At 41.0% G+C, this 258,666-nt stretch overlaps 2 protein-coding genes, 1 non-coding gene and 1 pseudogene across 4 annotated transcripts; 3 read left to right on the top strand and 1 right to left on the bottom strand.

The window, feature by feature from the left end:
- Positions 1–36,511: 36,511 nt before the first annotated feature.
- On the bottom strand, positions 36,512–153,327 carry SLC16A2 (solute carrier family 16 member 2). 2 transcript variants are annotated; one of them, XM_061178002.1, is made up of 6 exons: positions 152,722–153,327; positions 49,895–50,039; positions 46,209–46,659; positions 44,751–44,894; positions 40,665–40,893; positions 36,512–39,060 (listed from the first exon to the last, which is right to left on the bottom strand). In XM_061178002.1, exons 1-6 carry the CDS (start codon positions 153,161–153,163, stop codon positions 38,840–38,842), a joined length of 1,632 nt encoding a protein of 543 aa, XP_061033985.1. In that variant the 5' UTR covers positions 153,164–153,327; the 3' UTR covers positions 36,512–38,839. The 2 variants fall into 2 exon arrangements, with proteins under 2 accessions (XP_061033985.1, XP_061033984.1); XM_061178001.1 differs by having other exon boundaries at positions 46,209–46,377; positions 152,722–153,248.
- LOC133082290 (V-type proton ATPase subunit G 1-like) lies at positions 91,782–92,160 on the top strand. The gene has a single exon (XM_061178833.1). The coding sequence runs from the start codon at positions 91,800–91,802 to the stop codon at positions 92,154–92,156; it is 357 nt and encodes a 118-aa protein (XP_061034816.1). The 5' UTR covers positions 91,782–91,799; the 3' UTR covers positions 92,157–92,160.
- An 83,834-nt stretch (positions 153,328–237,161) lies between the features above and the next one.
- Positions 237,162–237,233, top strand: TRNAD-AUC (transfer RNA aspartic acid (anticodon AUC)). The gene has a single exon. It is a non-coding gene; the product is annotated as a tRNA-Asp (tRNA).
- Positions 237,234–245,294: 8,061 nt separating this feature from the next.
- Positions 245,295–245,790, top strand: LOC133082486 (N-alpha-acetyltransferase 50-like; annotated as a pseudogene).
- The last annotated feature ends 12,876 nt before the right edge of the window (positions 245,791–258,666 follow it).

Genomic DNA, 258,666 nt, shown 5'->3' with positions numbered 1-258,666 from the left:
GTAAAAAACACACCAAACAAAGTACAAAGCTGCTTTTGTAAGTGTGTAGATGTAAGAGCAGAACATATCTATGATATTTAATGTATGTGAACAGCTACTGTGACATGCAAAGGAAAGGACAGAGTGCAGAATTGAACTGCATTGAAGATCAGTGGAAATTGTTTATTTTAACTTGGATTTAGGCAGGAAATGAAAGACAGGAGGAGTAAAGAAAACTGCTTGGAAGAACTTAAACTTTTCATGAAGACAGTAGTCATACAGATGTGAGTGAACTGGTTTCTTATGGTGAGATCCTGGACACAGTATTCTACTTGAGCAGATGACGCAAATTTGGCAGAGCTTTGGTTTAAGGAAAACAAACCACTAGCCCTTAGCACAAGTTACACTGATGTTTTTTACAAGACTGCTCCTCAAAAAAAAAAAAACCCAAAAAGCAAAAGATGGAGGAAAGAGACTATAAACCACTTTTAGCATAGGAATTGAAGTTGGTGCAGATGTATGTACTAATAGGAAAGTCTCAAATTTGCATTGTTTTCGAGATTTGTCATTCAAGGTACCGGTGCCCACTTGTTTAATGTTTTGTTACTATCTCTCTAACACAGACCTAACATCTCACATTTAAAGACAAGGTGAAGAATTAAGGGATTTTTATTCTTTGTGGAAAGTGAGTCGTGTTGGGTTATTTGAAATTGAAGTTTTAAATGTGCTGCCCATATTTGAAGTTGAGAATGCTGACTCACAAATCTATGGGATATGCACTTTATGTTGTTTCCTTAGTAAACTTTGTGAAGAACCCCAGTACTCTTGCCAACTTTCTCTTGAGGCTCGTTGGGGTTAGGATTAGTCTGACTGTGGAGGACTGTCTTTGTTTTTCTGGGAAAAGCTAATGGGCCCAAAGAGGGATTGAACACATCCTTGGCCTTTAACAAAGTGAGCTAATTACCCAGGCCTAGTCAGATACTCTACAAAATAAACAAGTCTGCTTTAGAAATTATCTGGCCACCTTAACTGTTATCAACTCAGCTGTAAAGATTATTTCAAAGCTCATTCTTTCATATTTTCCTCTGGCTTTCAATCCTACCTAAGTATCAAGGAAATTGTAAATATGGTAGTTGTTTACTAAGGATATGTACTGCTCTTGCAAGGAAATAATGTCCAAACAAAGCTTCACTTATTTTTTTTAATATAAGCAGATTTCACTGTTTATGGCGCTTATGTAATACATTTTATCTTTTTAAAAAAATTGTCCATGTAAAAGTCAGGATTCCTTTATATTTGTGAGCCATGTCTCCTTTCCTAAGGGTGTATTCTTTGGTTTTCAGATCTGCAGGGTATTCCTGATTGGCTAAAAACAAACCCAGTTTCCTCTTGGTATAAAATGTCCCATTCTTATATAGAGGTGTTCATTTTAAATAGTTTAAAAACAACTGCATCACATTCTAAGCATAAAAGAAAGTTATTAACAGGTACCTTCCTAACCTCCCAAGATGTATTTTACTCATTTGTGAAGTATTAAAGAGGTAACTCATGCAGAATGCTGGTTATGAATGTAGATATTGAAGCTATTCATAAACACTGGAAATAGAATTTTAAGTTTTTAGCCTTCAGTAGGATGCACATATTGGACATGTGCATGTGGAAACCTTTTTCAGTAGCACTCATTAATTTCCATTGGATTGTGTAGAATGGATGCAAATATTTTAGTGGAATTTGCTACTTGATTTTTTTTTTTGCAAGGTCCATGACCAATATGTACTTACTAGTATGGACATTGAAGACAAGGTCATTTGTAGGTGTCAGATGTACATTGGAGAACAAAAATCTTTTTTCCCCACCAGCATCCAAACACCTGTTCTCTTGAGGAAGCATTTTCTTGCAAAAGACTTTACATTTCATTTTGTATCTTTGCACTTTTTCTTTATTACAGGAAGGTTCTGTCTTGAGGACCTAGTTTGAACTTCATGCAGTAATAGGAACAAGAAAATCAATGTTGGGATTACATTGTTCAAGGCATAGGGAAAAGTACTAAAAATGGAATTTCCTTGAATATTTCAGATTATTTTTTAAAATTCACTTACTAGTCTGAAACATTTGAGGTGTTATGTTTAACTCCAAGCAGTTGACATGATTGAGATTTATTAGTACTAAAAACAAAATTGAACAAGTTAGCTTTAAAGTTTGCAGACTTTATCTGTAGCAACACTAGAAGATGAGCCATATTCTTAATTTGGAATATTTGCTCTAAAAAGAACACATTAGTTATACCTCAGTGGTGTTGATGGAGGTGGGGATTGAGAAAAGTGTTCACATTAGTGTTGGAGTATAGGTAATCAGTTGTACAGTTAACAACGACAAAAAACGTTTAGCACCAGGATTTTATATATATATGTATGTGTGTGTATATATATATATATGTATAAAATCTCTAAAAACATGATTGTTGGAGTTCATCCAAACTTTAAGATTAGGAAACTATTATCTATAAGTGTTACCTCAAGTAATTTTTTTTCCCTGGGAAAACATGTTCATTCCGTGCCAAGTATTCTCTCCTAGTGTCCGTGTCTCAAATTATATTTATGAAGGGTTATCACTTAATATACTTTGTATTTAATCACCTGCTTCCCAGATGTCCACGACATAAAATGGGTCAAGCATCAACCATAACTTTTGGCAGTTCGCAAAATAACCCATGTGATAAGGAGGTGAATGGCCATTTTTACAGCTTGCTAGAATACAGTGGCACCTTGTGGTGGTTGTTGATACTTTTAAAGATGGAGGATATTTTTATTCCTCCCTTTACTCCACCCCATTTCTTTGTTGTTTTGTGAATGAAAAATACTTGTAATCTGCCTTATTTGAGTTTTTAAGTTTTACCTTACTGGCTTCCCTGTCAAATGTATTACCAATATTAAATACATAGAAGCCACGTTTGCAGGGCACTTTTATTGTCTTATAAGACTATGCTGATTGCTACTTTCTAAAGTATTCTGTACCTTAGTAATGCAAGAGACTGATAAGGCACATGTTAAAGTGTCAGGCGTTTTTTTCCCCTTAGTATAATTCTTCAGTATGTGTAATATTCAGTAACAGTGTTGTAATTCATTGAATTGACGAGTAAATTGTGCGCTTTTGAAAAAACATTTGAAAATGTAAGTCAACTTATAACATGCTTCATTTGGAAAATTAAAGTGCAAGGTCCAAGTAACTAGTATTTCAGTTATTTTTAAATCAGATTTTTAATAAGCAACTAAGAAATAGCTGTGAGTTACGTACCTGCCCTTTACAATTTTTAGCATTCTGAAATGAGTTCTTAACTGGAACATTTCTAAAATACTAATATTCCCAACAAGTAAGCAATCTCACTTGATTTAAGTAACTCCATTTTGTATCTAAAATACAGTGTAGAATTGAGCTGTTACTGAGCTGTTGGACTCTCAAGGAATAACAAGTTTGTATCAGTTTTACGATGATTTTCATGTCTACATAGGTATTTTAATTCAAATTTGAAGAAAATAGGCACACCCTTCACTCAGAGATACTTATTTTTGATTAGGATTTGTTTACTAAAGACCCCCAAGCTGCTTTATAGTTACTTAGATTGAGTGATAAAGACATGCAGTGAAAGTGAACCCCATCATACCACTGTGCCTAGTTATTTCAGGGTTCCTCTATCAGTTCCTCATCTTGCAGATTTATCCTAATACCAAGGTATGGCTGAACCAGCTGTCCAGCCTTAACTCTTTTGAGTGCCCCTTTGCTAACGTTCTTTTAACTGAGTGATTTGTGTTTTAACTGTCCAATGTTTGGATTTTACCTCTTGATGGCTCCATTTGTCCCTGGTGCTGCTTTTAAAGATGTAGGGCCATGTGATCAGGTATCAAGTTGAGTAGGTACGCAATTGGCCTGGTTATTTATCTGTGCCTGTTTTATCTTCTCCCAGGAAGAGCTGCTTTGGTATAGATGTTTACTTAGATTCAGATAAAGAACTGGGCAGCAATTTTGGAAAGCTTTCTGAAGCCTATAAGAACCTGAGGGGATTTGGAGGGGGAACAGTAACAAAGGCTGCCTTTATGTCTTTGAACATGAAGCACATAAATGTATGTTCTGTAAAGACTAAAGTGATTGTTATACCAGGGCTTCCTGACCTCTGGGAGAGACTTTCAAAAAAGCAGAAAGGAGCACAAAGTGAAGTGAATTTGGTTGGTTTGCTTTATCTGGTTTCTCATTTTCTTTCAATTTAAACCTGAACATAACACCCTTCTCCAATATCTATCCAGCAGACTCCTGGTTGGGAAGCCCTGTGTTAAATTTTGAGAATGTACCCAGTTTCCTTTTTTTTTTTTTTTTTTTTTTGTACAGTGCTTTACATCTGCTAAAAGTTAACTTGTTTAATGCAAAACAAGACCTTGAAAGGTCAGTCATACTAAAGCTGGTTTGATTATTAATAGTTATCTTTTAGGAAGAAGCTTTTTCCCTATGTAAGATGTCATACTGCAGATTTAAAATATAGACTATCAATAAAATGCATGAAGTGATCATTTGTGCTTGATCATCTCTCCTTGGGTTTTTCTTTTAAAAGGGGAATCTGATAAAGGTTCTGTTGCTTCACACCAATGTCAGATGTGGTTTTTAGAATCAAGTAGAATTACAGTGCAACCTTGATTTTGATTCCCCTCACTGCATGTGGGCAGGTACTGGTTTATGGAATATAACTTCCGTATCATGTAATTTAATGGCTTAATCGTTCAGTGGTAAAATAAAAGATTAAACTCTATTCCTATATAAGAATCCGGGAAAGATTTATATAAATGACATTTTAAGTAGGTGCATCTTTGCTGTTTCTTGTATTCTCCCCATTGCCCTGACCACTCCCTTGCTTGATCTCTGTAAATACAAAAACTTGTCTAGGTGTGCATGTGTGCTCACACAGCTTTTGTCTTCCATCCCTACTTCCAGTCTCTTAAACGTGTTGCCTAAACCACTAAGAGTCTTTGTTTCTAAGTAGGTCATCACTTTCTGATACCTGGATGTGACTTCCCCTTGGTACTGGTATTCATTTAGCTGATGGTGAATTTTATTATCATTTCATTTCCTCTAGTGCCTACAGAGCCCTATCATTGGCATAGGAACACAGTTCCTCGGGATTTTTGGTGTGGTCAGCTCTTCTTTTCCCCATGACCTTCCCAGGGTTTTACTTTTAGTGTCGTTCATGATTCTATTCTTTGAAACTCAAGAACGCCAACACCACTGAATAGTTCACATTCTAGACAACAAAGTAAGCCAATACACAGGCACCATGTTGAGGGAAATTTAGAAAAGGACCATTACCTAGAACAATTCGGTAAATCAGAGTGGATTATAGCTATACTCTTAATGGTCGTTTAAAAAACAGGAAATGAAAGCTAGGGTCCAGTTTCTTTGAATTCAGGCAATATTTAAATTTAAGACCTTGCAAATGGATTACTAATGGCTATATTAAAAACAGCTAATTTTTTTCTGGTTGCTGTCAGGTGTTTTATTAAGTACTATAAGTTAATCCTCAGTTATTCTGAGGTTTATTATTACCACCCTGTTTTATAAATGTTGTGACTGAGATACTGGCATTTGGTATTTTGCCCAAGGTCACATAATGAGTGGCAGAGTATTTCCAAGTCTGATCTCTGATTCCAGAGCTTATTTTCATTGTGCTCTTAATCCTGCTCCCATAACATGGGCCCTAATTTGTTTTTTTAAATATTTATCTCAAGTCCTAGAGTAATTAATTACTTATGCGGTATGGTTTCTTAGAATAAACATTGGTTTTGGGTAGTTTGCCAAGGAAAACTCAAAGGGCAAGTCTGAGAAGGATGAAAGATCATATATTGTAAATTCTGTAAGTCACTTTGGGCATTACTAAATACATCTTAGCGTTATGTGTATCAAGGTGTTTCACTTCCAAAAATTTGGAAGGAGGCTGGAATGTGTTGTAGAAATCTTTAATGTTAATGGTCATCTCAGCCTCATTAAATGTGCTCTTGGCCCCAGTTATGACTTGATTTGAAATATGAAATGACTAGAAAAAAATTGTAGCTTTTTTTCTTAGAATGCCAGCCAGTTTTATTGGCATCCAAGTTAATGCCCTTTAAAGTTGCCTTGGGCAACCATAGGCATTCCAAGAATGTCATGCTTGCTCAGAAGATACTTGGAACTTGTGAGCAACTGAGAGAAGCAGCCCTCTTCAGTTTGTTCATGTTGTCATCCTTGAGATGAGTCTTGACTGTTTCAAAGAATTATCTTTTTCTCAGTGGATGGAGATTGCCACCCTTAAGCATATTCAGAAAAACACTGTGTGTTCTGAAAGCAATCACAAACAAGGCAGTTCAAGTAATAGATTTAGGAAAAGTAAATGGCTGCCTAGGTGAGTGCTTTAAAAAGATTATCACGCCTCATTCAACATTTAAACACAGGGAGAAATAGAATCCCTACTCACAAGGAGCAGGCGTTTCAGTGGGGAGACATGTAAAGTATCACAAAAACCTTAAAAGATACACATAGTGTAATTATCCATCCCCATGCAAATGATATTTGAGGGGAGCAGTGAGGAGTAACGGAGTGAACAAGGGCTCATCTGAATTTAGAGTTTGTTTCCTCAGCTAATAAGAGGTAAATATGTATTGTGCTTGCACTATGTACTAGGCATTGTGGTGGTCCGAGGTTTCTCTTCCCCTTGTTTTTGGCAGGATGGGGACCCGAAGCCTCTGAAAATATTGCTGAATTTCTCAGTGTACAGTGTTGCTGACTGTGATGTACCTACTTTTAAAAAAATTCACAATTTCCCCTATCTGTACCAGATGTTCTAGAATAGTGCTGTCCAGTGGGAATATAATGCAAGTCACGTGTAATTTAAAAATCTCTAGCAGCTACATTACAAAAGGAATAAAGATAAGAGTTGCCATTAATATGTTTATTTAACCCAATAAAGTAAAAATCTTTTAACGTGATCAATATAAAAATTATTAGAGATATTTACATTGGTTTTTTCATATTGAGTCTTCAAAATCTATTTTACACGTATACTATGTCTCATTTTGGACACCAAATGCTCAGTAGCAACAAGTGGCTAGTGGCTACCATATTGAACAGTACAGTTCTAGAACAATATGGGAGAGAGTGATTAAAGTGGGTGGGATGCAAATGGTGATATGTTTTAAAAGTTCACCTGTAGATATGCACACCTTATCTGCTCACACTGCCCTAGAACTAAATAGGCATCATGCTTTTACTTGCGTGTCAAAGCTGTGGCTTAGAGTGTCTATCCAAGCTTACAAAACTACCATCTTTCTCCTCCCCTTTTGAGGTTAAAAGAATACACTCCCTACCAAAGCTTGAAGTCTAACCATTAACAATAGCAAAAGACCTTACTTAGCTGGTTGAGGGCTCTTATGATTAAAGGTTAGGGAAGCCCATCACAACTCCAGCATTATGTAGCAGCTAATAAATAGCAGTTGTTACATTTACTTATTGCAGGAACAAGCACCCAAAGTTTAATGTGGATTCTCTTAGTTCAGTTATGTTAAAATAATACAAATAATTTCCAAGCAGTCGCTATATAATCTGAAATTGCTGCGTTTGAATACTCCTGGCATAGGTTAGAAACTGCTAACCTGGATTTACAATCTGTTTCTACTTTGTAGTGATAATATATATGTTTAAATGAGTTTCTTGGAATGGAAGGGGGAAGTTAACATGAGAATAGAGGCTACCAGATCAAACTTCAGCGTCAGTGAAAGTATTTCCCAACACCAAGTCTCTCTGATGCCATTGCTGAAAGTTTGTTTTGTTTTGTTTGGCAACATGAAGTGAAATATTAACTCCTGTGAAGAAAGAGCTTTTGGAGTTGAGGTTTTAGAAAAAGCTGATTCATTTGGCTTGGCTTTACTTATATTTTCTGTGTGACTATAATGTAATATTTTCTGTGGCCTTTTTATTTAAGAATCTGAAAACCCACTTAGTAGTACAGGATGGATGTTGGTTTCTAGCATGGGTGACAAACCTATCTCTAGCACGTGAATCAGACTGCTTACTTGGAAGAAGCCAGAGGAGCACATCACCCAGCTTCTTTCAGAATCTTGGGTGTAGCCCCTCTAAATTAAAGGTGAAAATTACAGAAGAGTCATTCTGTTTTGTCTTGGCCCTGCCCTTTCCTGGGAGAAGGAAAAGAATGGAACAGTGTCTGAGGCTCTGTTAACACGAAGATACAGGATTGTTCCTAAGGAGAGACCAACTTGGCAGCTAAGCCCAAATTCTGCCCTATTGCTCAAATTAAAAAGAACACTTCCCTAATAATACTATCTTCTCTGGCATCCAAGGTAATCCCTTTTCTCCACATGTGGGGACCAGTAACATCTACATTTTTAAATAGGAAAATCATTCACCCTAATCTACTGAATAGAAATATTTTCCAAACTTCATTTTAGTGATGTTATCTAACAGCCCTTGTACAGATATGGGCACTGACTGGGCCCTTTCTCCGTTATTTATTTTTTTAAGTCTGGAGTCAAAATCACTTGGGGAAAAAAAAAGCTGGAGAAGCCATTCTTTGTTTTTTTTTTTTTTTAACATCTTTATTGGAGTATAATTGCTTTACAATGGCGTGTTAGTTTCTGCTTTATAACAAAGTGAATCAGCTATACGTATACATATATCCCCATATCCCCTCCCTCTTGCCTCTCCCTCCCACCCTCCCTATCCCACCCCTCTAGGTGGACACAAAGCACAGAGCTGATCTGCCTGTGCTACGCGTCTGCTTCCCACTAGCTAGCTATTTTACATTTGGTAGTGTATATATGTCCATGCCACTCTCTCACTTCATCCCAGCTTACCCTTCCCCCTCCCCGTGTCCTCAAGTCCATTCTCTACGTCTGTGTCTTTATTCCTGTCCTGCCCCTAGGTTCTTCACAACCATTTTTTTTTTAAGATTCCATATATATGTGTTAGCATACGGTATTCTTTTATAACATCTTTACTGGAGTATAATTGCTTTACAATGGTGTGTTAGTTTCTGCTTTATAACAAAGTGAATCAGTTATACATACACATATGTTCCCATATCTCTTCCCTCTTGCATCTCCCTCCCTCCCACCTTCCCCATCCCACCCCTCCAGGTGGTCACAAAGCACCAAGCTGATCTCCCTGTGCTATGCGGTTGCTTCCCACTAGCTATCTATTTTACGTTTGGTAGTGTATATATGTCCATGCCACTCTCTCACTTTGTCCCAGCTTACCCTTCCCCCTCCCCGTGTCCTCAAGTCCATTCTCTACGTCTGCGTCTTTATTCCTGTCCTGCCCCTAAGTTCTTCATAACCATTTTTTTTCTTTTTTAGATTCCATATCTATGTGTTAGCATATGGTATTTGTTTTTCTCTTTCTGACTTACTTCACTCTGTGTGACAGACTCTAGGTCCATCCACCACACTACAAATAACTCAATTTCGTTTCTTTTTATGGCTGAGTAATATTCCATTGTATATATGTGCCACATCTTCTTTATCCATTCATCTGTCAGCGGACACTTAGGTTGCTTCCATGTCCTGGCTATTGTAAATAGAGCTGCAATGAACATTGTGGTACATGTCTCTTTTTTTTAAATTTTTTTTTATTTTTGGCTTCATTGGGTCTTCGTTGCTGTGCGTGGCTTTCTCTAGTTGCGGCGAGTGGGCGCTACTCTTCGTTGCGGTGCGCGGGCTTCTCTTGTTGCGGTGGCTTCTCTTGTTGTGGTGGCTTCTCTTGTTGTGGTGGCTTCTCTTGTTACGGAGCACGGGCTCTAGGCATGCGGGCTTCAGTAGTTGTGGCTCGCGGGCTCTAGAGCACAGGCTCAGTAGTTGTGGCACACGGGCTTAGTTGCTCTGTGGCATGTGGGATCTTCCTGGACCAGGGCTCGAACCCGGGTCCCCTGCATTGGCAGGCGGATTCTTAACCACTGCGCCACCAGGGAAGTCCCTATGTCTCTCTTTTTTTTTTTTGTCTCTTTTTGAAGTATGGTTTTCTCAGGGTATATGCCCAGTAGTGGGATTGCTGGGTCGTATGGTAGTTCTATTTTTAGTTTTTTAAGGAACCTCCATACTGTTCTCCATAGTGGCTGTATCAATTTACATTCCCACCAGCAGTGCAAGAGGGTTCCCTTTTCTCCACACCCTCTCCAGCATTTATTGTTTCTAGATTTTTTGATGATGGCCATTCTGACCGGTGTGAGGTGATACGACATTGTATCACATTGTTTTGATTTGCATTTCTCTAATGATAAGTGATGTTGAGCATCCTTTCATGTGTTTGTTGGCAATCTGTATATCTTCTTTGGAGAAATGTCTATTTAGGTCTTCTGCCCATTTTTGGATTGGGTTGTTTGTTTTTCTGATATTGAGCTGCATGAGCTGCTTGTGTATTTTGGAGATTAATTCTTTGTCAGTTGCTTCATTTGCAAATATTTTCTCCCATTCTGAGGGTTGTCTTTTGGTCTTGTTTATGGTTTCCTTTGCTGTGCAAAAGCTTTTACATTTCATTAGGTCCCATTTGTTTATTTTTGTTTTTATTTCCATTTCTCTAGGAGGTGGATCAAAAAGGATCTCACTGTGATTTATGCCATAGAGTGTTCTGCCTATGTTTTCCTCTAAGAGTTTTATAGTGTCTGGCCTTACATTTAGGTCTGTAATCCATTTTGAGTTTATTTTTGTGTATGGTGTTAGGGAGTGTTCTAATTTCATTCTTTTACATGTAGCTGTCCAGTTTTCCCAGCACCGCTTACTGAAGAGGCTGTCATTTGCAGAAGCCATTCTTGTTCTTTCCCCCACCCCACCCCAAAGTGTTCCCTTCAGTTCACGCTATTGGTACATTTGATTTTGAATTCCTTATAAGTTAACTGTCCAGCATATATTAACTATGCCTGGCTTAGGCCTTATTTTCTGTTTAAAATGCCAGTTTATAAATCAGCCTAGAAACTCGTGTGGGCAAGATTCCTAACCCTGACATCTTTGTAGATGACGGAAATAGCTACTTACAACTGTTTCAGAGAGGTACTGTGGGACCCACTTGAAAGCACGCTGTGATTTACAGCATCCACCCTCCAATCACCAGTACTGTATACACACTTTGATTGCACTGAAAGGTTAATGTGAACTGTCAGCATGGCCCTGAAAGGAAGAGGGAAGGAGAGATGGCTATGGATTGATGAATAGACCAATAGGTGTCTTGAATATCTATCTGTTTATGGGTCACTGGACTAGGCTTTTTTTCCCCCACGTTTTTCCTCTTATTTGATACTCATAACAATTGGGGGGCAACTGGATATTTGCATTTTATCCCTGAAATAAAATCAGAGGTTAAATGATATGCTCCAGGTCCCACTGCTAGTACTGGTCATCAAAAATTTTTTTTATTGGAATCTATGTCCCAAGTACCATTCCAGGTGTAGAGGATACAATGGTGAACAAGACAAAGGCCCTTGCCTTCATGGAGCTTACATTCTAGTAGGGAGAGGCAGATACATTTGTAAATATAAATGAAGACAGTGACTAAATGCTGGGGAAAAAAAATAAAATGGTGTGATGTGATTGTGACTGAGATGGAATAGGGTGGTTGTAGAAGACCTTTCAGAGGAGGTGACACAAGCTGAGAACTGAATGAAGAGGAAGCAGAACACTCCAGTCCCAGAAAATGAGCTCTGCTCATTATTTAGAGGGAGGAAAAGGAGCAATGTTGGAGGGGGGAAGCTGTAAGAGATAAGTAAGGGCCAGTTCATGAGGGTTTTATAGCCCAGGGAAGGGAGATAGGATTTTATTCCGAGATGAGAAGCTGTTGGGGTCTTGATCATGGGAGTGAAGTGCTCTGACTTTAACTCCTAAGTGGCAAAATCGAAGACAGACCTGACTCTAGGGTGGCTGCTGCAAGTTCCATGATACCACAGAAGACTCTCTCTTCCCTGCCCCTCTCCTTCCAAGTGTAAGTGCTGGGAAGCTGAGTCCACAGTACCCTGGAGATGACTCTGCAGTGCTCTAATCTTTTCACTTATCTTTCCTTGTTTTCCTAACAATTTGGCTCTTTGTGTTATTTTATTCTAATCTGATTTGAATGACCCTTTTCTGCCATCACTGAGAAATCCTCAGGTAATGGAACCCAATGCCACAAATGAAGTGGAACAAGCTCTTCTCACTGAAAACTGCCAGCATTGCTCTGTTTTTCGTTGCTAATACCTGTAGGGGGCAGTGTTGTCCATAAAATGAACCAAAGAGACAACTGGGTTAATTTTTTAAAGAGCTGACTGTTCAGATCCTTTTCATCGGATGCCTCTTGGTGACTTCTTTACTTGTCAGTGATTTTACTGATGTGTAGGCTAAATTCAGCAAACTCAGATGAATCTAGGAAAGTTAACATACATTTATGGATTAGCTATTATGCCCTGGCATTTTATGATTGACAGTCACCCAGTTCAGCTGCCTGCATCTAGGCAGGTCTACATTCAAACCATCCCAAGAGCTGAAAGACTGGAGACTCTGGATTGAAAGATTCCACTTATTGATTGGATATAGGGCCCTAACCTAACCATGGGAAAAGGGGTCCCAACCTCAGTGTCCAAGTTACTAGTTCATCTTCTGGGTTTCAGATATAGAAGCAAAGGGCCAAAGGAAATAGGGTCAAAGGAAAGGCAGTTCTGGGCTACCGCATGGGAATCAGGCCAAGCTACATGGAAACTGGCTCCTTTTCTGCTTGTTATGGTGGCATACATTGCTTCCCTAGTCTAGTAGGTCCTACTACCTCATCTCTCTGACATGCCACCACTAACTGTTGGGATGGGTCTAATGGTGACTTCGTAGCCACAATCCCCCTGGACCCAGCCAAGTCCAGAGATGTTCAGGGCTGTAGGTGAGTGCACATGGAGCCTGGCTCATTTGCAGAAGTATCTCCTCAGGCTAAGCAACAAGTTTTGGGAAAAGGCCCTAGTTCAATTGCTGATTCTAACCTTGCCCTAAGTTGATGAGACAAAGTGTCCTGCAAATAGCATATTTGATGTGGACCCTAGTCCTGTGCAAGAAAGACACTTGCCTAGGAAGATTACCTCCTGACAGCTTTTCCCCCACTGAAACTTCCCTCTGTCTTTGTTCCTTCAGAAGAATCTATTCACCTGGAGATCCACCTGAATAATTAGAACTATGTCTGGATAAGGACACACAGCCCTAGGAACTTTAAGAGGCAGTATAAGGATAAATATATTCATGCATGAAAACAGGCAATATGTGTTCAGGACCTTACCAGTAATGAGCAGCAATGATCCTATTGAGCAAATGGCCCATGGGAGAGGTGATTTGGGGACCTAAAGGTGCAGTGAAAAGAATACAGGTTTAAGAGCCAGTTAGATTCATATGCCTCTTACAAGCTGTGTGGTTTTAGATGACACATCTTCTCTGAGTCTCAATTTTCCTTTCTGCAAAGCGGGACTAATGATGCCTACTTTGTTGGGAAGCTTAGCGACCACGTAGGGAAATTCCCTAGCACTTTAATGGGAGGGACATTCTATTGAGATATTAATAAGATAGGAAAGCAGCATTTCCTAGCGTGGGAGAGGTGGCTGAGCCAACCTCCAATGGCTGTGAAATCTGTACATCTAATTTTTAAAATTAATTAATTAATTTTTGGCTGTGTTGGGTCTTTGTTGCTGCACGCAGGCTTTCTCTAGTTGCGGCAAGTGGGGGCTACTCTTCGTTGCGCTGTGCGGGCTTCTCATTGCGGTGGCTTCTCTTGTTGCAGAGCACGGGCTCTAGGTGCGCAGGCTTCAGTAGTTGTGGCACACGGGCTCGGTAGTTGTGGCTTGCAGGCTCTAGAGCACAGGCTCAGTAGTTGCTCTGTGGCATGTGGGATCTTCCCGGACCAGGGCTCGAACCCGTGTCCCCTGCAATGGCAGGCAGATTCTTAACCACTGCACCACCAGGGAAGTCCCTGTACGTCTAATTTTGAGACGTTTAAAAAGCATTGAGCTTGTGGTCTGGGAAACCAGCTTCAGTAAAGAGGAATGCATCTTCCCAATGTTCTTTGGATGCTCAAAGAAGTCTATTAGGTGTATGAAGGAGACAGGCAGGGGACAGACACAGTTTTTCTAGAATAAGATGGGACCTGTCCATTGTGAGACAGCAGGAAAAAAACAAAAAAACCCAAAAAGCCCATGTAATAGGCACCTGCTTTACCAGGTAAACTAGGATTACACCTAATTGCCTGTGAAGCAACAAATCAATGGCTAAAGATTTGTTGCTATGGCAACTTTTTTGTTGTTGTTGCTTATTCAGCATCTAGCCGCTATTTAGAGGCTACAGCAGGGCCTGGATAGGCAAGTAATTAGATATACCAGGTGCAAAACAAATGAAAAAAAAAACCCCACAATCTAAAAACCAACCCTCCAGGGAACTCCCTGGTGGTCCAGTGGTTAAGACTCTGCACTTTCACTGCCAAGGGCATGGGTTCAATCCCTGGTCAGGGAACCAAGATTCTGCAAGCCGTGCAGAGCAGCCAAAACAAAAACAAAAACAAAACCAGAAAAACCCCAAAATCTGCTGGTCAAATAGGATAAGTGGCAAAACTTGCATGCTTCTTTTAAAACTTGCATGTGGCTCAACAAAGATTCCACACATGCTGAGTGACGCTAAAAAAAGAAATCTTTGCTACAGTTGAAAAAGGTTGAAAAAGAAAAGAAATGTGGAAAGTGTGGATTGCTAAGGGCCCAGCAAAAGCTTTTGTCAGAAACCAGTGACTCCCAAAATCTTACCTAGAATTTCTTCTGTTTCCCCTTCTCCTATAATTTAGGGGTCCTCTTCACTAGGAGCAGCAGCCCTCAGGTATCTTTTAGCAACATTTTAGACACTGTATTTAGCAGCTTTATGTTTGTAATCAGCATCCCCAGGTCTGAGATGAACTGCGATTTTCCTTTGTTCTTCTAAAAGGAGTGAAGGTGCTTCTAGGTCAGAGACAGCCAGCAAAAAAACAAAAACAAAAAAACAACAAACAACAAAAAACAAAACAAAACAAAAACAAAAAAGTGCTGAAACAATTCATCCAGAGGGAACCCCTCCTCGCATTACCGCCCCATCACACAAAGGCCTGCTACGTTTCCTCAACATGCTTGGGACAGTTCAAGGCTTCAACCATCAGAGACCATAGCTCAAAGAAAAAAGCACTGTTAGACCCTTTGTTCTTCTCTAGTTAACACTGTTTGACTTTACTCACCCCCGTGGTATTTTTCCTTTATGTAAGAAATGTTTATCTTATTACAGAAGAAATTTCCCCATGGTTTTAACTATTCTCCATACCCTGATGACTCATCAACCTATATCTCTAAGGTCTGATCTCTCCTTAGAAATTTAGACACTCTTTCCCCCCTCCCCCCACCCCAGTTGTTTGTGGGGCATCTCAATCTGAATATTTTATAGGTCCTTGTTTTACGTGGAATATCCTCCTTTATTTCTTTAGGTGGTACCATATAGTGATCGACAGTGGATTTGAACTGCTAGGCCCAGTTAATAAGTGGGCCATTTCTCAACAGAGGAGATCGTAAAATAGGCAAGAAGCTTCTAAGAAATCTTGAACATGACTGAGCCGGATCTTAAGGCTTAGTGTGAAGAGTTAGGAGTAAGGGTTAAAAAATCCACCTTAGCAATAAATATTTAAGTGTATGGCTGCTAAAAAAGGTTAACCATCTAGAGGGGGGAAAGCCAGTAAGGAGGAAGACTCTTAAGGGAAATCTGACCCGCAAGAAAAACTAGAACTTTGATATAAGAGAATGCAATGGAACTGTGGGCAAGTCAACATTGGAAAGTACACTGGTGAAAGTTGAGTTTTGAGAGTCCCAAAGAAAGATAGATCTCAGGACAGTAATAAAGGTTGCAAGGTCTCAGTGCTGCACCAACTAATTGTGAAACATTGGGCAGTCACCTGCCCTTTTGGCATCTCAGTTTCCCTATTTGTAAAATAAGGGATTTGGATAAGTTTTTTCCAGCTAACTCAAGTTTTAAATTTTTTATTTTTGAAATAATTATAAATTCACAAGAAATTGGAATGATAGTAGAGAGAGGTAATATATGCCTTTCACCCAGTTTCCCTCATTAACTACATCTTAGGTAACTGTAGCACAAAACCAGGTATCAAAACCAGGAAATTGATACTGGTACAATGTGCATGTGTAATTTTAAACCATTTTATCACATATGTAGATTCGTATAACCAACACAACTATCAAGATATAGAACTATTCTATCACCCCAAAGATCTCCCTTGTACTACCAATTTATATTCAGAATCACACCTGCTTCCCACCACCACCTTTAAACCCCTGGCAATCACTAATCTCTTCTCCATCTCTATAATTTTGTCATTCCAAGAACGTTATATAAATGGAATCATACAGCATGTGACCTTTTAATTGGCTTTTTGTCATTCACCATAATACCCTTGAGATCCATCCAAGTTGTTGCATGTATCAGTAATTTGTTCCTTTTTATTACTGAGTAGTATTTCATTGTGTAGATGTACTACCCTTTAACTACTCATCTATTTTAGGACATTTTGGTTGTGTCCAGATTTTGGCTATTACAAATAATACTATGAACAATTGTGTAGAGGTTTTATGTGGACCTTTATAAGTCTTATGTGGGAACTTTATAAGTTTTCATTTCTCAGGAGTGCAATTGCTGAGTCTCATGGTAAATGTATAATTAGCTTTTTAAGAAAGTGCCAACTTATTTTCTAGAGTGGCTGTAACATTTTACATTCCCACAGCAATATGAGAGATTCAGTTTCTCCACATCCTAGCCAGCATTTGGTATTGTCACCATTTATTATTTTAGCTGTTCTAATAAATATATAATGGTATCTCATCATAATCTTAGTTTGTATTTCCCTAATGCAAGAAATGTTAAACATCTTTTCATGTGACTATTTACCAAACATATATCCACTTTGGTAAAATGTCTCTTCATATCTTTTGCCTATTTTCTAACAGAATTGTTTGTGGGTTTTTATTCTGTTGAGTTTTGTTTATATATTCTGGATATGCATTCATCCAATGATGGACACTTAGGTTGCTTCCATGTCCTGGCTATTGTAAATAGAGCTGCAATGAACATTTTGGAGCATGACTCTTTTTGAATTATGGTTTTCTCAGGGTCTATGCCCAGTAGTGGGATTGCTGGGTCGTATGGTAGTTCTATTTTTAGTTTTTTAAGGAACCTCCATACTGTTCTCCATAGTGGCTGTATCAATTTACATTCCCACCAACAGTGCAAGAGTGTTCCCTTTTCTCCACACCCTCTCCAGCATTTATTGTTTCTAGATTTTTTGATGATGGCCATTCTGACCGGTGTGAGATGATATCTCATTGTAGGTTTGATTTGTATTTCTCTAATGATTAATGATGTTGAGCATTCTTTCATGTGTTTGTTGGCAATCTGTATATCTTCTTTGGAGAAATGTCTATTTAGGTCTTCTGCCCATTTTTGGATTGGGTTATTTGTTTTTTTGATATTGAGCTGCATGAGTTGCTTGTATGTTTTGGAGATTAATCCTTTGTCCGTTGCTTCATTTGCAAATATTTTCTCCCATTCTGAAGGTTGTCTTTTCATCTTGTTTATGGTTTCCTTTGCTGTGCAAAAACTTTTAAGTTTCATTAGGTCCCATTTGTTTATTTTTGGTTTTATTTCCATTTCTCTAGGAGCTGGGTCAAAAAGGATCTTGCTGTGATTTATGTCATAGAGTGTTCTGCCTATGTTTTCCACTACGAGTTTGATGGTGTCTGGCCTTACATTTAGGTCTTTAATCCATTTTGAGTTTATTTTTGTGTATGGTGTTAGGGAGTGTTCTAATTTCATTCTTTTACATGTAGCTGTCCAGTTTTCCCAGCACCACTTATTGAAGAGTCTGTTTTTTCTCCACTGTATATGCTTGCCTCCTTTATCAAAGATAAGGTGACCATATGTGCATGGGTTTATCTCTGGGCTTTCTATCCTGTTCCATTGATCTATATTTCTGTTTTTGTGCCAGTACCATACTGTCTTGATTACTGTAGCTTTGTAGTATAGTTCATGACCATTTTTTGTTTGTTTTTTAAATTCCATATATATGTGTTAGCATATGGTATTTGTTTTTCTTTTTCTGACTTACTGCACTCTGTATGACAGACTCTAGGTCCATCCACCACACTACAAATAACTCAATTTCGTTTCCTTTTATGGCTGAGTAATATTCCATTGTATATATGTGCCACATCTTCTTTATCCATTCATCTGTCGATGGACACTTAGGTTGCTTCCATGTCCTGGCTATTGTAAATAGAGCTGAAATGAACATTGTGGTACATGACTCTTTTTGAATTATGGTTTTCTCAGGGTATATGCCCAGCAGTGGGATTGCTGGGTTGTATGGTCATGCTTTTGCACAGCAAAGAAAACCATAAACAAGATGAAAAGACAACCCTCAGAATGGATTGTACTTTTGATGTCATGTCTAAAACACTCCTCTCCAAGCCCTAGGTCCTGAAGATTTTCTCCTATGTTTTCTTCTAAAAGTGTTATAGTTTTGCATTTTACATTTAAATCTATGATCCATTTGAGTTTATGTTTGTATAAAGCATGATATTTAGTAGGTTGAGATTCTTTTTGCCTATGGATATCCAATTGCTCTGGCATCATTTGTTAAAAAGATTATAAATTCCTTTTTTGTCAAAAATCAGTTGATCATACTTGTGTGGGGCTATGTCAAGGTTTTCTATTCTGTTGCATTGTTTTATTAGGTTGGCCAAAAATTTCGTTCTTTTATTCATATAAGATCTTATCCGAACGAACTTTTTGGCCAACCCAATATATATCTAGCCCTCTACCAATACCACACAGTCGTGATTACTATAGCCATATAATAAGTCTTGAAATCAGATGGAGTGATTCTTCTCACTTTATTATTGCTTTTCAAAGAAGTTATTCTAATTCCTTTATCTTTCCATATAAATTTAAAAATAATCTTGTCCATTTTTACAAAAAAAATCTTGCTAGGATTTTGAAAGGAATTGAGTTAAAACTATCAGTTTGGGGAAAATAGACATCTTTACTATGTTGAGTCTTCCAATCCATGAACAGAGTATGCCTTTTGATTTATTTAGCTCTTCTTTGACTTCTTTCATCAGCATTTTGAAATTTTCAGCATACAGATCCAGTACATGTTTTGTTAAGTGTATACCTAAGTATTTCATTTTCTCTGTAATGATTGTAAATATTACTGTGCTTTCAACTTCAGTGTCTGCATGTTCATTGATAGTATATAGAAATGTGATTGATTTTTGTATGTTGATCTTGTCTACTGTGATGTTGCTAAACTTATTAGTTCTGTAAGGTTTTTGTAGATTCCTTGGGATTTTCTATATAGACAATCTTGTTATCTGCAAATACAGTTTTATTTCTTCCTTTCCAATCTGTATACATTTTAGGTATTTTTCCTTGTCTTATTGCAGTGGCTAGAATTTCCAGTACTGTGAAATAACAGTGGTGAGAACGGGCATCTTTGTCTTGTTCCTGGTATTAGCAAGAAAGCATAGAATATTTCCTAATAAGTATGATGTTGGCTGTAGATACTTTTCATTAAATTGAAGTAGTTCCCTTCCATTCTCAACTTTCTGAGAGCTCATAATTATAAATTAGTGCTGTATTTTGTCAAATGCTTTTTCTGCACCAATTGATAGTATCATATGATTTTTCATCTTTAATTTATTGATATGGTACATTATATTGATTGAATTTCAAATATGGAAACAGCATTATATACATGGAATAAATCCCATTTAGGTGTGGTGCACAATTCTTTATATTATTGGATTTGGCTTGATAATATTTTGTGGAGGAATTTTGCATCTATATTCATAAGGGATATTGGTGTATTGTTTTCATTTTTTTGTATTGTCTGGTTTTAATATCAGGGTAATGCTGGCCTCATAAAATCAGTTGGGAAGTGTTTTTTTTTTTTTAATTTTTATTTATTTATTTATTTATGGCTGCATTGGGTCTTCGTTGCTGCACACGGGCTTTCTCTAGTTGCGGCGAGCAGGGGCTATTTTTCGTTGTGGTGCACAGGCTTCTCATTAGGTGGCATCTCTTGTTGTGGGGCATGGGCTCTAGGTGCATGGGCTTCAGTAGTTGTGGCTCGTGGGCTCTAGAGTGCAGGCTCAGTAGTTGTGGTGCACGGGCTTAGTTGCTCTGTGGCATGTGGGACCTTCCTGGCCCAGGGCTCGAACCCTTGTCCCCTGCATTGGCAGACAGATTCTTAACCACTGTGCCACCAGGGAAGCCCGGGAAGTGTTTTTTTGTCTTAAGTTTTCTAGAATAGAATGTGTAAAATTGCTGTTAATTCTTCTTCGGATGTTTGGTAAAATTTTCCAATGAATCCATATAGGCTTTTCTTTTAGAGGAGATTTTAAATTACAAATTCTATTTCTTTAATGGTTATAGGATTATTCAGGTAATCTATTTCCTTTTGGTTGAGTTCTTGTGGGGTTTGAGGAGTTTGTCCAATTCTTCTAGTTATTGAAGTTATAAGTGGAAAGTTGTTCATAGTATTCTCTTATTATCTTTTTAATAGCTGCAGGATCTGTAATATAATCCTGTTTCATTTCAGATATTGGTGATTTGGATCTTCTCTCTGTATTCACTCTTACTAGAGGTTTATAAATATTATTGATTTTATCAAAGAGCTAAATTTTGTTTTATTGATTTTCTCTATTGCTTTCCTATTTTCAATTTTATTGATTTCTGCCTTTTATTTCCTTCCTTCTTCTTGCTTTGAGTTTATTTTGCACTTCTTTTTCTAGTTTCTTGAGGTAGGAACTTAGATTATTGATTTGAAACCATTCCTAATTTATAAGATAAGCAATCAGTGCTATAAACTTCCCTCTCAGTACTGCTTTAGCTCTGTCCCATGTATTTTGATATGTTGTATTTTAATTTTCATTCAGTTGTCTATATTTTTAAAAATTTCCTTTGAGAGTTCCTCTTTGATCTATGCATTGTTAAGAAGTATATTGCTTAATTTCTACTTGTTTAGAGATTTTCCTGTTGTCTTTCTGATTTTGATTTCTACTTTGATTCCATTATACTGAGAAAACATATTATGTATGATTTCAATTATTTTAAATTTGTTGAAGTTGGTTTTAGGCTCGGGATATGGTCTATTTTGGTATACGTTGCATGGGTGCTTGAAAAGAATGTGTATTCTGCTGTTGTGAGGCAGAGTGCTTCTTTTTTTAAATTAAATACATTGTTTATTTAGTTATCTATTTTATACATATTAGTGTATATTTGTCAATCCCAGTCTCCCAATTCATCCCACCACCCCCTCCCCCGCTTCCCCCCTTGGTGTCCATATGTTTGTTCTCTACATCTATGTCTCTATTTCAGGCAGAGTGCTTCTTAAATTTGATTAGATCTCCCTGGTTGATAGTGTTTTTAGTTCTTCTATGTCCATACTGATTTTTCTGTCTAGTTTTTCTATCAATTTTTGAGACACAGTGTAGGAGTTTCCAACTATATTATCTATTTCCCTTTTATTTTCTCAGTTTTTGCTTCAACTGTTTTGTAACACTGTTTAGGATTGCTATATCTTCTTGGTAGTCTAACCCTTTTATCACTATGTTTTGTCTTTTTCTCTTTTGGTAATTTTATTTGCTCTGACATCTACTGGCATACCTTTTCCCATCCTTTTACTTTCAACCTACCTATCATTATGTAATTGAGGTGAATTTCCTGCATACAACATATAGTTGTGTCATTTAAAAAATCCACTCTGGGGTTTTCAAGATGGTGGAGGAGTAGGAGGACATGGAGTTCATCTCTCTCCACAAATGCATCTACAGATGGAACAATTCTCACAGAACACCAGCTGAACACTAGCAGAAGACCTTGGACACCAGAAAGGACAATAAAGGACCTTGCATAACCAGGTAGGACAAAAGAAAGAAGGGAGAAAGAAGAGGAGAGGAAGTGGGATGGGACGTGCGCCCCTGGGGGTGAACTGAAGCAGAGGAGAGGGTCCTGCATCTGGGGAAACCCCTCTCTGATGGGGAACTCGGTTGGGACAGAAAGGAAGCATCTGAGGCTGTCAGAGGAGGGTGAAACAGCTGGTCTGTGGCAGACAGGACAGAGTGAGAACTACAGAGATGGTCCGTGCCACGTCCCTGTGTGCCCCGGACTGGGACATGTGTCCACCGGTGCACACGGGGGCTGGGAGCTGGAATGTGGGGATTGGAGAGCAAAACCCAGGGGGAGGACTGCTGTTGGCTATGAGGAGACAGCTTGAGGGGACAGGAGGGAGGAAATCCAAAACTGGGAATGCCTGTGGAGGAAACCCGGACTGCCATGGAAGCAAGGCGCCACTGTTAAGTGATGCGCAGAGGGTGGAGCCACCATTGCAGCCTCTCTCTCCCCATGTGCTGGCCCCTGCCCGCCCCCCCAGCACTAGGAAAGGGCTCTGCCAGGGCTGGCCCTCATGCACCTGCCTCCAGGCACTAGAAAAGGCTCCCACTAGGGCTGATTCTCTCTCGCCCATGGCTGCCGGCTTCCCTGTGCACCTGTTGCCACTGGGGCTCCTGTGACCCAGGCAGCTGTGCCACATCCGCGGCCTGTTCTCACCGAGGCAGACCCGAGTGCTCTAGGGCAGCCTTGGGAGCAGACTCCTGTGGGTGGCCCACACCCAGAGGTGGGGCTAAAATCACAGCTGAGCCCCAGGGGAGGGACAACTAAGGAAGAGGAACAAAAATCTTTCTGTCACCCGCACAAGCCACAGATTAAATCCCCATAATAATTGGCTTGGTAGACCCTGCGTCTGTGGAATATCTGAATGGACAACGAGTGTTCCCACAAATGAAACCAGTCTAACTCTGACAGCTGTGGACTCTGGGGGCAAGAACACATGGGAGCTGGGCCAGATCAGAATCTGTGCTGTCCCCAAAGTGCCCACAGCAGGTCCAGAGACCAACCTAGAGGCATTGGAGGGCCTCCTGGGGAGGTGGAGGTGGGCTGTGGCTCACAGCAGGGACAAGGACACTGACAGCTGAGACCCCATGAAAATGTTATTATTACTATTATTTTCCTTATGTTTTGATTAGTTCTGTTGTTTGGTTTTTTAAATTATTATTATTATTTATTTTTATTTATTTTGGGGGGGTTTGGTTTGTTTTTTTCCTTTTTCTTTTTAATTTTTAAAATTCTTTTTAATATATTTTTTATTTTTTATATTTCTATTTTTACTTTGCTTCTTCATTGTTCTGTGTTTTTTCCTTTTTTAAATCGTTTTTGTCTGTTTGTTTACTTTTCTTTGCTTTATTCTTCAGTTTGCATTCTGCTTTGTTTTGGTTTGTGTTTTTGTTAGTTTTGTTTTTAATTGTTTGATTTCGTTTTTGGGTTCTTTTGTTTGGTTGTTCTCCTGTTTTCTTTGTTTTTGTTGTGTGTGTGTGTGTGTTTGTTTTTGTTTGATTTTGCTTTTACCGTTAGTCTGGTTTTTTTTTATTTTATTGCTGTTGTTGCTGTTTGTTTGATTTGGTCTTTGCTATTTGTCTTGGGTTTTGTTTCTCTTTTTATTTTTGTTTGTTTTCTTCCCCCACTTCTTTTCCCTTTATTGCCATGACATGCGGCTTGCAGGGGTTGGGCCTGAGCCTCCAGGGTGGACGCACTGAGTCCAGGATGCTGGACCACCAGAGAATTCCTGGCCTCGGGGAATATTAATCAGCGAGAGCTCTCCCGGAGCTCTCCATCTCAAATCCAAGACCAGCTACACCCAGCTGCCTGCAGGCTCCAGTGCTGAATGCCTCATGCCAGACAACAAGCAAGACAGGAACACAAACCCACCCATCAACAGACAGGCTGCCTAAAGTTGTACTAAGCTCACAGACATCCCAAAACACACCACCTGAAACGGCCCTGCCCATCAGAGGGACAAGACCCAGCTCCACCCACCAGAATGCAGGCACCAGTCCCTCCCACCAGGAAGCCTACACAAGCCACTGGACCAACCTCACCCACCGGGGGCAGACACAACCAAGAGGAACTATGACCCTGCAGCCTGTGGAAAAGAGACCTCAAACACAGTAAGTTAGACAACATGAGAAGATGGAGAAATATGTTGCAGTTGAAGGAGCAAGGTAAAAACTCACAAGATCAAATAAATGGAGAGGAAATAGGCAGTCTACCTAAAAAAGAATTCAGAGTAATTATAGGAAAGATGATCCAAGATCTCGGAAATAGAATGGAGGCACTGATCAAGAAAATACAAGAAATGTTTAACAAGGACTTGGAAGAACTAAAGAACAAACAAACAGTGATGAACAACACAATAACTGAAATGAAAAATACACTAGAAGGAATCAATAGCAGAATAACTGAAGCAGAAGAATGGATAAGTGACCTGGAAGATAGAATGGTGGAATTCACTGCTGTGGAGCAGAATAAAGAAAAAAGAATGAAAAGAAATGAAAATAGTCTCAGAGACCTCTGAGACAACATTAAATGCATCAACATACGAATTATAGGGGTCCTAGAAGAAGAAAAGAAAGAGAAAGGGTCTGAGAATATATTTGAAGAAATTATAGTCGAAAATTTCCCTAACATGGGAAAAGAAATAGTCAAACAAGTCCAGGAAGCATAGAGAGTCCCATACAGGATAAACCCAAGGAGAAACACAGTGAGACACATATTAATCAAACAAACAACAATTAAATACAAAGAAAAAATATTAAAAGCAGCAAGGGAAAAGCAACAAATAACATACAAGGGAATCCCCATAACATTATCAGCTGATTTTTCAGCAGAAATTCTGCAGGCCAGAAGGGAGTGGGAAAATATATTTAAAATGATGAAAAGGAAAAACCTACAACCAAGATTACTCTACCAAGCAAGGATCTCATTCAGATTCAACAGAGAAATGAAAAGCTTTAGAGACAAGCAAAAGCTAAGAGAATTCAGCACCACCAAACCAGCTTTGCCACAAATGCTAAAGGAACTTCTCTAGGCAGGAAACACAAGAAAAGAAAAAGACCTTCAAGAACAAACCCAAAACAATTAGGAAAATGGTAATAGGAACATACATATCGATAATAACCTTAAATGTAAATAGATTAAATGCTCCAACAAAAAGACTCAGACTGGATGAATGGATACAAAAACAAGACCCATATATATGCTGTCGACAAGAAACCCACTTCAGACCTAGGGACACATACAGACTGAAAGTGAGGGGATGGAAAAAGAGATTCCATGCAAATGGAAATCAAAAGAAAGCTGGAGTAGCAATACTCATATCAGACAAAATAGACTTTAAAATAAAGACAGTTACAAGAGACAAGGAAGGACACTACCTAATGATCAAGGGATCAATCCAAGAAGAAGAAATAACAATAATAAATATTTATGCACACAGTATAGGAGCACTTCAGTATTTAAGGCAAATGCCAACAGACATAAAAGGGGAAATTGACAGTAACACAATAACAGTGGGGGACTTAAATACTCCACTTACACCAATGGATAGATCATCCAGACAGAAAATTAATAAGGAAACAAAAGTCTTAAATGACACATTAGACGAGATAGACTTAATTGATATCTATAGGACATTCCATCCCAAAGCAGAAGAATACACTTTCTTCTCAGGTGCACACAGAACATTCTCCAGGATAGATCACATCTTGGGTCACAAATCAAGCCTCAGTAAATTTAAGAAAGTTGAAATTGTATTGAGCATCTTTTCCAACTACAATGCTATGCGATTAGAAATCATTTACAGGGAAAAAAAAACCTGTAAAAACAAAAACACATGGAGGCTAAACAATATGCTACTAAATAACCAAGAGATCACTGAAAATATCAAAGAGGAAATTGAAAAATACCTAGAAACAAATGACAATGAAAACAGGACAACCCGAAACCTATGGGATGCAGCAAAAACAGTTCTAAAAGGGAAGTTTATAGCAATACAATCTTACGTCAAGAAACAAGAAAAATCTCAAATAAACAGCTTAACTTTACACCTAAAGCAACTAGAGAAAGAAGAACAAACAAAACCCAAAGTTATTAGAAGGAAAGAAATCATAAAGATCAGAGCAGAAATAAATGAAATAGAGATGAAGAAAACAATTCAAAAGATCAATGACACTAAAAGTTGGTTCTCTGAGAAGATAAATAAAATTGATAAACCTTTAGCCAGACTCATCAAGAAAAAAAGGGAGAGGATTCAAATCAATAAAATTAGAAAGGAAAAAGAAGTTTCAACTGACACCACAGAAATACAAAGGATCATAAGAGACTCTTACAGGCAACTATACGCCAATAAAATGGACAACCTGGGAGAAATGGAGAAATTCTTAGAAAAGTACAACCTTCCAATACTGAACCAGGAAGAAATAGAAAATATGAACAGACCAATCACAAGTACTGAAGTTGAAAGTGTGATTAAAACTCTTCCAGCAAACAAAAGTCCAGGACCAGATGGCTTCACCAGCGAATTTTATCAAACGTTTAGAGAAGAGCTAACACCTACCCTTCTCAAGCTCTTCCAAAAAATTGCAGAGAGAGAAACACTCCCAAACTCATTCTACAAGGCCACCATCACCCTGATACCAAAACCAGACAAAGATATTGCAAAAAAGAAAATTACAGGCCAATTTCACTGATGAACGTAGACGCAAAAATCCTCAACGTAACACTACCTAACAGAATCCAACAACACATTAAAAGGATCATACACCATGATCAAGTGGGATTTATCCCAGGGATGCAAGAAATTTTCAATATTTGCAAATCAATCAGTGTGATACACCACATCAACAAATTGAAGAACAAAAACCATATGATCATCTCAATAGATGCAGAAAAAGCTTTTGACAAAATTCAACACCCATTCATGATAAAAAAAAAAAAAAAACCTCTCCAGAAAGTGGGCATAGAGGGAACCTACTTCAACATAATAAAGGCCATATATGACAAACCCACAGCAAACATCATTCTCAATGGTGAAAAACTGAAAGCATTTCCTCTAAGATCTGGAACAAGACAAGGGTGCCCACTCTCGCCACTCTTATTCAACATAGTTTTGGAAGTCCTAGCCATGGCAATCAGAGAAGGAAAAGAAATAAAAGCAATCCAAATTGGAAAAGAAAAAGTAAAACTGTCACTGTTTGCAGATGGCATGACACTCTACATAGAAAATGCTAAAGATGCCACCAGAAAACTGCTAGAGCTTATCAATGAATTTAGTAGAGTTGCAGGATACAAAATTAATGCACAGAAATCTCTTGCATTCCTATACACTAACAATAAAAGACCAGAAAGAGAAATTAAAGAAACAATCCCATTCACCATTGCAACAAAAAGAATAAAATACCTAGGAATAAATCTGCCTAAGGAGAAAAAGTCCTGTATGCAGAAAACTATAAGACACTGTTGAAGGAAATCAAAGATGACACAAACAGATGGAGAGATATACCATTTTCCTGGATTGGAAAAATCAATATTTTGAAAATGACTATACTACTCAAAGCAAGCTACAGATTCAATGCAATCCCTATCAAATTACCAGTAGCATTTTTCACAGATCTAGAACAAAAAATTATACAATTTGTATAGAAACTCAAAAGACCATGAATAGCCAAAGTGATCTTGAGAAAGAAAAATGGAGCTGGAGGAATCAGGCTCCCTGACTTCACACTATACTACAAAGCTACAGTCATCAAACCAGTATGGTACTGGTACAAAAACAGAAATATAGATCAATGGAACAGGATAGAAAGCCCCGTGATAAACCCACTCACCTCTGGTCACCTAATCTATGACACAGGAGGCAAAAATATGCAATGGACAAAAGACAGCTTATTTAATAAGTGGTGCTGGGAAAAGTGGACAACTACATGTAAAAGAATGAAATTAGAACACTCCCTAACACCATACACAAAAATAAACTCAAAATGGATTAAAGACCTAAATGTAAGTCCAGACACAATAAAACTCTTAGAGGAAAACATAGGCAGAACACTCTTTGACATAAATTGCAGCAAGATCTTTTTTGACCTACCTCCTAGAGTAATGAGAATAAAAACAAAAGTAAACAAATGGCGCCTAATTAAACTTAAAAGCTTTTGCACAGCAAATGAAACCATAAACAAGACGAAAAGACAACCCTCAGAATGGGAGAAAATATTTGTAAACAAAGCAACTGACAAAGGATTAATCTCCAAAATACACAAGCAGCTCATGCAGCTCAATTGCAAATAAAAACAAACAACCCAATCCAAAAATGGGCCAAAGGCCTAAATAGACATTTTTCCAAAGAGATATACAGATGGCCAAGAGGCTCATGAAAAGATGTTCAACATCACTAATTATTAGAGAAATGCAAATCAAAACTACAATGAGGTATCACCTCACACCAGTCAGAATGGCCATCATCAAAAAATCTACAAACAATAAATGCTAGAGAGTGTATGGAGAAAAGGGAGCCTTCTTGCACTGTTGGTGGGAATGTAAATTGATACAACCACTATGGAGAACAGTATGGAGGTTCCTTAAAAAACTAAAATTAGAACTGCCATATGACCTGGCAATCTCACTACTGGGCATATACCCAACGAAAACCTTAATTCAAAAAGATACATTCACCCCAATGTTCATTGCAGCGCTATTTACAATAGCCAGGACATGGAAGCAACCTAAATGTCCAACAAGAGAGCAATGGATAAAGAAGATATGGTACATATATACAATGGAATATTACTCAGCCATAAAATGGAAAAAAATTGAGTCATTTGTAGAGACGTGCATCGACCTATAAAGTGTCATACAGAGTGAAGTAAGTCAGAAAGAGAAAAACAAATATCGTATATTAACGCATATATATGGAATCTAAAAAAATGGTATAGTTGATCTTATTTGCAGAACAGAAGTAGAGACACTTATGTAGAAAACCAACGTATGGATTCCAAGGGGGAAGCAGGGGTGGGATGAATTGGGAGATGGGGATTGACATATATACACTATTGATACTATGTATAAAATAGATAACTAATGAGAACTTACTGTATAACACAGGGAACTCTACTCAGTGCTCTACGGTGACCTAAATGGGAAGGAAGTCCAAAAAAGTGGGGGTATATGTATACGTATAGCTGATGCACGTTGCTGTACAGTAGAAATTAACACAACATTGCAAAGCAACTATACTCCAATAAAAATAAATTTTAAAAGGAATGTAGGATTAAGTAGATGACCCGAAAAGTTTAAGTATTTAGGGTTAATTATTAGGTTTATTAAATAACCATATTTCTTTCAAAAAAAAGTCCACTCTGCAAATCTCTATAGTTGATGTATTTACACCATTTATACTTAATGTAATTATTGATATATTATGGCCTAGTTCTGACATTTATTGTTTGTTTTCTGTTTGTTCCCTCTGTCTTTCATTTATGAATTTTATTCCTGCCTTCCTGTGGGTTAGAATTTTATTTGATTTTCGAGGGTATCTATTTGCACAGCTTCTTTAGTGGTTGATCTAAGTATTACATTATATGTACATAACTTATCACAGTCTATCGGAGTTGGTATTTTACCAGTTTTAATGAATTGTAGAAACCTTACCTCCTTTTTTGTCTTTTCACCATCCCCCATTTATAGTACTGTCTTAGTTTCTCTACATACATTGAGAGCTACATCAGATATTGTTATAGTTTTTGCTTCAATTGTTAAACATAATTTAGAAAGCTCAAGATGATAAGAAAAACCTGTTGTATTTTTGCTCTTTTCATTGTACTTTCTTCCTTCCTGACATTTCAAGATTTCTTCTTTTGTCACTTCTTTTCTGTTGGAAGAGCTTCCTTTAGCCATTCTTTTAGGGTAATTCTGCTGGCAACAAATTTTCTTAGTTTTCTGTCATCTGAGAATGTCTTGATTTCCTCTTGATTTCCTCTTAATTCCTCAAGGATTTTTTGCTGGCTATACAATTCTGGGTTGATAGTTCTTTTCTTTTAGTACTTGAAAAACTTACGACTTCTTCTAGCTCCCGTCCATGGTTTCTGATGAGAAATCTACTGTCGTTCTAATTGTTTTTTCTCCTATAATTAAGGTGTCATTTTTCTCTCACTGCTTTCAAGATCTTTGTTTGTTTGTGTTTAGTTTTCACATTTGACATGATGTGTTTTTGCATAGATTTCTTTGAGTTCCTCCTGTTTGGGTTTTGCTCAGTTTTTTGAACATACAAGAATATGTCTTTTACCCAGTTTGGGGAGTTTTCTGCCATTAAATAATGACTTTGAATACTTTTTCAGCCCAACTTACTTTCTCCTCTCTTTCTGGGACTCTGATGACATGAATATTAGATCTTTGTTGTCGTTTCAGCAGGCCTCCTCTAACAGTGTGCCAGTGAGAGAAAGTGTGCACTACCTCATTACTGTCAAGTCGAGGTAGAAGTCCGGGTTTCCTACTGGTCCTTCATTGACACCCAGGGGTTGAGGGGCTCCTCATTACTGCTTTGCAGGGGTTGGAGTTCAGGCACCCACTAGGCTTCCTCTGATACCCACAGGGATGCAAGGGACTGGGACGCCTCATTACTATTTCCTACATTTTTCTGCATGGCTGGGATGAAACTCTGGGCTCCATATTTGGCTTTCTGTGACACCACCATGGCGATGGCGGGGAAAGGTGCTTTGTTATAGCATGATGAAGGTGGAATCTAGGCTCTCCACTTTACCTTTGCTGGTTGGGGTGGGGATGGGGCCACAATTTGTCCATGGTGTTTGACTGGAGTAGAACTGTAATGTGTAAAAGTTTTCTGTCTTTCTAGACTGTCCCTTTCCTGATTCTTTGGCTAGAGAGAAAAAAAATTTCCTTGGGCTTTTTATGTCAGTGCCCATTGCCATTTCTGGGTTTCTGGCTTCTCCATCACCAAGTCTGGGATATGTAAGGCAAAAAGGAAACCTACAGCACTCACCTCAAGTGAATCACTCCTCAGGTTCTGCCTCAGGTCTTCACTCCTACCTGGTCTGCCTTCTTCTCTCCAACTTTCAGAGTCATCTTAGGTTTGTTTTATATATAATATTCAGCATTAAACTGTTCTTCATTGGAGGAATAAGGAAAACCAGTCCCAGAAATTTTAGCGGTCTTTTTTTTTTTTTTTTTTTAGAAATAGGTAATTCTAGGAACTGCTTTTCTTTAAGTGGATTTTTTTTAAATTTATTTTTGACTGTGTTGGGTCCTCGTTTCTGTGCGAGGGCCCTCTCCAGCTGTGGCAAGTGGGGGCCGCTCTTCATCGCGGTGCACGGGCCCCTCACCACCGCAGCCTCTCCTGTTGCGGAGCACAGGCTCCAGACGCGCAGTCTCAGCAATCGTGGCTCACGGGCCCAGTCGCTCCGCGGTACGCGGGATCTTCCCAGACCAGGGCTCGAACCCGTGTCCCCTGCATTGGCAGGCAGACTCCCAACCACTGCGCCACCAGGGAAGCCCCTAGCGGTCTTTGAGGTACCTCTGTGAATCCCCCAAAGAGTCACAGAGTACAGTATGAAAATTACTGGATCTGAAGCTCTCCACCATTTCACCTCTGACCTCCTTTGGGTCTTTGATTTCCTCCTGGTAGAGAACAGCCCTTAACTGTGTTGACCAAGGATTGTGAAGAAAGTACTTAGTTAACCAGAAAAACAGAATTAAGGTAAGTTTCTTTGTAGCTCCTGTGCTCTATCATTATAACGTTTAAAGTGCTCCTGAAGTTCACTAGTTACAACTATGTACACAGCTACTGAACTGGAACTAGCTTTGCCTAGATCTTGACGTTCCTTGAAACTTGCCTCTTCCTGCTTTCCGGGCCCAGCCATTGTGGTTGACAGGTGAGTCCTAACCTTGGAGGGACCTGGCTTGGATGCTTGAAGCTATTTACCCTGAAGGAAAGGCTTAGGCTAGGATTTATTGGGATCTGGGAATTTAGAGCCCACCAAAAAATGTGGTACTGAAGGGTGGGGGCTGCTAGATGACAACAAGCTCCCCTGCAGATACAGGGAATCTCTCAGCTGGGGGCAGGGGACATGAGGAGGAGGGTAATGGCCACAGTTGCTGAGAGGCATATACAGGACAAGTCCACCTCAGTGAGGTGTGTGGTCAGGGGTTTAGGCATGTTCTCCACTTTTCCTTTCCCCGAGTGCTATCTTGGGAGCTCTCCTACCCTTAATTGCATGATATTTGCTACTCCCCCCTCCCCACCGAATCCCCTCTCTGTAGCTTGGCAAAGTGCTAGAAGTCTAGACGAGAGGGAGCCTCTGAGCTAGCTGTGTTGACCACTTAGACACACGAATCCTTTCCCAAGAAAGCAAGGCCTCCCAGGAACTGTTCCTCACCTCCTCTCCCCTCATAACTAGACCAGACAAAGGGTCCTTTGGGGGGTCTATGGGCAGTTAGCAAGGCCCTGGAAATTAGCTCTCAGTGATGATAGTTTTATTGAATAATAAGAGAAGGACTGAGGGAGTAAGGCACAGGGGAGCACAGTTTGGAGTTTTATACCCATTTTGAGGCAGAGAGGAACCCAGAAGACAGTGTTGTACACCCCCAGGGAAAGGCGGATCAGAGACTCCTAATTCCTCTTCCACATTCCCCTCCCTGTCCCATTCCCTCCAAGAGAGAGGCTGGGGTGGGAGGGTAGGGGGTGCACAAGGACTCTGGCTCAGCTTTTGCTCCTTTCCATGCCTCCATCTTGGTGCTGTGGTGCCACTCACTACCCAGAGCCTTCCTTGGCTGGGCCTGGGGAACCGCAGGTATTATCTCCAGGAGGAGCAAGCAGGCTTTCTGAGAAGTCAAGGGAATAGAGAGATTCGCTTACTTCCCTACTTTCTGTGAGGTGGGGTGGAAACAGCCTTGGAGAAGGAGTTTGAAAACTGGCATTCAGTTCCCCTCTGGGGCTTACTTTCCCTATCTGTAAAACAGGCACAGGAGCAGCTGCCTTCCAGGGTTGGGGAGAGGGTCAAGCATGATGAGAGATATGTGAGCACCTATGAACTGTAAATTGAGCGCCCCCCTGCCCCACAGATGAAGGCACCCTGTTATTATTGAAGGGGGCCTCTGTGTCCAAATATGCTGGGGGAAGGCCCTTGTGTTCTTGGAGCTGAAGGATGACAGGAGTGTGTCTGTGCACGTGTATGGGGGAGGGGAGGCAAATGAGGAGGCAAGGTAGCTGGAAGGTCTTGGACTGACAGGAGGAAACTCTGGCCTTTGCAGGCTTTAAGGCAGAAGGATCTGCAAGGCTGGGATCCTCAGAAGACTCCACCTTGTGGGAGGAAGGATGTATGTGGATGTGTGTGGGAGGGCAGTGGAGGTGGTTACCCTGGCCCCCTCCTACACCACCACTTAGGCAAGTGGCTGAAGGAAGCAGGTTGATGGAGAGTAGGGTGGAAGAGTGTTCGGTGGGGAGCAAATTGAGGAGGGCAGGTCTTAGAGTTAATCTGGTCCATTCCTGGGGCTCTGTCCAGGTTTGGAGGAGGGTTCTCAAGCCTAGGAAATCCCACTAGTTCACCTCTGTGAACCTAGGGCAGCTGGTGGGGGCTCACCTTCACCTTGGGTGGGATCTGGGGACCTTGTAGTGGGAGAGCAGGCCTGAGCTGAGAGCTCCCACCAGCAAGCATGGTTGCCCCTGGGAGTTCTGCGACAGATCCTATGGGGACAGCCAGCCCGGGGTTGGAGGATGGAGAGGAGGGTGAGGAGGATGGCTGCTCAGGACCAGAGCGGAGCGTTTCCTGGAGGCGGTTCTCGCTCCTAACCCCCTCATCCTGGCAGGCCTCCTGCCTGAAATCACTTAGGTCCTTGCTAGTTGCAGGTCGGCCCCGCCCTCTGGACCTCGGGGACAGATCTGGTAGGGGGCCGCCGGTGGGAGGGGGTTGTTGGACTGCGCAGCCCGAATCACCTCCAGGGCTCTGGACCCAACGCTCGATGGGGGCGGCGATGCCGCAATCCCTGGTGGCGGTGGCCCGGGCAGGGTAGTGGGGGTGGGGGATCGAGGAGGAGCTGAGCTCAGGACACGCGCAGCTCCTGTCTATCCATCTGGCTCCCCAGACAGTTGGCAGGGCCCGAAGCTGGGCCCTCCCGCCTTCCTTCCCACCCCCTTCCCCTGGGAGGGAAAGTTTGCTTGTCCTGGGTGGGCCTGATTCCCGTTCGAGTAGCAGGGGCAGATGAGTCTCAGTTGGCGCGTCTCCAGGGTTCTTCCCCCTCCCAGGCGGGGAAATGGATGGAGAGCCACGGAGGGGCAGGAACCGCCCACCACTCTGCTTAAAGTGACCGGAAGCCAGCGGCAGGACCAGGAGAGCAGCCAGGGCCACTGGGGCCCCCCAGACCCATCTCCATACCCAGGCATTCCCCAAGTGTGGGGTGGGCATGGGGATAGAGTGGGAAACGGTACCGGTTAGCACCCACATCCCCGCATCCCAGGGCCCAGTAGTTGCGAGGGCTGTGTAGGGTGGGTGTGTGGTGGGAAAGGAGGGTAGCTGTAGCCCCGCCCCTTTCTAGTTCCCCATCCCTGGGGGCGGGTAGAGCAGGGTGAAGGAGGAGGCCCTGGGCCGGGGGCGCTGTACAGGTGCTGTTACTCCCCATGTTGACTGGCCCAGCAGGAGGGCCCATGGGTTACCTTCCCTCCCCCTAACTGGACACGGGTTGACACTTGTTAGCCGTGAGCAATGGGCTAATTTTATCTCGCTCCAGCTCAGCAGGAAACCAACGCTGAAGAGCGCGTAGTTCTTCCGGGAGGCTGTGGCCGGGGGGAGGCCAGTCTCAGGGCGATGGGGAGGGGGGAAATGCTGAGGCCTCCATCCCGGAAGGGGCGTGGTGGCCCCTGTCCTGCCCCAAAGGCTCTGAGGTCCGTAAGCTCCGGGCCGCTGGGGTCCAGAAGAAGAAAAGGTATCTTGGAAAGAAGACAGTTCAGATTCCTTCTTGTGTTTCTTCTCTTTGTTTTCTCCACCTCTGTTCCTTTCATTTCTGAAATCCCTGGGTTCTAGCAAAGTGCCTGACACAAAGCAGGTCCCTAGAAGATATTGCTGAAATGACTTGAAAACCAGGCATGGAACTTTGTTTCTGGTGACCACTAGAGAGAGCTGAAAGGCAGGATTTGAAAGGCCTTCTAAAGTAAAGCCTCCTCAACCCCTGCAGGAGTTGCATATCTAATCCCTTTCCTTGTGCCTCTGGAGTCTCCTTTACATTTCAGCTTATTCGAATTCAGAACTTGCTTCAAAGGCTCTGGTTCTAACCAGCACCCACCCTATCTAAGCACCAGCTGTCAGATACCAGGGATTTACTGGGGGCACCTGTAATTCCTGTCAGCTGGCCTGCTCTGCTGCTGTGAAGTGGCAGGGAACTGCTGGCTGCCTCTTCAGACATGAAAAGGCCCTGGGGGAGAGCATATGCTCATAAAAATTATGGGATTCCACAGCTTTGAAATCTAATGATCCTGAGTGATCAAACACAGACTAGGGCCTTGGGGCTACTGGGGGAGTGACTGAGGGGGCAGCAGACCTTGGGTGGGAGAGCCTGGGGCCAGGCAGCAGGACAGAGTAATTAGTCTCAGTGGAAAGAGATGAGGAGGCTGGCAGCTTGAGGATGTCTGCACTGAGTCAGGGGAGAAACAACAATAGCCAAGAGCTGGGTGGTAAACCACCCTCTTGCAAAGGAAACCAGTCCCCTCCACCCCTCTCCTGTTCAGTGTATGGCCATAGGGAGATGGACTTTATTTGTACCTTTTGGGTTGCTGAGGGTGGAAGGGCAGTAGGTGGGACCAGCTCTCCATGGCCAAGGCCACATGAAGGTCTGGAGTGCTTGGGAAGAGAGAACCCCAGAAGTATGTGTTGGTTGGGAGTGAGAGTAATTGTGAAAAGATGGGCTATGCTAAAAGTCAGACGTGGCTCAGATTTCTTTTTGCTTGGAGCTGGTTCTGCTAACACCCTTTTGGAAATGGGTTCACTATACAGTTGTTGAATAAAGTGGGCAAGTCATTTTCCCCTGCTTGTGTTGGTTTCTTGATCTGCAAAATGAGGAGTTTGGACTGGACTGGAAGTCGACCTGAGTTCAAGGTTTCAGCCTGCTCTGTCACTGACAAACTGTGTGAGCCTGCTGCAGTGCCTTATATACAGGCCTCAGTGTCCTCACTTAAATTCAATGCAGAGTATGGACAAGGGAGACTCTAAGGTTACTCCCAGCTTTGTCATTGTTATAGGTCTCTCTTCTGTATCACCCTCAATTCCAGGCTGCTGCCTGGCTATATAACCCAGCTATACTAGCCCATTCAAGTTCCTCCATCAATTACAAGGGAGAAGAAAAGGAGTACAGACCCTGGCAGAAATTTGATTTGAAATGAGATTTCAGTTCTGAAAGTAAACTTCCTGCCGTTAACCAGGTTAAGACTATTTCACCCGTGTAGGCAACATAACACACCAAAGCTGGATTTTTAGATCTGTTTATTTTGTTCCAAACCTTCTGAGGATTTAAATGTCCCAGATCTCAAGCTCCCAAATTTTGTTCGTTCTCCTTGATTTAACTGTGGTGCATAAGAGGCTGCATCTTACCCTAAATATTAATACTGTGCTGCTTTCGCCAACCAACATTCTCTCCAAAAGTGCACAAGCACGCACATGCACGCGTACATGTGTGGAAGAAGTAAACTGACACCCTGCCACGTTATGTGACACCTGATAGGGCAGATTTGGGACCTGTGAATGTCTTTCCTTCATCTGGAGAGAAGTGGGTAGCACCCTGATTCTTAAGAGCTATCCACACCATGAGCAACAAAGGAGGCCCTGCAGAACTGCCCTCAGGTGATTTGGTGGGAGTGGGCAGGGAGCAATGGAAGCAGGGGCTTTGTTGCTCCAACATTTTCAATGGCCTCTTCTGGGACTTAAAGAGCTCCTGGGGCCCAGCTCCTCCTGTTCCACTGCTGTTTGGGATAACAGGATCGTAATTAGGCAGGCCCCTTCCTATTCACAGAGCCAAGAACCAATGGGTTTTCCTTCGGGGAACTGATAAGAGCTGGACTGGGACCAAGGGAGGGGGCTCCAGACTTTGGCCTTGAATGAAGCCATCAGAGGCGAACCATGCCCCAGCTGCCTGTTTGTAACGGAAAAACTCATGGGTGGGGACCACCGTCTTCTTTGGAGCTCCTCAGGGGCGATCTCATCCTCCTGGCCCTGGGATGGCCCTGGCTCGGGGTGGCAAGTCACTGTTAGCTCTAGGTGACAGCCAGGGATGCCTGGCAAGAAGATGATGAAAGGTTAGGGTAATAGGAACACAGCAGAAAAATACCCAGCATAGGGAGAAATACAAAGAGGCTGAGTGAGGAGAGAGGCTGAGCTCCTAATAAGGTGAGTTGTGATGGCTGGACACAGCCTGGCTGGAAATGCTCTTCAGCAAGAGTGCTTCCCAGAGCTTAGGCATAGGGAAACATCTGGTACCTACTTCAGAGGGATGAAGATGGTCCAGAGTCTACCTTTCCTGGCACCTTTAATGCCCACTAAGTAGAGTGGTCCAGGATGCCCAGCATGGGGGACACATTGGGTAGTAAAGGCTAGGATGGCTTCCTCTTCCTAGAAGTTTTCCAACCCTATGTGCAGCTGCTGCCTCTACCTTTGGGGGATCCAGGTTGGGAATGGGATTTTCCCTCAAACAGTTCCTTTTCTGGCCTGGCCCAGGTGGAAATGTTGACCCGTCATGAATAATAAGAGATGGAGTTGGTCCTTCCCCAGGTCCATAACTATTGCTCCTCCCCCCACCACGCCATTCCCCCTGTCATCAGTCTTCCTCTGCCTGCTGAGATGAAAGGAATTTCTTCACATTTTGACAGGTGGATATAAGGATGGGGAGCTGGGACAGCCTGCAGGTTAATGCATTGTCCTGGAAAATCTGTAAAAAATCAGTGAGTGGAATTTTACGGTGTTTAAGGTCCCTTTCCTATGTGATATTCTATTATTCCAGTATAGGATTATAGCAGCTTGAGCCAAAAAATGAGATGTGGCTCAGCCTGAGATGAGTGGAATTGATGCTAATGTTAGGGGCGGGCTGGGCCAAGGTGAGGCTGATTGGCCCAAGCTCTGGGTCCCTCCTTTCTTCAAGCACCCACGAGTCTATGACAGTCATAAAAAGAAATAGAGGGGGATGAGAAGGGAGAAGAGGCAGTAGAGGAAAAAAAAGGAGGAAGGAAAGAAGAAAGCAGACTGTTAACCAACCATATGATGGGGAGACTCTCTGTACACTTGTAAAATGATGTCACCCACACCTCTTGGGAAGCCATAGCCCTCAGAGACTCTGAGGCTAAACAAAGCTCCTTGTCTCATTTTACCTCTATGCCCTTTCCCTCGCACCCCCCAATGGTTCCTAAGGACAGATGGCAAGGAACTCCTCAGCACACAGAGGCTTGGATCTTCCCACCAGGCTCCTGGGGACACAGTAGCACCTTTGGCAGTTGCTTTTAGTGGGTGACTAACAAGCTGGGCCAGGAGTTCCCATCCTCCTCCCCCAAGAGTTAGAAAGTATATGGAGAGGGTCCAAAGGCGAGGGGGTGATCCCAAGCTTTCCTAGATCCTGGGAGGAGAGGACCCTGGCAAGTTTAAAGGCATTCACAGGGAGAATTTGGTTAATGAGTTTGGAACACCTGGAGCTTTGGCTCCAGGGGTATGGTCAGGTGGCTGAAATGCTGCATGTGCAGGTTTGGGAACAAGTGTGCTGGTGGCAAAAATGTAAATGCTGAGCAGGGCAGGGTGAAGGGAAAGGTTTGGGGAGGAGCACACAATGGCAAATAAGAGGCATTAGATTGGTTCCTCAGGGGTGGGGGAGCCTGGCAGCAGCTCTCCATTGGGGTCTGGGTCAGGGGTCAACATCTTATCCTTGCTGGAATCCCTTTGCTCTTTCTTGAACATCCTTTGATGCATCAGAGGGACGAACAAGAGGATTACAGCCCCGACGATGGGGGGCACACCGGCAAAGTAGAAGGCCACATGATAGTCCCCAAAACAGTTGCGGAGGAGGCCTGAAAAGTCAACAGAGACAAGTCAAGCCCAGCTTTGCCCTCCTGTACAAAGGTGCTCTCTGCCTCTTCTAGGGGCCATCACAATGCCTATCCAGAGACTCTTGGCCTGTACTGCCTTGACCCGAGAGCCCCCTCAGTTTAAACACTCCTAGATGGAAGAAACAAAACCTCTATTACAAAGACAGGCTGCTCCTCCCTGAGGCACTGGGGTTGCAGGCTCTTGAGGTTATGAAAGAAGCAAATGAAGCTTCTCAATTTCTCCATTTCTGACTTTCATGAAGCTACAGCTAACTTCGAGTCACTCCAAGGTATGGAGTTAGGAGGGAAGCTACTCTAAAAGAACTCCACAGAAGATGGCCAAGACTTGTTTTGGTTCACAATGATATACCCTTCCACCCCCAGCTTGGGCTAGAGTGTTCTTGTGGAACAATTCAGCCAAGTTCCTATTTTCCCTTTCTTTGAAGTGCCCATTTGCCCTAAGAGGAGGCTGTATGTGTATCCTTCCTTCCAGTTACAGATATGGTTGGCCCCTCTGGGTTCCTCTAGGTTGCCAATATGGTAAATGTGTTTGGCATGGGATACAGGGCCTTCCCTGCTCACCTCCAGAAGCTAATGTGGGACACCTCATAGGGAGGATGAGCCCAGAAACACTACCGAAGAAAGGCAAGTAGGCCCTGGGGCTGCTTAGGAGGTAAGCAAAATGGAAAGAGATATGGATTCTGGGATCCACCTTTGGGATCAGGAGTTGGGTAGAGGCTCCCCTCCCCCAGTGGACAGTGTGGCTGTTGAACAAGGGCCTGAGTAGAAGGTTTTGTCACTGTAACACAGCATGACCAGTGCCCTCACAACACCTTGCACAGAATTGGTATTCAAGGAATACTTGTTGAGCTAACCCAGTTGGCCAGCCTAGGAGACTCTAGCCCATGAATCAATATTTGCAATAAATCCTAAAGAAAGGAAATGATGTTCTCTTCTTATTAGTTTTCCTTGTTTCCTAAGTTCTCTGGGGTACCAACAATGTCCTTCTTGGAAGTGGAGAGAGAAATTGGGAGTGCTGAAAGATGGCAAGCCAACACTTTGCCTGTTGCCTGCTAGAAGTGAGCCTCATTGGTCCAGTCCTGGGTTGTGTTCTTAATCAAATCTTTTCTACAGGCTCAATTCAGAAGCTGGTAGAGGAGGAGGGGATATCTCTAAGTCTTAATAAAACCAGGGCCCACTTTCTCTTCTCTTCCTGCTCAACTACCTTCCAAATAATTACTTGCCTGTAAAGAGAGAGAGAGAAGATTCTGGATCAATAGAATGGTCAGGAAGGCCAAACCCATTTCTCTCTCTACCATCCCAGAATCAGCCATGCTGTCTACAATAAAACCCCACAGCAACAGATATACAGCCATGAAAAGCCCATCCCCCCAAATGAATCCATGCACATGTACTGTCCTTAGTCTCTTTCACCAATAGTGGTAAGGGGTTTCATGCACTCTGACGAGGCTGCTTAAATAGAAAAGAAGGAGAAAAGGGACTTTAAGCAGAGGTGCTTAGGAGATCTAGGTCCCAAGGAAGACAGGACTCCCCCACTCATGCCCTCCCTGCAATATTAACCTCACCTGCAATGGGGGGTCCGGCAATCATCGGCAGGGCCATCATGCCCAGGAGGTAGCCAATGGCCTGTGAGGCCTGCATTGGGCCCACCAGCTCAAATGCGATGGGGGCCATGATGGTGATGAAGAAGCCATCACACAGGCCCAGGAAGAGGCAGACAACGATGAGGCCCCCGAAGCCCCGGCAGAGGGGAATCATCATGGACATCAGGCCCAGGAGCAGGAAGGAGATGACCTAAAGGAGCAACAGCCTGAGGTCATGTTGTGCTTGCCGGCCAAGACCACATAGTAAATCACATCTCCCTTCTCAAGGCCTCGTTTCTACCGTCTGTAAAATGGGACAAGGGGATATCAACAGAGAGCCCAGTGGACTAGTTACTTAGGCCCCTTCTAAGTCCTGCTTAGAAGGACTTAGGATTTAAAGTTTTTAAGAGAGCCCCTGTTTAACTTTGATTCTGTCAAGACTTTTAAAAGAGGACGCATTCATTGCTCCTGTCCTCAAGAAGTTGTCTTTTAATTGGACTCTGAGATAAAGGGAATTGCTGTTGCTGCTTTCTGATCCTGTGTTTGTCTGCCCCAGGCAACAGGGTCTGGGATCAGACCATGCTGGTATTTTCAGATCCATGTTAGATATGGGAAGAGGAAGGGGAGGAAGTGAGGATGACTTGAATAATTGAATAATGATTAGATGGGGGCATGAATGGAAGGCACAGCTTCCTGAAATGGGGAAGGAGCCAGTCCCCATTTTTGTGGGAGACTGCTTTTAGAAAACACCTTGGTATGAAGGAGGCCATTGGGAGGTTCACCCAGGTTCCTTAGGCTTTAGGACATGGGACACACCACCCATCTCAGACACTCAGACGTTATGGCTCTGGGGGTTTCTGGGCTTGTCTGGGCACCCCGCGAAGGTAACAAAGGGGGCTCTAAGGAGAACCAAGACACTAGGAAGAGGTCTAGGGAGCCTGAAGCCAGTCCAGGGGGCACTGACTAGCCACTGGGCTTTCTTTGGGCTGAGCAAAATGACTCTGAAGTAAAGAAGCTGCCTTTCCAGAGGCTGGTTTTTCCCTCTCAATAGAGATAAGGGCCACTGGAAACACAGCTAGCCTTTTGATGAAGGTCATCTGCAACCTGTGTCCATGAGCCAGACTGAAGACCTGGGCTCCACCCACTGTAGCCAGCAGAGCCAGGTTGTCCCAGGGTCAGGGCTAAGGCCTGATTTGTTAACCAAGGCCTTGACAGGATCCAGGATTTTCTAATAGTTCACACAGGCAGGCTGACTTACCCAGGAAGTGTTAGTCACCACATGGTAAGGGTACGTCACCACATCAACACATGGAAGGCAGGTAGGAGGGTCAAGGCTGTTTCAAGCACTAAAGATTTTCTGTGTTGTTGCTGCCAGTGGGTTTGTTAGGCTAATTGGTTGGATTTTGGAGAGGATAAGAAATGTCCTGGTCATGCCATCTGAGGAAATCTCTTTGTTGAAGGACTTTTGAACTTTGCCCAAGATGTTTTGGGATAGCTAGGCAGAATCTAGGAATAAGAACCCAGATATCCCAGTTTCTCCTCTAGGAGATTCATGTACAACTGTAAGATAAAACCAGACCCACCTATCAACCAAGTCATAATGGTATGGCAATTAAGGAGTTAATACCGTTATATAATACAAAGGACCCCATTAACTGATTTCAATTGGCTGTAATTACTACCTACTGTATCTAGCTGCCTCTTAACATCCTCCATGAGGCCTTGCCAAGGTTCGGAAATTAAAAATCCCTCTTGGAACTGAGAATCAGGCCTCAAGAATTGGCCCAAAGTGAGGTTGTCCTGCAGGTTGTCACCATTTCCTTACCAACAGACTGTCCAGGGGCTTGACACCAGACACATGTGCCTGTCTTTGTCAGTAGTAGGAACCACAAAGTCTAGTGGATGGCTCTTCAGAACCTGAAGCTGTGTACACTCCTTTTCTCTCCCAGACCAGTACTCCTGCATCTGACCCGGGGAGAAAGGGAGGCAAATTCTCGTGATGGAGTATCTTGAGTAGCTCAAGAGAGAGAAGTTCATTCATTGTTTTGTGTTCTCAGCCTGAGACACTTACCAGCACAATGAGTTTGAACAAATCACTTTCCCTCTCTGGGCCTCAGTTCCTCAGTTTGTAAAATGGAGAATTTGGACTACAAGTTGATGAAGATATGTTTCAGCTAAAAAGTTCCAAGATTATTTTATATTGTTCTAAGTGGTAAAACTGGGTCAAGTAAGAGTGGAAAAGGGGAGAGATTGTTGGGTGGGTAGGGGAAATGGTCAGCAGAAGCACTGGGCCATAAGCCTAGTTCTCCTTCTGACTAGCTAATGCCTCTGCCTCTCTTGGAACTCCCTCTACACAATACAAAGCAAAAACTGCTTGGGCCCTACCTCTCTCCTAGGGACTGCAGTGAGAAATGAGCTATATGGCTAGGCAAGGGCTGCTGCCTTTCCTCAAGATAAAGCCCTGGCCCAATACTAGCTTACCCTGATCTCCAGCACTCTTTGGCATCTTGGAGTTGCTGATATTGACAGGGAAGACCCACAGGGGTGCCATGTGGAAGAGGCTGGGAAAGCCACACACAGTCCTATGCAAAAAGCCACCCAGGTAAGGTCTTGCTGATATTGGCACAGGAATTTAAAATTTTATAATTGGTTTATCTCAATCACAGCCTTTTGGTTTGACCTTGGTCTAGTCACTTATCATGTCTAGGACTTGGTTCTGCCATCCATCACTTAGTGTAAAGTGGAATATGAGAAGAGTGCTACATACGAGTTCAGCTCTGCCATGACTGTCTGAGTCTTTCCCTCAGTTTCTCCATCAGTGTAATGAGAGGTTGGACTGGATGGACCATAATGGCACCCTGAGCTCTGACAAAGCAGATTCACTAGCTCTTGCAAATCTAACACAAAGTTAAACACAACAGGAAACCTTAATCATATCCTCATCCAAGACATACGACGGTATTTAGGAAAACACTTGGAACTATCAGAAGACAGAGAAATCCCTGCTGTGTGTATAGTCAGGGCCCCTTGGAAGTTCTTTTAGGACTTCTCCAGGATAGTCAGAACTCAACCACCTTCCTGATGGACTATTTGTGACCCACATGTTTTCTGGGGCTGCTGTTACCCCTTCACAGGGTTCCACACTTGGGCACCTTCTGGTAAACCCAGCTGCTGTAGCAAAAAGCATGAGCCAGGTCCGAAAGACAATATTGTTGCCCAGTAGACAAAGACAGACAGCTTGAGCAGTAGTCTGTATTCAAGCCAGACCAGAGCCCAGGTCACACAAAAAGTGGCCTCTTGAGCATCCACATGGGTACTGCCCACAATATGAGGCTACCTGTGTCACTGTGAGAAGGATTAAAACTTTGCATGGCTATAACACTTTTTATTTCTCAAAGCCTGGTCACACCTGTATTCCTTTTGATCCTCACCTGCAAGGTGAGATAGGAAAGGCAAGGATTATTCTCATTGCATGAAAGAGGAAAGTGAGGTGTAGAGAGGGCAAGTGAGGTCTGGCCTTTTCTGGCAATTTTTTTGTGTCCATCAAGAGGATGGCATTTGAGAGCCAGTGTTTGGTACCAAGTAGCTCTGGAGGTATAAGAAGTGATGGGTCTGGGCCTAGAGGAGAGAGACACTGGGCCACAGAGTACTGCAGATGCTCAAGACCCTCCAAGAGAGTATAAGGTAGCAATGAGTTCAGTCTTCAATGGGGGCAGCATCTAACTCCTGGCTTCAGTTTCCCTCTTTCAGATGGGAGAGCCTTTATTAATAAACATTTTCTTTGAAAGTGTTCTTAGAGGTTCCATCTACACTGACAGCTTTCACTACATCCTCACTCCATTTTGATGAAGGAGGCAGAACAAGGATGATGACCTTCACTTGAAAGCAAGGGAAACGGAGGCTTAGAGAATTTGATTGACTTTCCCATGTCACACAGCAAGCTGGTGTCAGAGCTGGGGCCCAGGCCACAGCAGTTATACATCCTACCACTGTATCCCAAAGGCTGGAGATAACCTAGCATCTGTGGCAGGCTGTTCTCCCCACAGTAGACAGGGTGGTCACACTCACCTGCAAGTAGATCTTCTTAAGTCCAGGAATGGAGTCACTGACACGGCCTGACACAAGGCGCCCAAGGCCTGAGGTAGCTCCAATACACACCAAGAGCACCCAGGTCTGCTTGATTTCCAAGAATTCCTCTTCCACATACTTCATCTGAAAAGCATAGCACCAGGCCCCCGGGATAAGAGGAAGAAGAAGAGATGGCTGGTTAATTGTTGGCATACCCAGAACCCTCTACTGCTTACTTCCCTGGACCATGGCAAGAGTTCCTTCTCCTGCAGCAACCTCCCTTATAGCCTTAGCTCCAGAACAAGCTCTCTGGCTGTTTCTAACAGCTTAAAAGGCTGCATATCCCCTGGCTCTCTGGATTCTCGGTTTCTGAGCAACAGCTGAGGGCAGTGGGTGTCTCTAAGCCCCTTCCAAGCCCTGGCAGGACAGAATACAGCCTTAACAACTGAAAAAAGTCCAAGGGTTCCCCTATTATCTCCTCATTCCCTGACCCAGAACTGACAGCCTGGGGTAACAGCAGGTCACCAAGGGAGAAGGATCCACTAACTTCCAGGTAATATTCCAAAAGTGTGCTTTAAGAAACACAAGGTCTGTGGAAGATAACAGCTGGACTACAACCAACAAATCTGTGGCCATGTAAGTTGGGTGTATGGTGGTTAAACAAAGCTGAATTGATTTCTTTACAGGAGGATTTTTGGTACCTTTAAAATATTGCTACACATTATGAAGCTAGAGAAATCTAGTATATGTTATTTCTTAAACAAAATTACTTGACCCCAAAGACTAGCATTCCATAAGACACACTCTTAGAAAACTCTATCATTGAGGGACTTCCCTGGTGGTCAGTGGTTAAGACTCCGTGCTCCCAAGGCAGGGGGCCTGGTGATCCCTGGCCGGGGAACTAAGATCCTACATATCACAACTAAGCTGGCATGCTGCAACTACTGAGCCCACGTGCTCTAGAGCCTGCATGCTGCAACTAGAGAGCCCAAGCACTGCAACCACTGAGCCCACATGCTGCAACTACTGAGCCCATGCGCCGCAACTAGAGAAGCCCACACGCCGCAACGAAGAGACCAGGCACTGCAACGAAGACCCAGCACTGCTAAATAAATTTAAAAAAAAAGAAAGAAAAGAAAACCCTATCATTGGGTCATCTGGGGCAGCCTCCTGTATCCCGGTGATGCTTATCTTCTCCTGAAAATCCATCTAGATTTATCAGTGGGGGAAACCATAGGCATAGTCCTCCCCTTGAGGAACTTCCCCCATTTCCCATTGAGGTCTTCCCTCAGCCTGTGCTCTTTCCTACTCTGGGTCTCTCCAACCACTGTTTTGTCTTTCTCCAAAGGTTCCAGGTCTGCCCTTTCAATGTCTTCTGCTCCTACCCTCTGGACTTCAGGCAGGTTAAGGGCAACTTCTTGGGGTCAGGTAGGGTGGACCCACCCTGGTATTCCTCACCAAGTGTACATAGGGAACGAAGTAGCCAAGGGCAGCAGCAGCGATCCCGAAGGCCCAGATGCGGTAGGTACGTTGGCGGAACACTCGCATGTTGAAGTACTTCCTGAGCTGAGCCAGAAAGCGTTGGCACAGGGTGTGGACACCTCTCTTGCTTGGGGTGTCCTGCGAGCTGGGCAGGAGGGGTCGGTAGGTGAGTGAAAGCAGCGTAAGAATAAACATAAAGGTACTCAGCACCTGGAAGGTTTGGGCGAGCTTGATCTTAGCCCCCAGCGTTTTGATGAGGAGGGGGAAGGATATGGAGAAGATGCTACTCCCAGCAGACACCACACCATTGGCCAGACCCAGACGGCGTTGGAAGTAATGGCCCAGGATGACGAGAGATGGCTGAAAGGCGAAGGAACAGCCACAACCAAAGAGAATCCCGTAGGTGAAGTAACGCAGGCTTAGTGAGCTGTGGGAGAGACACCAAGAGCTATCCTCAGAAGCCTGACCAGCAATCCACCTGCCCTTCCCCCCTCACCCTCCTGAGATCTGCATAAACCCACCCTTAACCCACGGCCCCATTTACTACTGACCCTCAGAACAGACAAGGAATAGGACCTTCTGATCCCCATTTTGTAGATGGGGAGACAGAGGCTCAGAGAAGTAAAGTAATTTACCCAAGGTAGCATAACTGGGGATCAGCAAAGCTTGGACTTGAATCTAAGTCTGTGTGACTCTAGTTTGAATCATAGTACTCCATCAGAGAGTACTGTTCAAAAGAAAGCCAAAACTAGCCTATGCAAAGTCTGGATGAGGGGCTACAAAGAGTAAGTCAGTGCCTTAGAAAGAATAGTTACACCTATTGCTCACCTAGACACCATGGTTGGGCTGGTAACCAAAGTTTTATCCCAAGTAACAAGAAAGTTCTGCAAGGAGCCAAGATTCTACAACGTTGAGACCCTCCATAAGACTCTTCAGTGTCTTTCTTCATGCTCAGGGCCCTTAATATTTCACAGAATGGTTGGTGGTGTTCTGAGAGACACCCCCTCCCCAACCATGCCCACGGTTTGGATGTCCCAAGACCCTTTACTCCAGGCCCCAGATAATTTCCATGGGGATCCTAAGGTAAGGAGTTTCTATAACTTCCAAAGCCTGGCTCCTGTTGCTGGACATGATATGGACTAGCTTCCCAGAGTAGCTTGGCTGCCTGATGGGAACTGGAAACTCAAAGAAGTTGTGAGCCTGGCCAAGTAAGAGAGGCTCTGGCTTAAAACCCTTAGGCCCTGCTTTGACTATAAACTTCTATAACAGAAGGCAAAGTATCAGAAGGGAAAAGGCCATGGGAAGGTCAGCTTGGCTGGCCATTTGCCCTCAGATGATACTGGCACAAACTAGTGAAAAACTTTGTTTTCTTTTTGATGCCTCCACATATTTTGCAATATTTCTTATCTGACCACGTAATAACCTAATACTTTCCACGGTCGGGCAGTTCCTCTCCATAGATAGATCCAGTCCTCATACTAAAGGACTGGACCTATGCTGCAGAGATGAAGTGGTGCTAGTACTCATGATTCCAAGACAGCTATCATCATCATTTCTTTCTATCTGCTTGCATTCATTGGATATGAGCAAGGGCTTTGGTTTCAAAAGGCTTGCCTCTACTTAGAACACATAGCTAAGCCAACTGCTCCTCTTCTGTCAGATTCCTTGGGGCTTCCTCCCATTAGAATCTAAGTACCATTTGGGATTGATCTGGGCTGGGGGCCTTGTCTAAGGGAGAGGAGTTATGAAGGTCTGAGGGAGACCCTCAGGGAGGGGGCCAGTGGGAGCAAAGCATGGGATTCAGTTCAGGGAGCTGTGTGGTGGATCTATTTCTAGCTGGGCCCAAAGGCAGGAGGCCCCTGAGCAGGCTTGCCAAGGCCTCCCCACCCCTGCCTGAACTTTGCCCCACCTCACACCATCCAAAGGAACTCAGAGCCCTGATTCAAGCAACAGGAAAGATGACTTGGAGTTCTAGCCACAAGCAGAACCATTTTTCCACTGGATATGAAGCCATCCAGAAAGTTTCTTGGCTTTGAAGATGTTCTTACAGAAAGGGCAAAGGGGGTGGGGGAGGAGCTTAGGGGCTGGAGAACAGAACGCCTACTCCAATGTGCCTAAAGAAGAATGCCAGGAGAAAGCACATCTGAGCTCCTTCCCCTCCTGTAACTGAGCTCATGTGGATTGGAAGGAAAATGGGATCCGTATGTTGCTAATTTGTTTACACTTTGCTCTGCTTGGCCTTAAAAAACAGGCCTCTGCTGTGTAGCTCTGAGACTTGAGCTGCTTCTGAGGCCTAGCTCCTTCCCACAAGGAGCCAGACACGAGCTTGCTGAGGGCAAATGAGGCTGACCACCAGAGGGATCCTGAAAGGGTTTGGAGCTGCTGCCCTGGGAGGACTGAGCAGATTACAGACAGGATATGGTTTTCCCTGCCTCTGTCCCAGTTGGATGGGACCAAGCCAAGAAACCATTGCAGGCCAGATCCAAGCTCTGCTGGAGGGTGGGCTGGGCAGCCGGAGATGCTCAAGTCATAAAGAAAGCTGGCTCAACCTCACAAGGCCCAGTTGTAGCAGAACACAGTTATCATTCTCTGCTGTGAGTGGAACCTTAGGCCTGGAGAGCATAACCATGGTCCTTCTCTGGGGAGCCAAGCTCAGAAAGCAAGTCTCTGATAAGCTAGCCATGTCTCCAGGCTGGCATTCTCCTACACCAGCCCAGGCAGATTGGAAGTAGGAGGTACCATAACTCCCAAAGTGTCTTTGGCAGAAAGTCATTGGAGTTCTTTAGGAATCCCATATTCCTCAGGCTGTGGTGGAGGGTTTTTACTTCTCTCCTCCCCTACAGACATGCTTCTGGAGAGCTGGCAGAAAGAAAGCAGAAAATGAACTTGTAGCCTGCTCCTTGACCGACACTACCAGTTTCTGCCAGTGGGACCTATGGGACCAGAGTTTGAGTTTACCTAGCTTAGGCCTAGTTGGGTAGCTGGGTGCTGGGTCTGTATGTCAGTGAGGGAGGCTGCTAAACATCCCTTCTCACACCCAAGACATGAATCTTTATCTGTTCCAAATCATCCATACATTGCTATCCAGAAATGGAAAAGGACCAGAAATGCTGAACAGCCTTGGGCTCAGCTGACCTCTTTTTCAGCATAAGATTACCTTAGGAATCCTGTAATGGTAGGTGTTCACATGGGCTTACTCCAGAAGTTCATTTCCAGGAGGGCAGTTGAGGTCATGAGATGTGTGGCATATTGAAGGGAAATAGAATGGCAGAGCTGGAAGACACCTGAAAAGACCTGATCTAATCTCCTCATGTTACAGTATAAAAATTGAGGCTCAAAGAGGGGAATGGTACTCATGAATTGTTCCATTGCCATTCAGTGGCCAAAACTTGACTTGGGCCCAGCAGTATGAATGCCCAAGCTTAGGTTCCTCCCACCACTTTGGAACTCTTGGGTCCTCTTTGGGTATATTCCCTACCAATGTGTCCTGGGGGCCCTACCAAGATGAGTCCCATTGGACAATAATTCTTGGGAACAGGGTCTTGAGGACCCTACATGGAAAGGGCCACAGGGGATTCTGCAATGAGAAGAGTGTCTAGTTGAGGCCCAGAAAGAAGCCAACCCTCAGCCTTGGGCAAATGGTCAGCAACTCCTAGCCTTACCTGGTGAAGGAGCTGGTATGGAGGCCAATGAAAGCGACGGCAGCCCCTGCAGTTGCTGTGATTCGGCAGCCCAATCGATCAGTGAATATACTCACAATGGGAGAACAGAAGAAGATCATGCCCATTGAGAGGGCTCCTACCCATGCTGCAGAGAAAAGAAGCACAAAGACACCTTAGTTTAATGTGTTACCTGGTGGTGCGGCTGGTATCTCAGATCTTCTCTGGCCTTTCACTGGGGGCATTGCCTTGGTCTGCACTGCCAGCTTGCTAGTCCCTGATGGCCAGTGAGGTTAGGCAATTTTCAAAGTGCCTGTAACAAAGCAATGTGAGAACCAGGAGTCTAGTTCATAAGCATACCCAGAACTTCAAAGCTGGGGCAGGGAGCCTTTAGAGATCAAGTCTGTGATGGAGACTTCTAGCTAGCTACCACACAGCTACACTACATTTCTTAGCCTGTTCAGCTGTTTGGCTTGACCATGTGACTGAATTCTGACCAATAGCATGTGGGTAAAAAAGACAAATACCACTTCCAGACCTGGACCATAAAAAGACTACCATGATGTTTCTGCTTACTTGGGAGCTATAACGGCAGAGTGACCTTGGAAGCCATGTTTTTTTTTTTTTTTTTAATTACGAATCATTCTGTTGTTGTTGTTGTTTTTTTTTTAAACTTTGGGTTTATTATTTATTTATTTATTTATGGCTGTGTTGGGTCTTTGTTTCTGTGCGAGGGCTTTCTCTAGTTGCTGCAAGTGGGGGCCACTCTTCATCGCGGTGCGCAGGCCTCTCATTATCGCGGCCTCTCTTGTTGCGGAGCACAGGCTCCAGATGCGCAGGCTCAGTAATTGTGGCTCACGTGCCCAGTTGCTCCGCGGCATGTGGGATCTTCCCAGACCAGGGATCGAACCCGTGTCCCCTGCATTGGCAGGCAGACTCTCAACCACTGCGCCACCAGGGAAGCCCCGGAAGCCATGTATTAAGACTGGCAGAACTGCCATCAGTTCTGTCTGGGTCTCTGAATGGAGTGAAGTTCCCCCTCTCTCTCCAATCTGGAACCCCTGCCCTGAATGTTACATAAGAAGTAAAGAAACGTCTTGTCCTTTAAGCTACTGAATTTTCTAGGGCTATTTGTTATAGCAGTTAAACAAACACAAACTAAAACAAAGAGATTCCTCTACAACCGTTTTACTGATAAAGAAACAGGTCCAGAAATGTGAAGGGACTTGCCAAAGATCACACAGCAAGTTAAGTGGCAGAGCTGGGACTCAACCCTAACTCTCCTTATTTCTAGTCCAATGTTCATTGTATTATATCTCTTACTGGGATGAATGAAGCTTCCCATCATTGGAGGTGTGCAAGCAGAGGTAGATATAAAACAGGGGATTCAAGCACTGTGGTCAGATTTGGACTAGCCAACAATTCAAGCTTCCTTCCAGGGATGCTAAGCCACATTTATAGCCTTAGGCATTGGGCTACTTGGCTTTAGTGCCAAGGAACATGAGAATTAATTAAGCCTTCAGGAGCTTAGGTAAGACTTCTCTTGGTCATTGGAACAGTCCTGTGAAGATGCTAAGACTAAGGAGTAGGGAAGGCCACAGACAAAGGGCTCCTGGAATTGTACAGGAACACAGGGCAGGTTCAGGAGACACCCAAAGATTTATAAGGACACTATGCAAGAGGGTCATGTAACTCTCATGCGGAAATCCTTCATAAGAACCCATGTTTGGCAAATCCCTGACTCCAAACTCAAATAAGAAGAGTTTATTCTGTTTATAAAGGCTCTTAAGTGTCTGTAACAATCCTCAACAGGGAGGAAGAAATTTGCCCTTTTACTTGGATTCTTCCCGCCCATTTCCCCTTGCTCAGCCCTCGGAAAGAAAGCCCAAGCTTTTTTTGTTTGAAGGCTGTATCAAGTTTCATCGTGGGCCTCTGTTTTCTAGGCTAAACAATTCTTAGTTTCGTTAATATTTCTTCTTAGCTTTAATTTCTAAATCTGTATTACTTTGAGAGCTCTCCTCTTAACACGTTCCTTGTCTTCATCATCATCATCAGAAAGTATTCATTGAGTGTCACCTGAACAGGATGCCAGGCCAGCTTCTGGCTCTCTTCAATTGTGGAGCCCCAAATGGGCCAGAGGAGTGCAGTCTGAGGTTAGACTAGTCCACTGTCTGAGTCTCTTTCCTCAGTGCCTAATAGGTTGCTCAGATCTCTACTGGCAATCTTTGCTTTGCTGTGGGTGCCATCTTGAGTCTTAGCTGGCTGGCTCCAACAGTACTGGCCTGAGACCACAGGAGACCCGAACTCTCATCACAATTTTACCTTATACCTTTCAATTTCACGTCTTATCAGCTATGGGGCCTTGAGCAAATCACACAGCACTTCTCTAATCCTCTGACTTCTCATCTGTAAAATGGGGATTAAAATTCTCCATGTGCCTTCCCCAAAGTTTTTTTTAACCTAAAGATTATCAGATGTGATCATATGTATGACAGCTTTATAAATACCAATAGTCACACCGTACATAAAAATTAATACAAATGGATCATAGACTCAAATGTAAAACTTAAAACTTCTAGAAGAAAGTATAGGAGAAAATCTTTTTGACCTTTAGTTAGGCAAAGATTTCACAGATAATTACCAAAAGTGTGATCCATTAAAAAATTGATACATTAGACTTCATCAAAGTATAAAACTTCTGTTCTTTGAAAAATACTGTTATGAAAATGAAAGGGCAAACCACAGATTGGGAAAAGTATTTACAATACACACATTGATAAAAGACTGGTATCCAGAGTACAAGTGTGAGTTGACTCTCACAACTCAATAAGACAGCAAACAGTCCAATTTAAAATACGGGCAAAAGATTTGAACAGACATTTTACACACAAACACAGGACGTGAATGGCAATTGAGCACATGATAAGATGCTCAATATCATTAATCATTCAAGAAATCCTTATTAAAACCACAACGAGATACCCCTATACAACCACTAAAAAGGCTTTTTTTTTTTTTTAAATGACTATACCTAGCACTGGTGAGGATATAGAGGAACTGGAAATCTCATACACTGTTGATAGGAATGCAAAATGGTATACCTGCTTTGGAAAACAGTTTGGCAGCTTCTTAAAAGTTAAACATACAGGGGGACTTCCCTGGTGCTCCAGTGGTAAAGAATTCACCTTACAATGCAGGAGACGCAGGTTCTATCCCTGGTTAGGGCACTAAGATCCCACATGCCGAGGAGCAACTAAGCCTGCATGCCACAACTACTGAGCTCACACGCCTCAACTAGAGCCCGTGTGCCGCAAACTACAGAGCCCACATACTCTGGAACCCGTGCGCCACAACTACAGAGCCCATGCACCCTGGAGCCTGTGTGCCACAACTAGAGAAGAGAAAACCCGCACGCCACAACTAGAGAGAAACCCGCACGCCACAATGAAGAGCCCGCCTGCCTCAACGAAGATCCCACGTGCCACAACTAAGACCCAATGCAGCCAAAAATAAATTTTAAAAAAAAGTTAAACATACAATTACCATATGACCCTAAAATCATTCTCCTGGGTATTTACCCAAGATAAATGAAAAATTATATTCATACAAAAACCTGTACCTAGATGTTTTTGCAGATTTTTCATAACTGCCAAAACGTGGCAATAACTCAAATTGTACTTCAACTAGTGAATGGATAAATACGTGGATATACATTAAGACAATGGGATACAACTTTGCAATAAATAGGAATGAACTATTGATACAGGCAACAACTTGGACAATTCTCAGAGGCATTGTGCTAAGTGAAAAGAAGCCAGACACAAATGATCCCATTTATATGTAATTCTGAAAAGGCAAAACTGTGGGGTCAAACAGATCAGTGCATGCCAGGAGGAAGGGTGAGGGGAAATGACTCATTGTAGATGAGCATGAGGGAACTTTTTGGAGTAATGAAATGTTATATATTTTGACTGTAAGTGGTAATATTCTTTTGTCAAAATTCATAGAACTGAGCATATAAAAAGGGTGAATATTACCATATGTAAATTATACCTCAATAAATCTGTTATAAAAAAAGAAGAGGGGGCAGGGAGGCAGGAAGTGCCAGTGGGAGATCTCATTTATGATGTATGTATTTCTATTCTGGCTGGATTTTCAAAAAAATTAGTTCAAGCGTATTATCAAAAATGAAAAAAAAATTCAGTAAATTATCTTACTGTCATTTTATCAACTACAACTCACCATTATTTGGCCCTTCTGAATTTCTAAAATACAATGAAAGCTGATGATTGGGCTTGAAAGTATCTTTTGCACAGTCAAAGAAAATTTAAATTATATTGGATATAGCTTTTTATGTTAATGACATGTATTCATCATTATGGTATCATACAGAATATTTTCACTGCCTTAAAAATACCATGCTCCACCTATTCATTCCTCCTCCCCTCCCAACCTCTGGCAACCACTGATCTTTTTACTGTCTCCATAGTTTTGCCTTTTCCACAATGTTATATAGTTGGAATCATACAGTATGTAGTCTTTTCAGATTGGCTTCTTTCACTTAGTAATATGCATTTAAGCTTCCCCCATGTATTTTCATGACTTGAAAGCTCTTTTTTTTTCAGCACTGAATAATATTCCATTGTCTGAATGTACCACAGTTTATTTACTAACTCACCTACTGAAGGACATCTTGTTTGCTTCCACATTTTGGTAATTATGAATAAAGCTGCTATAAATATCTGTGTGCAAATTTTTGTGTGGACGTAAGTTCTTGATTCATTTGGTTAAACACTAAGGAGAATGATTGCTAAATTGTACGTTTAGTTTTGTAAGAAATTGCCAAACTTTCTTCCAAAGTGGCTGTGCCATTTTGCATTCCCAACAGTAATGAGTGAGAGTTCTTGTTGCTCTACGTCCTTGCCAGCATTTGGTGGTGTCGGTGTTCCAGATTTTGGTCATTCTAATAAGTATGTAGTGATATCTCACTGTTGTTTCATTTGTATTTCCCTGATGGCATATGGTGTTGTGTATCTTTCCATATGCTTATTTGTCATCTATATATTTTCTTTGATGAGGTGTCTGTTAAGGTCTTTGGCCCATTTTTCAACTGGGTTGTTCATTTTTTCATTGTTGAGTTGAAGGAATTCTTTGTACATTTTGGATAACAGTCCTTTATCAGATATGTCTTTTGTGAATATTTTCTCCCAGTCTGTGGCTTATCTTCTCATTCTCTTGATATTGTCTTCTGCAGAGCAGAAGTTTTTAATTTTAATGAAATCCAACTTATCAATTATTTCTTTCTTGGATCGTGACTTTGGTCTTGTATCTAAAAAGTCATAATCATACCCAAGTTTTCCTAAGTTATTTTCTAGGAGTTTTAAAGTTTTGTGTTTTATATTTAGGTCTGTGATCCATTCTGAGTTAATTTTTGATAAGGATGTAAGGTCTGTGTCTAGATTCATTTTTTTGCGTGTGGATGTCCAGTTGTTCCAGCACCATTTGTTGAAAAGATTATCTTTGCTCCATTGTATGGTCTTTGCTTCTTGTCAAAGATCAGTTGGCTATATTTATGTGGATCTATTTCTGGGCTTTCTATTCTGTTCCATTGATCTATTTGTCTATTATTTCACCAATACCACACTGTCTTGAATATTGTACCTTCATAGTAAGTCTTGAGGTCAAGTAGTGACAGTTCTCCAACTTTGTTCATCTCTTCCAATACTGTGTTGGCTATTTGGGGTCTTTTGCTTCTCCATGTAAACTTTAGAATCAGTTTATCGATATCCACAAAATAAATTGCTGAGATTTTGATTGGGATTGCATTGAATCTATACATCAAGTTGGGAAGAACTGACATCCTGACAATATTGAGTCTTCCTGTGCATGAACATAGAATATCTCCATTTATTTAGTTCTTTGAATTTTAGTTCATCAAAATTTTGTAGTTTTCCTCATATAAATTTGTACATATTTTGTTAGGTTTATACATAAGTATTTCATTTTTGGGGGTGCTAATGTAAATGGCATTCATTTTTAAAATTTCAAATTCCTCTTGTTCATTGCTGGTTTATAGGAAAGCGATTCACTTTTGTATATTAACCTTGTATTCTGAAACTTTGCTGTAATTGCTTTTAAGTTCCAGAGTTTTTTGTCGTTTTTTTCAGATTGTCTACATAGATGATCATGTCATCTGTGAACAAAGACAGTTTTATGTCTTCCTTCCCAGCCTGTATACTTGTTATTTCTTTTTCTTGTATTATTATATTAGCTAGAACTTCCACTACAATGTTGAAAAGGAGTGGTGAGAAGGGACAGCCTTGTCTTGAACTTGATCTTAGTGGGAAAGCTGCAATTTTCTCACCATTTAGTATGATATTATCAGTAGTTTTTAAAATATAGATTTTAAAAAATTAATCTGAGTTTTTTTCAACTTTTGAAACAATTATAGATTCACAGGAAATAGCCAAGATAATCCAGAGAAATCCCATGAACACTTCACCCAGTTTCCCCCAATGGTTACATCGTATATAACTATACTATAATATCAAAACCAGGAAATTGATGTTGGTACAATATGTGTGTATAGTTCTATATCATTTTATCACATGTGTAGATTTGTGTAACCACCACTGCAATCAAGATACAGGACTATTCCATCACCATAAAGATCTCCCTTGTGCTACTCTTTCATAGTCACACCCAGTCCACTCCCCCACCATCCCTAACTCTTGGCAACCACTAATTTGTTTTCCATCTCTATAATATTATTTTAAGAAAGTTATAGAAATTGAGTCATATAGTGTGTGACTTTTTGAAATTGGGTTTTTCTCACCCAGCATAATTCCCTGGAGATATATATTTGAAGTAAGTTTCTTGTAGACAGCTTATAGTTGGGGTATTTTTTTTTCCCTGCCAATCTCTGTCTTTTAATTGATGTATTTAGATCATTTGCAAGGAAGTAATCATTGACATGTTAGGGTCATTTTATTTTTGTTTCCTGTTTGTTCCCTCTGTTTTTCCTTCCTCTACTTTCTTTTTCTCTGCTTGCCTGTAGGCTCCCTTAACAATTTTTAGAATTCCACTTTGATTTATTTATAGTGCTTTGAGTGTATCCCTTTGTAAACCTTTTTTAGTGGTTGCTCTAGCTATTACATCATAGTTTACTGATGTTGACATTTCACTAGTTTGAGTGGAGTGTAAAAACCTAAACTCCCTCATGTCCTTTCACTATCCTCCATTTATAATTTTCTTAAATATTTCCTCTATATACATTGAAACCACATCAGGAATCATTATAATTTTTGCTTCAACTGTTAAACATAATTTAGAAAATCCAAGAGGAGAAGGAAACTATCGTATTTACCCATAATTTTACTCTTTTCATTGTTCTTCCTTCTTGATGATCCAATATTCCTTCTTCTATTGTTTCCTTTTTGTTTAGAGAATTCCTTTGGCCATTCTTTTAGGGTAGGTCTGCTGGTGACAAATTCTCCTATTTTTCCTTCATTTGAAAATGCCTTGATTTCCCCCTTCATTCCTGAAGGATAGTTTCACCGGATATGCAATTCTGGATTGACAGTTTATTCTTTCAGCACTTGAAGAATGTTTTGCCACTTCTTCCTTCTACCCTCTGTGGTTTTTGATGAGAAATCCACTATCATTTGAATGTTTTTCCCCTTAATTAAGGCGTCATTTCTCTCTCATTTTTTTCAAGATGTGTGTGTGTGTGTGTGTGTGTGTGTGTGTGTGTGTTTATATTTCAGAAGTTTGTGATGTGTTTTGGCATAGATTTCTTTGAGTTCACCCTCTTTGGGGTTCACTCAGCTTCTTAATACTGTAGATTTTTCTTTTGCCAAATTTGGGAATTTTTCAACCGTTATTTCTCTGAGTAATTTTTCAGCCCCACCTTCTTTCTCTTCCCCATTCAGGACTCCTCTGATGACAGGAATATTACATCTTTTGTTATAGCACCACAGTTCTCTGAGGCTCTGTTCATTTTTTAAAAATTTATTTTCCCCCTGTTGTTCAGATTGTATAATTTCTATTGTTCTGTCTTCAAGCTTACTACTTCTTTCCTTTGCCCTCTCCATTATTTAATGGAACGCATCCAGTGAGGTTTTTAAAATTATTATTATTTCAGTTGTGGTATTTTTTTAGTTCTAAAATTTCCATTGTTTCTTCTTTGTATTTTCTATTTATTTGCTGAGACTCTATTTTTTCATTTGTCTCAAGTATGATTGTAATTGCTCATTGAAGCGTTTTTATAGTGGCTGCTTTAAAATCTTTGTCAAATAATTTCAATATCTGGGTCATCTTGGTGTTTTCTCATTGAAAACAACACGTAGTCTTTTCTCGTTGAAGTTGAGATTTTCCTAGTCTTTGGTGTGACAAGTGGTTTTTCTATTTTACCTGGGACATTTTGGATATTATGTTATGAGACTCTGTATCTTATTTAAATCTTGTGTTTTAGTAGGCCTACTATGACACTGTGCCAGCAAGGTACCACCACATTTTTTCTAGATGGGGTGGAAGAGATGGGGATGGAAGTCCAGGTTCCCTGCTTAGCCTCCATGGACACCCTGGGGAGGATGGGTGCCTTGTTATGCTGAGCAGGGGTTGGTGTTCAAGATCCCCACTGGTCTTCCTCTGATACTTAACTGGTTGGGAGAGGTAAGAGTCTCTCATTACTATTCTCCATGTTGCTTCAACTGATACTGTACTGAATGATGCTAAAAGTCCTAGCTTCCTACTTGGCCTTCACTGACACCACCTTGGCACCTCTTCAGGAATGGGAGGAGAGCCGGAAGCTACAGACTGGCAAGGGTGAGCGTCCAGGTTCCCTGTATGGTCTCCACTGAAACAACGGATGAAGAATAGGCCTTGTTACAACTGAGAGGATGACATTCCTGGCTCCCTACTCAGTTTTCTCTAATGCCACCTTGGAATGGTAGGCGGACAGATTGGGGCACCTTGTTATAACTGGGTGAGTATATAAGTCAAGGTTCCTTATTAGGCCTTTGTTGGTAAAGGTCAGAAGGTATGCATTTTTCCCCATGGTGTTTGGCTGGAGTCGAGTGGTTATTTTCTAAAAGTTTTCTGTCTTGCTAGGCTCCTCCTTTCTTGGTCTTTTGGTTAGAGAAATCAGGCTTTTCTCAATGCTCATTTTATTTGTTTCTGTTGGCATTTCTGGGTTGCAAGCTTCTTCAGCTCCAGGTGTAAGATATATGAGGCAAAAAGAAAACCCAGTAATTCACCACTGTGTTGTTCCTTGAGTCCTGAGATACCTAGTCCATCAACTTTCTTCTCTCTACCATTTAGTCTTCTTATATTTGCTTTATATAATGGCCAGTGTTTTTAGCCATACTTCATGGGAGGAATAGGGAAAAGTACCTTGATATAGTTTTTGACACTAAATGTACATTTTTAAAAAATGAAGCCATCCATATATGATATTCATTTATTTAACAGTTATTTAACATCCTTTCTGGCCCAAATACACAGCTATCCCACAGGTACTGAGGATGCTAAATGAGTGACATATGGTCTTTGCCTTCAAGGATCTCACAGTAGAATAAGGAACACTTTTTTTAACAGGGCAGTAAAATGTATAAATCCCATGGTTCAAGACCACAGTAAAATTTTCTATTTAAAGATTTTCAGAGAGGTCAGACATTCCAAGGGAATGAAAATTTGCTACGTTAAGGAAAAGAAAGGTAATTTAATAGCTAGATCAATGACTGAAGAAGAATAGAACGATTGTTAGCAGGAAAGGTTATCAGAGGAAATTTTGTAAGAGAAAAATAATCAGCTATAACTATATTTAAAAAAAAGAACCAATAGTGATAATAATAATAATAATGATAATTATAACCATGTTGATGGTAAAATGAGTGTTGTTGGTTATCCTTTATCTTTCTTGCACTCAATTTCCTTTTTTGGAAAATACAAGGCATGGGTAGAGGTTTTCTAGAACTCTTGACAGTCCTTGGACTCAAAGCTGGGGAGTTTTTGTTGTTCCCCATATTACCCTTGCTCTCATATGAGGAAGACAAAGTGATTTTTTTAAAATTCCCTACTGCTGATGACAAAGTGATTTTGATGAAACAGCTGAATGTGGGAGAGGTCAAAGGGTGAAAAGTAGACTTTAACAGGAGGTATAGAGGGCCATCTTTATAAACAGACTTGGCAAAATCAGAGATGGCACCCCACAACTTTCCATCAGGCAGAGAGCATTATTTTCAATGCACAACTGTGCTAAGTGCCAAGCAAGTGTCTAATTTCTGACTAATAAACTTTCTGTCCAGCAGAGCCCTAGGACTTTAAGGATTAACTATGTATAAACCTACCATCCACAACTTTCACCCAATGATTCCCAGAATTCTCTTTAGCCTCAACCACTACCCTCAGGTGAGTTAAGTACTCGCAAAGAGTTGGCCCCCAAAGACCTGTGCCTGAAGTGAACACAATGTCTATATTCACTGGACACCACCTCCTTTCCTCCTCTAAGCACCCATAGCCAGCTGGGCTTCTGTTGAGCCTGAGCAGTGCGAAAGCAGAACCCCAGCCTTTCCAGCTCCATCCTGGACCTATTGGCCCTCAAATTTCCTTATATTCAAAGTCTTTTCACTCAAGTGCCCAATTAGTGCCCTGGCTCCTTACCCAGGCTCACAGTCTAATGTCTTTGAAGTACAGGGAGTCTGCTCAGAAAAGAACTCAAATGAGAGACCAGATTCCCCATTCCTTGGTTTCCAAAAGCCAACTTCTCTGAGCTCTCCCTCTGAGTTGGAAAGCGGGGAGAGAGTACTCTAAGAGCCAAACTCTCTAAATAAAATTATAGGCTTTCACAAATTCCTGTTGTTGTGGGGAACTAACAAAAGCTCAAATGAGGGAACGATGGAGCAAAGCCAAAGAAAGGGCAAAGCTGGGGAAGGGTAAAGGAGAGAGAGAGGTGAAAGGGGGTGATATGAGGGCAGAGATGTCTCTATTCAGGAGCCGCTGCTTCATGACAAGGTGAACAGTATGATGAAAGACTAGCAAATAGGATTAGGAGCCATGTTCTGAAGCTTGCTATGCAACGCTAAGTGGAGGAAATGTCACTATTAACTGGAGTCCCTGTTGCCAGAAATATTCCCGTTTCTGCCCCATCTCCACCCTTCTTCAGAGTCCCCAGAACACAGTAAAGAGACTAAACCTAGATGGGATAAGTGAGCATGGTCAGAATGGCATAGGTAGGGCATGGGGACCATGTGGGGTTGGTGGCAGGTAGCTCAGGACTGTGCTGATGGTATGCTGGCACATCTAGCCAGTTGATCAGCACACATTAGTAAGATGACTGAAAGCATTGGTGGAATACATTTAAAAGGAGGCAAGTAAAAGCACTTCAGGGGTCAGCTGGGGCACTCCAGAGAAGAAAAATGCAACACTCTGGTCTTCCTTGGGGACTGAGATGGCAGGAGCCCTGCCTTTCATTCTCTCTGTGGCTGACTGGAGAGTGGCCTCCAGCTGAGCTTCATTTATTAACTATTTCTCTAGCCTTGTGCTAGGAGTTAAGTGCTAGGTAGTTATTTTTCTGGTGAATAAATGTAACAATCTTGTTCAGGGAAGCTGATTCCAAAACTTTTTTTATGGTTTGATAAACATTATGTTGAGAAGCTCTTTCTTCCAGCTCTCAGCCTATCAAAGTCCATTTACTTTGGTAGCTACTCACCATCCACTGTGTCTAGAACGCTACTCCAGATCTGTAGCAAGCCTTTATTTTAAAATTCCAAAAGTGTTTTCATATTTGTCCTGGCAGTGTTTTATTTTTTCTCTTCATTAGAATGTGGTGGTGTTTTTCTGGGTTGGCACAGAAATACTGGAAAACATTCTTTTCCAAGCATTCAACATCTAAACAAACCCCATTTTTAACCTTCTACACTTTGTCTCAAAACATGCCAACTTTAATGGGCTACCTACTTTTGAGTGTCAAAACTTGTAAAGTCAAATAATCACTGAAAACGTAAGTTGTCTTATTAACCCCCCTTATTACTTTATTTGACCTCATTCTCTGTGCTGCTATTGTTTATTTACTTCCATTTTTTGGAGTCGGAAGATCTAGACATCCAGTTCCTAATTTTACAGATAGTCAGACTGAGGCCCAGAGAGACTCACTTAGAAGTATCCATGTCAAGTCTGAAAATGCAGTCCTTCTAACTCCTGCCTCAGTCCTTCAGGGATGATGGGCTTTACTTAATGTCTTATGGCCACTGATTTGGCAATCACTGGTTTAGGACAATGGTCAGTTATCTATTCTAATGGCTAAGGTATATTAGAGGTGGTTCATGAACCCAAACCATCAGTGCTTTGGAAGAACTACGAATTGAAACAGTTTCCTCAGTTTTCTCTGAGGGGGCTGGCTAGCACCTAGAGACTCTGATTGTAAGACATTCACCTGATAGAGAGTATGGAAAAGAGGCAGGAGGCAGAGACAGAAAAGAAATAAGGAGACAGAAAGGGAGATGCATATATCTAAAATAGAAAGATTCATGATGAGCATCTTATTAGAACTGCAAAGTGTTAAAAATGAAAGGGTTCTCAAGAATCATAGAGGGGGTAACCAAGATGGCTTCACTGGTGAATTACAAACATTTAAGGAAGAAATAATAACAAGGTTACACAAACTGTTGCAAAAAATAAAATAGGAGGCAATACTTTCCAACTCATTCTATGAGTCCAGTGTTACCTTAATACCATAACCACCATAAAGACAGCACAAGAAAAGAAAATTACAAATGAATGTCCCTCATAAACACAGTTGCAAAACGCTTAACAACATTTTAGCAAATTGAATCAAACAATATGTAAAAAGGATAAAACATCACGACCAAGTAATATTTATCCCAGAAATACAAGGTTAGTCCAACATCCAAAAATCAACCAATGCAGTATGTGATTATTAACGACTACAAAATTTTAAAATCCCATATAATTATCTCAGTAGATACAGAAAAACACTTGACAAAATTCAATATCCATTCAAGATAAAAACTCTCAGAAAACCAGTAATAGGTGGGGACTTTCTCAACCTGATAAAGGGCAGCTAGTGAAAACCTATAGCTAACATCATACTTAATAATGAAAGACTAAAATCTTTCATCCTAAGGTTAAGAACAAGGCAAGGATGTCTGTACTTGCTATTTCTATTTAATATTGCATTGGAGGTTCTCACCAGTGCAATAAGACAAGAAGAAGAAATAGAAGACATACAGATTATAAATAAGAGTTACTTATAGTTTTACAACGATCTCTGTTTACAGACAACATGATTGTCTATCTAGAAAACACTAAAGACTACAAAAAAGCAACTAGAAGTAATAAGTGAGTTAAATAAGCTCACAAGGTACAAATCAACATACAAAAACCAATTGTATTTCTATATATTAGCAATGAATAATTAAAAACTGAGATAAAAATACCATTTACAATACCATCCGAAATTTGAAATACTTATGGATAAATTTGACGAAAATATGTACAAGATCTCTACATTGAAAATTACAAAATGTTGATGAGATAAATTAAAGAAGACCTAAATAAATGAAGGATATATCTTGTTCACAGGTCAGAAGACTCAATATTGTTAACATATCAATTCTCCCCCAAGTTGTTTTATACATACAATGCAATCCCAATCAAAACCCCAGCAAGGTTTTTTTTTGATAAAATTTGGCAAACTGATTCTCAAATTTATGTGTAAATGTAAAGGATATAGAATGGCAAAAATAATTTTTACATTGAAGAACAAAGTTGGAAGACTTATAATGACTTGATTTTAAGACTTACTATAAAATTACAGCAATCAAGACATTACGGTATTGGGGCTTCCCTGGTGGTGCAGAGGTTAAGAATCCGCCTGCCAATGCAGGGGACACAGGTTCGATCCCTGGTCCGGGAAGATCCCACATGACACAGAGCAACTAAGCCCGTGTGCCACAACTACTGAGCCTGTGTGCCACAACTACTGAGCCCACGTGCCACAACTACTGAAGCCCGTGCGCCTAGAGCCCATGCTCAGCAACAAGAGAAGACACCGCAATGAGAAGCCTGCACACCACAATGAAGAGTAGCCCCCACTTGCCACAACTAGAGAAAGCCTGCACTCAGCAATGAAGACCCGACGCAGCCAAAAATAAAATAAATAAAATAAACAACAACGAAAAAAGATATTATGGCATTGGCATAAGGTAGACATATAGATCAATGGAACATAACATAGTCCAGAAATGGGCCCACACATATATGGCTAGTTGATTTTCAATTAAAAAATGTTAAAAAAAATTCAATAGGGAAGGATAATATTTTTCAATAAATGGTGCCGGGTCAACTGGATAGCCACATAGAAAAGAATGAAGTTGAACTAATATCTCACACCATACTCAAAAATTAACTCAAAATGGATGGTAGACCTAAATGTAAGAGCTAAAACTATAAAACTTCTAGAAAACATAGGATAAAATCATAGTGAACTTGGATTAGGCAAAGATTTCTTAAATAGAGCACAAAGAGCACAAAGTATAAAAATACATAAAATTAACTTCATCAAAATTTTAAAATTTATTCTTCAAATATACTTTTAAGAGAATTAAAAGACAAGCTACAGACTGGGAGAAAGTATTTGCCAATTATATATCTGATAAAGGAGGACTCATATCCAGAGTGTTTAAGAATAATTTCTTATTTACAAAAACAAGAAAATAAAGAACCCAACTGAAAACAGGCAAAAGATTTAAACTGACACTTTACCAAAGAAGATATATGAGTGGTAACCAAATACATGAAAGAATACTCAACATCATTAGCCATTAGGGAAATGCAAGTTAAAACCTAATGAGATGCCAATACACACCCATGAAAACATCTATTATTTTTAAAACTGACCATACCAAGTGTTAGTGAGGATTTGGAACAACTGAAACGCTGAGTTGCAGTTGCATAGTTGCTGGGACTGTAAAATGGTGTAATCACTTTGGAAAACAGTTTGGAAGTTCCTCAACTGGTTACATATAAAGTTACAATGACCCAGCAACCCCCCAAAATGAAAGCATATGTCCACATCAAGACCTGTACATGAATATTTATAGCAACTATATTTGTAATAGTAAAAAACTAGAAACAACCCATGTCCATCAATATGTAAATGGATAAACACATTGTGGTATATCCATACCAAGAAATGGTACTCAGCAATAAAAAGGAATGAACTATTGATATATGCAACAACTTGGATGAATCTCAAAACAATTGCAGTAAGTAAAAGAAGTCAAATTTTTAAAATACCTACTTTTTATTCCATTTATGTAAAAAGTCTAGAAAATACAAACTAATCTGTAGTGACAGAAAGAAGAGCAATGGTTGCCTGTGGATAGGAAGAGGACTTCGGAGGATGATAGATATGCTCATTATCCTGAATATGGTAATGGCTTCATGATGTATACATACATATATCAAAACTTCTCATACTGTGCATTTTAAATATGAGCTTTTTTATTGTATGTCAATTATAGCTCAATAAAGCTGTTTAAAAATAAAGTAACATCTTCCTACTTTTAAAAAGAGCTGTATATTTTCACAATTGAAAAATTAGAAAAACAAAGAAGCAAGGCAAAAAAAAAATCTCCACAATTCCAATCACTTGGAGACAAGTATTTTTACCTTGATATGTATCCCTCCAGATTTTTCTATACATTTATATCTATATAGTTTTTTCAAAGACAGTATATATAGTATACATCACTTATAAGCTGCTTTTAAAATTTTCTCATGTTTTAGAGACCTTTCCATGTTAATAAAATTCAACACCATCTCCCCAAAAGAAATATTGGAAGAACGGAAAGGAGGTAAGAAGGGAGGAGAACGAACAATTGATACATGTAACAACATGGATGAATTTCAAAATAATTATGTTGAGTGAAAGAAGCCAGAGCCTACCAAAAAATACATACCCTATGACTCCAGCTATGTAAAACTCAATAAAAATACAGACTAATCTATAGTGAGAGAAAGCATATTAGTGGTTGCCTGGGAGTGGGGAGGGGCCAGAAGTGGGCTGGGAGAGAAGAATTATAAAGAGACATGAGAAACCTTTTGGAGGTGATGGACATGTCCATTACTTTGATCATAGTGATGGTTTCATGAGTGTGCACATATGTCAAAACTTGTCAAATTGTATACTTGAAATATATGCAGTTTATTGTATGTTAATTCTTCCTCAATAAAGCTTTAAAAAACCATAGATGGGGAAATCGAGGCTCAGAGAGGACACAAACTACTCAAGGAGACACAGTAGGTCCACTGCTGAGCCAGAACTAAAACCTCATCTTTGGACTCCTAATCTAGTGCTCCTTCCACTGTACCACAATGCCTGACAGGCCTCTAGTGATCTGCCCAACCACCAGGGAAGAGCAGCAGGGTCAGATGGCTGATTTTCTAAGCTCTGCTTTCAGCAGAACAAGAACAAAAAACAAATGCTGAAATGATGAGCCCCTTTCTGCCCTGAGACTGAAACTAGATAGGGCTCTGCCCTCAGCTTTGAGAACACTCCTGAGCTAAGGAGGTAGCCAGTTTGGGTAGTTCCTTCAAGTAGGCAGGTGACAGCTCTGTCTCCAGAAATAGCTCTCTCCACACTTGCAGTCCAGCAATTAGGAAGGAAACCTTGGACGGTCAGCCCGAGACAGATGACAAGGTAATCAATCCAGGGAAGACTGGCTGCCAGGATCAATAGGGCTTTGATCCTCAGAGCTGAGATAAACACTAATGTTAGCTACACAGTTAGGGACCTCCTGCTATGGCTTCAGGATGTATCAAAGCCAGAGGAAATCTCACTTCTGAGATTAGGCCATGTTCCTGCCTCTGAGCAGGAATCTGCTGACAATCCCTAGCACCACTGGATTCCTTATTAGAGCAGAGGGATGGAGGTAGGGAAAAGATGGCAGAGGGAAGGACTGGGAAAACATGGGCAGAACCCATTTTTTCAATGTAAAATGCTTTTTCCAGGGATACTGACCCTTTCTATTAAGTGTTTTATGAGAGAGATGGGGAAAATGAGGAAAAGAACAGAGGAAGAAAATCAAATCCCTGCAGACCACAGAATATTACAGTGGTTGGCAACCTGCTTCCCAACAGAGAAATTTCCTTGAGCCTCAGCTTGGCTATCTTGGAACCAGGCTGTTGGGACCTGTACCACTACAAGGAAGGTTCTGGGATGGATTAGTCTTTCTATAATGTAATGTATAGGTTAAGAGCACAGTCTCTGAAGTCAGACAGACATGGGTTTAAGAAAAGATCTACTTACCTGCTGTTTGACTTTGAGCAAATTACTTCATATCTCTAAGCCTCAGTTTCCTCATCTGAAAAATGGATATTATAAAAGTGCCACTAAATGTTTGTTTTGTGAAGATTAAGTGAGGTAATATAAGAGACTTGGCATGTAGAAATTAAATAATGTCCTGGAGAGAGCAGATGAAGACAGTCACTTCTCTCAAGCTGCTACTGAAGGGAATCCCACACCCAGACACATACACCCCTCCTTTAACTAGCCCAGGTTTGTTGGATGGTCATTATGTAACTGTGTCTTTGTGTGCAGAAGTCAATGATTGTTCAGAGCAGTAAGTCTTCATGGCACCCCATGGGTTCCAGCACACCCCCAAACGTGAAAAGCAGCAACAGCAGCAACTAAGATCCAGACCCTCAGCAGAGCAAATGCAAAGTGCAGTCTGGGCGGGCTGGGCACAGGCTACTTATCTGAGAGGTGACTCTGCAGTAAGGGTGGGAGTGGAAGTTGGCAGAGGGATGGAGGTCAAGATTTCAAATCTCTTCTTCCAATTCAATCTGCCAGGAGGAGTAAATCATCATGATGCCAAGGATAGGTAGGTGGACAGGGAAGGAAATAGCCACTCATGCCAGCACTGAGCAAGTCAGAGATCATAGACTCAAGATAAACCTCTTGGCAGCAAGGGGGAAGGTCCCAACACCTTTATGTTTTAATTTCAATACCATCTCACTTTTGAAAAGTCCTTTTATCTTCCAAATGCTTTTCCAGCACTTATCTCATTACATCCTCATGGCAACTGTATAATAACCTAACATAGATAGGCCAGCAAATGTCCTCCTGCAAGTCTTCCTTTTCTTCATAGTAGTAGTAGTAATAGCTGAGACTTGTATAGTACTTACTATGTGGCAGGCACTATGTTAAATTCCTTATGCATATTAGCTATGTCATCTCATTTAATCCTCATAACAACCTCATAAAGTAAATACTGTTAGTGCCCCCACTTACTTTCCGTCAAGTAAGTAAACAGACCAAGAGGGATTTGGTGACTAGACTAGGGCACATGGCTAGTAAGCAGTAGAGCTGAGACACCAACCCAGGTCTGTCTGATTTTAAAGCCCTTGCTCTTAGCTACTATGCTAAGGTATATAACCCTATTTTGCAAAGGAAGAAAATGGAGCCAGAGAGCTTGAGTGGCTTGCCCATGGACACAAAGCAAGCTAGTACCAGAAGGAGGCCTAACTTTGGGCCTTCTGACCCTCAGCCTAGTGTTCACTCCCTTATTCACTTCCCAGCCATTGGTACTACACTCCAGGCGCCCTGTGGTCAACATGCACTTGGAATGCCAGAGATCAGGTAAACATGCCATCTACCAACAAGGTCAGAGTTTAATCTTTCATTATTTTATGATACCTGCTCTATAGATGAAGTAACCAAGGTGCAAAGGAGGCAAACAGCTTACCCCAGATTTTCCACTGTACCAGGAGCAGAGAAATTCCTCGAAGTTCTTAACTTTCAAGTCTGGGCTTGTTTCACTCGAATACCTATGTGTGTGCCCACAAGGCAGCAAAGAAAGCAGTGTGGATCAAAAGACAATCAGATAAAAGAAACCCAGTATACTCCCTGTCTCCTTTTAATTGGATCTGTGGAGCCCTCAGGGCTGGGACAAAGAGAGCTGACACAGAAGTGAGGTGGCTGAAGAGAATGTCAGGGGTCTGCAGGGATAGGACAAGAGAGGTTTGAAAAATCATATAATTTGGGTAGAGGTAGAGGGTAATGTTAGGGTCTTGAAGCCTTGGAGTATCTTTTTGTAGAGGCTCTGTGGTATCCCTTAAGAGCGTATGGAGAAGGCAGGAACACAGGCAGAGCTGTAAACACATTTCTATCCTGGTCTTCAGCCATGAAACCAACACTGACTAAGAACCTGCCAGGATTTTGGCCTGGTACCAGAGACTGAGGTGGCTATGGTGCATTGCAAGCCAAAGGTCTAGCCAGTCCAAGCAGGAAGCTAACACACATGTAAAGGGAACTTGTCCAGTGATCCCAAATGCCAGCATGGGGACCATACTTGTCTGGCTGCATCTGCACTACCTAGGTAATTCAAGGGCATTGTCAAGTTTGGGAAGCTCTGTATTGGCTCAACTAGTATTTTTCAGTGTCAGTGACCATTGTGGGGAGTGGTCAGAAGGACCATTTGGTTGGAGCTCTCATTCAGAAAAGGTCTCCAATGTAGACCTTATTAATCTTGTAATTATCTTGTGAATGACATATACATATATATATTTTAACATCTTTATTGGAGTATAATTGCTTTACAATGGTGTGTTAGTTTCTGCTGTATAACAAAGTGAATCAGCTATACATATACATATATTCCCATATCTCCTCCCTCTTGCATCTCCCTCCCACCCTCTTGTGAATGACATATATTGATTACCTTGTATTTATGTGATGTGTGTTAAAAGCATATTTTGGCAATTCCTTGTTTAAAAGTACCCAGAGAGCCTCACAAAATGGATGTGTCTTGAGCCTTTCCCCTGCTCTGCATGTGGAGAGCTGTGAATGACAGGGTCAGGAAAAGGACCTGGATCTTTACATACTGGAGACCCCACACACGGTTCAAGTAGAATGTTAAAAAGATAACTGTGGTCATTGTGTCCGTAAGGGTGTGGAGGCAGGATTGGAAACCACCACTGAGGAGGCCAGTGTCAGAATTTTTTAGGGATGGTAAGAAGGAGCCTGGACTGGAGACCTGCCAATGAGAACAGGCTTAAGACTGAACCACATAAACAAGAGTTTGGAAGAACAATTTTTAGTGTTCATCTAAACCCACCTCCTCACTTTATGCATGGACAAACTGTGGCCCAGAGAGATTAACGTATCACCCAAAGTCACTAATTTGTTAGAGCCTAAAGTAACATGTTACATATTTCTAGTACACAAATACTTAAGATATTAAAAAGGGACAAGACTCTTTCTGGAGAGGAGGGAGGAGCGAGCTGAGGAGGACTCCAAGGTTTCAAGTATGTACCTGCATCCCAGATAGTGCCTGAACCCAGGACCCTCCCACCCTGTGGAAGATGAACAGGATTTCAGGGAACACTTCAAAGAAAGTGACTGAGGGCCTACCTCCAGGGGCTCTTTCCATTCAGTGGGCTAGGGCTTGGTCCAGTCTCTGGGTAAGGATCCCCATTTGATGGGTTTTGGTGGAGCATCAGGTATCAGTAAAAGCCCGGCTACCCAGCTCCCATTGCAGCCTGTTCTACTCTTCTATGTGGGTGGCATTCCCCAAGGGCCAGGGTGGGGGCAGGGTGAACAAGCTAGCAAACACCAAGGTGAAGAGGAGCAGGAGCTATTTGTTAAGACATGTGCTCTTTGGAGGGGGTGGCCTCCATGCCAAGAGAAACTCCTTCAGAAATAAATACGGCACATAAAAGACTAATTATGGGTTTGGTCTTTGGGGTTTAGTAGGAGAGAACTGGCTCTCTTCAGGATAAAGTTTTGCAGTCTGCAGTGCCAGTCTGCAGCAGGGGAACATGAAAGGGCAGGGTGGGAAAGGGTGTCTCCAGTACCCCTCAGCAGGCTCCTCTGGCTAGGAAGTGATGTTTACCTAGGGGGAGACAGTTTTACAAAGTTGGTTTTACTAGGAACTGAAACAAAAGGGAGCCAGAGCAGAGATGGAGCCCACCAGAAATGGCAGCAGCTGCATTGGGTTCTTCCCTCTTGTGCTACTTGCCCAAGGGGCTTCAACTATACCCTCTCCAATCTTCCTCCTCAACTGGCTTATGCTGTTATCATCAGTTGCCATGAAAAAGGCTCTTCACCACCAAGCCTGGAGATAATAGCCCTCTATCCCCTCCCACCCCAAGTTGCTTGCTTTCTGTCTTGTCTGCCCAGCCAGGTAAATACTGTGTCCAACATGGCACAAGTGGAAGCCAGGCAGCTGTTCTGTACACAGCCCAGGCCACGCTGGTGAGAGACACTAAAGAATACTTTGACAATTGAATGCCCAGCTCTAGCTTCATCCTTTACCTTCTATATAACTTCAGACAATTAACTTAACCCCTTCAAATTAATTTTCCTACTCTGTAACATGAGGGTAATAGTAGTCATATTATAAGTTATTATAAGGACTATATAAAATAATGCATATGACTCTAACCCTGTCTCCTGTAATGAACATAGAAGAAAATTTATTTAAGGGAGAGCAGAATTGCATCCTTTCTCTTTAGATGTAAAGCACCTTGAAAAGCTGTTGCAAGGCCTCTGGACCCAACAGGACCCTATAACTCTTACCTGAATTGGATTGAGCTGAAATAAAGAGGTAAAATCCTAAATCATCCATTGAAATCTTCTTGAAAGGGTTCCTGGACACAAGATGGCAGAGTAGAAGGACATGAGCTCACCTTTTCTTATGGAAACACCAAAATCACAACTAACACTGAACAACCATCAACAATAAATGCTGGAACCTACCAAATAAGATACCCTATATCGAAAGACAAAGAAGAAGCCACAAAGGGATGGTAGGAGGGGCACAATCGTAATAAAATCAAATCCCATACACACTGGGTGGGCGAGTCACAAAAAGGAAAATAATTATACCACAGAACTTCTCCCACAGGAGTGAAAGTTCTGAACCCATGTCAGGCTCCCCAGTCTGAGGGTCTGGCAATGGGAGGAGGAGACCCCAGACAATCTAGCTTTGAAGTCCAGTGGGGTTTGATCGTGGGAATTCCAAAAGACTGGAGGAAACAGAAACTCCACTCTCGGAGGTCACACACAGGGTCCCATGCACAGCAGGACACAGGGGAAAAAAGCAGTGACCTCATAAGAGACTGGGCCAGACTTACATGCTAGTATTGGAGGGTAACCTGCGGAGGCAAGGGGCAGCTGTGGCTCACTGTGGGGACAAGGACACTGGTGACTGTAGTTCTGGGGAGTACTCACTGGCATAAGCCCCCTTGGAGGTTGCCATTTTCTGACCAAGACATGGCCCCACACAACAGCCTATAGGCTCCAGTGCTGGGATGCCTCAGGTAAAAAAACCAACAGGGCAGGAACACAGCTCCACGCATCAGCAGACGGGCTGCTTAAAGTCTTCCTGAGCACACATCTGTCCAATAAACACACCCCCTAACACGGCTCTGCCCACCAGAGGGACAAGACCCAGCTCCACCCACCAGAGGGCAGGCACCATTCCCTCCCACCAGGAAGCCTACACAAGCCCCTGGTGCAACCTCACCCACCAGGGTGCAGGAACCAGAAGCAAGAGGAACTACAATCCTGCAGCCTGTAGAAAGAGGACCACAAACATAGAAAGTCAGACAAAATGAGATGACAAAGAAATATGTTGCAGGTAAAGGAACAAGATAAAAACCCACAAGAAAAACTAAATGAATAGGAGATAGGCAATCTACCTGAAAAACAATTCAGAGTAATGAATCCTATGCATCCTATGGGATGCAGCGAAAGCAGTTCTAAGAGGGAAGTTTATAGCAATACAATCTCACCTCAAGAAATAAGAAAACCCGTAGGAACCAAGATGGCGGAGTAGAAGGACGTGCTCTCACTCCCTCTTGTGAAAACACCAGAATCACAACTAGCTGCACAATCATCGACAGCAAGACACTGGAACTCACCAAAAAAAAAAAAATACCCCACATCCAAAGGTAAAGGAGAAGCCACAATGAGACGGTAGGAGGGGCGCAATCACAGTAAAATCAAATCCCATAACTGCTGGGTGGGTGACTCACAGAATGGAGAACACTTATACCACAGAAGTCTACCCACTGGAGTGAAGGTTCTGAGCCCCACGTCAGGCTTCCCAACCTGGGGGTCCGGCAACAGGAGGAGGAATTCCTAGAGAATCAGACTTTGAAGCCTAGTGGGATTTGATTGCAAGACTTTGACAGGACTGGGGGAAACAGAGACTCCACTCTTGGAGGGCACACACAAAGTAGTGTGCGCATCGGGACCCAGGGGAAGGAGCAGTGACCCCAGGGGAGACTGAACCAGACCTACCTGCTAGTGTTAGAGGGTCTCCTGCAGAGGCGGGGGGGGGGGTGACTGTGGCTCACCATGGGGACAAGGACACTGGCAGCAGAAGTTCTGGGAAGAACTCCTTGGCGTGAGCCCTTCCAGAGTCTGCCATTAGCCCCACCAAAGAGCCCAGGTAGGCTCCAGTGTTGGGTTGCTTCAGGCCAAACGACCAACAGGGAGGGAACCCAGCCCCACCTATCGGCAGTAAAGCAGATTAAAGTTATACTGAGCTCTGCCCACCAGAGCAACACCCAGCTCTACCCACCACCAGTCCCTCCCATCAGGAAATTTACACAACCCTCTTAGATAGCCTCATCCACCAGAGGGCAGACAGTAGAAGCAAGAAGAACTAGAATCCTGCAGCCTGTGGAACAAAAACCACATTCACAGAAAGATAGACAAGATGAAAAGGAAGAGGGTTATGTACCAGACGAAGGAACAAGATAAAACCCCAGAAAAACAACTAAATGAAGTGGAGATAGGCAACCTTCCAGAAAAAGAATTCAGAAAAATGATAGTGAAGATGATCCAGGACCTTGGAAAAACAATGGAGGCAAAGATTGAGAAGATGCAAGAAATCTTTAACAACGACCTAGAAGAATTAAAGAACAAACAGAGATGAACAATACAATAACTGAAATGAAAACTACACTAGAAGGAATCAGTAGCAGAATAACTGAGCCAGAAGAACGGATAAGTGACCTGGAAGACATAATGGTGGAATTCACTGCTGCAGAACAGAATAAAGAAAAAAAAAGAATGAAAAGAAATGAAGACAGCCTAAGAGACCTCTGGGACAACATTAAATGCAACAACATTTGCATTATAGGGGTCCCAGAAGGAGAAGAGAGAGAGAAAGGACCAGAGAAAATATTTGAAGAGATTATAGTCGAAAACTTCCCTAACATGGGAAAGGAAATAGCCACCCAAGTCCAGGAAGCGCAGAGAGTCCCATACAGGACAAACCCAAGGAGAAACACACCGAGACACATAGTAATCAAATTGGCAAAAATTAAAGACAAAGAAAAATTATTGAAAGCAGCAAGGGAAAAACGACAAATAACATACAAGGGAACTCCCATAAGGTTAACAGCTGATTTCTCAGCAGAAACTCTACAAGCCAGAAGGGAATGGCATGATATACTTAAAGTGATGAAAGGGAAGAACCTACAACCAAGATTACTCTACCTGGCAAGGATCTCATTCAGATTCGATGGAGAAATCAAAAGCTTTACAGACAAGCAAAAGCTAAGAGAATTCAACACCACCAAAACAGCTCTACAACAAATGCTAAAGGAACTTCTCTAAGTGGGAAACACAAGAGAAGAAAAGGACCTACAAAAACAAACCCAAAACAATTAAGAAAATGGTCATAGGAACATACATATAGATAATTACCTTAAATGTGAATGGATTAAATGCTCCAACCAAAAGACACAGGCTTGCTGAATGGATACAAAAACAAGACCCATATATATGCTGTCTACAAGAGACCCACTTTAGACCTAGGGACACATACAGACTGAAAGTGAGGGGATGGAAAAAGATATTCCATGCAAATGGAAATCAAAAGAAAGCTGGAGTAGCAATACTCATATCAGATAAAATAGACTTTAAAATACAGAATGTTACAAGAGAAAAGGAAGGAAACTACATAATGATCAAGGGATCAATCCAAGAAAAAGATATAACAATTATAAATTATATGCACCCAAAATAGGAGCACCTCAATACATAAGGCAACTGCTAACAGCTATGAAAGAGGAAATCGACAGTAACAGAGTGGAGGAATCTAACACCTCACTTACACCAATGTACAGATCATCCAAAATGAAAATAAATAAAGAAACAGAAGCTTTAAATGAAACAACAGACCAGATATATTTAATTGATATTTATAGGACAGTCCAACCAAAAACAGCAGATTACACTTTCTTCTCAAGTGCGCACGGAAAATTCTCCAGGATAGATTACATCTTGGGTCACAAATCAAGCCTCAGTAAATTTAAGAAAATTGAAATCATATCAAGCATCTTTTCTGACCACAATGTTATGAGATTAGAAATGAATTACAGGGAAAAAAATGTAAAAAACACAAACACATGGAGGCCAAACAATACGTTACAAAATAACCAAGGGGTCACTGAAGAAATCAAAGAGGAAATCAAAAAATACCTAGAGACAAATGACAATGAAAACATGATGATCCAAAGCCTATGGGATGCAGCAAAAGCAGTTCTAAGAGGGAAGTTTATAGCTATACAAGCCTACCTCAAGAAATAAGAAAAATCTCAAATAAACAATCTAACCTTACGCCTAAAGGAACTAGAGAAAGAAGGAAAAACAAGACCGAAAGTTAACAGAAGGAAAGAAATCATAAAGATCAGAGCAGAAATAAATGAAACAGAAACAAAGAAAACAATAGCAAAGATCAATAAAACTAAAAGCTGGTTCTTTGCGAAGATAAACAAAATTGATAAACCATTAGCCAGACTCATCAAGAAAAAGAGGGAGAGGACTCAAATCAATAAAATTAGAAATGAAAAAGGAGAAGTTACAACAGAAACCGCAGAAATACAAAGCATCCTAAGAGACTACTACAAGAAACTCTATGCCAATAAAATGGAAAACGTGGAAGAAATGGACAAATTCTTAGAAAGGTATAACCTTCCAAGACTGAACCAGGAAGCAATAGAAAATATGAACAGACCAATCACAAGTAATGAAATAGAAACTGTGATTAAAGGTCTTCCAACAAACAAAAGTCCAGGACCAGATGGCTTCACAGGTGAATTCTATCAAACGTTTAGAGAAGAGCTAACACCCATCCTTCTCAAACTCTTCCAAAAACTTGCAGAGGAAGGAACACTCCCAAACTCATTCTATGAGGCCACCATCACCCTGATACCAAAACCAGACAAAGATACTACAAAAAAAGAAAATTACAGACCAATATCACTGATGAATATAGAAGCAAAAATCCTCAACAAAATACTAGCAAACAGAATCCAACAACACATTAAAAGGATCATACACCATGTCAAGTGGGATTTATCCCAGGGATGCAAGGATTCTTCAATATACGCCAACCAATCAATGTGATACACCATATTAACAAATTGAAGAATAAAAACCATATGATCATCTCAATAGATGCAGAAAAAGCTTTTGACAAAATTCAACACCCATTTATGATAAAAACTCTCCAGAAAGTGGGCATAGAGGGAACCTACCTCAACATAGTAAAGGCCATATACGACAAACCCACAGCAAACATCATTCTCAATGGTGAAAAACTGAAAGCATTTCCTCTAAGATCAGGAACGAGACAAGGATGTCCACTGTCACCACTATTATTCAACATAGTTTTGGAAGTCCTACCCATGGCAATCAGAGAAGAAAAAGAAATAAAAGGAATACAAATTGGAAAAGAAGAAGTAAATCTGTCACTGTTTGCAGATGTCATGATACTATACATAGAAAACCCTAAAAATGCCACCAGAAAACTGCTAGAGCTAATCAATGAATTTGGTAAAGTTGCAGGATACAAAATTAATGCACAGAAATCTCTTGCATTCCTATACACTAATGATGAAAAATCTGAAAGAGAAATTAAGGAAACACTTCCATTTACCATTGCAACAAAAAGAATAAAATACCTAGGAAGAAACCTACCTAGGGAGACAAAAGACCTGTATGCAGAAAACTATAAGACACTGATGAAAGAAATTAAAGATGATACCAACAGATGGAGAGATATACCATGTTTTTGGATTGGAAGAATCAATATTGTGAAAATGACTATACTACCCAAAGCAATCTACAGATTCAATGCAATCCCTATCAAATTACCAATGGCATTTTTTACAGAACTAGAACAAAAAATCTTAAAATTTGTATGGAGACACAAAAGACCCCAAATAGCCAAAGCAGTCTCGAGGGAAAAAAACGGAGCTGGAGGAAACAGACTCCCTGACTTCAGACTATACTACAAAGCTACAGTAATCCAAACAATATGGTACTGGCACAAAAACAGAAACATAGATCAAAGGAACAAGATAGAAAGCCCAGAGATAAACCCATGCACCTATGGTCACCTAATCTATGACAAAGGAGGCAAGGATATACAATGGAGAAAAGACAGTCTCTTCAATAAGTGGTGCTGGGAAAACTGGACAGCTACATGTCAAAGAATGAAATTAGAACACTCCCTAACACCATACACAAAAATAAACTCAAAATGGCTTAGAGACCTAAATGTAAGACAGGACACTATAAAACTCTTAGAGGAAAACATAGGAAGAACACTCTTTGACATAAATCACAGAAAGATCTTTTTGACCCACCTCCTAGAGTAATGGAAATAAAAACAAAAATAAACAAATGGGACCTAATGAAAGTTAAAAGCTTTTGCACAGCAAAGGAAACCATAAACAAGAAGAAAAGACAACCCTCAGAATGGGAGAAAATATTTGCAAACGAATCAACAGACAAAGGATTAATCTCCAAAATATATAAACAGTTCATGCAGCTCATTATTAAAGAAACAAACAACCCAATCCAAAAATGGGCAGAAGACCTAAATAGACATTTCTCCAAAGAAGACCTACAGATGGCCAAGAAGCACATGAAAAGCTGCTCAACATCACTAATATTAGAGAAATGCAAATCAAAACTACAGTGAGGTATCACCTCACACCAGTTAGAATGGGCATCATCAGAAAATCTACAAACAACAAATGCTGGAGCGGGTGTGGAGAAAAGGGAACCCTTTTGCACTGTTGGTGGGAATGTAAATTGATACAGCCACTATGGAGAACAGTATGGAGGTGCCTTAAAAAACTAAAAATAGAATTACCATATGACCCAGCAATCCCACTACTGGGTATATACCCAGAGAAAACCACAATTCAAAAAGACACATTCACCCCAATGTTCATTGCAGCACTATTTACAATAGCCAGGTCATGGAAGCAACCTAAATGCCCATCGACAGACGAATGGATAAAGAATTTGTGGTACATATATACAATGGAATATTACTCAGCTATCAAAAGGAACGAAATTGAGTTATTTGTTGAGACGTGGATGGATCTAGAGACTGTCATACAGAGTGAAGTATGTCAGAAAGAGAAAAACAAATATCGTATATTAACGCATGTATGTGGAACCTAGAAAAATGATACAGATGAACCGGTTTGCAGGGCAGAAGTTGAGACACAGATGTAGAGAACAAACGTATGTACACCAAGGGGGAAGCCGCGGGGGGGTGGGGATGGTGGTGTGATGAATTCAGCAATTGGGATTGACATGTATACACTGATGTGTATAAAATTGATGACTAATAAGAACCTGCTGTATAAAAAAAAATAAAATTTAAAAATAAAAAAAAAACCTCAAATAAACAACCTAACCTTACACCTAAAGCAACTAGATAAAGAAGAACAAAGAAAACCCCAAGTTATTAGAAGGAAAGAAACCATAAAGATCAGAGCAGAAATAAATGAAATAGAAATGAAGAAAAAAATTCAAAAGATCAATGAAACAAAAAGCTGGTTTTTTGAGAAGATAAACAAAATTGATAAACCATTAGCCAGACTCATCCAGAAAAAAAAGGGAGAGGATTCAAATCAATAAAATTAGAAATGAAAAAGGAAAACTTACAACTGATACCGCAGAAATACAAAGCATCCTAAGAGACTACTACAAGCAACTATGTGCCAAAAAAATGGACAACCTGGAAGAAATGGACAAATTCTTAGAAAGGTACAACCTTCCAAGACTGAACAAGGGAGTAATAGAAAACATGAATAGACCAATCACAAGTAATGAAATTGAAACTGTGATTAAAAACCTTCCAACAGACGAAAATCCAGGAGCAGATGGCTTCACAGGCAAATTCTATCAAACATTTAGAGAAGTGCTAACACCCATCCTTCTCAAAATCTTCCAAAAAATTGCAGAGGGAGGAACACTCCCAAACTCATTCTACGAGGCCACCATCACCCTGATACCAAAACCAGACAAAGACATCACAAAAAAAGAAAACTACAGGCCAATTTCACTGATGAACATAGATGCAAAAATCCTCAACATAATGCTAGCAAACAGAATCCAACAACACATTAAAAGGATCATACACCATGGTCAAGTGGGATTTATCCCAGGGATGCAAGGATTCTTCAATATACGCAAATCAATCAATGTGATACACCATATTAACAAACTGAAGAATAATACTATATGATCATATCAACAGATGCAGAAAAACCTTTCGAAAAAGTTTGACACCCATTTATGATAAAAATAACTCTCCAGAAAGTGGTCATAGAGGGAACCTACCTCAACATAATAAAGGCCACATATGACAAACCCACACCAAATATCATTTTCAATGGTGAAAAACTGAAAGCATTTCTCTAAGATGAGAAATAAGACAAGGATGTCCACTCTTGCCACTTTTATTCAACACAAATTTGGAAGTCCTAGCCACGGCAATCAGAGAAGAAAAAGAAATAAAAGGAATCCGAACTGGAAAAGAAAAAGTAAAACTGTCACTGTTTGCAGATGACATGATACTATACATAGAAAATCCTAAAGATGTCACCAGAAAACTACTAGAGTTCTTCAAAGAATTTAGTAAAGTTGCAGGATACAAATTTAATGCACAGAAATCTCTTGCATTCCTATACACTAACAATGAAAGATCAGAAAGAGAAATTAAGAAAACAATCTCAGACTTCCCTGGTGGCACAGTGGTTAAGAATCCGCCTGCCAGTGCAGGGGACATGGGTTCAAGACCTGGTCCCGGAAGATCCCACATGCCGTGCAGCAACTGAGCCTGTGCACCACAACTACTGAGCCTGCACTCTAGAGTCCGTGAGCCACAACTATTGAGCCCGCATGCTGCAACTACTGAAGCTCGTGCACCTAGAGTCTGTGCTCCACAACAAGAGAAGCCACTGTAATGAGAAACCCACGCACCGCAATGAAGAGTAGTCCCCATCGCCGCAACTAGAGGAAGCCCGCGTGCAGCAACGAAAACCCAATGCAGCCAAAAATAAATAAATATTTTTAAAAAAGAAAACAATCTCATTTACCATCACATCAAAAAGAATAAAATACCTAGGAATAAACCTACCTAAGGAGGCAAAAGACCTGTCTGTACTCTGAAAAATATAAGACTCTGATGAAAGAAATCGAAGATGACACAAACAGATGGAAAGTTATACCATGTTCTTGGGTTGGAAGAAACAATACTGTCAAAATGACTATACTACCCATGGCAATCTACAGACTCAATGCAATCCCTATCAAATTACCAATGGCATTTTTCACAGAACTACAACAAAAAAATCTTAAGATTTGTATGGAGACACAAAAGGTCCCAAACAGCCAAAGCAATCTTGAGAAAGAAAAAGGGAGCTAGGAGAATCAGGCTCTCTGACATCAGACTATCCTACAAAGCTACAGTCATCAAAACAGTATGGTACTGGTACAAAAACAGAAATATAGAACAATGGAACAGGATAGAAAGCCCAGAAATAAACCCATGCACCTATGGTCAGTTAATATATGACAAAGGAGGCAAGACTATACAATGGAGAACAGACATCTCTTCAATAAATGCTGCTGTGAAAGCTGGACAACTACATGTAAAAAAATGAAATTAGAACATTCTTTAATATCATCCACAAAAATAAGCTCAAAATGGATTAAAAACCTAAATGTAAGACTGAATACTATAAAACTTTTAGAGGAAAACATAGGCAGAACACTCTTTGACATAAATCACAGCAATATCTTCTTCAATCCATCTCCTAGACTACTGGAAATAAAAACAAAAATAAACAAATGGGACCTAATTAAACTTAAAAGCTTTAGCATAGCAAAGGAAACCATAAGCAAAACAAAAAGACAACCCACAGAATGGGAGAAAATATTTGCAAACAATGTGACTGAAAAGGGATTAGACTCCAAAATTTACAAACAGCTCATGTGGCTCAATATTGAAAAAACAAACAACCCAATCAAAAAATGGGCAGAAGACCTAAATACATATTTCTCCAAAGAAGACATACAGATGGCCAAGAGGCCCATGAAGAGATGATCAACATCACTAATTATTAGAGAACTGCAAATCAAAACTACAATGAGATCTCACCTCACACCAGTCAGAATGGCCATCATGAAAAAGTCTACAAACAATAGATGCTGGAGAGGGTGTGGAGTAAAGGCGACCCTTCTACACTGTTGGTGGGAATGTAAATTGGTGCAGCCACTATGGAGAACGGTATGCAGGTTACTAAAAAAACTAAAAATAGAGCTACCATATGATCCAGCAATCCCACTCCTGGGCATATATCTGGAGAAAACCATACTTTGAAAGATACATGGACCACAATGTTCACTGCAGCACTATTTACAATAGCCAAGACATGGAAGCAATCTAAATGGCCATCAACAGAGGAATGGATAAAGAAGATGTGGTATTTACATATATACAATGGAATATTACTCAGCCATAAAAAAGAAGGAAATAATGTCAGTTGCAGCAACATGGATGGACCTGGAGATTGTCATACTAAGTGAAGTAAGTCAGCCAGAGAAAGACAAATATCATATGATATCACATATATGCAGAATCTTAAAAAATGATACAAATGATCTTACTTACAAAACAGAAACAGACTCACAGACATAGAGAATGCACTTATGGTTACCAGGGGGGAAGGTTGGGGTGGAGGAATAGATTGGGAATTTGGGATTGACTAGTACACACGGCTAAAAAAAAAAAAATAGAAAAAAAATTTCAAATTCAAATTTAAAAAACAAAATAAAATAATGCATATGAATTAAAATGAATGGTATGTAAAGAAGGGGAGCACTTAATTTATCATGCAAATCATGCCAATTTTGAGAGGAAATTTTAATTTCAATAATTAGAATGTGACAACATACATAAACTGGGACATCCAGTTATTCTATTTATAAAGGTTGCCTATTATTAAGAAAGCTGACTTTCATTTCTGCAAATGATCGCTGTGGAACATTGAGCAAATGACCTTCTTTATCTGGAACTCAGACTGTTTATACGCGAAATAGAGTAAACAGGGTACAGTGGTAGTCTCAGAATTACACTGACGTTTATAATTGTTTCTTTGAGATCAATCAGGATTGTGCATTTTACTCCAGAATCTTTAAAATTTAAAGCACTGCTTTAAATTACTAATGACTGAGTGAAATAGAGATTTTCAGCTTTCTGATCACTGTAATAAGTGCAAGAGCCCTGTGTTCTCTGGGTCTCAGTCCCCAGCTCTGAGAAAGAAGGGGCTGGACGCCACCACACCTGTGCTTCCTCTCTCATCCGAAGTCTGACAAGGGTGGGTATGGCATGGGGGCGAGAAAGGAAGTGTGGCCCCCAAAGGACTGGCCCCCAATCCCACTGGGATCACTGTTTTTCATGGGCACAGGCCCCACCCCCCAGGGCCAGTGGCAAAGAGAGACCATATGGACAGAGTCTGTGGGTGGGGGCCCCAGGGACCAGCGGGCCCTTCCCTTTCTGTTCCAAGGACACATACAGCTTCTCAATACGTCAGTACTTATGAAACAGCCTGGAAACCAGAAGTCTCAGAAACCAAACAACAGGAGTGACCAGGCGGGTAAAATAAGGCATTTCCTTATTTTTTCCCTGAAACTTTCACTTAAACATCTCTGTGTGTCACTGAGCTCAGCAAGTAAAGAATCCACAGGACATTTTCCCATGCTTTCCCCCCTTCTTTCCTGTGTCACTCCTCCACCCCCACCCCCACATACATAGGAGAAGAGTAGCAGGGATGGAGAAAAGGGGCAGCCTTGCTCCCTGCCCTTTATGTTAATTGTCAAGGTCAATGGAAGCTAAATCACAAACACAGGTTTGAAGAAGGCAATATCTTGGCCCTCTGCATGAGTGGGGAAAAAAGAAAACTGTTTCTCAGAACAATGGAACTGTTGCCGTTTTTGGAGGCCTCACAACCCACACTTTGCATCACAAGAGCCAGCAAGAGAAAGGGCACGCGGTTCATATTCAACTTCTGCTCAGAAGAGCCACTGAAGACTCAACAGTGAGCTCTGGGGTCCCAAACCACTACTTTGGGAACCCCTGGTGTGATGGAGGGGAGCCTCACCTCTCCTCCAAGCCCCAGAAGTTGCCCAGTTATCAGTGACGTGACAAAAAGTTCCGGAAGGTCATCCGCACCCTTGACCATGTCTGCCTGGCCTGAAGAGGGGAGACCGATGGCTCCCCAAGGATACCTTCCCAACCAGCTAGAACCGACTCCTCCAGAAATGGGCACGGACAGCCAGGAAAGTGCCTGCAGCACAGGATGGTTCCTGAGCCCCTGAGATGGGCTCCGCTGGGTTCCCACAGCCCCTGGCCTCCTTTAGCCTGGGGGTAGCTCCCTGGGTTGCACTCACCTCTCGAGCACTTGCCTGCCTAGCTAGGCTGCAAGCTCTGAGAGGGTAGGGACCACATCTCACTTGTTCACTGTTCGGTTCCCAGTCACTTGGTCACTATTTGTTGAGTAAAAGAAGTAGCTAGGATACTCAGTGGCTCGTGGTGGGTGGTCAAGTTAAGAGTCCCAGCTGAGGCACTTGGTAGTCAGACGTGCTTGTGACCTTTCTCCCTGTGGCGTGCATGCATGTGTGCATGTGTGCCTGTACGTGTGTGCATGTGTGTGCGTGTGGCCTGTATCTGCCCAGGAGAACCCAGGAGCTCCCTGAGGGTGGGTTTCATAAACTGGTTTTAGTTCATGCCACAACTCTGCTCCTTAGGGGGCTGGCTCTCCACTTCACCATCACCTGCCCTGCCCAGGCAAGATCCCTCCTGAGGAGGTTTCCAGCTCTTTCCTACCCCAAGCTCCTCCCTGTCCCAGCTCTGTGTAACCTTGGACGAGTCCCTGTTTCCTTGTCTGGAAAGTGAGGGTGTTGGGCTACATGGAGGGCAAGGGGCCAATCGGTGCCACAATTGCTCATCTCCATGATGTCTGAACGCTGCTGCCTCCTGAACGCCTCGGGGATTGGGAGCAGGGACTTGAGGGCTCTAGAGCCCACTCTGCCACCATTGTGACTTGAGTTGTGGTGATGAAAATGGCTGCCACCCACCCAGGTACTTCTGGGTCAGCCAAGAAGCTTAGACAGACCCAGGCCTCGGCCAGAGGAAATGAGGCTCAGAGACAGTGGGACACAGGCAGGAAGGAAGACCCTCCTGACTGTAAAGGTAAATAAAACCAGCAATCATTTACCAAGGAATGTTGTGGGTCTCCCTTTCCTGGAGATCACAGAAACGTGGAAGCTAACGGGCCCCTGGAGATCGACTGGTGCAGCCCCCTCATTGTATAGATGAGGAAACCGAGACCTACAGGGAGGAAGTAGCCCGCCCAGGGTCACAGAGCAGCGTAATGAAAGAGCAGAGACCCAGACCTGCCACCAGGGCTCTCGGGCCAGAGCTGATTCCATTACTCCAAGCTGAGAGGCCTCCTTCAACCACAGGGCAGCCCAGGCGATTCTCTGCAGTGTCTTTGCTGCACGGATGAAGACTCCCTGAGGCTCTCAGAGGGTAAATGAGCTATGGGAGGGAGGGCTGAGGCCAGAGGCCAGAGGCCCCTGTCCTCCGGATGCCCAAGCCCAGGCTGCTCCCTGGGCAATCCCTCGCCTTCTCTGGGGGCAAGAGAGAACCCCATCACGCTGGAGTGTCTGATGGCTCTTCCTGCCTGGGGTCTGGGATCTCTCCTCAAAGCCTTGCCCGTACATTGAGCCCACTCACCCTCTGGAAGGCCCCTCACTCGGGCAGTCAGTCAGTTAGTCAGCTGCCCTTTGGGGAGTACCTTCCAAGTGACTCTGGGTGAGGCTCAGCTGGGGCAGGTCACAGATATCCAGATACAAGGTCCCCGCGCTTGGGGTGCTTCTGGGTGAGGGAGAGACTGAGGTACATGCACCCAAGGGCAGACACTTGGGAATAGAGAGAAATGGGCCAGGGTGGTCAGAGGAGGTGGGAACGCGTGGGTGGGTCTTTGACAGAGGCTAGGTAGGACCTGGACTGGGAGGCGGGGACAGGGTGGAGGCCTTCCCTGCCTCCTTCCTAAAGCCTTCCCCCGCCTTTCTGGAGGCAGGACAGGTGGAGGTGGCAGAGTGTGTTTACTAGGAGTTTAGGCTCCTGACATGAGTTCCTGGCCTGGCCCCGTGCCTCAGTAGCTGGGTGACCTTGAGCTCTTCATTTCATTGCTCTGAATCTCAGTCTCCTCATCTCAAGATTTGGGAATTAACAATGCTTCACATAACTCAAGGCAGGGCTCACAGGAGGCCTCAGGAAGAGCCCGGGGGTTAGTGGTTTGCAGGGTAATTTCGATTTCTTGGGATTTCAGTATACTGTAGGGACACACTTGGGACCCAGAGCTGGTATAAAGAATATTTTAGCTGAAGACATTTGAGCTTTGATAGACAACAGGGAAAAAAAGCCTTTTTTGTAGCTTCCCTTATCTGACTAAAAACAGCAACTTCTAGGAAATGAGGCTGCCAAAAATTCCTTCTCAGGGCGGATCTACTCCCGGAAGGTAGACTGTGAATAAAGTCTACGCCAAATCTTTTCCCCAAGTGAGTTTGTGGCCCTGAAAAGATAGAAAGGCCACTCGCACCTGTATAGACAAACATTACAGCCTCTCTCATCAAGTGTTGGTTCTCCTGAAAATCTGTGTATCTTTCCAAACAGTCATTTATACTCCTGGCAAGTGCCTTTCTCCCCCACTTCATCTATTAAGATGGTATATAAGCCCCAAATTCCAACCACTCCTTTGAGTCACCATCACTGAGTTCTTCTGTGTATATGGAAGTTGCACGTGTAAATACACTCTGTTTCTTTCTCCCGTTAGTCTGTCTTTTCATTTTCAGTTTCATTCGCAGGCCCTAGGTACTGAACCTAAGAGAGTAGGAGAAAAGTTTTTTCTCCCCCAAAGTGTTCAGAAAGGGGAACCTCTACATTACCGTGTGGCCTTTATTTAGACCTTGACTCAAATAAACCGTGAAATCAGAACAAAAAACAAAAAACAATCAGCACTTCATGATATTGATGAGGCGTTTGAAGTTTGAACACTGCCTGGATGTTTGATGAGATTACGGAATTACTGATGATTACTTTAGGTGTTCTAATGACACTGTAGTTCTGTTAAAAAGAGAGTTCTCATGTTTCAAAGCTAGATACGGAAATGCAGTTAACAATGATGTGATATCTGGCCAGGGGTTGATAATTGTTGATGCTGGGTGATGTCCACAGGAGCCTCATTATGCTATTCTCCTTGTATATAGGCTTGAAATTTTCCACAACAAAAAGTTTTTAATATGAAATAGAAAAGGGTGGATCAAGGAGATGTTTACCCAAATGTGGCTTAGCTGTCTGCCTTTGGAAGACTTTTCATTATAGAGAACAACAATCGCAAATTTAAGAAAAGCCTGGTATCTGTTTTGTGAGCAACAGCGACATATGACTAGAGACAGTGATTTCGCCCCCTCATTTCAGCCCCCTCATTAGGCAGCATCTGTGCTGCTCCTCTCAGCCTGTGGCAGCCCAGTTTGGTTGCCAGGCAATGGAAGCCAGAAGCCAGAAGCCCTTTACTTGGGAGGGAGAAAGGGGGAAAGGGAGGGAGAGAAGCCAGGAGGGGGGAGGGCAGAAAGAAGCTGCCCAGAGGAAGGCTTGTCCCTGCCTAGCGGCCTGGCCCAGGGGGATAGATGGGGTGGCGGGGTCCCTTGTTGGACGCTGGTTTCCTACAGCCCCCACTTTCCATGGGTTATTCCTAGGGGGCAGCCTCATTGTCAGAGCTTGAGGCCCCACAGAAGGAGTGGGGCGGGGGTGCACACATGTGCACCTCCCTCCTGCGAAGACCAGTGAGGTCTGCGATTAAGTAAGACACCAACTAGCACCCACTCAGAGTCAGAATTTCGGACAGGCCTCCCCTGGGGGACGCTCCCGAGCTCTTATTGAGTTAAAAACAATTCTGGGAAAGCAGCTCGTCAAATGGAAATTCTCCACTGGTGATCACCCTTTGCTGGGGCCATTCCAGAAGGCAGGAGGGCAGGAGGGCAGGAGGCTTCCCCCTCGGGGTGGAGAGTTCTGTCCTCGCCGTCTTTTGGGGAGGGAAGGCGGAAGCCTCTGGTGCTGCGCAGCGGCCTGGCAGTCTCACGGCCGCTGACTGTGTTGGGGAGCCCTGTGTTCTGGCGTTGGTTCGGACCCAGCTCTCATTGGAAGGCTGTGTGGGCCTGAGCCCACGTCTGACTCTCAATTTCCTGACCTCTAGAAGCGCGGGGAGTGTGGTACCTTGCCTCCCTTCAGGCTCAGATGGGCTGGGGTTACAGTGCACACCCCACCCCCCGACCCTGGGCAGGAATTGCTCTCATCCAGGGTAAAAGGAGCCTGGCCCACTCTGAGGCAGGAGGTAGATGGGCCCCAGGCTGAGCAGCCGGAGTTGGTCCCCTGTGGACAGATACTCCAAGAGGAAGGGGAGGAGGAGCTGAGCCCTGCCCAGGTAAACAGAGACAGAGACCACATATTTCTCGTTCTCGAGGTCAAGGAGACCTTCCCGACTATACATGTGCAGAAAGGCTCCTTGGAGGCCAAAAAGGGAGTGATGTCAACCTACCCATAGGCCTCTTCACTAGAATCCATCTTGGCTAAGAGATGTGTGTGCACGCATGGGAGGACCCTGAGATAAACCAAATACGGACTCAGAACCAGGCAAAGCAAGATGATTGGCCAAAGGAAACCCGGAAGAAATGCCCCATATAAGTGATTCAAACTACCACGAGGGCGTGGCTCTCTCTGAGCCCACCCGTGTGTGCCTATTCACACGTACTCTTCTTCCTCCTAATAAACACTTGTTTCACTACTTTCTGTCTCTCGGTGGAAATTCATTTCTACACAGCTGATGGGCCAGGGCCTTGTTACTGGCCACTGGTCCCTGGTGGTCTAGTGGCTAGGATTCAGCGCTCTCACTGCTGCGGCCCGACTTCAGTCTCTGGCTGGGAACCGAAACCCTGCTTCAAGCCTCTGCAGGCCGAGGCCACCCGAGCGAGATCAACTCTACTCCCACCCACCAGGCCAGACCGGAAGAACCAACATAGCCAGCGACCTCTGAGAGACAGAGTGAGGGCCCTTCCTAGAGCCACCCTGCTATGATCATGAACTACCTCCTGCTGGCCTGGGAGGTGGGATTCAGAGAAGCTCTAGGCAGGCAGGATAGGGGGTGAGGTCAGGCAGCTGCCCTAGAGATCAGCCTTTCAAGACCCAGCATCTGAGAGAGGAAGGCTGGCTGTACTCAATGAGAAAAAAACATCAGGGAGGCAGTAGTCAGGAGCTGAGCAGGAGCAGGGCCCAGACAGCCCCCTTTCTCTGCAGCATCTTTGTGGCTCCTGGTTGTTAGGAGCAGGCTCTTCCGTTGCTAAGCGACTGGAGCCTGGTGGATTAAAACCAATTTCCTGAGCTCACTGAAAGGGGGAGGGAGAGAAGGTACAATGCAGATGCCCTGGGGAAGCTCATCCCTGCCTCCAACCTTTGTCGGTGCATGCGGTGCAAGCGGGTGGAGGTGAAGGGAAGGTGAGGTGCAGCTGGGAGCTGATCTCTAGGGAGAAGGTTGGGGGTGGGGTGGCTGGGGGAGGGCTATGCACCAGATATCCATTATAAAGACCAAAAGACCAGAGTGAAACTGGCAATTAAGATGCCAATTAGAGCACTAATGAATGCTAATGCTGCTCCTTTTTGAAACCCCAGAAAAGGCCTGCAGTCCCTGGGGTGTTTCTGAGCCACCTGACCAGGACAGACAGGATTGGGCAAGGTTTGTCCTCCAAAGATGGGATGATCAGAGCATTTTAGGGTCCACGGGCCCCCAACAGTCCTGGGGTCCTACCTCTTGTTGAATGACAGAGGCCCCTCGACACGCTGCCCTCTGCTTAGAAAATAACCCCCAGATGACAGGGAGCTCACTTCCTCCTGCAACAGCCCTTTCTGAATCTTTTCCATAGAGAGTGCTTTGCCCCACACGGCCCAAGTCTGTCTTCCTGTGGCTCTTTCCCGCAGGAGCCGAGGGAGTCATCCCAATCTGCCCTGCTGTAGGGACATGTAGCCTCTCTCTTCTGTGAGGCCCACCTCCTACCTCTTGCCACTACTCAAGGGACAGAACGGGTGGGGCCTCACCATGACTTGGTGCCCTCTGATCCCCCACCCCCAGCCTGGTCTTTAGCCTCCTTAAGGAAGAAGCCACTAGGATGGACAAATTTACAAAGAGGTCCTGGATCCAATTCCTGCCCCAGAGTCCAGGCTTCTCCCACTACCCTGCTCAGATGAGATCTTGGGTCAGAAAGAAGAGTCTATGTCTGTGTTGGGGAGTGTGGTGGGGTGTTTACAAACTTAACAGAGAGGGTTCCAGTTCTGGAATGGGGATGTGATAAGCCTTGTGGACCCATTTTCTAGTGAAAAAACCATAATTGGTATAATCTCTTAAATTTATTAAGAAGTTGTTCTAATGTCATATAGCAAATGGAGCAGCATTTATTCAAAATACTCTAATAAATCTTGGTAAGAACAGCAAGAGTCCATGGCATTTGAGCCATGACTTGCTCCCATCTCTGCCCTCTCTTGCTCAGTGTAATATAAGCTGTATTCTAGGTGAGTGTGGCCAATAATAGGGGGCTCTGTCTTCCTCCAGGTCCCAGTACTGGGCTACAGTTTGATTCCTGGACGGATAGGATACAGGCATCTCTCATCCTTCCTTCAGCTCTGTGTTGCAAAAGCTTTGTTCCAGACAGGCAGGGCCAAGAGGACTGATGAGCCTTTCTACCACCCAGCTCCTACTGGTATGGTGAGAGCTCTACTCAGACATGGCACGTAGAATATTGTCTCTGATAACCTCTGCCCTAATTCACTCATAGGGTAGAGGTTACACGTTAGGAAAGACAAGTCAAAAAAAGCAGTAGCTACCGTCTTGCCTAGCACCCTGCTCATAGAGTTGGGGTGTCACTCTGGGAGATGTGGGATGCTCTCCCCACCTCCAGCTCAAGTACAGTGAAGCAGAAGTTTCCATCCAGAGGAAAGACAGACTTTTAAAATGTGAGAGCCCCTTTAGCTCTCCCTAATGGGACTAACTTTATGTGGAAAAGAGAGTGGAGAAGTTCTTACCAAAGGGTATTATCAGAAACAATGAAGTTCTTGATGTTGAGCAATTAAGAGGGGGCTTGGAGCTTCAGAATTTTAGTAGCAACTGTAAAATGTTAGACCAGTTAGAAGTTTAACAGAGAGAACCAGGGAAAGAACTAAGAAGAACTATTCTAGGGTCTGAGCAAGCCTCAAGGACTGATAACACCCTGCCCCTGCAATGGAGCAGCAACTTTAATTGGATCAGATTATGGAATAATTTATGCCCACAGGCATGATTTAAAAAAAAATAGTGGAATTAAGAAGAAATTAGTAGAGGCTAATAGCTGGGTGTGATACCACTAGAGATAGATCAGTTAGAAGCTAAATGGGAGTCTCAATGAAAGAAACAGAGATTCCATTTGAAAGCACAGTAATCACTGGTAGTAGTGATGCTGTGTACATATCCATGCCTGCGACTTTTGAGGAGGTGGTATACTGCAGGAAATAGACCTCACAAACCTAGTCCAGAAAAGCCAGTAACAGTAGCTCGAGTTGTTACGGTATATTTTTCAACAAAAAAATTATGAAACATGCAAGAAACAGGAAAGTGTAACCCATAAACAGGAAAAAAATCAGGCACTAGAAGCTGTCTTGAGGGGGCCAAATGGTGGACTTAGAAGACAAAGCAGCTATTATAAATATTTGCAAAGAACTGAATGAAATCATGTTTAAAGAATTAAAAGAATGCATGATGACAATTTCTAATCACAAAGAGAATATCAATAAAGAGACAGAAAATTTTTAAAAGAACCAAATGGAAATTCTGGAGTTGAAAAGTACTGTAAGTGAAATGAAAAATTCAACAAGGAGCTCAACAGTAGATTTAAGGTGGCAGAAGAAAAAAATCAGCAGACTTGAAGGTAGATCAATACATATTATGCAAATTGAAAAACATTGAGAACATAGAATTAAGAAAAATGAACAGAGCCTCAGAGAAATGTGGGGCACCAATAAGCCCACCAATATACATGCAGTGAGATTCCAGAAAGAAAGAATACTCAAAAATAATGGAAACTCCTCAAATTTGAAGAAAACATTAATCTACACATATAAGAAGCTCTACAAATAACAAGAGGCTAAACACAAGGAGAGACATCCCAGAGACGCCATAATCAAAATGTTGAAAGCCAAAAACAAAGGGAAATCTTGAAAGTAGCAAGAGAAAAATGACTCATCATGGACAAGAGAAACTCCATAAGATTAATGGCTGACTTCTACCAAATAGAATAGAGGTCAGAAGGCAGTGGGATGACATATTCAAAGTGATGAAAGGAAAAAACTGTCAATCAAAAATATTTGCTATGGAGGCCTGTCTGTGGCGTCTCGGAGACGCCACCGCAGCCATGGCCAGTCAGTCGCAGGGCATCCAGCAGCTGCTCCAGGCCGAGAAGCAGGTCGCCGAGAAGGTGTCCGAGGCCCGCAAGCGAAAGAACCGGAGGCTGAAGCAGGCCAAAGAAGAAGCCCAGGCTGAAATTGAACAGTACCGCCTGCAGAGGGAGAAGGAGTTCAAGGCCAAGGAAGCTGCGGCTCTGGGATCCCACGGCAGTTGCAGCACTGAAGTGGAGAAGGACACCCAGGAGAAGACGACCATCCTTCAGACCTACTTCCGGCAGAACAGGGATGAAGTCCTGGATAACCTCTTGGCCTTTGCCTGTGACATCCGGCCAGAAATCCATGAGAATTACCGCATAAACGGATAGGGGAAGAGCAAAAGCGCTGTGCTGTGGATTGGCATTTTAGATGCCTTCATAGAATATGAGGCTTTAGCAAGGCTTGGGTTATATTCTTGTGAAAAGGCATTAACTTATTTCTGTATATTATATAATAGGTCCCTTCACTTTTTGCAGAATAGCAGTCGTAGCTTCTTTGTACAAACTTATAGCCTATCCAAAGATTTTATCTTTTTACCTCATATTTCTTAGAAACTTAATGTGTATATGTTGTCTGTTTTCCTATGCCTTTTCGCTCAAGTGGCATATTATGAACACTGACTTTTTCTTTCTTAGATATAGTTTTTTTTTTAAATTTTAAGTCATAGCTTTATGTTGCAACTCTACTTGTTCAAAAGTTAGATCATGAAGGTTCCTTCCTATGACCTTAGATATAGTTTAAAAAAAAAACAATTTTCTTAAGAAAGAAAGGGATTAAATATTTTTTTTTCCCTAAATCTTTCTTGAAGGTCAGGGGCTTTATCTATGAAAAAGTAGTAAATAGTTACTTGTAACCTATGTGAACAGCCAGCCTTAAAATAGTCCTTTCCGGCTAAGAGTTAGAACAATGGGTACTAGTATTGGGCTGCTTTTGGTTTCTCTTATTTAAAATTACTAGATGATAGAATTCAAGAACTTGTTACATGTCACTACTTGGTGTACTGATAGTGTACTAATAATCATTTAAAAGTCAAAAAAAAAATTTGCTATGGAATGTCCAAAATAGGCAAATCCATAGAGACGGAAAGTAGACTATTGGTCACCAGGGGCTGGGGAATGGGGAGGTTGAGAAGAGATAGCTACTAGGAAGAATCTTCCTGGGGTGATGAAAACGTTCAGAAATTAGAGAGTGGTATTGGTTGGAAAAAATTGGAAATATACTAAAAACACCAAATTGTACACTTTAAAAGGGCAAATGTTATGGTATGTGAATTTTATCTCAACAAAAAATTTTAAAAAGTAAAGATCTCAAATCATGAACCGAACTTTCCAGCTAAAGAAACTAGAAAAAGAAGAGCCAACTAAACCCATAGCATGCAGAAGGAAGGCAAAAATTAAGACTAGAACAGAAATAAATAAAATAGAGAATAAAAAGTGGAGAAAATCAATAAAACCACAAGTTGGTTCTTTGCAAATATCCACAAAATTGGCAAACCTTTAACCAGATGGACCAAGACAGTAAAAGAGAGAAGACTCAAATTAGTAAAATTAAGTACAAAGAGGGGATATCACTACAACCTTACAGAAATAAAGGAGCATAAGTGAATACTGTGAACAGTTATATGATATAGAGAAATTCATACAAAACCTCTACTCATAGGGTAGAGGTTACATGTTAGGAAAGACAAGTCAAAAAAAGCAGATAACAGATGATATAGACAAATTCATACATTACATAACAGATGATATAGACAAATTCATACAAAACCACAAACTACCAAAATTGATGCAAGAAGAAACAGAAAACCTGAATAGAGATATAACAAAAGATTGAATAAGTAATTGAAATACTTCTCCCATCCTCAAAAATAAAAAACCTAAGCCAAATGCTTTTACTAGTGAATGGTACCAAACATTAGAGAATTAATACCAAACTTCACAAACTCTCCACAAATAGGGGGAAACATTTCTCAACTCATGAGGCCAGTATTACCCTGATACCAAAGCTAGCCAAAGACATCACAAGAGAAGAAAACTACAGACCAATATCTCTTATGAATATTGATGTAAAAATCCTCAACAAAACACTAGCAAATTGATTACAGTAATATATAAAAAAAGATTATACATCATGACCAAGTGAAGTTTATCTCAGGAATGCAAGATTGACTTAAAATCTGCAAATCAACCAATGTAATACACTGTATCAATAAAATGAAAGAAAAAAACACATGATTATCTCAAGAGATGCAGAAAAGGCATTTGAAAAATCACAACATTCCTTCAAGATAAAACATTCAACAAATGAGGAATAGAAGGGAACTTCCTTGACCTGATAAAGGTGATTTATGAAAAACCCAAGGGCAATATCATACATATTGGTGAAAGACTGATTACTTTCCCCCTAAGATCAGAAACAAGACAAGGATGTCTGCTGTCATCATGTCTGTTCAACATTGAACTCAAGGTTTCAGCTAGGCCAATTAGGCTAGAAAAATAAATAAAAGGCATCCAGATTGAAAAGGAAAAAATAAAACTATCTCTGTTTGCAGATAACATGATCTTGTATATAGAAAATCTTGAGGAATCTACCAAAAAAAAGAAAAAACTATTCAAACAAATAACCTAGCTCAGCAAGGTTGCAGGATACAAGATCAATATACAAAGATCAGTAGTACTTCTGTACAATAACAAACAATTTGAAAATGAAATTAAGAAAAAATTCCATTAACAATAGCATCAAAACATAAATTACTTAGAAATAAATTTAACAAAAGAAGTATAAAACTTACACTCTGAAAACTATAAAATATTGTTGAAAGAAATTAAAGAAAACCTAAATAAATGAAAATACATCCCATCTTCATAGGTAAAAAGATTTAATATTGTTAAGATGGCAATCTCTCCAAGTTGATCTACGGGTTCCATATCAAAATCCCAGCTGCATTGTTTTTTGCAAAGATTGACAGGTTGACCCTAAAATTTGCATGGAAATACAAGAGACCCAGATAGCCAAAAGAAACTTGAAAAATAAAAAGTTGAGGACCCACACTTTCTGATTTAAAATTTGCTACAAATCTACAATAATCAAGGCAGTGTAGTACTGGCATAAGGATAGATACATCTATTAATGGAATAAAATGGAAAGTCCAGAAAAATTACATTTATTGTGAATTTACTGCTTGCAAGAGTGCCAAAATAATTCAGTGTAGAAAAAGTAGTCTGTTCAATGAAAGATGATGAGTCAATTAGATATTCACATGCAAAAGAATGAAGTAAGATCCCTGCATCACACCATATAAAAAATTACCTCAAAATGAAGCATAGTCTTAAATGTAAGAAATAAAACTATAAAACTCTTAAAAGAAAGCATAGAAGTAAATCTTCATGACCTTAGATTAGGCAATGGTTTCTTAGATATAACAACAAAAGCACAAGCAACAAAAGAAAACTGTAGATAAACTGGACTTCATGAAAATTAAGAACATTTTTTGGGTTATATACCCAAAATAATTGAAAACAGGGACTTAAACAGATATTTGTATACTCATGTTCATAGCAGCATTGTTCACAATAGCCAAAATGTGGAAACACCCAAATGTCCATTAATGGATGAATGGATAAACAAAATGTTGTATATACAAACAATGGAATATTATTCAACATTAAAAAGAAAAGAAATTCTGACACATGCTACAATATGGATGAAACTTGAAGACATTATGCTAAGTGAAACAAACCAGTTACAAAAGGACAAATATTGTATGATTTCACTTATAATGAAGTACATAGAGTAATCAAATGGATAGACACAGAAAGTAGAATGTTGGTTGCCAAGGGGTCAGAGGAGGAGAAAATGGGGAGTTATTATTTAAAGGGTATAGAGTTTCAGTTTGGGAAGATAAAAAATGTTCTGGATATGGGTGGTGGTGGTGCTTGCACAACAATGTGAATGTACTTAATACCACTGAAACATATGCTTAAAAATGGTAAATTTTGTTATGTATATTTTAGCACAATAAAATATTTAAAACTTTTGTGCTTCAAAGGACACCAGCAAGAAAGTGAAAAGACACCAACACAATAGGATAAAATATTTGCATATCATTTATCTGAAAAGTGCTGAGTATCCAGAATATATAAAGAACACTTACAATTCAACAATAAAAAGACAACTCCATTTTTTTTTTTTTTTTGCCACACCATGCGTGGCATGTGGTATCTTAGTTCCCCAACCAGGGATCGAACCCACACTCCCTGCATTGGAAGCGTGGAGTCTTAACCACTGGACCACCAGGGAAGTCCCAACGACTCCATTTTAAATAGGCAAAGATTTTATGGTCTGGCATGTAAGGAGCTTGGAAGTCATCACTCCATCCTAACAACAAATAAAAAGCTGAACAAACTAAAAAATCAACAACTCTTCTCAGATTCATTAGAGAAGTGAGGTCACAGGGCAAATTACTATATTAAAAATTATAGAGACAGACAGCTGAATACAGAGAATCACAACTTACTAGAGCAGAAACCCATGAGCAGAAAATTCCATGAAACAAGCATCAGGGTAAGAAAACCTAAACTGTAACTGACAAATTGCTGGAGGCTCAGTGTGGACAAGTGTGAAACTTAAAAACTCCAGGGGAGCCTGTCATGGTGGGGGTTGGGGGGCAACCCTTTTGTGAATTTTACCTCAGGAGCTCTACCAGGTTCTCACAGTGAAGACTGGAGAAAAATTCTTCCATGCTTCTAGCAAGGGGAGGGGGAAATGTAACTATTTTGAAATATATCAGAGCATTCTGTTCTTAACAAGGTCTGTCCACAAGAGAAACTATTTTACCAGAGCCTAAACTGTTGAGGTTTTATCAGAGTCTAACTGACCTGGGGGAAGAGAAATACCCAATCAGCCCCTTTTAGCCATCCTGTCCCACCTAAAGGGGAAAAAGAACTGAGACATACTTTTGAAGTTCACAGCCCAGAAGCACAGGCTCACTAAGAGACTGAGACCTAATGATAGGACTATAAAATACTTTCTCTCCCTCCCCACCACACCATATGACCACATCACTAAAGGCCTATTTACCAGAGTTCATTTTACCTAGTACATCATGTCTGACTTTCAACAAAAAATTACAAGGCATACTAAAAAGCTAAAAACAGAGTTTAAAGAGACAGAGTGAGCATCAGAACCAGACAAGATATGGCTGGGTTGTTGGAATTATCAGACCAAGAATTTTAAAAAACTATGATTAATAATATGGTAAGGGCTCTAATGGACAAAGCAGACAACATACAAGAACAGATGGACAATGTAAGCAGAGAGAAGGAAATTCTAAGAAAGAATCAGAAAGAAATGCTAGAGGTAAAAAAACAATGTAACTGAAATGAAGAATGCCTTTAATAGGCTCATTAGTAGATTGGACATGGTTGAGGAAAGTCAGTGAGACTGAGGATGTGTCAATAGAAACTTCCAAAATGGAAAAGCAAAGAAAAAGAGACTGGAAAAAATGGAACAGAATATCCAAGAACTGAGGGAAAACTACAAAAGATGTAACATACGCACAATGGGAGTACCAGAAGGAGACAAAAGAGAGAAAGGAACAGAAAAAAATATTTGAAGCAATAAGGACTGAGAATTTCCCCAATTAATGTCAGACACAAAATCACAGATCCAGGAAACTCAGAGAACACCAAGCAGAATAAACGTCCCAAAACAACACCTAGGCATATTATATTCAAACTGCAGAAAATCAAAGATAAAGAAAAAAAAATCTTGAAAGAAATTATCTTACCTAAAGAAAAGATAAGAATTACATCTGACTTCTCCTCAGAAGTCATGTAAGCAAGAAGAGAGTGGGGTGAAATATTTAAAATGTTGAGAGAAAAATAGCACCAACCTGGAATTCTGTACCATGGGAAATTAACCTCCACAAGTAAAGGAGAAATACTTTCTCAGAAAAATAACAATTGAGGGAATTTGTTGCCGTGAACCTGCCATGCAAAAAAATGTTAGAAGAAGTTCTTCAGCGAGAAGGAAAATAGTGGGTGGGCCAAAAGGTTCATTCGGTTTTTTCCTTAAGATGGCTCTAGTAGCACCTAGCTGTCTTTCGGCTCTGTGCTTTGTGACCAGCTAGAAGGGTGGGCTAGGGAGGGTGGGAGGGAGGGAGACGCAAGAGGGAAGAGATATGGGGATATATGTATATGTATAACTGATTCACTTTGCTATAAAGCAGAAAGTAACACACCATTGTAAAGCAATTATACTCCAATAAAGATGTTAAAAAAATAAATAAATTTTAAAAATATATAAAAAAATAAACAAAATTGGTGAATTTTTGTGTAGCCATTTTAATATTGAAGACGGAAGAAAAAAAGCAACATTTTCAGCATATTATGCTTTATTATTTCAAGAAAGGTAAAAACGCAACTGAAACACACAAAAAGATTTGTGCAGTGTACGGAGAAGGTGCTGTGACTGATCGAACGTGTCAAAAGCGGTTTGCGAAGTTTCGTGCTGGAGATTTCTTGCTGGATGATCCTCCATGGTCGGGTAGACCAGTTGAAGTTGATAGCGATCAAACCGAAACAATAATTGAGAACAATCAACGTTATACCATGCAGGAGCTAGCCGACATACTCAAAATATCCAAATCAAGCACTGAATATCATTTGCATCAGCTTGGGTATGTTCATTACTTTGATGTCTGGGTTCCACATAAGTTAAGCGAAAAAAACCTTCTTGACCATATTTCTGCATGCAATTCTCTACTGAAACTTAATGAAAATGTTCCATTTTTAAAACCAATTGTGACGGGCGATGAAAAGTAGATACTATACAACAATGTGGAATGGAAGAGATCGCTGGGCAAGTGAGATGAACCACCACCAACCACACCAAAGGCCAGTCTTCATCCAAAGAAGGTGATGTTGTGTATATGGTGGGATTGGAAGGGAGTCCTCTATTATGAGCTCCTTCCGGAAAACTAAATGATTAATTCCAACAAGTACTGCTCCCAATTAGACCAACTGAAAGTGGCACTCGACAAAAAGCGTCCAGAATTAGTCAACAGAAAATGCATAATCTTCTATTAGGATAACGCAAGACCGCATGTTTCTTTGATGACCAGGCAAAAACTGTTACAGCTTGGCTGGGAAGTTCTGATTCATCCGCCATATTCACCAGACATTGCACCTTCGCATTTCCATTTATTTCAGTCTTTACAAAATTCTCTTAATGGAAAAAATTTCAATTCCCTGGAAGACTGTAAAAGGCACCTGGAACAGTTCTTTGCTCAAAAAGATAAAAAGTTTGGGGAACATGGAATTATGAAGTTGCCTGAAAAATGGCAGAAGGTAGTGGAACAAAAGGGTGAATACACTGTTCAATAAAGTTCTTGGTGAAAATGAAAAATGTGTCTTCTATTTTTACTTAAAAACCGAAGGCACTTTTTGGCCCACCCAACAATATAGGTCAGAACTTTTGATCTACATAAAGAAAGGAAGAGCATTGGAGAACAGATGAGCGAAAGTAAAATAAAAACTTTATTTTTCTTATTTTTAATTGATCTAACAGATCAATTTTTTGCTCAAAATAATAATAGCAACAGCGTTCAATTATGTATACTTACATATAAGTGAAATAAATGACAGCAATGATAGAAGGGACAGCAAGGAAGAATTAGGATTATTTTGTTTTTATAAGATACTTACACTACTCATGAGGCAGTATAGTGTTATATAAAAGTGGACTTGGATTAGTTGGTGATGACTTTTTAGATATGATCCATAAAAGAAAGAATTGATAAACTGTACTTCATTAAAATATAAAACTTTTGCTCTGCAAAAGACACTGTCAAGAAATGAGAAAATAAGCCACAGACTGGGAGAAAATATCTGCAGAGGATATATCTGATAAAGGACTGTTTGTTATCCAAAATATACAAAGAACTCAAAATTCAACAATAAGAAAACGAACAACCCGATTTAAAAATGCGCAAAACATCTGAACAGACACCTCACTAAAGAAGATATATAGAGGGCAAATAAGCATATGAAAAGACGTTCCACATCATGTGTCATTAGGGAATTGCAAATGAAAACAACGAGATCCACTACATACCTATAAGAATGGACAAAATCCAAAACACTGACAACACAAAATGCTGGCCAAAATGTGCAGCAACAGAAACTGTTATTCATTGCTGGTGAGAATGCAAAATGGTACAGCCACTTTGGAAGACAGTTTGGCAGTTTCCTACAAAACTAAACATACTCTTACCATATGATCCAGCAATTGTGCTCTTTGGTATTTAAGGAAATGAATCAAAAAACCTATGTCCACACAAAAATTTGCACATGATTATTTATATCAGCTTTATTCATAACTGCCTAAACTTGGAAACAATCAGATGTCCTTCAGCAGGTGAATGGATAAATAAACTGTGGTTCATCCAGAAAATGGAATATTATTCAGTGCTAAAAAGAAATGAAGTATCAAGACATGAAAAGACATGGAGGAAATTTAAATGCATGTTACTAAGTGAAAGAAGCCAATCTGAAAAGGCTACATACCATATAATTTCAACTATATGACAGCCTGAAAAAGGCAAAACTATGGAGACAGTAAAAGAATCAGTGGTTGCCAGGGGTTCAGGGGGAAGGAGAGAGGAATAGGTAGAGCATAGAGGATTTTTATGGCTGTGAAACTATTCTGTATGATACTGAATTGTGGAGTTCGACATTTGTCAGAGTTCATAGAATGTACTGATATGAAGTGTGAACACAATGTAAACTATGGACTTCGGGCACTGATGATGTACCAATGTAGGTTCACTCATTGTAATAAATGTATCACTCTGGTTTGGGATGTTAATAGTAGGGGAGGCTCTGTGTGTGTTGGGGCAGGGGGTATATGAGAAATCTCTGTACCTTCCACTCAATTTTGCTGTGAGCCTAAAACTGCTCTAAAAAATACAGCCTTTTAAAAAATCAGGCAAAAAAAATATTTAGATAGACATTTCTCCAAAGAAGAAATATGAATGGCCAATAAGCATATGATAACATGCCCAACATCATTACAGAACTGTAAATCAAAAGAAAAAAAGAGATACCACTTGATACTCACTAGGATGGTTACAATAATAATAATTAAAAAGGAAAATAAATGTTGGTAAGGATGTGGAGAAATTGAAATCGTCATTCACTGCTGGTGGGGATGGGAAATGATTCAGTTGCTTTGGAAAATATTTTGGCAGTTCCTTAAAATGTTAAACATAGAGTTATCATATAATCCAATAATTCTACTCAGGTATATATCCAAGACAAATGAAAATATATGTCTACAAAAAAAAACTTGGACACAAATGTTCATAGCAGCATTATTTATAATAGCCAAAAAATGGAAACAACCCAACTGTGCATGAATTGATGAATGGATAAACAAAATGTGATATATCCATACAATAGAATATTATTCAGCCATAAAAATGAATAAATTAATGATACATGCCACAACATAAGAGAACCCTGAAAACATTATGCTAGGTGAAAGAAGCCAGTCAAAAAGACCACATATTGTATAATTCCATTTATATGAAATGTCCAGAACATGCAAAGACATGTGGACAGAAAGTAGATTAGTGTTTGCTGAGATGATTGTATGGCATATGAATTTTGTCTCGATAAAGATGTTATTTAAAAAAAAAAAAAAGCTTAATAGAACAGCAAGTGATCTTTGAGTTGAGTCCTGAAGGATAATCAAATAATTACAAATGGTTTGGAGGCTTGAAATACGAATGATACAGCGTGAATGGAGAAGGTATGTGTGGGTGGTTTAGGTAGGTGCTGGGCGGAAAAACATGAGCCTGGGAAAGCAGCCTGGGAACTTGAATGGCATGCTCAGGAGTCTGGATCGAATCTCACCAAGTCAATGGAGATTCATGAGTTGTTTCTGGGCTGGGAACTGACAAGGTCAGATTTTCATTTTTATGGAGCATGTCCTGACAACGGTCAGTCTGTAGAATATATGGGAGAAGGCAAGAATACCAGTTAGGCTTTTGTAAACTGTGTAGTCTGCAAAGGCTGTCACTGGGGGCTTTCTCAATTGTCTTCTCTGAGCTGCCTCTCTCAGGGCCTGCCCTGATCCTTGTTCCCACAGGGTCTCGCCTATACTAAGATTTTATTTTTGGAAAATTAAATATGCACAATTTTCAAGCTCCAAAAGAATTACTCAGAGGTGGCATCTCTGTTTCTGAGAGACACTTTGGTGCCAGTGCCAGGAGCCTACCAGGTCAAAAGCAAACCAACCCTAGAGGTGTCCACAAAGTCCAGAGTATGGGTCTTGATCTGCTTTCTGCATGCCCTCCACACACTTAACTTAGGATATTCTCTGTTTTAGAAGCTTCCCTTCAACCCATAGCCCTAGACTTCAGTTCTCAGCTCTACCACTAATCTGCTGTGAGGCCTAAGTCAAGTCCCTTACTCTTCTAGATCTTTGTTTCTCTGCCTATATCATGAAGGATTCTGAAAACATTTGCTCTAAGGGTCCTTATCACTTTCCAGCTGAGCTTTCTTTAAATAGAGCTAAGGCTGAGTGGGCAGAGGAGGAACAGAAACAGAGACAGGAAAATAGAGAAGAGGGGTAAGCCCTTAGACCTCTCTCTCTGGCTGAGAGCTACCTGGGTATATGGTGATCTGGTTCAGCCTGGGAAGTGTGGGGACTGTCCCTAAGCCAAACATGCTCCCCTCAACCTGGCATCTGCCCTTTGGGAGTGTTCCACTTTCAAATTCAAAATGTACTTCATATTTTCCAATGCTCTCTGTGTCTCCAAATCTCAGGAGAACATATTGTTTTGGGTAAGATAGGAACCTATAAGAAGCATACCCTTCGTTAACAATCTGAACAGTCCACTGAACAATGGCAAGCAGACCAAAAGAAACTTGGAGATCAGGCTTGGCTTAACTGTGGTGAGGATCCTTGCCCTCGTCCCTCTAGCCTGTCTGGGTTTCTGCCCATACTTCACAGAGGCCTTATAACTGAGGAGAAACAACCCAGAGAAGAAGGCCTACCACTCTACAAAGCAGCCACAGTTTGAAAGGCTAGTATGGCAGTGTCACAGAAACTGGGGAGCCAGGTTTGAAGGCAGCAAGTTGAGAGCAGGGACTCATTCCCTGGGGCACCTAAAGGGCTGATGGGAGCTTAGTGACCGTCTGTTCCAGCAGCTTTTAACTGAAAATGGTAGAAGGTAGTAAAGAGGGAATGGAGGGAAGGAGAGAAGTCTTTGAATGAATCTGAAACCCTCAAAGAAATTCTAGGTTGACCCAGGATAAGGTGACATACAGCACATGCTCACTGAAGTGTGAAGTTTCTTTCTTTCTGGCTATAACAGTCATTATCTTTACTGCTCAGAAGTTCTGATTGGCAGTTATGACTTAGGCTAATAAGATGAGGAAATAAATTATAACATAATCAATATATTTATTAGTAAAAAAAAAGAAATCTCGCAAAATACATGGCCCAGGAGGGGAAATATTTTTAAGGGTGAAAAATTTGGGAACTGCTAATGGAATCCAAATATTTAATTTTACTCATGAGGAAACTGGGACCCAAGGAAGAGAAGTAACTTGTCTGAAGTCACATAGTGAGTGGACCTGTCAGTTATGGAGCACAGATCTCTTAACTACCAGCCAGAACCCTGTTTCCTCTACTCCACTCCAGGACTGCCTGTTCCTCCACAATAAAGCAGGTGCTCAGGAAAGGTTTGTGGAATTGAATAAAACCCATCCGTTTTGCCAGGAAAAATGTCTGGCTAGATTGGTTCCATGGTCATAAAGTGATCTGGGTTGGCAGAATTGGGCCAAGAAACTAGAACCCAGGCTAAAATGAATAACACCTCTCTAAGGCCACATCACTAAGTATTGGGTACCGTTGCAAAGCCATGGACTTCTGAACCATGCTAGATTTATGGCAACCCTAACTTAGATCAGGACATCATGGTCTCAATCCAAACCACAAGTTCCAGAACTCTCAGACCCCTCCTACCAGGTGAGTGTTTTATTGTGTCCCCAATGTCACTGAACTGGTGCTCAGAGTGGCTGTGACTGGGTTGGAGCTTGGTAAAGTAACTCAGGGAAAGGCAACTTTGTTTTCACCAGGCACAATGGGTCAATTTCTTTGTGTCGAGGAGAGGCACAGAGAGTCCTAGAAGAAGCATGGGTCTGCAGCAGATCCCAGATAAAATATATTCAGGTGAGAGGAATGGTGAGTAGGGAGTCAGAGAAGTGGATGGAAAATGCTGTCGCCTGAGCAGCTGTTTGGCATTTGTAGCTTTTTAGGAGCCAGGTCTAGAAGAAGCTCATAAAGACAATGAAAGTAAAAAATTCACACCAGCCCCAAGCACCATGGCTTTGAAGCATTGGTGAGAGAGTACGGAGTCTGAATCCACCGCCCATCCGGACTCCTGGAACCCTGGGGCCTTGGATGGAGCCTGTATCCTTCTTCCTAGGCTTCCCCCAATGGCGTTGCCTGCTGGGTTTGCAGTTCTCCGGGTTCCCTTCTCATTTCTCCTTGGAGGTGGTATTGACCAGCCCTCTCCCACCAGATAAGGACATCGTGTTCTTCCTGATCTGGGAGAGCAAAGCAGTCCACATTCCCTGGGGTCTGGGAGGGCCGGAGAGGGAAGTTCTAATGTTTGTAAGCAGATCCGTCAGTCTCCTGGGCAGCCCCAGGGGCTCCTGGTCTAGATATCCTCCACCACCTCCCTTTTAGTCCCCTCCTCATCTTTTTCCCCTCGCACAGCTTCTGGACTGCTTTGTTCACTGCCCAGAAACTTGCAGCTAGCCAAGAACAATGCATCCCACCTCCCTGGAATTGTCTCTTCAGTATGGGGGTTGGCTGAGGAAGAAAACTGCAGTGTGCTCCTCACTAGGCCTCTCTCCAACTCTCTCCAGCCCTTTCCTGCCTGCCAGTGGGGACTGTTCTGGTGAACAAACACTGTCTCCAATCTACAGGATGGGCTGAGCACTACCTCCAGCCTCCCTGGCAGCCTAGCATAGCAAAAAAATACTATTTAAGCTGGTCTGAGTGGCCTCAAGGCCCAGGGGAAGAATCTGAAGAGTGAGCAAGGGCAGCAAGAACCTGGAGGGCTGCAGTAACTGATGAGTCAGTGCTTTCTAAGGGGTTCTGCTCCTGCCTTTCTCTGTAGTAATTCATTCTCAGGGACACATGCAGGGACTCCAGAGTCCAGGGCAAAGTTTTTGTGCTTGGATTCCCCATTCTAGGCTGCCCCTTCTCACACTGTGACAAAATCTTCTCAAGCCACACTCTCGCCTGGACTGACAATCATTCTTGGTTTCCAAATAGTCCCATGAGGCCATTTTAAATTTTGTTAAGGAAATATCAACTAAAATAAAATAAGAATGAAATAAAAGTATGGCCATTTCCTTGGGGAGTCCTGGAGGGAAGACATGAGATAGATATTATATCCCATGCACAGATGCATGGATGCACATGCAATCTCTCTCTGAACCCCTTTCCTGAAACAACAGCTGTTCGCTGGCCATGGGCCAGCCCAAACCTGAAGGCCAGATCCCTCCATGTTGCCATAGTCTCTGGCTCAATGGCAGAGCAATAGGTCTGAAACTGACAATCTTAGGATTGTGTTCCCTGTCCCACTCATGGACTTGTAGTCTCTCCTATCTGAAGACCCTAGCCTTTATCTAGGCCAGTGGCTTTAAAAAGAAATTAATTCTGTCCTTTTTTGGTATTATATTTATTGGTTTGTTTTAGTAAATATATAATATTTACAAGGGCTTTGGCTCTTATTTCCCCACCAAGACAACTTTTTATACAAAACACCTTAAGTTTTTCAGCTGAAATTCTTCCTACATGGGTTTTCAGAAACCCATTCCTCACACTTGGGGAAGTGCTACTGCAGGGTCAACAATGTGTAATAACATCAAAAGGATGTAAAATATCAACAACAACAAAAACTGCCAAAAATAGCATTGAGAACAAAAGAGAAACACAAATGCAACATTCACCAAGTCAGTTTCTGCTAAACACATTTTGAAAATGGAAGTCATCAGTTGAATTAAAAAGCACTTGTAAATGACTCACACATAAATGTTCATAACAGCTTTATTTTTAATAGTCCAAGACTGGAAACAACCAAAATATCTATCAACAAGTGAATGGATAACTGTGTTATATCCATACAGTGGAATACTACTTAGCAATAAAAAGGAACAAAATGGTGATACACACATTATTTTGAATCTCAAAATAATTATGCTGAGTGAAAGAATTTCTAAGACAGAGCACATACTGTATGAGTCCATTTACACAAAATTCTAAAAAATGCCAACTAATGTATAGTGACAGAAAACACACCAGTGGTTGCCTGGGGATGGTGGTGGAAGGAAAGATATACTGTGCAAGGGCATGAAGAAACTTTTGGGGGTGATATGTTCATTATCTAGATTACTGCAATGATTTCATGGGTGCATACATTTGCCAAAATTTACCAAATTATAAAATTTAAATGTATGCAGTTTGTTGTATATCAATTATACTTTCATAACCTGTAAAAAAAAAGTAATTAGATATAGAGTAAAAAAGTTAATTGTAGCAGACGCTGTTGGGCTCACTCAATATCTATTTCAATTCTCTATTTCTGTCACCATTACAGAAGCTACAAAAGCTAAAAGCTTACTTTTCCAGACTCCCAGCTAAAAGTTAGAAAGTTTAAAATCTTTCTAAATCCATGGAATCTCTTTTCCTTTAAGTTTAAAATCTTTCTAAATCCATGGAATCTCTTTTCCTTTCCAATTGCAATCTTACACTGAAGCACATTGTGTAAATCATATAAAAGCAGGGCTGCACTAGTGTGATGAGAGTTCTTGTCGGGATAGTGAAAACTCCACTCAATTTTTTCTCATTTGCTTTCTCCTCATCAATCCTCTCCCTCTGCTGTAGTCCCTGAGGGGTTCTGAATAATCTCTGGAGTCGTACAGATCTCGTCTTTCCCAGGCTAGCTACTATCTCACTATCTGTCCTAAAAGAGATGGAGTCCAGTCTCCTCATTTGATAGGTGGAGAAATTGAGCCACAAAGAGGTGAAGGGACCTGCACATGATCTCACAAGACAGAAGCAGAAGTTGCTGGCCCAAATGTTTTGGGAGTCCCAGGCCAGATCCCCGTGTTGAGCCTGTGGGCTTTTATTTTGATGGGATTTTCTCTTTAGTTTCTTCATAGGTGTCTTGAACCCCTAATGAATTCCTGCTACACTAGTCCTAAGCACAACTATTTCTCTGCCCCCTGCTCAGTCCTATTTCTCTTTGGTCATGGTCTTCCAGACCTGTGAACCCTCCCCCTCCTTTCTAGAGAAGCCCATTCTCCATGGATCTGCAGCAGGCTTGACAGCAAAGTTGTGACATGCTGGGACAAGAACACTAAACTGGGACCAAAATCTCTGGGTGAAACACTAGCAGTCAGAAGTCTCCCCAGGAAACAAGTACCTCAGTACAAGTACCACTTTAAATGAAGAGAACCTCAAGCCCCAAAGGAGCCTGGGAACCAGAAAACACAAACAACCTTGATTCCCAATCGTTCTCTGGATGCCTGCGAGGGGCTCCACCCAAACTCAGAGGGGCAGCTCCGGACCCTCTTCAAAGACACTGGGTCAACAGAGGTGGGGTTTCCGCCACTAGGGAGAAGAAGAGACAGGAAGAGGGAGTCCAGAGAGAAGGGCAGCTATGAAACAAGCTGGCCTGGCCTGGGCTGAAGGGCTCAGAAAGACACACTCCACTGAGGGTAGGAGAGTGAGGGCCACTGCAGGGCACAGGGTTAGATTTAGAGAAATCGGGAGCTTGGAGCCTTTGCTGCTGGCCTCTCCATATGGGGCCGGAGATGGGATTAAGGCTGAATCTCTCCTAGGAGGAGTTGGAAGTGATTAAGTTTCAAATCTCTGGGGTGGTTTCCGGCAACATAAAGCTAAGAGCTAGAATGTCTTTCAACTTTGTAATTTCTTTAATTTGGTAGTGATACCAGAGCTGCAGACCCTCTGTTCCATATATTTGTGTCTGTCTTTTAGTGGCAGATCCAACCCAGGCCAAGGAGCAAGGTAAAGAAGATTGTAACTCCGAAAAGAGCATTCATTCTTACAAAAGTAGGTCACCATGTGTGTTGCCTAGCACTGCGTGTGAGGGAACCGCCAAGCGAAGCTGGAAACAAGCTGCATGGAGGGGATGTCTCTGTCTTTGTCTCTGTCTCTCTCTTTCTGTCTCTCTCTCACATACACACACACACTGCACACACTCCTTTTCCAACACATTGCTGTCCTTTAGAAGAACTTGAACACCACGATTTGGTTAAGAAAAGACTGAGAAAACAGAGAAAAAGTGGTAGTCACAAAAAATAAGAGCTGAGGTCCAGAAAGGGAAGGTCATAGAGAGTGTAAGGACTTGTTCAAGGTGACATGGTTTGTTAGTGGCAAACCTGGAGATAGATTTCCCTGACTCCCAATCCAAAATGGAGATCAAGATGAAATGAATGCTTCTTAGGCAATACTATAGCTAGACTAAAGAAAGAGCTTCCTATGAAATCTTGCCATTTGTGACAACATGGATGGACCTTGAGGGCATTCCACTAAGTGAAATAAGTCAGATGGAAAAACATAAATACTGTATGATCTCATTTATATGTGGAATATAAAAACAAAACAAAAACAAAAACCCAACCAAACAAAAAATCCCAGAGCTCATGGATATAGAGAACAGATTGGTGGTTGGCTGAGGGTTGAGGTGGGTGAAGGGGGTCAAAAGGTACAAATTTCCAATTATAAAATGAATAAGTCATGGGGATGTAATGTACAGCATGGTAACAATAGTTAATAATACTGTATTGCATACTTGAAAGCAGCTAGGAGAGTGAATCTTGAAATTTCTCATCATAAAAAAAAATTGTAACGTTTGGTGATGGATGTTAACTGGACTTATTGTGGTGATCATTTTGCAATATATACAAATATCGAATCATTACACTGTACACCTGAAACTAATTTAATGTTATATCAATTATACCTCAATAAAAAAGAAACATCTTCCTCCATAAGAAGTCATATAAGACACTGAGTTAGAACACTGAAAAAAAAAGAAAAGAAACTTATTCATACAAGATTCTGATTTAGAGTAAAGCAAGACAATAAATTTGGATCACTCACAAAGTCTTTCTAAACCCTAGGGATTTCCCCACAATGTTTAGAAACTTGATGACTGTTTTCTAAGGGTGGTTCACGGCTTCTCATCACATATAACCCTGGGTATAGATCCAGACTCCAGGCCAATCCATTTGATTTCACATTGCTCAGAACTTGTGTTAGTCTGGGGCTTCCAAGAATCGGACAATAAAATGGAAGTAAATGTTCGAGGATTTACTAAGGGAAATGAGAGCATGGGGAGGGGGGCCTGGGAAGGCTAGGAGAGCCATGAGACTGCAGTGTAAGCCTGGCCCTGAACAAAAGAGAGAGGAAGAGAAGGTTGGGTAGAGGTGTCCCAGTCTGCCCTACACTCTAAGGAAGGTTTGGCAAAGCCATCAGAGATTCATGTGACCAATTTCAGTAGGCAGTCAGAGGAGTTCTGTGCCTCCCAGGAATAGGCCTACTACCTTAGTATCTCTGCCATGTAGCAGGTGTCTCAGTGCAAATGCTGGGATGAATTTCAGAGCACAGCAGCCAAGGCCCTTGGTCGCTTAAGCTCCTTGTAGTTAGAGGTCATCAAGGCACATTCTCTTGAGTACCATAGAACTCCACCTTTACCTTCTACTGTACCCCTTCTTTGCCCAGATGCATCTGCTTTCCCCAGACCCACAGGCCCAGCTGGAACCTTGAGTCTCTAGAGAGAAGGAACAGAAGAGAACAGACACCAGAGAGCCTCTACCTGAAGCACTGAAGTCAGACCCACCTTGAGCCGTGGTTCTTTTCTTCCATAGCTCTGCCTTCTGTCATGAGCTAACATGTTCATACCACCCATGCTAGTTGTCGATCGAAGCCATTCAATTCCAGCAGCCTTTCCAAGTACCCTGAATGTACAGACTGTTTCTTGCTCCAGGCACATTCTTATCCTTCCTTTCTCTAGCCTCCTAATCACCTGGGTCTGGAGAACACAAAGCAAAGAATGGCCAAGGAGGTGGGGTGAGAGTTGGAGAGAGTGTCACATACAACTGTTTTCTTCCAACAGTGGGTGTGACTATTAGGACCAGGCCAATATTTTGTTGACCTCCCTCCAATATACCTAACCTGCATTACTCTATACGTCTGTACTGATAGGTATTAGAATACTTGCTTAGTGGATGAGAAAACTGAGGATACAGGTAAGCCACTTGCCTACAGTCACACAACTCTAAGTGGCCAAGGCACTAAACTTACAATGAACCAAAACCTTGGGGGAAGGGGACCCAAACGTTGCCATTCAGTGAGTTTTTCCTCTTTCAGAACCCCAGGGATTGGCAGGGGTACAGTTGTCTCTGCAAGCTGCCTCCACTGGAGGCCATCACTAATCTACATTTCTTTCTGGTAGCTGTCATGTCTTCAACTCAGCTCCAGGCACTGGGGTGGCCACTGCCTCAGTGTCTATTTCCCAGGATACCTCTCAGCTTCTGGCCTTGATAGGAGGCAGGAAAAGCCCTGGATTAAGATCAGGGTCAGGGCTCAGTTACAGATAGAGGCCAGAGCAGATGTCTGGAACTGGCTTGAGGGGATCCAGGCAAGGTTCTGGTTAGACAGGGATTGGAGCTTAGCTGGGCTTTCTAGGCACTCCAGTCCATGCACCACTTAATGAAGTGAACAGGATAAGCTATTCTCCCACAACACTGGCCCAGAGGGATTTCTTTATTGCTGTAGCTTTGATTTTACATTTAAAAAGTCCACAGAACACCAGTCCAGGAGATTTACCAATCACATTCTTGGGCACTAAGCCATAGGTGGTAGGAGGTAGAAGAAGGAGCAGAAATCTGACCAAAGGAGGACATCAAAAGACAACAACATAGCAAAGTGCCTATGTTGCCAAAAAATTATTGATAATCCCTTCCAGCCTGATTATTTAAAGATAGGTGTATATAGTATGTTGAAGAGGATGTTCTGTTTATTCAGTATTACTAATGTTTTGTTTACTAGAATATTTTAATAAATCTTACTTTTCTAAAAAATAAGAAAGCCTATTTGGTGGTGTGGGAAAAGATACACATATCTACCCCCTCATCCCTGGGCAAGTCAAGCTTACACACAACTATGGGCCCAGAGCCAGCAAGACAGCAGGCAGAGATGAACAGGCATCAGGAGTCCCAGTGACCAGTGTCTCTCTTCTCCCTCCTCTGTGCTAACTCTTCCTAAGGATCTGGTGCATAGGAAGCACGCTCTATGTGTGAGAACTGTAAGTATTGATAGATGGGGTGGAAGCTGAAGGATATTCTAGATAGCATGAGTCCCTTGGAGGGAGCCAGAGAAGAAACATGCCTTGTGTGGGAGGCTTCCAAGAAAAGTCAGAAACTGGGTCAAATTGTTTGTGGGCTTCTCACTGGAGGCAGACAGTCTCTTCATAAGCCTTTGTGATAGGTAAAGAAAGAGTAAGAAGGCTGGAACTAAAATAGTTCTGATCTAGCACAAGGGGAAAGGTGATGACAAAAGGGTCAGTGGGGCTCAGGACAGTATCACTGATCCTGAAACTCAGACTTTCAGACTTCTAGGTCCTCCACATACCAGGGTTCAGGGTCCTGTTGAGGTGCAGGGTGACCCAGAGTCAATTGAGCAGAGGCTGGGAAGCCTGATTTGTTGGGAGTCTGTCCTTCAAGTCTCACAGATGTAAGGTTCGTTTTCTGTAGAGCAAGTTCTTAAAAAAATCTTGACTGTACATTAGAATCATCTAGAGAGCTTTTTAAAATGCCGCCCCAGCCGCCAGAGATGCTGATTCAATTGGTCTGGGGTAGGGCCAGCCCATCAGCATTTTTTAAAGCTCCCCAAGGGATTTTGATGGGCTGCTTGGGTTGAGAACCACTGCTCTGGAAGAAGCCCATAGTCTCAGTCTGATGCCAGCTTAGGTAACAGGTCAAGTGACTGGGAGTTGGTGGAGGTAGAGAGAGAGGAAGTAGCAAGAGATGGATGCTATGGAAAGCACACACTGGCCTATGTGAGCCAGGAGATCTAGGTCAAGGCCCTGTTTCTGCCACTGCTTTACTGTGTGTCCCTGGTCAAGTCCATGTCTTTCTCTGTGCTCCCATATTTCCACCAGTATAAAAAAAGAGTTGGATTTCTAAGTGTCCTTCCAACTTCTCCAACATTCTAGGAATTTACCAGGCAGGAGAAGGGAGTGGGGGATGCTTTGCTGCTGCTGTGTGGTCAAGGCTTGGCCCGCAGGGGATGCAAAAAAGCACTGCTAATCCAGCCCACTGGGAAGGGCTGGTCTCAGGGACCTGCCTATCCAGAGCTCAAATTGGAAGGCATACAAACTGTACTCAGGTCCTCCTCAATTGTGAACCCACTAGGTAGAGGCAGTGCCTAAGTGCAGGCTCCCGTTGATAGCATCACATACAAGTTTATTAATATTATTTGCAGTAGTAGTAGTAGTGATAATGATCTTAATTTGACATCTAGATTTCCCATCTCATAATAATGACAGCTCAAGTGTGTCTGCAGTAACATCCTAAGGAGCTTAAACCACTTCAACTGCATTCTCTTCTTCATTCTTATTATCTCCCCACTGGGAAGACAAAGGCCCAGGGAACCGAGGTAGAAATGTACGTGGTAATTCATATTTCAAGTCACTGTTTTCCAAGCTTGAGCCTGGCCAAGATTCTCAGCCCACACATTGGACTCTAAGAATGGCTTGCTGCCCAGTTGGGAAGGGAGCAAAGTGTCTTCTTCCACCTGCAATCTGTACCTCCTTTCCCAGCCAGTGTCCTCATACCTCCTGGCAGTTTCTTCATCCATTTTCCACCTCTCCCCCATAGCCCTACTCATGAACCATAACTACAGAACACAATCCATTCAATAACAATTTCACCATGCAACAACCACAACTCACAAGTAGGTCAATTACATAGACTGAAACTTTCTTGGGAAAGAGATCTTGCTTCCTCTTTCTCCTCAGTCCCCTACAGCTTAACACAGAACTGAGCAGTTCAGTGCATATCTTTCACAAGAGGCCAGTTGGCTCATCTGATAAAGTTGCCAGGGCTAATCAATCAAGGATTGTAAGAGCCCAGTGCAGTAGCCAGATATTCATGGATTTTGTGAGTAGATATTTTGGAATACAGATCCAGAGCCTTGGCTTGCCACTGCAGGCTCTCCTTGTTCCTCTCCCACACAGTACACTCCAACCCGTGCCATAGAACTACTCCTGTCTGCTCCCCACATGGCTGCCATGACCTGGTGTCTCCTCTTCAGGTTCATTCTCCTCCTGATCCAGGTCTTCTCTACCAGCAGTATAATGTAGGAGGAGCAACACTCCACCTCCTCCACTACCCCCCACCCCACTTGGGCCCCCTCTGCCTGGAATGGCCTGACAGACTCTTATCAAGGCCAATACTACCCCATCCCTTCCTCATTGCTTCCTCATCACCACCAGCAAGCCTTCCCTACTCCCCCAGCCAGAAGAACTTTTAAATTCCCTGAGGCCTTTTGCTCCCCTCTCTCATGGCCCTTAGCATTTTCTATTCTACTTTTATAATTAATCCCCCAATAACCCTAAGACAGCTCATTTGCTGTAGGACCTTCAACAAGTCACTTAACCTCTCAAGCTTTAGTTACTCACCTGTAAAATGGAGATGACAATTCTCGCTCTAACCTCCTCCCAGATCACAAAATAACATCTGTGAAAGCATATAGTACATAATCATAATGATAGTTAATAAATATTTATTAACTAATATTTACTAACTAATATTTATTAACTTTCATTATATGTTCCAGACACTGTTCTAAGTACTTCATATAGATTAATTCACTTAAACCACCAAGCAACCCTATGCAAAGCATACATTTATTATCCTGATTTTGAGGAAACTGAGATACATAGAGAGATTAAGTAATTTGCACAAGGATATACAACTAGTAAATTGTAAAACTGGATTTGAACCTAAGCAGTCTAGTTTTTGAGTGCTCACTTGTATGACTTAGTAATACAACTCCAGTGCAGGCAACAAGATATTAATTTACATATACACACACAAATGCATACATACATATATATTCTTATATAATAAGTGTGATGCAATAGACAGGAAATGCAATAGAAATTTAGAAATTCAGAGGATAGATCGATGTGATTTAAAGCTGTTGAATAAAGTGTCATGGAAGATATAGTGACTTAAGCTAGGTCATGAAAGATGAATTGGAGCAAGGAGGGTATCAGAAGATGAGGGTTTAGTGTAGTCAAAAACCCAGAGTCAGAAGTATGTTTGAGGTACAGGGAGGAAAACAGTGAGGACACCAAGTTGGCTGGAGTTGGGGCATCATGGTAGCCAGACAGAGAAAGGATAGATGAACAGTAAAAGGAATGGTCTGGAAAAAAATAAACATGACCTGCTGAGCAAGAGCTATGTGGGGTTTAAATGTAATTCTCTCCAGGCCAAAGAAACCAAATTTATATGCATGAAGATGGTCAGGGATGAGATATGTAAGTGGATTCAAAAAAAGTGAGTCAAGGTGAAAGGTATACTGTAACAGAGATAAATGACAGTTAATATACTTGGAGTAAGAAGAAACCTGCACAATTATAGAATGAAGGAGCTATGGCTTAGTAGAAACATATGTGAGAGATACCTAGGAGTTTTAGACAACAATAAGTTTAATAGGTATCAAAGTTGTGATGTGCTGCCTTATTGGAAATCTTGAACTGAGTTGTCCAAAATGTACTGATCAGAACAAAGGAGGAGATATTTGTGATTTCTTCTGCTCTGAGCAGACTATGCCTGGAGGGATGCTGTGATTCCAGGGCCCCACACTCAAAGACCAACTGGAATGTGTCTAGAGGAGAGTAGAGTGAGGACAATTGAAATTATACCATATGAGCATCAATGAAAGAAGACCTGTATATATTTATATGTGCAAAATATATATGTATTACACATACCTATATATGTATATGTCACATTTGTGTCATGATGTAAAATGTATATATATATATAACTAATCTATATTTTAAAATATACATATGATATTTACATATACCTTAAACAAATTTCATAAAACAGTAATTACTCCTACTCTGTGTGACAAACTGACATTTTCTAATGCACTGTATTTTTTTAAAATGCAGAATGTGAAATTACTAAATTAATTTCATGACCCACTAATGGGGTGTAATGCACACTTTGAAAAACACTGTAGTAGATAAATCTAGAGGTCTCCACATGCTCTAGGAGACCCTTCTGTATTGCTCATTGCTTGCTCCCTAGTCCAAAATGGTACCTGAATTATGGGCATGTCCCTGCTCTTCTTTCCTAGAGCAGGAGCTATAAGACTGCCCCCAGCGGGACAAAAGAGAAGGCCTGCCCACTCCAGGCTAGTTCTCAAATCCACTCTGCTGAGAGTAGTGGTGGTAATGCTTCAGGGAATAGAGCTGACTGGCAGTTGGAAAGGTGGTGGGAACTGGCTGGCCCAGCTTCAATGTATGTCCAGTGTGGGGGGTGCCTAGGGGGCTTGCCAACTCCATTCTGGTCATTTTACCATGATCCAAGGGGGTCAAGGACCAACCTGCTGCTAGTCATTTAGCTCAAATTGTGCTCTAACAGTGGACAAAGACATTGACTTTTCCCTTCTTCAAATAGAGGGCCTCCTTTGGCCCTTTTCCCAACTATGGGCTCCTCCAAGCCCCTTACTAATGGTAATGCATCCCTCCTCTTTCTGACAGAGCATGACATACTTGAATCCAGGCTCATTCTCTCCTATTTATAACACCAGGGAGGCTCAAGTACACCAAAAGCATTTGATCAGTGTGGCACATTTAACTGTCACATTCTCCATTTGTCCCATGACAGGTGCGGGACCCCAAGGGGGATGACATTTCAATGCAAATAGGCATATCACTATGAGAAATTCCCCCTCATACACATTCACACACTTCCTTTATAATCCCTTCTTGAGCTACTGGGCCCTGAGGATCCAGAGTTCTCCTTGCCTCATAGCTTATCCTCCCACCACTAACCATTTACTTTCCATGTCAATTTATAGCCAAGCCTACCAAAGTCTAGCCATGTGACATGGTCATTTGTTCCTTGCCTGGAAGAAAACATTGAAAATAAGAGGTGTCATTGGCAAAGTGCATTGCAAGTCTGAATAATCTCATAGAGTCATAGAATGAAAAGCAGAACTGGAAGTTACCTCAGATATTATGCAGCCTAAATCTGATCTTTGATCATGGAGCCTAACTGTATATACGAGGGAAGGTGGGAGGTATGGGTGCTCAACTTTTCAATTTATTGATTACACTTTTTAGGCTGCATACATTCTTTGTCCAGTGAACATGCTTTGCTTTTCCTCAGAAAACTGCCTCTACCTCCCCTCTGAAACTCACCATATACCCACATACCCACTGCCTAACCCCAACTCCAACCTGACTCATCACACTCAAAGCACATGCACAAAACAAACTGCATTTCTACTGGTTACATATTTGGAATCAGAATCATAGATGTCAGGGATTGGAAGGTTTCTTAAAGGTTATCCTTAATAAACAGCATCTTTAAAGTGCATGTGCTTCATCCACAGAGCTATATGGAAACCCAATCCAGAGGGACAAGAAAGGAAAGACTAACTAAGAGAGATTCTACCTTTTCCAGTTTTCTGCCTGGTTTCCTTTAATCCCAGGCAGGGATTTTTTTTTTTTTTTTTTTTATGGCTGTGTTGGGTCTTCATTTCTGTGCGAGGGCTTTCTCCAGTTGCGGCAAGTGGGGGCCACTCTTCATCGCGGTGCGTGGGCCTCTCACTATCGCGGCCTCTCTTGTTGCGGAGCACAGGCTCCAGACGCGCAGGTTCAGCAATTGTGGCTCACAGGCCTAGTCGCTCCGCGGCATGTGGGATCTTCCCAGACCAGGGCTCGAACCCGTGTCCCCTGCATTGGCAGGCAGATTCTCAACCACTGCGCCACCAGGGAAGCCCCAGGCAGGGATATATTTTATGGCTGTATATATTTTATGGCTGAATGAGACTTTCAAAACCAAGACAAGGATTTGTTCTGTCATGACCAAGACTCCCAGGTCTTCAGGAAACCTGTCCACCCCAACCATCACTAGAGCCCAGGGGATACCATTTGTGCAACTTACTTCTCGTGGGCCATCAAAGACAGTGTAGAAGGGGCAAAAAGTGGGGGACCTTGAATGTTGTGACTTTCACTCATAGAAGTAAGATCTAATCAGTAATCCCTATTGTCAGGGAGGGAGGCAGTGCCTTCTCTGAAATTGGCTTGGTCCAAAATCCAGAGTTTAGTTTGGCTCATCAGCATGAGCCAAATACTCTCTGATAACTAGATGGAGGTTTCTTTCACTTCTTGGAGCGGGGGGGAGGGGGGGTGCTGTGGGGGGGGGAGGGGGGAGGGGCATTTGGTATTAGAGTTCAGATCACAGAGTCTTAAACTGCCAGAAATGGAAGATTCCCTAAGGAAACATTGAGTTCAGCATCCAATTCTATAGAGGGAGAGACTTAAGACCCAGAGAGAGGAAGGAATATGCCCAAGGTTAAAAGATGGGTTAGCGGCTGATCCAGGTCTCCTGACTCAGCTAGCACTATTTCCTTTGGTTTTTCGGTCTGTTTAGTCTTCATTTGTTCAGTCATTATTCATTCAACAAATATTTATTTAGTATCTATTATATGCCAGGCAGGCCTTGTGTTAGACCCTGAGGCATGCAATGAGACGTCCATAATTTCTCAATAGGAAGGGCATAAGGAAAGCAATTTGGCTGGAAGGAGGTGACTAAAGGACTTGTCTTGATGCTTGCTTGCATAGCAAGTGCATGAGTTTTACTTAGATTATCGATTTATTAATTATGGCTTTGGGAGATGCTAAAGTTTCCCAAGGTAGCCCTTGTTACTGTAACTTGTGGTAAAGGAAGTGTGGGCCTTCCTGGTAGACCATAGTGCCCTGTTCCAAGACAAAGACCATCCTATTATCCCTAGAGGATTAAGGCGGAGGGTGGGGAGGAGGAGGAGGGAGGGAGGGTTATTGGGAGGAGAAGGGTTAGGCAGAGGAGAAATCCCCAGAGTAAAACTGCCAAAAAGAAGAGTTCCCCACAACAGGATGAATCAAGGCCTTTCCAGTCAGAGAAACCACAAGCTGCTGGCACTGAGCCGGTGCCAGCAGGTGACCTAGTGAGAGGGGTGTATGGCTAAGGGAGTCAATGTGCTAAAAAAGCCCCCTAAATGTAGATTAGGCAAAAGAGAGCCAGGGAGGGGATCCTGAAAAGCAAAGTTAGCTATATCCTCAGGCTATCACATCCAGTGGGAAAAGCAGTTTTCTGTTGCACCTGGCTGCCTTCAAGAAGCTGAAATATCCAGAGTGCAGTGGAGCCAGGCTGCACTGAGATATCGCCCAGCTGAGGCCCACTGAAGCCAGCACAGTAGGGCATGAACATGTTATGCAAATTGCTCTGGAGGTTAGATCTTGAACCTGGGGTAATAACACATCTTCTCCAAGAATGAACTCAAAATGTGGGATGAATAGGGCACCATGGGGTCAGGGAATGGGCATCACCCATTAGGTGCCCTCTCCCTTGACCCTACAGCTTGGCTCTTAAGTTAGCAGCATTCAATCAAAAGTGAAAGGCTCTGAGTCCAACCTCCTCATTGTGTGGTTGGGGAAACAGGCTTAGAGGGGTGAGGGCCTACTCCCCAGTCATATCAAGTGAACATAGCAGTGGTGAGGCTAGAACCCAGGTCTAATGACAGTCAGTTCTCCTTCTACCATACTCCCCTACCTAGCTTGACACTGAGCTCATCTCAGTGAACAAAAATGAGAACTACAAGTCAGCCCTGCCTTGCCCGCCACCAGCCATCTTTCCATTCTACTTCTTACCCTGGCCCTGAAGAACAGCAGGCCAAAGCTGTGGGTAGCCCTGAAGACTTAGAAAGGGTGAAACACAGTGCTGTGAGAGTGATAAGCACAGCTTAAGATGTGGACATGAAGGAACACCTCCCAGGGTTTGCCTCAATGCTGGGTAATTGACATTTGAGGCATTTTTCAAAGCATGCCATTACCCTTGCACTTAAGGCTGCCGCTGGCGATAGTGTGATGGGAATAAGGCCAAAATTCCCCGAGATAAACAAACAGATACTTAGCTCCAGCCCGAGCTTTAGGTAACCTGCTGCCACTAGACATTCCGGCTCCCTCAGCACAAGAACTGGGCTCCCAGCTCCCACACAGCTCTGGACAGATCTCTGGCAGCACACACACTTGAAACTTTGCAGCCATCCCTGCTTTCTGAAGGAAGGGGTCACTGTGGCTCTTGCCCCAACCTTTTATCCCTGGAAAAATGAAGGTGCAGAGGCTAAGAATGTGCAGCAATTTGAGAGTCTGGCTTCAAGGATAAAACTCAAGGACTTGGAGCCTCAGAGATGGATCTGACTTGGCCCCAGAGTCAAAGTATGCATAATTCCGGAGACACAGAAAGATAAGTAATGGCAGGATGCAGAAGAGTAATATGTGTGTTCTATACAAAGAGGGGATGGTAAGAACCAAGGCAGAAGGGCTCTGCCCTTATTTTCCTGTCTGGCCACTTTGCTGCAAGCCACTGACCCTCTGAGCCTCAATTTCAGCATCTAAAATCAAAATCAAAGGATTCAACCAAGCAATTCCCAAACCTGGCCTATTATCAGAATCACCTGATGAGATTATTTAAAATACAATACAGGCTTTGGGGCCCCACCTCAGAAACTCTGATTCAGTAGATTTATCATGGGCCCCAGAGAAGCTGTATTTTTAACCCATTACCTAGATAATTTTGATGGTCAGCCAGGGTTAGGAACCACTGGACTAGATGACTGCTGTGGATCTTCTAGCCCCGACCTTCTATGAATCTAAGTTAAGTTTGGACCAAGTACTTTATCATGATTATCAGTGTCACCATCCAAAAAACCTTTATCATGCAACTACCTTCACATGACTCAGGTCTGGGCATTTCACATGGGGAGTTTGTGGGCCTCTCTGAAAACTCACAAAGATTGAAATTGACCACGTGTTCAGACCTAAAGGACATACCTATGGTCTCTTGAACATTGAAACTTTTATTTGAATAACTAAGTCAATAACTTAATAACCTTATTTAGGATGAGAAGGGCAAAAGCTTATTGAGGGGTGGCAAAGGGAGAGGTATTCAATTACATGTTGGGGCAGGACCGGGTGGGGAGGAATGCATTCTCTACTGCAGTTAGGTAACTCTGTCATTCTGTCATCCTCATCTTCTTCCGGGCCCCAGGCCAAAATCTGAACTTCAGACACTAAGAAAATAGACAGAGACCTTCATCTCTCTGGCATGACTGGAGGCAGGAGGCTGAATCCAAGGCATTAGGGAGAACTGTATCTGTAACAATGTCTTAGAATTCTCAAAGTTGAGAGGTTCTTTCTTCTAGATTAATTTTTTCTGCTGCAGGTTTACCTCACCAGTAATCTGGTCTTTGTATGAGAGGTAGGCAAGCTTAAAATACCAATCCCTAGATAATTATAAGTCAGAATCCACTTGAACCTGGGATGCAATCTGCTTGCTCCATCCAAAGGTGTCACTGAGCTGACAAGAGAGAAGCCTGTCCCCCCTGCCAACTTTTCTCACAAAGGGGAAAGAAAGCAGAAAATTGACTTAGGTTGAGTCTGGAAACTGGGGGTGGGGAGGCCAGGCTGCCCAAGGAAGGACAGGGAAGATGCCTAGGAAATTTACCCTGTCCAGCTGCCCCTGGAGTGCAGACAAGGCAAACCATCTTTGGGAATTCCAGACTCGGCCAGAGGATGGGTGAGAGTGTACATCTACTCTGGAATTGAGAAACCTGATTGGTCCCAGGGGAAGAAGGCAGGGGGTGTGTAGAATCTTGGCCTCCACAACTAAAATCAGAGTCCATAGATAGGGCAAGGAAATGGGAGAGAAATTTGCCAGCTGTCCAAGAGCAAAGTGAAGCTCAGGGGCTTCCTGTGAGATTTCTTAGGCAGAGGGGCATGGTCAGCAGTCAAAGGAAAAGCCAAAAGCTCCGAAGACCGTGGCTGTTAAGAACAATGATTTGGAAAACAAATCCAAATACATCACACCTTTAAAGTAGCCTTGCAAATAAGGCCCGAGAAGTCAGCGGTGGATCCTGAAGTGACAGGCATGAAACATGCCCACAATGCATTAACCTTTCCCCCAAACATGCCCATGGTCTCCTACATTTGGCCCTCATTTCTTTCAATACACATTTATCACACACTTACTATATATAGTGCATTGTGTTAGGTACTGGGATCACTACATCATTCTTTATAAATCACTGTACTCAATTGTATGTCTGTTCATACAGACATGAAACATGAGACTTCGTTCTCTAGCTCCCCTTGACCCTCTGATCATAGCACCTAGCAAATGTGATATATATAGTGAAATAAAATAAGTCTTCTTGTAAGAACCCAAGCCAAATAGAGAAAGAGACGAAAAGGTAGTGCACAGTCAGTATCTTTTTGGTGCACTGCTTAACCTTTTTTAGGATTGCTGCCTGGTTTTACTTGATTCCTGGAGACTGATGGTTATCTTAATAGCTAATCCAGACTTCTCACCTCTCACATGCTTCCAGATGAACTTCCTACCCACCTCAACACACACACACACACACAACTTAAAACCTGCCAATTATCATCTACGTGCCCTTTACTTCACTTCTCTGAGCTTCAGTTTCCTCATCTGCAATAACAGGCTAACAATAACATCCTGAGACAAGCCGCATCTTCCCAGATAGATTTCTCCTACTGGTTTGCATTGACTTGAGATTGCCACTGCTCTTATGGGTGAGATGAGAAAGCATTTCGGTGCAGAAAAGCCCAGCTAAGTTTGTCCCTGGGAGAAGAAAGAGGACCCTGTGGGAACATTGTGATTCTCTGCCAAAGACATAGAGATTCCAGGAACAGATGACTACCTAGTCTTCAGAGCAAACATCGGAGGGGGACAGGACATTAGCCAAGCTGGGTAACTTTGAATGTATGTGTATGGCAAGGCAGTCAGGGAATAGAGGGTATCAACAATAACAACTCCTCCTGTGCAAATAGCACTTTAGAGCTCTCCAAATATTTCCAGTTTATTCTCTCATTCTATCCTCAAAATAAGCAACAGAAATGTCCTAGATGTTTTTGCATACATATTTTTTCATTTAAATCCTGAGTCAAACCTTGAAAAACAGTTTGTTTTTTTCCTGTTCTACAAATGACGGAACTGAGGTTCAGGGCAATAAAGTACATTGTTCAAAGTCAACAGGGAGATAGTGGTGAAATTTGAGGATAGTAGTAGAACCCATGTTTTCTGATTCCTTTCAGAGTGCTCCTTTCCCTGTAACAAATAACAAGGGTAAAGGAGTGAGGGGCAGGATATGGTGTCAGGAAAGCAAGGTTTGAAGAAGGAGGCAGTATAGAGAAGGCAGAGAGAGAGCATCAAGATGAAAGAAGGGGAATGGGAAGGTGTCTGAACCACAGCCCCTCCACCCATAGTAATTTCCCAAGTGCTGCTCAGGGCCCTCCTAAGGAAACACCCCTCCCCAGATGTTGCCTCCACAGGCAACTTGGCTCATGCCAGACCCTGGCCACCAGCCACATCCAGGTAGTCTCTGATTGTGTAGATAAGTACCACCTCCACCAGACCTTGACTAATACCACTCTGTGAGCCAAACTGCCTTCTTCTGCTCAAGGTTGAGAAAAGGATGGAAAATTCATCATCAGCTTCCAAGAGGAAAAGGTCTGATGGAGTAGTGGGGAAGGAAATATTCATCTCAGCCTACCAAGGGCTGTGGACAATGCAAAATCAAGGTTGATCTCTGTGTGGGTTAATATCCAAAATATAAAAACAGTTCATATAACTAAACATCAAAAAAACAAACAATCTGATTAAAAGATGGGCAGAAGACCTGAATGGACATTTTTCCAAAGAAGATATACAGATGGCCAACAGGCACATGAAAAGATGCTCATCATCATTAATCATGAGAGAAATGCAAATTAAAACCACAATGAGGGGCTTCCCTGGTGGCGCAGTGGTTGGGAGTCTGCCTGCCGGTGCGGGGGACGCGGGTTCGAGCCCTGGTCTGGGAGGATCCCGCATGCCGCGGAGCGGCTGGGCCCGTGAGCCGCGATTGCTGAGCCTGCGCGTCTGGAGCCTGTGCTCCGCAGCGGGAGAGGCCGCGACAGTGAGAGGACCACGCACCGCGATGAGGAGTGGCCCCCACTTGCCGCGGCTGGAGAGGGCCCTCGCGCGGAAGCGAAGACCCAACACAGCCATAAAATAAATAAAAATAAATAAATTTAAAAATAGTACCACTATAGAATTTCAAAAAAAAAAAAAAAAAAAAAAAACCACAATGAGATATAACCTCACACCTGTCAGAATGGCTATCATCAAAAAGAACCCAAATAACAAATGTTGGTGAGGACGTGGAGAAAAAGGAACCCTTGTACACTGTTGGTGGGAATGTAAATTGGTACAGCCACTGTGGAACAATATGGAGGCTTCTCAAAAAACTAAAAATAGAACTACTATGTGATCCAGCATTCCACTCCTGGATATATATCTGAAGAAAATGAAAACACTAAATTGAAAAGATACATGCACCTCAATGTTCACTGCAGCATTATTTACAATAGCCAAGATATAGAAGCAAGCTAAGTGTCCATCAACAGATGAATGGGAAAAGGTGTAGTATATACACACACACACATACATGCGTGTGCACACACAATGGAATACTACTCAGTCATAAAAAAGAATGAAATTTTGCCATTTGCAACAACGTGGATGGACTTAGAGGGTATTATGTTTAGTGAAATAAGTCAGATAGAGAAAGACAAGTACTGTATGATATCACTTATATGTGGAATCTAAAAAATACAACGAACTAGTGAATATAACAAAAAAGAAACTCACAGATGTAGAGAACGAACTAGTGGTTACCAGTGGATGGAAGGAAGGGGAAGGGGCAAGATAGGGGTAAGGAATTAAGAGGTAAAAACGACTATGTATAAAAATAAATAAATAAATAAATAAATAAAAATAAGCTACAGGGATGTATTGTACAACACAGGGAATATAGCCAATATTTTACAATAACTATAAACATAGTATAGCCTTTAAAAATTGAGTCACTATGTTGTACACCTGAAACTTATATAATATTATACATCAACTATGTGTCACTAAAAAAAGTTTTTTTAAAAGGTTGACCTCTGTCTGCAACTCCTAACTGTACCATAAACCCAGAGAAATGCGCACCCAGACACGGACACAGTCACATAAGGCATGGAGGGAGCTTCTCTGGGCCCATTTTGCAGGATTTTCTCATTTGCCAATTTAAGGAGATATTTCCTGTTTTTCAAAGAGGGAAAGAATTACAGGGCCCAGGCCTAGAGCCCAGAGCAGCTTCTAGAGGTTGATACAGAAAGCACCTCACTTGGTACTTGGGGTTAGCAGTGGGGTAGCTGAGTCAGAGCTCCAGGCCAACAGACTAAGCTGATTGGGGGCCACTTGCTCACTCTTCCCTAGAGGGAAGGGGAGCATGACAGGGGAAAACAGCAAAGTGACTCAAGGCTGCTTGAGTTTGTGGGGAAGGGTTACCATAGAGTTGCTGACCTCTAGAATGTCAAAGCTGGAAGGAGCTTTAGGAATCATGTAGATGGGGAATCTGATATCCACAGTGGATCAGGGAAAACACCCTAGGCTTGGGAGTCAATAGGCTATACTAGTGCTATACTAGCACTAGACCTTGGATGAGTTACCTAGCATTTCTATTCCTCAATACCCTTATCTGTAAAAAAAAGGTAGGAGTATCCTCCCCATAGGGCTATTTTGAGAATTAAGTGAGATAATGCATGGAAAAAATATTAGCATAGTGCCTGGTGTGCAGTGGGTTCTCAATAATTTATTTTAAATGTAAATGGATTTCATACCATTAGTCAAGCAGAGTTGTGTTTGAATTCTGATTCCCCTATTACTAGCTGTTTTACTTTAAGCAAGCTACTTTACCTCTTGGAGTTTCTTACTGAGATGAATCCTACTTCACAGGGCTGTTGTGAAGGTTCAAGGAGATAATTAATACATGTGAAAGTTTAGCATCGTACTAGGCATATAGTAAATGCTCAATAAATATTGACTGAGCCTGAACTGGCATATCACAACATGAGACCTGGGTTGTTTTCTCAGTTGTGCTGCAGCACCCCATACTCTTTTGCTTCATCCTTTGTTTGACTGGTCAGGCAAATGCATGCAGCCTGAACAGAGGTTCAAGAAAGCTGGATTTGTCCAGGTGAGGACTGAATCACGGTTTGGGGTTTGGGTTCATCAGCACTGGGCTACTGCACAGCTTGCACTTGCTCACTTGCACAGCTAACTCCTCAGCCACAGATAGAACAGGCTAGAGCTCATGAGAGAGTCACCCATCCTTCTCCCGGGGGCACAAATCCCCATTTCAACAGCCGACCCTAACACTCCTGGGGCCTCTCCAGCCATTTCCTTTGCCCAGAGCCCAAAGTGATGAGGGCAGGAGCCGAAAGGTCAGAGATTAGAAGGGGAGAGGCTTTCCTGTCTTATTGCTCGGTCTGGGGATACTTTCAGCCTATGTCTGGCCCACATCCTGTGAAGGCCTCTAGTGGGTCTTTACTATCCAGGTTTGTCTCCAAGGCAAACCTCATCTGTAGGTTGTATGTTTGGAGCTGGGAGGCTTTGTGTGATGTTCAAAACACTGGAAAGTTTCTATTACTTGAAAAGTTCCTTCAGGGAGGCAGGCTTAAAGAACTGGCCATCTGTCAAATCTTCCCCTTGCACTCAAATCTAGGCTTACAGGCACCTCAAGCTTACTCTCAGGCAGCTTCTTCCCCCACTTGCCAAGTGCCTGTTGTTTTCAGAAACCTTAAAGAAATAGCTAGGCTTTTACTCCAATGCATGGATTGGCAGTTGGCTCCCAATCAGGATTTTGTGACTGTCGCTAATCTACCCCCAACCACTGACAAGAAAATAGTAAGAGTAAGTCTCATTACACATGCCTCAGTTTCCTCACGTGTAAAATGAGGTGGTGGTCTATGTGATTGCTCTCTGGAAGTTAAAAAGTTCACAACTTAATGAATCAGGGGGTCAGGCCTGGTGCTCATGTGCGCACACACACACACACACACACACCCTCATTTATCCTCACCACATCCATGTTCATACACTCACACGTCCATACACATGTACATGCCCATAGTTACACACAGTTACATATACTCATATTCCCACTCCCACTCGTACATACTTTAAAAACTTTGACACAAATACATACACACAATACACAAAATTGCACACACACACACAAACATACAATTTCTCCTCTTCTGAAGCTGACCAGGAAATAACATACTTGGGAAAGAGTTCCATTATATATTTATGGATGACAGCAAGAAAAGGAATTCATGTTCAGAATAAACAATCCTTAGTCTCAAGGCTGAATCTCCCTGCCTTGCTCCCCACTACCCAACCGCCCCCCTCACACACATTTTTCAAGTCATACTTGTGAGGAGCCCTTACAGTTTGCCCTTTCCTGGAAAACTAGAGCAATATGGCCTAAACCTAGAATGAAAATATATCTTGGTCTGCCTGGGACAATCCTAGTTTATGCCTGTTGTCCCACCAGGCTATTGAAATGGGAACTATTATTATTAATAATAATTAATATTATTAATGGTGTCCGCTTTCATTCTTAAAAGTATCCCAGTTTGGAAAATAAATTATCTGATAGCCCTGCCTAAAGCTCTCCTCACCCTGGGCCATGGCTAAGCCACCTGGAATGAGGCCCATCACATCTGGCCTGGGCCTGCTCTCTTCCTGGGAACCCATCTTGCTCTTTAACCAAGCTTAACTTTTCAATTCTATCACTAGGGATACTTCTTGGTGTTCCCACCCTGCATACAAACAAAACAGTTTACTAGATCACATCTAGGTGATTAAGGGGAGGCTGAGGTGTTTTGCCTTTCTAGTTGGCCTCAAAGTGGGCATTAATCCATCTCCTTTTGGTGTCACCCCATTTAATTCCGCAGCTATGTTCTTCCTGCTTATAATCCCGGAAACCCTAACTTTTTTTCTCCTTTCCTTTCTCTTCCTTCCTCCCAAAGAAGAGAGCCTGATGAACCCAGGATCTCTCTGAATCCAATACACTCCATGCAAACACCATCCTCTACCCCACTACCGAGACGGGGGTGGGGGGGGTGGGGGGGGAGGGGGAGGGAGAGAGAGAGAAGGACCCGGGGAAGGGAGAAAGAGAGTGAAGAAGGAGGAGGAGGGGAAAGGAAAGGACAGGAGAGGGGAGATTGATTGATTCAACCTCATTTAGGCTTTGTGACTAAGTTTCATTAGGCTTGTTGCCTAATTTGTTTTAGCTTCAGGGCATGTGAGCCAGTGACTATTTTCATGGCTAGATTAACTGTGTTTTGAAATAAATATGAAAAAGCTGTCAAACATGGATATCAATATATTGTGCAGAATAGAGTGCTATTCACAGAGCATACTCTGGATACCACATACTACAGCTTGAATTGTGGCAGCAGCTGTGCTAATCTGCAAACAAAATGGAAGCAAGGAAGAGGCCCCAGCAAGGGCAAAAGGGACATTATCAGTATGAAATGGGGGGATTAACAAACAGGACCTTTCTCAGACCCTTAGAAAACTGAATGGTCTGGGGGGAAGCTGAAGGGTATGGTATGCTCACCTGTACAGCTATGGGGCTATACATATATGTACATATGCATGTCAAAACATACGTAGATACATATACATCTGCCTGTGTGTGGATATATATGTGAGAGAAAGAGAAAGAGGCTATCAATATAGATAAATGTGTATCTGTGTGCCTATGGGTATGTGCTTTAGTTGCCTATGTCATGATTATGTGTATAGTTTTGTACACACAAGTGGTTGCTTATACATATGTGCGTCTTTGGTGATGCCTCAATCCAGCTCTACACGCATGAGTACATGTGCAAATCTACAGATAAGCTTATGTACCTGGCAGCCATGATGATAATTCATATGTAAGGCTCAAATCAGTATTCAAAGGACTGTCACATCCATCCTCTCATTTGAACCTCATCGCAAGACAGAGATTATTACTCTCCCCCCCACCCGTCATTTTACAGATAGGTAAAGTGAGGCTCAGAGAGGCCAAATGACTTGGCCATGGGTTGCAGATTAGGTAAATGGCAAAGTCAGGACTCTAATGTTGGTCTATCTGATGTCAGATCCTGTTCCTTACCCTATACCACACAGCACAAGGAGAAATGACTCAAAAGGGACTTGAACTTCAGGGTCTTCTTTACGCCCTCCCACTCCAAAGCAATCTTTTCTGTTAGTGCTGAAACAAATTCCATGAAAAGGAAGAGGGCTCCAGGACCTGTGCTATTCTCTGTTGAGCCATGGTCTGGAGACTGGCCTGCAAGTTGCTGGTCCTGCCTGGAGATGTGGCCAAATCCATTCATGGGACACAGATAAGCCATGGTCCCCTTGAGCAGGTATTCACTGGTGACATCCTGGAGCCCAAGGGGAGACTTCCAGGGGTTAGGAGTCAGGACAATAGGTTTGTTCCTTCCCTATTCTCTCCTCTGGCTGTCTGTCTTTCTCTTCCTAAGAGTCTCAGGCTCTCAACATCTGGTCTGACCGGTTCCACTGAGCCTTCCATGTTTGAGATATACTGTGAGGAGGGCAGGGAGCACAGGCTTGGCTAGGCCTGAATGTGAGTGGTGCCATCCCAGGGCAAAGCAGCAAATGAACCTGTTTGGGGTCCTGCTAACTTCCTTTACCCTGGCCACCAGGTCCCTCCAGCTGGTTGACCCAAAGATTTAAGGAAAACTTGCTTTTGGCTAGTCTTTCCATAGGCAAAATCTAGGTCAAAGCAAAAAACCACTGTGGCTCTTGGAACACACACAACTTTCCTGTTGTTCACCATTTGGATGATTAGAACCTGGTCAAGAGTAATAGAGATAATGATAGTAACTCCAAATCTTCAGGATCACTAATTTGAAATCCTTGGAGAAGTCAGGGCTCAGGGAAGGGGGGATGGTCTCCTAGTCATCTGCAGGCAGGAGATCCTCACCATTCCCCATCTCTACTATGACTGTACTCAGTCATCCCAACTGGTCACCAGAATTTTAACTTGCTAATATTTACAGCCTCCCATAGGGGGCCCTTACTGGGACTTCCTGGCATTTGTCCTCCCCCCCCACCCCAGAAGATGAACCCTCCTTCCAGGTAATAGGATGGGAGGTCCCAATGGGCAAGGAGGTCAAGGGGCTTGGCAAGATAAGCTCTTAGGAGGCAGGACACAGAGCACCATGTTGTAGACAGAGCTGTTTGGGTTCAAAATTGTTGTATGTGTATGTGTAGACCACTCACAGTCATTGGTTCCCTCCAGAATTTAGGGAGGAGCTTATAGGCTGATGTGGCCAGTGCAGGATTACCCAACAGGTGGACTAAGTATGAGTTTAGGGCATCAATGAAGCAAGGGCGCCCCAAAATGAAAAAATTATAAATTTAATGAATTGTTTCAGAATTCAGCAGTTGGAAAAACAGTGCTGCAAGCCTCTAAAGGTATTAATCTGGTCCTGGGAATGACCAACATCAGAGAAGCCCACATGGTATCTTGAGAAGGCACCTTTACCTCCAAAATTCCTGAATGAGTAATGCTAAACTCCCTTGGGCTCACTTGGGGTTACATTAGCTTACTAGACAGATAACAAGAACAGCAAATGCTTATATGTGCTGGTAAAAGCACTTACTATGCGCCAGACACTGTTCTGAGATATATATAACTCACTTAACAACCCTACTGGTAAGTACTCTTGTTATCCTCCCTTACGCATGACGAACTAGCGGCACAGAGAGGTTAAGTGCCTTGCCTAAGGACACACAGCTGGTAAATGGTGGAGCCAGGACTTACCCAGGCAGTTTGGCTCCAGGGTCAGTCAGTGCTCACTCAAGAGGGCTCCAAGAAAGGACTCTCAGTGGTACTTTTCCCATAAGACACGAACTCCCTTTTTAAAAAATAAAGCTAAGATTTTAAAAAAGTGATCTTAAAGTAGAGAATATTCAGGAAAGATGTCCAGGCATGTTGACTCAGCATATCATAATCTGTCCCACCAAATCTCAGTTTCACACTGAGGTACTTGCTCACTTGTGCACACATGCTCTCTCTTTGCCTCTCTTGGGTGGAATTCTTCAAGGAGATAGGACAGAGACCATGGGATAGCTACCATTTCCAAAACTCATCTTTTCTCAAATCAGGGAGGATCAGTTTTCAATTTTCATCAGAGAAGTTGTTCTCTTACACTCACTGTCTCACCATTCCTTATAACCTCTGACCCCTTGCCAGGAAGCACCCAAGACCTCTTTGGTTTATAGAAACCGTTGGTTCTAAGCACCACTAAGTTTCTAGGAGGTCCAGCTTTTTCATTGCTTATGTGGAGAAATCAAGGCCCAGAAAGGGGAAGGGACTTGTCAAGGTCACAAAGACAGTAGCAGAGCCAGAAGCAGAAATTGGCTCTCCTGACTCCCAGTTCAGTGCTCTTTCTTGATCCCAGCCAGCAGGCCATAGCTATGCCCAGATCCTTCCTTCCATGACACTTATTTCTGTCCCCCTTAGCTTTTTGACTCCCAATTTGTTTCAGGCTGCTATCAAGTTTAGGAAAAACTGTTCCAGGTTTCAGGGAGCTCCTACATCTCTGCCCCCATGAAACATGGAATTGGGAGACCTGGTTTCTAGTCTCAGCTCTGCTAAATATTAAGTATATGAGACGTTGGGCCACTCACTTGCCCTCAATCTGCTCTCCATTTTCTGCAACTGTAAAATGGGAATATGGTTCTCTACACAGCCCTTCCCTGCCATGAACTTTTCCTTAACTAACACAAATCACATTGACTTTTCATTTTCCAGAACCCCTCAACATACCACTTGTTGTGATCAAAGAAGTTGGCACATAACGAGATTCAACTGAGTATTTTATTTCATAACTGTCTCTGTTGCAAGGATAAACATCAATTAAGATGTAAACTACAAATGTACCACACACAGAAGGGATTATTATCACTCAATTGTCTCCCCCTCTTCTGGGGCTCATAGCATCAGACCTGTTTGGGACTCAGGGTGAGGGGCTGAGAGCTGCTGCCACTTCTGCTCTCAGGCCCTTTATCCCTCTTCTTGGACCTCTTAGAAAAAGTACCTGGCTGCTGACATGGAAGAGCAGGTGGTGTAGGCTGGGTGGGCTATGCCACAAGCCACTTGTAGGCACCTCATTCTGTGGCCCAATGTCCAGACATCCCCCTGTCCCATACCCTTTTCTCTAAATGTCCTCAGTATTTTCCTCTCCTCCTTCCCTTCCACTCCACTCCACCTGCTGGGTCAGGGACTTCCAGAGGGCAAAGACCCAGACATTGAGTAACAACCAAACTGTCCAATTCGCAACCGACCAATTGGGCAGCCGACCACTGCCCAATTCATAGGCTCCTCGCCACTTAGCTAAGTCCCTTTTCAAGTTACAACTCTACCAGCAAAACTTCATTGATTCCTCTGGCCCTCACATTCGTCTCTCCTTTTCCACATCACCACACCAAAATTGCATTCAATTTTATATATACATATTTTTGCTACCTAGCAGTGATCTGTGGTTGTTTGGTATGTTATGTCTTCTCAAAGAAATTATAAACTTCTTGAGAAACACCTGTCCTTCTCTTGTTCATCCAAGGTCCAGTCTCCTAACATATAATAAACACCTATTGACTTGAATTGAACCAACATCAATTGAATTGAAGATGGAGAGTATGGGGAAGGCTTGTGAGCAAGGAGTGAACTATTTACTGAACGCTTAGTATGTGTTAGGCTGTATGCTAGATGCTTTATATGCCTCCTCTCATTTACTCTCCACACCAATAATGACAGATGTTATTATTATCCCTATTTTACACATGAGAAAACTCAGACTTCAAGAAGTTAAAATCTTTGTCAAGGCCAGCCATATGGTGAGTATTTGAATCTAGTGCTGTTTGATTCCAAAGCCTATATTCAAAGATTGGCTACAGCTTGAATGCTTATTAGCAAAGTGCTGAATAAGTAAATTATGACATACCCATATAATGGAATACTGTGCAGTTATAAAAAAAAAAAGAGTGAGGATATTATGCACTTAATGTGTAATAATATCCAAGATATATTTTGAAGTATAAAAGGCAAGGTGGAGGATAATGGGAATTAAAGGCTGCCATTGTGTTTTTAAAATAGGATGTATACACACATACACAAATGCTTGTACATATACAGAATATCTCTGGAAGGACACCCCAGATAACACTGGTGGCCTCTAGGGAGGGGAACAAGGTAGGCACAAGATAGTGTAGGAGAGACACTTTTTACCATCATACCTCTTGAATTCTGTCTCAGATTAAATAAATAAAATTACATTTATTACAACACAATACAATCTCTTTCCACAAAGTAGTGCCTGGGGATTAACTTTAGAAAAGTTCAGGGAAAGATGAAGGGGGCAGGATGCCAGTTATTGAACTGGAGAACCCCCAAGGTGCCAGAAGGCCCACCCCTTACACCCATTCCCCAACTCCTCTTATAAACCAACCTTCACTACAATCATCTACCTATAATACTGATTGAGGTTACATCTTTCCAGATCTCAGTTCTCTCCCTGTAAAAAGGGAACCAAATGGTTAGGAATAGGTAGTCTCTAAAATGCCTTCCAGTTCACACATTTAAATAACTGAAAGTCAAGATGGTATGTCCTAGTATATTTGAAATATTAGTCTCAAAGAAGGACTTGGGGATTTTGTTTTGTTGTTTACAACAAGAAAGAAAAACATTTTCATTGTGAAATGGTATAAACATTTGTCTACTAAATGGTATTAATGGAGGCTCCATGAGTGTTCACTGAAATGCTGCTCAAAACTGCTATTGCAGAGAAACCAAGATGGAGGAGGAGTAGGAGGACGTGGAGGTCATCTTTACACAAATGCATCAAGAATACATCTACAGATGCAACAATTCTCACAGAACACTGGCTGAACACTAGCAGAAGACCTTGGACAATGGAAAGGACAATAAAGATCCTCACATAACCAGGTAGGACAAAGGAAAGAAGGAAGAAAGAAGAAGAGAGGAAGCAGTAAGGGATCTGCACCCCTGGGGGGTAGTTGAAACAGAGGAGAGGTTCCCACATCTGGGGAAGCCCCCTCACCAACGGGGAAATCAGTTGGGACAGAAGGGGAGCATCTGAGGCTGTAAGAGGAGGATGAAATGGACAGTCTGTGGCAGACAGGACAGAGTGAGACCTACACAGACAGTCCGTGCCACAGCCCTGTGCACCCCAGACTGGAACGTGTGTCCACCAGTGCACACAGGGGCTGAGAGCTGGAACGTGGGAATTGGAGAGCAAACCCGGGGGGAGGACTGCAGTTGGCTGTGAGGAGACAGCCTGAGGGGACCAGAGGGAGGAAATCCATAACTAGGAATGCTTGTGGAGGAAACCCAGACTGCCACAGAAGCAAGGCGCCACTGTTGAGTGATGCGCAGGGGGTGGAGCCGCCATTGCAACCTCTCTCTCCCCACGCGCCAGCCCCCAGCCCTGCCAGGCGCTAGGAAAATCCCCCACCAGGGCTAACTTTCTCGTGCCTGCCACCAGGCACTGAGAAAAGCCCCCACCAGGGCTGACCTTCTCACACCTGATGTCAGGCGCTAGGAAAGGCTCCCACTAAGGCCAGATCTCTCATGCCCATGGTCACCAGCTTCCCCACACACCTGTTGCTGCCAGGGCCCCTTTGACCCAGGCATTTCATGCCATCTCCATGCCCTGTCCTCACCAGGGCAGACCCGAGTGCTCCAGGACAGCCTTAGGAGCAGAGTCCTGTGGGTGGCCCACACGCAGAGGTGGGGCCATAGCTGAGCCCCAGGGCGGGGTGACTAGGAAGAGGAACAAAAATCTTTCCATGCAGTAGCACAAGCTGCAGATTAAATCCCCATGATCGGCTTGGTAATATCTTGCATCTATGGAATATCTGAATGGACAATGAGTGGTCCCAAAACTGAAAACAGTCTAGCTCTAGCAGCTATGGACTTTGGGGACTAGTACATGCAGGAGTTATACCAGGTCAGAGTCTGAGCTGCCCCCACAGTGCCCACAAAGGCACCAGAGACCTACCTAGAGGTTTTGGAGGGCTTCCTGGGGAGGTGGAGGTTGACTGTGACTCATGGTGGGGGCAAGGACACTGACAGCTGAGACCCCAGGAAAATATAATTATTACTATTTCTTTTTATGTTTTGTCTTGTTCTGTTGTTTTTTATTATTTTTTTAAGTTTTATTTAGTTTTTAAAATTTTTAATATATTTTTTATTTTTTTATATTTCTATGTCTATGTTGCTTCTTTTGTTGTTCTGTGTTTTTTCCTTGTTTTTTTAATTTCCTTTGTTCTATTTTGTTTTTAGCTTTTTTTCCTTTGTTCTATTTGTTCTTACCTTTTTTTAATCTTTTTTTTGTGTATATACTGTTTTCTTTGCTGTTTCCTTCAGTTGCCATTGTGCTTTTGTTTTGTTTTTTATTTTTTGTTTTTGTTAGTTTTGTTTTTAATTGTTTGATTTCATTTTGGGATTCTTTTGTTTGTCTGGTTATTCTCTTGTTTTTTGTTTTCTCTGTTTTTGTTTCTTATCTTGTGTGTGTGTGTGTCTGTTTTTTTGTTTGTCTGTTTCTGTTTGTTAGGTTTTGCTTTTACCTTTGTCTGGGGTTCTGTTTGTCTGTTCGTTTGATTGTCTATGTTTAATTGTTGCTGTCACTGTTTGCTTGATTTTGTCTTTGCTATTGTCTTGGGTTTTGTATGTCTGTTTGTTTTCATCCTGCCCTTTTTTTCCTTCTACTTTTTTGCCATTTCTGCCAAGCCGTGTGGCTTGCGGGGTTTTGGTTCCCAGGCCAGGGGTTGGGCTTGAGCCTCTGGGGTAGGAGTGCCGAGTCCAGGATGCTGGAACGCCAGAGAATTCCTGACCCCAGGGAATGTTAATCAGTGAGAACCCTCCCAGAGGTCTCTACCTCAACTCCAAGACCCAGTTCCACTCAACTGCCTGCAGGCTTCAGTGCTGAATGCCGCACGCCAAATGACAAGCAAGACAAGAACACAAACCCAACAATCAGCAGACAGGCTGCTTAAAGTGATATTAAGCCCACAGACACCCCAAGACACACAACCTGATGCAGCTCTGCCCATAACAGGCCAAAGGTCCAGCGCCACACACCAGAATGCAGGCACCAGTCCCTCCCACCAGGAAGCCTACACAAGCCACTGGAACAACCTCATCCAATGGGGGCAGACACCAGAAGCAAGAGGAATTATGACCCTACAGCCTGCAGAGAGGAGATCTCAAACACAGAAAGTTAGACAAAATGAGAAGACAGAGAAATATGTTGCAGATGAAGGAGCAAGGTAAAAACCCATAAGACCAAATAAATAAAGAGGAAATAGGCAGTCTACCTAAAAAAGAATTCAGAGTAGTGACAGTACAGATGATCCAAAATCTTGAAAATAGAATGGAGAAGACAGAAGAAAAGTTTAATAAGGACCTAGAAGAACTAAAGAACAAACTGTGATGAACAACACAATAAGTGAAATTAAAAATACACCAAAAGGGCTGTCCTTTGGTCTTTTTTAAGGTTTCCTTTGCTGTGCAAAAGCTTTTAAGTTTCATTAGGTCCCATTTGTTTATTTGTGTTTTTATTTCCATTTCTCTAGGAGGTGGGACAAAAAGGATCTTGCTGTGATTTATGTCATAGAGTGTTCTACCTATGTTTTACTCTAAGAGTTTTATAGTGTCTGGCCTTATATTTAGGTCTTTAATCCATTTTGAGTTTATTTTTGTGTATGGTGTTAGGGAGTGCTCTAATTTCATTCTTTTACATGTAGCTGTCCAGTTTTCCCAGCACCACTTGTTGAAGAAGCTATCTTTTCTCCATTGTATATTCTTGCCTCCTTTATAAAAGATAAGGTGACCATATGTGCATGGATTTATCTCTGGGTTTCTATCCTATTCCACTGATCTATGTTTCTGTTTTTGTGTCAGTACCATACTGTCTTGATTACTGTAGCTTTGTAGTATAGTTTGAACTCAGGGAGCCTGATTCCTCCAGCTCCGTTTTTCTTTCTCAAGATTCCTTTGGCTATTTGGGGTCTTTTGTGTTTCCATACAAATTGTGAAATTTTTTCTTCTAGTTCTGTGAAAAATGCCATTCGTAGTTTGATAGGGATTGCACTGAGTCTGTAGATTTCTTTGAGTAGTATAGTCATTTTCACAATGTTGATTCTTCCAATCCAAGAACATGGTATGTCTCTCCATCTGATTGTATCATCTTTAATTTCTTTCATCAGTATCTTATAGTTTTCTGCATACAGGTCTTTTGTCTTCTTAGGTAGGTTTATTCCTTGGTATTTTATTCTTTTTGTTGCAAAGGTAAATGGGAGTGTTTCCTTAATTTCTCTTTCAGATTTTTCATCCTTAGTGTACAGGACTGCAAGAGATTTCTGTGCATTAATTTTGTATCCTGCTACTCTACCAAATTCATTGTTTAGTTCTAGTAGTTTTCTGGTAGCATGTTTAGGATTCTCTATGTATAGAATCATGTCATCTGCAAACAGTGACAGTTTTATTTCTTCTTTTCTGATTTGGATTCCTTTTATTTCCTTTTCTTCTCTGATTGCTGTGGCTAAAACTTCCAAAACTAAGTTGAGTAAGAGTGATGAGAGTGGGCAACCTTGTCTTGTTCCTGATCTTAGAGTAAATGGTTTCAGTTTTTCACCATTGAGAACGATGTTGGCTGTGGGTCTGTCATATATGGGCTTTATTACGTTGAGGTAGGTTCCCTCTATGCCCACTTTCTGGAGAGTTTTTATCATAAATGGGTGTTGAATTTTGTCAAAAAATTGTTCTGCATCTATTGAGATGATCATACGGTTTTTCTCCTTCAATTTCTTAATATGGTGTATCACATTGATTGATTTGCGTATATTGAAGAATGCTTGCATCCCTGGGATAAACCCCACTTGATCATGGTGTATGATCCTTTTAATGTGCTGTTGGATTCTGTTTGGTAATATTTTGTTGAGGATATTTGCATCTATGTTCATCAGTGATATTGGCCTGTAGTTTTCTTTTTTGTGACATCTTTGTCTGGTTTTGGTATCAGGGTGATGGTGGCCTCATAGAATGAGTTTGGGAGTGTTCCTCCCTCTGCTATATTTTGGAAGAGTTTGAGAAGGATAGGTGTTAGTGCTTCTCTAAATGTTTGATAGAATTCGCCTGTGAAGCCATCTGGTCCTGGGCTTTTGTTTGTTGGAAGATTTTTAATCACAGTTTCAATATCAGTACTTGTGATTGGTCTGTTTATATTTTCTATTTCTTTCTGGTTCAGTCTCGGAAGGTTGTGCTTTTCTAAGAATTTGTCCATTTCTTCCAGGTTGTCCATTATATTGGCATATAGTTGCTTGCGGTAATCTCTCACGATCCTTTGTATTTCTGCAGTGTCAGCTGTTACTTCCCCTTTTTCGTTTCTAATTCTGTTGATTTGAGTCTTCTCCCTTTTTTTCTTGATGAGTCTGGCTAATGGTTTATCAATTTTGTTTATCCTCTCAAAGAACCAGCTTTTAGTTTTATTGATCTTTGCTATTGTTTCATTTATTTTTCATTTATTTCTGATCTGATCTTTATGATTTCTTTCCTTCTGCTAACTTTGGTTTTTTGTTTGGTTGCTTCTTTTTCTTTCTCTAATTGCTTTAGGTATAAGTTTAGGTTGTTTATTTGAGACTTTTCTTATTTCTTGAGGTAGGATTGTATTGTTATACACTTCCCTCTGAGAACTGCTTTTGTTGCATCCATAGGTTTTGGGTCGTCATGTTTTCATTGCCATTTGTTTCTAGGTATTTTTTGATTTCCACTTTGACTTCTTCAGTGATCTCTTTGTTATTTAGTAGCATATTGTTTAGCCTCCATGTGTTTGTATTTTTTAGTTTTTTCCTGCAATTGATATTTATTCTCATAGTGTTGTGGTTGGAAAAGGTACTTGATACGATTTCAATTTCCTTAAATTTACCAAGGCTTGATTTGTGACCCAAGATATTTGCAAATGAAGCAACTGACAAAGGATTAATCTCCAAAATATACAAGCAGCTCATGCAGCTCAATATCAAAAAAACAAACAACCCAATCCAAAAATGGGCAGAAGACCTAAATAGACATTTCTCCAAAGAAGATATACAGATTGCCAACAAACACATGAAAGGATGCTCAACATCACTAATCATTAGAGAAATGCAAGTCAAAACTATAATGAGGTATCACCTCACACCAGTCAGAATGGCCATCATCAAAAAATCTACAAACAATAAATGCTGGAGAGGGTGTGCAGAATTGGGAAATCTCTTGCACTGGTGGTGGGAATGTAAATTGATACAGCCACTATGGAGAACAGTATGGAGGTTCCTTAAAAAACTAAAAATAGAACTACCATGTGACCTGCAATCCCAGTCCTGGGCAAATAACCTGAGAAAACCATAATTCAAAAAGAGTCATGTACCACCACAACGTTCATTGCAGCTCTATTTACAATACTCAGGACATGGAAGCAACCTAAGTGTCCACTGACAGATGAATGGATAAAGAAGATGTGGCACATATATACAATGGAATATTACTCAGCCATAAAAAGAAATGAAATTGAGTTATTTGTAGTGAGTTGGATGGACCTAGAGTCTGTCATAGAGTGAAGTAAGTCAGAAAGAGAAAAACAAATACCATATGCTAACACATATATACGGAATCTAAAAAAAAAAAGGTTATGAAGAACCTAGGGGCAGGACAGGAATAAAGATGCAGACCTACTAGAGCATGGACTTGAGGACATGGGGAGGGGGAAGGGTAAGCTGGGATGAAATGAGAGAGTAGCATTGACATATATACACTACCAAATGTAAAACAGATAACTAGTGGGAAGCAGCTGCATAGCACAGGGAGATCAGCTTGGTGACTTATGACCACCTAGAGGGGTGGGATAGGGAGGGTGGGAGGGAGACGCAAGAGGGAGGGTATATGGGGATATATGTATATATGTAGCTGATTCACTTTGTTATACAGCAGAAACTAATGCAACATTGGAAAGCAATTAAACTCCAATAAAGATGTTTAAAAAATACACTAGAAGGAATCAATAGCAGAATAACTGAGGGAGAAGAACAGTTAAGTGAGTTGGAAGATAGAATGGTGGAAATCACTGCCACAGAGCAGAATAAAGAATAAAGAATGAAAAGAATTGAGGACCGTCTCAGAGACCTCTGGGACAACATTAAACACACCAACATTCAAATTATAGGGGTTCCAGAAAAAAAAGAGAAATAGAAAGGGTCTGAGAAAATATTTGAAGAGTTTATAGTCGAAAACTTCCCTAACATGGGAAAGGAAATAGTAAGTCAAGTCCAGGAAGTGCAGAGAGTCCCATACAGGATAAAACCAAGAAGAAACAATGCTGAGACACATATTAATCAAACTATCAAAAATTAAATACAAAGAAGCAAGGGAAACCAACATATAACATACAAGGGAACACCCAGAAGGTTATCAGCTGATCTTTCAGCAGAAACTCTACAGGCCAGAGGAGTGGCAGGATATATTTAAAGTGATGAAAAGGAAAAATCTCCAACCAAGATTACTCTACCCAGCAAGGATCTCATTCAGATTCAATGGAGAAATCAAAAGTTTTACAGACAAGCAAAAGCTAAGAGAATACAGCACCACCAGACCAGCTTTGCAACAAATGCTAAAAGAACTTCTCTAGTCAGGAAACACAAGTGAAGAAAAAGACCTACAAAAAGAAACCCAAAACAATTAAGAAAATGGTAATAGGAACAAACATATCGATAATTACCTTAAATGTAAATGGATTAAAGGCTCCAACCAAAAGACACAGACTGGCTTAATGGATACAAAAACAAGACCTGTATATATGTTGTCTATAAGAGATCCACTTCAGACCTGGGAATACATACAGACTGAAAGTGAGGGGATGGCAAAAGATATTCCATGCAAGTGGAATCAAAAGAGAGTTGGAGTAGCAATACACATATCAGATAAAATAGACTTTAAAATAAAGACTGTCACAAGAGACAAGGAAGGATACTACATAATGAACAAGGGATCAATCCAAGAAGAAGATATAAAAATTGTAAATATTTATGCACCCAACATAGGAGCACCTCAATACATAAGGCAAATGCTAATAGCCATAAAATGGGAAATTGACAGTACCACAATAATAGTGGGGGACTTTAACTCTCCAATTACACCAATGGATAGATCATGCAGACAGAAAATTAATAAGGAAACACAAGCCTTAAATGACACATTAGACCAGATAGACTTAATTGATATTTCTGGGACATTCCATCTGAAAGCAACAGAAAACAGTTTCTTCTCAAGTGCTCATGGAACATTCTACAGGGTAGATCACATCTTGGGTCTCAAAGCAAGCGTCAGTAATTTAAGAAAATTGAAATCATATCAAGCATCTTTTCCAACCACAATGTTATGAGACTAGAAATCAATTACAGGAAAAAAAACTTTAAAAAACACAAACACATGGAGGCTAAACAATACGTTATTAAATAACGAAGAGCTCACTGAAGCTATCAAAGAGGAAATCAAAAAATACCTAGAAACAAATGACAATGAAAACACGACAACCCGAAACCTATAGGATGCAGCAAAAGCAGTCCTAAGAAGGAAGTTTAAACCAATACAATCCTACGTCAAGAAACAAGAAAAATCTCAAATAAATAACCTAACCTTAAAGCTAAAGCAACTAGAGAAAGAAGACCAAACAAAACCCAAAGTTATTAGAAGGAAAGAAATCATAAAGATCATAGCAGAAATAAATGAAATAGAAACAAAGAAAACAATAGCAAAGATCAATAAAACTAAAAGCTGGGTCTTTGAGAAGATACACAAAATTGATAAACCTTTAGCTAGACTCATCAAGATAAAAAGGGAGATTTTAATTTCAATAAAATTAGAAATGAAACTAAATGAAATTAGAAACGAAAAAGAAGTTACAACTGACACCACAGAAATACAAAGGATCATAAGAGACTCTTACGAGCGACTATATGCCAATAAAATGGACAACCTGGCAGAAATGGACAAATTCTTAGAAATGTACAACCTTCCAATACTGAACCAGGAAGAAATAGAAAATATGAACAGACCAATCACAAGTAATGAAATTGAAACTGTGATTAAAAACCTTCCAACAAACAAAAGTCCAGGACCAGATGGCTTCACCAGCGAATTTTATCAAACGTTTAGAGAAGAGCTAACACCTATCCTTCTCAAGCTCTTCCAAAAAATTGCAGAGGGAGGAACATTCCCAAACTCATTCTACAAGGTCACCATCACCCTGATACCAGAACCAGACAAAGATATCCCAAAAAAAGAAAATTACAGGCCAATTTCACTGATGAACATAGACGCAAAAATCCTCAACATAACACTAGCAAAGAGAATCCAACAACACATTAAAAGGATCATACACCATGATCAAGTGGGATTTATCCCAGGGATACAAGGAATTTTTAATATTTGCAAATAAATCAGTGTGATACACCACATCAACAAATTGAAGAACAAAAACCATATGATCATCTCAATAGATGCAGAAAAAGCTTTTGACAAAATTCAACACCCATTTATGATAAAAACTCTCCAGAAAGTGGGCATACAGGGAACCTACCTCAACATAATAAAGGCTATATATGACAAACCCACAGCAAACATTATTCTCAATGGTGAAAAACTGAAAGCATTTCCTCTAAAATCAGGAACAAGACAAGGGTCCCTACTTTTGCCACTATTATTCAACATAGTTTTGGAAGTCATAGCCATGGTAATTAGAGAAGAAAAAGAAATAAAAGGAATCCAAATTGGCAAAGAAGAAGTACAACTGTCACTGTTTGGAGATGACATGATACTATACATAGAAAATCCTAACGATGCCACCAGAAAATTACTAAAGCTCATCAATGAATCTGGTAAAGTTGCAGGATACAAAATTAATACACAGAAATCTCTTGCAATCCTATACACTAACAACAAAAGATCAGAAACATAAATTAAGGAAACAATCCCATTTACCATTGCAATGAAAAGAATAAAATGCCTAGGAATAAACCTACCTAAGGAGGCAAAAGGCCTATATGCCGAAAAATATAAGATACTGATGAAAGAAATCAAAGACGACACAAACAGATGGAAAGTTATACCATGTTCTTGGATTGGAAAAATCAATATTGTGAAAATGACTATACTACCGAAAGCAATCTACAGATTCAATGCAATCCCTATCAAATTACCAATGGCATTTTTCACAGAACTAGAACAAAAATTTTACAATTTGTATGGAAACACAAAAGACCTCGTATAGCAAAAGCAATCTTGAGAATAAAAAGAAAAAGAGCTGGAGGAATCAGGCTCCCTGACTTCAGACTATACTACAGGACTAGAGTAATCAAGACACTATGGTACTGACACAAAAACAGAAATACAGATCAATGCAAGAGGATAGAAAGTCTAGAGATAAACCCACGCACCTATGGTCACCTAATCTATGACACGGGAGGCAAGAATGTACAATGGAGAAAAGACAGCCTCTTCAATAAGTGGTGCTGGGAAAACTGGACAGCTACATATAAAAGAATGAAATTAGAACACTCCCTAACACCATACACAAAAATAAACTAAAAATGGATTAAAGACCTAAATGTAAGGCCAGACACTATAAAACTCTTAGAGGAAAACATAGGCAGAACACTCTTTGATATAAATCACAGCAAGATTTTTTTTGACCCACCTCCTACAGTAATGAGAATAAAAACAAAAATAAAGAAATGGGACCTAATTAAACTTAAAGCTTTTGCACAGCAAAGGAAACCATAAACAAGACGAAATGACAACCCTCAGGATGGGAGAAAATACTTGCAAACGAAGCAACTGACAAAGGATTAATCTCCCAAATATACAAACAGCTCATGCAGCTCAATATCAAAAATACGAACAACCCAATCCAAAAATGGGTGGAAGGCCTAAATAGACATTTCTCTAAGGAAGACATACAGATGGCCAATGAACAGATGAAGAAATGCTCAACATCACTAATTATTAGAGAAATGCACATCAAAACTACAATGAGATATCACCTCACCCCAGTCAGAATAGCCATCATCACAAAATCTACAAACAATAAATGCTGGAGAGGGTGTGCAGAAAAGGGAACCCTCTTGCACTGTTGGTGGGAATGTAAATTGATACAGCTACTATGGAAAGCAGTATGGAGGTTCCTTAAAAAGCTAAAAATAGAACTACCATGTGACCCAGCAATCCCACTACTGGGCATATACCCTTAGAAAACCATAATTCAAGAAGATGCATGCACCCAGTGTTCATTGCAGCACTATTTACAGTAACCGGGACATGGGAGAAACCTAAATGTCCATCAACAGAGAAATGGATAAAGAAGATGTGGTATATATATATACAATGGAATATTACTCAGCCATAAAAAGGAATGAAATTGGGTCATTTGTAGAGACATGGATGGACCTAGAGAGACTGTCATACATAGTGAAGTAAGTCAGAAAGAGAAAAACAAATACCATATGTTAACGCATATATGTGGAATCTGAAAAAATTGGTATAGACAATCTTATTTACAAAGCAGAAATAGATACAAAGTTGGGGGGGTGAATTGGGAGATTGCGATTGACACATATATACTATTGATACTATGTATAAGATAGATAACAAATGATAACCTAGTGTATAGCAAGGGAACTCTACCTAGTGCTCTCTGCTGATCTAAATGGGAAGGAAATCCAGAAAAGAGGGGATGTATGTATACATATAGCTGATTCACTTTGCTGTACAGCAGAAACTAACAGTTTTAAAGCAACTATACTCCAATAAAAATTTTAAAAAAAAACAAAAAAACCTGCTGTTGCAGTCCTCCTCCAGGCCTCTGGCTTTCTGTGGCCTCTGTTCTCTGGGGCTATCCTGTTTAGAACATAAGGAAATTGGCCCACTCCGAAACTGAATACAAAGGAGCAAGGCCCCTTCTTTGCTTAATGTCCCCTGGCCCAGACCTTCTGACCCTAAATATCCCTTTCCTTCTTCTCACTACCTGCAGGAGAACAGAGACTCTGTGAGAGACCCTCGGGAGGAAGTGACACCCTAACTCCACCCACCATCTGCCCCCAATGCATAGCAATTCCTATTTAAAAACTCAGTCCTTGACTCAAAGGGAGGTTTGTGAGCTCCTGCCAAGAGCTGTAAATATTTCAACATGCCTTGTTTCCTTGAATGTATATGACCTGGGATCTGGCCCCTCCTCTCCCTGGGCTCCTAGAGAATTGAGGAACAAAGAAAACATGGCCAGTCCTTAGCTACAGGATACCCGGGTAAAACTGCAGAAGAATACAGAGGAGAGATGGGGAAGAGATGGCGTGGGGAGGTGGAAGGTGGGGAGGAGGGGTTGATTCCTCTTCCAGAAATATTTAGAGAAAGGTATAGCAGCTCACTTTCTAGGAGCTGGAAAATGTTACTGGATGATGATGATGATGATGATAATAATAATACCAACCCCTTCACAATTTACAAATGTCTTTCACATACAGAATCTCATGTGACCCTTCATATTCCTATAAAAGTAAATGCTGTCAGTCTCACTATGAAGATGAGAACACTGAAGCCTTGAAAGGTTATGTGACTTATTCAGGCTAACCAACTAAAAAGAGACAGTTTCTCTGGCCCTTTTTTGGACCCAAGGACCATGACTCTGGGTAGAGTAAGATGGGTGGTTAGAAGAGTATGTCATGTATCACAAGACTGTGAGACTTTTGTTTACTAAACCCTTTCTTAGTCATCTCTTTTTATCCCTTAGTCATAAGGATGCCCTGAGGCTACAGGAATGGAAAACTCTGCAGCAGTCTTCCCTGGTAGCTGCGCCTCTCCCATCTTTAGTATGTATTAGGTGATATCTAAAGGCAGGAGTTCTGGTCTCATACTCTCTGGGTTCAAATCTTGGCTCTGCTATTATTTGCTATATGAGCTAGGCAAGCTACTTAACTTCTGTGCATCTTTCTCTTTATCTGTGAAATGGAGGAAATAATAGTACCTACCTCATAGAGTTGTTCAGAATTTAAATGGGTTGGTACATGTAAAGTGCTTAACATAATGCCTAGCACAGAATTAATTGCTAAATGCTAAATAAATGTTAGCAATTTCTATTGTTATTATTACTATTATTATTATTATTATTATTAGGGTGCTTGATGGAAGCAAGAAGCTAAATGTCAAAGAAATAACACTGTGGAAGAGCAGCTATCACTAGGCTGTATGCTTCATGTCTTTTCCCCCGTAATAGGGAAAGCTTATAGGGAGTCATCTCCATACGTCTACCCAGTCCTCTTGGGATCAGTGGCAACCCCACATGAGGGGCATGGGTGATGAACAGAAGAAGAGTTCTTTTCTTTGTGAGAAGCTCAGTTACCTAAACAAGTGACTGAACTTGTGACCTGAGTCTCATAGGCACCATGTTCTAAGCAACTGTGCTAATTGGCCCAGAGAGACATCACACACCCAGCTATACACACGTACACACAGGTCTGGACACATGGGTGCATGCACATACCCTTCCAGCCTGGGTAAGAAGGTGGGTGGACAGATCCACAGGATAAATTAGACAAGGAGACTGTGTGGGGACTGCTAGTTTAGTGACATTTCCTTTCCTTTTTTCCCTTCAGCTGCATGGAAGCAGGGAAGCAACTAACCTGGGAGTTTCACTTCCTCCCTCTCCATCCTCACTGAAAGCACTTTTGACTCTAGTTAGGACATGGGTGTCTGTCTCCTCCCCCCTCCGACTCCTCTACAATCAATTCTGCAGTATTTTTTGGCAAGAAGAGAGATGATAGGGGCTCAAAATAGAATGAAGAGTTCTATTCTATCGAGAACCCCTGAAGCTACTGAAAACCAATCTGAAGTCTCTGGAAGTTCAGCTGGCTGAGGAATTGAGGGACAACAATAGTGAGGATTTGAAGAGAAAGGGTGCAACTGACCAGGACATTTGTTGAATACTATTGAGTAAGACCTGCTACAATGCTATCTCTTTGACTGGGGTCCTGGGGCTGTGAAAAAAGGAGGTGTGGAAATGATGAAAAGGGTTTCATAGCAGCTATCTTACTGCAAAAATCCAGAGGTGATAGCTTCTACACTCTTGAGTGCTTCACAGGAAGTCACCCTTCCCCAAGAAAGTGGAGAATAAGCAAGGAGAAAGGGGAAAAGGGAAAAGATACTTCCACAGGATGTGTGGGAATGGGCCTGAGATCCAGTCTGGATTGAGGCCTGTACAACATCCAAACCCCAGTTGTTCCTCTAATTGAGTGAGGGAAAGAAGAAGAGAGAACAATACTGGGAGCAAAGGGATGGCATATGAGCAGAGGTATTACAAATGCACTGTGAAAATAGGAGGAGCCAAGAAAATGTGTGGTTGGGACAGCCAGTTTTAGTCCTTCTTCTACCAACCCCAGAAACAAGCAAGCAAGAGAATAGAGAAAGACAAGACTTCCAGGGTGAAGAAGCATGTACTTCCTCAAGCCACCCAAGCAGGCCACATTCCCTACCCACAAAATAAGTGCCAAGTGATTTCACATTAGTAATCATAGTACCTTGACTTCAAGGCAAATGATTAAACACCCCTAGGCTTAGTCCTCTGTTACCCTTAAAACGGGAGAGGGCTGGAGTATCCTAAACCCTCTTCCCAATAACCTTTGAATACCAAGAGAGATGCAGGATAAGGAGAGGATGGAAGCAGAAAGAAACTTACAATAAATGTTTCCAAGCCCCACTGTTGGGGAGTTGCAAAGAGTCCATGCCAAGAGGTACAATCCAGGCTGGCCATATTCTCTCCATCACTCTTACCTAACAAGTTTCCCAATCTGGGCCCTTTGCACTAGTCCCCCACAACCCCTACAGAAGCTTCTGTTACATTAAACCTAATTCCGTAAACAGATGAGAAAAGACTTTTTTCAGATAGAATACTCATAATCCATGGCTTGAGGTGTAGAGTGTGTATGTGTGTGTGTGTGTGTGTGTGTGTGTGTGTGTGTGTTTTATGAATAAAGATTTTTCTCTAAGGTTTACTCATTCAATCCCAGATGAAATAATTCCTTTCAAAACAGGAAATCCCACTCCATCTTTCACACAATCTGAAAAGAGTAAATGATTCTTTCTTTTCAAAATGCAATAAAACAAAAAGATGTTGATGGGAAAAGCAGCATACCCTCCTGGGAAACTGGTCTGCTCAAAAGGTCCAGATGACATCCTTTATATATTTCTGTAAATGTTGATAGTCCATTTGTTTACTCTTCATGGCACTGCAGGAAATATTTCCAAAGCAAGTATAAATTCAGGGAAAAGGAGAGAGAGCTCTGTGCCTGCTACTTCAGTAGCCACACTCTCAGCTAAGCCCTGAGTGAAGCTGAAGTTGCCCAGAAATTGTGGATACTCAATATGGCCTTCTCTAGGATGGCAAGCAGTAGCCCTCTCATACCCACTACAAGGCAGCAGCCCTTAGCCAGCTATAAAGATGCCCTGTCTGAAGCCTCCTGAAGGAAAACACTGTATTGCACTTAGGAATCTTGGTTTACTCTTCTATCCTGAAGTAACAGCAAACCAAGATCATACTAACCATGCATTTCTGAGAAATGAGAATGAGCTGTGGAAAATTAAGTTTCAGGAGAGGGGTCCAAACTGAGGCTTAAGGGAATGCTTGCAGTTTAATGCTTTTTAGAAACAGGCTCAAATGCTGGGAAACAGCAGCATACAGAACTACTCTGCTAGCCTGCAGCAGGCCAAGTTGAGGGAATTCTCTTGGAGGCCCAATTCTATGCTAAGCAGGACATTCTGGGAGAAGCATTGTGGACGTGAAGTTGCCTTTACACACTGGGTTAAAAAAAAAGTGGGTCTTTTCAACCACATCAGTACATATGAGTTAGCCCCATAGTCTTTTAATACACATGGAGAAATGATGTCTACATGGTTTTCCATTGCTTTCCCAATCTCCTCCCAACCCATCCACACCCTCATTCAGGCAGATTAATATATTTCCATTTGTCTGAATGAGTCAAAATTTATGCCAAGTGAATAGTAAAGAATAAAATATCACATAATTTTAGAAGGATAGAACAGCAGAGCTAAGAAGTTTATCTAGTCAAACCCTTTCACTTTACAGATAGATAAACTGAGGTACAGAGAGGTAAAGTGCCTGCTCAAAGTCACAGAGCAAGTCAGGGGCACAAGTTATCTAGCTCCTAGTCACTGCCTAGTTGGTATTACTGAGATCACCAGCCCATTGGGATCCAGATTTAGACTTAGAATGAGCACTCGAGGCTACTGGACAGTGAGCCAGGGATCCAACTTCAATTGGCTACTCCAGCTCAAACAAGCATCTCCCTGGTTGGCTTCCAAGTACCCCAACCTCTCCTCCTCATCCCCTCCGGTATGAGTCAAGGTCTCAGTTTTGGACCTACCTTGGTTGGAGAGGAGTCAGAGGAGTGACTTGAAAGATGCCTGGCCAATGGCCCTGTGGCCTAAAGCGCCATAGCAGGCTCTGAGCCAACCTTCTCTGGACAGTAAGCAAAAGCCTTCAGCCAAAGGCAAGACATTGGCAGATTTGCTCAAAAGATACCTGGCTCTCAAAGTCAGCAATTTAGTGGTCAGCCCAGTGAGACACTGAACTAAGCAATGAAAGCCCCTAAAATGGGGAAGAGAAAGATAGCTTAAACTGTCCCTGGCCCCATCTATCTTTGGGACTCTTTGCCCAAAGGCAGATTGTATCATTTATCCCATGCCTAGAAAATTCTGTCTCCATCAGAGTGGCCCATGAGCCTGAACTATCTTGTGCCCAATAATGAACCTTCCTGACCATTATTACCCCTTTCCCCAGGTGGTGAGAGACATAGCCCCACACTCCTCACCTGGGAGCCTACAAGGGTCATGCTTATAAACTGCCCAGGAAAAGATGCCTCCCATCATATTTTATGGCTCAGTGCTAGACTGGCAGTCAAGGTGGAAAGTGCAGGGTACTGGGTTTACTCTGGAGCACCTTCAAAAAGACCTAAGCTTGGAGCCAATGTTAAAAACTCTGACTTGTTCTGCCTTGTTTTCTGGACCCCCAACCCTAACCTTGCCCCAGCTCCAACTCATTTAGGGTTCCAGTAATGATCTGAGGCCTGCAATCAATGCTACCTTGCTCTTTCTTTCCTCCAAAATGGTCCCCTCTCATGCCAGGAAGCCATGATATACTTTCCACCAAATTGTTGGGTTGCCCATGTCCTGTCTGCTGCTTGGTCTGGGTTGGGGGAACTCCCAAATTTCCCACAAGCTCTACAAAAGTATAGGCTCATTTCTCTCTTGATTTTTTCCATTTTTCCCTAAATCGACCTTGGTCACTTGCCTCCATCTCAAGAACCTTTTGTCTGCCAGTCATCCCAGGCCTAAGGCCCAGGGAAAGTTGGTTTCCTTTTCAAAATGGGTGAAGAGAAAGGACAAGATACACTGCCACCATAGAATTGTATGCACCACAGAGTTCACAAAGACTGGACATTGCATGCTCTAGAATGGCCTGCATTCCACTTCCCTTCTACTCTCCATGGCTTTTTCACATGACCAGAGACCCCTCTGATGTGGAGTTAGCCCCCAGACATCAAAACAACCTTTCTCTGGGGCACCCTCACAATAGTCCCACTCATCTGCAGAGCCTTAGACCCATTAAGAAAATCAGCACAGCTTTAGGACTGTGAAGATGTTAGGCCTAGCCAAAGAGAATTTGGGTTGTGGGGTGCCTCCAAATATTAAATTCATAGATTTCTAGAGATGTAAGGCATGTCAGACATTAATAGAAATGGACAATGCACCAACCTCCTTGACTGGGAGTGTATATTCTGTGTTCCTCAGAATGGCTATTGGGCAAACACTGGCTGACAAACATCTTAGCAAGCTTCTACTGGCTTATTCTATCCCTTTGAGACACCAGTGCTGTGGCATAGGTAGCTGAGAAATTTTGAGTAAACTGCAGAAAGTGTGTGGAGACAGAGGCACATTTGGAATCTCAGGACCTGAATGGTTGCTTGGGAAAGCTGAGGGGCTCAAGAAAGGTAGTGGTGAGGATGAGATTTTCTAGGAACTCAGGAGTGTAGTGGGGTGTTCCTGACTTTTTTAAATTAAAAATTGAGGTGTTTCCCAGAGCCTCCAGTATCAAAAATAACTTTCATGAATTCAAGACACATACAGCAAGGACCCAAGCCAAAGTAGTCTGTGACCCTGGGGACATACCAAATTCCTTTCTGTCCTTTCCTGACCTATACTCACCATAATTTAAACTGGTAACCCCAGCCCCTCAATGGACCTAGTCTGTGTCAGAACACACACCAGCCACACCTCTGCACAGCTCACTGCTACCCCCCCTTCCCAGCTGCACTGTGAGGTCTTGACCGGAAAGTCTCAGCCAGCCCTCCCCCTGAGTCCCCTATGATCACCTACTTTGAAGTTTGTTCCCCAGCAGTGAACCTCTTCCTGGTAAAATAGTGGTTTTTCCAAGTTTTATTACACACTCCTAAGGCCCCAGCTCTAGGCCTGCTCACATCACATGAATGCCAGGGCCTAGCTTCAGCCCATCCCCCATTACCTCCCATGAAGTTTTACCCAGACTTTGCCACTGACCCCGAAGGCCAACAGCCTGCCTTTAACCACAGGGCAATGCTCAGCAGGTGCCCTCCAAGGTAACCTAGGCAACAGCCAGAGGCCCTACACAGGCTTCCTTCCCAAGAGGCCCTAAACTGCATCAAAGCAGGGAAAATGTAGTCCCAGGGGTGAGTGTGACAGTGACCTTCCGCCCAAATGTTGTTCCACACAGTCAGGGACCCCCTCCACTCAGGCGTCAACCAGCCTAGGCAGTCCTGAGATTGCCTTGGACAGCCATTGCCGCACACTTGAACTTTCAAGTGGGGCCCGCACACTAGAACGCCAATGGATCACAAGGTCAGAGGCACCAAGAGTCCCAAAACCTCTTAAAGGGCAGCCTAGCAAACTAAAAAAAGAAAAAAAGAAAAAAAAGAGTCCTTGGTTGAGAGACGTAGGAGAGGCTCTCTAAGGGCCCAGGGAATCCACAGGTGGATGCCCCCAGAATTCAAGGTTTCTATTCACTAAATGATCCCCAGGCTCCCTCAAAGAGCAGCAGAAGTACGTGTTTGGGGGTGGCGAGAGGAGGGAACCCTTCAGTCCCAGGGCAACACTTATTCTGAGCTGCGTTTTAAAAAGCCACGTATTCTAAGCTGCAAACTTGCGGCGGGTCTCGAGTGGAGCTGTCCTGAGGAGCCACAAGAGGGAGTGAGCCTTGAGGAAGACGGCATCCCAAGCCCCTCGGCTCGCTCCCGAGACTCCTCATGAGAACGGCTGAGGGGCTTCACCGGCGGCTTGCTGAGAAAGCGGGATGGCTACTTTGACTTCTCCGAGTCCACAGGCACGCTCAACGGGAGAAGCGCACAAGCCTGTGGTCCTGTGGCCGCGGGCCTGAAGAGCGAGAGCTATGCCCCCAGCCCTGCTTGTCTTAGGGAAGAAGACCAAGTCAGCACCACACGAAGGCAGGAGGGGTGGAGGCCGGCATTCCGGCTAAAGACTAACGAGGCACCCAGCGGATAGCGGAGAGGCGCGGGGCGCCAGGCAGGGCAAGGCTGAGATTGGGGGCGGTGCGAAGTGAGCCTCAGGGCCCAGTCTGCCAGCCGCCTCACGCCTCTCTGGCAGGAGACCGCGGAGACTGCCTCCCTGCCTGCTTTGGGGTTCAGCTCAGAGGGCACAGAGATCCGCTCGCTCCCTCAGAGTGGCAGAGGACGGCCGGGCCCGGTTGGGCCGTAACCACGGCGGGCAAATAGACGCGCGCACACCCCCCACTCGCACTCCTTCCCTCCCTTCCTCTCTCTCCTGCAGATACACACGCCTGCCATGTGTTAGAGTCTTCGCTCAGTCACCAGGATTCCTAAAGTGTTTTTGACAGAAAACACCTCCGCTCCCCGTACAGGAACAGGGGCTGCTGCGGAGACCTGCGGTACAGTGTTTCTCTCAAAGTCCTCCCAACCTCCAAACTCTCTCCTCTCTCCATGTCTTCGCACTCCACCACCCCCCCCGCCAAAATAACCAAAAAACAAAAAAACCACAACAACATTCTGCAAATATTTTTCCCCAGTACACACGCTCAGAGTACTTTAACCAAACCCGAAAGGTGCGTCTGGATATGTCCCAGAGCAAAAAAGTTCATTCCTTGCGTATGATCAACGAAGGTCCCAGGTCCCACCCCCGGGACTTCTTGCGCCTAGTCTCCACAGCCGAGGCTGCCCAGAGCCCGGCAACCGGCGCTCTAGCAGCGCCACGGGCAAGGGGCAAGGGGGAGGAGTCCAAGCGGCGCGCTAGAGGGGTGCCTCGGACCAGGAGGTATAGGATCGGCGGCAGCCGGAGCGGACACCCTTGCCTAGAATGCCAGGTGGGGCGCGCGGAGCCGCTCACCTGCTTGGAACTCCACTTGGCGATTTTTCTCTCTTTCCTCCTGCAGCAACATGGAGTAGAGAATCCCGAAGGAGTTCTGGATGCCAAAGATGGAGCCGTTGCACCAGGTGGCAGCGAAGACCACCATCCAGCCGAAGCCACCTTCGGGGGGCTGGAAGCCGCGCGCAGTGCCGCGGGTCTCCACGGTGGGCGTGGGCTCGGGTTCGTGCACCGGCTCAGGCTCAAACTCCAGCTCCGGCAGTGGTGCAGGGTCCGGTAAGGGCTGGGGCTCCGGCTGGGGCTCTGGCTGGGGCTCGGGTGGGGGTACTGGCACGGGCTCGGGCTCGGGCTCCGGCTCCGGCTCCGGCTCTGGCTCGGGGCTACCCACCCGCTTCTGCTGTTCCTGGTCTGCCTCCCGCCAGGGCCCCTTAGCTTCCTCGCTCGCCGGGCTTTGCAGCGCCATCGCGGCCGGGGGACTGTGGCTGCTCGGGCCGGAGGAGCCGCTGTGTGGCTGGTACTTGTTTCTGCTGCTGCTGCTCCAAGCGCTGCTACTGCTGCCTCCTCCTCCCGGCTCCGCGCCCCAGCTGGCCAGCCTGTCCCGAGACAGACGGTCCCTCGAGCCCTCTCCTCCTCCTCCCCCATCCCCCCTCCTCCTCTCCCCATGTCATCTCTCTCCTCCCCCTCCTCCTCCTCTCCCTTCCCCCCAACCTCTTCCTCCCTCAACAGGCAGCCGCTACAGCCTCTCTCTTCTCCCCAGCCCTTCCTCCTCCTCCTCATACTCGCCTACCTACTCAATCCGCAGCTGTCTCCCTCAACTCCCTTTCCAAACTACTGAATCCTGTTCTCCTTGTCCAGAAGCCCAGTAGAGGGATAGTTAAAATGGGAAAACGAGAGCATAAACTATCCTGTTCCTCTGCCCTCTCCTCCCTGCAGGCTCCAAACGAGCATTGATCAACCCAGAACCCCCAAGGAAGACCCTGCCTGTCCTTTGCTCCCACTCTCTCCTTTCTCACAAGTAGCCTGGAAGTGGGGTGGCCCCAGGGACCCCAGGACGAGACGTGGCCCTTGAGAGACCCCACCCCGCCCTCAGTAGTGCCTATGCCCCCCCTTGGGTTTGAGGGGGACTTGGAAGGGACACCCAAGCTTGGACAGAGGGTGGGCACAGTCTTCTCGAGCCCGGGGGCTCAGCCCCCCACAGTCCTGCGCAACAACCCCCCCATCCCCGTCTCTCCCCCTCCACCCCCGCCCTTCCCGGCAAATCCCTGGCGGGGCACGGATGGGAGGAGGCGGCCCGGCAGCGAGGCCCGCCTCTCCGGGCAGTCAATCAGGGCTTTGTTTGCGCCAACCTGGAGCCCAGAGGAGCCGTAGAGGGCCGGGTCTGGGCCGGGGGCCGGGCCAGGTAGGGAGGGAGGTGCAGTGGCACCGGAGGGAGCCGGGCCCGGGCGGGGCGGGAGCTAGAGCTCAGCTCAGGCTCCTCCCGGCTCTCTGTCCCGCATTGGGGAACTGGGAGTCAGGGCCAGGTCGAGCCGCCAGTTCGGGCAAGGGCCGCTCAGCCCCCAACATCCCAGCTGGGCTGGTCCCCCGGGCCTCCGCCGCGGCTTTTCGGGCGCTCGGGAACTCGGCCGAGGCGCTAGCGGAGGGATGTCTTCCCAGCACCCACCGCGCCCTTCCGCCCACCTCGGGCATAGAGACACCAGAATCCCGGTGAATGTCCCAGACTAAGGCCCTAGCCCCGCGAGGGTAAGGGAGAGTTTGCTCCCTACGGAGTGCGCGGCTCCCGGGAGGCGGGAGGGGTGATCTGCCCTGCGGGCGGCTGGGCTCCCTGCCGCAGTGTACGGCTGTTTCCAGCCTCAGCCCTCGGGGCCGGCCCTAGCGATCCCGGGAAGCTCTGCCTCCCCTAAGGGCCCGCGCTTCTAATGCACTAATCATGAGTTCGTGGTGTGGTTACCAAGCTACTTCGCTCCCCACCAGCGGGCGGGCAAGCGCCAAGCCCTTTCTACCCAGCATCTCATTAACCTTCTTGCTGGGTGAAAAGACTGCATGGCAGGTGAAAATGCAGCTCAGGGCTGTGCCAGATGCCCAGGAACACAGTCATTAAGCACCTGAACGCGGGCTGAGCTGAGCGGGAGGGTAGAGGTGTCCCAAGTAGCTTGCCATGCCGTGAAAGGAATCGGCCATAATTCACAAATCACGGGGGCCATGCCAGTCAGCAAAGCAGGCATTGCTAGAGGAATAGAGCATTCCCTTATTGCCCGGAGGTGAGTATTTTTATCACCTGCTTTTTCCAAGCAGGAAGGCAGAAGCTCAACGAAATCAAGGCGTTTATTAGCCGAAGGTCCTGGGAAAAGTCAAGTACAAGGTGGAATTCAAGTCAAAGCCTCGTGCTCCCTGAGCTTCACCACAGGCGGCTGGGGCTTGGTGCTCCCCGGAAGAGGGACAGAGGAAGGAAAGGCAGGATGTGGCTGAGTTATCACAGTAGGCTTCCGGAGCACATAGTGGCCTAGATGGGCCTTGAATCTTGAGAAGGATTTTAACAGGCTGTGGGTGGAGGTTGGGTCTCCCTACCTAAGAAGGACAAAACAAAGAGGCATGGAAGGACTCTACTCATAGAAAGAGGTAAGTGAAAGCTAATCAGGCCAAAAAGTTAATATGTATGCTGCCTCTCCCAGGAAACGTTTGCATTTTAATAAAAATCCACAATGCTTCAGTCATGAGGAGTGACAAATCATAGACAGTATGGGCACTGGGGCTTAAGGTTTGCTTTTTAGTCAGCGGTTTCACAGGACCAACTGTTGCCCTAGGGGAGCACTAGCCTTGGCTTCCATTTGCAGGGAACCTGATTAAGACCCTGAAAAAGGTTATTTCCAACCCCAGAGCTAGGAATAGACCCTGAAGTCTTGCAGCCCATCTCGGACTCCTACTGTCTAAATTCTGTTCTAGTTTGAATGTCTTTTTTAGAGTACTGGAGTGGGGGGTGTGATGACACTCACTGAGAAACTCTTGTGAGCCTAGTACTATGCTAGCCCTTTACAAACATGATCTCATATAATCTTCATAACAATCCTATAAGATTGGGATGATTTGTCCCTGTCTTATAAGTGAGGAAACAGAGGCTCTGAAAGGTTAACTCAGTTGTTTAAGTCTACAAAGCCATCAAGAGGCAGAACAGGAATCTTTGCTCATTTGTGTGAGCAAATTATGTGCTCCATCCAGGAAACAAGATTACATAATTACCATTCCGCCATTCTAGAAACACATGCAGTACCTACCATTTATTCCCTTTTTAAAAGGCATTTTATAATGGCTAGAGCACTGGCATCAAAAGACCTGGATTCTAATCATGGTTCTACCATTGCATACCTGGGTGATCCTAAGAAAGTTGTTTTCCCTTTCTGAGGTTCAGTTTCTTTATCTGCAAGATGGAGTTAATACCCACTTCACAGTTATTAAATAGCATACTGAGAAGTATAGGCTTTATTTTGGAAATACAAGAGAGCCACTGAAGATTTTCGAGTAGGTAACTAATATCAGATCTGCATTTTAGAAAAAAAAAAAAACAACTGTGGCGACAGTATACTATGGCTTGGAAAGGTAAGAGGTAAGGAAACCAAACAATGAACCGGGTAAAACAAATTTCATGATCTGAAATAGGGCACTGACTGGGGATGAAGAAAAAGGGTTGGCTCTGTGAACCATTGTTATGGTAGAGCTGACAGAACAGATTTGGGTAGTGAGAGAAAAAGAAGAAGCAAAGATGATGCTGACATTTCTTGCTCAAGTGAAGGAAAGGATGGTCGTAGTGTTAGTGAGGATCGGAAATTAGGAGCCAAATCAGGTCTGAAGGTGCCTGTGGCTTTCTGTCTCTTCTCCTTCCAAACAATCCTGTCAATTACAACTTTAAAATACAGTTTTAATCATGACACTTCTCTGCTTTAAAAACTTTCAGTGATTCTCCATTTGACTGTTAAGTTTAAACTCCGCAACCAGGCATAAAAGGTCCTTTATGGTTTGAGACCAGCCTCATTTACTAAGAACCTTTATGTGCCATGCTCTGTACTAAATACCAAGGACACAAAAAGACCTGGTACCTGTCTCCGAGGCACTCATATACAACCTGTCTAGCTCCACTCTTTGACATTTTCTCCTCTCCCCTTTCTCCCATTCATGCCAGCCTCCAAACATACTGGATTATCCACCATTCCATGACGTATGGACACCTGCTGTTCTCTCATCCCTCACCACCCCTTCTCCTCACTATCTTCCAGTTGAGATTCTAATGCCTTTCCTGAATCTCCAGAGTGAGTTCAACAAAGCATATAGGAGGGTTAGTCTTGAACTGGGGAGATATGCCTCTTGCCTTTGTCATACCATTCAGTCATTCATTTCACAAATAGTTATTGAGCAACTACTGTGTGCCAGTCACCATGTCAAGCACTGGGAACATACAATGGTCCTTGTCCTCATGGAGTTTACATTCTAGTGGAAAATATTAATAATTATAACTACCATTTGTTGAATTTGACTCCACTAGACTGGGTGAAGACATTTTGAGATTGAGGAAAAGGGAAGAGAAGGATGTAAAGGATGAGACAAAATTGAGAGTGAGGTGATAGAAGTAGGGCTAGGGTCTTGAGATGAATGAAGTTTTCTCTACAAATTTCTAAATCAGACTTGGTTGACAAACATCATCAGTAGTAACAAATCATTAGAGAGTACCTAGTATGTGTAGACTCATTCAGTTTGGCTCATGCTCACAACAAGTAAGTGATGTGTGGCCCCTGTAAACTCTTTAAATTATTTTACTTGTCTGACTGTGGATCTTCGAAAACCCCAGTGGAGGTCTCTGGTTTACACTGCAAGTGAAAGAATGTGCTTTATTTCTGTCCCAAACAGAATAAGCCCACAATGGAATCATTCTAATTGCTTATGTTCTTGATTAATCATACAAGTGGTGAAGCAGAGCAGTGGTTCCTTAACCTGGTTACACATTAGAATCACCTAGAGACTTTTGTACAAGTTCTGCCTCCTGGGTCCCACTCCACACTTGCTGAATCAAAATATCTGGGGGTGGGAGCCAGGAATACATAGTTTTAACAAGGCTCCCAGTAATATTGATGCACTGCCAGGTTTTGAAACCACTAGACCAAAATAATAATAACCGAAAATTTGGAATTCAAAGACTAGTACAATTTCTCTAAAATTTCTCCCCAAACTTTGGGAACCAACATAAGGATGTCAACTTTTAATGTTGCCATGTAAGGGCATGTATCATCACTATTATATCATTAATGAAATGATGTTTTAACACTGAAATATAGAAAATGTAGAAAGGACATAGTCTTTTACTGAGGAAAGTCTTTCTCAGGAAAGGTCAGTTGGCAACAATTTTTCTCAACATTTCTCTGATGAAAATGTCACAGACTGCCATGGGTCTGCAGGTTAGTGCTTGGGATTCACTGGTCCAGATGACCTCTGAAAGCCTTTTATCCCTGATGTTCTCTATTTAGGCCAAATGTACTTCCTTGCTTTGGGCCTCTCCTATTTTTCAATAGAAGTCTCAGGCTAGAGTGGAACTTAATAGGTAATTCTCATCATCCCCCTGTCCTGTGCCTAAATCATCTTAACTACTTGAGAATGGATGACATATTGAGAACTTTCTCAAGAAGGTGAGTACATAATCTTTCCCTCATTTGCTCACTTTTCTTTATTAATGTCTATGAGGGTAACTAAGGAGTTCTGATGACACAGCAACACCTTAGATTGATTGTGAGAGCCAAGTGGGATTGATTGTGAAAAGGAGCCAGGATGCTTGTAGTGGCAAAAGAAATAGTGATGGCAAAAGAAGTCCAAAGGCAAAGAAGACTTGGGTTTTATTGTCCATAATCAGGAAAGAGTACTGATTTTGGGAAAGGAATTTGAATGTTGACACCTCCTGGTAGCCAAAGTGGAGGCATGGAAGGGAAAAGATATTGGATGTAGCCTGATTTCAGTTTGAGCCAGGTGCATTAAAAACAAATCAATTGGCCATATGCATGGAGCCTGCTTCCTGAATGCCAAGGAAGCAATTCTGCTCAATCATTGGTCTATTATTAGAGCAGGCATAGAGGAGAAAAGATGACAGAAGCAACAGGAGCTTTATAGAAAAAATGAGATAGGACTTAACCCTCTGAGGACTAGTACAGAACAGCAAAGCTTGAAGTGAGAGAAAGGGTGAAATGGATTGGTTTCTTGATCATATCTAATGGAGAAATAGAATGGGTTTTTTAAAGCCTTTTATTAATTAATTAATTTTTTCATTTATTCAAGAGATATTTATTGAGAGCCTACCATGTGCTAAACATTGTGCTAAACCTTGGCTAAAAGTTTCCTATCCTGAGAAGTGACACCCTTGTAGGGCTAGAACAGAGGTGTCTCAGGTGTATGTTACAATGCAGTGTAAGGATGAGCTTTGCCCTTTATATCTTGGTTTCCTCTCCTAGACTGTGGCCTCCTTGAGCATAGGGTCAGCATTATTTATTTTTATATCCTTAGCATTTAACACAATGCCTGATACAAAGAAGGTACTATAAATAAATAAATAAATTTAACCACTTAGTGTAACAAAGCCCATAAACAATAGAGAAGAGGCTCATCTTTCAGATTTGTTGTGAGGATGGGAAATAAAATATGGAAAGCACCTGGCATAGCACCTGGCATGTAGTAGGTACTCAATAAATGTTAGCATGTAGTAAATGCTCAATAAATGTTAACCAGATGGTTTGCAGATTGCTTTCACTGGAAAAAGAAAACAACCTAGTATGTTCTTTGGCATTGGTTCAATTCCAAAATCTAGAGCATAGATGTCAGAGCTGGAAGGGACCTTCCACAAAATCCAATCTCCTCATTACACAGATGGGAACACTGAAGCCTAAAGAGGGAATAGGACTTACTTAAGGTGATACCTAAATTATCTAAGCTTTTCCTTCTAATTACCTCAAATACTTGTGAACAGCAATATGACATACATACATATAAGATAGGGGTATCATTTTACAATAACACAGGGAAAGGTTAAATCATTTACTCAAGGACCTATGATTCACACTGTGGCAGTCTGGCTCCAGGGTCTGTGATTTTTAACCACTAACACTTCTCTATCACAGCACTTATGAAATTATATTAAAATTACCCATTTAACATGTCTCCTCACTAGAACCTAAGCTCCTTGGGGATAAGAACAGTGTCTGACTTCCACTGTGGATAGGTATTCATTCACAAATATTTATTGAGCAACTATTATACAATCAGGAATTGCTAGCCTTAAGAGCAGGCCATATCTTTGAAGCCAGATTATCTAGCTCTGTGGTGCTGTTGGTTTTTATTTCCTTCCCTTTTCTAGTGTCTTGTTGAACATTTCAGCTTAGTCTCATCTGTTCTGTGGGGCATAAAGTTCTGGGCCAGGCTTGGGTCAGACTGTTAAAGGAGAATAATCAGAAACTTCAGGGGGAAAGTGAAGTGTCAGAGACATGATGAGATCTGGGAGTTCCTCATCACATCAAGAGGCTTCTTTCATATGTTGATACATGCAGAAAGATAACTCCCCTAGCACCAGGTCAGTGGTAGAGACACTAACTGCTGAAGAGAGTATAGGTGAGCCAAGTGAGGGAGACCTGGGGGTGGGATGGGGTGGGGTTCAGGTTAGCAGTGGGAAGGCTGGGAGTAGACATGGTGTGTCTGCATCCTCAGACATTTCCTGGTCCACCTCTTTGGGGTGACTTCTCAGGCTCCAAGATAGCCACAGACCTAAGGCCTTTAGGAACCCCAAGGCCCTTACACAGGAAATTTCTAGAGAGCAAGAGACAGAAAGTTGAAACAGTGGTGAGTCTTAAGGCCAGAAGCAGGTATCAGCAGCTGAGTTAGAGGAGAGTGACTGGTATGGTCTGGCCCAGGGGCCAAGTTTCAAGTCTAACTTGCTGACCCTGCAGATAAAGAAAGCCAGTTAAAGGGGAGGAAAAAATCATTCAGATGGAGCAGGGGCAAGAGTGCAAGGGGCAGGGGCAAGGGAGTTGTCTGGAAGGGAAGGACAAAGAAGAAGCAGTTTATTTTTCTCCTTCAGTACATATATACAGAGTTTCTTCTGTGCCTGATTAAACTCAGTTTTCTGAGGGCCTCTTTTTGGGTGGAAGAGGGGACAAAGAAGGAGGAGTATATTTTGTTGAAACTTTCTGAGACCTGGATGTACTAATCCACTTGCCCAAGGTCATGCTGTAAGTGGGACCAGAACCCTTCTCTCTTAACTCCTAATCACAGAACATTTTTCCATGCCACACTACCTCTTATCATGTCATTCAACTCCTTAAAAATCTGAGATGATTCCTCACTGCCTAAAAAGTAAAGTCCAGACTCCTGAGCTGCCACATGGGGCCCCTTCTTATCTGGGCTCTGTTCAACTCTCTGATTGGTTCCTGGGCCACTTCCCACAATGGCATTTAAGCCCAAGCAGCACAGAGCTCTTTCCTTTCCCCCAAATGCCCTAGTTTCCTTTTTCTCAACTCACCCCCACCAAATTGAAATAATTTTACCATGAACACCTGTATACTCACCACTGGATTCTACAATTAATAATTTACTATATTTGCTTTATCTGTCCATCTATTCAACTCTCTGTTGATCTATCAATCCATGTTATTTTTAATGCATTTCAAAGTAAATTGAAGACATTAGTATACATCTTTCCCTCAATATTTCTTCATGTATATTATTAATTAGAGTTCAATTTTCTTGCAGTTTTTTCCTTTTGAGATAAAACTTACATATAGTGAAATACATAAATTTTAAGGAAACATTTGCTGAGTTTTGACAAATGCTAACCCAAACCCCTATCAAAATATAGAACATTACCATCACCCCACAGATTTCCCTCATGCCCCTTCCCAGTCAAACCCACCCCTACCTCATCCTCGAGAGAACCACCATGGATTAGTTGTGTCTTTTCTAGAGATTCATATAAAAGGAATAATACAGTTTGTAGCCTTTTGAGCATGGCATCTTTCACAGCATAATGCTTTTGAGATTCAGCTGTGTTGTGCTGGGTAGTATTCCACTGTATTTGTATTGTATTTATATTGTATTCACCAGTTGATGGGCATCTGGGTTGTTTCTAGCTTGGGGCTATTATGAATAAGGCTGCTATGAATATTTGTATACAAGTCTTTTCATGGACATATTTTAATTTCTTTTGGGTAGATACCTAGAAGTGGAAATGTCAGGTCATAGGGTAAGGTGTATGTTCAACTATATAAGATACTGCCAGAACTGTGTCAGAATAAGTTGTTCCATTTTACACTGCTGCCAGCAGTATACAAGAGTTCCAGTTACTCCACATCCTCACCAATATTTGGTATTTTCATTTAAAATTTTTTATTTTAGTCATTCTAGTGGATGTGTAGTGGTTTTAACTTGCAGTTCCCCGAAGACTAATGACGTTGAGTATATATTTTTTCATGTTCTTATAGGTCTTATCTTCTTTTGTGAAGTGTCTTTCAAATATTTTGTGCATTTTTTAATGCCAAGTTTATTTATTTATTTATTTATTATCATTATTATTTTTTTTATTGGCTGCACCGCGTGGCTTGCGGAATCTTAGTTCCCCGACCAGGGATTGAACCTGGGCCACTGCAGTGAAAGCGCCGAGTCCTAACCCCTGGACTGCCACGGAATTCCCTGTGCATTTTTAAATTAGGTTGTTCATTTTTTATTATTGAGTTGTAGAAGCTCTTTACATATCCTGAATACCAGTCCTTTGTCAGATATATGTTTTGCAAATTTTTAATTTGCAAAATTAATTAAAATTTTAATTTCAATAAAGTCTAATTTAGCCTCTTTTTTTCTTGTTTGGGTATTGCTTTCTGTGACTTAAGAAATCTGTGCCTACCCCCAAGTCATATTCTCCTGTGTTTTCCTCTAAAAAATTTATGATTTCAGATATAACATTTAGACTTATAATCCATATCAAAGTAATTTTTGTGTGTGGTGTAAAGTAAGAGTTGAGGTTTGTACTTTTCATATGGATATACTATTATTCTTATGCCATTTGAAAAGACTTCCATTTCCTCCATTGGATAGCTTTGGTTTCTTCTCTTTTTATTGTTAGCTCTTCTATATAGAAAAGCGAATGTGTACATATCATTGGATTTTCACAAATGGGACACTCCCATTAAACCAACCCCCATATCCCAGCAATCTTATCATTACCAGCATCCCAGATGCCCCCTTTGTGCCTACTTAGAGTTAAAACCTCTCCTTCTGCTGTGGTGGTAACCACTATCCTGATGTCTAATAGCATAGATTAATTTTGCCTATTTTTTATACTTTATATAAATGGAATTGTGTGCTCTTTTGTGTCTGGCTTCTTTGCCTTAATTTTATGCTTCTGAGAGTCATCCATTTTGTGTATAGCAATAGTTCATTCATTTTCATTGCTGCATATTATTTTATTGAATGAATATACTACATGGACACGGACATGGACATTTGGGTTGTTTCCAGTGTTTGACTATAATGAATGGTGTTACACATATGTATGCATTTCCGTTAGATGTATACTTAGGAAGTGGAACTACTAGCTCATAAGGCATGCATATCTTTACATTTTAGTAGATGCTGCCAAACAGTTTCTGAAGTGATTATTTCTATATGTATTCTCACTAGTAGTTGCTCCACATCCTTGACAACACTTGGTATTGTTAATCTTTTTCATTTTATTTATTCTGGTGTAAATGACATTGTGGTTTTTATTTTATTTCCCTGATTAAATGAGTACCTTTTAATACATGTATCAAACATTTATTTGTCCTCTTGGAATTTTCATCTTTTTACTTGTGACCATTCTGGTGGGTGATTTACTTCCCTTTATACTTACTAAGAATATATTCTACCTTTAAGATCCAGCTCAAATGTCACCTTTTTGATGAAGCTTTCCCCATATTATAGGCCTTATAAATGTTTCCTCAGAATTCTCATAGCATTTTGCATTCAATTATAATATTTCACTTTTATTGGGTATCTATTTTCACCCTTTACTGGGTTAAACTGGGGCAACTCCACATTTGCATCATGGGCCTATCTTTTTGTAATTACCTCGTATACTAGGCTAGGAGCTCTTCAAGGACAGAAACTCCACCTTGTTTAATTCTGTACACCCTCTTCCATTCACTGTCCCCACACTTACAGAGTGACAAGCACATAGTAGGTACTCAATAAACATTTGTTGAATTAAATGCATGTTATTGAATATATGACACATTACTTTGGATCTACACAGGGCCTCAACAAATGGCTGATATTGTTGAGTTAATGCTAAAATAGATTTTGTATGGAAAGCATTAAATCTAGTGATTGAAAGCTCTTCCATAGCCCTGAGGCTCAGAACTAAACCTTGGATTCAGTTTCCTAGGCCAGAGGGACAGGGGCTATTTTTCTTAGGTCCCTGCCATGCTCCTAGAATGTCAGTTCCTTGGGAGCAGGGACTTTTATCTCCAGTATCTAGAAGAATGCCTAGACATAGTAGATGTTTAATAATTGGTTGTCACGTGAATGATAAAGTCAACAAAGTGGCCTGAGCCTCCACCCTCTATCCCATCCTGTCCTGATGTTTAAAATACTGTATTAGTGGCAGCTTCCTTCAAGTTATGCTCTTTCAAAATACCAATCCCCAAAGAGAGATGACTCATTCAACCTTTCACTTGTACATTGTGATTGACTGTTCACAAAGCAACTTGATGTTCAGTATCCCCTTTGATCTGTACAGTAATTTTCTGAGAGGTAAGCAGGTCAGGGATTATCATGCCTGTTTTGCAAAGAGGAAACTGAGGCTCAGAGAGGTGAAATTATTTTGTTCCAAGTAACACAACTAGTAAGTGAAAAAGCCAAGACTTGAACCCATGTTTTCTTATCTCCATCTAGAAATTTTCCCACCACAAATGAATTTATTGGATTGGTGAAAACTGGGGTACTTGAGATCCCTGGGGATGTGACTGGAGGGAGAAGGAGCCAGGGAGAAAACTACAAACAGAGACAAGGATCCTGAAGGGAGAAGTGGGGAGAGACAGTTGAAGATGAGTCTGGTGCTATGGCTGGTCTGTCCTCTCCCTATGCATTGCCTCAGGAGCCCCAGTTTTAGCAGGGCGGCTAAGCCTGGTACCTATATCAGTAGAGCTCCCTCAAGGTGAACACTTTCCTGGCTGTGAAGAATCCAATCCAGGGGGTAGTTATGAAAGAAACAGTATTTTGGGCCCTCTTCCTATTAGAAGATTTCATTTTAGGGGTTTGGAGCTTTTGGGGGTATTTGGGGGAGCAGAGATGATGGTAAAAGTGGCCCTCAAGGCCCTGCCAGCCAATCAGCAACAAAATCCCTACGTCCAGGTTTCTGGGGAAGCAGCGCATGTGTGAAGGGGGTGGGAGTGGGTCCCCAGCTTCTCATCCAACTACGGAAATCAAATAGAGGTACCAGAATCAGATACTACTAATCAGTTACAGACCTATTTCCAACACTTCCTTTTTGAAGTGCTCCATTAACAAGTCTGGGCAGGGGAGGAGATTGGGTGGAGCCACAGCCCAGCACTCAGTACTTTTGGAGTTGAGTTTTCTGGTCACATTCAATTTGTTCATTCCCATTTGGAGGGTGGGTTCTGTGTTTGCAAATGCTATGAAGAAGTAGGCAAAAGGAAGGGACATTGGTGACAAATGTCAGTGGTTAAAAAAAAAAAGCAAAAGACTGTATGGCCATGGCCTTGCAACTCCGTACTTTGAAGGGTATTTAATACCTATCAGTCCCCATGGTTGAGAGAAGAGAAAATCAAACCTTTGGACTAGGGCTGCTGAACTTGGGTAGGACAGGGCTTGTGCCCACTCTCCTCCTCCTCCCCACTTTCATCAAGCCTTTCTCTGTGCTCTTGCAGCACCCTGTGCTCCCTGACCCAACACTCTAATCAGCTGTTTACTGAGATGTTTCAACCACTGGAATATAAGCTTTTTGTATTCTCAGGCACATGATAGGTGCTCTATAATTTCATGTTGTGTGTATGAGCAAATGAGACCAGGCTTTGGAAGATGGGGCCTCACAGGCACTTGACCCAGAGAGACATGGGAAATCATTGTACCCCACACCTGCCTTGGCCCTCCTGAGTCACAGATTCTGTACCAGTCCCAATTCAGTATGCAAATAGTATTTCTTCTCTTTCCTTTCCATCCTTCTTCCCTTCCTTCCTATGGGAGAGTCTGGATAGTGGAAGGGCTTCCTAATACCCTTGGAATATGGTACAGTGAAAGGAGCAAAGGCCTGGGAGTCAGTAGACTTGGGTTTAAGTCCCAGCTCTGTCACTGTCACTGAGTGACCTTGGATAAGTCCCTTGTCCTTTCTGGGTCTTTTACTGTCTTTACCTGGCAATAGAATGAACTAGAATAAGTACTTTCCCAGCTGTGCTCTTTGGTGCCATAAGGTCATTTCCTGAAGTGTAATACAAGGACACGAGACAATTTTAAGTGCTACCAGAAATAAATCTTAAATTTCAATAGTCATGGATGTATTTTAATATGAATTAGAAAAAAATATGCTTAGGATATTAAATTTATGATATTACATAGGATGAGGCTGAATTTATTTAAGAAAAAAAGTGAGTCAATTTAAAGAAACATATTAAATAAATATTATCACACTGGCTGGTAGATAAGGTAAAATTATATAGGTGCTCTGAGTAGGACGGAAAGTTGGACCATGCTGCCCTAGAATTCTGAGGTATCTCTTCAGGCCATGGTTGAGCCCAGGGCCTCCCACTGTCAACCATCACCACTACCCTTTAACCAAAAGAGTTGCATCTTTAAGTTGAAGAAAAAACAAAAACAAATCTCCAAACCCCCAAACCCTGGCCTAGGTAATCCCCAAGGGTCCCCCAGTGCTGACATTCTAACACTCTAAATCACAACAGCCACACTTGGACATTCTCCTGGCCCGAGGAGTAACTTGATGACTATGTCTGAATCACGTGATTTGAAAAGCTGCCTACTTTCCTGCAGTGCACTTCAGGCTCCAGGGCAAAGTTATGGGAAGAAAGTTGGAAGCTGCCATTCAAAATTAGCTTTGGTGGGTGGGGCATGGTGGTGGTGGTAATAGTCTCCAAAACCCAGCTGCCCCCTGGTGGCCATAGGATAAGCATCAATGTGTATGGATAAAGAGTTCCTTTTGGCCTGGATTGGCATCCATTCAGAGCAGATAGTTCCGGAGCACAGTGGTTTTCAATAAGCCTCAGAGACTGTGGAGGACGGTGGAGTAGGGGTGGGAGTGGAGTAAGAATGAACCTGAGAAGTCTTTATAGCTCTGGCCATTACACCTGAGTTGGCTATATACCTTCTTCAGCCCAAGAGCAGAATGATAGAAAAAGGCTCACTAAACCCTGGGCCTAACCCAACATTCAGACCAGTTTGCTTGACTCCCAAGTCCATCTCAAGAAGGGACTATTGGTGGTTGACCAGGCTCATCTTCCCATCCTGACATGTAATCTTGGAAGCAGCTTCCCTATCAAAGAACCGCTTGCTACTTCCACAGCGCCAAGAGAGGCCTGGGAAGGATTTAATACTTTGCCTCATAATTTCCATCAGTTCTCATGCATCCATGATATTAACAACTGGTGTTTTCTCAAATTTATGCAGTGTGCTTTGCAAACACAGCCTAAAGAAAAGTTCTCTAGTTCTCTAGTCTGCTTCTCTAACCAGTTCCCTCTGCCACCCTTAAAAACTGCCTGTTTGGAAATTCTAGAGCCACTTCAGCCTTTGGACTGCATGTAGCACTCATGACTAGCAGAGCATAGTGTTTTAAGAATTAGGATAGATCAGTCACTGAAAATTACAGAATAGGGAACTCCAGGTATACAACCCTCCCAAAAAGCAGCTAATGAACTAGAAAAACTCAGAATTAGCTTTGGAAAAACTCTGGAATCTAGTCAAGAACTTACAACAAGGGTACTTATAACACCAAGATTTAGTAAAGAAAGAAGATGTTGCTTTGTGGTAAGAGAGTGCTTTGGTGTTTTAAATCATTCACTTACCATCCCCCACACTCCAGATCAGCAGCAGCTGTGAGGACAGTAGCTGGCACAACTGGTGCAAGTTGCCAGTGCCAAAAGGAGCAATATGGACCTTACTCTTAAAGAATTGTGTTATGGGTCTCAACCTGCCTGGAGCCTCCCTCAAGAACTGGTACAAAGGTTTCTTTTTATTTTGCTTGACTCAAAGTGTCCACCGGAGTCAGGTGGCTTCCAGGGAGGCTATTGCCAAAAGCATTTAAATATATAGGTATTGGCCACAGCAGCCTGAGGCAAAGGGCAACATTTGAGACAAGCAATAGACAGATCTAGAAGCCTGGGGAGGAAGAGAATGGACAGGAGATATGTGAGAATAAGGACTATCAAAAGCTTTTATGTACACTGGGGAATTAAAAACCCATATACATAACAAGGGCAGGACACATGCTTGAAAAGGCCTGAGAAGACCCTAAGTTTTCATCTCTGGCTCGTCTTCAGGCTTGACACATGTAGGAAGTGGAAGCTAAGGCAGAGTCATAAGTGACCCAGCTAAGCATTGAAGGAGTGCCCCAGCACTGAACCAATAGGCAGAGGTTGGGAGAGTATTTTTATCCTTTCTTTTTTTTCTTCTTTTTTGCATTTCTTGGCTCCAGGCATTTAGGGTAACTCTGTCAAAATAACAGCTGACCATTAAGCTAACAGAACACAGACTTCAGTGGGCACACACAACAAAGAATATAGACTTCATACAGGTAGTTTAGAAAAGTCACAATACAAGCAAACAACAACCCACTATAGTCAGCAGAAGCAAACCCTGAAGAGGAGGCAGAATCTGGTTTCCAGAGTTGTCACATTATAATATTCAAAATGTCCAGTTTTCAATAAAAAATTAGAGACATGCAAAGAAACAGGAAAATATGGTCCATTCACAGGAATAAAAGAAATGAGTAGAAATTGTCCATAAAGAAGCTCAGGCATTCAACTTACTATACAAAGACTTTAAATGTATGGATTTAATATGCTCAAAGAAATAAAGGAAACCATGAACAAAGAACTAAAGGAAAGAGTGATATCTAACCAAATAAGGAATACCAATGAAGAGGGAGAAATTATAAAAAGGAACCAAATAGAAATTCCAGAGCTGAGAAGTACAATCATTGAGAGGAGTTCAACAGCAGATTTAAGCAGTTAGAAGAAAGAATCAGTGAATGTGATGATAGTCAACTGAGATTATCTAGTCTTGGGAGTAGAAAGAGAAAAGAATGAAGAAAAAAGAGTACAGCCTAAGAGACCTGTGGGATAACATCAAAAGTACTATGTGCATAATGGAATTCCCAGAAGGAGAGAAGAGAGAGAAAGGACAGAAAGCACATTTGAAAAAATAATGACCATGAACTTCCAAAATTTGAGAAAAGACATGACTCTATACATCCAAGCTCAATCAACTCCAAGAAGTGTAAAATTAAAGAGATCCACACTGAGACACATTATATTCAAAGTGATCAAAGGCAAAAAAAAAAAAAAAGGCAGCAAGAAAGAAGTGACTGAACATGTCCAAGGGATCCCCAATAAGATTAACAGCTAATTTCTTACCAGAAACCATGGAGGCCAGAAGGCAGTGAGATGACATATTTAAAGTGCTAGGGGAAGAATCAAGCAAGAATTCTATATCCAGCAAAAACAACCTTCTAAAATGAAAGAAAGTTATCCACTTTCCAGTACAACATGTATAGAGCTTGGAAATCATCACTCCATCTTAAAAACAACTAAAAAACTGAACAAGTTAAAAATTAACAACTCTTCATAGACCCGTCAGAGAATTGAGGATGCAGGGCAAACTGATGTGCCCCAAATTGGAGAGACAGACAGGCAGATACAGAGAATTACATTTACCAGAACAGAAACCCAAAGTGGAAACATCCATGGGAACCAGTACTGGGGTAGGAAAACCTAAACTATAACTGATGAATTGCTGGCAGCTCAGTGTGGACAAGTTTGAGAATTAAAAATTCCAGAGGGTCTAGTCATAGAGGTGCCCTGACACTTTTGTGATTTTTACCTCCAGGAGGCCTACCAGGTTCCCACAATGAAGATCAGAGAAAAATATCCTTGTGCTTCTAATCAAAGAATGGGAAAAGGAGCCATTTGGAAATATGCCCAGAGCATTCTGTTCTTCACAGTGAGGCCCTGCCTTCCAAACTATTTTATCAGGGTGTAACCTACTGGGCTTTTATCAGAGCCTGCCCAACCTGGGGAAAGGGAAATACCCAACTCTAGCACACTCTGACCTTCCTGAGCCACATAAGGGGAAGAAAAACTGAGAAGCCCTTGTGAAAGTCACTACCCAAGAGCACAAGCTCACTAAAAGACTGAGACCTAATCGTAGGTCTGCAGAATGCTTCTCTCCCACACCTTACCACCACATCGATAAAAGCCACTTTACACCAGTTCCTTTTACCCAGTACATCATGTATGGTTTTCAACAACAAATTACAAGGCATACTAAAAGGTAAAAAACACACTTTGAATAGAAACCAGACAAAGAAAACATCAGAACCAGACTCATATGGCAAGGATGTTGGAATTATCACACGAGGAATTTAAAATAAAATATGCTAAGGGCACTAATGGATACAGTAGACAGCATGAAAGAACAGATGGGTAATTTAAGCAAAGAGATGGAAAATCTAAGAAAGAATCAAAAGAAGTGCTTGAAATAAAAAAACACTGTAATGGAAAAGAAGAAAGCATTTGAGAAAGCAATCCAAATGTCCATAAACAAGTGAATGGATAAAGAAACATTATACACACACATGCACGCACATGCACACAAGCACAATGGACTATTATTCAGCTTTTAAAAAGAAGGAAATCCTGCCATTTGCAATAACATAAATGAACTGGAGGACAATATGCTAAGTGAAATAAGCTAGTCAGAAATACAAATACCACATGATTCCACTTATATGAGGTATGTAAAATAGTCAAACTCATAGAAACAGATAATAGAATAGTGGTTTCTAGGGGCTGAAGGAGAGGTAAATAGAGAGCTGTTGTTAAATGGATATCAAGTTTCAGTTACACAAGATGAATAAGTTTTAGAGATCTGCTGTGCAACTAGAGTTAACAGTACTGTATTGTGCATTTAAAAATTTAAGGGGATAAATCTCATGTTAAATGTTCTTACCACAAACAAAACAAAACAAAGAGGCATAAGAAATGTTTGGAGATGATGAATATGTCTATTACTTGATTATGGTGATGGTTTCATGGATGTGTGCATATGTCCAAATCCATCAAATTGAATACATAATATATGTGCAGTTTTCTGTATATCAGTTATATCTCAATAAAACTGGGTTTTTTTTCTTCTTTTTTTTTAACATCTTTACTGGAGTATAATTGCTTTACAATGGTGTGTTAGTTTCTGCTTTATAACAAAGTGAATCAGTTATACATATACATATATCCCCATATCTCTTCCCTCTTGCGTCTCCCTCCCTCCCACCCTCCCTATCCCACCCCTCTAGGTGGTCACAAAGCACCGAGCTGATCTCCCTGTGCTATGCGGCTGCTTCCCACTTAAAAGAAAAAAACAATATATTTGATGAGCTCAGTAGTAGACTGGACATGGCTGAGGAAATAATCAGTGAGTATGAGGATATGTCAATAGAAATTTCTAAAACTGAAAACAAAATTAAAAAGAAAGAACAGATATCCAAAAACTGTGCAGCAGCAACTATGAAAGGTGTAACATATGCATAATGGAAATACCAGGAGAAGAGAGAAAGGAACAGAAAAAATATCTGAAGCAATGATGACTGAAAATTTCATGAAATTAATGTTAGGCATCAAACCAAAAATCCAGAAATCTCAGGGAACAGCAAGCAAGATAAATGCCAAAAAATCCACACCTAGGCACATCACTTTCAGACTGCACAAAATAAAAGATAAAGAAAAAAATCTTGAAAGAAACCAAAAGAAAAAAATTACTTTACCTATAGAGGGGTAAGGATAAGAATTACGTCAGACTTCTCTTCAGAAACTATGCAAGCAAGAAGAGAGTGTGGTGAAATATTTGAAGTATTGACAGAGAGAGAGGGAAAAAGCACCAGCCAAGAAATCTGTATCCAGTGAAATTATCCCTCAAAAGTGAAAGAGAAAGAAAGACTTTCTCAGACAAACAAAACTTGAAGGAATTTGTTGCCAGTAGGCCATTTGTGGAATAAATGTTAAAAGGATTTCTTCAGAAAGAAGGAAAATGATATAGGACAAAAACCTGGACCTGTAAAAGCAAAGGAAGAGTGTTAGAGAGGGAATAAGTGATGGTATTTTTTGCTTTTTGCAGCAAAAAAAATTAAAAAAGAAAAAGGGCTTCCTTGGTGACACAGTGGTTAAGAATCCACCTGTCAATGCAGGGTACACAGGTTCGAGCCGTGGTCCAGGAAGATCCCACATGCCATGGAGAAACTAAGCCCATGCGTCACAACTACTGAGCCCACGCGCCTAGAGCCCGTGCTCTGCAATAAGAAAAGCCACCGCAATGAGAAGCCTGCGCACTGCAATTAGGAGTAGCCCCTGCTCACCACAACTAGAGAAAGCCCGTGCCCAGCAACAAAGACCCAAAGCAGCCAAAAATAAATAAATTAAATAAATAAATTTTAAAAAAAAGCTAATGAAAGTCGTATAGTTTTAAAGCTGGTGGTGAACGCATTATATTCCCCAAATCCCACCCTACCCCTTCCTTCAGTAAATGCACCAGCAAGATAACAGTATAATTAAGAGTCCTGAGAAAAAGAAAAAAAAAAAGTCCTGAGCCAAATCTGGGGATAAAATAGGAGGCCCCCAGCCTTACGACAAGTTTTTTAAGTTTTTTTATTACAAAAACTTGTATTTTTCTTATTCTTAATTGATCGAATACATAAAAGTTTGTTCAAAATAATAATAGCAACAATGCATTCAATGATTATACCTTATGCATAAGTGAAATAAATGACAACAATGACACAAAGGAAGGGAGGAGGAATTAGGATTACTTTGTTATAAGATACTTGCCTTACTCAAAAAGTGGTATAGCATTATTTGAATGTGAACTTAGATTAGCTGTAAATGTATACTGTAAAATAAAGGAGAGAGATCAAGATGGCAGAATAGGAAGATCTGGAACTCACCTTCTCCCATGGACACACCAAAACTACAACTACATATAAAACAACTATCTCTGAGGATGACCTGAAGACTAGCAGAACAGATTCTCTACAACTAAGGATATAAAGAAAAGGGCACATTGAGATGGGTAGGAAGGGCAGAGATGCAATCTAGTCAGAACCCACACCCCTGATGCAGTGACCCACAAGTGAGAGGAATATCACAACTGCAGAGGTCCCCCCGAGGAGCAACTTATTCAAGCCGCATGTTGGGCTCCCCAGTTCAGGGGACCTGCACTAGGAAGACACCCCCCCATAACATCTGGTTTTGAAAACAGTTGGGCTTACATCTTGGAGAGCCCAAAGGGGCTGTGGGAAACCAAGACTCCACTCCAGAAGGGCTCACGCACAAATTCATTTGCTCCAAGTTCCAGCACAGAGGCAGCAGCTTGAAAAGTATGTGGGTCATGCAAAAAGGAGAGTCACTGACTAATTTTAGGGCCTGTGCCAAAGTGGGCAGGGATCTTATGAGACTTTCTCAAAGGATAGAAGTGCTATTGGGCACTATGTTTTTTTTACTCTCCTTCCACCTAGCTGGCCCAGCACTGGACGGTGCCATTTTAGTCACTCTCCATCAACCTAGCTAATGTTGTGTGCCTTGCCCTGGAGTTCCCCTGGGGACCAGCCTTGTTCAACCTGCTAGCCCCAGCCAGCTCCTCCAAAGTGTCTCCTGGCCCACCCCACCTGGTGGGTAGCCTCAGCCAGCACCAGTACCCATACAAAGAAGCTCCTGCCTCGCCCCATCCAGCAGGCAGCCCCAGCCAGTACTGGTGCTTCTCTAAAGTGTCTCCCACCCTAGGGGTACAGCCCTGCCCACCAATGCACCTGCAGCAATAACAGGCCAACCACAACAAGAGGGTTCATGCAGTCCACACAGGGGATATCCCTGGAGCACCAGGCTCTGGTGACCAGAGGGGATTGCACCACTAGAGGGAATCAACAGCAGATTAAAGGATGCAGAATGGATTAGCAACCTGGAAGACAAGGTAGTGGAAATCACCCAACCAAAACAGCAAAAAGAAAAAGAATTTTAAAAATGAAAATAGGTTAATGGACCTTTGGGACAACATCAAGCATACTAACATTCACATTATAAGGATCTCAGAAGGAGAAGAGCGAGAGAAAGGGACAGAAGACCTATTTGAACAAATAATGGCTGAAAACTTCCCTCACCTGAAGGAGAAAACAGAGTCCAGCTACAGGAAGCACAGAGTCCCAAAAAAGATGAACCCAAAGAGTTCCACACCAGGACATGTTATAATTAAAATGGCAAAAGTTAAAGATAAAGGGAAAATCTTAAAGGTAAGAGAAAAACAACTAATCATATATAAGGGAAACCCCATAAGACTATTAGCTGATTTCCCAGCAGAAACTTCACAAGCCATAAGAGTGTGGTGGGATATATTTAAAGTGCTGAAAGGAGAAAACTTCTTATAACCTAGAATACGCTATACAACAAGGATATCATTCAGAATTGAAGGACAGATAGTTTCCCAGACAAGCAAAAACTAACAGAGTGGCCTTACAAGAAATGTTAAAGAGTCATCTTTAAGCAGAAAAAATGGTCACAACTAGAAATAAGAAAATATGTGAAAGAAAAAAATCTCATTTGTAAAGGCAAGTATATAGTAAAGGCAGTGGCTCAGCCACTTAAAAAGCTAGAATGAAAGTTAAAAGACAAAAGTAGTACAATCAACTCTAACTACAATAAGTATTTAAGAGATACACAAAATAAAAAGATGTAAGATATGAGGTCAAAAACATAAAACGTGGGGAAGGGGGAGTAAAAATGTAATGCTTTTAGAATGCACTTGAACTTAAGCAACCATCAACTTATAATAGACTGCTATATACATGGGTTTTCATATATGTATCTCATAGTAACCACAAACCAAAAACCTATAATAGATACACAAAAAATAAAGAGAAAGGAACACAAACATAACACTAAAGTCATCAAATCACAAGGGAAGAGAACAAGAGAAGAAAGGAACACAGAAGAACTACAAAAACACCCAAAAAACAATTAACAAAATGTCAATAAGTCAACATATCTATCAATAATTACTTTAAATGTAAATAGACTAGATGCTTTAATCAAAAAACATAGGGTGGCTAAATAGATTTAAAAAAAAACGAGACCCATATACATGCTGCCTACAAAGACTCATTTTGGATCTAAAGCCATTGATAGATTAATGGATAAAAAAAGATGTGGTATATATACACAATGGAATATTACACAGCCATAAAAAATAATGAAATCTTACTATTTGCAGCAACATAGATGGACCTAGAGAGTATTATGCTAAGTGAAATAAGTCAGACAGAAAGACAAATGCCATATGATTTCACTTGTATGTGGAATATAAAAAACAAAACCAAATAGAAACAGACTCATAGATACAGAGAACAAACTGGTAGTCACCAAAGGGGAGGGGACTGGTGGGTTGTGTGAAATAGGAGAAGTAGATTAAGAGGTACAAACTTTCAGTTACAAAATAAGTTAGTTCACTGGGATGTAATGTACAGCATAGGGAACATTATCAATAATGCTGCAATACCTTTGTAAGGTGACAGATGGTCACTAGACTTATCATGGTGATCAATTTGCAATGTATGTAAATGTTGAATCATTATGTTGTGTACCTGAAACTAATACAATATTGTATGTCAACTATACTTCAATTAAAAAAAAAAGAAAAAGACAAAAATAAAAACCACTAAAAATTTTTTTAAAAAGAATAATAGACATGCTAAGAAAATAGAGAAAACAGAATCACATAAAATGCTCAATTAAAACCACAGAGAAGGACGTGTGCTCACTCCCTCTTGTGAGAGCACCGGAATCACAACTAACTGCTGAACAATCATTGACAGGAAGACACTGGAACTCACCAAAATGATACCCCACATCCAAAGACAAAGGAGAAGCCACAACGAGACAGTAGGAGAGGCGGAATCACAAAAAAATCAAATCCCATAACTTCTGGGTGGGTGACTCACAAACTGGAGACCAATTATACCACAGAAGTCCACCCACTGGAGTGAAGGTTCTGAGCCCCGCGTCAGGCTTCCCAACCTGGGGGTCTGGCAATGGGAGGAGGAATTCCCAGAGAATCAGACTTTGAAAGTTAGTGGGATTTGATTGCAGGACTTCAACAGGACTGGGGGAAACAGAGACTCCACTCTTGGAGGGAACATGGAAAGTAGTGTGTACATCAGGACCCAGGGGGAAGGAGTAGTGACCCCATAAGAGACTGAACCAGACCTACCTGCTAGTGTTGGAGGGTAACCTGAGGAGGCAAGGGGCAGCTGTGGCTCACTATGGGGACAAGGACACTGGCAGCAGAAGTTCTGGGAAGTACTCCTTGGCGTGAGCCCTCCCAGAGCCTGCCATTAGCCCCAACAAAGAGCCAGTCCTGGGTTGCCTCAGGCCAAATAACCAACAGGGAGGGAACTCAGCTGACCCATCAGCAGACAAGTGGATCAAAGGTTTACTGAGCTCTGCCCACCAGAGAAACACCCAGCTCTACCCACCACCAGTCCCTCCCATCAGGAAGCTTGCACAAGCCTCTTAGATAGCCTCATCCACCAGAGGGCAGACAGCAGAAGCAAGAAGAAATACAATCTTGCAGCCTGTGGAATGAAAACCACATTCACAAAAAGATAGACAAAATGAAAAAGCAGAGGACTACATACCAGATGTAGGAACAAGATAAAATCCCAGAAAAACAACTAAATGAAGTGGAGATAGGCAACCTCCTAGAAAAAGAATTCAGAATAATGATAGTGAAGATGATCCAGGACCTCGGAAAAAGAATGGAGGCAAAGATCGAGAAGATGCAAGAAATGTTTAACAAAGACCTAGAAGAATTAAAGAACAGACATCTAGAAGAATTAAAGAACAAACAAACAGAGATGAACAATACAATAACTGCAATGAAAAATACACTAGAAGGAATCAATAGCAGAATAACTGAGGCAGAAGAACGGATAAGTGACCTGGAAGACAGAATGGTGGAATTCACTGCTGCGGAACAGAAGAAAAAAGAATGAAAGGAAATGAAGACAGCCTAAGAGACCTCTGGGACAACATTAAACACAACAACATTTACATTATAGGGGTCCCAGAAGGAGAAGAGAGAGAGAAAGGACCAGAGAAAATATTTGAAGAGATTAGAGTCGAAAACTTCCCTAACATGGCAAAGGAAATAGCCATCTAAGTCCAGGAAGCACAGGGAGTCCCAGGCAGGATAAACCCAAGGAGAAACACACCAAGACACATAAAATCAAACTGACAAAAATTAAAGACAAAAATTATTAAAAGCAACAAGGGGAAAATGACAAATAACATACAAGGGAACTCCCATAAGGTTAACAGCTTATTTCTCAGCAGAAACTCTACAAGCCAGAAGGGAGTGGCACGATATATTTAAAGTGATGACAGGGAAGAACCTACAACTAAGATTACTCTACCTGGCAAAGATCTCATTCAGATTCAACAGAGAAATCAAAAGTTTCACAGACAAGCAGAAGCTAAGAGAATTCAGTGCCACCAAACCAGCTCTACAACAAATGCTAAAGGAACTTCTCTAAGTGGAAAACACAGAGAAGAAAAAGACCAACAAAAACAAACCCAAAACAAGAAAATGGTAACAGGAATATACATATTGATAATTACCTTAAATGTGAATGGATTAATTGCTCCAAGCAAAAGACACAGGCTCGCTGAATGGATACAAAAACAAGACCCATATATATGTGGTCTACAAGAGACCCGCTTCAGACCTAGGGACACATATAGACTGAAAGTGAGGGGATGAAAAAAGAGATCTCATGCAAATGAAAATCAAAAGAAAGCTGGAGTAGAAATACTCATATCAGATAAAACAGACTTTAAAATAAAGAATGTTACAAGAGACAGGGAAGGACACTACATAATGATCAAGGGATCAGTCCAAGAAGAAGATATAGCAATTATAAATATATATGCACCCCACATAGGAGTACCTCAATACATAAGGCAAATGCTAACAGCTATAAAAGAGGAAATCGACAGTAACACAATAATAGTGAGGGACTTTAACACCTCACTTACACCAATGGACAGATCATCCAGACAGAAAATTAATAAGGAAACACAAGCTTTAAATGACACAATAGACCAGATAGATTTAGTTGATATTTATAGGACACTCCATCCAAAAACAGCAGATTACACTTTCTTCTCAAATGCACACGGAACATTCTCCAGGATAGATCACATCTTGGGTCACAAATCAAGCCTCAGTAAATTTAAGAAAATTGAAATCATATCAGCCATCTTTTCCGACCACAGCGCTATGAGATTAGAAATAAATTACAGGGGAAAAAAATGTAAAAAACACAAGCACATGGAGGCTAAACAATACGTTACTAAATACCAGGAGATCACTGAAAAAATCAAAGAGGAAATCAAAAAATACCTAGAGAAAAATGAAAACGAAAACACGACGATCCAAAACCTAAGGGATGCAGCAAAAGCAGTCCGAAGAGGGAAGTTTATAGCAATACAATCCTACCTCAAGAAACAAGAAAAATCTCAAGTAAACAATCTAACCTTACACCTAAAGGAAAGAGAGAAAGAAGAACAAACAAGACCCCAAGTTAGTAGAAGGAAAGAAGTCATAAAGATCAGAACAGAAATAAATGAAATAGAAAGAAAGAAAACAATAGCAAAGATCAATAAAACTAAAACCTGGTTCTTTGAGAAGATAAACAAAATTGATAAACCTTTAGCCAGACTCATCAAGAAAAAGAGGGAGAGGACTCAAATCAATAAAATTAGAAATGAAAAAGGAGAAGTTACAACAGACTCCGCAGAAATACAAAGCAACCTAAGAGACTACTACAAGCAACTCTATGCCAATAAAATGGACAACCTGGAAGAAATGAACAAATTCTTAAAAAATTATAACCTTCCAAAGCTGAACCAGGAAGAAATAGAAAATATGAACAGACCAATGACAAGTAATGAAATTGAAACTGTGATTAAAAATTTTCCAACAAACAAAAGTCCAGGAACAGATCACTTCACAGCCGAATTCTATGAAACATTTACAGAAGAGCTAACACCCATCCTTCTCAAACTCTTCCAAAATATTGCAGAGGGAGGAACACTTCCAAACTCATTCTACGAGGCCACCATCACCCTGATACCAAAACCAGACAAAGATACTACAAAAAAGAAAATTACAGACCAATATCACTGATGAATATAGATGCAAAAATCCTCAACAAAATACTAGCAAACAGAATCCAACAACTCATTAAAAGGATCATACACCACGATCAAGTGGGATTTATCCCAGGGATGCAAAGATTCTTCAACATACGCAAATCAATCAATGTGATACACCATATTAACAAACTGAAGAATAAAAACCATATGATCATCTCAATAGATGCAGAAAAAGCTTTTGACAAAATTCAACACCCTTTTATGATAAAAACTCTCAGAAAGTGGGCATAGAGGGAACCTACCTCAACATAGTAAGGCCACATATGACAAACCCGCAGCAAACATCATTCTCAATGGTGAAAAACTAAAACCATTTCCTCTAAGATCAGGAACAAGACAAGGATGTCCACTCTCACCACCATTATTCAACATAGTTTTGGAAGTCTTTGCCATGGCAATCAGAAGAAAAAGAAATAAAAGGAATACAAATTGGAAAAGAAGAAGTAAAACTGTCACTGTTTGCAGATGACATGATACTAAACATAGAAAATCGTAAAGAGTTCACCAGAAAACTACTAGAGCTAATCAATAAATCTGGTAAAATTGAAGGATACAGAATTAAGGCACAGAAATTTCTTGCATTCCTATACACTAACAATGAAATAATAGAGAGAGAAATGAAGGAAACAATCCCATTCACCATTACAACAAAAATACCTAGGAATAAACCTACCTCTGGAGGTAAAATACTTGTACTCAGAAAACTATAAGGCACTGATGAAAGAAATCAAAGGTGACACAAACAGATGGAGAGATATACCATGTTCTTGGATTGGAAGAATCAATATTGTGAAAATGACCATACTACCCAAAGCAATCTACAGATTAAATGTATTCCCTATCAAATTACCAATGGCATTTTTCACAGAACTAGAACAAAATTATTAAAATTTGTATGGAGACACAAAAGACCCCAAATAGCCAAAGCAATCCTGAGGGAAGAAAACAGAGCTGGAGGAATCAGACTCCCTACCTTCAGGCTATACTACAAATACAGTAATCTAGACAATATTGTACTGGCACAAGAACAGAATTATCAATCAACTGAACAGGATAGAAAGCCCAGAGATAGACCCATGCACATATGGTCACCTAATCTATGACAGAGGAGGCCAGAATATACAATGGAGAAAGGACAGTCTCTTCAATAAGTGGTGCTGGGAAAACTGGACAGCTACATGTAAAAGAATGAAATTAGAACACTCCTTAACACCATACACAAAAATAAACTCAAAATGGATTAAAGATCTAAATGTAAGACTGGACACTATAATAACACTCTTAGAGGAAAACATAGGAAGAACACTCTGACATAAATCACAGCAAGATCTTTTTTGACCCACCTCCTAGAGTAATGGAAATAAAAACAAAAATAACCAAATGGGACCTAATGAAACTTAAAAGCTTTTGCACAACAAAGGAAACTATGAACAAGACGAAAAGACAACCCTCAGAATGGGAGAAAATATTTGCAAATGAATCAACGGGCAAAGGATTAATCTCCAAACTATACAAACAGCTCATGCAGCTCAATATTAAAAAAACAAAAACCTGATCAAACAATGGGTAGAAGACCTAAATAGACATTTCTCCAAAGGAGACATACAGATGGCCAAGAGGCACATGAAAAGCTGCTCAACATCACTAATTATTAGAGAAATGCAAATCAAAACTACAATGAGATATCACCTCACACCAGACAGAATGGCCATCATCACAAAATTTACAAACATTAAATGCTGCAGAGGGTGTGGAGAAAAGGGAACCCTCTTGCCCTGTTGGTGGGAATGTAAATTGATACAGCCACTATGGAGAACAGTATGGAGGTTCCTTAAAAAACTAAAAATAGAACTACCATATGACCCAGCAATCCCACTACTGGGCATATACCCTGAGAAAACCATAATTCAAAAAGACAGAATGACCCCAATGTTCATTGCAGCACTATTTACAGTAGTCAGGTCATGGAAGCAACCTAAATGCCCATTGACAGCCAAATGGATAAAGAAGATGTGGTACATATATACAATGGAATATTACTCAGCCATAAAAAGGAACAAAAGTGGGTCATTTGTAGAGACGTGGATGAACCTATAGAGTGTCATATGGAGTGAAGTAAGTCAGAAAGAGAAAAACAAATATCGTATATTAAGGCATATATGTGTAATCTAGAAAAATGGTACAGATGAACCAGTTTGCAAGGCAGAAATAGAGACACAGATGTAGAGAACAAACGTGTGGACACCAAGGAGGGAAAGCGGGGGGGGGGTGTGGTAGGATAAATTGGGAGATTGGGATTGACATATACACACTAATATGCATAAAATAGATAACTAATAAGAATCTACTGTATAAAAAATTAAAACAAATAAATAAGGTAACACTCAAAAAAAAAAAAAAAAAAGAAAAGAAAAGAAAAGAAAAAACACCGAGATATTGGTACAACACTGTAAATCAACTATACTTCAATAAAAAGTTTTGAGGAAACTTCTGGAGATAATGGATATGTTTATGGCATAGATTGTATTTATGGTTTCACAGATGTATACTTATCTCCCAACTCATCAAGCTGGTTAGAAAAAATATGTACAACGTTTGTATATCAGTCATACCTTAATAAACTTTTTATAATTGAAAAATACAAATAAAACAAAAAATAAAAACCTCAAAAAACAAAACAAAACAAAAACAACAACAAAAATAACCCCACTGAAGGCAGAAAAAGAGTGAAAAGAGTATAAGGCAAAAATAAAAACAAATAACAAAAGCAACAATTAAAAAACTGTAACTAACATGGTAAATATTATACAACTATATCAATAATCACTTCAATCATCATATCAGTGGTCTAAATATAACAATTAAAAGACAGACTGCTAGACTGGATCAAAAGATATACCCAACTATATGTTGTCTAAACGAAACCTATTTAAAATATAAAGGCATGGATAAATTTAAATATTAATTTATCTAAATTAAACACATGCCATACTAACACTCAGAAAAACAAAAAAAGCTGGTGTAGCTATTCAATTTCAGACAAAGCAAACTTCAGATCAAGGAACATTATTAGGGAGAAAGGGGGGCATTACATAATGATGAAGGAATCAATTCTCCAAGAAGATATAAGAATCCTTAATGTGTGTGTGTCTAACAACAGAACATCAAAATACATGAGGCATGAGGCAAAAACTAATAGAACCACAAAACTAAATAGATGAATCCACTATTATAGTTGGAAACATTAACACCTTTTATCAGCAGGCAGAAAATCTGTAAGGGCAGAGTTGAATTCAACAATACTAAATAAATAGATGAATCCACTATTATAGTTGGAAACATTAACACCTTTTATCAGCAGGCAGAAAATCTGTAAGGGCATAGTTGAATTCAACAATACCACCAGTCAAATGGATCTAATTGACATCTATAGATTACTTCATAAAACAGTAGCAGAATAAGCATTCTTCTCAAGCTCACGTGGAACATTCACTAAGGTAGACCACATTGTAGACCATAAAACACACCTTAACAAACTTAAAAGAATAGAAATCATATAATGTCTGCTCCCAGACCACAGTGGAATTAAACTAGAAGTCAGTAACAGAAAAATAGCTGAAAAATACCAAAACATTCAGAGATTTAAGAAGACACATCTACCTAAATAGACATTTTTCAAAATAAGACATACAGATAACCAACAGGAACATGAAAAGATGCTCAATATTGCTAACTAGAGAAATGCAAATCAAAACCACAATGAGGTATCACCTCACACCAGTCAGAATGGCTATCAACAAAAAGTCTAGAAATAATAAATGCTGGAGAGGGTGTGGAGAAAAGGGAACCCTCCTACATTGTTGGTGGGAATGTAAATTGGTGTGGCCACTATGGAAAACAGTATGGAGGATCCTTTAAAAACTAAAAATAGAGCTACCATATGATTCAGAAATCCCACTCCTGGTTATGTACCCAGAAAAAACAGAAACTCTAATTTGAAAAGATACACACACCCCAATGTTCATATCAGCACTATTCACAGTAGCACATGGAAACAACCTAAGTGCCCATCAGCAGATGATTGCCTTAAGAAGATGTGATATCTATATCTATATCTATCTATATATATATATCTATATATGTACACACACACACACAATGGAATATTACTCAACCATAAAAAAGAATGAAGTATTGCCATTTGCAGCAACATGAATGGACCTAGAGAATATTATGTTTAGTGAAATAAGTCAGAGAGAGAAAGACAAAGACTATATGATCATATATCACTTATATGTGGAATCTAAAAAAAATACAAATTAATCTGTATACAAAATAGAAACAGACTCACAGACATAGAAAACAAGCATATGGTTACCAAAGGGGAGAGGGAGGGGGAAGGGACAAATTAGGAGTATGGGATTAACGGATACAAACTACTATACATAAAATAGGTAAGCATCAAGGATTTACTGCATAGCACGGAATATTATACCTAATATCTTGTAATAACCTAATGGAATATAATCTGCAAAAAAATAAAAAACTGAATCACTATGCTGTATACATGAAACTAATACAATATTGTAAATGAAGTTATACTTCAATAAAAACAAACATGTCTAAATAACATGAGTCAAAGGAGAAATCACAAGAGGAATTTTAAAATATTTTAAACTAAATGAAAATAATAATACAATTTATCAAAAGTTGTCAGATACAGCGAAGGCAATGCTAAGAAGGAAATTAATAACATTGAAAACATACCTAGAAAAGAAAAAAACATCTAAAGTCAATAATCTAAACTTTCACCTTAGGAAACTAGAAAAAGAAGAGAGAATTAAGTCCAAAATAAGCAGAAGAAAAGAAATAATAAAAAAAAAAATTAGAGCAAATATCAATGAAATTGGAAAGAGGAAGTCAACTGAGAAAATCAACAAAATCAAAAGCTGGTTATCTGAAAGGATTCATAAAATTGATAAGCCTCTAGCCAAGCTAACTAAGAAAAAAAGAGAGAAGACACAAATTACTAATGTCAGAGGTGAAAGAGAGGAAATCACTACAAATCCCATGGAAATTGAAATGATAATTAAGGAATATTATGAATGAATCTATGCCACAAATTTAATAACCTAGATGAAATGGACCAGTTTCTTGAAAAACACTATCTGCCAAGACTCAAACAAGAATAAATAGACAAAGTGAATAGGCTTGTATCTATTAAGGAAGTTGAATCAATAATTGATAACTATCTGAAACAGAAAGCACCAGGCTCAAAAAGGTTTACTGGTGAATTCTACCAAACAATTAAAAAAGAAATGACACCAATTCTCTATAATATCTTCCAGAAGATAAAGTCAGAAGGAATAGTTCCTAACTCATTCTGTGGTGCCAGCACTAACCTAATACCAAAACAAGGCAAAGACAGTACAAGAAAACTCCTCAATATATAAAGCAAACAGAATTGAAGGGAGAAATAGATAGCAACACAATAGTATTGTGCAGAATAGGAGACTTCAATACCCCCACTTTCAATAAGGTATAGAACAGACCAAAATTGTGATAGAGGAGACACCAGCCTCTCTGTCCCCCCAAAAAGATCAACAATTAGACAGCTACCCACAACAAAAACAGTTCTGGGAGAGCACTAGAGTCCACTTAAGAAATTTTAGCAACACAGTGGGAAAAAATAAATTGAGATAATTGCATAAGAAGAGAAGGAATACAACTTCATTTTGTCTGCATCATCCTATCCCCCAAACTGCATTGTTCAGTGCCAAGAGGGAACTTCCCAGCTAGAAAGAGTTCCCCACACTAGGAAAGGAAGAGCAGGGTGAGCAACCAGCTTGTCCAGCCATTCAGGACACCAAAAGAAGGTCCTACTTTGGTTTCATCCCACCTAGACTGGCAAAACTGAGACATGTAGAGATGGCTAGGAACAAGGGAAAAAAGTGGGGCTATTAATAACAGCCACACACCAAGAATGATGGCAGATCAGAGAGACCAGCTATGCAGACAAGCTCAGCAGATTTTGACACTGACAAAACCAATGACCAGCACAGAAGCCATGGATTCCCTTCATATTTCATCAGTTCTTGCCCCCAAAATATTCACACTTGTGACACCAGACACCTAAGTCCCTCCCTGCTCCATCCAACCACCCTGGGCAGAGACTGAGAACAGCACTGGCAGCCAGCTCAAGGCTCTGTGGCTATATGAGTGCAAAATGCCAGCCTAGACCCACCCGGGGCTCAGGGCTAGCCACTCCAGCTGTGCACTTACATGCCCCCAGCCTGATGCCTGTCATCAACCTCCACCACAGTGCACATGCCTGGGGGGGAGAACGAACAGCCACAGGAGAGCATATTGACAGTAAGTGTCTCCACAGCTAACTGGGGGATCAGATTAGGTCCTATTTTCTGTCACTGGCCTGCAGCACCACATTCACCTGTAGCTACCACCTCCAGCTGTGCACATGGATGCTGTCAGCCTAATGTCTGTCATCAAACCGCACTGCTGTGCACTGTCCCAGGCAGAGAGTGTGCCACCACATGAGAGCACAATGACAGCTAGGGCCCCTGCAGCTAACAGTGAGAGTGTAGTTGGCCCCAGCCCAGACTGCCTGTGCTGATCCCCACCACAATATGAGTGTCTGCAACAGGATTCTGTCACTACATAGGTACCTGAAACTGGTCCCTGAAGCCAAGTTTGTGCACACCACCAGCTCTGACCCCACTGCCACCTGCTCTGTTCCCTAGCCACTGGGTCTAGAGGCACTGTTAAAGACCCCAACAGGCCTTGCAGCCACTGTGGGCCCCCCACAATACTTGCCAAGGACCACATAATTGTTAACGGTGTGGACTCTGACAGCCTGAGCTGAAGGACATCACACATCTCCAGCCCAGGTGCCTGAATAATCAATTCACCAAAAAAAAAAAGACAGCAAGAGGGGAAAAAAGGAACAAAAGAACTACAAAACAGCCAGAAAACAATAAGATTGCATTAGGAATTCCTTACATATCAATAATAACTCTAAATGTAAATGGGTTGAATCCTCCAATCAAAAGGCGTAGAATGGCCAGATGGATTTTAAAAGACAAGATCCAAATTATATGCTGCCTACAAGAGATTCCCTTCAGCTTTAAGGACATACATAAGTTCAAGGTGAAAGGATGGCAAAAGATATTCCATGTAAGGGGGAAACAAAGACATGAGGGGCAGCTAAACTTATATCAGACAAAATAGACCAGCAACAAGTAAGGAGATTGAATTACTAAACAAAAACCTCCCAGAAAAGCCCAGGACTAGATGGTTTCACTGACGAATTCTACCAAATATTTAAAGAAGAATTAACGCCGATCTCTTAAACTCTTCCCAAAAATTGAAGTGGAAGGAAAACACCCAAACTCATTTTACAAGGCCACCATTACCTTGACACCTGTAAGATAACAGAAAATATATATATATATCTGCCCCTGGTTGCTGGCACAGAGCTCCTGAAACCCTTGTAATTTCCTAAGTGATAAGAGCACTAGGAGCATCTTTTGTTTTAATATTTGGTTTTGACCCTGGTTTCTGACACAGTGCCTCCTGAAACCTTTGTAATTTTCTGGGTGATAGGAATGTCTTTTGTTCTAATGAGGTAACTCTGGGTAAGCTCCTGGATGGCTCTTAGATGAGGGATGGTCACGAGAAAGACCAGACCATGACTAGCAGCTTACAATTTTCAGCCCCGCCTTCCACTGTCTTGAGAAGGGAGAAGGGATGAAAATGGAGTTAATGACTGATTATGTCTATGTGAAGAAGCCTCCATAAAATCCCAAAGGTAAAGGGTTCAGAGAGCTTCCAGGTTGGTGGACACATGGAGGTGCTAGGAGAGTGGCACACCAGGAGAGGGCACGGAAGCTCCACACCCTTTCCCCACACTTTGCCCTAAGCATCTTTTCCATCTGGCTGTTCCTGAGTTAGTCTTTCATAAAAAGCCAGTGATTCCATTTGTTTATTTTTGTTTTTATTCTCATTACTCTAGGAGGTGGGTCAAAAAAGATCTTGCTACGATTTATATCAAAGAGTGTTCTGCCTATGTTTTCCTCTAACAGTTTTATAGTGTCTGGCTGTACATTTAGGTCTTTAATCCATTTTCAGTTTATTTTTGTGTATGGTGTTAGGGAGTGTTCTAATTTCATTCTTTTACATGTAGCTCTCCAGTTTCCCCATCACCACTTACTGAAGAGGCTGTCTTTGTTCCATTATATATTTTTGACTCCTTTGTCATAGATTAGGTGGCTGTAGGTGCGTGGGTTTATCTCTGGGTTTTCTATCCTGTTCCATTGATCTATATTTCTCTCTTTGTGCCAGTACCATACTGTTTTGATGACTGTAGCTGTATAGTACAGTCTGAAGTCAGGGAGCCTGATTCCTCCAGCTCTGTTTTTCTTTCTCAAGATTGCTGTGGCTATTCATGGTCTTTTGTGTTTCCATACAAATTTTAATTTTTTGGTTCTAATTCTGTGCAAAATGCTATTGGTAATTTGATAGGGAGTGCATTGAATCTGTAGATTGCTTTGGGTAGTATAGTCATTTTCACAATATTGATTTTTCCAATCCAAGAACATGGTATGTCTCTCCATCTGTTTGTGTCATCTTTGATTTGTTTCATCATTATATTATAGCTTTCTGTCTACAGGTCTTTTTTTCCTGAATTTTATTTAATTTATTTTTTTATACAGCAGGTTCTTATTAGTTATCCATTTTATACATATTAGTGTATATACGTCAATCCCAATCTCCCAATTCATTACACCACCACCCCCCACCACCACTTTCCCCCTTGGTGTCCATACGTTTGTTCCCTACATCTGTGTCTCAATTTCTGCCCTGCAAACCAGTTCATCTGTACCATTTTTCTAGGTTCCACATATATGCGTTAATATACGATATTTGTTTTTCTCTTTCTGACTTACTTCACTCTGTATGACAGACTCTAGATCCATCCATTTCATTACAAATAACTCAGTTTCATTTCTTTTTATGGCTGAGTGATATTCCACTGTGTATATGTGCCACATCTTTAGCCATTCATCTGTCGATGGACACTTAGGTTGTTTCCATGTCCTGGTCATTGTAAATAGTGCTGCAATGAACATTGTGGTACATGTCTCTTTTTGAATTATGGTTTTCTCAGGGTATATGCCCAGTAGTGGGATTACTGGGTCATATGGTAATTCTATTTTTAGTTTTTTAAGGAACCTCCATACTGTTCTCCATAGTGGCTGTATCAATTTACATTCCCACCAACAGTGCAAGAGGGTTCCCTTTTCTCCACACCCTCTCTAGCATTTATTGTTTGTAGATTTTTTGATGATGGCCATTCTGACTGGTGTGAGGTGATACCTCATTGAAGTTTTGATTTGCATTTCTCTAATAATTAGTGATGTTGAGCAGCTTTTCATGTGCTTCTTGGCCATCTGTATGTATTCTTAGGAGAAATGTCTAGTTAGGTCTTCTGCCCATTTTTGTACTGGGTTGTTTGTTTTTTTAATATTGAGCTGCATGAGCTGTTTATATATTTTGGAGATTAATCCATTGTCTGTTGATTTGTTTGCAAATATTTTCTCCCATTCTGAGGGTTGTCTTTTCATCTTGTTTGTAGTTTCCTTTGCTTTGCAAAAGCTTTTAAGTTTCATTAGGTCCCATTTGATGGAGAGATATCCCATGTTCTTGGATTGGAAGAATCAATATTGTGAAAATGACTATACCACTCAAAGCAGTCTACAGATTCAGTGCAATCCCTATCAAATTACCAGTGGCATTTTTTACAGAACTACAATAAAAAAATCTAAAACTTGTATGGAGACACAAAGGAACCCAAATAGTCAAAGCAGTCTTGAGGGGAAAAATTGGAGCTGAAGGAATCAGACTCCCTGACTTCAGACTATACTACAAAGCTACAGTAATCAAGACAATATGGTACTGGCACAAAAAACAGAAATATAGATCAATGGAACAGGATAGAAAGCCCAGAGGTAAACCCACGCATCTATGGTCAATAATCTATGACAAAGGAGGCAAAGATATACAATGGAGAAAAGACAGTCTTTTCAATAAGTGGTGCTGGAAAAACTGGACAGCTATATGTAAAAGAATGAAATTAGAACACTCTCTAACACCATACACAAAAATACACTCAAAATGGATTAGAGACCTACATGTAAAACTGGACACTATAAAACAACTCTTAGAGGAAAACATAGGCAAAACACTCTTTGACATAAATCACAGCAAGGTCTTTTTTGATCCACCTTGTAGAGTAGTGGAAATAAAAACAAAAATAAATATGTACAGGTCTTTTGCCTCCTCAGGTAAGTTTATTCCTAGATATTTTATTCTTCTTGTTGCATTGGTAAATGGGATTGTTTCCTTAATTTCCCTTTCTGATATTTCATTCTTAGTGTATAAGAATGCAAGAGATTTCTGTGTATTAATTTTGTATCCTGCGAGTTTATTAAAATCATTGATGAGCTCTAGGACTTTTCTGGTAGCATCTTTAGTATTTTCTACATATAGTGTAATGTCATCTGCAAACAGCTTTTAAATTTTACTTCTAATTAAACTTAAAAGCTTTTGCACAGCAAAGGAAACCATAAATAACACGAAAAGACAACCCTCAGAATGAGAGAAAATATTTACTAATGAAGAACCTGACAAAGGATTAATCTCCAAAATATACGAAGAGCTCATGCAACTCAATATCAAAAAAAAAACCCATCCCAATCAAAAAGTGGGCAGAAGACCTAAATAGACATTTCTCCAAAGAAGACATACAGACTGCCAACAAACACAAGAAAAATTGCTCAACATCACTAATTATTAGAGAAATGCAAATCAAAATTACAATGAGATATCACCTCACACCAGACAGAATGGCCATCATCACAAAATTTACAAACATTAAATGCTGCAGAGGGTGTGGAGAAAAGGGAACCCTCTTACACTTTTGGTGGGAATGTAAATTGATACAGCCACTATGGAGAACAGTGTGGATGTTCCTTAAAAAACTAAAAATAGAACCACCATATGACCCAGCAATCCCACTACTGGGCATATACCCGGAGAAAACCATAATTCAAAAAACACTTGCACCCCATTGTTCATTGCAGCGCTATTTACAATAGCCAGGACATGGAAGCAACCTAAATGTCCATCAACAGAACAATGGATAAAGAAGATGTGGTACATTACCAAACGTAAGATAGATAGCTAGTGGGAAGCAACTGCATAGCACAGGGAGATCAGCTCGGTGCTTTGTGACCACCTAGAGGGGTGGGAAGGGAGGGTGGGAGGGAGGGAGATGCAAGAGGGAAGAGATATGGGAACATATGTATATGTATAACTGATTCACTTTGTTATAAAGCAGAAACTAACACACTATTGTAAAGCAATTATACTCCAACAAAGATGTTAAAAAAAGTTAATGGATGAATTTAACTTTGTGAGTTGTATGCTATATCTCAATAAAGCAGTTTAAAAAAAAAAGATGTGGTACATATATCCAATGGAATACTACTCAGCCATAAAAAGGAACGAAATTGGGTCACTTGTAGAGATGTGAATGGACCTAGAGACTGTCAGAGTGAAGTAAGCCAGGAAGAGAAAAACAAATATCGTATATTAACACATACATGTGGAATCTGAAAAAATTGGTATAGACAATCTAATCTGCAAAGCAGAAATAGAGACACAGATGTAAAGAACAAACATATGGATACTAAGGGAAAAAAGGGGGTGTGGGATGAATTGGGAGATTGGGATTGACATATATACACTATTGATACTGTGTATAAAATAGATAACTAATGAGAACCTACCGTATAGCACAGGGAACTCTACTCAATGCTCTGTGGTGACCTAAATGGGAAGGAAATCCAAAAAAAGATGGGATATATGTATATGTATAGCTGATTCACTTTGCCATACAGTAGAAATTAACACAACATTGTAAAGCAACTATACTCCAATAAATTTTTTTTTAAACTTTTAAAAAGCCATTGATCTAGTAAGTAAAATGTTTCTCTCAGTTCTGTGAGCCATTGTAGAAAATTAATTGAGTGGGCACAGAGGGAACATACCTCAACATAATAAAGGCCATATACAACAAACTCACAGCAAACATTCATTCTCAGTGGTGAAAAACTGAAAGCATTTCCTCTGAGATCAAGAACAAGACAAGGATGTCCACTCTCACCACTTTTATTCAACATAGTTTTGGAAGTCCCAGCCATGGCAATCAGAGAAGAAACAGAAATAAAAGGAGTCCAGATTGGAAAAGAAGAAGTAAAACTGTCACTGTTTGCAGATGACATGATACTATGCATAGAAAATACTAAAGATGCTACCAGGAAACTACTAGAGCTCATCAATGAATCTGGTAAACTTGCAGGATACAAAATTAATACACAGAAATCTCTTGCATTCCTATACACTAACAATGAAAGATCAGAAAGGGAAATTAAGGAAACATTCCCATTTACCACTGCATCTAAAAGAATAAAATACCTAGGAATAAACCTACCTAAGGAGGCAAAAGACCTGTACTCAGAAAACTATAAGATACTGATGAAACAAATCATAGATGACACAAACAGATGGAGAGATATACCATGTTCTTGGATTGGAAAAATCAATATTGTGAAAATGATTATACCACCCAAAATAATCTACAGATTCAATGCAACCCCTATCAAATTACCAATAGCATTTTGCACAGAATTAGAACCAAAAAATTAAAATTTGTATGGAAACACAAAAGACCATGAATAGCCACAGCAATCTTGAGAAAGAAAAACAGAGCTGGAGGAATCAGGCTCCCTGACTTCAGACTGTACTATACAGCTACAGTCATCAAAACAGTATGGTACCGGCACAAAGACAGAAATATACATCAATGGAAGAGGATAGAAAGTCCAGGGATAAACCCACACGCCTATGGTCACCTAATCTATGACAAAGGAGGCAAGGATATACAATGGAAAAAAGGCAGTCTCTTCAATAAATGGTGCTGGGAAAACTGGAGAGCTACATGTAAAAGAATGAAATTAGAACACTGCCTAACACCATACACAAAAACAAACTCACAATGGATTAAAGACCAAAATATAAGACTGGATACTATAAATCTCTTAGAGGAAAACATAGGCAGAGCACTCTCTGACATAAATCACAGAAGATGTTTTTGTGATCCACCTCCTAGAGTAATGAAAATGAAAACAAAAATTTAGAAATGGGACCAAATTAAACTTAACAACTTCTGCACAGCAAAGGAAACCATAAACAAAATGAAAAGACAACCCATAGAATGAGAGAAAATATTTGCAAATGATGCAACTGACAAGGGATTAGTCTCCAAAATATACAAACAACACATACAGCTCAATATCCAAAAAACAAACAACCCAATCAAAAAATGGGTGGATGATCTAAATAGACATTTCTCCGAAGAAGACATACAGATGGCCAAAAAGCACATAAAAAGATGCTCAACATCAAGAATTATTAGAGAAATGCAAATCAAAACTACAATGAGGTATCACCTTACACCTGTCAGAATGGCCATCATCAAAAAATCTACAAACAATAAGTGCTGGGGAGGGTGTGGTGAAAAGGGAACCCTCCTACACTGTTGGTGGGAATGTAAATTGGTACAGCCACTATGAAAAACAGTATGGTGGTTCCTTAAGAAACAAAAAATAGAGCTACCATATGATCCTGTAATCCCATTCCTGGGCATATATCTGGAGAAAGCCATAATTCGAAAAGATACATGCACCCCAATGTTCATTGCAGCACTGTTTACAATAACCAGGACATGGAAGCAACTTAAATGTCCATTGATGGATGAATGGGTAAAGAAGATGTGGTACATATATACAATGGAATACTACTCAGCCATAAAAAAGAATGAAATAATGCCATTTGCAGTGACATGGAGGAATCTAGAGATTGTCATACTGAGTGAAGTAAGTCAGACAGAGAAAGACAAATGTCATATGATATCGCTTATATGTGGAATCTAAAAATAAATGGTACAAATGAACTTATTTACAAAACAGAAATAGAGTCACAGATGTAGAAAACAAACTTATGGTTACTAAGGGGGAAAGTGATGAGATGAATTGGGAGATTGGGATTGACATATACACACTACTATATATAAAACAGATAACTAATAAGAACCTACTCTATAGCACAGGGAACCCTACTCGTATATGGGAAAAGAATCTAAAAAAGAGTGAACATATTTATATGGATAACTGATTCACTTTGCTGTACAGCAGAAACTAACACAATGTTGTAAATCAACTCTACTCCAATAAAAATTAATTAAAAATAAAAATAAATAAATAAAATCTACTCTTGGCAACTTGCAAAAAAAAATAAAATCAATTGAACCCAAGGAGTGGGTTATCAGAACCCCCAATCTATAGCAGGCGGGTCAGAAACAGGTGATAACCTGGACTTGCAACTGGCATCTTAAGGTGAAGGTGGGGCAGTCTTATAGGACTGAACCCTTAACCTGTGGAATCTGATGTTATTTCCAGGTAGATAGTGTCAGAACTGAGTTGAATTCTTGGACACCCTGCTGGTGTCCAAGAATTGCTTAGTGGTGTGGAGGAGAACCTCACACATTTGGTGACCAGAAGTGAAGTGTTTTGTGTGAGTAGTAAAGGAGACTCACAGGAAAGAAAGACAGACTCACAAGAAAGCAGGGAAGAGCTGGGTTTTTCCGTATACAGAAAGTGGAAGACAGATTCCACAACATCAAACTCAGATAAGGACACTACAAGAAAAGAAAATTACACACCAGTATCCCTGATAAATATGGATGCAAAAGTTCTCAACAAAATACTAGCAACGTGAATTCAATAGCACATTAGTAATATCATACACCATGATCAAGTGGGGTTTACCCTGGCATGCAGGATGGTTTAACTTATACAAATAAATGAATGTGATGCATCACATTAATAGATAAAAATCATGTGATCATCTCAATAGATACAGAAACATGACAAAATTCAACATCCCTTTATAATAAAAATCCTCAACTAATTGGGAATTGAAGGAATAGACTTCAACATAATGAAGGCCATATATGACAAACCCATAGCAAACATTATATTCAATGGTGAAGGGTTGAAAGCTTTTCTTCTAAGATCAGGAACAAAATAAAGGTGCCCACACTCACCACTCTCATCCAATATTACTGGAAGTCCTAGCTAGAGCAATCAGCCAAGAAAAAGAAATAAAAGGCACCAAAACAGGAAAGGTAGAAGTAAAAATTTTTTTGTTTACAGATGGTATTATCTTATATATAGAAAATCCTAAACTTTCTAAATGAAAGAAAACCCTGAATCAACAAATTCAGTAAAGTTGTAGGATACAAAATCAGCATGCAGAAATCAGTTGTGTTTTCATATACTAATGAAACATCTGAAAAATAAAGAAAACAATTCCATTCACAATAGGATCCAAAACAATAAAATACTTAGGAATAAATTTATCAGGGAGGTGAAAGATCTGTACATTGAAGACTTTAATGAAAGAAATTGAAGAAGACACAAATAGGGATTTCCCTGGTGGTGCAGTGGTTAAGAATCCGCCTGCCAATGCAAGGGACACGGGTTCAATCCTTTGTCCAGGAAGATCCCACATGCCGTGGAACAACTAAGCCCGTGCGCCACAACTACTGAGCTGTGCTCTAGAGCCCATGAGTCACAACTATTGAGCCCGCATGCTGCAACTACTGAAGCCCACACGCCTAGAGCCCGTGCTCCACAATAAGAGAAGCCACCGCAGTGAGAAGCCCGCACACCACAACGAAGAGTAGCCCCCACTCACCACAACTAGAGAAAGCCCGCACGCAACAACAAAGACCCAACACAGCCAAAATAAATAAATAAATATTAGTTTTAAAAAGACACAAATAAAAAGACATCCAGTGTTCATGGATCAGAATTAATATTGTTAGAATATCCATACTACTTAAAGTCATCTATAGATTCAGTGAAATCCCTATCAAAATTCCAATGGCATTTTTCACAGTAATAGAAAAAACAATCCTAACATTTGTATGGAGCCACAGAAGACTTCAAATAGCCAATGTAATCTTGAGAAAGAAGAACAAAGCTAGAGGCATCACACTTTCTGATTTCAAACTATACTACAAAGCCACAGTAATCGAAATAGTATGGTACAGGCATAAACATAGACACGTAGACCAATGGAACAGAATTGAGAGCCCAGAAATAAACCCTCATATATTCAGTCAACTTATATTTGACAAGGAAGCCAAGAATACTCAAGGGGGGGGGGCAAGGATAGTCTCTTCAATAAATGGATGCAGAAGAATGAAATTAGATCCTTATCTTACACTACTCACAAAAATTAACTCAAAATGGATCAAAGACTTAGATATAAGAGTGGCAACTGAAAAGTTCCTAGAAGAAAACTTAGGGGAAAATCTCCTCAACATTGGTCTTGGCAGAAATTTCCTGGATATGGCACCAAAAACACAAGAAACAAAAGCAAAAATAAATAAGTGGGACCACATCAAACTTAAAAGCTTCTGCGCAGAAAAGGAAACAATCAATAAAATGAAAAGTCAACCTATAGAAAAGGAGAAAATATTTGCAAATCATATATCTTAAAAGGGATTAATATCCAGAATATATAAATAACTCATTTAACTCAATAGCAAAAACACAAACAACCTGATTTTAAAATGGGCAGAAGAATTAAATAGACATTTTTCCAAAGAAAACATACAAATGAACAATATGTACATGCAAAGGTACTCAACATCACTAATTATTAGGGAAATGCAAATCAAAACCACAGTGAGATACTGTCTCACTCTCATTAGGATTATTACTATAGAAAGATAGAAAGAAAGAAAGAGAGAAAGAAAGGGAGGGAGGGAGGGAGGAAGGAACGAAGGAAGGAAGGAAGAAAAAAAGAAAGAAAGAAAGAAAAAGAGAAAAAAGTTTTGGAAGGGGAGGAATCTTAACCCTTGGGCATTGTTGGTGAGAATGTAAAATGGTGTAGCTGCTATGGAAAAAAATAGAGTTATCACAAGATCCAGCAATCCCACTTCTGGGTATATATCCAAAATAAAAAAATTAAAAGCAGAATCTTGAGTTAATTTTTGTATGTTATTAGCTAAGGGTCCAACTTCATTCTTTTGCATATTCACTTTTTCTAGTACCATTTATTGAAGACACTGTATGAGGAATGATTTTTTTATTAAAAACTAGACATTTTCATATTATGTTATGATATTTTTAGCAACTTGAAAGTTGCTAAGAGAGATCTTAAAAGTTCTCACGACAAAAAAGAAATGGTAATTATGTGAGGTGATGGAGGTGTTAACTAACCCTACTGTGGTAATCATTTCACAATATATAAGTGTATCAGATCATCACATTGTACACCTTAAACTTATACAACATTATATGTCAATTATATCTCAATAAAGCTGGAAAAAAACTTCACAGACTTATGCACAAAAAACATGATTTATAAAAGAAAAAATAAATTGTACTTCATCCAAATAAAAACTTTTGCTCTATGCAAGATCCTGTTGAGACAATAAAAAGACAAGCTACGGATTGGGAGAAAATATTTGCAAACTACAAATCCAACAAAGAACTATATCTAGACTACATAAAGAACACTTAAAACTGAACAGTAATAAAGCAAACAACACTACTGGAAAATGGGCAAGAGATATTTCATCAAAGAAGATATATAGATAGCAAATAAGCACACAAAATATATTCAATGTTGCTAGCCACCAGGAGAATGCAAATTAAGACTACAATGAAATATCACCACATGTGTATTAGAATGAGTAAAACAAGTCTCAATAAATTTAGAAAGATTCAAATCATACAAAGTATATCTTCTGACCTCAATGGAATTAAACTAGAAATCAATAACAAAAGATACTTGGAAAATCCCCAAATATTTGGCAACTAAATAACACACTTCTAAGTAACCCAAAGATCAAAGAAGAAGTTAAAAGGGAAATTAGAATGTGTTTTATACTGAATGAAAATAAAAATACAACATATAAAAATTTGTGGCATGCCACTAAAGCAGTATTTCCTGGGTAAAATTTTATAGCACTAAAGGTCTATATTAGAAAATAAGAAAGATCTTTATTCAATAACCTCAGTTTCCACCTTAATAAACTAGAAAGAAAGAGCAAATTAAACCCAAAGTAAGTGAAAGAAAGGAAATAATAATGATTGAATGAAAAATCAGTGAAACAGAAAACAGGGAAACAATTGAGAAAATCAGTGAAAGCAAAAGCTGGAGTTTTTTTTTGAGAACATGAATATAATTAATAAAATTTGATCATAAAAATGAGAAAAGACACAAATCACTAACATCAGGAATGAAGGTGATGATATTTTAAAAGTATTAAAAGGATAAAAAGGGATTATGAACAACTTTATGACAATAAATTCAACAATTTAGATGAAATAGACAAATTCCTCGAAAAACACCATCAAAGTTAATTGTTTTACTCTGCTCTCATCTGGAGCTTGGGGGCCTCTTCCAATCTCACTACTTTTTGGCAGAATTTACTTCTTCACAGTTGTAAGACTGAGGTTCCCATTTTCTTGCTGGCTATTGTCTGTAGGTCACTGTCAGCAACTAGAGGCTAACCTCACATCCCAGCCATATTGCCCTCTCACAACATGGTACCTTATTTCTTTAAAACCAGCAGCAACTGAGCCTGCGCTCTAGAGCCCACGAACCACAACTGCTGAACCCACGTGCTGCAACTGATGAAGCCCATGTGCCTAGAGCCCGTGCTCTGCAACAGAAGAGGCCACTGCAATGAGAAGCCCGCACACTGCAACAGGGAGTAGCCCCCGCTCACCACAACTAGAGAAAGTGCACCCGCAGCAACGAAGACCCAATGCAGCCAAAAAATAAAATAAAAAATAAAATAAAAATAAATAAAATAGGCACATTAAAAATTAAAAAACTACATTAATCAAGACAGTGTGGTATTGGTATAAAGGTAGACAAATAGATCAATGGAACCGAATAGAGAGTCCAGAAACAGACCCATGTGTATATGGACAACCGACATGTGACAAGTTTGCAAAATCAATTCAGTGGAGAAAGGAGAGTCCTTTCAATAAATTGTGCCAGAGCAATTGAATATCCATATGCAGAAAATAAATTTCAATCATAGCTTGTACCACATAAATAAAAATCAACACAAAATGGACGATAGACCTAAATGTTAAATCTAAATCTATAAAATTTCTAGAAGAAAAAATAGGGGGAAAAATCTGTGTGACCTGGTATTTGGCAAAGATTTCTTAAATACCACACTAAAAGTACAATCCATAAAAGAACAAATTGATAAACTACACCATTAAAATTTAAATCTTCCACTCTTCATAGTTACGCAGTGTATTATTTCATTTATATGACATTCTTGAAAAAAACAAAACAAAACAAAACTATAGTGGTGGAGAACCAATCAATGGTTTCCAGGGATTGTAGTGGGAGGTAGGATGTGACTCTAAAAGGATAGCATGAAGGAGATTTAGGGAGTCATGGAAATAATTATGGTGATCTTTACATGAATCTATATATGTGTTAACACTTATAGAACTGGGGCTTCCCTGGCGGTCCAGTGGTTAAGACTCTGCACTTCCAATGAAGGGGGAGCGGGTTCAATCCCTGGTTGGGGAACCAAGATCCCACATGCCGCTTGGCCCCACCCTCCCCCCCAAAAAACCTTATAGAACTACTATAAACTTTCAGGTACAGGTTTTTGTGTGAATATAAGTCTTTATTTTTCTGGGATAAATTCCAAGGAGTGCAACTGCTGAGTCATATGGTAGTTGAATGTTTAGTTCTTTTTTTGTTTTGTTTTGTTTTTAGAAACTGCCAAACAGTTCACCACGCTGTCTTACATTCCCACCAGCAATATATGAGTGATACAGTTTCTCTGTATCCTTACCAGTATTTGATGCTACCACTCTTTTTTATTTTAGCCATTCTGACGGGTGTATAGTGCTATCTCATTATGGTCTTAATATGCATTTCTCTGATGGCTAATTATTTTTTTTAGTTCAGTATAAGAAAGACTTTACTGGCATTTAGAATTATCCAGAGATGGATCTGGCATCGTCAGTAATTAACAAGCTAACTATCAATATTTATGGGAGTGTGCAAGCACAAATGGGTTATTCACAGACACCAGATGGAATGGTGGAAGCTTAAATTATATCTAGACCAACTCCCACACTGTATGATTGAAGAAATATATGTCCAGAGACACATAGGACCTTGCTCAAGGTCAAGCATAAATTCAGCAGCAGAACCAACATTCATGACTCCCATCCAGAGTTACCTGTTAAGAAAGTTGAGCTTTTAGGCCACAATGAAATAACTGTAATAGTTACATAACTGTTGAGTTACAGAGTTCACTGAGATTGGTCATGTTGTTTGACTTCATTCATTCATTTATATAAAAAACATATATTGTGCACCTTTAACTTAAAAGGCACTGGGAAAGCTTCTTAAGATGTAATATTTAGAATACATTAAAGTTAGTTCATCTTTAGTTTCAAGATTATAAATTAATTGACATAGAAAGTACAGTGTTATGATCAATTGTGATGACTAATTATTTTGAACTTGTTTTCATGTGCTTATTTGCCATCTGTATAGCCTCTTCAATGAAATGTCTCTTTAGGTCTCTTGCCCATTTTCTAATTGAATTTTTTGGTCTTTGCTTGTTTGCTTTTTACTTTTGAGTTTTGAGAGTTCTTTATGTAATCTAGATTCTATTCTAGTACTTTGTTGGGTTATGGTTTGCAAATATTTTCTACCATTCCGTACCTCATATTTTCATACTCTTAGTAAGATTTTACACAGAGCAATTGTATTTACTTTTGATGATGTTTAATTTATCAATATTTCCTTTTTGGCTATTGCTTTTGGAGTTGTCTTAGAGCACTTTGCCTAGATCCAAAAGATTTTCCCTTATTTTTTTCTAAAGGTTTTATAGTTTTACATTTTACATAAGTGAGACTTAAGTTAAGGTTCAATTTTTGCCTATGGATGTGTAATTCCTCCAGCACCATTTGTTGGAAAGCCTACCATTCCGCCACTGAATTGCTTTTGCAACTTTGTCAAAACTCAGTTGGGTTTTTAGCGTGGGTCTATTTTTGAGTTTTCTGTTCTGTTCCATTCATCTATGTTTCTATCTATCTCTTCACCAATACCACACACTCTTAATCATTGTAGCTAAATAATAAGTCTTGAAATTGAGTAGACTGATCCTTCCCACTTTATTCTTCTTTCTCAAAATTTTTTCTATTCTAGATCTTTTGGCTTACCACACAAATTTTAGAATTGTCTATGCCTGCAGAAAATCTTGCTGGGAAGAAAAAAAGAAAAGAAAAGAAAGAAAGAAAGAAAGAGAGAGAGAAAGAAAGAAAGAAAGAAAGAAAGAAAGAAAGAAAGAAAGAAAGAAAGAAAGAAAGAAAGAAAGAAAGAAAGAAAGAAAGAAAGAAAGAAAGAAAGAAAGAAAGAAAGAAAGAAAGAAAGAAAGAAAGAAAGAAAGAAAGACGGAAAGAAGGAAAAAAAGAAAATAAAAAATAAAGAAAATCTTGCTGGAATTTTGATAATGAATTGCATTAAACCTGTATATCAATTTGCAGAGAACTGAAATTTTTACTATATTGTCTTCCAATTCATGAACAGAATATCAGTCTTTATTTCCACTTATTTAGATTTTGACTTCTTTCATAAGTGTTGTGTAGTTTTCAACATGCAATTAATATACATATTTTGCTAGATTTACACTTAAGCATTTCAGTTTTTGAGTGATTGTGAGTGGCACTGTATTTTTAACTTTGGTATCCACATGTTCATTGCTAATATATATAAATTCAATAGATTTTTGTTTACTTATATCCTAAAAACTTGCTGAACTCATTTTTGGAGTATCACCATTTCACATTTATGTTTTTAGTAGATTTTGACATTGAGTATTAGTGACTGATAACACAAAGAGAAAGAAAATAATATATGTATTATGAGTACACCACCATCTATGAAATAATCTTGCCAAAAAAAAAATCAAACCTGAATCTGATGAAGCTGTCTACATCCCACTACTGATGTACAGGAAATACAGAAGTCAAAAAAAAAAAAGTCAAACTACACTATGGGAATGTAATCAGCAAAAACCAGTCTGTGGGAAACTATATGACAACCCAATGAATCAAACAAATTACAAGAAAAAAAGAGATGGTGTGGTAACCTATAGATTAAAAAAGGGTAAAATTTAACCATAGCATTTAGGTATGTATACTTCAGTGATAAAACAGTAAATAAAAGTAAGGAAATGATTGCTGTAAAAGTCGGGATAGTGGTTTCCCTTGGTTGGGGTATGGGAATGGAACGGGTTGAAGCATGCTGTGATTGAAATGGAGTACATGGAGGGCTTCTTCAGTGGCTGACACAATTCTGTCTCCTGATCTACATGGTGGTTCCAAGGATGTTCATCCTGTAGTTGATTTAACTTTATATTTATGTATGTAGTTTTCTGTTTAAAGAAGAATGGAAATTGACTGAAGTGGAGGCAACTATAATGGGAAATTGTAAGAACTGATGCCTTATAAAGTAGCTAAGGCTTATTGACTGAGGATTTTATTAAAATCTTGTTTTGAGGGAATTCCCTGGCAGTCCAGTGGTTTGGACTCCATGCTTTCACTGCCGAGGGCCCAGGTTCAATCCCTGGTAGGGGAACTAGGATCCCACAAGCAACACGGCATGGCCAAACAAAAAAAAGAAAATAATAAAATGTTATTTTGAGAAGATTCACCATAATCTGTTAGTAAGTAGTCACTGAAATGCATTAAAAATGGGATTGGAGTGCTGAAAACTATGTTTCTAAGAAGACAAATCTGGCAAAAGAGATGAGAAACTGGAAAGCTAGCCAAGAGACCACTATGGTCAGGTAATGGTGATAAAGATTTAATTTGGGTGATGCTTGTAGGAACAGAGCTAAAATAACAACTATTATGTTATGCAACAGAATAGTCAACAAGATTTAGTGACAGATTAAGTATGGTTGGTAAAAATAAAAACATTATAAATAAACTCAAAGATATCATGTTTGAGAGCATACTGTCTATTGGGTAGGTACTGGGGAATTCTGGAAGGATAATTCTTGGTAATCAGGCTAGAGTAAGATCTGGTATTTCTCCTCATGATGTACACAGAATCCCAGAGAAATGGTTGCTAGGTGAACTCACTTTTTAACTCTAGATGCTTTTTGTATATTCTTTGGGATTTCTACATATATAATCATGTCACCTGCATATAGGCAAAGTTTTATTTCTTCCTTTCTGATCTAAATGCCTTCTATTCCCTGTTCTTGCTTTATTGCACTGGCTAGAACTTTCCAAACTATGTTCAATAAGAGTGTGAGAACAGACATCCTTGTCTTGTTCCCAGTTTTAGGGGGCACACATTCAGTATTTCTCTATTAAATAAAGTGTTAGCTTCAGGGTTTTTATAAATAATCTTTGTCAAGTTGAGGAAGTTGCGCTCTATTCCTATTTTCCTGGGAGTTTTTATCATGTATAGGAGGTGAATTTTGTCAAATGCCTTTTCTTCATCCACTGATAGGATCTTGTGATTTTTCTTTTGTCTTTCAAAGTGGTGGATTGCACTGATTGATTTTCAAATGTTGAACCTTCCTTACATCCCTGGAATAAACCCCACTCAGTTGTGCTGTATAATTCTTTTTATACATTACTGAATTCTATTAGCTAATATTTTGTTAAGGATATTCATGTGGGATATTGTTCCATCCTTTTTATTGTACTGTCTTTGTCTGGTTTTGGTATCAGGGTAACACTAGTTCTATAAAATGAATTGGGACATGTTCTTTCTTCTCTTTTTCTGGAAGATTGTGTAGAATTTGTGTTAATTCTTCTTTAAATATTTGGTAGAATTCTCCCATAAAACCATCTGAGCTGGAGTTTCCTTTTTTCAGGAGTTTTAAAATTATGAATTCAATTTCCTTAATAAGTATAGGTCTATTCAAATGATCTATTTCATATTGTGTGAGTTGTAACAGTTTGGATTGTTCGAGAAATTGATCCATTTTGTCTAAATCATCAAATCTATGTCTCTAGAGTTGTTCATAGTAACCCTTTATTATCCTTTTGCTGTCTGGAGTATATGTAGTGATATCCCATTTATTCCTAATTTTGGTACTTTGTGTCTTCTTTTTTTCTGTGTCAGCCTTTCTAGAGGTTTGTCAATTTTATTAAACTGTTCAAAAAACCAGCTCTTTGTTTCATTTATTTTTTCCATCGTTTTCCTATTTTCAATTTTATTGATTTCTTGCTTTTGGGCTTATTTTGGTCTTATTTTCCCAGGTTCTTGATGTGAGAGCTTACTTTATTAATTTAAGACTTTTCCTCTTTACCAATGTATGCATTTAGTGCCACAAATTTCTTTCTCAGCATTCCTTTAGCTGTGTTCTACAAACTTTGACGTGTTGTGTTTTCATTTTCATTCAGTTCTATGTATTTTTTACTTCCCTTGAGACTTCCTCTTTGATCCATGGATTATTTAGAATTGTGTTGTTTAGTTTCCAAGTGTTTGGATATGTTCTTCTTTTTTCTCTTACTAATTTTCAGTTTGATTCCACTGTGCTCTGAGAACACAGTCTGTATGATTTCAGTTCTTTAAATTTATTGAGGTTTGTCTTAAGGCCCAGGATATGATCTATCTTGGTATATATTTCCATGAGCACCTGAAATGAATGTGTATTCTGCTCTTTTTGAGTGGATTTTTCTATAAATGTCAATTAGATTATGTTGGTTGATAGTATTCTGAGTTCTTGTATATTCTTACTGATTTTCTGTCTAGAAAATGTTATGTTATCAATTGTTTAGACAGGAATTTTGAAGTCCCAAAGCATAATTGTGGATTTTTATATTTCTACTTTTATCTATTAGTTTTTTTTGTTTTTTTTTAGTTAATTAATTTATTTTTTAAATTTTTGGCTGTGTTGGGTCTTCGTTTCTGTGTGAGGGCTTTCTCTAGTTGCGGCAAGCGGGGGCCACTCTTCATCACGGTGCGCGGGCCTCTCACTATCGCGGCCTCTCTTGTTGTGGAGCACAGGCTCCAGACACGCAGGCTCAGTAGTTGTGGCTCACGGGCCTAGTTGCTCCGCAGCATGTGGGATCTTCCCAGACCAGGGCTCAAACCCGTGTCCCCTGCATTGGCAGGCAGATTCTCAACCACTGTGCCACCAGGGAAGCCCTATCTATTAGTTTTTACTTCGCATGTTTTGCAGCTCTGTTTTGGGGTGCATAACATTTAGGATTGTTATGTCTTCCAGATGGACTGACATTTTTATCATTATATAATGTCCCTATCTTGGTAAGTTTTTTTGCTCTGAAATCTACTTTATCTGATAATGTAGCCACTCCTGCCTTCCTTTGATTAAAGTATGTATTATATATTTTTCCATCTTTTTCAACCTGACTATATGTTTATATTTGAACTGAGTTTCCTTTAGATAGCATATAGTTGGGTAATATTTTTTAATCCACTCAAGCAATCTCTATCTTTTAATTGGTATATTTAGACCATTTGTATTTCTTGTAATTATTGTTATCTTAGCACATAAGTATGTCATTTTATTTTTTGTTTTATGTTTGTCTCTTTCATTTTCCTTTCTGTTTTCTTTTTCTTGCCTTCATGTGGGTACCTTGAAAAGTTTTTAGAATTGCATTTATATTTATAGTCTTCTAAAGTGCATTTCTCTGTATAGCTTTATTTGTGGTTGCTCTAGGTATTACATTTCATATGCATAGCTTATCACAGTCTACTGGTGTTATCATTTTACCAGCTTGAGTGAAGTATACAAATCATACCTTCTTTAATGTCCCTTTACTCACCCCTGTTTATAATATATTTGCTTAAATATTTCCTCTACATACATTTAGAACAACAGCAGGCAGTGCTATATTTTTTTTGTTTCAACAATTAAACATAATTTAGAAAACGCAGGAGGAGGGGAAAAAAAGCCTATTGTATTTACTCATATTTTTGCCTACCAGATTCTTTCTACCTTCCTGATGTTCCAAGTTTCCCTCTTATTGTTTCCTTTCTGTTTAGAGAATTTCCCTTAGACTTTCTTCAGGACAGACCTGTCATTGACAAATTATCTTAGTTTTCCTTCTGAGAAAGTCTTGATTTCTCCTTTATTCCAAAAGGATATTTTCAGTGAGTATAGGATTCTGGGTTGACAGTTCTTTAAGCACCTGCAAATAGTGTGTTACTTCCTTCTCACCACCATGGATTCAGATGAGAAATCCACTGTCACTCAAATTATTTTTCCACCATAGGTAAGGTGCTGTTTTTATTTGTCTGCTTTCAAGATTTTTTTTCTTTGTAGTTTTCAGAAGATTATTTAGCATGTGTCTTTGTGTGGATAACTTTGGGATTTTTCTGTTTGGAGTTTGTTCTGATTCTTGAATCTGTAGGTTTATGTCTCTCTCTAAATTTGAGCTTTTCAGCCACAATTCTTTTGAGTATGTATTCAGCCTCACCCTCTTTCTCCTCTCCTTTTGGGACTCTGATGACAAAAATGTTAGATTTTTTTCATAGTCCCCCATGTCCCTGAGGCTCTTTCATATTTTTTTCAGTATTTTTTCACTCTGTTGTTCAGATTGGATAATTTCTGTTGTTCTATCTTCTAGTTCACTGATTCTTTTCTCTGGCTCCTCTGTTCTGTTGTTGAGTCCAAGTTTTTTATTTCAATTACTGTGGGGGTTTTTTTCCTTGTAAATTTTCCATTTTGTTCTTCTATATGTCTTAAATTTCTTTGTTGGGACTTTTTTTTCACGTGTTTCAGGTGTGTTTGTCATTTCTCATTGAAGCATTTTTATCATGACCGCTTTAAAATTTTGGTCAGATATATCTAACATTTCTGTCGTCTAGATATTGGCATCTATTGAGTGCCTTTTTTCATTAACTTTGAGATCTTCTATTTCTTGGTTTGATGAGTGATTTTCAGTTGAAACCTGGACATTTTCATATTATGTTATGAGACTCTGGATGTTATTTAAAACCCTCTATTGTAGCTGGCTTTCTCTGACATCACTCTTGCAGGGGGAGAGGTACTACCTTATTAGTTCTAGGTGGATGTAAATAGAATTCCCACTGCCCTACTTGGCTTCCACTGACAGAGGGTGGGGGATATCCTCATTACTGATAGGTGGTGATGAATGTTCTGGCTCCTCATGTCTTTTCCACTGACAACATAGTGGGGGTGTTCTTGTTACTGTTGGATTATGGTGAAATCCAAACTCTTTCCTAGGCCTCTTCTGATACCACTCCAGAGGAGAGTGGGAAGGAAACCTCATTATTGCCAGGTGGGAATGGAAGCCCAGGCTTTCTACATGGTCTCCAGTGACACCATGAGGGTGGCTCATTACTGGTTGGTAATGAAATACTGAGCTTCCTTACTTGGCCTTCCCCAAACTAATAAAGAAGGTTCACTGTCCCTAGACTGTTTGTACAAATGATTAAGATAAAGTTTATGTTGAATACTTGCTTCCCTTCTATGAGTCTGGGATTTTGGTATGTGATAGACAGAGGGTACCTATGTGACCAGCTCCAAATGAAACCCTTGGGCATTGAGTCTCCAATGGGCTTCCCTTGGCAGAAACACTGTGCATATGTTGGTGCATTCTGTTGTTAAGGGAACAGTGCTCTCTGTGCAACCACTAATGAGAGGAAGAGAGCATAAGGAAGCCTGCCTAGAGATTCCTCTAGAAAAGTCTATTTTTTGCCCTTATGATCATGCTATATATCCCTACTACATCACTGTAATAAATCTTTGTCATGAGCAAAACTATATGCTATGTCCTGTGCACCCTTCTAGTGAATCTCCAAATGTGGGGTGATCTTGGGGACCCACTTTGGAAAACAGTTTGGTAGTTACTTTTAAGTACAACATACATCTACTATGTGATCAAATCATTCCACTCAGATATTTACCCAAGAAAACTGAAAGTATATGTCCATATAAACATTTGTACGTAAGTGTTCATAGCAAAGTTTTTAATAGCTCAAACTTGAAACAACACACATGTCCACCACCAAGTGAGTGGATAACAAAACTGGGATACTACTCAGCAATAAAAAATTAATGATTACATTTAATGCTATTTATTTCTCAAGTATATGTGTAAAACAATTAATGAATGAATTATCCGAGCCTGGAGTTTTCTTCCTCGCAAAGTAATTTCAATATAATTTTTTTAATGAAAAAAAAATTAATGATTACAAAGCAGCATGAAAAAAATTTTGAGGGTGATGAATATGTTTATTATCTTGATTGTGGTGATAGTTTTGTGGGTATATCATATGTCAAAACTTACATTATACTCTTTAAATATGTGCAGTTAATTGTATGCTAGCTGAACCTCAATAAGGACATATGTCTTGTGTGTTGTATATATTTTATGACTATTCTTTATCTACTCAATATTTAATAAATCAATTCAAAAATACATACATTTTCCCCCCATCAGTTCTTCTTCCTGGAAATAGATGAATGTATGTAAACATTCAAGAATATTCACTTATGAGTATGTTCAAGGATATTTACCACTGCATTATTTAAATAAGTAAAAAATTAGAAATAAATACCCATCAAGTAATGTGGGCAGCAATAGGGCATGTATGCTATTAATATATAGCAAGTTCTTAAAAATCAATAAGAAAAAGACAAAGAACCCAGCAAAAAATGGGAGAAAATGCTTGACAGGCCACTCATAGAAAAAAGCCTAAATGGTCGATTAACATATATGAAACATTCTCTAGCAATTGATAGTACTAATAATCCAATAAAATGTTGTAGAGACTCAAAAAAAATATGAAACATTCAACTTCACTTGTAAGTAAATAAATGCAAGTTAAAGCAACAATTAAACATCATTTTCCAATTGGCAAAGATAAAAGGTTTGATAGTTTCTGCTTTTGATGAGGGAATAGATAATCAGGCACTCTCATATAAAAGCTGGTCACATAAAGGAAAAGATTGATCAATAGGACTACATTAAAATCACAAGCATCTGTTTATTCAAAAGGAGTAATTAAGGCTGTGAAAAGGCAACCCACTGATTCAGAGAAGATATTCACAATAAATATATTTGACACAGGATTAATATCCAGAATATAAAAAGAACCCTTACAAATCTATATGAAAAAGACAGCACAATAGAAAAATGGGCAAAAGAATTGAAAATGCATTTCATAAAAGATGATATCCATTGGGATTGACATATACAGACTTCTATATATAAAATAGATAACTAATAAGGACCTACTGTATAACACAGGGAACTCTACTCAATACTCTGTAATGACCTATATGGGGAAAGAATCTAAAAAAAGAGTTGATATATATATATATATATGTATAACTGATTCACTTTGCTGTACAGGAGAAACCAACACAACATTGTAAATCAGCTATACACCAAAAAAAATTTTTTTAAAAACAAAGATGATATCCAGGGACTTCCCTGGTGGTCCAGTGGTTAGGACTCTGTGCTTTCACTGCCATGAGCCTGGGTTCAATCCCTGGTCAGGGAACTAAGATCCCACAAGTCATACGGCATGGTTAAAAAAAATGATATCCAAATGGCCAGTGAACATACAGAAAAGTGTTTGACTTCATAAATCACCAGGGAAATATAAATTAAAACCAAAGGGAGATACCAGTACACCCCCATAAGAATGGATTTTTTTAAACTCAAAATATCAAGTATTATCAAGAACCTGGAGCAACTGGAAAATGCACTCATTTCTCATAGTGATGTAAACTGGTATAACCAGTTTGGAAAACTGGCAATAGCTATTAAAGCTGGAAGTAAAAGAATACCATAAAACCCAGCATTTGGGAATTCCCTGGCGATCCATTGGTTAAGACTCTGCACTCTCACTGCTGAGAGCCCACGTTCAATTCCCTGGTTGGGGAACTAAAATCCCACAAGCTGTGCAGTGCGGCCAAAAAACCCCCCAAAAACCAACCAACCAAACAAAAAACCCCAGCATATCCATTCCTAGGTATATATCAAACAAAAATGTGTAATTAGGTACAAGAATGTTTATGACAGCTTCATTCATAATAACCAAAAACAAGAAACAACCCAAATGTCATCAATAGTAGAATGGATGAATAAACTGTAATATATATCATAAACTATAATATATAATGGAATTTTATATGGCAATGAGGAAAAGAAAGAACTATTGCTATATGACATGAATGAACTTAAAAAAATATAACCTCAAGCAAAAGAATATAGACAAACAATTATACATACTTATGATTCAGTTTATAAAAAGCAAAACTAACCTGTGTTTTTAGAAGTCAGAGTAGTGGTTACCCTTGAAGGGTGGGGTATGACTAGAAGGATCCACAGGGGACTGCTGGTGTACATGTAATGTCATGTGTGATCTGGATACTGGGTATAGGGGTGACTTAATAAAACATCATTGAGCTGTACATTTATGATTTGTGTGTTTCTCTGTATGTATGATATACTACAAAAAATTATTTCCTTAATAAAATGCAAATGCAGGATGTAGAATAGTGTGTCTATTTGGAAAAAAACACATCAAATTTTATTAGAGGTTATTGCTGGGACTTAAGATTTGGGGAAATTTTTAACTTAATTCTTATACATTGATATATTGTTTTCATTTCCTACAATGAGTTTACATCCTTTTTTTCCTTTTTTTGGCTGTGTCTGGTCTTAGTTGCAGCACACAGGATTGTCGTTGCAGCATGCAGGATTTTTTGTTGAGGCACGGGCTCTTCATTGTGGTGTGCGGGCTTCTCTCTAGTTGTGGCATGCGGGTTTTCTCTCTCTAGTTGTGGCTCATGGGCTCCAGGGCACGTAGGCTCTGTAGTTGTGGCGCACAAGCTCCAGAGTGTGTGGGCTCTGTAGTTTGCAGCACACAGGATCTCTAGTTGAGGCTCACGAGCTCAGTAGTTGTGGCACGCAGGCTTAGTTGCCCCACGGCATGTGGTACCTTAGTTTCCTGACCAAAGATTGAACCCACATCCCTTGCACTGGAAGGCGGACTCTTTACCACTGGACCACCAGGGAAGTCCTGAGTCTACATCCTTTTAATGTAAATTCATAAATGTGGTCATATATATATGCCTTTTAAATGTTTTGTTCCTTTCCACTTTTTTCCTACCCTCTCTCTTCTATGTCAGCATAACCCCCACCTTACCATAGGTAACATTTTTTTAAAATTATTAATTAATTTTAATTTTGGTTGTGTTGGGTCTTCGTTTCTGTGCGAGGGCTTTCTCTAGTTGTGGCAAGTGGGGGCCACTCTTCATTGCGGTGCACGGGCCTCTCACTGTCGCGGCCTCTCTTGTTGTGGAGCACAGGCTCCAGACGCGTAGGCTCAGTAATTGTGGCTCACAGGCCCAGTTGCTCCGCGGCATGTGGGATCTTCCCAGACCAGGGCTCAAACCCGTGTCCCCTGCATTGGCAGGCAGATTCTCAACCACTGCGCCACCAGGGAAGCCCCAACATTTTTAATATTTGCATATCCTTCTAAATTTTCTCTATATTCTTAAAATCATATATAGATATATACACATATATTGGGGATGCTTTTGGTTATTGTTTTACATAAAAAGCAGAGGTGGGGGAGATAACACCCACACTTTTCACATATTTCTATTTTCATTAAATAATACAGACATCCAGGTCCAGGAAGCACAGAGAATCCCAAATAAGATCAATGCAAAAAGGTCCACATGAAGACACATTGTAATTAAAATGGCAAAAATTAAAGATAAAGAGAAGCTATTAAAAGCAGCAAAGGAAAAGCAACTAGTTACATACAAGGGAACTCCCATAAGACTGTCAGCTGACTTTTCAGCAGAAACTTTGCAGACCAGAAGGGAGTGACAGGATATACTTAAAATGCTGAAAGGAAAAAAGCCTAAAAGCAAGAAAACTCTACCCAGCAAGGCTGTCATTCATATTTGAAGGAGAGGATAGTTTTATAGACCAGCAAAAGCCAAAAGAGTTCAGCACCACTAATCTGGCTCTATAAGGAATGTTAAAGGGACTTCTCTAAGTGGAAAAGAAAAGACCACAACTAGAAATATGAAAATAACAGAAGGAAAAATCTCATTGGTAAAGGCAAATATACAGTAAAGGTAGATCAACCATTTATAAAGCTAGTAGGAAGGTGGAAAGACAAAAGTAGTACAATCATCTATGGCCACAATAAGTAATTAAGGGATACACAAAACAAAAAATGTAGACTATGATGTCAAAAACATTAAACGTGGGCTTCCCTGGTGGCGCAATGGTTGAGAATCTGCCTGCCAATGTAGGGGACATGGGTTCGAGCCCTGGTCTGGGAAGATCCCACATGCCGCGGAGCAACTGGGCCCGTGAGCCACAATTGCTGAGCCTGCACGTCTGGAGCCTGTGCTCCACAACAAGAGAGGCCCCGACAGTGAGAGGCCCGCGCACCGCGATGAAGAGTGGCCCCCGCTTGCCGCAACTAGAGAAAGCCCTCGCACAGAAACGAAGACCCAACACAGCCATAAATTAATTAATTAATTAATTAATTAATTTAAAAAATTAAAAAACATTAAACGTGGAGAAGGGAGGAAAAATGCAGGGTTATTAGGATGCATTTGAACCTAAGAGATCATCAACTCAAAATAATCACATACATATATATAGGCTGCTATATGTAAACCTCATGGTAACCACAAACCAAAAAATCTACAATAGATACACATGCAAAAAAGAGAAAGGAAACCAAACAAAACACTAAAGATAGTCATCAAATCACAAGGGAAGAGAGCAAAAGAAACTACAAAAATAGCCCTAAAATAATTAACAAAATGGCAATAAGTACCTACCTATCAATATTTACTTTAAATGTAAATAGACTAATTGTGCTAATCAAAAGTCATAGAATGTCAGGATGGATAATAAAACAAGCTCCATATATATTCTGCCTACAAGAAACTCACCTCAGATCTAAAGGCACACATAGACTGAAAGTGAGGGGATGGGAAAAGATATTCTATGCAAATGGAAATGAAAAGAAAGCTGGGATAGAAATACTTGTATCAGACAAAATAGACTTTAAAACAAAGACTGTAACACAGTCTTTGTAACAGAGACACAAAGAAGGACATTACATAATGATAAAGGGATTGATCTAACAAAAAGTTATAACAATTGTAAATATATATATGCAACCAACATAGGCGCACGTAATACATAAAGCAAATGTTAACAAACATAAAGTAGAAATTGACAGTAACACAATAATAGTGGGGGACTTTAACACCCTACTTACATGAATGGACAGATCATCCAGACAGAAAATCAATAAGGAAACACTGGCCTTAAATGATGCATTAGACGAGAGGAGCTTAATAAATATATATAGAACATTCCAACCAAAAGCAGCAGAATACATTCTTTTCAAGTGCACATGGAACATTCTCCAGGATAGATCACATGATAGGGCATAAAATAAGCCTCAATAAATTTAAGAAGACTGAACTCATATCAAGCGTCTTTTGCTACTACAATGGTATGAGACTAGAAATCAACAATAAGAAAAAAACTCCAAAAAAACACAAATACATGGAAACTAAACAATATGCTACTAAACAACCAATGGGTCACTGAATAAATCAAAGAATATGTGGAATAGATCCTGGGCTTCCTAGGCTTATATCCTTTCTCTGTCATTTATTTGTTCATAAATTTAGGTAGTTACTCTTTGGGCTTCAGTTTCTTCATCTGTACAATTAGGTTAATAATAGCTATTCTTCAGGGATAATATGAGACCAGAAAAATGAGTTAATGAATATAAACCACTTTGACCAAAGTAGTTGTTAAAGAAATGTCCCTATAAGAGAGTCCCATCACAACCTTTCTACTCTTTGGGTCTAAGGCCCTTTGTCAAACTTAGATTGAGAAATTAATCAGTGCCTCAGCCATTTTCCTTCCTCCCACGTTATGGCATATTCCACTCTCTTATGCTCTTGTGGATCTTTATAATTTTCCTCCATGGATATGTTAATTAAGGTACTAGCATTACCCACACCTTATTCTCAGTGAAATAGCCTTGCACACAGCTGGTATTGGCCAAGTAGCCACATTTTCTAGCATATGACTCCACCTGCTCTTCTTCCCCATGCCACAGCTAAATTTTTTTGGCAAGGGAGGGAGAAAGATCTTTTACAAGGGCATAAGTTGGCCTGTATAGACTGGCTTGAAAAAATTAGCTGGGCTAATCAGATACTTTATCTCTTAAATGTAAAATATGAAACAGAAAACAACAATAATAAAAAACAAACTGAATTATTACAGCTAAAAGATCATGAGGTATAGTTGGGTCTGGAGAAGCCATGATAGGCCATGTACATGGAGATTTATGAGTAATAATAAATAATTAGAGGCAGTCAAGTGGCAGTCGGATGGAAAGAAGCAGTCACTTAGTCACTAGAATGAAGACTTAGTCACTAGAAGACTTAGTCACTAGAAGACTTAGTCACTAGAATGAAGCTCTTACTGAAATTCTTTAGTGTTATCTTGAAGCCAAAACTATCCCCCAACCTAATCTCGGTGAGGTCCATTCCTGTTACAGTGTTTATTCTTGGATTTCTGTACTACTTCTACACCATTACTTTACTTATAACCTTAGAATAAACTTAACTTTACATGAGTTAACTTGAGTGGGTTTCTTGTAACCAACTGACCCTGAGTAAACCATCTATTCTTTCTTTAATTTCTCATGGATTATAATGGGACATTTTACCCTGGATAAAATTACCAAATATAAAGATGGATTTCATTTACACTAAACTTGCACCAAATAATGATACATATTAGTTGCAAGCACAATTGTGATGTCTCTGTAAATATTCTGCCTGGAAACCAGAGTGGAAAGAAATGGAGCTTTCTGATAGAATGCATGATCATTTGATATAGGTTGAAGGGTTGCAGTGGCAATTAGAAAGGAGCTCATCCAAATCATGTTGATATAAGTATGGGGGTGGAAGTGTGGTCTTGCAGAAATAATCAGGAAAGCCCAAGTCACTGCCTTCAAAGCTCTTGGTTCTGCTAACTATATCAACACAACATGGGCTACCCTGTCTGGTTTGGCTTACCTCCAGATGAGTCAACAGGTTCTTAATTTGATGCTTTTAGAATGTTCTGGTTTGTCTCTAGGGTATTCTACTTCATTTTTCTTCCATCCTGTCACCATATCCCTTCAAATTTGCCCCTCCCTTTTCCCTGCCTTGGGCTTCCTGTCTTGTCTGGTTGCTTACTCTTTAGCTCTTTGTTACATTTCTGCCCTCCCTGCCTCAGAATCAAACCTATGCACCATATAGGAGTTTCCTTATATGACGACTTGATTTTTGGAGAATTGACCAAGAGTTCTCTGCTCTATCCTTTCTGAGATCCCTGGTCAAGATCCTACAGATTGTCTGATAAATGTGTTTTATTCCTCTACCAATTTGGTGTCTATGTTCACTCTGGAACTCTCCATTCTTCAACTTCTTCCACAACAACCTCCCAACCCATTTTAAATTCATATATAAATCATCTACTGCTATAGGCTGGAAATAAATGCAACTACTTTGCTGGCATTGATCTGTGGTTTGGCTCTGGCTCAACTACTTGGGTACTGGCAAGAGTAACTAACTGGAGACTTCCCTGGTGGCACAGTGGTTAAGAATCCGCCTGCCAATGCAGGGGACATGGGTTCGATCCCCGGTCTGGGAAGATTCCACATGCTATGGAGCAACGAAGCCTGTGTGCCACAACTACTGAGCCTGAGCTCTAGAGCCCGTATGCCACAACTACTGAAGCCTGCACACCTAGAGCCCCTGCTCTGCAACAAGAGAAGCCACCGCAATGAGAGAAGTCCGCACACCGCAACAAAGAGTAGCCCCTGCTCACTGCGACTAGAGAAAGCCCACGCACAGCAACGAAGACCCAATGCAGCCAAAAATAAATAAATTGTTTTAAAAAGGCTCACCAGGGAATGGATTGGCAGGCTAATTAAAAAAAAAAAAAAAAAAAGAGTAACTAACTGAACTTCAGCATGTTAGCCAGTGGAAAGAAAGGGCCTGAAGAATGGACTGAAGCAGAGACGGTAGAGGGCATTCTTGGACATTGCTTCGACAGGTGCTAATAGACAAATTAAAGGAAATTGGTCCAGGGACTTAAGTATGATTATACTTTAGGTGTCTATGCTAAGATTCTTCAGTTACAAGTAACAGAAAACAATGAAACTACTTCAGGAAAAAATAGATACATTTATTATAAGGACTTAAGGGTGTCTCACAAAACCCAAGGTAAGAACATTACTGGATCTCAGGAATGGACCAGAACAGGCAACTACAAAGTCTTCAGAAAATCAGACAGTAGACAATATCATTTTTTAAAATTTATTTTATTTATTTATTTTTGGCTGTGTTGGGTCTTCGCTGCTATGCGTGGGGTTTCTCTAGTTGTGGCGAGTGGGGGCTACTCTTCTTTGCAGTGCATGTGCTTCTCATTGCAGTGGCTTCTCTTGTTGCAGAGCACGGGCTCTAGGCGCATGGGCTTCAGTAGTTGCGGCACACGGGCTCGGTAGTTGTGGCGCACGGGCTTAGTTGCTCCGTGGCATGTGGGATCCTCCTGGACCAGGGCTCGAACCCATGTCCCCTGCATTGGCAGGCAGATTCTTAACCACTGCGCCACCTGGGAAGTCCCTATCCTTCTTTTTATAATGTTTCCTTTTGCTTCACTCTCTCTGATGAGCAGCTCCTCTGCTCCTCAGAAAGCATGGGGAAATATAGCTTCCCTTCAGGGCCATGGCATTATTGTTTACTTTCTAAGGTCCAGCCACAGAAAAAAATCTCTCTCTCTCTCTCTCTCTTCCCCCACTGTAATTTCAAACTTCTGGAAAGAGCTTCTAAATAATCAGGTGCTCATCCTTAGGCCAATCAACTTAGGCCTAGGATTGGAACAACAGTTATAAACCATATTCACTGCCATGATATCACCCCTATAAGGAAGAGCGTGGAAAATGGGGGATAATTTAAGGAATCATGTGAAGTGCACAGATGCTCCAAAAGGGATTCATCACTGTGACCAAGCAGTTTTCTTTCAGTACCAAAGTGCATACATATGAGAACAAGCCCTAAAGGCCTCTGCTTCCTTTCAATCCCCTAACAGTGAAGAAGTGAAGAAGACAGAGATTTAAACACAAAAGAAAGTTAAAGTAGTGAAATAAAGTGACTAGTAGCCTCCTTAGTGTGTTGAGTCAAACCAAAATGTAACTAGGCCTGTCACATAATAAGCACTCAAAAAATAAGTTAGCTATTATTATGGAAATCAAAAGAGGCTGGGTATAGTTGGACTCTGAGCAAAAGGAATTGGCTAACCTTTACAGATAGTTCCTGCAGAATGCAAAGGAACCTGGGAAATGTTTCCACTCCTTAGTAGGATATACCTCCATAAGAACCAAGATTTAGGTCTGCCACATACAACTCTCTCTTCCTTGCACAGAGTTGATCAACACTGACAAATTCTTGGGTTTAGGTGCTACTTTTTCAAGATTCTGTGCAAACTCCCCTTTTGTTATGACAACACAACAATTACCTCATCTTTCTTACAGTTGAACCCAAGACAACTCCCCTCAATGAATTCCATTCCAGTCACTTCTACTTCAGAATCAGCCTGATTGAACTTGGAAGGCTCCTGGTATCCTTGATTATGTTTAGAAAACATGTAGTGTACTTTATTGAAATGTGGGAAACACTCAAATAATATTATAAGCATATACTATCTCTCCAGGTTGGCTAAATTTTGTTAATCTCCCATTCCTACTGATTCTTAATAATTTAAGTTTGAGAGGCATTTTCTGACTTTGTCTCCAAATGTACCCTTTTGGGGTTGTGTGAATTCCTCTGGATAGTAGAGTCACATTGTACACACATATGAGAAATAAGAATATAAATAATGGGGATGAATCCACCTACCATTCCACTTGGTAAGTCTATGTCTTAGAGTGAGGGTTGGGAGACTTGAATCTGTCCTTCACTTAGGTGATCTCAGGTCCTGTGTGCTTCTCATAGTGCAAGTATGTCACCACCTTTAGTGTGTTTCTAGTGTTTAAACATACATAGATTTCATGCAACAGGGACCCCAAACCCAAGCCACCTACTTAATCTGGTGTTCAATTGAAGAAACAGGGATCTGTTCCAATGCTGGCCCTATTGATAGACATTGTGTACATCTTTCACAAGTGATTTTCAAGGATTATTTTGACTATAGGTTATTCTCCCTTAAAAGTTTAATCCCCTTTAGAATCTGGCCTCAGTATAAAAAGCAATTTCACTGTACTAACTATAGTCTACAGGTTGAGAAAATAGCTTTTGTCCCTCACCAGCTTACTGAGAGTGTGTGTTTTGGACAAGCTGCTAAAAAGGAAGTATATCATAGACAGGACAGGAAAAGATTTGGCCATGGACACCAATCCTCTGAGCACTTGGCAAGTGGTAGTGAAATTCCTCAGTTGTACTCAGAGACACGGATTGGAAATGGATGTTGTATCCTCATATTCCACTTTACAACCCAAGATTCCATTCTGTCAGTAGAGCAAAAGTTTATGGAAAAATCATAAATGGGGTAGTACATCTTCAAATCAGGACCCAGGAAAAAGGCATGGGTAAAAAATGTGCAGGATGAGGAATGGGGAGTAAGATGAAGTTCTGTTCAAATGAGGGCATTGATCGGGAAAGAATAAAATCCTGGAAATGGGATTGGGGGCCAATGGGAAGATTCCAATGAAGCTGGAAATGTCATATCCCTAAATTCTACTGAGTCTTCTTTACCAGCCTTTCCACCTCTGCCTGTGTAGGTTAACTCTGCTTTGTCCAAAAAAATCTGCAATGGCCTCCCTTAAGGTAGTTTCTTTGCAAAGCACTGCTGACTCTCCTCAGTACCTACTTCACAACCCCCTTTTGCTTTTAGAAATACACCTAAACTCAAGTCCCAGAAGCCCTTGAAGGGTGACCCACTAAAATGTGTGCTACGCACAAAAGCAAGTGCATGATTTTTCCAATTTATACAGACAGAAATCTAGAGAATATGTGTGGGAATGGATATTAAGAGGGTGGGATAATGATGGAAGGAAAATGAAGTTGAATCAGGCCAAATTTATTGATATGAACTCAGTAAGCAGAAATTATGGATTCAGTGTTTAACTCAAGGTGTTAGAAATGGCTCTAACAATTTGGTTGGTTGGCTGAAAATGGATCAAAAAGTTACCTACACTAAATGAAGTTGAAACGCCAGAACTGCCTTGGTGTACTATAAAGGAAGGGATCCAAAGGCTTAGAGAGACTGGAATGTTCGAGTGGATTTATCATTTAAGATCTACTCACCCACCATGGAGGACATACCTTTCACCATGACTGTGAGAAATAAATTTGTGAGGGAAATTCCAGCATCCTTGAAGACCTCTATGGTCACTCTTCTCCGTAGGCCAGAAATTACAGTGGAAACTGCTGCCACTGAGCTGGAATCTTTAAATACAATGAGGATAATTGGAGCCTAAGGTTGCAGGGACCAAATGGTGAAACTTAATCACCAAAGACAAGATGGGTTTTGTTGCCATAACTGACAATGAAGTCAAAGTAGTAATCAGAATAGTCTAACTTGCAGAGACCTTTGGAGTTGCCTAGTTGATCAGCATGTCCCTAGAAAGGAAATAGATGGGCAATCTACTAAATTCTTAGTTGATCTGTGTAACTGGGAGAGTCCTAGTTTGAGTGAACAACGTCTAATTTGAATCATCAAAACAGAGATTCATTGTCTTTCAATCAATTCCCAGACTTGAGTCAGGTGACAGACCCAGAATTCTTTGAATGAAGGGGAGGCATGTTCCTTTAAGGAAGGACCCTGCTGTACTGCCAAAAATGTACACTGTTAATCTTTCTCCCAGCCTTCCTCAAAAGAACCTATGGCCATTTACCAGGGGATTATGCATTGGGGGAGAAAAATCAAACATTTAGAGGATTACTGGACAGTGGCTCTGAACTGGCACTAATTCAGTGAGATCACAAATGATACTGTGAGCCACCATTCCGAGTAGGGGCTTATGAATGTCAGGCGATCAATGTAGTTTTAGCTGAGGTCCATTTCACAGTGGGTCCAGTGAGTCTCCAAACACATCCTGTGGTTATTTCTCCAGTTCCAGAAGGCATAATTGGAATAGACATACTCAACAACTCACAGAATTCACATGTTGGCTCCTTGATTGTGGATTGAGGGCTATTATGGTAGGAAAGGCCAAGTGGAAGCCACCAGAACTGACTCTACCTAGGAAAATAATAAACTAAAAGCAATACCACATTTCTGGAGGGATGGCAAAGATTAGTGCCACTGTCAAGGACTTGAAAGATGCAGGGGCAGTTATTCTCACCACTTCTCAATTCAACTTACGTATTTGCCCTGTGCAGAAAACAGATGGATCTTAGAAAATGACAGTGGATTATTGTGAACTTAACAAGGAGGTGGCTCCAGTTGTAGCTACTATTCCAGATGTGGCTTAGTTGCTTGAGTAATTAACACTTTCTCTGGTGCCTTGTATACAGCTACTGACCTAGCAAATGCTTTTCTGTTTGGTGTGTTTGGTGGTATAGAACATGTGGAGATATCACTTCTAAGGCAAAGGATAAGTTGTTGCATATGGCCCCTACTACATTCAAAAAAAGAGGCACAATGCCTAGTGGACCTCCTTAGAAGGCAACGTATTTCTCATTTGAGGGTACTACTCTGACCCACTTATTAAGTAACCTAAAAAGTTGCTAGTTTTGAGTGGGGTTTAGAACAAGAGAAGGCTCTACAACAGACAGGCTGCCATGCAAGCTGCTTTGTTACTTGGGCGATATGATTCATCTAATCTGATGGTGTTTGAAGTGGCAGTGGCAAGTAGAGATGCTATTTGGAGCCTTGGCAGGCCCTTGGAGGTGAATTGCAGTGCAGGCGCTTAGGGTTTGGGATCAATACCCTGCCTTCCTCTGTGGATAACTATTTTTATTTTGAGAAACAGCTTTTGGTTTCCTACTGGGCCTTAGTAGAGACTGAATACTTTACCATGGGTCACCAAGTTACCATGCAACCTGAGCTGCCCATTGTGAACTGGGTGTTATCTGTACCACGAAGCCATAAATTTTGCCATGTTCAGCAGCACTCTATTATCAAAAGGAAGTGGTAGATACAAGATTGGGCTTGACCGTACTCTGAAAGCCTAAGAAAGTTACATGAGGAAGTGGCCCAAATGCCACAAATCTATATATTTGTGGACTATGACCAATGATTTAGCTAGATGGTAGGGAACTTAGAAGAAACATGATTGGAAAATTGGTGGCAAGGAGGTCTGCGGAACTGTTATATGGATAGAGCTCTCTGGATGGGTAAAGAATGTGAAGATATCTATATCCCATCTAATTCTCATCAAAGCATGACCTCAACAGAGGATGATTTTAATAATCAAGTGGATAGAATGGCTCTTTTTGTGGATATCTCATAGAGTGTTTCTTAGTATTACCATGTCCTGGGATTAAATGTTCCAAGGATGTGGAGAAAAGGGAACCCTTGTACACTGTGGGTGGGAATATAAATTGATGCAGCCAGTATGGAAAACAGTACGGAGGTTTCTCAAAAAACTAAAAACAAAACTACCATATGACCCAGAAATTCCACTCCTGAGTATATATCTGAAAAAAATGGAAACACTAATTCGAAAGGAGGACACATGTACCCCAATGTTCATAGCAGCATTATTTACAATAGCAAAGACATGGAAGCAAACTAAGTGCACATCAATAGAAGAATGGATAAAGAAGATGTGGTATATATATATATAAATATATATATATATACACACACACACACACACACACATATACATACAATGGAATGTTACTCAGCCATTAAAAAGAATGAAATTAAAAAGAATGAAATAATGCCATTTGCAGCAACATGGATGGAATTGGAGGGCATTATGCTAAGTGAAATAAGTCAAGCAGAGAAAGACAAATACTATATGATATCACTTATATGTGGAATCTAAAAAATACAACAAACTAGTGAATATAACGTAAAAGAAGCAAACTCACAGATATAGAGAATAAACTAGTGGTTACCAGTGGGGAGAGGGAAAGGGGAGGGGCAAGATAGGGGTAGGAGATTAAGAGGTACAGACTATTGGTATAAAATAAGCTACAAGGATATATTGTACAACACACAGAATATAGCCAATATTATATAATAACTATAAATGGAGTACAACCTTTAAAAATTATGAATTGTTTTATTGTACACCTGTAACATATAATATTATACAGCAACTATACTTCAATAAAAACTTTTTATAAATTTTTTTAAATTGTTAAAAATAAAGTTTATGGAAAACTATGACCACCCAATTCAGGCCCAAACCCTCCATGAGTGAATGTTTGGGACATCCCACCAGGCAAAGAATTATAATTAACAGAGGGAAAAAGAACTATGGAATGGGTAGTAGAAGAAGTTAGTTATAAATACCAGCTATGACCATGTGACCAGTTACAGAAATGAGGACTACTATAGTTAGGAGTATTTTTCCTTCATAACCTCCCAGGTTAGCTTCACTATGAGGCTTCTCATTATTGTCTCTATGTGCTGCGAGAGTAGGTGCTTACCTTTTTAAAGGAGTGGTCAGAGAAGTAGCACTGCATGGCAATTTCTCTCAAATTTCTCTCCCAAGTCCTTACTAATGGTGGTCTTTGTGGGTCTGGCAAATTGTGTAATAGCTATAAGCAAGTAGTTGTCAATTTGGGTGGAGAAAGTCCCATGCAAAAAGAGGTTAGATTTCTCCATAAGATCAAATGTGTTTTTTATATGAACTGTCTTTTCTTTAACAGTCAAGAGCTATGATTGTTTATTGTGAGCAACCAGTGTTGTAACTGTTGTAGAGCCCACTTCCACTGAATGTTATATAAAGCTTGCAGTTGGTATTGTGAGAGGTTAGGTTAGGGAAGAACTTGCAAACTGGTTGCAATCTCTGATTTTTTAGACATGTCTTGGCACAGGAAACATCATGTAGTATACATTGCCTTCCTTATATATATTGGTGGCCAGGGAGAGTGTATTAGTCAGGGTTCTCCAGAGAAGCAGAACCAACAGGAGATAGATAGAGATACAGAAGAGAGAGAGAGAGAGAGAGAAAATTATTTTAAGGTATTGGCTCACTTAATTATGGAGGCTTGGCAAGTCCAAAACCTAATGGGGTAGGATGGAAGGCTGGAGACTCAGGGAAGAGTTGCAGCTCTACTCCAGACAGTCTGCTGGCAGAATTCTTCCTTGCCCAAGGGAAGATCAGTCTTTGTTGTGTTAAGGTCTTCAACCGATTGTATGTGATTCACATTATGGAGGGTAATCTATTTTACTTGATGTTCACAGAAACACCTAAAATGTTTGAGAAAATATCTGGGTGCTGTGGCTCAGTCAAGTTGACACATAAAATTAACCATCACGGAGGAGGTTCATGGTAAGGTGCCAATTTCTTTCCACCTCAATAAGTGGGGCTTGTATTAGAGGAGGAAAGAGATCATTATAATTAAAAGGAAAAGAAACCAATAGCTGCAAGAGTATACATTGTTAGCAGAGTTTATACTTATCATTATCCCAGAGATTACTAGAAGCTATAATTTTATCTCTGTAATCCCATAGGGTGTGTTAGTGTTGGTTCTTGATTACAACATCTCTAATTTAATTGTACAATCATGAGCATCCTAGTTATAATATTGGGTACATACTGTCTCTGTGCATTCTTTTTTTTTTTTTTATAAACCACTTTATTGAGATAATATATCACACAATTCTCCCATTTAAAGTACACAATTCAATGGTTTTTAGTATATTCACAGACCTGTGCAACCAACACCAGAACAAATTTTAGAACATTTTCATCAACACAAGAGATAATCCCACCCCCCCATAAGCAGTCATTCCTCATTCCTGTCACCCCAGTCCCTAGTCACCACTGCTCTGCATTCTGTCTCCATGGATTTACCTCTTTGGGTCATTTCATAGAAATGGAATCATTCAAAATGTGGCCTGTCATGTCTGGCTTCTTTCAGTGAGACCATATTTTCAAGGTTCAGCCATGCTGTAGTGTGTGTCAGTATTTCATTCTTTTTTTTTTTTTTAGCATTAGTTGTTTTTTTGTTTGTTTGTTTGTACTGCAGGTTCTTATCAGTCATCAATTTTATACATATCAGTGTATACATGTCGATCCCAATCGCCCAATTCAGCACACCACCATCCCCACCCCACCGCAGTTTTCCCCCCTTGGTGTCCATACGTTTGTTCTCTACATCTGTGTCTCAACTTCTGCCCTGCAACCTGGTTCATCTGTACCATTTTTCTAGGTTCCACATACATGCGTTAATATACGGTATTTGTTTTTCTCTTTCTGACTTACTTCACTCTGTATGACAATCTCTAGATCCATCCACATCTCAACAAATGACTCAATTTCGTTCCTTTTTATGGCTGAGTAATATTCCATTGTATATATGTACCACAACTTCTTTATCCATTCATCTGTCGATGGGCATTTAGGTTGCTTCCATGACCTGGCTATTGTAAATAGTGCTGCAATGAACATTGGGGTGCATGTGTCTTTTTGAATTATGGTTTTCTCTGGGTATAAGCCCAGTAGTGGGATTCCTGGATCATATGGTAATTCCATTTTTAATTTTTTAAGGAACCTCCATATTGTTCTCCATAGTGGCTGTATCAATTTACATTCCCACCAACAGTGCAAGAGGGTTTCCTTTTCTCCACACCCTCTCCAGCATTTGTTGTTTGTAGATTTTCTGATGATGCCCATTCTAACTGGTGTGAGGTGATACCTCATTGTAGTTTTGATTTACATTCTCTAATAATTAGTGATGTTGAGCATCTTTTCATGTGCTTCTTGGCCATCTGTAGGTCTTCTTTGGAGAAATGTCTATTTAGGTCTTCTGCCCATTTTTGGATTGGGTTGTTTGTTTCTTTAATATTGTGCTGAATGAGCTGTTTATATATTTTGGAGATTAATCCTTTGTCCGTTGATTCGCTTGCAAATATTTTCTCCCATTCTGAGGGTTGTCTTTTCATCTTGTTTATGGTTTCCTTTGCTGTGCAAAAGCTTTGAAGTTTCATTAGGTCCCATTTGTTTATTTTTGTTTTTATTTCCATTACTCTAGGAGGTGGATCAAAAAAGATCTTGCTGTGATTTATGTCAAAGAGTGTTCTTCCTATGTTTTCCTCTAAGAGTTTTATAGTGTCTGGTCTTACATTTAGGTCTCGAATCCATTTTGAGTTTATTTTTGTGTATGGTGTTAGGGAGTATTCTGATTTCATTCTTTTACATGTAGCTGTCCAGTTTTCCCAGCACCACTTATTGAAGAGACTCTCTTTTCTCCATTGTATATCTTTGCCTACTTTGTCATAGATTAGTTGACCATAGGTGCATGGGTTTATCTCTGGGCTTTCTGTCTTGTTCCATTGATCTATGTTTCTGTTTTTGTGCCAGTACCATATTGTCTTAATTCCTGTAGCTTTGTAGTATAGTCTGAAGTCAGGGAGTCTGATTCCTCCAGCTCCGTTTTTTTCCCTCAAGACTGCTTTGGCTATTCGGGGTCTTTTGTGTCTCCATACAAATTTTTGGATGATTTGCTCTAGTTCCGTAAAAAATGCCATTGGTAATTTTATAGGGATTGTACTGAATCTGTAGATTGCTTTGGGTAGTATAGTCATTTTCACAATATTGATTCTTCCAATCCAAGAACATGGTATATCTCTCCATCTGTTGGTATCATCTTTAATTTCTTTCATCAGTGTCTTATAGTTTTCTGCATACAGGTCTTTTGTCTCCTTAGGTAGGTTTATTCCTAGGTATTTTATTCTTTTTGTTGCAATGGTAAATGGGAGTGTTTCCATAATTTCTCTTTCAGATTTTTCATCATTAACGTATAGGAATGCAAGAGATTTCTGTGCATTAATTTTGTATCCTGCAACTTTACCAAAATCATTGATTAGCTCTAGTAGTTTTCTGGTGGCATTTTAAGGATTCTCTATGTATAGTATCATGTCATCTGCAAACAGTGACAGTTTTACTTCTTCTTTTCCAATATGTATTCCTTTTATTTCTTTTTCTTCTCTGATTGCCGTGGCTAGGACTTCCAAAACTATGTTGAATAATAGTAGTGAGAGTGGACATCCTTGTCTCATTCCTGATCGTAGAGGAAATGCTTTCAGTTTTTCACCATTGAGAATGATGTATGCTGTGGGTTTGTCTTATATGGCCTTTATTATGTTGAGGTAGGTTCCCTCTATGCCCACTTTCTGGAGAGTTTTTATCATAAATGGGTGTTGAATTTTGTCAAAAGCTTTTTCTGCATCTATTGAGATGATCATATGGTTTTTATTCTTCAATTTGTTAACATGGTGTATCACATTGATTGATTTGCATATATTGAAGAATCCTTGCATCCCTGGGATAAATCCCACTTGACCATGGTGTATGATCCTTTTAATGTGTTGTTGGATTCTGTTTGCTAGTATTTTGTTGAGGATTTTTGCATCTATATTCATCAGTGATATTGGTCTGTAATTTTCTTTTTTTGTAGTGTCTTTGTCTGGTTTTGGTATCAGGGTGATGGTGGCCTCATAGAATGAGTATGGGAGTGTTCCTTCCTCTGCAATTTTCTGGAAGAGTTTGAGAAGGATGGGTGTTAGCTCTTCTCTAAATGTTTGATAGAATTCACCTGTGAAGCCATCTGGTCCTGGACTTTTGTTTGTTGGAAGATTTTTAATCACATTTTCAATTTCATTACTTGTGATTGGTCTGTTCACATTTTCTGTTTCTTCCTGGTTCAGTCTTGGAAGGTTATACCTTTCTAAGAATTTGTCCATTTCTTCCGGGTTGTCCATTTTATTGTCATAAAGTTGCTTGTAGTAGTCTCTTAGGATGCTTTGTATTTCTGCGGTGTCTGTTGTAACTTCTCCTTATTCATTTCTGATTTTATTGATTTGAGTCCTCTCCCTCTTTTTCTTGATGAGTCTGGCTAATGCTTTATCAATTTTGTTTATCTTCTCAAAGAACCAGCTTTTAGCTTTATTGATCTTTGCTATTGTTTTCTTAGTTTCTATTTCATTTATTTCTGCTCTGATCTTTATGATTTCTTTCCTTCTGCTAACTTTTGGTTTTGTTTGTTCTTCTTTCTCTAGTTCCTTTAGGTGTAAGGTTAGATTGTTTACTTGAGATTTTTCTTGTTTCTTTAGGTAGGCTTGTATAGCTATAAACTTCCCTCTTAGAACTGCTTTTTGCTGCATCCCATAGGTTTTGGATCATCGTGTTTTCATTGTCATTTGTCTCTAGGTATTTTTTGATTTCCTCTTTGAATTCTTCAGTGATCTCTTGGGTATTTAGTAATGTACTGTTTAGCCTCCCATGTGTTTGTGTTTTTTACGTTTTTTTCCCTGTAATTCATTTCTAATCTCATAGCGTTGTGGTCAGAAAAGATGCTTGATATGATTTCAATTTTCTTAAATTTACTGAGGCTTGATTTGTGACCCAAGATGTGATCTATCCTGGAGAATGTTCCATGCGCACTTGAGAAGAAAGTGTAATCTGCTGTTTTTGGATGGAATATCCTATAAATATCAATTAAATCTATCTGGTCTATTGTGTCATTTAAAGCTTTTGTTTCCTTATTTATTTTCATTTTGGATGATCTGTCCATTGGTGTAAGTGAGGTGTTAAAGTCCCCCACTATTATTGTGTTACTGTCAATTTCCTCTTTTAGAGCTGTTAGCAGTTGCCTTATGTATTGAGGTGCTCCTATGTTGGGTGCATATATTTTTATAATTGTTATATCTTCTTCTTGGATTGATCCCTTGATCATTATGTAGTGTCCTTCCTTGTCTCTTGTAACATTCTTTATTTTAAAGTCTATTTTATCTGATATGAGTATAGCTACTCCAGCTTTCTTTTGATTTCCATTTGCATGGAATATCTTTTTCCATCCCCTCCCTTTCAGTCTATATGTGTCCCTAGGTCTGAAGTGGGTCTCTTGTAGACAGCATATAGATGGGTCTTGTTTTTGTATCCATTCAGCAAGCCTGTGTCTTTTGGTTGGAGCATTTAATCCATTTACGTTTAAGGTAATTATCGATATGTATGTTCCTATTACCATTCTCTTAATTGTTTTGGGTTTGTTTTTGTCGGTCCTTTTCTTCTCTTGTGTTTCCCACTTAGAGAAGTTCCTTTAGCATTTGTTGTAGAGCTGTTTTGGTGGTGCTTAATTCTCTTAGCTTTTGCTTGTCTGTAAAGCTTTTGATTTCTCCATCGAATCTGAATGAGATCCTTGCCAGGTAATCTTGGATGTAGGTTCTTCCCTTTCATCACTTTAAGTATATCATGCCACTCCTTTCTGGCTTGTAGAGTTTCTGCTGAGAAATCATCTGTTAACCTTATGGGAGTTCCCTTGTATGTTATTTGTCGTTTTTCCCTTGCTGCTTTCAATAATTTTTCTTTGTCTTAATTTTTGCCAATTTGATTACTATGTGTCTCGGTGTGTTTCTCCTTGGGTTTGTCCTGTATGGGAATCTCTGCGCTTCCTGGACTTGGGTGGCTATTTCCTTTCCCATGTTAGGGAAGTTTTCGACTATAATCTCTTTAAATATTTTCTCTGGTCCTTTCTCTCTCTCTTCTCCTTCTGGGACCCCTATAATGCGAATGTTGTTGCGTTTAATGTTGTCCCAGAGGTCTCTTAGGCTGTCTTCATTTCTTTTCATTCTTTGTTCTTTAGTCTGTTCCCCAGCAGTGAATTCCACCATTCTGTCTTCCAGGTCACTTATCCGTTCTTCTGCCTCAGTTATTCTGCTATTGATTCCTTCTAGTGTAGTTTTCATTTCAGTTATTGTATTGTTCATCTCTCTTTGTTTGTTCTTTAATTCTTCTAAGTCTTTCTTTGTTAAACATTTCTTGCATCTTCTCGATCTTTGCCTCCATTCTTATTCCGAGGTCCTGGATCATCTTCACTATCATTATTCTGAATTCTTTTTCTGAAAGGTTGCCTATCTCCACTTCATTTAGTTGTTTTTCTGGGGTTTTTTCTTGTTCCTTCATCTGGTATACAGCCCTCTGCCTTTTCATCTTGTCTATCTTTCTGTGAATGTGGTTTTTGTTCCACAGGCTGCAGGATTATAGTTTTTCTTGCTTCTGCTGTCTGCCCTCTGGTGGTTGAGGCTATCTAAGAGGCTTGATGAGAGGCTCTGGTGGTGGGTAGAGCTGACTCTCTGTGCATTCTTTAAATAAGACTTGATAGATAGTGGCCTATTGCTCTACTTACTTGATGGTATTAGTTAATAATAGTGGATTTCATTTCATTTGAGGTAAAAATTGGCCCATAGCACTTAGAAGGCACCTGGAGTCACCAACAGTATTATGGAGTCTGGCTTAGCAAGGAGAGGTGTTGCTAGTAGTAGTAGAGATAGGAGGTAGAGTACTAGTCTCAGTGTTGATGCCTGTGGTCATGTTAGTAGGATTGACCAATCTGAATAACCAACAAAGTGATTCCCATTATCCTCAATCTGACCAGTGTGATATGAATGTGGCATGCTAAGGTGATCCACCAATGGGCATGTAGTCTACACTGGTGAATGTAGGAACTTTTCAAGTAAGGAAAGGCCACAGCAATAGAGTAGGGGTTAAAGTCAGAGGTCATCTGCAGCCAGTAGTAGTGGATCTAATTGTCCACTGTATATTGCTCAGGGACAATTAATTCCACCTCTTGGGTGCCAGAATCTGATCCAGATTTGTTCCACAGTGCCTTTAGTAGAGCAAAGTATGTGATGGCATATGGATGCCTCTCTCTCCAGATAGTGGCGAGTGGTTTGCTCTGCTTATGCTGGAAGATGAACAGACACAGGCTGAGGATGGTTCCAGAGCCGATAGTCCACATCAGGTCCTCATCAGGATTGAGGAGGAAATAGCTAGGATCTAGATTTTCTATGAGGGAGAAAGGAAAAGTTAAAGTATCAGGTGGTTATTCCTCTGCTGTGAGCAATAATGTCAGGGTTACCATGTTAGTGAAAACTGATAATTGTGTTGTATCCAGTGTGGGTATATACAACAGCAGTGGTTGCAGCATCTCTGTTGGTGGTCTCCTTATTTTCTGTGGATTTAAATATGGCGTAGTTATGCCATGGTAGGGGAGGCAGTGTGAATTTAACGTAATTGGGACTATCGATGGTATCAACCACTTAGGGGACCATTGTCTTCCAAATTCTCTCGGTAGTCCTTGTTTTAAAAGCCCGTTATGTCTTTCTATGGTATCTGCTGGCGTAGGATGATAGGGTAGGTGAAAAACACAAGCAATGTTATTTTGTAATGCCCATTGTTGCATATGCTTTGCAGTGAAGTGGGAGCTTTGATCTGAGTGTGTAACACTCCCAAAGGCTGTAAAAGCTGTTTTGTTAACCTCTCAGTAACATTAGGAAAGACTGGTGCCTTACACAAGTAAGCCAATAGAAGGTCTGTGTGGGTATTTACCATTGTTAAGGCATATTTAATGACTCTTGCTGCTACAGGAAGAGGCCCAGTGAAGTTGATTTGCCAGTTCTGTTGTGACCCTTCTCCTCTAAAAATTTCTCCAGTGTTTAGATTTTGGGCACTTGGTACAGTCTCTAATGGCTTTGTGTAAATGTCTTTCCAGTAGGTCAACTCTTCTATTAACAATCCATTTTCATAACCCCATGATACTCAAATACCCTGGCCTCTTGGGTGCATACCAGTAGAAGGCGTAGGGTGACTAGTCCCAAAGTTCTGGGGACTCTTTGTCCTTCAAGAAGCTTATCTGTTTCAATGGTCTGGTTAGTTAATCGGCTTTGGTATTTTATCATCCCTCCTCCATGCCTTGTTTGGTATGAGGTGAGATATGGTATACCAAGATGGGCAGAGTAAGAGCCAATGTGGCAATTTTTTCCCATATCTCTTTACCCCAAATGTCTCAACCTTGTATTTTCCAGCTGTGATTTTGTTGAAGTCCTGATTAAGTTAGTTGTTAGCCCATTAGCCATCAACCAGGAGTTGGTAAACATAGAACCTTAGGAAAATGTTTGTCAAAGGCATGCTTTAGTGCTACTGGTATTACATGCAGCTCAGGCCATTGGGCACTTTATCTATCTCCCTTATGGAAATTGGAGTGTTTGGATAGGGATTATAAGCTGTGGTTGTCCATTGTCTGACTCCCTTATACCCCATGCTCACTTCACTGGTAAAGACAGACCATTGTTTTTCTCATTTTGAGAGTATTGACCATCCTCCTACCAGTCCCCATTGAGCAAGAAGTGGGGACATTTCTTGGGACTTTGTCAAGTTATCCTCAGTGGCAGAGTATATGGCTATTTCCTCTTGGAGTTGTGAAACTCCTATAAGGCTAGGTTTCTCTTGATCCTTACTTGGCTCTGCCCCAGTAAGGCCTTAAGTTTCAATAAGTGCCCAGTATGTCACCAGGAGTTGTTTCTCTACTGGTGAATACCTTTGACCTGAGTCTGAGGGCTTCTTATACCAAAAGCTTATGCATAGCCATTTACATGTCCTTTTGGTCCAGAGGATCCAGAAAGCAATTTTTGGATTGGCCCAAACTTCTAATTATAAGTTGTGTCCTCGAGGCACTAGTGGGACTGCCAAAGTAATAGCCTCCTTTAGTTTATTAGCCTCCTTAGTGCCTGTTTTTGCTCAGGTCTTCACTGAAAAGTGAAAGACTTGTAGGTTTCTTGATAAACAAAGACCAACATTGGAGGTGAGGAACGTGTTGGCGCCAAAATCCAAATATTCTTTCCAAATCTTGGGCCTCCTTTACCAATGTGGGAGGTTTGAGTGCTAGGTTCTTATCTTTTATCAAATTGGGAATAGCTCCTCTTCTAAGTTCCAAATATAGCTCCCAAATTTAGCCTTGAGAGGGGCCTTGTATCTTATGTGGGGCAACTGTCCATTCCCTCTCAGTGAGGTGCTTGCTCACAGTTTTAATGACCTGTGAGACAGAGTCTTAGTCAGGTCCGATGAGAAGGGTGTCATTGATATAATGCCAAAGCTGGGTTTCTAGTGCAAGTGGGTCAGGCATTTAGGTCGTGCCTACGAAGATGGTGCAGGACTATTTAAATACCCCATAGGCAACTGGAAAAAAAGTGTACAGTTGACCTTCAAAGGTGAAGGTAAGTTATGGTTGACTCCTGTGAAATGTTTATAGAATAGAACATGTTAGCTAAGCCTATAACTGCAAACCATTTTACCCATATTGTTTTAAATGTCATCCATTAAGATGACAATATCTAGTAGAGGTGCTCTAATAAAGGGAATATCTTTGTTAACTCTCTATAGTCTATAGTTATCCTCTACTCATTAGTTGTGGCTTTAAGCACAGGAGACAGCAGAGAATTCAAACGTAGTAAGAATCAGTGCCCCTTCTTTAACTAAGTCAGCTATGAGAAGCCATAATCTTTCAGTGCCTTGCATTAGCTGGTACTGTGGTAACTTCACCACCCATACCAGTAGAAGAAGGTTAACTGGTTCTCACTGGGTGGTGCCCAACAACAGTGTAAAAGCCTTAGGCTTGTTCCATGAGGTTAACTGCTGACTAAAAAGGTCCATTCCCATGGTGGGGAAAAAAAGATGGTGGCGGTGGGATGGGGAATAACTAGGAGAGAAGCATTTTTTAGCAATAACAGAACCAATTTTAATAGTTAATCAGGTAACTTCCCTTTTAATTAATCTTCCTCCCAAGCTGGTCACCTCCTGGGGAGAGGAGATCCCTTTAAAACATGACTGCTTCCTGGGGTTAGGGAGATATGGGTACTCATGTCCAACGGAGCCAGCCCAGCCAGTATTGATTATATTTTGGAACTGAAACCACAGTTAATATGGTAAAAGGGTAATTTTCTGTCAGAAGGGGGCACTTCCATGACCACTAGATGCCTGTGTAGCAGGTCCCTGTCACTGGCAGAGATTAGGAGCAAGTATGGGGTAAAGCTACCCCCAACGGGGAAGCCAGTAATCGGTTGTAATCTAACTCTAGTAAGTATTGTAATTGTTGCACCTATCTACCAGAGGTTATTCAATTTGGGACCCTCCTTTCCCTTGGGTTGCAGTATAACCCCTCTTGTTTACCTCAAAGCTCATGCTCAAACAAAGGCCTAGCTGTAGATGGTCTGTTTGGCCTAGGAGGAAGGTGATCTCACTGTTGACAGTAATTTTGATTTGGACCCCATGGGGTGTTGTTTGTAACAGGCAACACTTGATTCTGAGTTAGTCTTTCTTGAGTTTCTATTAAATCCAGGGCGGCACTTCCCTGGTGGTCCAGTGGTTAAGAATCCATCTTGCAATGCAGGGGACGCCTGTTCGATCCCTGGTAGGGGAACTAAGATCTCACATGCTGCAGGACAACTAAGCCTGCACGCCGCAACTACTGAGCCCACGCACCACAACAAGAGAGCTCACTTGCCACAACTACAGAGCCCACATGCTCTGGAGCCCGCACACCACAACTAGAGAGAAGCCCGTGCGCCACAACGAAGAGCCACAAAAGATCCTGCGTGCCGCAACTAAGACCTGACACAGCCAAAAATAAATAAATAAATAATAAACCCTGATCTTTTTTTTTTTAAATAAATTTATTTATTTATTTATTTATTTTTGACTGTGTTGGTTCTTCGTTTCTGTGCGAGGGCTTTCTCCAGTTGTGGCGAGCGGGGGCCACTCTTCATCGTGGTGCACGGGCCTCTCACTGTCATGGCCTCTCGTTGCGGAGCACGGCTCCAGACGCGCAGGCTCAGTAGTTGTGGCACACGGGCTTAGTTGCTCCGCAGCATGTGGGATCTTCCCGGACCAGGGCTCGAACCCGTGTCCCCTGCATCGGCAGGCAGACTCTCAACCACTGCACCACCAGGGAAGCCCCTGATCTTTTAAATAAATAAATAATCAATCAATTAATCAATCAATCCAGGGCACCTATGTCCTCTTTAATGCTTTAGCATTAGTCATCATTGCCACTAAAGAAGACTTATATTTGTCAAGAGTCTTCCTGAGAAACAACTAGGTGGATTTAGGACTCAATTCAGCCTCCTCTGGACTTGCCATGTCATCATGCGGCACACCATGTATTGCCTGATAAGCCCACTCCAACATCCCCAACTGGTGGAGCAGAGGGTTAACCTTGGCTAACATTTTCCACTGATAGTTGGCCCAGGCCACTATAGGCCTAACATAGAGTGCGAAGCCTTCCAAGCCATAAAAATTCACATCAACAAAGTATAAATTTGGACCAGGGTTCAAAGTTTCCCCTGGGACCATTACAACCTTCTACACTAATTGTGCAGGATCCTTTAACAAGGATACCATTTTTTTCATCTCATACTACAGCAGCCAGTTGTTTAGTTCCAGCTCCCATTAGGTGGAAATTGCTCCTTACCAGAAACATCCTATGTACCCAGGCAGCACTTTTTCATCTGGTTCCTGAGCTAGGTCATTAAGAAGAGAATAGGCCTCAGGGTGAGAGAGAGGATGTATCTCCTACACCAGGTGAAAACCAGTTTCTGGTTTTTGGCCCTCCCATTTTGTCTTTTTTGTTTTTATTACTTTGTGAGTTGTCACCAGTAAAGCAGAGGGCAAATTATCCCAGTCACTATTATGGTGACATCATGCTGCCTTTTCTTCTAGAGAGCACTAGTCCTCCTCCCCAGGGTCTTCCCCTCCATCTAGTCTCTCTAGAAAGTTTGGGCTTCTACCTCCTTTTCAGGTGGCATGCTGGTGAGAAGCTGCCTAGAGCAAGGCTTAGCATGAGACTTGTGGTTTAGAACACCTGTTCAGCAGGACAATGACCTTTTTCAGAGTCCTGGAAGGGGCAGGATTATATATTTCCTTGTCTTTAGTCATTTTAAGAAATGCTTTAGCCAGCTCACTCCAAGGGTTGGGATCTCCATATCCCTCTGGGGAAGGACTAGAATGACAACACCTGCAACATCATAATTGAGTGTCACAACAGCAGAGGCATGCTAGTTATTTGCAAAAGCTCTCCCCTAACTGTGCTTAAGAGAACAGCCTTGGCCTAATGTCTGCCTTATCAGCTCCTTTGCTTGCCATAACAGTCCCCATGACAAGGATATCCACTCAATTCAGAGTACCCCAAATCACCAGCCTGGCTAAGGAGAGCTCTTCTTATGATAGCCTGTTAAGGGGACACAGGCAGCTCACCCTTAGTCCAGAAGCATGAACTCCTCCCCTTTTCCTGCTCAGGCCCTCAGGTCTTACAACTTCCAGTACCTGCCTAGTGAGGGACCCAGGTGTGTGGGCTGATATCCTCTGGCTGATTGACACCTCTGACCACAAAAGTCAGTTTTAATGTTATGCATTCACTCAACTCCTGGTGCTACTGCTTGGCCAAGCTAATGAGATAAAAGGGGAAATCACAAAAAAATATAGAGTGAAGTACAACAAAGAGCAATGCCATGCCAAAAAGACTTAGAGTTATTCCAATTTTGAGTCCCAATTACTTAAGGCTTTCAATGAACTATTTGATAATTGACTGTCTTACTGATAGGCTAGGGCCCATGTCAATTCCTTGACCATCATGGGAATCCTGTCTTTATCACCACATATAGTGAGCTCAAGGATTTTGAGATAAGACCATGAGGTGATGGTAGCACATAACGAGCTTAATTTGGGTGGCAATTGAACAGGTTGTATGAGAGGAGAAGTCCTTCACAGCACATGACCTTCCAGAGAAAGCCACACCAGGCCACTACCCAGAAAGGGAAGAAGGCAAGGGAACACTCAGGGGAGAGCAGAATCAAAGAAGGGGTTATGTACCTAGGCAAAGTCACTCAGCAGTAAGATGGGGAGTCTCTGGGTCAGAAAGCCTCAATAGGTAGCATCAGCTTGAGTTCTTTTATAGCTACAGGGTTAGTTTTTGTCTACACCTAACAGATGTTGGATGCAGTTTTGTGAGGTATATGAAGTAGGAAGTCTCCTAATGGCTAAAAATCTGCTTAGTTGCTCTATATTTTTAAAAATTGGAAGTGGTGGAGTCAAGATGGTAGAGTAGAAGGACTTGAGCTCACCTCCTCACAAAAACACAAAACTCACAACTAACTGCTGAGCAACCATCAACAAAAAAGACTGGAATCTACCAAAAAAGGTATTCTACATTCAAATACAAGTCACAATGAGATGGTAGGAGGGGAGCATGTGCGATACAATCAAATCTCATATCTGCTAAGTGAGCCACCCACAAACTGGAAAATAATTATATCGCAGAGGTTCTCCCACAGGAGTGAGAGTTCTGAGCCCCAGGTAAGACTCCCCAGCCTGGGGGTCTGGCATCAGGCGGAGGAGCCCCCAGAGCATTTGGCTTTGAAGGCCAGTGGGACTTTAATGCAGGAGCTCCACAAGACTGGGGGGAAAGAGAGACTGCACTCTTGGAGGGCGCACACAAGGTTTCACATGCACTGGGACCCAGGGCAAAGCAGTGACTCCATAAGAGTTTGGGCCAGACCTACCTGTGGGTCTTAGAGGGTCTCCTGGGGAGGTGGGGGTCAGCTGTGGCTTACTATGGGGGGCAAGGACACTGGTGGCAGGGAATATTCACTGGAGTGAGCTCTCCCAGAGGTCGCCACATTGGCACCAGACTTGGCCCCACCCAGCAGCCTGCAGGCTCCAGTGTTGGGACGCCTCAGGCCAAACAACCAACAGGGTGGGAACACAGCCACACCCATCAGCAGACAGGCTGCCTAAAGTCATCCTGAGGCCACAGCCACTTCTAAACACACTCCTTGATACAGCTCTGCCCACCAGAGGGACAAGACCGAGCTCCACCCACTAATGGGCAGACCCCAGTCCTTCCCACCAGGAAACCCGCACAAGCCTCAACCTCACCTACCAGGGGACAAACATCAGAAGCAACAGGAACTACAAACCTGGAGCCTGTGGAACAAAGACCACAAACACGGAAAGTTAGAAAAAAATGAGATGGCAGAGAAATATGTTCCAGACGAAGGAACAAGACAAAACTGCAGGAGAACTACTAAGTGAAGTGCAAATAGGTAACCTACCTGAAAAAGAATTCAGAGTAATGATAGTAAAGATGATACAAGATCTCAGAAAAAGAACAGAGGCACAGACTGAGAAGATACAAGAAATATTTAACAAAGACCTAGAAGAAATAAAGAACAAACAGAGATGAACAATGCAATACCTGAAATGAAAAATACACTAGAAGGAATCAATAGCAGTAAAAATGAGGCAGAAGAATGAATAAGAGAGCTGGAAGACAGATTGGTGGAAATCACTGCCGCAGAACAGAATAAAGAAAAATGAATGAAAAGAAATGAGGACAGTCAGAGACCTCTGGGACAACATTAAATGCACCAACATTTGCATTATAGGGGTCCCAGAAGGATAAGAGAGAGAGAAAGGGCCTGAGAAAATATTTGAAGAGATAATAGCCAAAAACTTCCCTAACATGGGAAAGGAAACACTCAAGTCCAGGAAACACAGAGAGTCCCATACAGGACAAAGCCAAGGAGGAACACGCCAAGACACATATTGGTAAAACTGACAAAAATTAAAGACAAAGAGAAAATAATAAAAGCAACAGGGGGGAATTCCCTGGTGGTCCAGTGGTTAGGACTTGGTGCTATCAATGCCAGGGCCCGGGTTCAATCCCTGGTCAGGTAACTAAGATCCGGCAAGCCACATAGTGCAGCCAAAAAAAATAAAAAATAAAATAAAATAAAAGCAACAAGGGAAAAGCAACAAATAACATGCAAGGGAATCCCCATAAGGTTATCAGCTGATTTTTCAGCAGAAATTCTGCAGGAAAGAAGGGAGTGGCATAATATATTTAAAGGGATAAAAGGGAAAAACCTACAACCAAGAATATTCTACCCAGCAAGGCTCTCATTCAGATTCAATGGAGAAATCAAAAGCTTTACAGACAAGCAAAAGCTAAGAGAATTTAGCACCACCAAACCAGCTTTAGAACAAGTGCTAAAGGAACTACTATAGGCAGAAAGAAAAGGCCACAAATAGAAACAAGAAGTTACAAATGGGAAAGCTCACTGGTAAAAGCAAATGTACAGTAAAGGTAGGAAATCATCCACATACATATATGATGTCAAAACCAGCAATTCTGAGAAGAAGAGAATACAAAAGTAGGGCATGGGAAATGCATGTGAAATTAAGAGACCAGCAACTTTAAAAAATCTTGTATATATGTATATGTGGGTATATATATATATACACACACTGCTATATCAAAAGCTCATGGTAACCACAAACCAAAACTCTACAATAGATACACACACAAAAAAGGAAGAGCAATCCAAACACAACACAAAAGATATTCATCAAATCACAAGAGGAGAGAACAAAAGAGGAAGGGAAGAAAAAGACCTATAAAAACAAATCTGAAACAATTAACAAAATGCCAATAAGAACATACATATCAATAATTACCTTAAATGTAAATGGATTAAATGCTCCAACCAAAAGACATAGACTGGCTGAATGGGTACAAAAACAAAACCTGTATATATGCTGTCTACAAGAGACCCATTTCAGATCTACGAACACATACAGACTGAAAGTGAGGGGATGGAAAAAGGTATTCCATGCAAAAGGAAATCAAAAGAAAGCTGGAGTAGCAATACTCATATCAGACAAAATAGACTTTAAAATGAAGACTGCTACAGGAGACAAAAAAGGGCGCTACATAATGATCAAAGGATCAATCCAAGAAGAAGATATAAGAATTGTAAATATATATATGCACCCAACATAGGAGCACCTCAATAATAAGGCAAATGCTAACAGTCATAAAAGGAGAAGTTGACAGGAACACAATAATAATGGGGTACTTTAACACCCCACTTACCCAAATGGACAGATCATCCAGACAGAAAATCAATAAGGAAACACAGACCTTAAATCACACATTAGACCAGATGGACTTAATTGATATTTATAGAGCATTCCATCCAAAAGCAGCAGAATACATATTCTTCTCAAGTGCACACGGAACATTCTCCAGGATTGACCACATGCTGGGCCACAAAGCGAGCCTCGGTTAATTTAAGAAAATTGGAAATCATATCAAGCATCTTTTCCAACAATAACTCTATGAGATTAGAAATCAACTAAAAGAAAAAAACTTTAAAAAACACAAACATGTGGAGGCTAAACAATATGCTACTAAACAACCAATGGATCACTGAAAAAATCAACAAGGAAGTCAAAAAAATACCTAGAGACAAATGAAAATGAAAAAGTGATGATCCAAAACCTATGGAACCCAGCAAAAGCAGTTCTAAGAGGGAAGTTTATAGTAATACAATCTTACCTCAGGAAACAAGAAAAATCTCAAATAAATAACCCAACCTTACACTTAAAGCAACTAAAGAAAAAAGAATGAATAAAACCCAAAGTTAGTAGAAGGAAATTTCAAAGATCAGAGCAGAAATACATGAAATAGAGATGAAGAAAACAATACAAAAGATCAATGAAACTAAAAGCTTGTTCTTTGAAAAGATAAACAAAATTGATAAACCTTTAGCCAGACTCATCAAGAAAAAGAGGAAGAGGGCTCAACTCAATAAAATTAGAAATAGAGAATCCCCGGTGGTCCAGTGGTTAGAACTCTGTGCTCTTACTGCTGAGGGCCTGGGTTGGATCCCTGGTCAGGGAACTAAGCTCCCCCAAGCCATGCAGCATGGCATAAAAAAATAAAATTAAAATAAAATAAATAAGATAAAATATAATAAAATAAAAAGGAGAAGCTATAACTTAAACCACAGAAATACAAAGGATCATAAGAGACTACTACAAGCAACTATATGCCAAGAAAATGGACAACCTAACAGAAATGTACAAATTCTTAGAAAGGGAGAATCTTCCAAGACTGAAGAGGAAGAAATAGAAATTATAAACAGACCAATAACAAGTACTGAAATTGAAACTGTGATTTAAAAACTCCAAACAAACTAAAGTCCAGGACCAGACTGCTTCACAGGCAATTTCTATCATACATTTAGAGAAGAGTTAACACCTATCTTTCTGAAACTATTCCCAAAAAATGCAGAGGAAGGAACACTCCCAAACTCATTCTATGAGGCCACAATAACCCTGATACCAAAACCAGACAAAGATACTACAAAAAAAGAAAACCTGATGATCATAAATGCAAAAATCCTTAACAAAATACTAGTAAACTAAATCCAACAATACATTAAGAGGATCATACACCATGATTGAGTGGGATTTATCTCAGGTATGCAAGGATTGTTCAATATCTGCAAATCAATCAGTGTGATACACCACATTAACAAATTGAAGAATAAAAATCATATGATCATCTCAATAGATGCAGAATAAGCTTTTGACAAAATTCAACACCCATTTACAATAAAAACTCTCTAGAAAGTGGGCGTAGAGGGAACATACCTCAACAAAATAAAGGCCATATATGACAAACGCACAACTAACATCATACTCAATGGTGAAAAGCTGAAATCATTTCCTCTAAGATCAGGAACAAGACAAGGATGTCCACTCTCACCACTTTTATTCAACATAGTTTTGGAAGTCCTAGCGACAGCAGTCAGAGAAGAAAAAGAAATAAAAGGAATCCAAATTGGAGAAGAAGTAAAACTGTCACTGTTTGCAGTTGACATGATTCTATACATAGAAAATCCTAAAGATGCTACCAGAAAACTACTAGAGCTCATCAATGAATCTGGTAAAGTTGCAGGATACAAAATTAATACACAGAAATCTCTTGCATTCCTATACACTAACAATGAAATATCAGAAAGGGAAATTAAGGAAACAATCCCATTTACCATGGCATCAAAAAGAATAAAATACATAGGAATAAATTTACCTAAGGAGGCAAAAGACCTGTATTCGGAAAACTATAAGATACTGATGAAACAAATCAAAGATGAAACAAACAAATGGAAAGATATACCATGTTCTTGGATTGGAAGAATCAATATTGTCAGAATGACTATAATACCCAAGGCAATCTACAGATTCAATGCAATCACCATCAAATTACCAATGGCATTTTTCACAGAACTAGAACAAAAAATTTTTAAATTTGTTTGTACACACAAAAGACCCCAGATAGCTGAAACAACCCTGAGAAAGAAGAATGGAGCTGGAGCAATCAGGCTCCCTGACTTCAGACTATACTACAAAGCTACAATCATCAAACCGGTATGGTGCTGACACAAAAACAGAAATATAGATCAATGGAACAGGATAGAAAGTCCAGAGATAAACCCATGCACCTATGGTCACCTAATCTGTGACAAAGGAGGCCAGAATATACAATGGAGAAAAGACAGTCTTTTCAATAAGTGGTGCTGGGAAAACTGGACAGCTACATGTAAAAGAATGAACTTAGAACATTCTATAACACCACACACAAAAATAAACTCAAAATGGATTAAACACCTAAATGTAAGACTGCATCCTATAAAACTCTTAGAGGAAAACATAGGCAGAACACTTTCTGACATAAATCACAGCAATATCTTTTTGGATCCACCTACTAGAGTAATGAAAATAAAAACAAAAATAAACAAAATGGACCTAATTAAACTTAAAAACTTTTGCACAGCAAAGGCAACCATATACAAAACCAAAAGACAACCCACAGGATGGGAGAAATTATTTGCAAGTGAAGCAACAGACAAGGGATTGATCTCCAATATATACAAACAGCTCATGTGGCTCAGTATGAAAAATAAACAACCCAATCCAAAAATGGGCAGAAGACCTAAACAGACATTTCTCCAAAGAAGACATACAAAATATAGGGGTGGGGGAGTGGGAGGTACAAACTACTGGGTGTAAGATAGGCTACAAGGATGTATTGTACAATACAGGGAATATAGCCAATATATTATAATAACTAAATGGAGTGCAACCTTTAAACATTGTATAAAATTTTTAAAATTAATTTTAGAGTCATTGTTTAACATTCTTAGCAATACAGTGTAACATCAGATTTTATATTTATTCAAATAAAATGGATGAGATATCTCAAAAAAAAATTTTTTAAGGCATACAGATAGCCAAAAGGCACATGAATAGATGCTCAACTTCGCTAATTATTAGAGAAATGCAAATCAAAACTACAATGAGGTTATCACCTCACACCAGTCAGAATGGCCATCATCAAAAAGTCTAGGGCTTCCCTGGTGGCGCAGTGGTTAAGAATCCGCCTGCCAATGCAGGGGACACGGGTTCGAGCCCTGGTCCGGGAAGATCCCACATGCTGCAGAGCAACTAAGCCTGTGCGCCACAACTACTGAGCCTGCGCTCTAGAGCCCGTGAGCCACAACTACTGAGCCTGTGAGCCACAACTACTGAAGCCCACGTGCCTAGAGCCCGTGCTCCCCAAGAGAAGCCACCGCAATGAGAAGCCCGTGCACCACAACGAAGAGTAGGCCCCGTTCGCTGCAACTAGAGAAAGCCCGCGTGCAGCAACGAAGACCCAACGCAGCCAAAAATAAATACATAAATAAAATAAATAAAAAAAAAAGTCTAGAAACAATAAAGGCTGGAGAGGGTGTGGAGAAAAGGGAACCCTCCTACACTGTTGGCAGGAATGTAAATTGGTGCAGCCACTATGGAAAACAGTATGGAGATTCCTTAAAAAACTAAAAATAGAGCTACCATATGATCCAGGAATCTCATTCCTGGGCATATATCTGGAGAAAACCATACTTCAAAAAGATACATGCACCCCAATGTTCATTGCAGCACTATTTGCAATAGCCAAGACATTGGAAGCAACCTAAATGTCCATCTACAGAAGAATGAATAAAGAAGATATGGTACAGGGACTTCCCTGGTGGTCCAGTGGTTAAGACTCCACGTTTCCCATGCAGGGGGCACGGGTTCCATCACTGGTCAGGGAACTAAGATCCCCCCATGCCACAAGTTGTGGTCAAAAATATAAAATTAGGCAGCTCGATGCTTTATGACCACCTAGAGGGGTGGGATAGGGAGGGTGGGAAGGAGGCTCAAGAGGGAGGGGATATGGGGATATATGTATACATATAGCTGATTCACTTTGTTGTACAGCAGAAACTAACACAACATTATAAAGCAATTATACTCCAATAAAGATTAAAAAAATATATCTTTAAAAAAAAATATGGGACACATATACAATGGAAGGTTACTCAGCCATTAAAAAGAATGAAATAATGCCATTTGCAGTAGCATGGATGGACCTAGAAAGAAGTACATCAGAGACAGATATCATATGATATCACTTATATGTGGAATCTTCAAAATGATACAAATGAACTTATTTACAAAACAGAAACAGACTCACAGACTTAGAAAACAAACTTATGGTTACCAAAGGGAAAAGGTGAGTGGGAGGAATAAATTAGGAGTTTGGGATTAACATAGACACACTACTATATATAAAATAGATAATCAACAAGAATCTACTGCATAGCACAGGGAACTTTGCTCAAAATTCCATAATAACCTATATGGGAAAGGAATTTGAAAAAGAATGGATATATGTATACATAAAATTGAACCAACTTGCTGTACACCTGAACATAACACAACATTATAAAACAACTATATTCCAGCATAAAATAAAAATTAAATTAAAAAAGTCCCAACACTCTAAATAAAATGAAATAAAAATTGGATGTGTAAAATTTGAGTTTGGTACTGGTAGGCCTTTGAGCTTACAGTCCAAGCCTGCTGTGAATAAGTAAATATAGGGGCCATCTTTAGCTTATTTACATAACAGTTGTGACAATCCTTTTTCTGATATAGACTTTATTTCCTGGTCGATATCAATGGCACACCTCTTCAGGGGAATTTTTCCAGCATCTGGCCACACACACTAGTGTAATGTGGCCAGAAAAACAGCAAACCCTCTAAGTTTTACACTTGATCATGAGTTTTTTCCATTATATCAGATAAGGGATTATACTTAAACTCTAAGTTCATAAATCTTCCAAACAATAACTCAAAGGGAGAAATATCATGCCTGCCAGAGGAAGTTGACCTTATTTTTAATAAAACCAAAGGTGAAGCTCTGGGCCATTGTAAGCTGATGGCTTGATATTATTTAGTCAAAGAATTCTTTATAGTTCATTTGTTCTTCTCGTCCAGAAGACTGAGTATGATAAAGAGTATAGCAAATTATTGGTTTAGTGTTTACAGAGCTCCTACATAACCATAGAAATGAAATGACTTTCCCTATCAGACTCCAGATATTCAGAAATTCCAAAGGTTGGGATGTTATAATTCAGTAAGTCCTTGAAACACTGAGCATCTGCTTTAGCTGCTAGGAACACTTCTGGCAATCCAGACATCATACACAACATTACTGATCAATCTCTTCTACCTTCTGAAGGTGAAAGCTCTATGCTATCAACGGAATGTGTTCTCCCAAAATTCCTATGTTGAAACCTAATCACCAATGTGATGGTATTTGGAAGAGGGTCTTTAGGAGATAATTAGGGCATGAGGGTGGAGACATCATGAATGAAATTAGTGTCCTTATAAAAGAGACCCCATAGAGCTCTCTTGCCCCTTATGCCACGTGAGGACACAGCAAGAAGAAAGCCGTTTATGAAAAAAGAAGTGGACCATCACCTGACATTGAATCTGCCAGCACCTTGATCTTGGACTTCCCAGACTCCAGACCCATGAGAAATAAGTTTATGTTGTTTATAAGCCACCCAGTCTGTGCAGTATTCTGTTATAGCAGCCCAAATGGATTAGGACACTCTATAAAGTCTATTTGCCACCAGATCCCAGGTAACAATGTCCTCAGTAGACTTCTTTGCCTTACCTTAAGTGTTTCCTGTAAATAATTTTTCTGGCAAGCAGCACACCTTTGTATTATTTCTTGAATTATTTGACCCTTATTCCAAATGTGGTACGATTCCAAGGTTTTCAGTATACTCCTTTTGTTTGAATAAGGTTGCTGGTGTCATGAAAAAGCCATCCAAGCATATAATAAGTGAGATACACAAATACTCCTATAGTGTAATTCCCATATTCCTATGATATTCTTCATAGCTCTCCTTGGTTTCCAATTTTCTAAATCTTGTGGAGTTGTGTATTTCTGAAATTGTAAATAAGAGTTCTTGGATAGAAGTAATGGGGCTTCAATTTCCCCAGTCAAGACCTAAGTAGCCCTTTCTGTGGCTTGGTGTGCAAATTAATTTCCTTTAGATATGTCATCTTGTTGTCTGTTATGAGTTCTACAATGAATTTCAGAAATCTGTTGGAGAAGCGGGGGTGACTAATAAATCAGCAATTACGTTTCTAGTGTGATATTTCAGTTACTACTGCTATGAGAAAGTTCCCTCTATTCCTCCACATTTGTTCCATAGCATGACAGATACCAAATGCATATTTACTATCAGTATAGATATTCACCTTAAGATTGGTGGCTAATTTAAAAGTTTGTATAAGAGCTAGGAGTTCCGGTGAAAGTTCACAGCGCAGCGGCGGGTCTGGCTGGCGGCGGCGGCGGGCGGGAGGCGAGTGCCCCGTGTGCGTTTGTGGAGACAGAGGCGCGCTCGACTCTCGAGGCCTCCGTCACCCGCTCAGCTCCCTGCCCTAGGCGAGGAGGGCGGCTTGTGGGGTTGAGTGGCCCGAGCTGAGGGTGCGGAGAGCTCAGGGCGGCGACAGCAACGGCGTTGATATCGGTGGTAACAACGGCCTTAGCAAGCCAGGAAGATGAAAGGGCGGATCGAGCTGGGAGATGTGACACCACACAATATTAAACAGTTGAAGAGATTAAACCAGGTCATCTTTCCAGTCAGCTACAATGACAAGTTCTATAAGGATGTGCTGGAGGTTGGCGAGCTAGCAAAATTTGCCTATTTCAATGATATTGCAGCAGGCGCAGTATGTTGTAGGGTGAATCATTCACAGAATCAGAAGAGACTTTACATCATGACACTAAGGTGTCTGGCACCATACCGAAGGCTAGGAATAGGAACTAAAATGTTAAATCATGTCTTAAACATCTGTGAAAAAGTTGGCACTTTTGACAACATCTATCTGCATGTCCAGATCAGCAATGAGTGTGCAATTGACTTCTACAGAAAGTTTGGCTTTGAGATTATTGAGACAAAGAAGAATTACTATAAGAGGATAGAGCCCGCAGATGCAGAAAAACCTCAAAGTCCCTTCTGGCCAGAACGCACATGTGCAAAAGACAGACAACTGAACAAATTACAGATGAACTTTCTTGCACTTGCTTGAAGCCAAATAAAAGAGATGCCCATTGATTCCCCACCCCCCTCTTTCTTTTAAAGCTTTCCCCCTTCCTTGTTCTTGTTTTTCCTCCTTTCAAAACTTCCCTCCCTTTCCTCTAAAGGTTTTAAACTTTTAAGGACTTATTAATCATGTTTGGATTGTTTTAGTTTTCTTATTTTTGTGAGGTGGTTTGACTGTAGGAAGGAGAAGGTATAAATAGATCTGTCTAGTTTCACAGATAAGATATATGGTCCCAAAAACTTGTGTCAATTTCATTTTTTTTAATGTCCTGCTTTCACATTGAAGGGCAGAGCCTACAAAATACTGTATAATTCAAAGGAAAAAAAGAAGCAGCAGCAATATCTTGTTCTCTAACTCATAGACAAGTTTAGTGTGTTTGTGGTACTTTGGGTTTTTCAAGATTTTGTGGGATACCAATCCCTATACATTGCCTTCACTCCACCTTTTGTCCTTCTGAGTATTATCTCAGAAGTTGGACCATTGTTATCCTTGTAAGAAATACTAAGCTTATTTTGTTCTGTTAAGCAGTTATTTCTTCCTTCCTCGCTGGTGGCTGAGGGTAGGTGGGACAGTTTGAGTAGGTAGTATTATACTTTGGTCTCAGCATTTGAGTTAAACTGCTTTTTGCTAATGAGTGGGCTGGTTGTTAGCAGGTTTATTTTTCTTGCTGTTGATTGTTAGAAGTGGCATTAACTTTTAGAGTGTGGGCTGGTGAGATTTTTTTTTAATATCCCAGCTAGAGATATGGCCTTTAACTGACCTAAAGAGGTTTGCTGTGATTTGCTTTTTTTTCTCCTGTCCTCTTCCTTCAGTAAACCCACAATACTTTGTCAAACCTTAAAAATGGGGTTGATGTCCTTATAGGTCAGTGCCCCTAAATAAACCTGAAGCAGGCGTTGTCTCTTGGACATATTAAAAAATACCTAAAAGGAAGCTTAGAAAGACTTGTGGCACAACAAATGCATTTAATGTCAGCTAATGCAGACTGTTAGAAGTGTGGCCACTGAGCATTTGATTTTAGAGGAAAGAATATCTAGACAGTATTTTTGAGAATAACATAGCTGTGCTATTGCTTATCTGTTGGAGAACATCCCAGATTTGCTTACATTCTGTGCCTGTGATACTGAGTTTAAGGATTTGGGTGTGGGGGAATTGTTAAACATATTGCTTCTATTCTTGGAAAAAGTAGAAGTCTAGAAGCATTAATAACGCAAATGTCGCTGTGACCTCCTCTACTGACAGGACTGGTTTATGCCAGATCGTTTTCTAGCACATAATGAGTGGCTTTGACGGGTCGATAACTTTTTGTAAGATAGAAGACATCTGAAATTTTCATGTTTTCCTCCATAATCCCATCTCCAATATTTAAAATTTTCTACATTGCCAATACTGGTCGCCCAAGAAATGTTTTCATTAGACTTTAAAACAATGCACAGGGCTTGAATTTTCTGTCATTTGACTTTAAAAGGAATGTTGATTCATAATACTTATCCTCTTACGTAAATTCTGGCATAAAAGTTTCATCTCTTCATATATGTTGAATGACAAAATTATTTTACACAATGTTTATGCACATTTTATAATCTTAAGTTCTTATTTGAGAATGTAAAAATACAAGGTACAGTAGACTTCAACAGTCTTAGCTGAGTGCCAAGAATAATATAGAAAAGGAAGATAGTTGATAAATGAGTTTATAGGGTTATAATCTTAAGATAGTAAAAATGTAGAAAGACCATGCTGGTTTCTTGGGTATCAGTTTCTTTAGCAGTCCAAATCTAAGCTTAGAAGAAAAGTTTAGCATTAAGCACCTTTACAGATAAGCTTCAGCTTGCTCTTGCTAAGAGAAGAGTGCCTGAGTTACAGAAGGCATAATTAGTTTGAAAATTCAGCCTTCTTGTAAACTTCAGATATCAAAATAGATTTTAATATATAAATGAGTTTTGTGAGGTGACACTGCCTCTATTTCTATAACCATTTCACCTGGACTATCTAATCAGTCCTATGAATGTATCCCTAAATGTGTTTAATGAAAACCAAATAGCTGCCTCATGACAATTAAGTACATATTATTTATGGAGGAAAAAATACTAAATTTTGAACTGTGTAGGCTCCGTATCATTTTAGTGTTTCTTTTTCCACACTAGTCACTGACTTTAACCTAAATTGTGTTTGTAAAGGGTGAATTGTCCTACATCAAACTTACATGAAGTAACTCCATCCACCTGTGGAAGAGGAGGATGTAGAAGAGGTAGAAGCTGGGCACTAGTTCATATGCCTATGAGTCAGTAAAGACTGAAATAATGTCCCATGTTCAGTTGATTATTTTGATAAAAATTATCATTGAGGTAAAACAGTTCTATTAACTGGAAGATCACAGGATATATCCATTATATTATTCAGGGCAGATAGTTTCTCTATGGGGCAAATAGGTAAAAATTATATTGTATGGTAATTGCATTAGGTTCTAAAGAAAAGAATCTGCAGAGAAATCTATGCAATACATAATTGGTCCAGATTAGTTTTCATTTGGGGAAAGAAGTTCAGAAATATCCCCAAAGCAGTTTATTCATCAACTGAAAGTCCTCCAAAAATAGAACTATTGGGAAACCATGGTATATGGGGTGGAAAAGAAAAACTCCCTCAGTTTTTTGGAGGGAATAACTTTAAAAATACTTAAATAGCTGAGTTTACTTGGTGCAGTTAAGATTTAAACTTGTTGATTTTAACATTGCTGTTACATCTGAAATAAACTTACCTGATGTTCTGGTAAAAAAAAAAAAAAAAAAAAGGAAAGAGAGAGAGAGCTAGGAATTCTAGTTCTTGGGCTGACTTTATATTTGGGAGAGGATAAGCCTCTAAAACCTCATGAGGACTGACTACTGTATATGATGCTTTTCCATTTCCCTGTGTGTCTCTCACTCAAATTCTATCAGTGAACAATATTAAATCAAGATTAGGAATAGGAATATCAGATAAGTCAGGCAAACTTTGAATATCTTCTGCTATAACTGTGAGGGAATCATTGTCTGCTATTTGGTCAGGATTTGGCAACAGAGTAGCTGGGTTCAAAAGGTTACACCTTCTTAGAATAACGTTAGGATTAGACAATAAGACTTGTTCATACCTAGTCCAGTGGCACAGTGACAATGTTGTATCTTATGAATTTATAAAATAGCAGTAACAGCATGAGGTGCATATAAGTAAGTTAAATGTTCCAGAGTCAAAGCCTGAGACTTTTCAACTAGAATACCAACTGCTGCTAAGGCTTATAAACATCCTGGCATCTCTAGAACAAAAGAATCCAACAACACATAAAAGTAAGCAATAAGCCTATAATCAGAGCCTAACTTTTAAGAAAGTACACCACTTTCTTAAGTGCTCCCTTATTATCATTACAAGAAAGGTGGAATATTTTGTCAAAGTTAGGAACTCCTAATACCATTGGGCTACTCTAAGTGTTTAAAAGCCTTCTCTAGCTTCTTTGGACTACTGTAAAGGTTCTGGTGATGCATCATGTGACATCTCAAAGAGATGGTTAGTATTTTCAGAAAACGCAGAGATACATTGCCTGCAATACCCAACCAACCCCCCAAATTGGTAGAGTTTGGGTTTTTTTTCATGGTAGTTTACTTCATTTATAAATAGGCTGAATTTGGGATGGAACTACCTTCTGTCTATTGACTAATACGAAATGTCCCAAATATTTGACTTCAATCTGACGATACTACAATTTATCTAGGAAGGTTTTATGTTCTTCAGCAGCTAAAAATATTAAGAAAGCCAAAGCATTTTATTTATAGGCATTTAAAGTCTTAGCAATTATCAATAAATCATTCACGTATTGAACTAGCATGGGCCATGAAGGAACTTCTTCAAGTTCTTTTATAAATATCTAGAGAATATATAATAGGCAAATCTCTGAGAGATTCATTGCCACAAATATTGAAAGCCTCCATAGGTAAACACAAAGAAGAACCATGATTCCTCAGCTAAAGATGAGAAAAGAAAGCTAAAAATAAGTCCCCTAAAGAAAAATATTTAGCAGATGCAGGTATAGAGGTTAAGATAGTAGCAGGGGGACTTCCCTGGTGGCTCAGTGGTTAAGAATCCGCTTGCCAATGCAGGGGACACAGGTTTGATCCCTGGTCCGGGAAGATCCCACATGCCACGGAGCAACTAAGCCCGTGAGCCACAACTACTGAGCCTGCATGCCACACTACTGAAGCCTGCGCGCCTAGAACCCGTGCTCTGCAACAAGAGAAGCCACCGCAATGAAGCCCGTGCACCGCAATGAAGAGTAGCCCCTGCTCGCCGCGACTAGAGAAAACCTGCGCGCACAACAAAGACCCAACGCAACCAAATAAATAATTAAATAAATAAATTTATTTTTAAAAAAAGATAGTAGCAGGGATGGATATAAAAGATGTCAGAGAAATGACTAACTTCTTGTACAAATTTATAAGTTGAACTTTCATGTCAAATTTTCCTTCCTCTTTATAGGTACATGGCAAATGCCCCCCTTTTTTTTTTATTATGTCCCATCTTTCTAGTTATGTAATTGCAGGTTCTAGTTCTTGTATTTGAGCTAGAGAGAGAGGATATTGTGACCATGGCCATGGTTTTCATTTGTTGTAAGTTATAACATTAGTATTAATCCTTTTTATTAAAGGTGTCATTTGTTCCTAGGATTCCTAAATCCTAATTCCTAAAGATGAATCTATTTCCTATAATTCAGAGTGCTTTTCCAGCACATTTTAGGTGAGACTGTCACTCTATCCTGTCCTTCTTTTGTTTCAGAAGGACATATTTACCAAAATCTCCATCTAGAGTATAGAATATGGTAGCCCTTAGTTTACAGATCAGGTCCCCTCCCATCAGATTAAGAGGCACAACAAGAGACAAAAGAAAAGCATGTTCCTCTAACAGATGACTTATTTGCACAGGAACCTTAGAGGAGAAGAACAGGTAAAATGTTGTGCAGAGGTACCCACAACTTGAATATTTTTATGGGTAAAGGAAAAATGAGAAAGATCATTAGAAAATACAGAACATGTGCCTCCAGTATCCATAAGAACAGCCAGGGAAAGATTAAGGCAGGGAAAAGAAACAGACATATAAGTATTTCCCATTCTCAGCTCCAAGTTTCCCCCACTATGCCAATTTTGCTCATTAGTTTGCACCACTTGCCAGTTATTTCCTGTGTGATTTCCTTGGGGGTAGTCTCTTTGACGCAATTGTAAAGCTTCAGAGTTGGTTTCCATCCCTTGCATATTCTTCAGTCTCTTCTGGCATCCATTTCTCCAGGGCCCCATCTTCTTATAATAGTGACATATTGACTTTACATTAGGGGACTCCCTCTTATGAGTTGATGACTTCAGATAAGTGTCTCTTTCCTTTGTGAATAATTCTAACTGAAAAGCTAACACTGAGGTCTTAAATTTCTTTTTGTCTTCTTTATCTTTCTCCATATTTTCCCAAAACTGAGTTGCTGTTGCTGCCAATATCTGAGAAACTGTCCTTGCCATCCACCTACTTTTTCTCTTACTTGTGCTTGATTTCTAGGCAAAAAGGCTGCCACAAAAGTAGAGAGGACCAAGGGCTTTTACTAATTTGCCCCTGGATCCAACCTTGTAAATTTAGATAATGCCCAGTAAACTATTGGTGAAAATCAGAGAGGATTTATCCAGCTTCTTGAGTGCGGCATTGTAGTTTCTTCCAGCTCACCTTCTGCAGAAAGGCTTCAAGGATTGCCAACATCAATCCCTTGTGCTGAGTTTCCGAGGTATGAAAAGCAACCTGAGTTGTTGGAGGAGGCAAACTGTAGACTTTCTGAGGCATGGTACTCCCTGATAATAGGAGTTATTATTTGGTCCCTGTTATGAGTTATATTGTGTCCTCCAAAAAGATATGTTGAAGTCCTAACCCCAGGTAACCTGTAAATGTGACCTTATTAGGAATTAGGGTCTTTGCAAATGTCAACAAGCAAAGGGCGGGCTCTTATCCAATGTAACTGGTGTCCTTTTAAGAAGATGAAAACACTGTGTGATGACAGAGACACACAGGGAGAATGCCATATGAGGACAGAGGCAGAAATTAAAATGATGCAGCTGCAAGCCAAGAGTACCAAGGATTGGCAGTCACCAGCAGAAGCTAGGAAGAGGCAAAGAAGGATTCTATTCAGTCTCAGAGAGCATGACCCTGCCAACAGCTTTATTTCAGACTTCTAGCCTCCAGAACTGTGAAAGAATAAATTTCTGTTGTTTTAAGTCACCCAATTTGTGGTACTTTGTTATAGCATCCCTAGGAACCTAATAGAGCCTCATCATGCTTGTTCCTTTAGTCAACCAAGTCAGCCAATAGCAATAGTTTATGCAGCAGCCAGTATACATCCCATGCATAGGGCTGTAGGTTGAAAACACTCCATGGAGCACATCAGAAAAAAGTTACAGATCTTCCTGGAGCACTGGAAAAGAGCTCTTAAAATAGTAATATCAGCTGGCAAAAGGGCATATGGACTCTTACCATTTCTGGTGTTCCCAGTAGTCCTGTATAACTTCTAAAGAAGCATTTGAGCTTTGGAGCTCCAGAAGGGTAGGATAGATTTTCTTTATGCAGAGATTAAAAAATAGGGAGGTTTGGAAGCCATTCTAGTTTCCATTCTCATTTTGCCATTTATACTGCTTTTTAAAATTATTTTTCTTGCAAGTTACCAGGGCAACCAGTTACCAATCCAATGCCTTTATTCTAAGGCACAGTCTCTTATTCAAATTCTAAATTACTCCTTGCTCTTTCCTTTAATCATTTTTGCTTCCCTAACTATGTTTTGCATGTTTGGTTTTCTGAGAATCTCAGAGGTGAAATTGAGACTTGGGCAACCCATATCAGGACATTTGAATAAGGCTGGCCATTCTCCCTCTCCTAAAAGGAAGTCATCTCTGGGTCTCAGAGCCACTAGGAACCATCCATCCAAGAGGTCATTACCCACCTTCTCCCAGGTCCTAGATTGAAACAAGGAAACGTAAAAGGAAACAGAAGGAGCAGAAGGGGCAAAAGTAGGGAAGAATTGTGAACTTGGAGAAAGAGAAAGAGTTTTCCGTTTCTTAATATCTTCCTCCAATATATTAATTAATTGTTTATGGCTACCCAATTCATTCTTGCATTTACTTCCTGAGAAATATTCATCTCAGAGATTTATCAATAATCCATTTGGTTGGGTGGGGTTTTCCTAAAAATTCCTGTAAGTACACCAATTTGTCTACCCCAAAAAAGCCTTCCTCTGGCCGTTGAAATACAGTAAGTCCCCTACATATGAACATTCAAGTTGCGAACTTTCAAAGATGCGAATGTGCGTTTGCATGTCCAACCACGTAAGTTATTTCACGTGTCTGGTTTACATTGTCACGTGCATTCATCCTCTACAAGTGGTTGAGCTTTTGTGTACTTTACTGTACAGTACTGTATAGAGTACAGTAGTACAGTATCTTTATTTCAAGCCCAGGATGTCCGGAAGCAAGCATAAAAGCAGCGGTGATGTAGCTGGTACTGCTAAGAAGCGCCAGGAATTGGAGGCCCAGAGAAAGAATGAAGAGAGACCAGGGAAAGAAGAAGTAACTGAAGAACCAAAGAGATTCACGATGCAGGAAATGGCAAGGGGATTTTCTTTATTTGAGGAGGCACTGTTAGCTTTTGAGGCACAGGACCCGAACATAGAATGGTACACGAAGGTTGCAGCAGCCGTTCACAATGCAATCCAGTGCTACCGTGTCATCTATGATGAGAAAAAAAGAGCTACTACCCAGACATTGCTGGATTATTTTTTTCAAGAGGGTAGATAGAATTGAATCCAGCAAGGAAGCAGAACCTGTGCCATCAACGTCAGGTGTGAGTGAAATTGCAGCTTGCCCTCCGTCTCCTGTTGCTGATGATCCTTCAGCTCTACCATCTCCCACCTCCCCTCCCTCCTCCAGTCAGTAACTCTTCTTGCCTGTTCACTCGATGCCAGCCCCTGTATGCCAGCTGTTGTACTGTACTACTGTACTTTGCAAGGTACTGTACTCTAAGATTAAACATGTTTATTTTTGTGTTTGTTTTTTATGTATTATTTGCGTGAAAAGTATTATAAACCTATTACAGTACAGTACTATATAGCTGATTGTGTTAGTTGGGTACCTAGGCTAACTTTGTTGGACTTATGAACAAATTGGACTTATGAACTCATTCGTATGTAGGGGACTTACTGTATAGGGTTTTAATAAGTATCCCCATCACAAACATGATAGAGTGAAATCAGTCTTTTAAGAGAGAGACCTACCAGCAACATTCTGGGCTTCCCATATTTTTCTACCATTGAAGCTAATAGTGAACCAAATGGATTCTTAGAACCTGTATTACCTATTTTGCTCAGTACTTTTGGTAAACAGTCAGCCCATATTCACTTTATATCAGTTGTTACATTGAACTTATTTGGAAGTCCTATTTTTCATAATTCTTCTTCAGGCTTAGTCTGGCATTCTGCTCTCTCATAATTGTTTATCAGGCTTATTCTGCCATTTTGTTTTCCATAATTCCCATGGTTGCCCCTGACAGTATATCTTGTATGTATAATTCATCACATCCTTCAACATTCCTCCATAAAGTTAAATTCAGTTTCCCAAAAAGCATTTTTTTAATGGTTGCATGATATTCTATCACATGGCCATGCCATAATTTATTTTAATACCATTTTCCTCTTGTTGGAAATTCATATGATTTCAAATACTTTCCCATTATAAACAATGTCATGACAAAGATCCTTATGCATAAAGCATGATGCACATTTCTAATATTTTCTTTATGCTATCCAGAAGTGGATGCTCATGAGGATGAATACTTTTAAGCTTTAGTACATATTGATACACCACCTTTGGGAAAAACCATACTAATTTATGCTCCCATGGGCAGTGAATGAGAGAGAACTTATCTTGTCAAAGATATACATAGCCTCATGTTGCAGAAAGGAAAAGACTGGTAATCTTGATAGGAGAGAATGAAAGAATGAGATCTTGCTGATTGCAACTAATGCAGATGAAAATATTTGGCATATAGTATGAACTTGTCTGTTTCAACATAACAACTTGACATGGGCAAGTTATGTTATCTGTGATAATTAAATATAGACTGCCTAAAAGAATGGCAGTTAGGAGATCACATGACATAGGCCTATATAACTAGGGTCAAGTTGACAAACAGTAGTACCTGAGGTTGTTGGAGATGATTCAGTAAGTTGGCTTTTATTTTTGAGGTTTAAAAATTGTCTCTAAGCTTTAAATTTTTAATAAAAACATTTAAGTAATACATGTTAATGGTACAAAATTCAAAAGGCACAAAAGGGTACATCATGAGAAATATGTATCCTATGCCTGTTCCTTCAGTGACCCAACTCTCCTGCCCATGGTTACCAAGTCTCTTGTTTATCTTCTCAATGACAACCTGAGAATTTACAAAATAAAATTCTTTTTTATACACTTTTGCTCTTCCACACAAAGGGTACCATATGATACATACTGTTCTGTACCTTGCTTCGTTTTCTTTTTATTTTGTTTTAATTTTTTGGCTGCACAGCGTGGCATGCGGGATCTTAATTCCCTGACCACGGATTGAACCCATGCTCCCTGGAGTGGAAGCATGGAGTCTTAACCACTGGACCACCAGGAAGTCCCCTCCTTGCTTCTTTTAGTCAGCAATTTAGCTTGGATATCATGCCATATGAATACATAAAGAGCTTATCTATATGTGTAAGCATATATTGATTATTTAGCATATATTTGTTGAGGACCTACTAGGTGTCAGGCCTATTCTACACACTGAGATATGGCAAATGAAACACAGAATCTCAACCCTCATGGAACTTATATCAAAATGGGGAGAAACAGAAAAACAAAATAATAAGTAACACATATGTTATATGATAGAAAGTGTTATAGAGAAAAAGAAAATGTTTGTTGAGCACCAGCTGAATGTGCCCTTGATCGCTGAGGGGACACCGGCATGGGGAGGTGGTCTGCCAGTCAGATTGAAATAACAAAGCCCAGGCAGGCCCAAGTCCAGGGAGCAGCCCTGCTCAGGAAGCAGGAGCTGAGGCCTGAAGATATTCAGGATCAGGGCACAGATACCGAGTAGGGAGAAGACACATTGCTCTCCTCCTCTGACCAGAGCCAGTTCTTCCTAAAACAGAAACCCTAGCAGAGAGAGAAAAAACTGCGCACTGACTGATGAAGTCCTGGGACAGGAGGTCTCTGCCTGAGCAGGGTAGTGGGAGAAGCCTGGACTCTGGGGCAGGAATTGGATCCAGGACCTCTTTGTAAATTTGTCCATCCTAGTGGCTTCTTCCTTAAGGAGGCTAAAGACCAGGCTGGGGGTGGGGGATCAGAGGGCACCAAGTCATGGTGAGGCCCCACCCGTTCTGTCCCTTGAGTAGTGGCAAGAGGTAGGAGGTGGGCCTCACAGAAGAGAGAGGCTACATGTCCCTACAGCAGGGCAGATTGGGATGACTCCCTCGGCTCCTGCGGGAAAGAGCCACAGGAAGACAGACTTGGGCCGTGTGGGGCAAAGCACTCTCTATGGAAAAGATTCAGAAAGGGCTGTTGCAGGAGGAAGTGAGCTCCCTGTCATCTGGGGGTTATTATCTAAGCGGAGGGCAGCGTGTCGAGGGGCCTCTGTCATTCAACAAGAGGTAGGACCCCAGGACTGTTGGGGGCCCGTGGACCCTAAAATGCTCTGATCGTCCCATCTTTGGAGGACAAACCTTGCCCAATCCTGTCTGTCCTGGTCAGGTGGCTCAGAAACACCCCAGGGACTGCAGGCCTTTTCTGGGGTTTCAAAAAGGAGCAGCATTAGCATTCATTAGTGCTCTAATTGGCATCTTAATTGCCAGTTTCACTCTGGTCTTTTGGTCTTTATAATGGATATCTGGTGCATAGCCCTCCCCCAGCCACCCCACCCCCAACCTTCTCCCTAGAGATCAGCTCCCAGCTGCACCTCACCTTCCCTTCACCTCCACCCGCTTGCACCGCATGCACCGACAAAGGTTGGAGGCAGGGATGAGCTTCCCCAGGGCATCTGCATTGTACCTTCTCTCCCTCCCCCTTTCAGTGAGCTCAGGAAATTGGTTTTAATCCACCAGGCTCCAGTTGCTTAGCAACGGAAGAGCCTGCTCCTAACAACCAGGAGCCACAAAGATGCTGCAGAGAAAGGGGGCTGTCTGGGCCCTGCTCCTGCTCAGCTCCTGACTACTGCCTCCCTGATGTTTTTTTCTCATTGAGTACAGCCAGCCTTCCTCTCTCAGATGCTGGGTCTTGAAAGGCTGATCTCTGGGGCAGCTGCCTGACCTCACCCCCTATCCTGCCTGCCTAGAGCTTCTCTGAATCCCACCTCCCAGGCCAGCAGGAGGTAGTTCATGATCATAGCAGGGTGGCTCTAGGAAGGGCCCTCACTCTGTCTCTCAGAGGTCGCTGGCTATGTTGGTTCTTCCAGTCTGGCCTGGTGGGTGGGAGTAGAGTTGATCTCGCTCGGGTGGCCTCGGCCTGCAGAGGCTTGAAGCAGGGTTTCGGTTCCCAGCCAGAGACTGAAGTCGGGCCGCAGCAGTGAGAGCGCTGAATCCTAGCCACTAGACCACCAGGGACCAGTGGCCAGTAACAAGGCCCTGGCCCATCAGCTGTGTAGAAATGAATTTCCACCGAGAGACAGAAAGTAGCGAAACAAGTGTTTATTAGGAGGAAGAAGAGTACGTGTGAATAGGCACACACGGGTGGGCTCAGAGAGAGCCACGCCCTCGTGGTAGTTTGAATCACTTATATGGGGCATTTCTTCCGGGTTTCCTTTGGCCAATCATCTTGCTTTGCCTGGTTCTGAGTCCGTATTTGGTTTATCTCAGGGTCCTCCCATGCGTGCACACGCATCTCTTAGCCAAGATGGATTCTAGTGAAGAGGCCTATGGGTAGGTTGACATCACTCCCCTTTTGGCCTCCAAGGAGCCTTTCTGCACATGTATAGTCGGGAAGGTCTCCTTGACCTCGAGAACGAGAAATATGTGGTCTCTGTCTCTGTTTACCTGGGCAGGGCTCAGCTCCTCCTCCCCTTCCTCTTGGAGTATCTGTCCACAGGGGACCAACTCCGGCTGCTCAGCCTGGGGCCCATCTACCTCCTGCCTCAGAGTGGGCCAGGCTCCTTTTACCCTGGATGAGAGCAATTCCTGCCCAGGGTCGGGGGGTGGGGTGTGCACTGTAACCCCAGCCCATCTGAGCCTGAAGGGAGGCAAGGTACCACACTCCCCGCGCTTCTAGAGGTCAGGAAATTGAGAGTCAGACGTGGGCTCAGGCCCACACAGCCTTCCAATGAGAGCTGGGTCCGAACCAACGCCAGAACACAGGGCTCCCCAACACAGTCAGCGGCCGTGAGACTGCCAGGCCGCTGCGCAGCACCAGAGGCTTCCGCCTTCCCTCCCCAAAAGACGGCGAGGACAGAACTCTCCACCCCGAGGGGGAAGCCTCCTGCCCTCCTGCCCTCCTGCCTTCTGGAATGGCCCCAGCAAAGGGTGATCACCAGTGGAGAATTTCCATTTGACGAGCTGCTTTCCCAGAATTGTTTTTAACTCAATAAGAGCTCGGGAGCGTCCCCCAGGGGAGGCCTGTCCGAAATTCTGACTCTGAGTGGGTGCTAGTTGGTGTCTTACTTAATCGCAGACCTCACTGGTCTTCGCAGGAGGGAGGTGCACATGTGTGCACCCCCGCCCCACTCCTTCTGTGGGGCCTCAAGCTCTGACAATGAGGCTGCCCCCCAGGAATAACCC

This window comes from Eubalaena glacialis, chromosome X (assembly GCF_028564815.1).
Source record: "Eubalaena glacialis isolate mEubGla1 chromosome X, mEubGla1.1.hap2.+ XY, whole genome shotgun sequence".
Taxonomy (NCBI): domain Eukaryota; kingdom Metazoa; phylum Chordata; class Mammalia; order Artiodactyla; family Balaenidae; genus Eubalaena; species Eubalaena glacialis.
The sequence above is the reverse complement of the archived record's forward strand: the minus strand, read 5'-3'. Positions and strand labels throughout refer to the sequence as shown.

Excerpts from the sequence above, each read along its gene's own strand:
- LOC133082290 (XM_061178833.1), top strand. The coding sequence starts at position 91,800 with ATGGCCAGTCAGTCGCAGGGCATCCAGCAGCTGCTCCAGGCCGAGAAG.
- SLC16A2 (XM_061178002.1), bottom strand. The coding sequence starts at position 153,163 with ATGGCGCTGCAAAGCCCGGCGAGCGAGGAAGCTAAGGGGCCCTGGCGG. Across the intron at positions 50,040-152,721 it reads CCAAGTGGAGTTCCAAGCAG|CATGGGTAGGAGCCCTCTCA; the intron begins GTGAGCGGCTCC and ends TTTTCTCTGCAG. Across the intron at positions 40,894-44,750 it reads TTAAGAAGATCTACTTGCAG|GTCATCTCCTTCCTGCTCCT; the intron begins GTGAGTGTGACC and ends TTGCTCCTTTAG.